We start from the raw sequence: 286,057 nt of genomic DNA on the forward strand, positions 1-286,057 counted from the left end.
CTCTAGCCCCCTAAGCCTCTCCTTCACTGCAGCAAGCCACTTTCCTCTCACCCCATTGACTTTTCTTCCTTTGGAGCTGCTGGTGGTGTGCTGGGGTCCCCGAGCTTGGTAGCAGGACTGAGCAGACAGTGGCCTGCATCACACTCGGGAGATGTGGGTGGTATGGGGGATTGAATCAGGGCATCAGTGCATGCAGGGCACATGTGTCCTATCATTGAGTCACAACACTGGGCCCCTCAAAAGGCTACCTTTGTAGGGGGCACACCCAGAAGTGCTTGGGGACTACTCCTGGTTCAGTGCTTGGGGGCTGTCCCCGTGGTGGTTATGCAATGTCAGGGATCACAGCAGGGCTTCCCATGTGTAAAGCATGTACTCCAGCCTGTTTTGTTATGCAAAAGGACCAGGGAGGTGGCTCAAATGGCTGAGCATAGGCTTTGCATACACCAACACCAGGTTCGATTCCTGGGACTGCATGGTTCCTCGAGCATCACAGTGGTCTCCAAGCACTGTCTCCAGAGTTGTCCTGAACACCGCTGGATGTGGCCCCCTTCCCGCAATCCCCCCACCTCCCAAAAAACCAAAGAAAGCATACAGTACTCCAAGACAGTGTGAGAGAATTGGGGAGATAGCTCCAAGGGATGTAAGGCCTGTATGAGGCCTCGAGTTTGATCCCTAACACTGCCTGGTTCCCCTTCATCTGCTTGCTGTGTGCTTCCCTATCCCCCCACCAGCCCGGTCAAGTGGAGCCCTGTAGATTCTCTACAGCACTGGGGAGGTCTCTGCCCCCAAAGACATGGAGGGGACGTTACACAAAGGCAGAACTGTGTCCCTTGGTTCCATATAAGGGTGCTCTCTCCTTCAGAACTTACATGTGAAGTGGTGGTGCTGGGAAGGTCTTCCTGGAAATTAAGGCTGGTGGCTGAGAGCTCATTTCATAGCATAAGGATTTGACCCAATTTAAAAATACTGGCAATATTTTGGGGACTGGGAAATCGTACAGGAGGAAGGTGCTGGCCTTGCTTGTGCCTGACCTGGGTTTAATCTCCAGTGTTCCATGTGGTCCCCCAGACACCACTGGAGTGATCCCTGAGCACAAGTGTAAACCCTGAGAACAGCTAGGTGTGGCCCCAAAACAAAACAACAAAAATATTGACAATATTTTAGAAAGATCAAACAGATTTCTCTGAACATTTTTTTTCTGGTGAAATATTAAGATGCATTTTGGCATGAAAGTGAGGATGAGAAAGGGATGGATAGAATGAAATCATTTCAAAGGTTCTCTCTTGCTTTAGCATTCGACTGTTTACTTTCTTTCTTTTTTTTTTTATTTTATTGAGTCACCGTGAGATAGTTACAAGCTTTCATGTTTGGGTTACAATCTCACAATGATCAAACACCCATCCTTCCACCAGTGCACATTCCCCACCACTTATATCCTGGGTATACCCCCCCTTTCCCACCCTCCCCCCTGCCTCCATGGCCGACAATATTCCCCATACTCTCTCTCTACTTTTGGGCATTATGGCTTGCAACACAGACACTGAGAGGTCATCTTGTTTGGTCCATTATCTACTTTCAGCACACATCTCCCATCCCAACTGGTTCCTCCAGGTATCGTTTTCTTAGTGCTCCCTTCTCTATTCCATCTGCCTTCTCCCCTCCACTCATGAAGCAGGCTTCCAGCTATGGGGCAATCCTCCTGGCCCTTGTATCTATCTATTGTCCTTGGGTTCGACTGTTTACTTTCTTCTTGTCATTTTACTTCTGAACTAGAGACCAAGGATCTTTAGTAAATGCAAAAGAGTATGAAATATTACAATAATAATTTCTCATGTTAACAGGACTTGACTTTACGTTTCAACAATGAATGTCTTAAATTTAAAATAATTAAATTTAGGGGAATTATAATGGTTGGGAAATAAATCACATAATTTATCATACAGTGAAACTTAGTGTCAGCAGAGCGATGACTTTATAGACAAGTTTAATGTGGGTTGATGTTCATAAAATTCTTTTATTTGACATTATCTTAATTTTCTTTGTTCTAGTCGCCAAGAAAGCTATATGCTTCTACATCTTGACAATTTCTAACAAAAACAAGCAAACTCATTACATAGCAGCTGTATACGGTCACAAGAAAGACATCCATATATGGACTTTAAGGTTAAGTCCAGACATGGTAGAAGGTGTCCAATTACAATGGGGTCAGGGCCTTGGGAACAGATGTGGGGGAGAGGGTGGCAAGGAGGAAGAAAACAAACTTGAGTACTTTTCTATGCAACACAATCTGTAATGTGTTTACCATGGTACCCAGTGAACAGCCAGCGGGACCACAGTGTGTTGAATCTGGTGCACAGGGAGACCTCGCTGCAGTAATTATTTTCTTTGTAATTAGACGTAATTATTGTGAAATGTAGCTAGGGGCTTGTCCAGAGTGAAATCAAACAAGAATTTCCAGAACTATCCCTGGGTCCTGTAGCAGCAAATGTCAAGTGGCTGGGGGAAAACATAACCAATAATTATAAACAGAGCTGGAGAGGGAAGCGTGGGTAGTTAGACATACTTCAAAGGGCTGCATGAGATGTTTGGGACGTGTCCTTGGGAAATCCTTCAAAAATGAGTCACATCGGGATTGGGGCAAAGCAAAGAAGGCGGCAAGAAAGGAACCACAGCTTCGAGCCAGATCAGAGAAACGTTCCCGAGGCCAGCTTGGAGATCAGGGTCCGGATTAGACTCCACCCGCTCACGGTCCCAGTCCCGCCCCGCCAGCCCTTTCACTCCTGGGGCTCCGGCCAGCCTGAACCTCGGCTCCCGCTCCGCCCACCGACCCCAGAACCTGGCTCCGCCCACCCAGCCTGCGCGATCCTCGCTCCGCCCGCTGTGGCTCTGCTGCGACCGGCCCCGCCCATCCCGTTCGGAGCCCGCCCCCTACCACAAGACCCCGCCCCCCCGGGAGCCAGTCCCGCCCTCCCGGCGCTAACCACGCCCTCTACAACAGTAGACCACCGCCCACTCCCGGAGCCAGCCTCGCCCCCGGCGCTAACCACGCCCCTCCCAGGGCCGGTCACGCCCCTCCGGGTCTGGCCACGCCCCCTCCGCGCGCGGAGCCGGGGGCGGGGCGGGTCGGGAGTTGCCGCTCGCAGCGGGCGGGGATCCTCGGCGGAGTTACGGGAAAGTTGGTCCGAGTTCCTGGAGTTTCGGGCTCGGCCGGCCGGTGTCCCGGCTCCTGTGGTCGCCCAGGCCCTCGCCGCCCGCCTGGGCCCTCCTCCCGCCCCGCCGCCATGGAGCAGCCGCCCGCGCCCAAGAGGTACGGGATCCGGGGTCGGCGCGGGCCGGCTAGGCCGGGCGGGAGCTGCGGGCCTGCGGCGCGCCGGGGGCGGGAGGCGGCCGCGGGTGTCCACGCGGCGGCCGGGGGGGCCTGCGGGGGGGGGCCGGGCCTGGCGCGCGGGCCGGGCAGCCGGGGCGACGGGCTGCGGGTCCTTCCAGCTCGCGGGGGGCTCTTGCCGCCCGCCGATCCCGAGTGGGCAGCGGGCCGGCGCTTGCTTGCCCGTGGAAGGCTCCAGCAGCTTGCAGAAGTTGCTCTGGACGCTCCCCACTGACAGGTGCTCCTCCCCCCCCCCTCAGCCCCCAAGTTCTAAAGAAATTTGCTTGGGGGGACGTCAAATGAGAACCCCACCCCACCTCCACCGCCGCCCCCCATGCACGGTTGTTCTGCTTTCTCTGTTCATCTAGGAAAAAAAAATAACCATATTTTGGCATTTCACTCCTGGCGTGTGTTGGCTTTGGAGGCCAGGCGCTTCGGCACCGCGCCCTGGGACCACCCTCGCAAGCTCAGAGCAGACCCCGCGTGATGGGACTTCCTGCACGTGCATTTCGGGCCCCCTCGGGGAATGGGCATCCCACCGGCTCGCTCCCAGGTCGCGGGCCGCGTGCCAGTCGGCTTGTTCACCGGCTCTGGCCCCCACCTCCCCTGTCCTGAGATGAGGCACCGGAGAGCTGGCGTGTGCTGGAGGCAGGTGGGGACCGGGGGAGCGGCTGTGAATTGTGACCTGGAGGCCTGGACACCATCTGTTCAGGTGGAATGAAAGAGGGGTGTCAAGGGGTTCCCCAAGGAGGCCTGATATCACACAGAGCCACCAAGACACCTTTCTGCTGCTGTTGACAGGCCTCCAGGTTTCAGTACTTTAGAGGAAGATGGGAAGCACGACCCCCCTTTTCTGTTGGGGGGGGCAACAGGCTGTCAGACTGGCTGGGTCAGCTCTGAAGCCTTGAAGCAATTTCCATTGGTTGACTCTGGAGCCCCATCTTTCTCCCTCATGCCCCCACCCTCCCACCCCGTTGTTGTGGTAAGGGAACCCCATGTGTCAGGGGAACCCTCTTTTCTCTGTCAAAGGTCCGTGAGCACTTAAATTTTTTGGTGTGGTGCTGGCACCTTTCACAGACTTGTTTTTTTTTTGCTTTTTGGGTCACACCCAGCGATGCTCAGGGGTTACTCCTGGCTTGGTTACTCCTGGCTTTGCACTCAGGAATTACTCCTGGCGGTGCTTGGGGGACCATATGGGATGCCAGGGATCGAACCTGGGTCGGCCGCGTGCAAGGCAAACGCCCTACCCGCTGTGCTATCGCTCCGGCCCCTCACAGACTTGTTTTTGCCAGAGGCACTTATATTGATTCAAGGTCAGCATTTGTGTGTGTGTGTGTGTGTGTGTGTGTGTGTGTGTGTGTGTGTGGCGGTGCTAGGACTTATTCCTGACTCTGCACTCAGGGATCACTTCTGGCAGTGCTCAGGGGACCATGTGGGGAGTCAGATATTGAATCTGGATCAGCCAAGTGCCCTACCTACTATACTATCTCTCTGGCCCCCAGGGGCAGCATTTTTGAAGAGCAGAAGATGTGTGCTATTAATTTCTCATGCTTAAATCTCTTAAAATTGTTTTCTTTCTGGTTATTATTTCTCTCTTGGGCCATTCCCTGTGGTGCTCAGGGGCTACTCCTGGCCCGGGATGTAGGGGATGCTCCTGGGGGTTGCCATGTGGTGTTGGCCACTGAGCCTGGGTGTTCCACATGTGAAGCCCCGCCTGCTGTGTGCTCTCTCACGCTCGCATTTTCCTTTTTCAGAATATTGTTGACTCCTCTGAGCATCTCTGCTGAGTGGGCCGGAGCCGAGGCCCAGCTGGCCCCAGGGAAGGCTGGGACAGGGGTGCCTGTCCTGGGGGTTTTGTGTTACTTACTGATCATCGCCGTGTGATGCTTAAGTCCATTCACCAGTCATCCTGCTTCCCGGAACTTAGCACTTTACATCAGTCCGTTTCATTGCCCTGAGACCTAGGGGTCCGGCTTTGCAGCTTCCTCTGCTGGGACTAAATTCAGTTTCTTCATCTGTAAGATGGCAGGGTTGGGGTTGGCCGTGCTCCCTGATATACTCAGGGTTGTCTGGGCTTCTGGAACGGAGCTTGGCGAGGCTCACTCCCTTGGTCAAGAGGATGGGCTGCCCGTGACTTGCGTGGGGTTCCGTTGCTCTGCTATGGTCCTCGCCAAAGCCATCCTGCTGTTCCCGGCCGGGGTCCCAGCCCCGGGATCATCTGCCGGAGAGGCGGTGCTCTGGGACTCACATGGCCCCATGTCAGTTGCTGATGCACAGTCTGTGACTTGGGGCTGCTGCTCCGCTGATGCTCCCCACTTTGCTCTGTTGTTGCTGTTGTGGTGGTGTGACCGCCGTGTCCCCTTGACTTGGTCACTTTGCTGGGAGCCACACTTTGGCTGATGAATTGCCTGGCCCAGGGTGTCACACCTGGTTGTGGTGCATTTGTGTCATGCTACTTGGGTGATGGCTTGGGGATCAGAGAGCCCGCGTGGCACTCCCTGAGGGGGGTGGGGGGCGATCGCATGGGTGGAACCCGAAGTTCTTGTGTACCTTGCTGGCTTTGCCGAGGAGCCACCTGCCCTGGCCCGCGGTGGCGGTGACTTTCTTAGCAGACTCATTCCTGCATTCTTGCACTCCTGTTTGTTTCCTGTCTGTGCTGGGCCAGATCACATGTTCCGTCAGGATCCCTGCCTGTGTTTCCCCCGTTCCGCTTGGTTTACAGCACTGCTCCAATCCGGTGGCTTCAGTGGTTCTGACTCTGGGGGCAGGAGATGGTACAGTGATTAGGGCACATGCCAGACATCTGGTGCCACATGGTCCCGGGGCATCTTTGGGGGCAGCCCTGGAGACTCCGGAGCACTGTCAGGGTGGTACTTCAGTAGTCTCATGTCCTCAGGCCCTGGCATTCTGGCCTGGTTTGCTGAGAATCACCGGGAGGCCCCAGAACTCCTGAGCACTGCTTGGGAGACCCTTCGCCAATCTCCCCAGATGCTTTTGGGCCCTAGACACTCTTCACAGCAGAAAGGCATGTGGGGTACAGGGTGCCAGGGTCAGGGCCCAGGAGTGGGGTCCCGGCTCCTCCGCTGATCCTGCCTGCTGCCTCCAGAACTCTCGTGGGAAGTGGAGTTCTGCCTGGGAAGCCCTGATTGGTGTTGCTAAGCCATCTCTCCCTTCCGTCAGGCGGCATTACAAGAATGTTTATGCATTTATTCATTTTTTTAATGGGGATATTTGTCTACTTAGAACTGGAGTCCCCCTCACTTGTCTCAGCCTTTAGTTCCAGATTCTGTTACTGTCCCAGAAAAAAGTGTCCGCACGAAGGTGCCCTGTTCTTTTGTTGTTGTTGTTGGGATGGGGTAGGGGACACACCTGGTGGAGCTCAGGGATCACTTCTGGCGGGCTCAAGGGACCACAGGGGGTGCCAGGGATCCCACCCTGGCCAGGTGTGTGCAAGGCAAGCACCTAACCTGCTGTACTTTTCTGCCCTCTTCCCTGTTCTTTGTATGGGTCTAGGCTGTGGGTATTGCTGGCCGAGGTTTGCCGGGGATCCGACCTGGGGAATCACGCTTGCAAAGCCTGCCCTTCACCATTGAGCACTCCCTCGGCTCTGGGAGCAGCTCCGTTTTCCCATAAGGACTGTGTGCTATTTCTTTTTTTTTTTTTCAATCTGGACTTTATTGATCTAATAAAATTACATTAAGAATTGAAATGAATTATACATTTTTGTGCTCATGTTTCCCCCATACAAAGTTCGAGAACCCATCCCTTCACCAGTGCCCATCCTCTACCACCAGTAAACCCAGCATCCCTCCCACCCTCCCCAGTCCCGTCTCCCCCTCCACCCCACACTGCCACTATGGCAGGGTATTCCCTTTTGTTCTCTCTCTCTGATTAGGTGTTGTAGTTTGCAATAAAGGTGTTGAGTGTGGCCATTGTGTTCAGACTGTGTGCTATTTCATTTGCAGGAATATATACTTTGTTCTCCTCTGCTTCAAAAACATCTTTTCGAGTTCTTAATCTAAGAGATGTCTCTATACTCCTAATTGGTGCCATTAGAGTACATGCCATTGTTACATCATTTTTTTTTTCAGTACAAAATTTTGCCTTCATTTAGATTTTTGGACTATACCTGGTGGTGCTCAGGGCTGATTCCTGGCTCTGTGCTCAGATCACTTCTGCTGGGGCTCAGGGGAACATATATGGTATCAGGGATTGAACCCAGGTTAACCATAGCACAAAACAAGCACCTGATAATGACTAATTCAGTAAATCTTTTTTTTTTTCCCTTTTTTTGGATCATACTCAGAGATGCTCAGGAGTTACTCCTGGCTGTGCACTCAGGAGTTACTTCTGGAAGTGCTCGGGGAACCATATGGGATCCTGGAAATCAAACCCTGGTTGGCCACATGCAAGGCAAATGCTCCACCTGCTCTACTATTGCTCCGGCCCCTAGTTCAGTAAATCTTTATGTGCCACCACTCAGCCTCCGGCATCAAATAGTGCCAGTTCAGGTGAAGTGCCTCAGCTTCCCTCTCCCGGTTCCCACACACGCATCACTGCCTCACCTCCACGGACTGGGGTGAGGCGGCTGTGACTGACGCTGAGCGCCGCTTCTTGGGGTGCTGCTTCTCTCCTGGGGTGGGAGAGTCCACCGTGCCCCCAGTCTAGGGATCACCCGGAAGGGCTGCCTCCCCTCTCCGCATCGACTCAGTGGCCCTGCGAGGCAGTTATCAAACAGGGTCACTGGGCATGGCCCCCCACACCACTACTGTGGGGTCCCAGGGGACCTGTTAGACCACCCCCCTCATTTCCTATAAGCACTTATCAGGGCTCTTGAAAGTCCTATCAAAAGGAAGCCCACCGTGAAGGGAGCCCCCCCAGAATGGCTATTCATCGCTCACTTTTTGGGAGGTTAAGTGGATCAGGTTTCTTTGTAGGAAAACTGGTAGGGGGGATGGAAAATGACCACAGAGTAGGTCAGTTTTGAGGGATAGACAAGGAACTGGCCTGGACAAGGCCTGGCCTGGCTCTCTTCCTTGGTCTTACTTCTATTTCTGTCCTGATGTCTTTTGTTGAAACTGCTGACCGTGAACCCCCACGTGGGTTATGACCCACACTGTGGAAAAGCACCGTGGCCTGTAGCATATCAGCAGTCACAAATGGATCTCACATCCCACTTGCCCCAGTGGCACTACCAGACACCTGGAGTAGGGCATTGTAGAGCTTGGACAGACGTGCAGAGAGCCTCGAGGATGCTAAAAAGCAAAACAAACAAGAAGGTGCTCGAAAGAGAAGCAGTGAGGGGGAGAGGAAGCTATTAGTTAAAAGCTGCAGTAATGTGAACGTTTTCCTTTTGCTGGTTTGTTTTTGGGCCACATCCAACTTTGCTCAGGGCTTCTTTCTGGCTCTCCGTGCTCAGGGATCACTCCTGCTGGTGCCGGGTCACCCTCTGGTTTGCTGGGCACTGAGCCTGGGTCAGCTGTGTGCAAGATAGTACCCCTGCCTGCTGTCCTATCTGGCCCAGAACACTTTCTGTATGTCCTGGTGGGAGTCATGGAGCTCCGGTGCTCTGGGTGACAGAGCTCTTGAAGGGGAATGTTCCCCTGGAAGGGGGCAGCCAGGCAGAGGCTCCTTGGCTGTCTGTGTCGAATGTGCTCCGGAAGGGCCCGGCTCCATTAGCCGAGCACGCTTTCGTCGTGCACCATTGGATGGGAATGTTGTCTTCTCGTGTGCACGATTTTGCTTGAATTTCTCTTGTTAGGATGCTTCTAATTTCTAGACACTCTTATAACTGAGATTTTACACTTGAATTGTCTTATCACAACTATTTCTTTTTCTAGTCTTAAATTCAGTGAAGGAAAGTAATGTGTGTGTGTGTGTGTGTGTGTGTGTGTGTGTGTGTATGTATGTACACATGTTTGAGTGTAAAGTAAGCCCTGTGATGCCATGATCATTAGGTACAAACCACTTTTAACTTGTTAAGAGGGATACTTGAAAGGTTTTTTCTTGAAACATGACTGGAGAAAGTGAGAATTATGAAAAGTTGTTAACAGATAGCACAGCGGTTGGGCTTCCGCCTTTTACTCGGCCAACCCGAGTTCGATTCCTCTGCCTTTCTCGGATAGCCCGGCAAGCTACCGAGAGTATCTCGCCCACACGGTAGAGCCTGGCAAGCTACCCGTGCGTATTGGATATGCCAAAAACAGTAACAATAAGTCTCTCAATGAGAGACGTTACTGGTGCCCGCTCGAACAAATCAATGAGCAACAGGATGACAAAAAATGATTAGATGCACGCATATTGGCATGTGGGTTTGGGAGTAGGCTATAGAGTTTATACAATTCCGTACGTGAACGAAGATAGGCGATTGAGTCTAGTTTTTATTTTCCATTTGAACTTGGGTCACGTCTGGTGGCACTCAGGGGCTACTCCTGGGCTGCTTGGGGACTTGAACCCAGACCTCCTGTGTGCACAGTGTGTGCTCAGCCCACTAGGGAGCTCTGACCCCACAGGGGAACGTTTTGTATGGGAGGAAGGAGGAAGCCAGGAGGAGTGGTCAGTGCCCTCTGTTCTTTGTAGTCACGTGGTTCCTCCCATCTCCATTGGGCTGCCCCCTTCTCCTGTTTCTGAAACGGTTTTTTCTTTTCTTCCCTCCCTGCGGAGTGCCCATGGCAGAAACAGGCTGCTGGGCTCGACTCATTTCACATTTACTCTTGTGTTCAGTCGTTGGGAAGGGACCATGGCCCCCGCGCCAGACCCCGGTGATCAGTAGCCAGGCCCCAACTTGGTGCTGAGCTGTGCGGGAGCGCTGTGGCCTGTGTCGTGGAGACCGGTGGAACCCTGTCCCTTTCGAGGACAGTCCTGGAGGCTTCCTGAGCAGGTGCTGCGTGGGCAGTGGCATAAGGGTGATGAGTGTTCCGGGTGGAAGGGGAGCTGTGTGTGTGGCGGCTGAGCTCAGACTCTGACCACTGCTTCAGAGCATGGGGGCTGTCAGTGAAGGGGCTTGAACGGGCCATTCAGGGCCTGGAGCTGAACTTGGGGGCAGTTTTTGTAGCCCCTGGGCTGGAATCCGTGGCAGGTAGGTCTGGGGCTTATTTTGGAGTGAGACTTGAACTCGCCCATAGACTCGAGGTGGGGAAGTGGAGGAAAGGGTCAGTCCTGGCCCTGCGGGTTTGGGTAGGGGGTGGCTCTCTGGGGGTGGAGCAGAGACGGCTGTAGAGAGGAACAGATGTGGGTGTCTGGGGTCTCAGTTCCAGCTCCCCTTAGCTCAGAGGGCTGGAGCATGAGCTTTGCCTGTGCGAGCCCCAGGGAAAGAATTATAATCTCGACTGGAGAGACAGTACAGCGGGGTGGGCACTTGCCTTGCACAAGGCCATCCGGGTTCGCCGGCATCCCATAGGATCCCCCGAGCATGGCCAGGAGTAATCCCTGAGCAATGCTGGGTGTGACTCCCCAAAACAAAGCAAGACAAAAACAAAAAACCAATAGCAAAAAGAATTCCAGTCTTCCCAGAAAGCGAATTGGATCCGCTGGAAATGTGGTGTGAGTTGGCTCCCTTGGACGAGGGAGGAAATAGTGAGCCTTGACGAGGCCACAGTGCAGATGGGAACATGCCGAGGTTTGGCTGTGGGCACGGCCAAGGTCCTGGGAACTTGGAGAAGAAATCTTAATTTTGGTTTGGCTTGGTTTTGGTGTCATACCCAGGGGCTGTTCCTGGGGGTGTCAGGGGACCATGATGTGTGGGGATGGACCTGGGCCTCCCACATGCCCCCACTGCACTGTCTCTCTGGCCCCAGATAAATCTTTATAGCAAGACAAAACATCGGTGAAAGTGCTTGGCCAGGTGAGTCGGTGTAAAGCAGGCAATTTGCAGCACACAGCAGGTTAAGAAACAGAACTTTGCCTCTTTTTCCTGGTCCCTTCTCTGAGCTCTCCCCCCAGCTCCATTGCCCCCTCGTAGCAGTGACTGTGCACGGCCGGGCGCCGTCGGGGAGCCTTGCCCTTTGAACATGGTTTTGATGCTCATCACCTGTAATCAACAGGTTCGCTGCCATTTCCCTTTTCCGGCTGAAGAGCTGGACTCTGGGAAATGTAGTTTCCCCATGGCCTGCAGTGGCTTCCCACTGGTGAACGTGCCTGTTTGTTTTCCGGATCTCCTGCAGGTGGGCTGGGTCGGGTTGGCAGTCCGGGCGTGTGGCTCCCTGTCTCTGACCCGAGGTGTCAGCAGCGCTTCACGGCTGGGGCTTCGTTCTGCTTATCCGCTTGGAGGTTTCCAACGCTGACGTTCAACCTCATTTTGTTTTCATTTTCATGTGTGTTTTTTCTTCCTGTGGTGCCAGGGGTTGAACTCAGCCCTCGCTCTTCCCAGCGAGGCCCGTGTGTTCGCTGTGGAGCCCATGCTGACACCCGAGGTGGCTCAGGGCATCTGGCCCGTTACCTGCTGGCATAGGTCACAGCTTCTTGCCCTTTGCCCCACCCTGGCCCCTTCTGACCTTGCTTCCTTCCCGTTGCCACCTTATCCCACCAGTTGGTCCCCTAATGTCACTCCCCAAATGAGATTCTTTTCTGTGGCTCCATTGAGCTCTCTTGAGGGCCCGCAGGGGTCCGTATAGGCCCTGGTGAGAAACTGGTGTAGTTTATACAAGAAAGACTTCCCATTTGTTTATTTAATGTTTTGGGGCCACACCTGGCTGCGTTCAGGGCTTACTCCTGACTCTGTGCTCAGGGTTCACTCCTAGTGGGCTCAGGGGACCATAAGGGGTACTTGGATTAAACCCAGTTTGGCTGTTTGCAGAGCAAGTGTCCTGCCCACTGTACCATCTCTCTGGCCCCCAGACTTTCCTTTTATTGATTTCTGGGGGAAGGTGCTGGATATGGAGCCTGGGGTCTCACATGTACCAACCCTACCCGGTGTGTTACTCCAGACCCACAGCCTGGCTGTTTGCCAGTTGTCTTTTCCTGAGGTGTCTCTGAGCAGCAGTGCCCAGGTGCTGTGGGGACCCCTCCCAGTGCCACTCAGCCCAGAGTGTGGTGTCCCGGCATGCTGGGTGTCAGCGTTCCCTGACCCCTAGGGTCTAATTTAGATGATGACTTCGTTTCCTGTTTTTTTTTTTCCCCAAAGGAAATCTGTTCCTTGTGTTTAAATGCTCCCATTAGCCAATGGATTTAAATTTAATATAAATGGACCTTAGTCCTTGGCAGGGCCTGTCACTGAAGCCCAGAGTGTTCCATCTCTGGTCAGTGGGGATCCCTCCAGGAGACCGTGACCCTGGTGGTCTTGGACGGCTTCTGTGCTTCTTTGTGTTGTGTGACAGTCAAGCCTCACTGGATCCACTCTCTGGCCCAGATCTGGAACCATCCGATTTCCCACGAAGCCCTGGGTTCTGTTTCATTTCTTTACTGTTTGTGGGGGACTCTCAGGCGGTACTGGGGGTGGAGTGGGTGGGGCCACTCTTGAGGGTTCTCTCACAGCTGGCTGATGTTTCAGTGGAGGGGGGTGCGCAGACTGCAGAGCTTTGGGCCCTGCGCTTCTGGCATTACCCGTGCCACGCCAGGGGTGCTCCGGGCCTCCAGGCTGCTTGAGGACTGCGTGGGCCGGGACTGAGCCGGAGTGGACTGCGTGCGGGGCAAGTGCTGGCTCTGTGCCTGCTCTCTGCCCCCAGCCCTGCCTTCCTCCAGACAGTCTATCTCACGGGTGGGAGGGTGGTCTCCGTCCAGGGCCGGCAGAGTCTCTTAAGGACGGGCTGGGCGGTGCCTCCGTCTCTGCGGTGTGTCTGGGCTGTGGCCCAAGGGGGGCGTTTCGGCAGGTTGCTCAGTGACAGCTGTCCTTGGGGCTTCACGCTCGAGTCTTCCCGAATACAGCTGGCTGGTGTGTGGTTCCCCATACACCACCAGGAGGGACCCCTGAGCACAGAGCCAGGAGTAAGCTCAGAGCACAACTGGGTATGACCCCCAAATCAAAACCAAAGTCAGCACCTGCCGGTTGACTGCACTGGTTACTGCCAGGCCACGGGAGACCTTAGTGAGCACCCATGTGCCACTAGGGTATGAAACTGTTCTTCAGGCTGGAGAGTATCGGGATTACCGTAATTGCTTGGCATGTGGTTAACCTGGGTTTTATCCTAGCAGCACATATGGTCCCCAGCTCCAACCAGGAATGATCACTGAGCACAGAGCCAGGAGCATCAGCCTTGAGCACTGTCTGATGTGCACCCCCCTCAGCCCCAGTTGCCCACTTGGACTGAATTCCAGTGTTAGAAATAATCAAGGGGCCAGGGATAGAGCTCAGTGGAGAGCTGTTTGCTTATGAGGCCCTGGCTTGAACTCCAATTGGGTGTGTGTGTGTGGGGGGGGAGGTGGATCGTCATTTTGGAGCATTACCGCAGACTCACAGTGTCACCCAAGTGAGTAGGAGTTCAGAGGGCGTCTGACCCCATGCAGGCATGTTAGACTCATCTCCAAGGGCGGGGCATTTGGGCTCCTTGTCTTTCTTGCAGTGACCTTCCCCATGCCCTCCCCCGATTAGACACAGTTCTATTTTCAGATTCTATTTTCTTCTCTTAAAAAAAAGAATTCAAGGAGGTAGAAATAATTCCAATTTCTCAAAGCAGAAATTCTTTTCTTTTTCTTTTTTTCTTTTTTGTTTTTTGGGTCATACCCAGCGATTTTTCAGGGGTTACTCCTGGCTCTGCGTTCAGGAATTACTCCTGGTGGGCTCGGGGGACCATATGGAATGTTAGGGATTGAACCCGGGTCGGCTGCGTGTAAGGTAAACGCCCTCCCCACTGTACTATCATTCCGGCCCCACAGAAATTATTTTCGAGGGACACCAACAGGACACTATCTCTCAGTCTTCCCCCTTACTCTAGGTTGCAGGAGCCCCAGAGAGAGAAATCCTCAGAAGCAGCGTCCAGAGTGCTGTTCCTGCATGGTGAACCTGGCCGAGCGGTCAGGCCCAGGGGGCCCTCCAGTGCCGGCAAGACCGAGGCGTCCCCCCGACGTGGTCCCCTCTGCTCGGGAAAGCTGGTGCGCATGAGCCGGAGGCAGAGCGTGGAGTGTCCGCATAGGCGGATCTTGGGCTTTCCTTCCAGCTGCCCTCTCATCCTTGCAGCCGGTGCGGTTCCCGCCAATATGTTCCTGCTTAAGATGATTGCGGCCACACCAGCAATAATACACCAGTTCTGCTCAGGACTCGAGGCAGGAGGCGGCCTTGCTTACAGACTCGTAATTTTTCTTCAAAGCTTGAAGTGGCAAAGGAAACTAGATGAACTGATGAGTTTTCAAGGGCGGCTAGTAGTACCTCTGGTCCGTATCACTGTGGGTTTTTCTACATGCCAGGGAACATGTTCATGAAGAAGTAACTGCTTTCATTTTTAATCAGTTAAAGAGTCTGTTCCCTTTTTGATATAAAATATTTATAAAATATTCCATAGCTATAGCTATTGGGTATTTTAAAATATGATGAATTTCATTGAAAATGATGAGACAGCTCCTTGGATTTCTTTAAAAAATTTTAAAATCTGTTTTTTCACTGGCCCATGAAAATGTTGGGACATTTCAAACATGCTGTTTATGTTGTCTGCATTTTCCAGATTTTTGTCTTTTGAAAAATTAGTGATAATGGAAGTGAATGCAGTAACATGTCTCTAGGGTTGAGGAAAAGAATGCAGTGTTTGTTGACTCGATACCATCTTGATATAAGAAATTAAGAGGAATCATCACTTTCCAGTTGAGGGTTAGTGAGAATTTTTTTTTTTTTTGCATGGTTTGGGGGAGTGTGTCATACCTAGCTGTGCTCAGGGCTTACTCCTGACTCTGTGCTCATCTGTTACTCCTGGTAGGGCTTTGGGAACCATATGTGGCGCCAAAGGACTTGAACCTGGATTGACAAGTGTCCTACCTGCTATACTATTTCTGCGGTGAAATAGTGGAAACATTATTCAAAAATAAAAATGAAGTATTCTAAGGGTGCAGGATGAAGAAATTCTGCTTCTTTTCCTCTATAGCTCTTTATGCCAGGAAGTGATAAGTTTAGCAGGCTTTCGGGCAGAGAGCCCGCCCTGAGAGGAAACGGTATGATAAAGCTGAAAAACAAGACTCCCATGGAATTCTCAAGTCGTCCACCTGTTGCACAATGTCTCCTTCCTTAGGTGGATTTCAGCTCATTTAATTTTAAATTATTTTTTTCAGTCAACAGTGAACTAATCTCCCCTAAAATTTAATGGTTTTTTTTCTGAAAGTAAATATATTATGGGGTCATCAGTCTTCACCTATTTTACTCTTAAAATGTTGATACTTGTGAAAGAGTTAAGAGCTCAAAGTTTAGAGTTAGAGAAACTTTGCAAATTCAGCCCCACCCTTTGCATGCACTCAGCTCTATGAGTGCTCTGTCTCTCTGTCTCTCTTTCTCTCACTGTCTCTGTGTCTGTATCTGTCTGTCTGTCTGTCTGTCTCTCTCTCTAACCAGGTTACTAACTAATTTCCACATGCACGCTCACTTCCCGGGCCTCGGTAAAAATAACTATCTTTCCTTGGGGTTGAGGCACTTCTCTTGCTGGTGGATGACCCTGCTGTGGTCCTGGCACCTTGTGTGGTGGGTTCCCTGAACACTGCCAGGAGGGACCCTGCCCAGGGGAAGCAGGGGTAAGCCCCGAGGGAGGCTGGGTACAGACTCAGAACCAAAAAGAAACAATGTATCGTCTTCCCTTTGGGCTCTGCAAGATGAAGTGCTTTGGTGATTGGCAAACCTTTGTCCTTAAAATAGTTTCTGAAGTGTTTCAAAATGTGTCTTTTTCGGACTAAACTTCTTACTTTCTAGGGTGATAAAAGGACAGCTTTCACTAAGATCCTTAGCTAGTACTTATGGTTATAAAAACTGAAGGTGTGGACAGCAATGGTAGAACAGGGGGTCACTGGGGCTCATCCCCTGGACTGGGGGTCCATATCCCACACCACATGTTGACCCTTCAGTCCTTCCAGGAGTGATCCCCGAGAACAGAGCCAGATCAGCCCCAAGCACCTCTGGGTGTGACTCCAAAACAGAAGCAAACAAACATTGAACTAGTTTCAGTTTATTTTATTTTATTTTTTTCGCGCGGTTTTGGATTTCTGTATTTTAGTATTTTAGTAACTAAGTCTAGGGAAATTTCTGCCAGAAATTGTATCATTGCAAGCTCGTACCCCGTCCCGAGATCTCGCGCACATCCCGTTTCTGCAAGCTCATACTTCTCTTTAGTGGTCCTTATAAGATGGTGGTCGCCACTCCTTCCCCCGCCCCCCAGAAAGGAAAAACGGAGAGAGAAAAACCTTTCCCCTCCTGGGGCGGTATGGGGCTGTGGCTTAGTTCACAGTCTAGAGACATTTCTGCAAGAAGCTACTGGTACCAAAAGTAGTTTAGCTGGCCTCTGGGTTCATGGTCATCCAGCAACGGAGAGGCCGCACTTGTGCAGCCACTCGGGTCACATCTTGGCGGAGAGTGGCGCTGGTCCTGACCCCTGAACTAGTTTCATTTTAGAGCTAAACACTTATCAAATTAAAATTTTTTTTTAAAAAAGCTTGCCCTTTTAAAAGCAAAGGGGAGCAGAACAAATAATCCTCAAATTTTATTAATCTGAGGTAAAATGTACTTCTTGGGTGGAAGTAGAAAAGATGATTAGCCATTGTAGATTCAAGATCAGTTTCATTACTTTGTATTTTAGAAAATGTTCATTACTTAGGACTGACTTTGAGACTTTTGGACACTGTTTAATGGTGGCATTTTGCAGGACAAACCTTTCAAGTGTTTTTAAACACTAGTGTCTTTCTAATAATATTTCAGATGAAACTGGCAGGACCTAAGACTAGAACTTACTTCCAAGTGAGACATTGTATGTAAGATGAAGCCAAGAGCTCAGCACAGCAGCAATAACAGCTAAGACTCAGCGGTTGCTATTAGTAACCAAGCAACAAACAGTGCTTTAGTGATCGGGAGATCTGCTGGAAGAGAAAAGGACGCCAGCACTGAAGTCAGGTGCTTTGGGAGAAAGAACCTTTATTTTTCCTGCAGAGTTGGAAACTTTTCCTCTTCTGCCAAATCTGTACTCTGGATGTGTCCCATGAGTTCGGATTTCCCCAGAAACCGAGAGAAACCTACCCCCTGCCTCCTATTCTACTTACTACTCACTACACCGCACATGCTAATGTAGGAAGCCTGCCTTGGTCTCTCTTAAAAGTCTTTAGCCAAAACACACCCAAATGAAAAATGGCTGGAAGAGTAATACCAAAATCGCACAAAAAGGTAGATGTTCTGCAGAACGAGTCGTCAGGGCAGTACAAACCAAAATAGCAGCGAGGTGCCACTTGACTCCGTAGGAGAGCGTGGCTACACGTGAGTGCATGCGTGCAGACCCCTGGACAGTACTGAGTGCTGGTGAGGGTAACAGCTGGAACCCGTGTGCATGGCCGGGGGAGTGTGAAACGGGGCTATCAGTTGTGGGGACCAGAGTGTCCCGCAGAGGCCAGTTCCACTTGTAGGCAGATACCCAGGTACACTAGGGACTGAGTTAGTCATCCTCTCCTCTGCCCAAGCTCAGAGGGGGAAGCTGCCCTACTCCCTGAGAGATGATGGGATGTGTCAGAGCGGCCCGTTACTCAGCCTCGAGGGGGAGTGGAATCGAGATTTCTGCCGAACCTCGGGTGAATCTTGAAATTATGGTGAGGGAAAGAAGTCGGACACCAAAGGACACGTGGATTAATACCACTGACACAAACTGCGTAGCTTGGGCCATTTCATGGAGAAGGAAGTGGACAGGTGTTGCCATGGCTGGCGTCAGGGTGCGGTGGATGCTGCTTCCTGAGTGAGGGTTTGGGTTTGGGAGGAGGGAGTTCTGGGAGGGCTAGTGATCATGCTCACACAAGATTGTCACCGTGTTCAACGCCCCTTCCTTGTATCCTCGAGAGTAGTCAAGTTCACCTCCTGCTGCTGTTTGCTCGCTGCTCAGTGTATCTCAGTCTCTTTGAGCAGAAGAAAAGTTGCAATCTACCTGCAAGCTTGCAAACTACCAGAGCTGGGAATCAGGAGAGTGTAGGACTCGGCTTTATACCTGGGCTGCTGCATAAGTGGGTAGATGCATTTGCATCTTTTTGGTTTTCATGGCGGCAAGTGGGGTAGGAGGGATTTATTCCTGACTCAGTACTTAGGAATCACTCCTGGTGGGGCTTGGGGGACCATGTGGGGTACTGGGCTTTGAACCCTAGTCAGTAGCATGCAAGGCAAGTGCTTTTCCCCCTGCGCTATTTCTCTGGATGTTATTTGCATTCTGGTGTGAGACTTTTGAGAAAGCCGGAGTTCCTGACTTCAGCGTAGGGTTCCTTCCTAAATTTTCCTTGCCCTCTTTGGTCTTTTTTTTTTTTTTTTGCTTTATTCAAACACTGGGGTGTACAAAGTTGTTCATAATACAGTTGTTATAGGCATTCAGTGTTGGAGCATTGAATGCCTGTAACAATACCACAACCCGTGTGACCTTCCCTCTACTGTTATCCCCAGTTTCCTCATCTACCCCCCAAAGCTGCCCACCTTGCAGCCACAAAATAATTTATTTTGTATTGGATGTTACAATGAAATGGCTAATGGAATTATCGAAAAACATTTCAGTAAAAGAAAATTTGTGAGAATCCTTAAATCTCACCAGGGGGTCATTTAAGTCACTATCTTAGGGTTTCCTAAGCTATTTGTTACTAGTTGAGCCTTCCGTGTTATTATTGTTGTTGTTTGAGCTTAGTTGGCGTCTAGGCTATTTTCCCATCTAATTTGCTGTGCCCTGCTACCTCTCAGTATTGTGGAATTGGGGGTGCCACATGGCTGCACATGTGGCTGTGTGCCGCAGGAAGTCTAGTATCTGTACAACTGGGCTGACGAGCTTCAGTGGCTGTGCTTGTATCTCTTCTGAGATTAGTGGTGAAGCCTCCGAGCGGGGCCCTTGCTTCCATGGCAGTGGCTCTGGGATGTGTCCTCTCTGGTTTATGTTAGCCATCTTTTTTTTTTCCATTTTCCTTATTGTGTGGGGAGTTGAACCCAGGGCCTCACTCATGCACGGCAAGTAAGTGCTGTACTGCTGAGCTGCATCCCAGCGTCTGTGCAGCTGTGTTTACAGGTGATTTTAGAGATGATCATATCTGCTTTCAGAGCAGGTTGAAATTCTTGGAAGAACTGTTTGCACATATTCATTGTAATCTCATTTGATTATTACTTATATATACATGTATATATATGTATATATATTTTTTCTTCTAGCTCAGAAGGGAAATTTTTTCTCTCCCCTGTTAATTTCTGTCTGACTTTTGAGTGTGGCCCTTTTCATGCTTTTTCTGACTCCTGTAAATCCATTTTTCCCCATCTTCGACTCCAGTTTCTTTCTCAGCCTTTGTTCTGTCTCAGGCTTCTCTGTTTCATGAGATGCTCTCACAGGGCAGGTTTTTTTTATCCTCACAGGGCAGAGAAAATGTGTCTGTTCTCTTAGTTGCAATTCTCTGATTTGTGAAGATTCCTCTCTGTGGCTTCCTGACTTTCCTCTGACTAGTTTACTTGTTCTTCTCCCACTCATAATTGACAGCCACTTTATATTTTCTGTTTTCTGTATTCTTCCACTTAAAATTTTTCTTTTTAACAGAGTTATTTTCTTTGTGAGTTTATCTTATGGGTTCACCTTTGGTCACATGACACACCTCTGCAGTCAGGAATCTCCTGTCTCTGGTATTTCCAATCTCCCAAGAGACATTTGGCTTCTTTGCTCTCTTCTCAAAGCTGTGTCCTGGATGCAGTCCTTCCCTTCCAGCTAACTGCTCACTGGTGCTGTCGTCTATTCTGGTTTGCCCTGGAGGCGAGTCTACCCTATGCTTCCTGTCTAAATTATCGTTCTTCTGTCATGTGTTATGTGAAAACTCAGAGCTTGTGAGGAGAGTGTGGGCCCTGGGGATGAGGTGACTGGGGGGCTGTTTAGCCCCTTGGAAGGACTTTTACGCAGTACATGGTGACACAGGAGTCTTCATGTGGAGTAGCTCTCAAAGATTTCCCCTGTCATTCCCGTTTTTTTCACTGTGCATCTGAATCCGGCTTGCCAGCCCTCTGGGTTGTAAGGAGAACCCCATCCGCTCCCCACCCCTCCTCCGTTCTGCAGTTTTTCTGATCTTTCCATCGTGGAATTTGCTTAAGCAAGGTATGCCTTGCCCGCTGTACTGAGTCTCTGGCCCCATGGTAGACTGTGAAGCATAACTTATTCTCGAAGCAATAAACGAGCAGGCTGATTCCAATGGAAAACAGAAGACTTTATATTGAGGTCCTGGGAAGAAAATACTAGACATTCTTACATTGAACAGGAAATGCAGAAGTGAGATAAACAACCTTATGGATTGGGGAAAAGTCGAAGAAGGCACCAACGTGTGAAAGTGTTGGAAAGTATCACATTGGTGAGGAAGAAGGCCTAGTACTGTTTAAAAACAATGTGTGGGAGAAGACTGACTCACATGCGTGCACACACACACATGCACTTGCACAAACACATACTTATGCACACTCACCCTTAAACACACTCTTCAAACACACTCACACTTATCCATTTGCACACACTCACACCTACACTTGTATACACTCATGCACACTCATACTTGTACACACACTAGCACACACACTCATACATTTACTTTGACACACACACTTGCACACACACTCATACATTTACTTTGACACACACACACGCACATACACACTCACACTTCACAGCCTTGGCTTAGCAGTCGTAGGCTAATTGTGTCCTTACCTCCTGAAGGCAGGAAAATTAGATTTATTAGTCACTTATTTGCTCTTACAAGGACAGTTGTAGGGTGTGTCTGCGGGGCTCGGAACAAGTCTCTGGGCTCAGCATGTGCTGATGGTCTGCTGTCTGAAGGGTTTGGAATTCAGGACTGTCGTGCCACGATGAAATGCATCTGAGGTGTTTAAGCCAAACACAGATGAAATTATGATTATTACTCCCCATCTGCCAGGGTGACCAAATGGGAAAATGTGTTGTGCATTTTAGCTTGGGGTTTTAATTGTCGAATTTTTTTATTTCTCCTTTAAACTGTAAGGGCTTTAAGAGCAGACAGTATAAAAGTTATTTAAGATTAAACCATAACGGAAATGATCAGATTTCATTTACAGCAGCAGAAAGGAAGGAGGAAATAAAGACAGAATGACAGAAAATGTGAACATTTACCAAGATGAATCATGTGTTTTCACTTGACGGACACCCTGGAGACCCTCTTTTTGCCTGCGTTAGATTAATCGCACTGCAGTTGTCCCACATGTGGAGCGAAGGTGCGGTGTGGACTCAGAGCGGATTGCTATGAAGTTTTCTGGCTGCCTTGGGCTTGCTTGCTTAAAGGAGCCCGACTCTGGACGTCGCCCAGGACGTAGGAGGAGTTAACGCTGCCCTTTGGGGCCCACTGGCCGCTCCTTCCCTCTTGCTCCTCTCCTTGTCCTCAGCCATGCTTATGCCAGTCCCTTTAAATGTCTGCCATCGCTGTTCTGTGGCTGAGACAACTGTCCCGTAGTCTCCGGCCTGGCCAAATAGCCACTTCCACTACCCAGCTGACCCGCTACGAGGCGTGATGGTGCTGGAGAAAACGTTGTCCACAGCACCACAGCGCTGGGTACTGAGCCATCAGACAGCCCAGAGGCAGCTCCTGCCCCCTCCTCCTCCCCCACTCTGCGATTGCCGTTGGCCTTTGAACGATGAGGAGGTTGTGGGGGGCATGGAGGAGCTGACCCCCTGGCAGAATGCAAAACCTGAGTATAACTTTGGGCTCCCCTAAAACTTAACTCTGAATAAGGACGTCTACCGGAAAGTTTGGTTACTTTTCTCTCAAGTGACCTTGTGTGGTCTGTGTTTGTGTGCAGTTTGGATCATTTTTAAGTAATAGACTTAAAAACTATGTTTTATGACATGTTTTTAGACTATGTTTTATGACAGTGAATTATGAAAGATTCATCTACATATATATGTATACATTAATAATAATTATTTTTGGTTTTGGGGCCACACCTGGACAATGCTGGGGGTCTCCTCCCAGTCTTGTGCTTGGGGGTTGCCCCTGGCAGTGCTCTGGGGACCAGGGGGTTCAGGGCCTCAGACCGAGGCCCCTGGCATGTAAGTATTTGGCCCCTGGAGTAACTCCTTCCGTCCTTATCTACGTGTAGTTTGCATATTCCCGACATCCCTTTTGGTATTACTATTTTGGCATTTTAAGCTATGCGGTTTGTGAGTTTTTTATTGTGGGTCGCTCTCACTTTTCCGATCCATTTATTCCTAATAAAGTACATTGAAGCGGAACACGCTGGTTCTCACCCACATGTTCCGGGGTCTGCTGTGGTCATTCTGGCAGGCCTCGGTTTGTACTGATGCCTTCACAGCACAGGCCCCGCCTCATAAAGTGCACAGGAGTCAAGATAGAAGAGCTCCCGCGAGTTCTGAGATGGATCTTGCTTCCCTCCTAGCCCTCCCACCATAGCCCCCTGTGCTTGGTGAGACCCACCCCTGGCCTCGAATTTCCAGCGTACTTTCCTCCTGGCCGTTTCCGGGACATGCTTTCGTGGATGTCTCTTCTGGGGACCCTTGTTGGAAGCCTCTTGACCTTGCAGGCAGGGCTTCATTGCCGACTCCTGTGTTGCCTGGGCGATGTCTCTGTTCTCTGTTGTGCCAGGGCCGGCCCAATGCAAGGAGCCTGCTGCTCCTGGGTGCGGAATCTGATGTGGATCTTTGCTTTCTCTCAGCTTGTTGAAGATCCCACTGTGCCTTCATTTGCTTAGTAGCACACAAGGGGAAGCCTAAATTCATTCTTGGTTTTTGGCTTTGTTTTGGGGCCACACCCAGTAGTACTCAGGAGTTACTCTTGGTTCTGTGCTCAGAAATTACTCTTGGCATGCTACAACCACGGACCAGTCCTCCTGGCCCTTGTTTCTACTCTCCTTGGGTTGTAGTCTCATACTTTGTATTTTGTTTTTATTTTTTTTATATCCCACAGATGAGTGCAGTCATTCTATGTCTGTTGCTCCTCCTCTGAGTGAAATCACTCAGCATGGTACACTCCATTTGTAAGCAAATTTCATGATTTTTCCTAACAGCTGCCTATTATTCCGTTGTATAGATGTACCACAGTTTCTTTCTCCAGTCGTCTGTTCTCGGGCACTCAGGTTGTTTCCAGATTCTGGGTACTGTGAACAGTGCTGCAATGAGCATAGAAGTTACAGATGGCATTTCTGCTGTGTGCTGGTAATGTTCTTTTCACCAAATATTCTTGGCCAGGGGTATATATATACATATATATACATGTATACATATATATACATATATACGTGTATACATATATATACAATATATATGTGTGTATTATTCCCCCCCCAGGAGATTGTTTTTTCTCAGTTTGTAGAATGTTTTTTATAAGCATGCGCAGATGACCTTCACCTCATAGGTAGACTTTCTCTGCAGAGCTCTCTTCTCTAGCTGGGGATTCTGGCCCTGAATGTGACATTCAGGTAGTCCCTGATGCCCAGTCAGTCTGTTTCTGCAGCTCTGTGACGCTGTTGAGTTGTTAGCGTTTCTCTTTTCCTGTGCTGTAGCCTGGACCCCTGACAAGCCAGAGAGGGAACGCCCAGCTCAGGGTAGGAGGAAAGGACACAGCAATGTCATCCTACATTGATGTAGGATGACATTGCTGTGTCCTTTAAGGAGGGTCCGTCTTCTTCCTTTCCTTTTCCTGAGTGCCAGTAGCTAAGTGTGACAATGGTTGTGCCTACATGTGCTTCATCTCTCTGGTTCTTTGAGGACAGGTCATTCTGGATCCTGTCAGAAGTTTTGGGCAGAAATAACAGTGTTTTTTTGACTCTCAAAAACCTTAAGGTGTGCTGTATTCTGTGCTTGCCTAGTTTGAGTCAGCTTCTTGCTGATTTCCATTGCCTCGTTTGCATGGTGGAAATCCCTTCTCTGCACTGCATGACGGTCATCCTCTGGAGAGTCCCTCGACACGTGTACAGTATGCAGTATTCTTAACCAGCCTGGGCTATTTTTCCGTCATGGTTCTTTTTACTTTAATGACACTAAATTGTTTCTGGATCTTCATGTGAAGTTTCGTTTGCTTCTTCGTATAAAAATTTCACTCGGGGCTGGAGTGATAGCACAGCGGGTAGGGTGTTTGCTTTGCATGCGGCCAACCTGGGTTTGATTCCCAGCATCCCTTATGGTCCCCCAGGCACCGCCAGGAGTAATTAATTCCTGAATGCAGAGCCAGGAGTAACCCCTGTGCATTGCTGGGTGTGACCCAAAAGAAAAAAAAAGTTCACACTAAATTATTTTTGCTTCACCAAATACAGCAAATCTCTTTAATTTATTGCTTCCAGATACCTGATCTACAGGTGGCTACTTGTTTTTCTTTAATCTTTATAGAGGTGCAGTGATTCATAATACTGTTAATGGCAGTTTTATGCATACATAAACATACAACACCCCCCCCCCCCCCGCCTCAGGGTACCCCTCCCTCTACCAGGGTCGCAGATACTCATCCCACTACATACCCGCCCTTCCACCTCAGAAGCTAATTCTCAGGTTCTGCTGCCTTTAGCGATTGGTTGCTCTCTTATTGTGTGGCTTTGGGCCCCACATCTGAGCGAGATCATTCTGGGTCTGTCGCTCTCCTGACCAACTTAATGCAATGGGGATATCCTCTGTGTCATGGGAAACTGCATGATTTGCCCTTTCTCACAGCTGTGTAGTATTCTGGGTGTATATATACCATGACTTCCTGATCCATTCATTCTGAGTTGGGTACTTTAGTTGTCTTGCCTACGTACTAAGTATGGTGATGAACATAGGTGTGCATACATCCTTTTGGATTAGTGTTTTTATGATTTTGAAATAGACACTAATAAGTGGTATTACTGGGTCATATGAGTTCTATTCCTACTTTTCTTTCTTTTTTTTTTTCTTTTTGAGTCACACTTGGGGATGCATAGGGGTTACTCCTGGCTCTGCACTCAGGAATTACCCCTGGCAGTGCTCAGGGGACAATATGGGATGCTGGGAATTGAACCTGGGTCGGCCGCGTGCAAGGCAAACACCCTCCCCGCTGTGCTATCGCTTCAGCCCCCTATTCCTACTTTTCAAGAAATCCTCACACTGCTTTCCATTGAAGTTGAACCAGATAACACGCCATGTCATTTTTTTTTTTTTTTTACAAAAGGAAGCACCAACGCAACTGGCCTCAAACATTTGTGTATGGCAAATAATTAAATAGATCATAAAACCGAAAACATATCAGTGAAGTCAAAATGCAAGTGAAAATATTTGCAACCTTGAAAAAGGCTGATTTCTTATGCATACTGATAAAACAGTAGAAAAATAGGCAGAAAACAGAAATGCTTCCTATAGTTTCACTGTCACACTAAAATAAGTGATAATTTCATTTGTTAATATCATCTTTTAAATATATCTTAATATCTCAGCCTTACATGATGCAAATGCACAGTAAATCTACACTGAATTGAAGTCTTCACCTAGATTGCCCAGAGCTGGTGTTTGGTGACTGGACATGCTCTATCATTTGTGGGAGAGTCACTTCCTGGAATTGTGCAGGGTGGTTCTATGTAATGTACGTATAAAAATAAAGGAGGATGTTTTATATTGTACTGATGCTATAAAGATCTCCAGATTGTCACTTAAACACAATTAAGTGAAAACAGCAAATTATAGAATTTAAAAAATGTATATAACTTGCTATTCAGGTATTTAAAATGGGGGAGAAATAAAAATATACATATTTGTTTGAAGGTTTTTTTTGGGGGGGCGGTGGAGACACCTGGCTATGCGCAAGGCTCACTCCTGGCTCTGTGCTCCTGAATTACTCTTGGCATGTTAGGGGAACCTCATGAGGTACCAGGGACCAAATCCAGGCTTGGTGCGTACCAGGCAAGTGCTACCTGTTGTACTGTTATCTCTCTAAGCTCTGATTCGTAGAAACCAATCAAGGTGGTTCTTATTGCTTCTTTGTGGGGAGAGCACACCTGGCAGTGCTCAGGGGACCATGTGGTGATGGGGATTGGACCTGCCGGCTTCTGCATGCAAAGTGGAAACACTGATCCCTTTCGTCAGTCCCGGTTATTCTTTGAAGTGTTTCTGGGATATTTAAGAACATAGACAGGGCACTGGACATGAAAGGCTATTTGATCTTTACTCTCTGTTGTTTATTTACTTGTATTTGGACTGCACTTGGCTGTGCGCAAGGCTCACTCCTGGCTCTGTACTCAGGGGTTCCTGTGGGGTGTCAGGTATTGGACTGGGGTCATCTCCAGGCAAGGCAAAGGGCCTGACCTACTCTTCTGCTGCTCCAGCCCTCTTTTTCATGTTTCAAAACTGTCTGAATAGATTTTATATTAAGAATAAATGTTGTGAAAGGTTTTAAGGAAAATGTTTCTTTTTTTGTTTTTTTTAAACAGTAAGCTTAAAAAGCTGAGTGAAGACAGTCTGACGAAGCAGCCCGAGGAAGTGTTTGATGTGTTAGAGAAGCTTGGGGAAGGGTAAGTACAAACATCTGAAAGGTATATTAAACACGGGGACGGTCATTTAAAAGACATTGTAGCATTGGTTTTAACCAGAGGATATTTTCTTGAATAATAACAGTAATTAGAATTAGTATACTCTGCAGCAGTCAATGTGAGCTCATAAAGAATTTATTTTTGCTAGATTTAGTATGGACTGGAGCAATAGCACAGTGGGTAGGGCATTTGCCTTGCACATGGCCGACCCGGGTTCGATTCCTCTGTCCCTCTCGGAGAGCCCAGCAAGCTACTGAGAGTATCCCGCCCACGTGGCAGACCCTGGCAAGCTACCCGTGGCATATTTGATATGCCAAAAATAGTAACAAGTCTTACAATGAAGACGTTACTGGTGCCTGCTCGAGCAAATCGATTAACTACAATGCTACAGATTTAGTATTGTTGTCTTTTAGAGAACTGGGACTTACATGTAAGAGAAAGCAAGACTTGTGCTTGTAAATTTATTTCCAAGAAGTTTGTTAGTCATAGAGCACTTCTACTAATAAGCTTGGGAGATTTGATTTCCTTAACAAGTGAGCATAACATCTTCCAGGACACTGTGGTCCACCTTCCATGCAGAAGAGTGAGCAGTATCTGTCAGTAGTGCCTTGGTGAAGAAAACAGCAATAGCTGATGTGACTTCCCAGTGACAGCAGTCAGACAGGTTTCATTTTGAATGCATAGGAGCATTGAATGAAATGGCAAAGTACAGGAAATGTAAGAAATAATAGAAAATATAAAACAGAATCCATAATGGTTTATGCAGCAAAAACATTGAGAGAGAGGGGGGGTAGCGGGAGAGAGAGACAGACAGACAGAGAGACAGAGAGAGACTGTCATTGTCACCCCATTGCTCGATTTGCTCGAGCGGGCACCAGTAACGTCTCCATTGTGAGACTTGTTACAGTTTTTGGCATATCGAATAAGCATGGGTAGCTTGCCAGGCTCTGCCATGTTGGTGAGATACTCTCGGTAGCTTATTGGGCTCTTGGAGAGGGACTGAGGAATCGAACCCTGGTTGGCTACGTGCAAGGCAAATGCCCTACCTGCTGTGCTATTACTCCAGTCCAGAGAGAGACTAAAAATGTAAAATAATATGTATCTTAAAATGGAACAAATAATATCAAGTAATATTTTCACTGAATCTCAGTAATCTCAAAATAATTAGGATGAATTAAAATACAAACTTAGCCACATGCTATTTACAAGATGCCAATTTTATTCAGAGGGTAGAAATGCTGCTTACTAGAGATATGTTTCTTACTAGAGATGTCCTTGCTCTTAGATTAGAAGACCTAAGAATGTTAAAAGGTCCACATTACCCAAACAGTCTACAGATTCAGTACAACATTTATCAAAACACCAATAGCATTTTTCACCGAAGTAGAATAAAGAGTCCTGAAATTTGTATGGAACCACCGAAGATGCTGAGTAACCAAACCAATCTTGAGAAGGAACAAGCCAGAGGCGTTATGTCTCCTGATTTCAAACTGCTATCATGTCTAACTCTCAAATCTGCACAACTTGATCTTAATCAAAACAGTGTGATATGTTTATGGAAACAGATATGTGCATCTATGGAGCAGGACAGAGGGCCCAGAAGCAAACACCTTCATATATGCAACACACACACACACACTGTCAGTGGATTTATGACAAAGGAGTGACACAGACACAGTGGAGAAGAGGCTGTGTCTTCAATAAATCAATAACTAGGGCTGGGGAAACTGAACTGCCACATGCAAAAGGATGAAACTGGACTAACCTCTTCCCCAATATATAAACAAACATTCGTTCTCTGTTAAAGACTTAAACATACAAATTGAGGGGCTGGAGCCATAGCACAGCGGGTAGGGCATTTGCCTTGCACACAGCTGACCTGGGTTTGATTCCCAGCATCTCATATGGTCCCCTGAGCACCGCCAGAAGTAGTTCCTGAGCACAGAGCCAGGAGTAACCCCTGAGCATTGCCGGGTGTGACCCAAAAGCAAACAACAACAACAACAACAACAAAACATATTTTGTTGTTGAAACCATAAAATCTCAGGAAGAAAATGTAGGCAAAATAGGCTTTCATCTCCTTGATAGTGATCTTGTGGTGATTTTTTAAAGTCTACAAAAAAGTTAAGTTTCCATCAAACCAGAAAGCATCAGCCCCCTGGGACTGTCAACACCACGTGAGAGTCACCTACCAAATGACTGGGGGGCCTGCATGTTCATCCTACCTTCCAAAGGGGGTTCATAGCCAATGGAACTTATACAACTTAAAACAACTTAAACAACTTATACACAGAAAACGAGTAATCTCGTTTTTAAAAAATGGGTAGAGGACCTGAATAGACATTTTTGTAACGACATATAAATCACCAATAGGTACATGAAAATATTGTTAGTCTAATTAAACCAGGGAAATGTCAATACAACCAGAGTGAGAGACCATATCGTGCCATTTAGGATAGCTGTTAGCAAAAGACAAACAGCGAGTGTTGGGGATGACTCGGAAGACAGGAGCTGCATGTGCACCACCAGGAAGGCCTCAGCGCGCTCCCCGGAGTGTGGTGGGGCCTGCCCGAACCACACGTTACAGCAGGTCACTCCTTGTATTATCTGAGGGCAACGGAAACACTAACTAGAAACACCTGCCCCCACTGTGTTTGTGACATGCCCACAGAGCGTGCTGCATGAGTCTTCATGAATATACTGACAGCTGCACTCATGTTTGGAACATACTAACAGACACCTGTACCCATGCTCATGAACATGCTAACAGACACCTGCACCTGTGTTCACAAACATACTAACAAAGACTCCTGCACTCATTTTCTTGAACATACTAACAGACACCTGTACCCATGTTCAGGACCATACTAACAGACACCTGTACCCATATTCATGAACATGCTAACAGACACCTGTACCCATGTTCAGAAAGACACTAACTAAGACACCAGTACTGTGTTCAGAAATTTACTAACAAAATCTCCTGCACCTGTGTGCATGAACATATTAACAACAACATCTGTACCCACATTCATAAACATGCTAACAAAGACACATGTACTTGTGTTCATAAACATACAAAGACTCCTGCATGCATGTTTATGAACATACTAACAAAGATATCTGCATTTCTGTCAATGAACATACAAAGACAGCTGTACCCTATGTTCATGAACTTACAAAGACATCTGTACCCATGCTCAAGAACATACATGCATCACCATATGTAGTCACATATTTTTTCTTAGGTGAGAACATCTTAGCAGCTTTCATGGCAACACTACACTAATGACCTGTAGTCAGCCTGCAGTTCCTTACGTTGTGATGGACATTACCTGGACTTACTGTGGTGATCTTGTCTCAGGATTTACAAATGTCAGTCACTGTGTTGTGTCCCTGACACCAATGCTGTGTTGTTTATGCTAGTGATGTCTCAGGAGGAAACAAGCTGACAGAAAAGACTCCAAGACTCGGCCGTGATGGGCCCGTGTGGTGCGGGCAGGGCCGCTCGGACAGAGGTCCCCGCAGCCCCCGAGTTTGCAGTGGCACCAAGACCATTTGCTGGGGGAAAGTCACTTCTCACAATGTTACTTAACAGTCGGATACGTAAGCCAGTGAGCTCTTGCCTTGCGTCTTAATCAACATGGACTCAAAATGGGCTGTAGATCTAACTGTAAATTTTAGAACATCTTTTAAAGGGAAGCATAGACAGAAACAGTTGTGGGCAAGTGGAGCAGTAGAGTTCCTTAGTTTTAGTACTGAAAGCAGAACAGCCGATTCAGGAAGGGGGCATGTGTGGTGCAGAGGCTAAACACACCTGCCTTACAAGCGTGGGGCTGTGGATCAGACCCCCAATACCGGCATGCACTGAACACCGTCCCAACTGCTCTGTCGCTTGGAACCCCGAGAGACCACCTTCTGCATCTAGCCGGGCGGGGGTGAGGGGCGTGCCACACCTACATGAGCGTGTGCCCAGGAAGCCACATGTCAGCCACAGCCAGATTTTGTGGCCTCTGACTAGTCCTGCAGCAGAGTGTGGACCCGCCAACCTGTACTGTGACCCCCCATCCTGAGTCCTGCTCCCCAGTTCCAGCAACAATAGCATTTGAAGGGAAGGGGAGCAAAGCACACCCCAGGTCCTGTGCTGGGTGTGAGCCTCTGACCCAGGATGGGAGTCTTAGGACCCCAGTACTATCGGACAGGGCCAGAACTCTTCCAAGAGGGAAGGTAGGAGGTTGCGGGTAGAGGGGTCATGCGCGCACCGCTCCCATTCCCACAGGTAGTAGTGAGCATTAAAATATTTCTTTACAAAATACTTAAAATGTGGATAAGTTGAAATGAAGAACGTTGAGTTTTTGCTCAGCCAAAGAATTTTTTTTCTTTTCTTTTTGGCCTGGTGGTGCTTGTGGGACCATATGGGATGCCGGGGATTGAACTTGTGTCAGCTGTGTGCAAGGCAAACACCCTCCCTGCTGTGCTATCACTCCAGTCCCTCAGCTAAAGACTCTTCAGAAAATGATGAGACAAACTGTAAACAAGGATAAAATACTTGTAAATCAGCCTACATTTCCAACTAAGAACTTAGCTTTGCAATATAGATTTTTTGCAATATAAATTTGAAAAAAAAAACTTCAAAACTTGACATCAAAACATCAGATGGATGATTTAAAAATGGACAGAAAGGTCTGGACTTTAGCCAGAGAGACATGTATTTGCCCCCCAAAATGTGCAACCTCATTAGTTACATTGGGTAGGTAAGGTGAGGTTATTTAAATAATATCTGAAAGAAAGCAAAGTGGCAACATTTATTCTTGTAAAGTGTGTGTGAGTTGGGGGGAGGAAAAAAAAAGTGTGTGTGTGTGTGTGTGTGTGTGTTTGTGTGCTCACGTGTCTAGACTAAAGTCTGAGGATTTCCAACAGGACTGTGAGTGTGTGCAGGGGCTGGACTCACATGTTTTGGAGTGTTGGGGGTAACTGGCTACACGCAAAGTCTGGTTCAGGGCAAGTGGGCAAGACAGAATTCCATTGCTGGTACCTGCGGGAGGTAGCTGGGACGGGGGTTTTGTCTCCTGAGACTGCTGCTTCCAAAGGCTGCTCCTCATTCAGGTAAATTTTTAAGAGTTAAACACTATTGAATAAAGAGGAGCCTTACTAATGGTGTACAAGAAAGCATGGAACCAAACACGGATGTGCCAGATGACATGAGAGTTTGGTTTGTGAAGGAACGTTGGGAGTCTAACAGACGGCATCTTTTTAAGAGTTGAAAAATGCTAGGGAGAAATGAGAACATAGTTTGTAATACTTTGTAGTCCAGAGTGGGCAATACTTTCCCCCTGGGGAGGGGGTTGGAACAATGAGGGGGCATAGCAGCCTTAGGTAAGTTGGGGACACTTTCTCTTTGTTCTCTTTGTTCATTTTTAAAAGGTTAGTTTCCAGAAGGGTGCTGAGTGATTCTTTTTATTTTTTCAAAAGACAGTTGTCAACCAAATAAGTTTAGGAACTTCTTTTCTCAATAAATTTGATTAAATATAAAAGTATATTATAAAACATGTCTATACTTTCTGTTTCCTTATAGTCTTCCTCTTTTCTTTAAAGGGTAATTTTATGGCCCATTGGTTTTTAAAAGAAAGGAACAATCATTTGAAGAGGCAGAAGTCTGTACTCATAAACTCTATCCCCTGCCATAAATCAGTGGTAGCACAATAAAATAAAATCACAATGTTCAGCATAAAGAAAAAGAAAAAAAATATTCAAATACAAGGAAAAAGCCAAAAACAACGAACATAGACTAAAAATATTTTTCAGGTCTTGTTTCTGATCATGCTCTATGAAATTCAGTAATAAATAATTGCAGTATCAAAACACGGTTGTTAGAACTTGGGGAACAGACTCAGTGGGCAGCAGTGTTGGCCAGCACTGACCCCTCAGAGCCCATGTGACCCAGAGCCAGCTGCAGGAGTCTCTGCTTAGCCCGCAAGCTGGACCTCTCCTCCCCTCCAGCTGGCCCTCTCCCCTGCATCCGGGGCCTCTCTTCCCCATCCGGGCCCTCTCTCCTGCATCCGGGCCTTCTCTTCCTCTAGCTGGGTCCTCTCACGTGTATTCTTTTGAGTGCCGACTCTTTGTTGCCCCGGCATGAACCCAGGGGCTCATACATGCCAAGTGTGACCCAGTCCCTGAGCTACATCCTACAGTGTCTCACAAGCTGGGATGGAGTCAAGGAAGGGAATTGTGGGAAATGTGGTAGAATCTTCTGCCCTTGTGCCAGGCTGTCTTCACAACAGCCCCCTTGGAGTCGGGAGCGGGTTGAGTTTCCCTTCCCGCCCCAAGCAGAGCCCCACAGCTGAAAACCTTCAGAACCCAGCTGCAGCCATGCTCAAGGCCACACTCCACATGCTTGGATGAGCATGAGGGAGTTTAACAGAGGAACCCAGGTGTGCGGGACCCATGGCTGAGATGTCCAGTCAGGACTGGACTTCCTCTACCAAGCTCCCCAGTTTTCCAGTAGCTTGGCAGTCACACCCACAAACTGTAATCCCATCAATGGACAAGATCCAGAGACTTATAAAACAAAGCTCCCAGAAGAGAGTGATACAGTTTTTCCTCTCGGAGAGCCCAGCAGGCTACTGAGAGTATCCCGCCTGCATGGCAGAGCCTGGCAAGCAACCCATGAAGTATTCTATATGCCAAAAACAGTAACAGTAACGGGCCTCATTCCCCTGACCCTGAAAGAGCCCCCAATGCGGCAGCTTTGGGAAGGACATTAAGCAGAGGCTGTTAAAATCTCTTCATGTTCCTGGAGCGAGCAGACGCCATTGGGCTACACTAGCACGCCACAAGGACGTTACTGGTGCCCGCTCAAGCAAATCGATGGACAACAGAATGACAGTGACAGTGACAGTGGTCCCCAGCTTCTTTTGTTGCATTGAGGAGGCCCGAGGAGATGTGAACAATGGTGTTGTTTAACGGACAGTAGATTAGTTGACACGCAGTACAGTGTTAGGGAGTGTGTGGGCATGAGGGTAATTGGGTAACAAAATAAATTAAATTCATAAAACCCAAAGAAAGAGGGAATAAGACAGAGTTCATTTGATTAAGGAGGCTACTTTCTCACCTTTCTCTTATTTGGAAGGACTGTAAACTTGAAAGCAATTCCACATACCATTATTTTGGAGTGGGGACACTCCAGACAGAACTCAGTAGACCATACAGTGCCAGGGGTTGAACACTGGCTCCCACGTGCCAAGTAACACTCCCGTCCTTTGCGCTATATCTTCCTGACCCCTCATGCCACATATTAGTTCATCTTTACCATCAGAGAAGATTCCATGTCTTCCAGTCACATGCTTTCTGTCTCTTCTGAACAAAGAGTGTCGTGGGGAGAGCATGTTCTTTAGAGTCAGGATGTATTTAAATTCTGGCCTTGTTGCTCATCAATAGCAGAATCTCTGCTTCCTCTTTTTTTAAAAAAAAACTTTATTTAAACATTGTTATTTACTAGGTTGTTCGTAGCACAGTTGTTTTAGGCATTCTGTGATGGAGCACCGGTCCCACCCCCAGTGTGACCTTCCCTCCACCATCACCCTCAGTTTCCTACCCATTCCCCAAAGCCCACTGTCTTAGCAGACACACTGTAGCACTGTAGCACTGTCATCCCGTTGCTCATCAATTTACTCTAGCGGGCACCAGTAACGTCTCCATTGTGAGACTTGTTGTTACTGTTTTTGGCATATTGAATACGCCATGCAGAGCTTGCCAGGCTCGGCCGTGCAGGTGGGATACTCTCTGTAGCTTGCCGGGCTCTCCCAGAGGGACAGAGGAATTGAACCCGGGTCAGCCGCATGCAAGGCAAACTCCATACCTGCTGTGCTATCACTCCAGCCCTTAGCAGACACAAGGTAGTTATTTTGCCTGTTGCAACAGAATGGAAAGTGGAATTATTAATAAAAAAATGGTGCTGGGGCTGGAGCAATAGCACAGCGAGTAGGACTTTTGCTGTGCATGCGGCTGACCTGGGTTCAATTCCCAGCATCCCATATGGTACCCTGAGCACTGCCAGGGGTAATTCCTGAGTCCAGAGCCAGGAGTAACCCCTGTGTATCGCCAGGTGTGACCCAAAAAGAAAAAAAAATAGAGCTTTGGCAGGGTGGGGACTTAGCCTGCCCCCCACCCTTCCGAGGGTGCCCCAGAGTTTTCAGCCTGAAACCTGTGAGTTTCATTAGCTTGGCTTGCTTCTCTTCCAAGATTAGTCATGAGGCTGCAAGGCTGGGCCATTTCCAGGGCAGCAGCTGTGTAATGGGGGTCAATGCTCATCTGCCATAGAGGAGGGGGAGGGTTGGGGTGGGGGGGATTTTGGTGGTGGGATCTGTGCACTGGTGGAGGGATGGGTGTTTGCTCAGTGTATGACTGAAACATGAATGCTTTGTAACTGAATCTCACAGTGATTCAATAAAAAATAAAAGTGATGAATCATATTATTGCCTCCTAGTAGGGCTGCCTTTGATGGTGCATGTGAAAAGTCAAGGCCTCATTCCTGACTGAGGCTTTATAAGACCAAGTTGTATCGAAGTTTCTGCCTAGGCTTCTTCATCCCATAGCATCAGCGATTTCCACTGCCTTTGTTTTTGTTTTTAAAAGACATGCATATTTAAGTTTCCTTCAGTTTACCTCTTAGCGTGTATATTCACAGCGAATTCTTCACAGGAAATTGAAGTAGTAATTTACACTCTGGCAGAGTCTCGTGGCCGCGCGACCTCTTATTGTCTAGTTCTCCCTCTCAGAGAACCTGGCAAGCTACCGAGAGTATCTTGCCCGCACGGCAGAGCCTGGCAAGCTCCCCATGACATATTCGATATGCCAAAAACTCTAACAATGATGGGTCTCATTCCCCCAACCCTGGAAGAGCCTCCAATGTGGCACCACTGGGAAGAATGAGTGAAAAAGAGGCTGCTAAAATCTCAGGGCTAGGACGAATGGAGATGTTACTGGTGCCCACTTTAGCAAATCGATGAACAACAGGATGACAGTGCTACAGTGATGCATGTTTAGGTGGCAGACTTTCAAGAGTTGTGACAAAGACTGGGCAAGTGGTTGTTAGCTCCTTTACTTGCCAGTGTGGCCCCTTGCCCTTGAGACACAGTGGAAGCAGTCTGAGGAGCCTGGGTGCTGGTGAGCCTGGGTTCCGGTGCTTGCGCTTGCCGGATATGGGCACCTGGAAGGACCAGCTGTGGGGCCAGCTTGAGAGTTTCAGTTGCTCTTCCGTAGCCAGAACAGGCTCTGGAGCTTTATATTGTGGGGATTATTTTGTCAAAGGCAAGGTAAACCTTTTCTCCTAACTTGAGACTTTATAAACTGTTTTCAATCTGCATTTCATTCTTCTAATTTCCATTTATATCTTCTTAAAGCAGCATGCATTTGAGTTGGCAAAACTGTAAGTCCATTTCTTTCTTTCATAAGAAAAATACCACTTTAAAAATAGTTACTTTGATTTTGATAGATTTTGTAAGTCTGTAATCAGAGCAATAGTGCAAAGATGTAATTCACATTTTTATTATTTGTTTACATTGATTTGTCACCATTAGTGTTTTAGACTAGAAAAATCAACACTAAAAAAATGCAAACTGTTTTTTTCTAATAATTATGATTTTAGAAGGCAAAGAATAAAGGTATCGGTTTCTTGTAGGTCTTATGGAAGTGTATTTAAAGCAATTCATAAGGAATCTGGACAAGTTGTGGCAATTAAACAAGTACCTGTTGAATCGGATCTTCAGGAAATAATCAAAGAAATTTCTATAATGCAGCAGTGTGACAGGTATGGAGAAATTTTACCTTCCTTTTCATTAGGTTTCTTGATAATATATAATAAAATGTATTTATTGATTACCTGTTTAGATTTCTTTTCTGACTTTTCATGGCAATTGAGATGAATTCAAGGAAGATGAGAAAAACTTTGTGGGTGCCTTTATAAAGGACCAATGGTGCTGACCCAGAGATGGGTATGAAGTGTCATGTGGTAGGGCTAGAGAGAACCCATGGGCTGGAGCGGGTGCTTCGCATGTGGGAGGCCTGGGCTTGATCCCCAGCACCGCGTGGTCCCCTGAGCACCCCTGGGAGTGAGTCTCAAGCCCAGTGCTGGGAGTAGCCATTCGCACTGCCAGCTGTGACTCCAAATCCTCAAATAAAATAAAGTGTCATGTGGTGATAGAAAACGCCCAACTAATTTTTTCATTTTCTGTTTAAAAAAAATCCCTTGCTATGTGATATAATCACTGATTTCTATTGTAAGGCACTTTTTACTAGTTAAAAGAGTCTTGTTTGATTCATTCAACAAACATATTTAACAGAAATTATACGTGGGTGTATTTTCCAAGCATGACACTTTGGTTTCACCGACCTAAGGACTTCTCCAGGTTCAAATCATTGGACCATCTTGTATGAGACAGAACTGTTGGACCTGCTGCCTTGAGTTGATTTGTGTCTTGTATTAGAGTGGGCCATAATTTGTTTTTTGATAAGAATTTCACCATTCCCTTTCTTTTTTCTTTTTTTTTGCTTTTTGGGTCACACCCGGCAGTGCACAGGGGTTACTCCTGGCTTTGCACTCAGGAATTACTCCTGGCGGTGCTCAAGGGACCATATGGGATGCTGGGAATTGAACCCGGGTCGGCTGCGTTCAAGGCAAACACTCTACCCGCTGTGCTATCACCAGCCCCTCACCATTCCCTTTCTTTCTTTTGCCTCACCCCTAAACAGGAGGTAGTACCACCTTTTTGGGAAGCTGCATGGGCTAGAGACCCCTCTTTCCTAAGTGCTGTCCATCCAACCCTTACAGTTGCTGACTATATAATATATGGTACAGAAGAAAAATATCCATTCATTTCTGTGTGCTTTTTAGAGAACAAATATTTAAAAACATTTTTTAAATGAACATAATCCTGACCTATTGCTACTTAACACTTTCAAATTTGGTTTTTTTTTTCTTTTTTTTTTCTTATTGGGGGGTGAGCACACCCAGTGTTGCTCAGGGCTTACTGCTGGCTCTGTGTTCAGAGCTCACTCCTGGCAGGACCCTGGGGACCATGGCGGGTGCTTCTTATGGGCCTTTTCACTGCTGATTGTCATTTTGCTAGTGGGAGTCCTGTGATCTCTTGATCTTACAGTCTGCCTCCTTCCCCTGTGCCCACATTGTCTCTGAAATGTGCCATTCTTGGTTGTTTTTTCCCCTTTCTGTTTTTGTGTCTTTTTTTCCAGAAAGGTCTTATCTTGCTTCTCCACCCACATTTGGAAGTTTTTGCCTTTTTTCCATAACTCAAATTCCACCCTTTCTACAAGGGTTCTCTTTGATGCCCCCTCCCCCCACACCGGCCCTCCCTCCCTGGAGCACTTGTAGCATTTTACTTTGTGTCTGTATTTGCTGTCTCTCTGTGAGTCTGTGACTGAACACTCTGCTTCTTTGAGGTGGGCAAGAGGTTTCGCATATTAGTGTACGTTGCGTACTCCTTAAGAATGTTAAGAGGTGATAATCATTACTCTCTCCCTTTCCTTTTTTTTTTTTTTGTGGGAGGTGGGAGGGGCGGCTTCCCAAGCAGTGCACAGGAAGTCCAGGGCAGTGGGACTGGCAGTGCAGTGCTGAGGACACCAAAGGATGCTTGGGCACCACTGTGACCACACCTGGTTGTTCGCAGGGCCATGTGGTGCTGGGGTTGGAACTTGGGTCCTCCTGGGGCATGCCAGGCATATACCCTGTCCACTAAGCCCCCTTTCAAGTCTTCCAAAGTGAACATAGTAAACAAAGTGACTGTAAATATAGTTCAGTTCAGAAAGATACAACACCTTAGTTCAGAAGACTTTAAATTGTTAATACTTTTAACTGCATCTAAAGTGGAAACATTATTAGATATATTTTTAGAATTTTCAAAAGCCAAAATGAAAGAGAATTAAAAACATTTCTGGCCTCATTGATACAAAGAATATTTTAAAGCCAGTGTTAATATTTGACTGAATGCAAGATCCTTGAGAAGACTTATATTTAAAATATTTTAGTTAAAGGAAAGTATTTTCATTTGTTCCTTATGTTAAATGGTAAGTGGTTTGCCAGAACAGAGCCTTGTTTTCTTGGGAATCACTCAAAACATTTGGGCCTCCTCTGGTTTGTAATCCTGTTAAATTTCATCCATGAATTGAAGGCTAATTACACCCAGTTGGTGAACCTTACATATAGACAATTTACTGCACAATAGCAGCTTGCTCATTAAGTTTTCTTATTGGAACATTGTGAACTGTTGAAAACAGTCCGTGTCGGGATTATAGGAACAGTTTTCTTTGGGAATGCACGGTCTAATTGTTTCTGTGTCTGTCCTTAGCCCGTATGTTGTGAAGTATTATGGCAGTTACTTCAAGAACACAGACCTCTGGATTGTTATGGAGTACTGTGGTGCAGGCTCCGTCTCGGACATAATTCGATTACGAAACAAGACTGTAAGTATTTTCAAATCGTCTAATGAGTTGTATTTCTAAAGATTCATCTTCTAGAACCCGGCTAGGTGGTATTTTATTACTAAGAAAAACAATGAGTGTAGAAAAAAAGAAAAAGGTTTGACACTATAAAGGGATCTAGGGTGAGGTGTGCGAATAGCCAAATATCTTTTTATGGCACACATTGGAGTCTTATGGTTGTTTGATATACTCATTAGGATAATTTTGGGTAAATCACTGAGAAACTGTCTTGGTACTCTTTTTCTTTATTGTAATCAACATATGTATTCCCTTTAAATTTGGTTTTAATAAGTTATGACTAGAGTTTTATTGAATTTTTATAATAGTCACAGTATGTCTCAATCTTAATTTTTCTGTATTACAATCTTTGGTAAACAGTTGAAACTTAATGCTTCTGTTTCTGAATTTTTTAAAATAACTGGGAAAACAAATTCTGTCTTTATTTTCTCAAATATTGCTTAGGTGTTTGAAAATAATAGAGCAGAAAAAAAATGGAGCAAGATCTTTAGTTATTTTGGTGCGTGATTTTAGTTCAGTGAAAGACATTACTTAAAACAGCTTTTCATGTTTGCTTTTTAATTCTGAGTAAAGGAGCTCTTTTCCAGAATTGCATGCGTTAGGCTAGCTGTGCATCCAGTTTACTTGGATAATTTATAAGAACAAAAGTTACCTTTTTGGTCTGTGAATTCACTAAGGATAAAAATTGGTGAAAATAATTTGTGATTGTTTGGAACAGTAACCCAATTACTATATGACATTATTATATGTTGTCAGGCATGTTTTAGTAAAATACATTCAGAAAAATATTTAACTACTTGGGCCAATTTGTGGCTAACCAGAATCATTTTAAAGTTTGATTGGGGAAGTTCGTCGTAAGTTTATCCTACAATTTTTTTTTTCTGTTAGGAAAAGTAAAGTAAATAAGATTTTTTAAAGGAAGTTAAAAAAAGTTAAAATAATCTCTGTTTTGACATAATGGATTAAATGAACTCTGACTTTCTAGTTATGTACTTAACAATTTTTATGGTGTTTAACTAGCATTTATGTAAATCAGATGATTTTTGAGTAGCAGAACAATGCTTTAATTGCAATAATTGCATTCCACTTAGAGAAGCGTTTTAAGACCATTTTAGGACTAAACTGTGCATTTGGCATTCAAAAATCACAAGTAGAAATGTGAAATAAAGGTGTATGAAATGGAAGGTTTGTTTTTCTTGATTTTAAGCATGACACACTCATTCTGATTAGATAGGAAGTACAGTTCCAGAGGCTGAAGGTAGGGATTCTTTCTGTGGTTTTGCAAGATGGGTAGAAAAGTTTTCCGAAGGGTATCTCTCACTAGTGTCAGAGAAAGTTCCCTCTTCCCCCATCCCCGTGGAACATGTTGGCAAGTCAGAATCGGGAGTCTCCTCATGGTTCCCCCAGGACAGTTACTGCTGGGTGGGGGTTCAGGGAGAGCCTGACCAGAGAGGAGAGAGAGCCCGAGTCAGGAGTGCCAGGTGGGGTCCCTTGGTCCTGGCTCCCTGAAATCTGAAGGGTGTCTGTATCCTATTTTTTCTTCGTTATGCACCAGCCACAAAGAGTTCTACCAGCTGGGCAGGTCAGCTGCGGACAGAAAGCCAGCAGCCAGCTTGTTTTTCCTAAAGCCCAGACGTTGCACACACATCCCTCCCCTGATATGTAAGATTGTTATATTTATTTGATTTTATCCACTGTAACACTGTAGCACTGTCATCCTGTTGTTCATCGATTTGCTCGAGCAGGCACCAGTAACGTCTCCGTTGTGAGACTTGTTGTTTCTGTTTTTGGCATATAGAATACGCCACGGGGAGCTTGCCAGGCTCTGCCATGGGAGCGGGATACTCTCGGTAGCTTGCCAGGCTCTCCAAGAGGGACGGAGGAATCGAACCTGGTTCTGCCGCGTGCAAGGAAAACACTCTACCCACTGTGCTTCACTTCTTACAATTCCTGGGCCAAGCCCCAGGCTGCTTAGAGGTTTCTGGACTCGATGTTTGCGAGTATGTGGTGGTCCCGGGGGCGGAGGACAGCCTCTGACACTCAGATCCTGCACTTGGCCTTGGAGCTCACTCTCTCGGCCTGTAAATATTCCATCATTTTCTAGGAAGGCTCACTGGAGCGATCCTTTTGGTTGTGTGAATTCCAGAGGCCTGCTATTACCGACGGTCTGACTTTCAAAACTGTGACCACTGACTGAAACACCGTGTCTGTACTACTAAGCCTCACTCTCCTAATCACCAGTCTCAGGGTCCCAGGAAAATCAGTCTGTCCCCGAGTGTGTGGGAACTTTTTTAGTGTGTGTGTGTGTGTGTGTGTGTGTGTGTATGTGTGTGTGTGTGTATGTGTGTATTTATTTATTGAATCACCGTGAGATACAGTTACAAAGCTTTCATGTTTGAGCTTTAGCCATATAATGATTGAACACCCATCCCTCCGTTAGTGCACATTTACCACCACCAATGTCCCCCACTCCCATAATAGCCCTTCCCCTGCCTTTACAGCAGACAATTTCCCCCATATTCCCATATTCTCTCTCTACTTTTGGCTATTATAGTTTGCTCTAATTTTCCTACTACCATTCATTCACCCCTGCCTGCCAGGGGCAGATGCTAGATAACTTATTTTCTATTGCTCACTTTTGCGGCCTTGTGCTTCTGGAATTATAAAATTGTAAATGCCTGGGGTCGAGAGACATCTCTGTAGGGCACTAATCCATTTTGGGATTCATATGGGAGTCTCTGGACCCAGGCCGTAGGTGCGCTGAGATGGCGCCTAGAGACACATTGTGGGCATGGCAGCCAGGACCCCAAGCAGGCAGGGAGACGGGAGGGACGGCCCGATTCCTCTGCCACTGCAGTAAGACCTGGAGTCTCAGTCCTGTATATATTCTTCTTTTTCACGTTTCTTAACTCTGAAGGCCAGTGCCTTTTTGTATTTCTTCCTATGCGGACACAGTGCTTATAGTCTCAGTTTTTTGTTTTCCCTTTTGGCTTTTGGGCGTCACCTGGAGTTGCTCAGAGGCTCCTTCTGGCTCAGTGCTCAGGGTTCATTCCTCGTGGTGTGCAGGGGACTGTGTGATGCAGGCAGGCAATCGCCATACCTGTCGAGCATGCAGGAGGCATGCACTCCACCTTTGGAGTTGTCTCCCCGCTCCCCACCTCAATTCTTTTGGTGTGAAAAGATGTCATTTTGCTTCACTTGAACCTAGTATTTGCTGCGTAGAGAGTTCTATATTGGCACCTTCCTTCAGATTTTTGATTTGGCTTTAGAGGAATGACTTGGAAAACCAATTACATAATATGCTCTGTGTGGAATTATGCTCGTCTGTGAAAGAAATCTCATTAGAGATAAAATGTTCTTGATTCTTAATTATTGATTGCCATCTGTTTCCAATCAAATGTTTTCTTGAAAATTAAAGGCACAGGATAAAACAACTTTTATTTAAAAAAAATCTAATTCTTATGCCCAAGGATTAAGTTTCATGCCCTTTAAAATCTGTTTAAGTTCTTTGTAGCCTGACGTATGACATGTCATCTCCCTCCTGTCTCTGCAGTTTTCTGACATCACTTTATTATGTACCTCGACACCAGTTCACACACAAAAAGAACTGACTTCTAGTATATAGATAGATATGCTAGGATATAGACAGTATATAGTATATACTGTAGTATATAGATAGACTCAAAATTTGATGATTTTATACATGTTATTGCTTTGTCCTCTATCTGGTTATTGTCTGTTTAATCTGTGAAGGACCAGCTTTGTTGAAACTTTCCCAATTTGTGAGGCAGTTTTTGGAATCTGTCATTATTGCTTAGGGAATCAGGCAAGCCTAGCCACTTTCCTCTTACAAGGAGAAAAAAAATGAAAGGAGTGAGCACTTTCCATCATCATTTGCACTATTATTTTATATATTTTGACCTGCAGGTAGACAGAACCCCTTTGCCTTTTCCTGCTGTGGTGTGATTGTGAATATAAAACAAATCTGCCTGTGCACTTAAAATTCTGTTTTTCTAGCTGTCATTTGTATAGTGACTACTCTTATTATTAATAATGTTGGTTCTTGAACAAGCAGAGTCTTATATCAAAAAAAGGTCATTAATGAGCAAACAGAATGCACAAAAGAATCAGATCTTGTACTAGTTCCCTGATCTTTGTAAAACTTATGTCTGCTGATTTGTATTTTTTGTTCAGTTTTATACATGTGTATCTCAATAAACTCTAGGCTTCCCTTTTTAAAAAAATAAAATTGTTTTTAAAAAAAGTCATCTTCTGTGATTTACCATTGGTACACAATATTATAAAATTTGGGCAGTGCAGTTTCACAGTGTGTATTCATACTTATATTTTTTGTGCTTGGTCAGTTTGCCCTAGTAATTTATATTCTATGAAGGAGTAAGACTTTGTGGTAATCACGTTTTGCGTCATAACTTTATTTCGCTCAGTGTTATATCACCTCGGGATCTATCCATTCTTTCACAAAAGGCACCATTCATCTTTGTCAAGGGTGGAGCAGTCCCCAGGTGCTGCAGTGAATAGAGGGGTGCAGATTCTCTTCTGAATTTTGAAGGAGTAAAATTGCTGTAGCCTATGGGGCTCCCATCTTCAGATTTTTCACCATTTTTCATAAATGCTCCCTCAGTTTGCCATCCCGCAGATAGCATTCCAGTGTTCTTTTGGTGTGTGTGTGGGGGTAGCTCATTGTGGTTTTGATTTGCATTTTCCTAAGAAGAAGTGGAGTATTTTTTTTTGTGTGCCCGTGGACCATCTATAAGTGCTCTTTGGAGATGTGTCTGTTTAGGCCTTTTGCCCATTTTTTTTGCCTTTATATTGGGCAATTTCTTTCTTGCTTGCTTGCTTGCTTCCTTCCTTCCCCTTTCTCTCTCTCTCTCTCTCTCTCTCTTTTCCTTCCTTCCTTCCTTCCTTCTTTCCTTCCTTCCTTCCTTCCTTTATTTTTCTTTCTCTCTCTTTCTCTCTTTCTTTCTTTCTTTCTTTCTTTCTTTCTTTCTTTCTTTCTTTCTTTCTTTCTTTCTTTCTTTTTCTTTCTTCTGTGTGAGCTCTTTATATATTTCACATATCAATTCTTTCTCAGTCATATGATGTACATTAAATATCTTCTCTCAGTCATGAGATTGCTGTTTTTGTTAATGCTACTTTCTTTTCTGTGTTACTGCTTTTGGTCTTGATGTTTTCCCAGTTTTGTACTTTTGCTTGTGAACGTCTTCGAGGTCTAAGTCCAGGGGAGTGTGTGGTCTCTTTTCCTCTGTGTATTATAGAGCATTATGGTCTTTTTATTTGTTTTGGCGGTGCTCAGGGCTTACTCCTGACTGTGCTCAGGGGTCACTCCTGGCTGTGCTTGGGGGACCACATGTGGTGTTCGAGATTAAACCCGATTTGGCTGTGTGCGAGGCAAGTTCCTACCAGCTTTACTAGCTCCCCAGCCCTCCCCAAGACTTAAAGGTTTTTTATCCATGATCTCAATCCACTTCAAGTGAACTATTGTGTATTGTGTTAATGATTTAGATTTTAGATTCTTTTTTTGTTTTTCACATGTGACTGTCCAGTTTTCCCAGCACCATTTATTAAGATTTTCCTTCCTCTGTTGTATGGCCTTAGCCCCTTTTGTCATAAACTAGTTGCCTCTATGTCAGTTGGTTTATTTCTGGGTTCTCAGGTCTCTTCTCTGTCTTGTGTCTGTTTGGGTTCCAGTACAGAGGTGGCTTCCTTTGGGTGATACAAACTGCCTTTTTGTTGTTTGTGGAAGTTTGCATAAGTCTTATTTTTGGAATGATTTTGAGTTTAAACTTACTTTGGAGTGTTTTTAAGTTTAAACTTAAAAGAAAAAGTCGAGCATTTATGAAAATAAAATATTAATAGGACTGTTTTGAAGCTTTGTGAGGATCTGTTTCCAAAAAAAAAAGAATGTTTTTTTATTAAACTTCTTTCACATCTCCAATCATTTATGCATTTCAGGTATTCTACACTATAAAGTAGAAATAGACAATTCTGTGAAATTTAAGCTTTTAAAAGATAGATTATATTTTTTGATTAGAGACATTCAAAATGATCTTTACGTAATTGCTGACATAAAAGCTATGTCCTGACATATGGAAGAAATAGAGTCTATGTCTTAGACATTTATTGTACACTGCGAATGTTCTGAGAAAATGCCTGAGGCTACTCTCTCCCATTGTGGCCATATTCTGATTTGACCACTTACTTTAATTCAGCCTCGCACTATAGGATTTTAATTTTGGCTCTTCCACAGACTGCTTTTACGATCCGAGCCAATGCCTGGACTGACGGCCAGGCTGGGCCTCCCTCCTCTGTGAGAGCGGAAGCAGCGTTTGCCCGCTGTGCCCCCCTGCACCCCCACAGCGCCGTTCCTTACCTGCCCCCTTACCTCCCCCCATTTGTTGTTGTGGGCCCAGGCGGTGCTGTGGGGACTGTTTACACATGCCTTGAGGTGGGTGGAAGGCCCAGGGCAGGGCTCAGCACCCCTGTAGTTCAGAATTCTCACACAGCAGGCCGGAAGCACGCGGGCCACTGTGGAAGGTCAGACGCCTCACAGGACACTCGGAGGCAGGGTCCACTCCTGGCATCCATCCGGGGCCCACAGAGCCAGCTGGTCTCCCTGAGTCTCTGTTCTATCTCCGTCCGCACCTACCACAGCGTGCTTGCACGCTCAGCAGAAGTTTCGGAAGGAAAGAATGAGGCAGAGAAGACAGGGCCAGGGCCATTGGGGAGAGGGGGACGGACCATGACATCCCAAGTGACACTTGGGTGCCCAAAAGTCAGTGTCACCTGAGGGAGAGCTGGGGGTCTTGGCCTCAGAGTCACTGGGATTCACATGTCTCATGTGTGTTTGGTAGCCCAGGCTTACTGCCAGATTTTAGCCAGGTGGATCCGTGTTGGGATCACGATGGTGTCTGATTTTTGTTTGTTTCTTTTCCTGGAGCTTTTTCTTGTTCATTCACATCCAGAGAAAGAGCATATCCGGTCTTTAACATTTGGCTAAATGTCTCCTCGCCTCTGACTCATTTTATCTGTCTCTGCGATGTGTGTCATTCCCTTGCGAAGGACATTCCTGGGTGTTTCCTGGTTCCTGTTTCTAATGGGGGCTCGGAGCTTTCCAGGTCTGCAGTACTACTGCGTCCTTGGAGTTTCTTGTCACTGGAATCCTGGGTCAGTGCCACCGTTTTCTTGTCTGTCTCCATCCTTTCCCCCACTTTTGTATTCTTTCCCGACCATCTTCCTCACCTAAGGACTCACGTGTTTGCATCCTTGTCTGTGTGAAAGTGCCTTTACTTGGCTCTCCTGCTCGGTTGATGGTCAGCAGAGACTGTTTGTGACCAGTGTCCCTATGGTTTCTGCGCACTTATCTCTGTGACTTTGTGTGTCGCCATCACAGCCTAGGCCTACTGGACTCTTATTGGTAGGGTTTTTCCCCACTCTCTGCCCCTCTTTAGACCTCCTTTGCTATGACATTGCACGCACAGAGCAGGATATCCCACAAGGCGGCGCCTAATGTGGTGTGAGACGTCTTCATTCACTGCCCACACCTCGTGTTTCGAGGAAACAGTCTTCCATTTCAGAGACTGTTATTTTCTTCATTGTATGGTGGCTCTTCCGAATTGTATTGCATTGTATTTTATTGCCACATTTTCTGTTTTATGGTCTGCAGTGGAGGAGGGGAGGAAGTTACCTTCAGAGTCTTCTGAACTAACATTCTTTTTCTTTTTCTTGGGGGTGGGTGAGGTGTTGGCGGCAGTGCCCAGGGGTTACTCCTGGCTCTGCGCTCAGGGGTCACTCCTGGCAGGCTCGGGGGACCCTATGGGATACCAGGATTGAACCCTGGTTGCCCTTCCCTCTGTATCACTCTTGTCTTCAACGTTTTAATTTTTTCAGAAGTTGCATTTTAGTTTTTCACTTGTGAGTATTGTTTTTCCCCTAATATCTTGAGGCTGAGAGGTGAATGCAAAAGCTTTTCTGGTTGCCCGAGGAATAATACATGTTTTAAAGGGTTGTTTCTGTTTCCTCAGTTGCCTCCTGTTTCCTCTGGATTACAGTTTCGCTTCGGATCAGCTTTGCCCATGGCAAGGCTGCTCCTCTCGAAGTGGGGGGACACGTGTGTGTGAGAGCGAGAGGGCCAGGGGCTGGGTTTTAGCGGGGAGAGCCCACACAGGTAGTTTATTTGTCTGTGGGATTGGTGTTGGAATACTAGATACCTGCAACAAATTGAACAGCCTTGTAAACCCAGGGTTTTGTATAAAGTGTAGGGGAAAAATTTACATATTAATTTGGTTTTGGTGCCAGTGGCTGCTCATAGGTAACTACTCGCTCAGCACTTTGGGGGTCAATTCCAGGGATGCACGGGGACCCTGGTGGCACCCGGCCCACCAAAAACCATGTGTGATTTTCAAAATTCTTATTAAAAACACCACAACTTACAAAGCTGTTCGTTATGCAGGTGTTTCAAGCATTGAGTTGTTCCAACACCTCCACTGTGACCGTCCCTCCACCAATACCCCGTTTCCCTCCCAATCCCAACCTGCCCCCTACGACACATAACAAATTAACTTTCTATTGCTTATTCCAAAAACCTTTAAGAAATGGTAAGTAGCATGATCAGAATATAAATCAGTAAGAGCCAACTTGTGATTGTTGTATGATTTTGACCTATATATAAGAGAAAATCATTTTTATGTGCCTAAGGTGGCACATGGTTTTGAGAGGGAAATCCAGGATATTGGTGGAGGGAAGGTCGCACTGGCAGTGTTGGAACACTAGATGTTTGAAGCAACTCTGTAATTAACAACTTCGTAAATCACGGTGTTTTTAATAAAATCCACTTAAAAAGGAAAATTAAAACCATTTAATACAGTATAATAAAATGCCTACTCATTTACATATATAAGATTTCAACTCTGAATCTAAGGTAATTATATTAAATTTTATTTATAGTTGGATCTTATTATGGTAGTAATTGTGTCTACCTGTCATTAATAAAACTTTTAAAGCAATTCTGTGTTAATATATTGTGGAGTTTATATGAAATAGGTAAAGTCTACCTATGTAAATTTTTCCCCTACACTTTATATAAAACCCTGGGTTTACAAGGTTGTTCAATTTGTTGCAGGTATCTAATATTCCAACACCAATCCCACCACCATTGTCTCCAGTTTACCCAGCCACCCTTTAATCCTGCCCCCATAGCAGGCCCTCAATAATTTATTTCATATTGCTTGTTATTAATAATTTACTAACAGAATGATTGAAAAAATGTTTCCTCAGAGGAAAATAAAAGTAAAATGCAGTGTTTTACGATGGAAACATTAAATCCTTGTATTAGGAATTACAAAAATGTTGTTACAGGTTAAACCTTCTGTGTGTTTTGTTAACTGAGAATGGTTGCCTTCTACGTTACCTCCCATTCCAATCTGGTGTTCTGTTGCTGGTTTAATCGGTGTTGTGGAGTTTGAGAGGTTGTATGACCACAAATGCAGCAGTGTGTTCCAGCAAATTCGGAATTTTTAAGGAAGTGGTCCAGCTGGAGTTCATGTTGACTGGGTGGTGACTTTGGTGTGTGGATGTGCCTGCTAGGGCTTCCAGAAGTACAGGTAGATAGGGGGAGATAGCCCAACCCGACTCCAAGAAAGCTTGAAGTTTCAGTCACAAAACCCACATGCCTGAATTTTTGGCTGAATTTTCACTTAATTTTCAGTGAGGCTCATCCTGAGATGATGGTGTCTGGTGTTGGATACTAACCTAAGTACTTTAGGCTTTATCAGTCAATTGCCCCTTTTCCTCCCCCAAGAGAAATTTACAGTGCTCCTGTGAGCACCTCTAATCCCCTGAGTTTATCTTTAACCTTTCCTTTGTGTTTTACCTCTTGTCACAATTCCCCAGGTCAGTCTTGGTTACTTTTAAGTCTGGTAACTCTGGACTTTGTAGTGAATTACTTTTCTATTTCCCCTATAGTCTTTTCATATTTACTGTAGAGCAGTATTCTTTGCTTAAACACAGAAAAATCGTTAATGCTGTGCTCCTAATATTTGGGAGTCGATTAATTCTGAAATATGTCTACTCTTGGGCATCTTTCATAATTACTTGACTCAGGGTTCGGTTGCCATAGTTCTTAACACTCTCAAAAGGGGGGGTCCTTACGGTGGGATTTGGATGAACCTGGGGTGAGTGGCAAAGTTATCTCAGCATTGAAATGGGACAGTCTAGAAAGCATAAATGCATAGTCTTGGTGCAAGCTCTTCTGACTTAAGAGACAGGACGCCCATGGGGTAGGAAAAACTAAATCGTCTGGGATTTACAGTAAAAGCCTTGCTTGCCCTCAGAGCCCAGAGAACTGTTTTGGAATCTCTATCTCTTACTCCAAGTATTGAGAAGTAAATTTAATTGTTTAATATATACAACTAAAAGGAATGAGAAAAACAATGTAGATGTCCTTGGGAGACAGAGTGCCTCCTTAGTTAATCCCAAGAGAATTGTCTCCACTGAAATGCTTCACCTCTGTAAATAATCAATTACACTTACGTGAAGTCCTATACCTTGAACCCCCTCAGATGCTTACAGCTCTGCAATAAATGGGTGATTTTTGCATCTATCTGTGGGTTCCCTGTCTCTTTGTCCTCTGCTGGGGAGGCCTGGGGAAGCAGTTCTCGGCCACCAAACGCACGCGTCAAACACCCAGTCCTGAGCTCACAGCCCAGCTGGGGGTATGGTGGCAGTTTTGGAGTATGGGAGTGAGCGAGCGACTGCTCGGGTTCTATTTGGGTAGGCGCTGGGCTGGCCCGCCCCATCCTGGGGTGTCCTGGATGTCTCAGCCATGCACAGGTGTCCGAAAATATTTTCTGTGGCTTGTTGATCTCTTTTGATATTTATTTATGAGTCTGTGGAGCAAGGCCAAGCCCTGTGTGTATTTACAGTGGCTCTTGGCAGCCGGGTCCTGTCACCTCACTTACTCCTGTGAAGGTGTTTGCCAGTGAGTATCCCCTAGCAGGAGTGTCTGGAGGAGATTTACGGAGCACTCGGGAACCATGGGCAGAAACCCCGCATTTACCACTGGTACTTTTGGGGTGGGGGTGGGGGAAACACACCTGGCAGTACTCAGGGATTACTCCAGGTTCAGTGCTTGGGGTTGTCCTTGGGGGAGGGGTCTGTGGGGTGGATTCTTGTACAAAACTGGTGGTGGTGATTTGGAGACACCCCCTGCCCCCCACCATCAGTTTTCTGAATCTTCGGGTTGATGTAGGTGAAGCTCCCCTGAGACAGTGCTCCCAGCTGTAGGGATGCACAGAGAGGAGGCTCTTCCCGACGCACTGGGCTCTTTCATCTTCGTGCCCCGAGAGTTCATGCCATGCACATGATAGCTTTTTAGTAAGTGTTTTGAAATGTGTCATACTTTTAAAAAAAAAGTGTTTTGCCTTGATGTTAATGATGTACTGCCTCAAGCACTTATTATTGGTTTAAGGTTTATTTGGAGCTTCAAAGTTCGATAATATTTCATTGTTAATTGTGGACATCTGGTGATCTGGGTGGATTTCTGAACCCCCCACCCCCAAACGCTTCTGTGCCCAGGGAGTCTGCCAGCCGCCGCTAGTGCGAGCCGACGGATTCGTGTTCAGCTTTCTTCACCCTCGCCTGGGTGCTTGCCCCCCTTTGTGTAATGGATACTGGTTCCGACAGGATTTACAGCTTCGTATATATAGTGAGCGCTTTGCTGTTGTCTTCTGATCTCTTTTTCAGGAATCTTTTCATGTGGGCAGGGACATTAAAGTGTCTGCCCACTGACCATTTTCACAGTAGAGTATCAGTTCTCTCCCCGTTCAGATCAAGGGATTATAAGCAGCACATATATATGTATATTTACATATGGTGTAAGTAGTGAAAGCTTTCATTTCAAATCATGGGCTGTGGGCCTTTGTGATAGATTATTAATCTTTTTTTATTTATTTTCTGCCAGACATCTGCAATCCAGATTTTGTGAAAGCCAACCTCTCTCTGCCCTTTTGTGTATAATAATGGCTAAAATATTCTAGTTATGTTTCCTAATGTATGTACTTTGTGTTGAGCAGATTTGCGTTTTTCTGGAAGAATGCCGGCAGATTTTTTTTTTTTTTACAATTGAAACCCTTAGTGATTTTATACTCCAGAGCCTCTTTTTTGGGTGGGATATTGCAGAGTGGGGCGGGCTGGGAAGGTTACTAGGCTGCTCTGCCTCCTGCTCGCCCTAAGAGCCCCACGGAGCACAGAGGGAAGGAGTAAGGGCTGGGTGGGGGGAGAAGTTTGGGCCATAAAAACGTTGGAATCTGAGCCATGTTGGATGTTCAGGCTGAGTCCTCTGTGTAAACCTAAGTAGTGCTTGGGAGATGTAGTATCTCTGAGGCTGCTGCTTAACTCAAGTTTGCCTCAGTCTTTTTCTTTTTCTTTTTTTAATCACGGTTGTGTGGTTTCACCATACAGGCTATAGAGAGGTGAATGGAAACCGGCATTTGCCTTGTCTTCTAGAGATCTCTAATTGTAGATTAATCACGACCGTGCATCAGGCAGCGCCGGTGAAGGTGCGGCTGCTGTGAGCCTCTCTGGTGCCTCTGGAGCACCGGTCCGGCTCCAGCGTGCAGGGGCCACACGCCTTTTGTTCAGGCTCAGCACTTTGAGCAGCCTCAGAGGCCTCCTGCAGTTCAGTCTGGGCCGTGTGCTAATTGCAGACCGTCCACCATCCTCCCAGGAAGGTCCCCCCTGCCCCCTGGGGTCTGCTAGCAGCTCCCAGTAGGCCGCGCCTGTTTCAGTTCTTGGTTCACCAAACCCAAAATCACATCAAAGCAAAACGTATGGGTGTTGGGGGAAGACTCATGGGCCTTCCCTCAGGGGGTCTCCCGCTCCCACTGTGAACACTCGGTGGGAGTCAGTAGGGTGTAGCAGCAGCGCCCAAGACCCCGGGTCCCTGAGCAACCAGCGTGGCCAGATGCTCGTGGCAGCAGTGGTGCCCCGGTCTGCTCGGCCCGAGGGAGGTCCTTCAGGAGCCTGAGGAGAACACGCCTCCCTCAGCTCAGGAGGACGCCTTCTCACCTTCTCACATCCCCGGTCAGTTTGTCCCTTGCCTCTCAGCATTCTGAGCCACCACTGGAACCTGCGTGTGCAACGCAGGACTGAGCCCTGGAAGGCTAATCCGGGATTAGCCACAGCTCGCTCCTCACGCTCCATTACCTCTCCCCTGACTTCGGGTTCCATCAGCAACACTTTCCTCTATGCGTTTCCCACCTGACAAGATGGTGCCTCCGAGGCCTCCCTGGCCGGGGAGCCGCCCTGTCTTCACTTTCGCTGTTGTTCTTGGCGGTTCTCCCCATCTTGTTTCATTTTTGTCAACTGGGCCCACCTTCACCTCACCATACATTTCTCTTCTGGACGTCCCTCCCTGTCATGGGCCTGGCCCAGAGCACCTCGGGTGTGTGTGTGTGTGTGTGTGTGTGTGTGTGTGTGTGTGTGTGTGTGTGTGTGTGTGTGTGTGTGTGTGTTGGGGGAGGGGGTGGGCCGTGAGGTGCAGTTGGAGGGTTGAGGCTGACTCCCACGGTGATGCCAGGCTACATGCTAAACCCCGTTGCCTAATCCTAAAACAGACCCATATCGGACTTCTACTCCTGCCTACCTCAGTGTTTCCTTGTGAGGAGGCTCGCGTTTGTCACCTGTGAAGTCCTGTTCAGACCCTCATGGCTCTTTCATGACTGAAGTCACACAGCCCTGAGTTTGTAACAGTTCTTAAGGGGATTGTCTGGACTCTTAATGCTTTGAAGGAGAGCTTTAAATTTCTGCTTGCCAACAGTTCCTCTTATTCTTGTAACCCGAACGGGTTGGTTCCTCCTCCTTTTACTGACAGAAACGTGATTCTGAGGAGAACAGGCACTTTGTAAAACCCCACTGTGCAGCCCCGCCTCAGTCTTCCTTCCTGGAGTGGCATCAGGAAATGTTTCCTGTGGGATTTTTTTCAGTGGAGATGTGGGTTTTGTCTCACTTGCCGTGTTCGCACCTGCCCCCACTTGGTGTGTCGGAGGCACCCTGTGCTGTGCTCTGGGTCTGAGGAGTTCTGGCTGGCACAGAACTCGTGGTCTGGGTTTGGGCTGGCACTGGGTAGTGCCTGGGTAGGCCCAAGCCTGTGCATGCCAGGCCTGCGCCCCACCCCTCAGAGCTCTTCCCGGCCTGCTCTGCCTGTCTTAGAAACTCCCCTCCATCCAAGATGCGGTGCCCTGCCAGGGTCTCGGCCTGTGTCCCTGCACGGGGGAGATTTCAGTACTTGGCATACAGTAATTTCAACTTCTTGGTTTTGGTTCTTGTTGTTGTGATCAAAGCTGCAGGAAGCTTTCATACATCTGTGTTAGCATAGTTTGTATGGTCATTGGATTTATTTTGAGCAATGAAATAGGCAAGTTTTTGTTGCCGTTGTTGAGTCATACCCACTGGTGGTCTGGTCTGGGTGTCCTTCTCTTTGTCGTCCTACTCCTCCTCCTCTCCCTTCTTTCCCTCTTCCTTCTCTTCCTCCTCCTCCTTCTCTTCCTCTTCTTCCTTCTCTTCCTCATCTTTCTCCTCTTTCTCCTCCTCCCCTTCTTCTCCTCCTCCTCCTCCTCTTCTTCTTCCTGCTCCCCTTCCTCCTCTTCCTCCTCCTCCTTCTCTTCCTCTTCTTCCTTCTCTTCCTCATCTTTCTCCTCTTTCTCCTCCTCCCCTTCTTCTCCTCCTCCTCCTCCTCTTCTTCTTCCTGCTCCCCTTCCTCCTCTTCCTCCTCCTCCTTCTCCTCTTCCTCCTCCTTCTCCTTTTCTTCCTCCTCCTCCTCTTCCTCCTCCTCCTTCTCCTCCTCTTCCTCCTCCTCCTTTACCACCCACCCTCCCAAGGAATCTCTTCTGGCAGGGCTCAGGTGACCGTGCAGGGTGCCGGGGCTCCACGCAAGGCAAGTGCCCTGCCCACTGTGATCCCTCCGGCCCCGTGGGGCTGCTTCGTGTGATGCTTGGGGTACGGTGCGGTGCTGGGGAGCCAAGCCAGGGCTTTTGCATGCAGAGTTCATGCTCCCGCCCTTTGAGCCATCTCCTCAGCCCACCACGTGTTTTTAGTAGCCATGTTTGGGGGCTTGGGAGGGCCCCCTAAGCCATAGACGGTGTTGCTGGTGCTGAGCCTGTTCACTTGAATCCCAAGTGTGGGCTTTGCCGTCCACACCCCCTCGCATCCGTGCCTGTGCTCCAGTGGCCTGGTCTGTGCCGGGCCCAGTTTTGTCTAATCAGCTGTAAATGCTCATTCTGAATCCCATGGGGGTTTTCCAGCAGGGTCCATACCAGCCAGCTGCCCGAGTGCTTCCTGCCCCCACCGTCGGGGCTGCTCGGAGTCTGCTGCGACCTTTTTCTTCCTGGAAGCACCATCTTCCCACGTGCTGCTCCAGTCCATGGGACCAAGTTCAGGCTCCTCCCCCCTCCCCGGCATCGCCACATACAGGCCTGGTGGTCCCAGCCCACCTGTCTTGTCACGGCTCCCCGAGGCACCTCACCACCTGGCCAGCACTGCCTAGTGGAAAGCCCCTCCCCGACTAAACCCACGCTGAAATGTAGTGAGTATCTGCAGCAGTGTCAGGCCCGCCACTGCCTCTGCAGCCTTACCATTCCCGCACAGAACTTCTGGCACCAGGAGCCCCTCACTGGCCCCCGTGCATTTGCCTGGACTGGTCTTTCCTTCCCTGTTGGTCTCCTGAACCCTCCCTTGTTCATGCTGTAAGAGTTGGCTCCAGAGTCACCCCTTCCATGAAGTCTTCCTGGACTGGTAGTGAGGTGGTGAGGTTGTCGAGGCCAGCGGGAATCAGCGCATATTTCTGGCCCCCAAGGTTCAGTCCCAGGGTTTGAATTTTACTTATGAGGGCTGATCCTGAGGCTTCATCCACACGGGCAGCTGTTCCTGCAGCCACACCTGTCATGGAGCCATCACCTAATGTGGCCTGTTCCACTCAGTTTGACCAGGCCCATGGCAGGGGGGCTGGGCTCCGTGGTGGTCTCGGTGGCACCGGCCTTCCGTGGCTCTGTGTGAATGAAGCGCGGGGTAGTGGTGAGGGTGGCCGGCTCAGGAAAAGCTCCCCACGCTGCTGGGGTTGCCGCCGTCCCTGGGCGGGTCAACCCAGACTCAGAATGGATGCGTTTGGACGAGGTGGGATCTGATCCGAGCCACACGACAGTGGCGCTGCCCCAGCGAGTCTGTCTGCTGCATGCTGAGACTTTGTGACGCATAAAAATTTTGTAATGAAACCTGTGAAGGTGTTTGAAAGGGGGTGGAGGGTTGTGTCTCACTTTTGCTATCCTTAACATCTAATTCAGAATTAAATATAGAATCAATGCATTTTATATGCATAAGTTTTTCAAGAAGCTAAGTTTAGGTAAGATGATCAAAGATAATTTTTTTTACAGACAACTTGGATTTTTAAAGTTTAGAGGCACTTGTAGAACCTCCGCTGAGTTTGTTTTTACTGACAAAAAGCCATTTAAGGCAGTTTGCACATTTTCCTACAGGCTGCTGTATGCCCTAGGGACAAGCTGTGGGTGCACTTTTATGAAAACCATCTAGACAGTGACATATTAAATGTATCATATTATGATGAGTCACATGACTCTCAAAACAAAAGTAACCAGAGGACTAAAGCCTATCAAAGCCATCTTTTTTGTTTTTATACAATGAGAGTCTTTTAAAATTTGCCAGTGAATTCATACAAGTATGGGAAGCAGATGTAGCCTTGTGTCTTTTACTGTGTTAGCTCAGCTGTCAAAGTCTTACTTCCAGCTCTGACTGCTGACTGTCTCGTTGATCATTTATTAATCTCCTTTTGACCCTTGGTTCAACAACAATGGACTATGGACCAGAGAGATAGTCCTGGGGTTAAGGTGCTGGTGTTGCATGCTCAGGATCCTGGTTCAGTCCCCGCCACCACATACGGTCCCTGGAGCATTGCCAGGAGTGATCCCTGAGCTTAGAACCAGGAGTCAGCCCTGAGCACTGCCGGGTAAGGCTTCAAACCAAAAGGCAAAACAAACCCCGCTAGAAGAAAGAGCATGGCATTGGAAAATCCCCTCTAAATAACATTTTTTAAAAAGAGTCTAAAATTCAAGTGAATTTAAGCAATTCAGGTGACTTAAAGGGGCCTTGCTCCATCGGCCCGACAAAAATGAAACGTATAATGTGTTGAGGAGCTCATTAAATCCTCACACAAAGTCCTCTCTCGATGAGTGTTCATCTCACTTTAAATTTCTTGTCGTGTTTCGAGTTTCTGTGTGTTGCCACATGCGCATCGCCCCATGTTTGATGACTGGCTATGCTGATGTGCAAGTGGGATTTGTGAAAATGTTGAAAGATCGAAAACAAAACTAGAAAGATAATTGTGAACGCCCTCTGTTCTTCCCTGCAGTTTCCTTTCCTTCTTACCAAAAGGCCCGTTTGCCTCCCCAGGGCAGGGAACAACCATCTGCCAGGTGTCTCCCAGTCATCACCGCTCCCCCTGCCTTGCCTCAACCTCCGGTGACTCAGACTGGATTCCCTAGAGAGAGCTCGGGCTCTTTCTAATGCTCCCTCCTCGAGGCCCTTGACATTTAAGGGGCCAGTGGGACTTTTATTCCAAATGTGCTGGATTGACCTGATTTCAGTGCCGATAAGGCTGAAATTCAGTCCACATCACTCTTCACAGCTTTTTCTCATCTGAATGGAAGGCAGGAAAATGAGCTTTGCTTGATTTCTGAGTTCATGGCGATTCTATTTCGGTTACTCGGGGTCATCTCTCCTTTCTCCTGATGGTAAACTGCTTTTCTTTCTCAGAGCCTAATTGTAATACCACTTCCTCTTTTCTTTCCTAATTAATTGCTTTCACTGTAATTTCCTTCCACCTTGAATGTGCTTTTGATCATAGTTTATGAATTTATAGTCTGTCTTTCATGCGGAGATTGGAACCCCATGCCGTTACATGCGAGGTTGTAATGCGATGCCGTGCCCAGAGAGTGTTTCCCGTGAGCAGTGCTGTCTGGGGCACTCGAGGCAGCCCCGTGCATTCTTCGGTCATTTTTACACATGCTTTTCACTTTCTGTCTCTGCCTTCCTCGGCTGCTACCCTCAAGAATCTCGTTATGCTGGGAGCCATATGTGATAACATTATAATCGATACCTCATTGCTTCGATTTGCTTTTCTTTAGTGGGGACGAATATTTTCCATGCTGAAGGCCAGCTTTCCCTTTAGTTCTGTGAGCTGTTTCTCCCTTTCCCGTCGAGTTGGTCGGGACACTCCTTTCTCTGTAGGACTCATAGGTTGGCTTGGGGGCAGCTTTCAGCCCTTTTGCAGCTGCAGGTACAGTGTGCCACAACACAGTGTGTGGTCCCTGGGGTGCCATGGCCAGTGCGCAGGCGTGGAGCTGGGCACTTGCCTTCACCCTAGTATGTCCACAGCCAGCATGGGTGACCTCCCCGCCCACCACCACCAAAATAGTAGCAACAGAGGGATGAGAAAGGGGACATTTCTTTTCTTTTCTCTTCCTTTTTTTTTTTTTTAGGATGGTACAGCAATATCTTTAAAAAAATTATTAAAGAGCCATGATTTATAGTTACTGACAGTTGAGTTTTAGGCATATAATTCAATGCCAGTCCCTCCACCAGTGTCAGCTCTCCTCCACCAGTGTTCCCAGATTCCCTCCCACCCCACCCCGCCCCCACCTGTGACCTTGACAGACATGTTACCAAGTTCCATGGTTACTGCTGAGATCTCGAGTTTTCAGCTCTGTGGAGTCTGTCTGAGTCTATGGCTGCACCCCTCACTCACATCACAGCTATAACCGAAGCCCTGAAGCCTGTGCAGCCCTTTCTTCTTGTTCTCTTCCCCCACCCCCAGCCCCACCCTTGATTTCTTTCCTTCCCTATCTGGCTCCTCTCTAAACACTGGGGTCAAGGGTGATTGAGGCACCCCCCTTTGACTAGAGTACATTTCCTCATCCAGTGTTCTATATTCCACAGGTAAGCGAGACCATCCTGTGTTTGTCTTTCTTCTGGCTTACTTTGTTCAACATGGTATCTTGCAGTGTCAGCTCTGTTGGAGCAAATCTCATGATTTCACTGTTCCTCGCAGCTGAGTGGTATTCCATTGTTGTGTATATAACACATCTTCAAAATCCTTTTATCTTTCATTGAGTGCCTAGTACCTAGCAATATCTTAGCTATTTTACTGAATATGGCGATGAATACTGATGTACGTATGTCCTTTTGCGTGAGTGTTTTTATGTCTTGTGGGTAGGTGCCTAAAAGTGGAATTGCTGGGTCATACGGCAGTTCCATTCCAAGTTGACTGGGAACTCTCCCTACTGTTTTCCACAGGGGCTGCAGCAGACAGCATTCCCACCGGCAGTGGATGAGAGTCCCTTTTTCACCACATCCCTGCCCACACAGATCATCCCTGCTGTTTTTGCTGCGTGCCATTCTCATCGGTGTTAGATGTATCTCCCTGTCACCTTGGTTTGGAACTCTCTGATGACAAGTGATGCTGAGCATTTTGTTGTGTGCCTGCTGGCAATCCGCCTGTGAAAAGGGACATTTTTTAAAAAAATTATTTTATTTTTTATTTATATATATTTTTTATTGATTCACTGTGAGATACAATAACAAAGCTTTCATGTTTGAGCTTTGGTTATACAGTCATCAAACACCGATCCCTTCACCAGTGCATGTTTTCCACCACCAAAATCCCCAGTAACCCCTCCCCCATTCCAACCTCCTCCTGCCTGTGTAGCAGACAATTTGCACAGTACTCTATATCTCTCCTTTGGTTACCTTCGATATTTCAAGACCAGTCCCACCACCACTCATACCTGCCTAAAAGGCAATACTAGACAATGTGTTTTGTATTGCTTGTTATGGATACAATATAATGTTGTGCGGCCACAAGAGCGGCTACAGGCTCTAGGAATTCTAAAATTTTAGTAATTAGGGTCTGAAGAGAGATTGCTGCAGCAAGTTGCTCGGGTCCGAGGTTCGTTTGTGTGTGTCTGGATCATGGCCATGTGGGAGCTTAATTAGACGGTGGCCGGATGTGGCATCACCTCGTGGTCCCATCGGGGTGGGGGGAAGGAGAAGGCCCCACTCCTCCCCTGTGGAAAGGAACATTTCTAAAGGTCCACTTTGCATCCTTCACCTTACAGCAAGGACCTGGCTCGCTGGCCCTCCCCCGCTCCCCCTGCCCCTCCTGCTCTTGGTCTGTCTCCTGTCGAAAGTCAAGCCGGGCCTCACATCTGCACGTCCACCAGTCGACCCACTAGTTTGTTCTTAGTGTCTGTTCTTAGTATGTTTTTATTTGCTTTACTTCGGTCTCATTTCTTTATTTCTCACGTGGAAGTGGAGTCCCCCACGGCCTCACTTTACCCAGGACACGCTCGTGCCGTGGATCTTGAAAGAGCCGAGCAGTTTCTATTGTGCCAGCCTGTCGTGTGCTCTTGGTCACAGAGCCGGTCAGTGGACACCGGTCAGAGGTTCTAAGCCTGGGCTCTTGGTCATGGCCTCGTGACGGACACAGGGGTGCATGTTCCTCTTCCCAGTCATGTGTTTGCATTGTTAGTGTCATCACCCAGAAATAGGGAATTTCTGGCTTTGATTTTTCAAGCACTCTCCGTGCCGCTTTTTCCAGCGAAAATTTACATTTTTAGCACCAGTGTACAAGGATTCCCTGCTCACCACACCACTTGTTATTTTATCTTCTTTTCTGAAAAAAACTTGTGTTTTTTTGAAAAAACTTGTGTTTTTATTTCTTACAAATAGCTAACTTTAATACAAGATATAGCTTTAGTCATTGTGCACGTCTGAGGGAGTTTCCTGCACCATAGCTCGGGAGTGACATGGGACACAGAGAGAAAAGGGACAGGAGAATCGTTCTTTCAGCAGGGAGGCGAGCAAAGGAGCTTTGTGGCAGGGACGTGGGTCTCCTGGTTTCCTGACACGGAGCCTCGTTCCCGCCAGACACGGCTCCTCAGAACTGGCCATGGCCGAGTTTCAAGTTTGTTCTTAAAATGTTTCTCTCCAGTTAACAGAAGATGAAATTGCAACGATCCTGAAATCCACTTTGAAAGGACTAGAATATTTACACTTTATGAGAAAAATCCACAGAGATATAAAGGCGGGAAACATTCTCCTTAATACAGAAGGACACGCAAAATTGGCGGATTTTGGAGTGGCCGGTCAGCTTACGGTAAGTAGAATAATTTTGCAGACACTTGGGGTTTCTGTGTCTAGGTTTGCGTGTTGATTAGATTTTGATCCCTTTGGGGGAGAGGAAGGAAAGAAGTGCATAACTTCATTGTTCTTGTGGAGAAAGGGCCATGATTTTAGTATTAAGAAAAATATTGGAGTCTTTGAATATGAAACGGTTTCAAATGCTCAAAGCCTACATTGCTTCACTTTTGTAGCCTTTTTTTGATGAGTGAACTGCCTTTAATAACTGTATTCAATAACTTTATTGGACAGAATTATTTGTGAACTCCATAGTTGCCAGTTCAAAATTCCTAAATATATTTTAATTTAGTTGCCACTTTTTAGAAAACCAGTCAAGTTCAGTTATAATCTGTAGTGCCTGAGGGTTTCAGCAGGAGGCTGACTATATGGGCAGGCATATCTCCTTGGAGTTTTTGTAGCAGTGCTGATGTTTACTAATGAACTTTGCAGGACACAATGGCCAAGCGCAACACCGTCATCGGAACTCCGTTCTGGATGGCACCGGAGGTCATCCAGGAAATAGGTTACAACTGTGTGGCAGATATCTGGTCTCTGGGCATCACGTCCATAGAAATGGCTGAAGGAAAACCTCCATATGCCGATATACATCCCATGAGGGTAAGGGAACGGGGCGTCAAGCCGTGGATGGTCTCTCCCCCAGAGCTGAGGGGACCACTGGAGTGGGGAGAGGGCTTGGTGGCAGGGTGGGCGATGTGGGAATTCAGGGCTGGGGTGGTAAACTGGAAGAGGTATAATGCTAGACCCCTAAAATAGTCAAGGCCTGGTTAGCACCATAGTTGCTTCCATTTGAAGTACAGTTTGCCAAGGATGTCATTGTTTTCGTAGTCGGTGTATGGGAAACTTCAGTTGCCTTCATTTTACTGTTAGGTTCTGTGTAGCACTGTAGCACTATTGTCTCATTGTTCATCAATTTGCTGGAGCAGGCACCAGTAACGTCTCCATTGTGAGACTTGTTAATGTTTTTGGCATATCGAATATGCCACAGACACTTGCCAGGCTCTGCTGTGTGGGCGGATACTCTCGGTAGCTTGCCAGGCTTTCCGAGAGGGGTGGAGGAATCAAACCCGGATCGGCCGTGTGCAAGGCAAACGCCCTACCCGCTGTGCTATCGCTGCAGTCTAGGTTCTGTGTAAGAATCATAAAATTACCTATCAAAGAGTAAGCTTCTGTTAGCTTTTCTCCACTCACCCCTGGAATGTAAAATCAAACAAAACGGTGTGAAGCAGGGCTGTTTCTCTCCACAGCCCCGTTTCCTGTCCTTAGGAACAGCCTGGAAGCGGATCCTGGGCCTCTGGGTAGAAGAGAGGCTGCACTTCGTCTCCGTCCCTTGGCTTAGTGTTTCCTGGGTGTGACTTGGGAGAAGCAGGAGGAGACCTCGGCTGCCTCAGACTCTCCCCTCAGTGCTGGGCCTGAGACTAGTACAAGGGAGGGAAAAATCTTGTCGAGTACCTGTAAGCGGAGGGTCCCGGCTTGTGGTGCTGGGAGAGAACAAGGATTGTCCTGAGCCTCCGCTGTGCTTCCAGCATCCGCTTTCCGCAGTGCCCTGGCGCTGAGGGGTGGTGACCCCCTCTTCTGGGTGATTCTAGGAGACTCGCCTGCTCGGAGATCAGAACGTCTATCTCTGTAAATGTATTGCCCTCTAGTGGCTGTCGGCCAGGAAGCTCGGGGAAAGAGGAAGAGAGTCCTGTGGAGATTGTGTGTAGGGGAGAGGGGGGCAGGCCCTGAGGAGGCGGTGGCCGGCAGGCGGAGGGGAGGAGCTGAGGGGGACCTGGAGCACCACACCCCAGCGCTGGTGCTCACATTGCTCTCCTCACCCTGGATGATACTTGCAAAGTATTTCTCTGGAAAACTCTTTCTCCCCGCCCCCTCCCCAGTCTCCCCCTCCCTGTCTCCCTCTGCCAGCACCCTCCTCTGCCTCCTCTCTTCCCCTTCCCTCTCTCTACTCCTCCTTCCAGCTAGCAGATTTTTTTTTTTAAAGCCTATCTAAATGAGACACTTTCATAATTTAAACAAATACTAATTGACACTTTCTGCCCCCCTTCCCCCGCCACCTAACCTACTAACCTAAGTCCTTGCCCTTCTCCAAGGCCCAGCTCAGCCTGTTCCTCTCTGGCGCTTTCACTCTCTCCGTCCTGGCCTTTGGGCCTTTGTGATCATTACTGGGGCGTTTGTGCACGATGAGCTTCAAGTCTTGGGACACGCCTCGATCCCGGTGGCAGAACAAGTCTCCCCCAGTTTGGACCGTCACTGGAAGACTCAAATTTTTCACTTGTGTGGGAAACTGGGAGTGTCCGTGAGAGGCCCCGTCTGCTAGGTGCCGGCCCGTGTGGAAGTGGTGTGGCCCGAAGAGCTTCTGGGCGCTGTTCTGGGGGCACAGGGCTAAGAGTGAGCAGCCCCCAACGCACCCCAGACTAAGAGGTGCCGGGCGAGGTGGGAGAGCGGGAAAGGCCACTCCGAGCTGAGGGCTTGCGGGAGCTGCACCGGGCACCCGGCCTCAGCGGGCTGTGGCCATCCTGGTCCCCAGCCAGGTCTGGGATGTGCTGAAGGGCGCAGTGGAGGCAGGGGGCACAGGGACTTGAGGAAGTGCTGGAGAGCCGTTTCGGGCGGGGGTGGGGTCCCACGGGGTCCACCCCGGGACAAGGGCTGAGGACGGGGACTCTTTTCCCCACTCATGGCGGTGCGGCCCGGCAGCTCTGGAACATTCCTATGCCTCAGTCCACACCTTGGTCTTTTCAGTGAGGTTGGAGAATAGGGTAGTGATCATGAAGTGAGAAAGCTGAGGGGATGATACTGTGATCAGTGAGTGACAGGAATGACTAGGATTAAATAGCAACCTTTGAAATTTTCTAGGGTGGCAGGAAATGCAGACATTAAAAAAATAAGTTTTCTCTCATCTTTTTCTTTCTTTCTTTCTTTCTTTCTTTCTTTCTTTCTTTCTTTCTTTCTTTCTTTCTTTTTTTTTTAGAGGGAAGGGGTTTTAAATTTTTGGCCACACAAGGCAGTGCTCTGGGTTTATTCTTGGGTCAGGGGTCACTTCTGGGTGCTGCTTGGGAAATTATATGTGGTGCCACCATCGAACTGGGGTTGGCTTGCAACTAAGATAAGCAACTTATCTCTCCAGCCATGCTCCCCACCATTTTTGGTAGCAATAAAAGGAAATAAATAAATGCTAATTAGATCATCAGTCTACATAGCTGTCCCATGAATGATGATGTGGTGGAAAGCTCAGACATCAGGTGGGGGTAAAGAGAGTGGTTCTGATACCCAGGATGGGTGCGTCTGTTCTATGCAGTAGGTGCTTCTGATTGCTGTGATGGGCACGACTGTTCCACTAAACAGGTAACTGTGGCGAACAATGTGCCTAGTGGACATGTGTACAGATGTGCCTAGTGTACAGGTGCTTCTGAGACCCGGGATGGAGGCATCCGTTACACATAATGGGTAAGACCCAGGAAGGGCGTCTGTTCTGGGTTGCAGGTGCTTCTGTTCTAGGTAACAGTGATCCTGGTACCTGTGAATGGTGCATCTGTGCCCTGTGACAGGTGCTTCTGTCTGATAACTGTATGGGCGCATCTGTTCCATGGAAAGGTGTGCTTCTGACTCCTGTGGTGGGCGCATCTATTCTGTGTCTAGGGGCTTCTGCTCCCCATGGTATCCGCACAGAGGCACTCGTCTGGACCTGGAAACTGAGCAGGAGGTGGTGGCCAGCTTGCCCCCAACTGCCCCGGCCTGAGGGGAAGTAAGGACTTGGTTCAGTCTTTCTGAAAAGTCCTTTAGCCGTTCCCACAAGGTTCCAGACCTTCCTTGCCGTGGGCTCTCTAGGTGTGTACAGAGACAGGCTGGCGCCTAGGCTGGGGAATATGGACTCACTGCAGTCATTTCCTCAGACAATTGTCCAGGCCCCAGACCTGCTGGACGCCCACCCTTGCTAAGAGCGAGAGAAGTAGCTAGAGCTGAGGTGACAGAGAATTGACTTGCTCCTGAGCCGTTATAAGTTCACATCGTGTATTTGTGTGACTGCAGCTCTTTGTAGCACGTGTATTTTTAGTGCCATGGCTCAGGGGCCATGAAGACCTTCACAGTGGCGCTGGCTTTGAAATGTGGAAATGAGCCAGTAGGAACTTGGCAGCTCACTGGGAATGGGTCCTTGGGAGGTGCCGAGGCCTGGACCACTTGTTTTATGTGCTGCAGATTGATGCTGCCTTTAACTTTTGTTTGTTTGTTTCTTTGGTTGAATCTGGGTCTTCTATATACAAGACAGGTGCCCTCTCCTCTATACTATTGAGCCTCCCCTCTTTAATTGCCCTTTTTGAGAGAGAGTAAGAAGTATTTGGAATATAGATATTCAAGGAGGAATTATCTAGTAAAGAGACGGTTTTGATGGTTTTGTTTGATGGCAAGGGATATGTAAAATTCATTAGTTTTTATATTTCTGTTGTTTTAAAGAGACACTATGAAAACCAATTTTTCATCATAGTAAATAGCATTAAATATCTAATAAAGCATAACAACGAATATACATTAAAACAGGAGAGAAGTGTAAATGTGCTTATGAACTTACATCCAGGTATTAGGTTAAAAGTAATGTGTAATGATAAATGGAGGTAAATCTCTTAAGTATTAAGTGAAACAAATTTTATGAAAACTCAGGTTTTGTAAAATGTTAAATATGTAACCACTGAATTTTTTTTGGTCAGTTAAATAAATAAAGGATTAATTTTGAATTCCGTTAGCCACCTCCTTCTGTGGAGATGGGTCTTCTTTCTCTTTCTCAGCCTCCTGACTCAGAAACTATGTATTTAAAGAACTAGGCAATGACTGACTGGTACCATTTTCTTAAATCCCCATCACTGTAGCAAACTCGATTTTTTTTCACATCACTGAGGCCATATTGATCCTGGTTCCCTTAGCTTGTTTCTGTGTGTGGAGATGTGTCGCTGCCCAGAGCCCGGCAGGACAGAGGCTTGGAGCAGCCCAGGGACAGTAAGCGAGGCCCGAGGTCCGGCCTAGCTGCAGGGAAGGACGCAGCAGCGAGAGCTGGACCTTGGCGCAGCACTGCATCGCAAGCATGAGGTGGATGAACGAAGGGTTATCTGCGTTGAAAGCTGTCCTTGGAAGAATGATGTCATCTCCTTTCCTTTCTCCTGAGGAGCCTTTCTGTGGGCAGCAAGTGAGCAGGGCCACCACGTGGGGTGGGGGTGACTGGAGCCCTGTGGGGCTGTTGGCTTACAGCCAGGGCTTGGTGCCGGGCACGTCCTGGCATCCTTGGCACGGCCCAAACAGCGGAGATGGCCCCTCACTGAGGTCGGGTGGCTCTGTTGCCCCCGGGGGCTGCGCTGCCACAGATTTTGTGACCCTGGGCCAGGAACTGGCCTGTGTAGCTTGGGGTGGGCCTCAGCATGTGACCCCAACAGGTGGGCCCCAGCACGAGGGCCCCAGCATGTAGACCTCAGTATGTGAACAATCAGCAAGTGGGCCCTAAGTCGAGGGCCCCAGCACGTGGGCCTTAACAGCATGTGGGTAGACATGTGGTGGACATGTTGACATGCAGGTGGGCTTGCAGACATGCAAGTGGACAGGCATGTAAATACGCAGGCAGGCATGCAGACATGCAGACACATAGACCTGCAGGCAGGCAGGCAGGCAGGCAGGCAGGCAGGCCTGTAGGCAGCCCATGGTGGTCTGGTCAGGACTGTGACTTGGTGGGCACACCCAGGTCTCCCCCTTCCCTCTTTGCCCTCCGTGTTTGAATCTGGGGCTTGGATGACTTGTTCTCGGCCTGGGACGGTTGCTTCCGTTTTAGTTTTTCCTTTTTACACCCTTGTACATGGTTGCTAGAACGGCTGTAACCAGTGACCACAAATGACCACAAATGGAGTTTTCACACAGTGTGGTTGGGCCTGTCCCGGGCCATGGTGTTGACAGGACCGTGCTCTCCCCAGAGGCTCTTGGACAGACACACTGGCTCCCCGGCATTCCTTGGCACCCCTCCACCTTCACACCCCCGTCAGTCCCTATGCGTGTCTTTTGCTCCTCTCCAGGTCACAGCTTGCCCGTAAAGGGACCTGCCTTGGTTTAGCTCCCTCCCCGATGGCCCAGGTCCTTTCCATAAGGACCCATTTCCCCCCGGAGCTCACATTCCGGGATTCCAGGGATCCGGGCATCACCAGAACTCCCCACAAGCTCTGCTCTCAGATGACCTGGAGCTCAGGGTGAAAGCCTCCTTGTCTCTCGTCCTTGTTTCGGTTTGGTTTGGGGGGCTCCACCCGGCAATGTTGAGGGCTCCTCCCAGCCTCGTCACTGGAGCAAAGCCCCTGGAAAGGACAGGCTGTTTGCTTTGTGACCACCTGACTGCACTTGAGATTGGGACCTTGCCTGGGCCCCAAGGGTGTCCGTGCCGGCCAGCGAGGCTGTGGAAAGCTGGCCCTGTGTGGGAGCTGCATGGTGGCTGGCTATGTACAGCAGTACATAGGGGTGGCTCTACTCCGGCCTCAGGCCAGACCGTGTAATCTAAAGCTTCTGGTGATGGACGGTGTGACTCTCGGGGGGTCCGGACTAGGCAGAAACTCCCGTCAGTGGACCCCTGGTGTTGCCTTCCAGGCTGGTGCTCCTGGGCAGGTGCTCAGTTGTGGGAGTTGCGCATAGCAGGAGACAGTATCCCCCCAGAGAAGGGCGGCCCCCAGGCAGGGCCCTCATAGGTTCTTGTCACCCACCGGGCACAGAGGGTTTGTTTTTGTTGCTGTTGTGTGTTTCTGTGTGGCGCTGAACATGCAGGTGCATGAGACTGAGCATCTACCAGTTCTTCTCCTGGCCCCTCTGACAGATTGGCTTCACGGGTGCCTGGATATGACTGAACTTACTCATGACCCTGGTTGCCAGCATATTTCCCGGGGCCGCGAGTGTGGCGTCAGTGGCTGAGCGTAGGTGTCACACATGCAAGGCCCTGGGTTCGGGTCCCTGCCCTGCATCTCACCATACCCCTTGGGTGTTGCCCCCCTACCCCGCAAAGAACACAACAATGGTTTCTTTTTCCAGATGGTCTTGCCGCTGCTACTACGACTTTGATCGTGGCACTGCCTAACTCACCATGTCTTCTAGCAGCGGTTGTGTCATACTGTGGGAGAGAAACATCGAGCCCCGTGGCCACTCACTCCCCCTGAGCACCTGCTGGGGCCCTGTGTCCGTGCCGACCCGCCCCCATCCTCGGGGTGGGGGGCAGGGGGGACGTGCTGCTGAGACCGTAGCCCAGCCTGCCTGCGCGCTTCTCCTGATGTGGTAAACAGACTCACGGCTTCTAGTTGAGTTCACGAAAGAAGCCGGATGAGGGGAGTCAGGAGCCGAGACCCAAACCCGCTGTAAGGCCCATCTCCGCTTACAGCTCGACTTGCAAACTGTCACTCAGGACAAGTTTGTCTAAAACTCACAGTTTCAAATGGGCCTATTCAGATTGATCAGGGTCCTCTAGCTCCCCTGGCCCCGAGAAGGCCGTCAGCACACTCGGCCTCGTTGTCTGAGCCGGATCATCCTTGGCCGGTGGAAGTCCCGGGGCTCAAAGCTGCTGCCCAAACCTGCTTGCTTCGGCCCTAGTGAGTTTTGTTCGAAAGCCGTCAAGGAAGCTGTTTTGGCAGGAGTCCAGCCTACACTCATGTGTTTGAGAAGACTCAGCTTCCTGGGGGTGGATGTGTAGGGGGTTATCTGAGGGCAGGCGTTGACTATAATTTCAAGGGCATAACACAGAAAATAAGTTCATAATATTTTTGTAGGGAATGCTCAGCTTTTGAAATGATGGTTGGGCGACATATTTTAAAATATGCAGGTGGATAAGACATACCTGACTTAAAAAACGTCTCCTTAAGTTCCTGTAGGAGAGGATAAAATTCTTCAGCTGTCCTAAAGGACTGTATTAATTGAGGTTAATTATTTGATTATGTTAGCTTAGTGTTCAATAGAACTTTCATATAAATAGAATCATCTTCATTACATCTGGGACCGTTTATATCCATAATTATACGTACTTGTGCTATATAATGAAAGGTGGAGGATAAGTGATCAGCGGTGACTTTATATGCATCACAGTAAGTGACTTATAAACTGAGGGTCACCGTTTTAATTGGAAGGTTTGTGAATCTCTTAAATTCTGTAATCAAATGAAAGATATCAAAGGGAGAAGTAATTTAACATAACAATTGCGGCTTACACTGAACATATGTTCCTGTTAATAAGTTGCATTATGGTCTTTAAGGACTTGTACGTAGTTAGTACATTTTGGTTCATTTGATACCCACAGTTTTTCTTAATTTTTATTAGTGCGTTGTTACAGTGGTTAACAAGAAATACACAGATTTAAGTTGCAATAGTTTTCCCAGGGTTATATGATCTAACTTCACAAGCTTCTTGGACATATGTAGATGCTTTTCTATTTTGCTTTAGTTATGACATACAATTGATATAGGCAAGCATGAAAGCTCGGGCAAATTTTCATTGCTTTTTCTGGATCTTGCTCCGGTTCTGTGGTATTTATGTAAAGCACAATTTTGTTACTCGGGAATGCATGTTGAAATTATCATACGCACTATTTTGCTGTAGGCCCATTGGCACCACCACAAAGGTAATGCACTGCCAGTAGGCCGTTTCCTTGTCGGCTGCATTTACAATTTAATAGAAATATTACATGACTTTTTAAACAAGTGTTTTGGCAGGGAGGAAATGGCAGATTCCATACAAACAAGCATAGCTTCCTCTCCTTAACCACACTCCAGCTACCCAAGAAATTGTACTTGGTTTCGAATGTGGGGGTTTCATGGTAGAAGGGGGCTCAGCTGAAACGGGAGTGACATTGCTGTTTGCTGTAAAACAGTCGTGCGCCTTCGGCTGCTGGGTTCTATTACTCAGAGGATCAGCGAGTGACACCCACTCCGTTTCTGCGCAGCGTGGAGGTGTTTTTCCTGCACTTCACCTGGCTGTGACTATCAGGTTCTGATGGGCTATATGAGTCAGGACCTCCAGAGAAACCCTGCTCTGTCAGTCCTGCTGTTTAGAGATTGAAAAGCAGCAATGATAACAACTTTATTTATATTTTTTGCTTTTTTTGGATCACACCCAGTGATGCTCAGGGGTTACTCCTGGCTCTGCACTCAGGAATTACTCCTGGCGGTGCCTGAGGAACCATATGGGATGCCAGGGATCAAACCCGGGTCTGCTGCGTGCAAGGCAAACGCCCTACCCGCTGTGCTATCGCTCCAGCCCCAACAACTTAATTTTTTTATTTTAAAACTTTTTTTGGTTTGAGCCCCATGCCTAGTGGGACTTGGGTGCTGCCGCCAGCTTGGGGCTCAGGAGACGCACCCCACATGCAGCGCATGTGCTCTGGCCCTTGGAGCCGTCTCTGGCCCCTGTAGGATTTTTTTTTTTTAAATGAAGTTTTGAGTTTTGTATGTCAGTTGATTCTCCAGAACAGTTTCCTGTTCTGGAAAAGGCACTTCCTCTAGATCCACTCAGATTGTAGCTTGAAGATGAGTCAGTTTGGGGGCTAGAAAATATGGAGGGAAGTTAACCCTATATTGGAGCCTGGAATGCCCGGGGCAGCTCTATCACGAGCAACTTTGTAAACCACAGGGTTAAAGTTCAAAAGAAAAGAAAAGACAATATGGGAAGAAACTTTGGGAGTCCTGTTACCACTGATAAAAAATATGTTAGACCTCAGAACATCTGTGGTTACTCAGCTTTTGTTCTATATCATGTTTTTTAAACTCGAAGGGTTTCATTTATAATTTAAAAAAAAAAATCTAAAGCTATTCTGTTGTATTTCACTCTTACTTTCTTTGATTCTCTGGATCTGAATATACATGCAGTTTTACATAAGATGGTAACCTGGTGGCGGGGTGTGGCGAGGGAGAGAGAGAGGGAGAGAGAGAGAGGGAGCGAGAAAAGGAGAGAGAAAAGGAGGGAGCGAGAGAGGGAGAGAGTGTGTGTGCGTGGGTTAAGGTGTTGTCTTGCACACAGCAAGTCCCAGTTTGATTCCCTAGCACCCCATTAAGGCCCCTTGAACCCGGCCAGGAGTGAGCCCTGAGCACAGAGCCAGGAGCCAAATCCTGAGCACTCCCAGGTATGTCCCCGAAGTCAAAATCAACAAATACCCAGAAACTGACAAAAGCCTTCTACAGCCCCATGTACGTTGGGGGAGTGGGCTGCGCTGTGCTCCCCAGCCTTCACTTGGCCACATTCCACGGTGCAGCCTGGGCCCCGCGTGCCCTGACGGTCCAGGCCGGCCCCACCCGCTGCTCTCTCTCCCGCCGGCCTCCAAGGCTGTCGCCGCTCACCTGGCAGCGGGAGCAGGTGCTGCTCTTGGTGTGGCGGGGCCTGGCACTGGGCTGTGCTTCCGGCCCTCCCGGCCTTGGCTTTTGTTCGGTTCCGTGTTGCAGCATGTCGGGAATTGGACATATGGACATCACATGTGCTGTCGCGTCCTGTACGGAGCCAATTTGAACTGTTTCCATTTGCCTCAAGTCCAATCATGGTATTTATTTTTCCATGGCACTTACCCAGATTATCCATCCCTCCTGCTTCGCGATGTCACCGCCACCAGCCCGGGGGGCCCTGATTGCCGCCGCGCGCTCTCGGCTCCGCTCGCCCACCGTTGATTGATGTTTACAGAGGGGCCGGGATCCTTCCGATGGCAGAGGCTCAGGTGCCTGGTGGCACCACCTCCAGCCTGCGCTTGTTTACACAGGAGGAAAGCTTTATCTCTGGCCCCCAGACGGGAACGGAGTCCCGGTGGGAAGCTTAGGTGGGTACCGGTCTGGGTGTTGGAGACGGAGTGAGTTACTGGTCAGGAGCCACAGTGAGTCAGCTGAGTCTTTTCCCGCCCCTCGGAAGGGAAGGGTGGCTCCGGGGGGCCGCCTCGTGGGCTGGAGTGGTCAGTGACCCCCGACTCGCGCCTGACTCCCCGAGACGCCCCACGGCATTGCTCTGCTGATTTTACTCCCCTCCACCACCCTCTTTTGTTTTCATTTTTTCTTTTTGGTTCTGGGGCCACAACCTGGGGTGCTCAGAGCCTGCTCCTGGCTCTGCACCCAGCAGTCACTCCTGGCGGTGCTCGGATAACCCTCTGGGATGCTGGGGAGTGAACCTGGCTAACTTGCGTGCAAGGCAAGCACCCTCCCCGCCAGTGAGCGGGCTCTGGCAGTGCCAGGGAAGCTGTGACCAGCACAGCAAGGACAGTGCCAGGGCACGACAGGGTCTCCTGACCGAGATGGTGCCTTCACCCCAGAGACCCACAATAAAGAGGCACTGGGAGGTCAGCAAGGAGGGAGTCCGAGAGGCTAAGCAGAGAGGGCCGGGGCAGCTGCTGCACCCACTCACCAAGAAAGGTCTCTCGGGGGCAGAAGCCAGGACCTGCGCCCCTGGGAACAGAGTAGATGGGGGAGGCCACTCACTTGGTGCCCCGAGTCATTCAGAGTCGAGACAGTGATAGTTTCCCACGTGCACCTGACTACGGTCAGCCCGTGGCGTGCCCTTGAGGGGCCAGGCGTCCCCAAGGATATGCCGCACATGGCAGCCTGGAGTCTGCGGGTGCGTGGGGTGGCAGGAATGGCTGTGGTGCTTTGACTGTATCTGTGGGCAGTGTGATGTCGGACTGTGAACATGGACATTCATGTAAACCAGTTGCCTCAACTCAAAAATAACATGTAAAAGGGGTGGGGTGTGTTTTAAGAGCACGGACATGTTTGATGTCCAGGTTTGATCTCCAGCACCATTAACCCCCACCACTGTCACCCATACACACACACATGTGCACACACATACACACACGCACACATACAATAAACATACACATACACACCCATACACATACACACCCATACACACATACTCAAATACACACATGTATAAACACATATACACACCCATACACACATACTCAAATACACACATGTATAAACACATATACACACCCATACACACATGCTCAAATACACACATATATACACACATACATACATATACACCAATACACACATACACACATATATACCCATACACATACACACACACGCATGCTTGGTACCACTCCCAGAGCAATATCAGAAGGGCAAGAAAGGCAAGCATTCCAAGAGGGAACCACCTGAGCTGGTCTCGGAGAGTTGGACAGAGCAGCAGGAGCTGGCTGTGGCACGCAGGAGGAAGGAGGAGGTGGGGACTGTGCAGAAGCGGGTTTGTGGTACTTTGGAAGGACATGTGGCAGGAGCTGCTGGTGGCTCGGGTGTGTGAGCGCAGGGACAGTGCCCACATGCCGCTCCCTGCAGTTTGGGAGGTGACCTTTTCCCAGTCTGTTCAGACAAGAACCCGTGCGCCTCGTTCTTCCGGGAAACCACGCTGCCCACGGGCGCACACTTGCTCAGGAAGGGCAGGTGTGAGGAGGCGCTCTCTGAAGAAGGAAATAGAAGTCACTGGCAGCAGTACTGCCTAGAGATTCCCTACAGTCTCTCTCGGCTTTGTTTGTATTTATTTTTAAAATGTCATTCGAATCATTCATTGGTATATTTTGATAACTTCTCCACATCCTTCCATATATTTGAACCTTAAAATATTTTTAAAATAGCTTAACTAAAATAATTTTATTTAAGTTGTGCTCTTATGATAAAGCTTTGAAATGAGTAGTCTCTTTATTTGATGTGAAAGGGAACAACTTAAGCACGCCACTGACTCAATGATCGCAAAGGGTGTACGGTGTCCTTGGTTTTAATTTTTCATACCAATAAATCATTTTCTGTTGTTTCTCATAAGTTGCACATTTTAAGAATATAAATATTCTGATGACTTTTAAATTAAGGTATATAGTATATCAATTCTCTGTGGATTTTGTTTTTCTAGTTCCTTTATACAAATATTATTTCTATGTGGAATTTAAAAAACTCTCTATTAAGGGAAATTATTTTTGAGCCATCAGACACTGATATTTACATTGCAATTCATACATCCTATCTTTAACTCTGTATCGGTAAGCAGTCTTAACCAGCTGAATGATTACATCAAGGCTAAATAATTAACCATATCAGAAAACATGCAATTAATAACGAACAGATTGTTAGATACTTCCTTCTAGCAGTACAATCATTTCAAAAACAAAACATTCTAAATGTTTTTTTCATTTAAAACGTATTTCACCTGCCAAAAAATACAAATGTGGTTTTCTTAACCTTGAACGCTGCTGTATGGACGTGGGGTCGGGAGGCATTCCTCTTGCTGCCAGCTAATTAGTTATTGGGGTGTGGGGGACCATTCTCCTGCTGCCTGACTCCTGCTCCATCTCTGCCGACGGCCTTCGGCACGAATGTTTTGCAGTTTCAAGAAGAAAAATTCTAAAAGGTTTCCCAGAGAGTCGGCGTTACAAAGGATGGAATAAATGCCCTTATTGGGGAGCTCTGGGGAAGGAGGTAGAAGCAAAGTGGTGACGAAGAAAAGACTCAGGGGAAGATAAAGACAAGAATCAGCGGGTGTTTGAGACCGGGGGAGGGAGTCACCGTTTGGGAGGTGATGGATGGCCCTTTGCAAGTGTTTGCTCTGTCTCTCGGTTGATCGGGATGAAGGGGCTGTCAGATTGGAGGTCAGGGTTGGCTGTGAGGCGTCCCCCCTCCGCCAGCAGCCCCCAAAGTTCCCGGGGGGGACCAGAGTTGCCTCATTAGCAGGCCAGGGGATGCTGCTCCACCACTTTGTGGGGTGCTTGGCCACCCAGGTGAGGAGAGAGGTGGGTGGACTTGAAGCACATGAGAGGGGAGGAGGCCTTAGAGGGTCACCTGACTCGAGGGGGAGATGAAAGCCCACGGAGAGGCTTTGGACCTCGCCATCAGGCCACGAGCGACAGTGCCACGGGCACCAGGTGGGGTGGGCGGCAGGGACGGAGACCCAGGGAATCGTTAGCTGGGGCTGGCAGGCCTGCACGTCTGTGGGGCTGTGCTCAGCGTCTGTGTCTCGGAGCCCGGGGCTTCGTGCTGTACATACAGTTGTCAGGCAGCTGCCAGGCCTGAGCCCAGGCGCGGCACGCAGGTTCCTGGAGGCTGACTTGGTGCGAAGTAATGTTTGATGGAGCCTGTCTGACCCTTGGCAGCTGCCCTACATGGGCGGTGGCGTTTCTCCTGTCTTAAAGACATCCCTAAGTGGGGCCAGAGAGATTGTACAGCAGGTAAAGCACTTGCCTCACATGTGGCTGACTCAGATTCAATCCCCAGCACCCCACACGGTCCCCCTGAGCACCACCATGTGAGGCCCCAAAACAGAACATAAAACACCAAAAACCCAAACACCAAGCTCCCAAGTACCCCCAAACAAACGCAGTGAAATCACTTGTGCTGCGAAATAGTGTCTCCTTGCTCATTCCATCCCGCCTGTGATTGGGCCCATCTGGCCCTGTGCAGGGTCACTGCTGCCTGGACCGGGGGTGAGGCGGGCTAGGCCTCGGCAGGACAGGACGCCCCCGGCAGGACTCTTCTGCACCCTGCTCACTCAGCCGGGACAGCTCATCTCTGCTGTGCGCATCTTGGGGTATGAGCGCCCGCCCAAGCTCCCCGGGACCCCTGGGCACCCACTGCTATTCCTGAGCCTGGTGGATGTTCAGCGGCCCTGGGCAGGGTCTCCCTTCATTTTTAGTGTTTGAAGGAAAGCCCCAGGTCAGGGGCCCAGCTGGTCTGGGCACAGGCACGCTTGGCTGCTGCTGGGTGACGCGGTGGCTAACAAAGCAGTCACAAGTCTCGGAGCCACCAGCAGAGGCCAGAGTGAAACCAGTCGCACTGCAAGACATCGCCTGACTTCAGAAAGGAAAAGCTAGTTGGAAAATTGACCCACTTTGAAAATGGACATCTTGCAGGGGCAAGAGGGGGGACATAGACATCGTCACCAGCCACGAGACTCAGTTTCCCCCCATTTTGAATGTTGTGGTACCACGAAATCTACCCTTGTCCTCTCCAGGGCACGAGGCATACCCAGGGTGCGGGCAGCCCCCGCTGCTGCCCTCCCCAGGACTTCACCCCCACAGGTGCCTGCACCCATGAGCCAGAGCTGCCCGTGCCCTCCGGGGGCTCCAGCTCACCCCCACTTTTCTTTCTTTCTAGGAACTGGTTTTGTTCTGTTCTAAGCACCTCGTGTCCACGGAAGCCGACTGTGTGCCTGATTTTTCTGTTTAATGCCCATGTGAAATTGATTCCCGATGAAGGCCAGTCATGTGTCTGCTGTCCTCTGTCCACCTATGCACTGAGGGGTATTTAGGTAGTTTCCCCCTTTCCTCTCTTCAGTGTAATGTTGTCGTACACCTGGGAGTATAAGTACTGGCTTCAAGTCCTGCCTTCAGTTCTTCTGTTTAGTCGGGGGCCTCCCCCATGCTGCCTACGGGATTCGGGGCTGGTCCCAGTGACCCCTGACCAGTTGCCTCTGTGGCTCAGCATGAGGGCCCCAGGATGTGGTGCTGATAGGGTCCTGCCATGTCAGGGATTCTTTGCCTCTTCTCCTCCCGACCCCCAACTCCTGGTAGTGCTCAGGGGACCTTTGCAATGCAGGGGATTGAACCAGGATTGACCACGTGCAAGACCCTTTCTGAGGCCCCAGTCCTGCCTCTCCTGCATTTGGTTCTTTCAGGTTTGCATTTAGAACTAAGTGCAGTGCATCACATGGTGATTCATTCTGTGCTTCAGCATTTCAGGAGCCACCATACGGTTTTCCATGGCTCACTCAACTCCTTTGGTACAAGACGCGTGGGTCAGGTTCAGGTGGTTTCAAGAATGCACAATACTTTCATTCACATATTTATCTCACGGGATGCAAAAAATTGTTGTCTCTGTTTAGGGTGAGTCATATTTAAATAACTCCAGGAAGTGAGCTGAGTTATTTTCTTAAAGATCTTTGGAGAGGAAGGTAACACTGAAAATGTAAATCTTCTTCATAGCACATGGAAGCTAACACTCTTACCAGTGCTGGCATGCGATGTGAAATGCCTTGTAGCCGACAGCATGCAAACAGCATTCACTGGAGCTATTTTAATCCCTAAAATACTCGGTGTGCATTATTCTTCCCTTTTTCAGCAGCTACTTGTTCTGAAAGGCCTTTGGGACCAACAAAGGCTACATGTGTCATGCCCTGCTTCTGTGGCTGATGTCTGCATATAATTTTTGAAAGTTTAGTCCCCAAATTAAATTTTATTATTAAAATTTTTAATAATAAAATTTTGTTTTTGTTTATAAATGTATATTTGAAATATATATGCATATATATGCATGCACACACATACACACATCACACACACACATATATGTATGTAATTCCCAGGAGGACCGTTTGTAGCACATATAAGGCAATTTATAAGCTAAATATTAGGCATGACAAAGAAAACAAAAAGACGCCCTCTCAGTAAAACAAACATATGAGCAAAGAAATGGTAAATAAGAACTTGTCCCTTGTCTATGGACTGTTAATGACTTTTCTTTTGAGGTATTAGTGAAAAGTGCCTCCATTTTTCTTTTCCAGTATCTTTTTGTTGGGGGTACTTTTTAGATAGAATCTCTTTCTTGACTGTCATAGATAATTTGAAAGCTGATGTGATCTTTTGTTACTCACCCTTGATGATAGAATAAATGATTTTAAGTTTGAGATATGTAATACATTTTTCTGTTTCATGTGTTGTTTCTTAAAAACTTTTTTTGGATGGACTCACCATGAGATATAGTTACAAAGTTGTTCTTGATTGCGTCTCAGTCATACAATATCCCAACACTTGTCTCCTCACCAGTGCACATTTCCCACCACAGTTTCCCTCCCACCCAGCCACCCTTCCCCCTCCGCCCCCACTTTTAAAAGGAAAGTGTCAGGAGAGAGCTCAGCTGAGTGGGCGATGCTTTGTATACTGTGTTTGGGCACAACTGGGTGTAGTCCCCAAACAAAATAGCACTGTAGCACTGTCCTCCCGTTGTTCATCGATTTGCTCTAGCAGGCACCAGTAACGTCTCCATTGTGAGACTTGTTACTGTTTCTGGCGTATCGAATACTCCACGGGTAGCTTTCCAGGTTCTGCCTTACGGGCAGGATCCTCTTGGTAGCTTGCTGGGCTCTCTGAGAGGGATGGAGGAATCGAACCGGGGTCGGCCGAGTGCAAGGCAAAACAAGATAAAATAGGAAAATGGAGTAGCCATAAATCTACTGATAGTTTAATTTCAGGGTTTTCTCTTTTTTAAATTTGTTTTCTGTGCTCTGAACCAAAAAAAGTCCATTTTGTCCTTCATTAAGAAGAATTTTTCTGATTCTCTTCAGACCTTCCACTGAGTCTGTAATGAACCTTTTAGTAGTGTTTCATGTGTTACATTATTTATATATGCATATAGTAGTACCATGTCTTTAGTTTAAGTTCTCAAAAGAGTTTTTTGTTGTTTTATGTGTATTTTCTTTATAATATAGTTCACTTTTATCCTGAGGGTTCTAACACTTAAGTACTTTATCTCAAAATTATATTTATAGCTTCAGTATTTGGCAAAGTGGTATTTTAGTTTCTGTTTTTCCAAAGTGATTCTGTGAATTTCTTTTTCTTTTTCCTTTATGGAGAAAACAAGGTTTTGGTAGATGAGAAAAGTTTTCAACTAGCAATCATAGAATGTTTTGATACTTTGAGGTTCAGTATCACCTAAAATCAACATTTTGTTCTGTTTCAGAGCTCTGCACATCAGTGCTCAGCACTGCTCCTGGCAGTGCTCAGGAGACCATTCGTGTTGTTGAGAATTCAACCAGGATGGGCTGCAGACAGGGCAAGTGCCGGACCCCTTGTACTCTCTCTCTAGCCCCCGCAATCAATTTTTATAAAGAAATAGAACAGGGGGCGACCGGGTTCAAACCCCAACACCCCATAGAGTCACCTGAGCCCCCAGGTGTGATCCCTGAGCACAGAGCCAAGAGTAAACCCTGAGCATCGCCAGGTGCGGCCGAAAAGAAAGAAGAAAAACAGCCAAGGCCCGTGCTTCTGCTCAGAGCTCTGAAGCGTCTCACGGTGATTTCTCTTTATATAGAAGCCAAGCCTGCCTGGAAAGTTCCCGGGGACTGTTCCCCCCCCCCCCCCCGCCCCCGCATTAGTAGTTGCCTGATCAGAAAGTGCCAGAAGTTGGCAGTTTCCCAGAATTCTGATCACTACCTTATTACCACCTAACTTTTTACTTCTTTTTTGAGAAAAGTTAAGTCATCTTAAATAACCCTTTACTCTTAAATTATACGCTTTGGCTAATCGGGAAAGCATTCTTTTTTATTTACTGAAGCAATTGCCTTGAAACCTCTGGGAAAATAAGGGTTCCTTTACAGGCTTTTATTCTGAGCCGAGGGCTCAGTACAGGAAACAAAACACAACAAACACACAGGACCTTCAGGTTGTCTTCTGAGTTTACAGTAACCATTGGAAAAGATGTTGATGTTCATGGAATGAGCTTGAAGATATACAGATGAGAGAATTGATATAAAGCAAAACTTTGAGCAAATTTTATTATGTCAGTTATACGATGCTTTAGAAAATGACTCCCCAAAATGGTGGTCAAGAGTCTCTCCCTCTGTGTGCCGAAAGTAGATAACGGACCAAACATAATGACCTCTTAGTGTCTGTGTTGCAAGCCATAATGCCCAAAGGTAGAGAGAGAGTATGGGGAATATTGTCTGCCATGGAGACAGGGGGAGGGTGGGAAAATGGGAGTATACCGGGGATATTGGTGGTGGGGAATGTGCACTGGTGGAGGGATGGGTGTTTGATCATTGTGCGATTGTAACCCAAACATGAAAGCTTGTAACTATCTCACAGTGATTCAATAAAATTTTAAAAAAAGAGAGAGAATAGAGATTATCAGTGGGTCCTTGAGCATGTTGTTTTACACCACGAGAAAGATTTTATTTGCTGTTATCTTCATATGTACACAGGTAATCACTTGCTGAGTTCCTTTTCATCCCAGCTCTGCTGCGTTCTCTTGGTAGCTGTCCTCTGCTCCTCCAGTGGGAGGGGGATTTTCCCCCTGTCCTAGGAGGGTCTAGACAACAGCTACAGTGAGGGTTGGAGTGAGCCCTGCTCATCTTGCAAGTCTCATTCCACAGGGAGTGTTTCTCAGTGTTAGAACCCACGGCCTTCATCCAGAGATTTCTTACACCTTCTCGAGCTTCATCTCCCTTGTCAGTCGCATATTCCTGGTGTTGAATCCGCGGCTTCTTTCACGGTGTTCATTACGTTGGCTTTGGTTAGCTTCAAATTGTGGCCAGGGGGGCTGAGGCAAGGGCTCCCCTAGCGAACCCTATGTGTGGGGGCGTAGTCCAGAATCTGATCCCCTGCACTGCACTGTCTGGTATGGGCCTTACAAAATATAATCTGGGCTAAGGAGTTGGCATTGAGTCATCACTTATGAAAGAGGGAGAGAGAGAGAGGAGAAAGAGAGGAGAGAGGAGAGAAAGAGGGAGAAAGGAGGGAGGTGGAGAGAGGAGACAGTAAGAGAGGGAGAGAGAGGGAGAGAGAGAAAAAAGGGAGAGGAGAAGAAAGGAGAGAGAGGGAGAGAGGAGAGAGATGAGAGAGAATAAGAGGGAGAGAGGAAGAGAAAGGAGAGAGAGGGGAAGAGAGGAGAGAGAGGAAGAGAGGAGAGAGATGAAAGAGAATAAGAGAGGGAGAGAGAGGAAGAGAGAGGAGAGAGAGGGGAAGAGAGAAGAGAGGAGAGAGAAGAGAGAGAGGGAGAGGAGAGATAGAGAGGAGAGAGGAAGAGGGAGAAGAAGAGAGATGGAGAGAGAAATGAGAGAGTAAGAGGGAGAGAGAAGAGAGAGGGAGAGAGAGGGAGAGAGAGGGAGAGGAGAGATGGAGAGAAAGGAGAGAGAGGAGAGAGTAAAAGGGAAAGAAGAGAGAGAGGAAGTGAGGAAAAGGTTGGAGAGAGAAGAGAGAGGAGAGAGGGAGAAAGAGGAGAGAGGAGAGAGGTGCAGGGTTGGAAAGGAGGGAGATGAAGGAGAGAGAGAGGGAGAAAGGAGAGAGGCGAGAGGAGGGGGAGAAGGAGAGAGAGCGTGCACAGGCATCCAGGGCGATGCCTTGTATCTGGACCTGATCCCCAGCAAACATGATACCCGAACATGGCAGGGTGCAGCCCTAAAGCCCCCGTCCCCCAGCACCAGTGGGGAACCTAGGTAACCCCTGGCACTGCAGGCCCAAAGCAACACTCTTTGGGCCCCAGTGTACAACCCGTGGTCGGGTTGTTAGAGAATCAGTGGAGTCTCCCCCACAACTCGCCACAATCTAATGAACTATATCTCTGTGTAGATGATTTGCATTTATCATGAGGGCTTTTTGTTTTTAATACATTGAAGTACTTTTCACATATTTGCCAACTCAAAACTCTTGAAGTGGCTTGGGAAGTGGACTCAGTTCAGTTAGTTCAGTTACCTACTGGTCACAGAGATGGTTCATGGTTGAGGGATGCTGGGAGCTGGCGTCCCGGCCTGTCTCCCTTCATCAGTTATTTCTTCTCTGGTGAAAACACAACCTGGGTCTTTGCTGCGGCCCGGGGGTCCTGTAGGAGAGAGGAGGAAGTGAGTAAGTGAAGGCGGGGAGATTTGTCGTGCTTGGCGTCGTCAGAACCCCGTGTGTGGCCTTCACGCATTCACCCTGTTGCCTTACTCTTTCGCTGATTGGGAAGCTAGTCCCTTACTGGTCTTTGTAACTTATCCTAGGAAAATACGATAGAAAATATCTTTTCCCCTGAGATTCCTGCTTTCTGTGTTCGGAAAACTGCTGCTTTTATTCATTAAACCAGTATTTCAGACTAACGTATTTCTGCTGTCTTCGTGTTTGAAAGGATGTACAGAGGACACGTCTTCCTGCGTGGAACTAGATACGCGCACACCATGGGCTAAATGTGTGTTGCGGGCTAGACATGATGGTCAGTTCCTGTGAGCAGAGTCTTTCCTGGGCCACAGAACTTCAGGGAGTTTCCTGACTGGGCTGCTGTGAACCTGGTGTTAACAGAAAGGGTGACCTCTGACTCTTTTGGGCAATACAGAACTAGGAATTTAGGCTAATAGATTGTTATGCTTTTATGAGTGAGTGCAGAATGTAAGACAAAATTTAAGATTTCTAAAATTTGGAGGAAAAGATGTAAGTATTAACTCTTAGGGTAATGAATAGGACATAAATGATGGATTAGAGGTTTATCTGTTTATGGTAATTATTTTTTATTTTTGTGCTCTTTGTTTACAGTATCATATGATGTAAAAGACAGCATGACTACTAGAACAGACACTCAAATCCTGATCTTAAGTTCATTTATATGAATTATTTTTAAAAAAGAAGATTTATTTGGCACGTGTAATCAAGTAGCAGAAGCAGTTTGAAAGCTGGATGCAATTGAAATATAATTGGAATTAAATAGAAAACATTTACTTCATATTTCTCAATGAGGTTTTAATTAAAGTAAAATGGGCTCATCTTTTTTTTGACATTTCTCTGAGAAGGAAATTTGAAACACACGTCAGTTGATGGTTGGCTTTCCCGGACTTTGATTAATCACTTTCAAAGTCAGCAGTAGACCAGCACAGTAATTTTATAATTATACTCAAGTGAGATGATTTGAAATTTTAACATAACTGTAAAGGAAGTTTTACATTGGTCAACTTTACTTAATACTGTGTGTTTTTCTTTTATGATTCACTTAAATGTGCTAATCTGAAAAAAAATAGTCTACTTCCATTATTTTTATTCATGTAAATTATTGGGGAAAAGTTTTTAAACTTAGTTTCAAAGACGTTTGCCTATTAATACCGAAAACTTGAGCCTTTTTGAGAAGCTAGCTGATGGGACCCTCAGTGTGGTTAGATGCTGGAAGGAATCCAGCCAGTGGGTTGACTTTGCTCTGATGAACCAACTGTGCTCCCCAGAGCGCTGCTAAAAATAAGACCTTGGACTGTCTGAAAGACTTGACGTGACAACAGAATCTGATTATTTCTGATTGGCATGAAAGAACTCTCATCTGTGCAAGGAGAAATGCCCCTGCAAGTGACAACATTGTTCAAGTGTCAAAACTGATCAGCTGATTAACTTTAGATGTAGAATCTTCACTAGGGTCAGGGCACTTCACTTTTCCCGGCGTCCTCTTACCCAGGGCCTGCACATCCATATAGTCTATCTGCAGACTGTCCTGTCAGCTGATTTCTTTGAATAAAGCTTTTCACCCAGTGGAGTTAGGTCTTATCCCTGAGTCCATAGGAAGTAAGAAAAGATCTGGTGCTGTCTGTGTTTTTTAAAAAACATTAATCGTCACTGAATACGAAACAATTCTCTCCAACTTTTGCGTTGATAGGAAATTGCTAGGCCAGATAGATAGTACAGGGGGAAGGCACTTGCCTTGCATGTAGCCAGTCCTAGTTCCATCCCAGGCACATGGGTCCCTGGGCGCCATAAGGAGAGATCTCTGAGCACAGCCAGGTGTGGCCTCAGGACCAGAACCAAACAAAAGGTGTTGTTCAGTTAATGAAGCCGCCATGTACTTGTATCAAACATAAAACAAAAGTAACTGAATTTCCTGTAGAGAAAGCTTCATTCAATTCTAACACTGAAGATTCTGCCACATATTGATGAGGAAAAGTGAAGCTTTTCGTCATGTCATTAATTCTTGATCTTCTCTTACTTGTGATAGATTTCAAAATTTGTTTCTGAGTTTTAGTTTTTTAACTGCAGATTCAAACGAAAGTAAAACTGTTTTTTAGAGTCAAAGTTTATGTTTTTTGTTTCCTTATTTTGACTTGCCTTTTATTATATGTTCATTTAAAAAATGATGCTGCATATTTAATGTAAGAAGGTTTTTTAAAAGGAAGTGTTGCCAATCAACCTAAATTTGTTACAGTTAAAATTTGATGGTCTACAGAAATTTATAATCCCTTTCTTGTTATAAAATATTGTCAAATTTATAGTAGTATCAGTTAGAAAGTTTATGGAAACATTGTTTAAGGTGGTTTAAAATAGAACTAAATCTTTAATTTGAATTTGATGGCACCTGTTTTCATTTTGTTCCCCCGGCAACACCGCTGGGACCAAAATTGCCTGTAGACCACCCTGGTTTTTGAGAAGAATGAAATCATTCTGGGTTTTAAAAAATTTCATCCTTTTACTGACTAAATATTTAAACAGAGTCATAAAACATCTGTCAGAGTTTGTGAACTCACTTTGGAGTCAAACAGCTTAGGACACACAATTGGAAGTTTTGCATAAAAATCCCTGAGTAATTTTAGTTTGTCTTTCTTAGTTATGTTAAATTTTTCTTTAGAACTGAAATTAGAAATTAGAAAAGCTAACTGACAGCAATTAGGAAAAAAAGTATCTGGATTTGGAAAGTTGTCTTGGAAAGCTAAGCTTCCTTTCATCCATTTACTGACAACTGAGGTTTTTGAAGAGGTAGCATCATCTTTTTTTCTTTTCCCGGAAGGCTCTTGGGAGTCGGGGTTTGTGAATTTGAAGACTCCTGTGGCGCCGTTACCTTTTCTAATAGAATCTGTGTCTCTCCCCCGCTCCCTGCTCATTGATTCATGTGTTTGGGACTTCATGAGATGTCATTATTCTATCTGTTGTAGTTTGGGGTAATTGAGACATACATGCAGTAAAACAAATGGCTGAAAAGAATTAATCTTCCATGTCCAGCGAGTGGAATTGAGTGCCTTTGAAGAGGAAAACTCAGCCATTTAGAACATCTCTGTTTGCTTGGCAGTTTCCTCCACTGAGTGGGATTTATTCCTGTATTTTCCATAGGAAAACTCACATGGGGCCATTTTGAGTTACTTCAAGGGAATTGTGTGTATGGACTAGTGAATCTTTGTGTAAAGTTTCCTTGTGACTTTCAGAAAATACATAGCATCAGTCCTGCTGCAGAGATGTTTGCTGGAGACGTGAGTCCCCAAGCCCGACTTGATTGGGCAGGGCTTTATGCGGGACAAACAAAGAAATCAAATACTTGCCCTGTGCTCAAGTGGCAGTCTGCCGAGCTTTTCTTTTCTTTTTTTTTTTGGCTTTCTGAGACACACTCAGGATGCACAGGGGTTAGTCCTGGCTTTGCACTCAGGAATTACTCCTGGTGGTGCTTGAGGCCCCTTAGGGGGTGCTGGGAATTGAACCTCGGTCAGCCGCATGTAAGGCAAATGATCTACCCGCTGTGCTATTGCTCCAGCCCCCTGACGAGCTTTTCATCGCTCAGATAGAGAAACATGGGAACGGCAGGTGTGGGACTCCATGTACTTTGATCCAGGTTAATGGAGAAGGTGACCTTTCGAGATTTAGTTTCTTGGTATCATTTTTTTTTTCTTTTTGGTTTGGGGGTTACACTCGGAGATGCTCAGAGGTTACTTCTAGCTCTGCATTCAAGAATTATTTCTGGCAGTTCTTGGTGAACTATATGGGATGCTGGGGATCGAATCCTTGTTGGCCAGAGCCCTATCCACTGTATTCTTGTTCCAACCCCCATTGGTATCATTTTTGGACATTTGCCAAAAGCACTGTGTCAAGGTAAAGAGTTAATTCATTTGCTTCATGTTTTAACCGGTTATCAGGATTAAAAACTTTCTTAAAAAACAAAACAAAACATCAGAGCTGGAGCAATAGTACAGGGCCTGGGGCACTTGCCTTGCCCGTCATGCACCCAGGTTCTGTCTCTGGCATCCCATATGGTCCCCCGAGCTCACCTCAAGTAGTTCCTGCATGCTGAACCAGGAGTAAACTCCTGGACTTCACTAAAACCAAAACCCAGGCAAACAAACAAAAGAGAAAACCCACCACTGGATTCACTCATTTAGAGGATGTGGTCTGCGTTCCCTGGGACTCTTGCTGACTTTTATCGCCAGTGGCTGCAGTGGCTGCTCAGAGCCTGTGTTGACCTCTGGGCTTGGGCAGAGGTGCCAGAGGCCAGGCCTCCAGGGTCAGCCTTCCTTCTCCCTCCAGGGCGAGCATAGGCCAGTAGTGGGCACTGCAAGCTCAGCCACGCGATCAGGGCAAGAGCGAGGAGAGCAGCCCCTCTGGGTGCGGGGAGCAATTGCAGAGCAACTGAGAAAGTGCTCTCACCCGCCCTCCTCACTCACCTCACCACCAGTGTGTCCCTGGTAAGAAATCTGAGTTTGTGATGGGACTTAGGGTGGGTCCGGGGAGCCATCGTTCCTTCCCCTCACCTTTGAGTACAACTAGTCACTCTGACGGAAGGCTTCTGAGAGAACCCCCCAGTCCAGAGATGACTCTCCCACCTCTTCATGCTTTTGCTGAGGTTGTTAGTTCTTTCCCGTTATAGAAACAAGTTGGGGACAGAGAGGTTTGGGGCTCTACCCGGCGGTGCTCAGGGGTAACTTACTCCTGATTCTGTGCTCAGGGTTGATTATTGAACTACTTAAAGAAAAATACTATTCAAAATATACTGTTCAACACTGGCAGGCCTCAGGGGACCCCGTGTGTTGCTGGGGATTAAACTGGAGCCAGCCCTATACAAAAATAAGCCCCTTACGGGGACCCCTCTTGGGTGCCCATTTTGTTTTCTGGAGGTTAGTAGGGATTCTGGATCGAACTTGAAAGTCCCTCTGGTTTTCATTGCCTGGCTTTTGGAGAGAGTCAGTTTTCTGAGTCCTGCTTTCTTGTAATTGAAGACAATGTTTTGAAGAATCCAGCTACTAAAATTAAGGACAATTACATTATTGACTTATTTTTACTGATTCTATAACTAGTAAAGATTGTGGAACTTCAGTTTGATTAAATAATTCAGATTTTTCTGTGGAATGCTTTCTTGGTCAATCTGATAGTACATCACCTACTTTGTCTAGGATGCATTTTTTCCAAACATTTCTTAACCAACTACTTCATCTCAGACAAAATCTGTTTATGTACCAGCTAAAAAAAAAAAAAGAAATGCAAGAGCAATCTTTATGCATAATTATTTTATAGTCTAAGGGAGAATGGGAGCACTGCGCCTTGAAGCACATTTTGAATAGTATATTTCTTTAAGTAGTTCAATAATCAAGATAAAATCAAAGCATTCTCAGTGACACAGGAAGGAGCAGCCCAGGGCACCCTTGGGGAGCTACTCCCAAGGGAGTGGGTGTGCAGCACGTCAGCCACAAATTTCAATTTAATCAAAGACTTGGGCAGGTAGCGAGCGAAAGTGGTATATTCGATATGCCTAAAACAGTAACGATAGGTCTCATTCCCCTGACCCTGAAAGAGCCTCCAATCATTGGGAAAGACGAGTAAGGAGAGGCTGCTAAAATCTCAGGGCTGAGTGTAATAGAGATATTACTGGTGCCCGCTCGAGTAAATCGACGTACAAGGGACGAAGTGATACAGTGATGTAGTTCAATAATAAGGTGGAGATGTCAGAATTCAACCTTCATGGGGAGGGGGCTGGGGCGTGGGTGTGACTATAAGCTTTGATTCCTGAACCAAAGGGGGTTTTGTCTGGGGTAGAAATGGGGTGGTGTGTGGAGTGAAGGTCTGCAGCACTGTGGGAAAGTGAGGGTGCAGTGGGACTCAAAAGGCGGAAATGCTCAGAATTGCCAGGAGAATCGCGGGGAATTCCGAGTGCCGCGCATAGCTCACGGTGACAATGGAGAGAAGAGGAGTGATTCCAGAGACGGATGCGGGGAATTGGATGAGTAGCGGGGCTTAGTGTTACAGACAGCCCCGGCCTGCCTGGGTCCGGTCCCTCTGCCCGTACTGGCTTTGGGGCACCCCTTTGAGAGATGCCTTATGATCCCGGCTTTGCCTCTCTCTTCCCCCTCTTCATTCCAGGGCGGAAGTTGAAATCACAGTGGTGGACACAGGTTTGCTCGCTACCTGCCCACGTCTTTGATGAAATTGGAATTTGTGGCTGAAGTGCTGCATGCCCAGTCCCTTGGGAGTCGCTCCCCTCGGGCGCCCTGGCTGCTCCTTCCTATGTCACTGAGGATGCCTTGATTTTATCTTGATTGGGGGGGGGGGTGGTGGCAGGGGGAACAGAGTGCCAGGAGCTGCGTCAGTGACCATGGGTGGGAAGGCCCGGGTGTCTGGACTGGCCTGTCTGAGGGGACCTGCGTGTGTGCCCAGGGGGGAGCGAGAGGGGAGGAGAATGGCCAAGTTCTCGTCAGTGAACAGGGCAGGCAGGCCGAGGAGACAGCTGATCTGTTCCCTGCACTAAACCATGATGGTGACCGTTGACTTTCCTGAGGTGACGACAAACCACCTCCAGCAGCAAGCTTTGTGAGATTGCTTGGCTGAGACACAGATTCTGCGAAAGCCCTTTTATTGTTCACTCTGTAATACTGTGTAAAACATAAATCACAGAACTTGCCGTTGTAGCTACTTGGATGTGTGGGGTTGGGGGAGGGGTGGGGGGCTACACACCATCTGCTGGTATCGTGATGCCTCCGGAACTTTCTATCTCACAGAGCACCAGCTTGCTCCCCATCGACAGCTCCCCAGCTTCCTCTCTCCCCAGCCCCGGAAACCAGCATTCTCCTCCCTGTGTCTATGGATTTAACTGTGGGTGCTTCATCTAGGTGGAATCTTCCAGAATCTGGGGCTTTGGGGGTCTGGTTTCTCTCACTTTCCTCAGGCCTCAGCAGCCAACAGAACAGGCCTTTCCTCTTTGTTAAGACCGAACACTGTTCTACTCATGTACCTACTGCCCTAGTCTCTTCCTTTTATTCTCTTCTTGGGGGAAAAATAAGAATCAGATGTCCTCCCCCGCCACTGTGGGTGTCTCCTGAGGCCTTAGCGTATTTAGGGCAGGAACCATTTGTCTGACTGGTTCTTTGGAAGTGTCGCAAAAGGTGATAGCCACCCGCCTTCTCTGCTGCCACGTTGTAATTGAGCCACTGCGATATCGGTGATGTGCATTAAAAAGAACTTTTAGTTATTTGATTAGTTTCCTTAGACATACAATTGATTGCAAGTTCTCAGAGAGAGCCTGGGCTGCAGCCAGTGAAGTAACCGCCGCTCAGGAGGCCGACAGAGCCTCCTCCCGCCCGCTGCTGCCCTCGCCACCCGCCCGTTTGGATTCTTGCGCCTCGCACTGCCTCCAGGCTCGTGTATGACATTAGAACTTTTCAACTCAGCAGTGCTTAATTTGTTATGAAAGTGAAGGGAAAGTTAACTAATTCCATCAAAATTGTGCTGCTGACATCTGTTTCTGATACCAGGTCAGTAATCTGATAAGAATTAGGAGCACTGTGGTGATTCCTGGTTTCTGATTCCTGTGATGGTAAACTGTCGATGACTTGTCTTTGCTTTGTGACTCACTGATCATGCATGCGGGGTGTTATTCTGGCCAAATGGGAAAGACATGTGGACCAGCAGCACCAGAGCCAGCGCCGGACCTCGTGCCGCTGCCCGCCTGCCTGTGTGGCCGATTTGAGTTTGCTCCTTGAGTTTTGCCAAACAGTTGAATATTAGCGGATGTTTGACATGTTATTTACTGAGAGCATCATATTTTTCTAGAGCCACATCTCTGAACGCACACTGGCCAGTGTAGTCGCTCCCCAGCACCTGCAGAGTAGCCGTGGAGACCTCCCTTCAGTCTTCACTGTGGGAAGAAGGAACTCGGGCAGGGAATGAAGGAACATAGATGTAAGTGCTCTCGGGAGGAGACTGAGGGTGAAGAGGAGAAAGGCGGCAGCGGGTGCTTGGAAAGGAGCCATGAAGGAGCAAGAGTGGCAGAGAGGAAGCGCCTCCATGAAGCAGGAGGGGGTTGGGGAGGATGCGTGAGGGTGGTGCTGGGTGCTGGTGGAGTGAGGGTGCGTGAGGGTGGTGCTGGGTGAGGTAGGGAAGAGGGAGCCTCAGGGGCAGGCGTGTTAGCTTCCCAGGGAGCTGCTCTGGGCTACCCTGGCTGCCTGGCTCCGGGGCTCAGCTGTTTGGGTAGGATTGTGGGACCTGCCGGGCGGAGGGTCCCTCGTTGCTGGGCAACCCCGTGAGCAGTGCTGCATCTGGGCCATCAGAGAAGTAGCCTGAGACCGTCTCTGCAGTGCTCGCTCTTTGGTGACCTGCTGACCTCAGCTTCCCCGCTTGAATCCAGTGGTTGGTCCAGTGCCCCATTTCTTTCCACTGCGCATTCCAGCCTGTAGCTCTGCTGAACCCACGTATTTGTCACCCGTCATGAATGAGTGCTCTTGGTCACTACGGTCCGTGATGGCACTGCCTCTACAGAAGCGTCGTTTCCCGTTTCCTTCGAGCGACGGGAGGGTGGGGGCCGGTTCTCTTCAGCTTCACCTTCCGAAGACAGCCAATGTATGGACTAGAATTGCGGGATTGGGCTCCCTGGAAGATGACGAGAGTATGTCACGGACCCAGTTACAAAGATCTCACCAGCGCCGGGATTCACAGGAGTTCTTAGTTCCCTTCTGACGAGGAAGTGTCTGTGTCTTTATTTTCTAGAATCCTAGAAAGAAGCTGCTTAAATCACAGAAACAGACTCTGTGCCATTTTTTTTTCTAGCGTGTTGGTTCTGAGTGATCCCCCATACAGTTAGTGAAAGGATGGACAGAGAAACCCCTTTGCCTCTTTGAAGGGGAGTCACACCCAGCACTTCAGACGGGCTGCAGCCGCTGTGAGCCACTTCTTTGGAGCCTCGGTTGCAGCAGATTCCCCCAGTCTGAGGGAGCCTGACACTGGGAAGTGACGGTCCTGGTGCCGCAGTGTCACAAGTATCCATGACCGAGCTGATCTTCGGCAACTTAGAATCTGCAAGTAGATTTTGTATATACTAAAGACAAATTTTTAAAAGTGTCATTCTAAATCTGGAACAACAGTCCAGCAGGTGAGGAGCTTGCCCTGCACACAGCCAACCTGGATTTGATCTGGCACCCCGTATGGTCCCCCACCTCTGCACAATCCCCGCCAGGAGTGATCCCTGAGTGCCAGGCCAGGAGTAAGCCCTGAGCACCGCCAGGTGTGGCTCCCAAAGGAAAAACAAATTTTAGACAAAAATTAACGTTTTAATCTAAATATGTCTGGTTTAGAAGTTGGAGAAAAATTTCTAGCCAACGCAGGAAAAATCAGACGGTATGAAAGAAAGTCCAGTCACATAGTTACTGAAAAGTTTTCTATGAGACTCCATAAATAAGCTCAACAGACCATGGGCCTGCAGCCATTAAGAAGAAGGGAATCCTGTCTACACCAGCAGATGTGGCTGGAGTCCACTGCCTGTGATGAAATGAAAATATGAGGTGCAGAGAGATGGGGAGTGAGAGGTCAGAGCATTCCCTGAGGACAAGTCCTCGGACCCCAGGAATCTTGGTGGGTTCTGTATGAGGTGGGGCAGGGCATGGTCAGTGTGCTGGACTGTGTCTGAGGGGATGGAAGGTGGGCCAGGGGGACACAGGACAGGCTCATCTTTGGCCGTGGCTTAACCGAAACACTCAGAGTTGGAGTCTGAGAATTGCTGACAGACCCTGGGGTGAGGGGCACAGGGAAAGGTCCAGAACTGTGACATTTCTTCTGGGGCATGTTCACCTTCATTTGTGGAGGGCTTTGGGCCATCCACAGAGGAGGAGGCATTGGGAAGGGACATCAGAGTGTCCGTGCTTCATTTTGAAGACCCTGTGTGAGCCACCTGTATCCTGGGCCAGACGGTCCTGGCAGCCCAACAGGAAATCCTCCTGTGTCTGTGAGGGGCTGGAGGCAGAGGGATGAGGAGAGGGGAGCTGCAGGCGGGATGGGAGTAGGGCGTGACGGAGGAGGTGGCACAGGCGAGAGCAGGAGCAGGCCCTCTGGACACTCCCAGGCCGCTGGCAGATATTAAACAACTGAGTAGCCACATGTGGCCTGTGCTTTCAAAGGATGGTGCAGGCCTGGTTGGGAGCAGCCCACGGGGAGGGCTGGGCCCAGTCAAAGCCAAGAGAGCAGCTAGGAAAGCCACTTGGAACCACGTGGGCGAGGAGAGTCCAGCCAGGGAGCGGCTAGGGGGACCACTGCAGCCAGGTGGGTGAGCGTCTACCAACAGCATCCTGGCATCTTTGACAGCAGTGTGATAGCAACATAAGAGCTTGGTTGGGGAGTTCTCCCACAATAGAAGAGAAGGGCGGAAGGGATGGAGGGAGAGGACACGCAGCGGGTGGGTGGGGCTGTGCCTCTCGGGACAGCTGCGTGTGACGTGTAGCCGTCATGTGACACGCACAGAGATGTGCGTGTCTGAGGGTGTCTGGCACCAGTTCAGTCCCCTCCCAAACCCACCGGCTTCCCTCTCTCGTAAGGTGTCCCCACTGGACACCAATTGCACTGGGTCATTAGAGCATGTGATAAATCCTCACTTTAGAGAAGGGAGAGGGTTGTTTTTGGCAGTTTGTCAAATGGGAAGCTGTCTAGAAAGCAAAGACAGGGAAGACGTGAGATAACAGCAGGAATTCTTTTTGCATCTAGGATGGAGAAGTGGAGACGAATTGACACTAAAAGTGAACAAGGACACGGAGACTTTTCCACTTGCCAAGGGACTTTGAAATAAAAATCTAAATCTCGGGGCACAAGAACATCCCCCCCCATCCTTTCTCTTTATTGGACACTGATAAAGGGCTTGTACCAGGGGGGTATACCTGGTTCAAATGTTGAAATTCTAAGGAATTCCTAACAAATTCCAGGTGCTTCCTGGCAGCCTATGAGAACTTTAAGGGAAGAAAGAAATGTTTCCAGCATCCCTTCTGGGAAGGCGTCCAAGAGTCCATACTTGGGAACGACCTGTCAATGAATCGTCATCGCTGACACCCAGCATTTGGGGGGCAGTTGTGGACTTGGTTGAAAGCTGGTTCCTCAGCTCCATGCTGAGGGGCCCTTTTTGCTGGAAACCGTGACTGGCGAGGACACTACAGGCCCAGAGAATAAATTAGAGCTGGACAAGAAAATCTGCATTTCTTACTTTATATCTGTTTGGACTGCATGCACTAAAGGTTGTTCTTGCAGCTGGAGAGATAGTACAGTGGACAGGGCAGTTGCCACGCACACAGCCAACCCAGTTTGATCTGTAGCATTCCATATGGTCCTTGGAGCATTGCCCGAAGTAAACCCTGAGCACCACCAGGTGTAGGAAAGGAAGGAAGGAAGGGAGGGAGGGAGGGAGGGAGAACAAAAGGAGGGAAGGATTGAGGGGTTAATTGTACTCTGAGCCACTTTTTTTTATAATTTATTTATTTTTAATTAGAGAATCACCGTGAGGGTACAGTTACAGATTTATACACTTTTGTGCTTATACTTCCCTCATACAAAGTTCGGAAACCCATCCCTTCACCAGTGCCCATTCTCCACCACCCGTAAACCCGGCGTCCCTCCCACCCTCCCCAATCCCATCTCCCCCCCACCCCACCCTGCCACTGTGGCAGGGCATTCCCTTCTGTTCTCTCTCTCTAATTAGCTCTTGTGGTTTGCAATAAAGGTGTTGAGTGGCCGCTGTGCTCAGTCTCTAGCCCTCATTCAGCCCGCAACTCCCTTCCCCCACATGGCCTTCAACTACAATGTAGTTGGTGACCGCTTCTCTGAGTTGCCCTTTCCCCGGAACGTGAGGCCAGCCGCGAAGCCATGGGGTCAACCTCCTGGTACTTATTTCTACAGTTCTTGGGTATTAGTTCTGAGCCACTTTTTATTACTTTTGTTTTGTTTTTGGACCACACCTGGCTGTATTCGGGGCTTTCTCCTGGCTTGGTGCTTAGGTATCACTCCTGGTGGGTCTGTCTGGTGCCAGCATTGACCGTGGGTCAGCCATGTGCAAGACAAGCACCTTCCCTGCTGTAATGTCACTCCAGCCCGCCCCATTTCCTGAAGGTAATGGTATAGATGCGTATCCTGGCAATGCCCATTTTGACATCTCAGATTGAGAGTAGGAGAAGGCCCTGGAAGGACTGAGGGTCGGCATGAGGGGATGGGCAGGAAGGAGGAGAGGAGCAGGGCAGTTCTCAGTGACCTTCGCAGATTGCCCTTGCTGAATCTTTGCAGGGGTGAGACTCATGCAGCGGGGAGCGGAGGGTGGCTGTGGGTGTTGGAAAGATCCGGCGTTGGGCTGTGGGGCCCGCCTCGGCCCTTGCCCCTCTCACGGTTGCCCCATTCCATGCCAGGGACCACGGGGACCTCCCGCTCTTGTTGGCACGTGGTTCCTCCAGCTGGCGTCTTCGCTCTGTGCCCTGCGGGAATTGGAGACGGGCCCTGGGATTGGAGCCTCCACCCGGCCTGGCCTGCAGCGGGAGCCAGGCTTTCCGGGAGGAGGGCTGGCCACTTCCTCCTGTTTTCACAGCCAACGTGGGCAAAGCCCTCCTTAGCGTGGGGCCACCCGTCCAGGCCATGGCACCCAGCCTGGAGGCTCTCTCCAGAGCGCCTCGCTCCCCAGTGGTCACCTACTGTCCCTGGAAGGACAGAGGCAGAGCCCAGAGCGCAGAGCCACAGGGACTGCCCTGGGGACAGTGACCGTGTACCGAGCACTCTGCAAGGAGCCAGGTTTCTCCCTGGACGGGCCCGTGCACATACACTCTAGCAAAGGGGCAGTTTTCCTGCCCTTCCAGTTGACATCAGAAAGCAGCGCGACTGATTTCTCTCAGAAATGGCACAGCAGAGATCACCTTTGTTTTCTGCCTCATCATGTGCCCGATCGTCTCTGCTGAACGCCCGCCCTTCATACAGGCCCTGGTTATTCGGAGATCACCACCTGTGGCCATGCCAGGGTGTTTGCGCCTGCTCACTTGAGTGTTTCCAGTAGGGTCAGTCACTCTTGTTGAGTTTGAATGAGGAAATGTGCTGCTTTGATGGGTTTTGATGGGGGGGCCATACCCAGCTGTTTTCAGGGCTTACTCTGGGCCTCGGTGCTTGAGGATCATGCCGGAGAGTACTCTCAGGACCCTGTATGGTGCCAGGGATCAAACTCGGGTCAGTCCCCTCAAGGCGAGCCCCCACCCACTGTACTATCTCTCTCCAGCCCCCAAACAGCACCTCAGATGCACAGTGAAGATACCACATAGCCACGAGCAGCCTTATGCATGCCAGCAGCCTCCTTGGCCCAGTGAAACACGCCTTTCTTCCTTTGAACCTGTGTTGCTTCCAGCTAAAAGTTTAGTTTCAGAAAGCTTAGCAAAAAGTAGTTTTGGGAGACTAGGTATCGTCTGTCTATTGGCCTGTTGCCCCCCCCCCACACACTTGGTTTATTCTTGACATGTTTTGAACCTCTCGCCCTGCCACCCTGCTCCTCTCTCCGAAGGAGTCAACGGCAGGAGCGCGACCACCCTGCTCAGACATCAGTGGCGCTTTTTGATCAGAAGTTGCCGTTTAACTCTCCGCATCGGGTTCTGTTGTTTGAAGGAGATGGTCTGGCTCAACTGAGCAAAACAAAAATGGAAACGTTTGAAATAGTCTCAGTACCTGTAATTGCCCATAAACAATCAATTCCAGTTTTTAACGAACTCCCCGATCCCGGGTACACCCTGGGCTGTTCTAATAACTGTTGTAATTGGCCCTCGTGGCCGTGTGTTTAAATGTTGAAAATGGGACTTTAATGTGAACATGCCGTCAGTCTTAACCACAGAGGCGCTCCTTGGTTCCAGGCGGGGACCGGGCAGGAAAGAGACGCGTGTAAACAGATCGAGCCCCACTGGGGTCCCCGGAGCCTTGCTTCCAGAGAATTGCGCTCCGTGTTTACACAGAGGGAGCTGGCAATGAAAAACTGCTGTGCCTACGGTTTTACTGTGTATTTTGATCTCTAGGTTATTTACTTTCTCTAAATGTGTAGGGATGGTCATAAAAAAAAATGTGGGTCTCTGTTAATTATTTAATTGGAATAATAAAAGTTATATAATGGGGCTGGGAGGGGGTGGGGTTCCAGGTAGAGGGTGCCGTGCCTCCGGGTGCCCTGGGAGAGGAAGGATTGTGGCGGGAAAGGACTTTTAAGTCCTCGGTGGTTCAGGTGGTGGGAGATTGTGTGCAAAGGGCTCAGCTTTTGCTGCCCCGGGGAAGCTTTATTCTGGAAACATCTCAACGCTGAGCTTTTGTTAGAGAACTTCTGTACAGCACGAGGTGTTCCGTTTCCCTAGAGGCTTTTCTGATTATTTAAAGTCATTTTTGTGGTGCTGGGGATTGAACCCGGGGTCTTAGCCAAATGCTGTTCCACAGAGCTGCACCCTGGTCCAGATGACTGATGCCTTCCCCCACAGGAGGTCAGAGTCGCCTCAGACAAGATTTAGTTGTACCCGGACATGTTTAGCTTTGTGAGAACGTGAACTTTCAAAGTCTGGTTTCTCTCTCTGCTGGCTGATCTTCTAAAATAGCAATGAAAAGAAATGCACAAGAGGGGCTGGAGTGATAGTACAACAGGTAGACGTTTGTCTGGCACATGGCCGACCCGGGTTCGATTCCCAGTATCCCAGAGGGTGCCCTGAGCACCGCTGGGAGTCATTCCTGAGCACAGAGCCAGGTGCAGCCCCTGAGCACTGCCAGGTATGGCCCTGAAGCAAAAACAAACAAACAAAAAGAAACACAGTAAAACCCTAGGCACAAAGTAGACATGTAACTCTATGTCTTACATAGAGTTCAATGTGTGGGTTCAATGTGTGCCAAGTCAAATAGAACAATATTTTGAAGACACCTTGATTGAAATCTCTGGTTTTGCCTCTGCACCAGTGTGTGTGAGTGTGTGTGAATGTGTGTGAGTGTGGGGGGGGGTGGGAGGGGGGTCTCTGGACTACTCCTGGTGACACGGGGCTTCACTGTGCATGCTGGGCGGTGCCTGGAGGCACCTGCAGGTCACAGGGTGCTGACACTCAGACTTGGGTCTTGCACATGCCGGACATGTGCTCCAGCCCTTGGAGCTGTCTCCTGGCACCTGGGGCTGAAAGCCGTTGCAGTGATAACAATCAGATGAACCCAGGCCTTAGGTTCTAAATCTGTAGGTTTGTTATTAAAAAGTTAGCCATTCATTTATCTTCTCCATAAGTTATTGTGAGCCAGGCATGGTTCTATAGGATGGAATTCAGGCCCAAATCCCGCAGAAATTGGCTGCCACTGAAGGTCAACCTTGCAGCTGGCTTTGCCAGATGGTGAACGGACCAGCAGGCGTGGCCTCCACAGTCAGACGGGGTGGACGCTCGTGGGAACGAGAGGGACCGCTGGCCCTTATAGGATCAGGAAGACCCTGGGAAGTTGACGGTTCTGGGAAGGCATGGCGGCCACAAGGGAGCAAAGCCACGTGACTGCTGGACAGAGGGACGGGACACTCAGAGGCCAGTGTGACTGGAGGGAGCATGGAGGTAGTGCTGGGCCCCTGGGGCGTCAAGGTACTCAGTGACCCCAGAGCTCTCAGGATGGGCTTGTTTCTTCAGTCACTGCTTTTTGCCATCACAGCAGTCTGGTAGCTTCGAGACATACCACGGAGCTCCATGAGCGTGCTGGGGGGCGGGGGGGTAGAGGTGTCAAGCCGCGGTGGCACATCTACTGAGATTTTGGTCTCCCTTCCCTCTCGTGCTCCTGTCTGCCCTCTTTTACTGGTTGCCTTAGCCAATCTCATGTGGACTGTTTTCAGCCAGGGCACCAGCTGTTTTGGATCCGTTCCCATATGTGTCTCTCCCTGGCATCAGGAAAAGTAGCGTGGCCAGGCAGGGAGCATCCCTCGGTAATAGACTCTATGGGACTCAGAGGCAGAGACCCGAGGGAAAGATTCCCGATTGCTTCTTCCAGTTCCTGGTCGGGCTCGGGTCCTTTTTATAGTCCCACCTAGTTCTCTAGCACCTTGGGGGTGTTACATAATCTTTTTGGTCCTCAGTTTCCTTATCTGCAAAATCACTATCACTGTCATCCCATTGATTGTGGATTTGCTCAAGCAGGCCCAGTAACGTCTCCATTCGTCCTAGCCCTGAGATTTTAGCAGTCTCTCTTTACTCATCCTTCCCAACGGTGCCGCGTTAGAGGCTCTTCAGGATCAGGGGAATGAGACCCATCATTATTACTGTATTTGGCATATGAATATGCCATGGGGAGCTTGCCAGGCTCTCCCATGCAGGCAGGAAACTCTCGGTAGCTTGCCAGGTTCTTCGAGAGGGAGAACTAGGCTATAAGATGTCCGGGAGCTTGGTTTTATAGTCTCTGGATCTTGGCTGTTGATGGGATTACACAGCAACGGGGGCAGTTTCTGGGTGTGACCACAGCCCCTGAGCACTGATGCCCTCCCCACAGGAGGTCGCAGTCACCTCAGACAAGATTTAGTTCACATGAGAATGTGAACTTTCAAAGTCTGGTTTCTCTCTCTGCTGGAAAATGGGGGATCTGGGTGAAAGAGGCCCAGTCCTGATCCGAGCAGGCTTGGAGATCTCTGCCCTGGGTCCCGCACACCTGGGTTCCTCTGCCAGTTCCTTCATGCGTGAGGCTCATTCAAGCGTATGGAGAGTGGCCTTGAGCATGGCTGTGGCTGGTTTCCAGAGGTCTTCAGCTGCCAGGACTCTGCTCAGGGTGGGGAGGGAGTCTCAACCCACCCCCTTTGAGGGGTCCCAGTGAAGACAGCCAGGCATGGGGGCAAGAGACTCTGCCCTCTGCAAAATAGCAAATAAAAAAAATATCTTCCATGGTGCCAGAAAGATCGTGTATACAGCGGGTAGGATGTTTGCCTTGCATGTGGCTAACCTGGGTTTGATTCCTGGCACCCCATATAGTCCCCCAAACTTTCCAGGAGTGATCCCTGAGCACTGAGCTTGGAGTAAGTCCGGAGAACCACTCTGGTATGGCTCAAAAAAAGTCAAAACCAGCATCCAGACTTTTCCCCTCTGGAGAAGCCTGTGTTTTCTCTTCAACTTGCATTTCGCTCTTTCTTTTCCCTCACACTTCCCTAAATTTCTTTCAGTAGAAGTGGTTTTGCAGCATATGTGTGTATGTTTACGCACATATATGTACACATACACTTATGTATATATACAGACATATACATATATGTATATGTCTTTTCTTCCTTGGCTGGAGATCTAGAACAAGGCTCAGGGTGCTCACCTTGCACAAAGTTACTAGGTATGATCCCCGAGCGCAGAGCCAGGAGTGAGCCTTGAGCACTAGCTGCCGGCCCCAGCTCACATGGCCCATCAGCTCCGGGCGGTGGAGTGAAGCGTTTCTCTGGGTTCTTGATCAAGCTGATTATCCTTGCAGAAAGATATAGGTGTCTTTGCCTCTGTATGACCAGGCCTGGAAGCCACGGGAGGGCAGGAACTTTCTTCCCTTTGTCAGTGCTAGAGCAGCATTAGCACACAGGTGCGTGTAAAGGCTGTGTGCCGAGGCCTGGCCTCCATCATTACCACTGGGCTTCTGTCCAAGGCGGGGACGCATCTGGCCCTTCAGCCTTCGGCTGGCCTCTGGGCGCCGGCGTAGCTCCTGGTTCAGAGGGTTGGGCCCCAGACCAGGTGATCTCCAGCTCATTGGTGGGTGGAATGGTCAATACTGTGGAATCTCTTTAGGTATACTGTAGAGAAAAGGAAACATGAATATCTAAGAAAAATAGACTGAGTTAAGTCCTGTCGCAATATGCCCTTCCAGAGGCCTTTTGTGGGGGGGGGGGTTCATGTGACGATAAGCTTGGCGGGAGACATCAGAGGGCTGCGGCTTGCCTGGTGTGCTCACGGCCGGGGGTTTTGTTCCTGGTACCTTCCTGTGTAGCCCTGGTGGCTCTGCCACCCAGAAAACAATAAATGCAATAAAACCAAGAAATTGATCATTAAGAAGTTGTTTATTGGCAATGACAAAAAGGTTAAGGGTTTACAGCCTCATAAAGAAATGGCGCTATGAAATAGGATGATAATAAATAAAAGTTCGTAGAAGTGGTTGGTGTATCATTTTTTTTAATAGGTGGTGTGGGGGTCATGGCAGTGCACAGGGCTTACTCCTGGGGAAACTCAGGGGAACATCTGTGTGCCAGGGGCAGAACTGGGTCAGCTGCATACCAGGAATGCACCTCACCTGCTGTTCTACCTCTGTGGCCACTGCAGTCTTCTTTTATGCTGCTTTTAGATCTGAAATAGCCCCACAGTTTTGAATAAAAGCAATATAGGGCTGGAGCAATAGCACAGCGGGTAGGGCGTTTGCCTTGCACACGGCTGACCCGGGTTCGAATCCCAGCATCCCATATGGTCCTCTGAGCACTGCCAGGGGTAATTCCTGAGTGCAAAACCAGGAGTAACCCCTGTGCATTGCCAGGTGTGACCCAAAAAGCAAAAAAAAAAAAAAAAAGCAATATAGACTTCCCAGGCTGGCTGTGCTAGTGCCCAGGGGTTCTGTGCTGCTGGGGACCCCAGGGCCACAGCCGGTGGCTTTGGGGCTGCAGGTGGTGCTGGGAGCCGAAAGGGGCCCTGTGCACATAGAACATGCACCCCCGGACTCGTGTGCCCTGCCCCCTCCTCCTTTGCTCTGAGCTCCCCCTCTGCTTTCAGGGGCAATTTTTGTTCATTTTTGTTGGGGGGGGGCACACCCAGCTGTGCCAGGCTTACTCCTGGCTCTGTGCACAGAGACCAAGGCTCCTGTGGTACCCAAATGGAATCCGGTTGGCCACATGCAGGGCACGTGCCCTACCTGCTGTACTACCCACTCCGTCCCAGGTTTTATGTTTAAATGTAGTCTTGGGCTATGGGTCCTACCAAAATCGCACTCACTGCACTGATTCATAGACATTCGGGCTTCAAACCTAAGTGTGCTATTGAAATGTGAAATAGGTTTGCGACCCAGCTGTGAAATACACTTAGCCTGAGTTCTGACTGGTTTTGCCGTCTTATCTGTTCTGTCCCCCAGCTCTGGCCAGTGGGGCTGTGCCGCGGACGCTGGTAAGAGTCTGTTTCCCCCAGATAGTCTACGCCCTGTGTAAGTGACAGATCCTCTGAGACTCACGGATGGAAAGAAGGGAGGGGATGGCTTGGTGAAATGGCAGATTGAGAACATAGGAATATTGTGTGGAGTGGAGCAGCGGCCTGGATTCCGAAACTAAGACTTGAATGTATGTTAGGTGTGAGCGTGCTCCCAGGGCCCCTCTCAGGGATGGGGAAGCCACACTTCAGAATTCGGGTAGAGTCAGTGGTCGAGCACCACTCCCAGATCGGGGGGGGGGGGGCGGGGGGGGCGTTTGACTGCGGCAAACATCATTTGACCTATGGGCGGAAAGTGAGTGGACACACAGCGAGTGCCTGTTTTGTGTGAGCACTTCTGCTCCCAGGTATGTAACACTGCGTCTCTTCAGCCCAGGAAGATGGTGTGCAGGAGACCTCTGGGTGCATAATCAGTTCCTCAGAGGGGCGCAAAAGATCAGCACAGAAGAACCAATTTCCCAGAAAGAGAATTCCTTCCTTTCTGGTCAGGCCAACATGGGCCAGGGCAGGGGGCCCTCCTCATGCTTTCCTCAGAGGGGCAGGTGGGCTTCCAGAGCCCTGGCTGGCCACCACACCACTCAGACCCCGGGAGCCCCTGCAGCCCCTCCCAGGCCCTTCCCTTGCCCCTATTTCAGAGCTGGTCGCTAGCAGTCATTAGCAGCCTGCCTCTGCAGGGGTCAGCTCCTCCTCAGAAGCTGTGCTTATGGGCCATCTGTCAGTGGCGAAAGGCCTTCTACACAGCCGCCATTTAATTTTTATTTTTTACAATTTTTATTTTATTTTCATAAAAGTAGTTCACAGTAGTTCATTACAGATAATATTCAAACACCAGTCCCGCCACCGAACACCTTCCCACTACAATAAGAGGGATGGACGTGTGTGAAGGTTGTTGTATTTCATTCTGGAGCCATTTCCGCTCATATATAAAAGAATATAAGCAAGGATGTTAAAACCAAACAAATGTGTGCTACTTTTGATAAGTAAGTGGGCTAGAGTATAAGAGGTTGCACGCTTCAGGAAAATCTGTATCGCTCTCTTCCAGGAACTTTAGTTTATAGTGTCTGGATCTCGGCTGTTGATGAGATTACATGGTGCCGGGGGCAGTTTGTGGGTGTGACTGCCAGGCTACTGGAAAACTGGGGAGCTGGGGAGAGGAGGCACGGCTGCCGTTTAAGTGTGTTATTTCGCATGTGGAGTGCAGTGAACATAGTGTCCAAGGCTGGGCCCACCTCAGGGGCAAAGGAGAACATATACAGGGCTCTCCGGAGGCAGTTGGCTGCTTCGGGGGACGCAGTCACTGAGCCTGCCTTTCTCTTTCCGCCCGAGGAAGTCCCCTTAAGTGCCCGAGCGCCTTCTGGCTCACTCTGCGTCCGCTGGACTTGATCGACTGTGTCACCTGCGCAGGAGTTGAGTGTGGAGCCGAGCTCCGTTTCAGGACCTCCCTGATCTCATGCAGACGGCTTGGCCGTATGTAAGTGATTTAGCAGTCATGCGGCCAGGATTTGCAGAGTAAATAATTTCCATCTCCATTACTCTATCTTTGCATTCATGAACACTTGCAGGAACATAATATTCTCCCACCAGATTGATGCAAGTTAAAAGAATCAGACCAAAAGTAAATAACACACAATTTGAAATCAGTCTAATTTAAACATTTGAAGACCTGTTGGGTTTTTTTTTTGTAATAGCTGCCAATGATTAGTTTTTAATTCATAATGCCAGCAGCTGATAAGGTATAGATGTAGTGAGGAATTAAATTGTGTAGGTTTTTTTTTGGGGGGGGTAGGGGGCAGTCTGATTTGAAATGGCATCATATGCACTGTGTAACTTACAATTATCTTATACATCTAGAGTCTTTCTTTAAGCCAGCATATTTATTTGTTAAGGGGAAATCTAATCAGAATTTTGATACCTAGTGGACTCTTAAGAGAGTGTTGAGAACTCGCTCCTGATGAAATATTAAAAATGGTCACTTTTTAGTGGTATGTGTGTCTCTCCTGCCACCCGCCTTGTCCAGGGCCTGATTCCATGGGGGTCTGGGTTGACTTAAAATCAAAAATGTTGATGCTGAAAGTTCATAACCATAGAGCATTAATTTTGTTCCTTGCATGTCAACTCGCTGACCAGTTTCACGACTCCCTTATTGATGTGATAAGGAGGAAGCCGTTGCTCTCAGGACAACCATGAGACATTTTTAGACAGGAAACAGCTTCCTTTTCAGTAGCTCCAGGAGGTGACATTTGAGTCTAAGGGGTGAGCCCACTCTTGAGAATGCAGGAGGGCCATGGGGGTGGGGGTGGGAGGGAGAGAGAATAGAGAGAGAGAGAGAGAGAGAGAGAGAGAGAGAGAGAGAGAGGTGGGAGAGAGGGAGGGAGAGGGAGAGAGAGAGAGGAGAGAGGAGAAAGGGAAGAGAGAGAGAGAGAGAGGTGGGGGAGAGAGAGAGAGAGAGAGAGAGAGGGAGGGAGGGAGAGGGAGAGAGAGAGAGGAGAGAGGAGAAAGGGAAGAGAGAGAGGGAAGAGAGAGAGAGAGAGAGAGAGAGAGGAGGAGCGTTTGCACCTGTGAGAGGTGTGAGGCTTGGCCAAGGCTTGGCCCTGGTTTGTTTTATGGGAATGAAAGCGGGCCAGGTGCGGCCGTTGCTCAGGGCCACTGTGTGAGGGCCCAAGGCGATGGGCCTGCACGGCCTTTTTTTTCCTCTTCTCTTCTTTTCCCCCCTTTTTCTTTTTTTAAAAACTAATTGGCCCATGTTTAGTTTACTGAATGTCATCTGGACTCAGTAAAAAGCAAGTGACCTGCATTGAATTAGTGTAATTGTAATACAAACAGAATATCGCATAGTTTTGGTCTTCTACAGGAAAGGAGAAAGTTGGAGAGATCTTTCTGTTTGATAGATAGAAACTGAGGCTACAGGGCCCAGGCCGGTTCATGCCTGCTTCTGCCGCACGTGTCTTTTTGTAACGTCAGTACTTGGACTTTTAGGGAACTTTTTCCTAGAAAAAAGAAAAATACTGGTTTTGTCCCTCTGAAACTTACTATTAAAGTGGTTTTCATTTTTTAAAAAATCTTACAAGTGAAGTATATTAAGTCATGAATCTGATTTCTTTTTAGTCTTCAGAAAGTTAACGTTGCCTAACTGGAAGTTCTTTTCTCTCCTACCAGGATTGTTGGGTCTCTGGCATATCATTTAACCTCTGTCACGGCTAATGTTGCAAGGTCCCTTCAAGTGCCATTTTATTAGTTTGAGATATTTATTATATTTTTTTCAGAGAATCAATAGCTATATTTACCGAGGGTGCAAAGAACTAAAGAATTTAAATATTTATAATGATTTCTTTAAAATTTAAAGGCTCTGACTTAGATTTAACCATTTGATTTGAATTTGAAGATGTCACTTAAAAATGTGGTCTGCCATTCTGGAAGTGTTGTGTGACTACACTTTATGCCCTTTATACATTATGCCCTTATATTTAGATGCCCTTATATTCTTTCCTTTAAAAGATAAAGGAAAATGAGGTACGGACAGGTTAAAGCCTCTTTTAATAATGCCAGAACCTTCCTTCTGCTTTCCTTTTTTTTTTTTAAATGTTCATCCACTGAAATGTCTGATTTCTTTCTGCTCATTCTTGAAGGCAGAGACCTCCCTGTCTTCCTTTCTCATCTCGTGTCCCTCAGCACACACTGGTGCAATAACGTAAAAGGGAATGAGGATGTCCCTTAGAGTCGTACTCATAAACGCCTGCTGCCTGGCAGGGGAGCTGGGAGAGTTTAGGCGGTGTGTCTTGCATGCGGCCATGGCCTTGTGCCTGGGTTGAAGCCCAGCATCACATCTGGTCCCCCCAGCACCGCCAGGCCTGGCCCCTGAGCACCACCGCTGGGTGCCCTTCGTCCATCCCCCAAGATCTGCTCTGTAAGCAACATTCCAGTGACAGTCTTGGCGTTACGGTGGCTGCCCCGGTGGGGTCCTCACCCCTCCATTCCCTGTCTCTTCCCCACATACAACAGTGGTGGTCTTCATCCCGAGTGGTTGTGGGGATTCAACTAAGTCACTGGCATTAAGCCCCCAGGGAACACCCTGCAAATACCGGTGGAGAGAGCGCTGTTCTCTCTGGAGTGTTTGAGGTAGAGGGAAGGCCGCGTGGCCTGTCTCGGCGTGATGGCGGGGAAGCCCTCAGAGAGCAGGCCTGCTGCAGGCACAACGCGCAGGAGGGCGGGTCTGTCTCAGGAGCAGGGGAGCTGCCTGCAGCCCAGGCCCGGGAGTTTGTCTCTTCTGTTTTGATGGGGTGAAGGGTTTGGGTCCCACCCATCGGCACTCAGGGCTGACTCCTGGCCCTGCGCTCAGGGATCACTCCTGGCAGGGCTGGGGGGACCCCTCGGGATGCCGGGATGGCTCATGGCAAAGGCCCCACCCACTGCTCCAGGCCGGAAGGGGTGGGTTGGCACTAGAGGTGGCCCCTGAGACTCCCAGGAGGCCGTTCTGCAGACCAGATGGAGGACAGACCCCCGAGACAGAGGGGCGTGGTGGCCGGTCACTGTGGCTTTAGAGGGATGTGTCTGGCTAGTCCAGAGTGCAAAGCAGACATGCTGGCTGGGCCAGGATGTAGGAGACGGTGGAGGCCATGGTCACACCTCTCCTCTGTAGCGGTTGCAGGCCCGCTCCTGGACCCCCTCAGCCCCCCAGGGGCGCTGTAATGAGTTCCTCCAGTACCGGGCCCGAAGCTTCTGAGCGCGCTTAGGAAACCGACCTCCCGGGCCCAGCGGGATCTCGGGGTGAGGCTCAGGCTCCCTCGGGAGCACTGCCTCTGGGCAGGATTCCAACCCCCGGCCTAGGGCCAGGGGCGCTGGTATGGGGCCCCCGAGTCTCACCCTTAGCACCACATTCCTCCACCCCTACCCCTGCCGTGTTATTTTTTTTAATTAAAAATTTAAAAATAAAATGGTTTTAATGAAAATTTTAAATGTGTAATAAAGTAATGACTGGTAAAGGGTGAGCGGTTTTAAGTATCCCGTCGATCCTCGCCATTCCCTTACTGGATTCGCGAAGCCTAGTCCAGCAAGCTTCTGGTGGGTAACTTCTTTTCTCCTCCTTTTCTTCTGCAGCTTTCTGGCTTTGGGGGAGGGGCCTGGCCCCTCCCGTCCCCATCTTTGACCTTCACCCCTTCTTTGGGTTAGGAAGCACCTCGGCTTGGTTCTTCTCATTTTGAGAACAGCCCACTGTGCTCTGGAGGGGCACTCTTCCTGCCCCTCTCCCTTGGAGCCAGGAGAAGCCAGGGAGCCCTTGGTTCTGGCCCCCGAGCCCCGGCAGGAGTGATTCCTGAACGGAGAGGCGGGAATAAGCCCCGAGCATCGTGGGGTGTGGCCCCAAAACAAAAAAGAAAGATTTTAATCATCTTCCTAAATGCCCTTTTCACACTCTTGAGATGCTGGGATTAATCTCCAGGGCTGCTTCCGTGGATTTCTCCTCAGCAGGTTTGCCCCTGTGCTTTCTGTCCTGGTTACTACTGGGAGTGCCACCTGGCTGTCGCCAAGCTGGAGGTCTGGAGCGAGCCCACTCTCAGTGTGGCTCGCTCCCACCAGTCGCCAGCCCCTGGCTTTAGCGCTGCGTCCCTGTAGTTCCTTCCTGGCCAGTTCCTCTGCCTCTTGGCTGTTAGTTATTCCCGGTTCCCAGGCATCTTGCCTCCTTACTCCTGCTCAGGTACTTCCCTTCTTTCCAGCTCCGTCTCCCTGTTCTCTGTCTGGCCTCAGAGCTTTCTTCTGGGGTTTTCCATCGTCTCCTAATGGTTCCGATTGTGTTCAGTCTCTCCCCCTTGTCCCGAGTACCCCTCGTGGTGCCGCCAGATCAAGCACTCTCTGGTGACACAAATTCCCGTTTCTCTCCTAAGACCCTTCCTTTAAACGGTGATCACGTTCCCTGGTCTCCAGGTTAAGTGCCAGATGCTTTGGGGTGCCCAACAATACTCTGGGCTCTGCCTGCTTCTTTATCCAAGTGAGAACCCCGTTTCTTTTAGCCTCACCCTCATTGGTAGGTGTTTGGTTCTTCTGCTGTCCCTTCCCTAACCGAGGGCTCCTGCATCTGCTTCCATTGCTCATCTGCCGAGTCTAACTAGGACCCTTGCCCCCTGGGTGCTGTCAGAGCACCCGCACACCCCAGGATCCCAGGATTCACCGCTCTCTGCTGTAGTCTGCCTGACTTTTTCACCGAGTTCCAGGCTTATTGAGAACACGTGTAACTTCCTTCCTGCATCTTCAGTTTCTGACCTCTACTTGGTGATACTGTAGGAATAAAAGAAATGGTTACTGTCCCCCCCCACTCTCCCTCTAATATCCTCACAGAAATATCTGCATTTGAAGCATATATTATTTGCATTAAAAACAATTAGTGGGGAGGGTGAGACCGTCGTATGGATCAGCCCAGAAAGAGAAGAACATCTTCTCCCTTACCCATTAGCCACTTGAGTGCTTCCATGCGTTCAGCCCTGGGTGATGCCTTGCATGAATGAAATCAAAAGAGTAAGAGGGAAGGACTGGTCTTATAATTAGCATTTTTCTTTGACAAAGCAGTTCTTTCAGTAATTCATTTTTACACTCATAATTCATCATATTTTATTTTTAGTCCACTCTAGTTCTAGGGAAACAAACTAGAAACCTTTAGGTTAGCATCTAAAATGCTAATTTTGAACTTTTCCGAATGTAGTATGGCACACATCCAACGCAATCTGTTAAAAATTTTCCTCTGGGTCAGATCGAAGTCGAGGAGAATGAGGTCACTCTCCTGTGAACCCAGCTTGTACTTCAGTCTTTGTCTCCAGCGAGTTGCCCAATTCACAATTCCGTTTGTATCTGGAATTGGGGAAGCTGAGTTTAATATGGACTTTTGCCAATGATAGCAAATCTTGGCAAGATAGTCATGTTCTCTGTGCTCAATTATATAGTTTTATTATAAAGTTTTTTCACATGTTTATTTGGAGGCACCACTCATAGATGCTTTATTCTTTGGGTAGTTAATCATCCACTGTCAAATTTCCCTTCCATTCTCAGAAGCCAGAGACGCCATGCATTGCTGTGTCTCTGCTAGCGTCACGGGTTCCGGTGCCGGACAGGTATCTCAGCCGGCATTGCTTCTGAAGCCCTCTCTGGGGGAATCGGAGACCCAAGGGCAGCAGAGAGGGGCGGACTGGGTCCCACTCGAGACCCCTACTGTTCATCTGCTCTCGGTGGGTGTTGGGGGACCCCCCGGCCCCAGGAGCTCCAACCTCAGCAGGAGAGACCATGTATCGCACTCCCAAACCGCTGGCCGGACACTGAGGAAGGGAGAGTGGGATGCTGGGGACACGGTGCAGGGGCCAGCGAGGGCACCTAGCAGATGGCTGCAGGCTGGATGGAGCACAGGGCCCGGGCCAGGCTCATGCTCTACTCACAGACACTGAGGCCAGTCCCGAAGAACGTCAGGGAATGCTGGTGAGCCCTTCCTCATTCTATCTGAGTCAGGCCGGAAGTAGGGAGGGTCTGAGCACCGGGCTGAGGAGTTCTGGCCGAGGATTTAGGCTGCTCCTTGTGGAAGGTTACTGTGGCACACGAGGCTGAAGCCAGGGGCCCAGAGGAGGCAGGGAGGTGCTAGGGAGGGGTCCTGGGAACAGTGGGGGTGTGGAGATGGGGGTTTTATGTGGTACGGGGATTCTGTGAACTTCTGGCTTCTCCACTTCTTAGTTGGACACAGCATTTCTGCCTGTTTTCCCAAAATTGAAGGGTGGCATTGGATTAAAACCCTTTCGGTACAAAGAAACATACTTGAAAGGCACACAGCCTCGCTTCTTTCCATCTCTTTCGGAGCCAGGGCAGTGCAGCGCCAACCAGGACCCTCTGCTGCCTGCAGGGCCTGTGTGCCCCCATGCCACTCTTCGGACCCACTCCTCCCTAAAGACATGGCTGTGGGTGCTTGAATCCCCACAGCAAGCTTTCCCGGCGTGGCTCAGCTGCACCCAAGGTGCCTGTCACACCCCGGTGGCGTGGAATCAGTGAAGCTGGTGTGATCGCCCACGCTCCTCGGGAAGTGCGTGTCAGGACGTGGCTGCAGGAGGCTGGCGGAGAAGGAGGGGACGGCAGTGCGGGGAGCTATGAGCAGCCCCATCCCGAGTGGTGGCTGGAGTGACGGGCAGAAGCAGGGAGGATATGGACAGCAGGCCTTCCTTAGCTGCAGGGGAAAGCCCCAGCGCCCCCAGGGTGCCTGATGGGGGTGGACCCTGCAGGGGCTCATTTACATGCAGTTGGCTCACATGTCATGTACAAAGCATGAAGTTCATAGGTGAAGTTCAGTAAAAGAGTAATAATCACTACTGATAAACTAAAGCTAACATGGTGACACACTGAAATAAAAATTATGTGAATGTGGTTTCAGTCTTGTTCTCGCCTTCAGAGTAGCTTATTGTCCATCATCTTCCCCGACCTCAGTTGATGGCAGGTATGAAACTGTGGAGAGGGACATCAAGCTAAGGCGACTCCTGTGGGTACTCCAGAGAGCACTGAAAAAGCTTCACAAAGAGATGCCTCCATAAACACCATAGAGGCATCAAAACAGAACTCTCCAGAACATTCACGCACTTACAGGAAGGCAAGAAAAATAGGAATAAACGAACAGAAAGCAAAATATAAAATGAAAACTTAAGTCTTCACATATTAATAATCATGTATTGTCACATTAAAAAATGCATAAATGGCCTAATATACCTATTAAAAGGCAGAGATTGGAAGAGTAGCAAAAACAATAGAATCAATGGATATGGCAAATGTCCCCCACTCCCGCGTCCCTCAAAAAGATATCTCTGTGTGTATTATATAATCAAAGTGCATGCAGTCTGCAAGAAACGTCCTTCAAATATGACACAATAGGCATGCTGTAAGTAAAGTGGTGGGGAAAATGTATTACGCAAATTTGAATCCAAGGAAAGCATCACTGTATCACTGTCACGGTCACTGTCATTTGTCAATTTCCTCGAGCAGGCACCAGTAATGTCTCTATTCCTCCCAGCCCTGAGATTTGAGCAGCTTCTCCTTACTCGTCTTTCCCAGTGATTGGAGGCTCTTTCAGGGTCAGAGGAATGAGACCTATTGTTACTGTTTTTGGCATATCGAATATGCCACAGGTCGCTTGCCAGGCTCTGCCCGTGCGGGCGGGATACCCTCGGTAGCTTGGCGGGCTCTCCAAGGAAAGCATAGATGACTTATTGATGGCAGGTGAAATAGACTTCAAAGCAATGCCTCTTACCAGAGACAGAGACATTCTGTGATGATAAGTCAATCCGCTTATTGACTTAGCAGGGAGAAGACGTAGCAATCCTCAGTGTGCATGCATCAAATATGGGTGGTCAAATATGCAAAGCAGAATGTAGAAACTGAAAGGCTTGCTAGCCACATCCAGTTATTAAACTTCCACGGCCTCTCAGAGTCATGAATACAGCTGGATCGGTGAAGGTGATAAAAGCCGAGTGGCTGCCAACGGTGGCCACTAGGACCACCATGATTTAGAGGGCGCTCCCCAGAACCCCAGCAGAGCACCCTTGTCTCAGGTGCTGTTGGAACATATACCAAGAGTGACCGTAGCCTGGACTATATGACACACTGAGCAAATTCAAAAGAAGTTGGGCCAGGGAGACTACTCTGAGGGCTCATGCACGAGTTGCGTGCAGAGAGCCCAGAGCGCATCCTGGGTGTACCACATGGTCCCCCACCCCTCTAGGAGTGACCCCTCCTCCTGTACTGCTAGATGTGGCTCCCCAAAACAAAAAATACAAAATCTGCCAAACAAACAAAAAAAATTAAAGAAGTGAAATCATGGAGTGCATTCTCCAAATACAGTGAAATCAAATGAGAATGAGGTAGGAGAATGAAATTCTCCAAATGCTTAAACACTAAACAACATACTTCTAAATAATTAATGAGTCAAAGAGGAAGTGTCAAGGAATTCTTAAGAAAATAACTATGTGAACAAAAGTGCAAAGCATCAGAATCTGTAGGATAGTTAAAACAGGGTTGAAAGAAAAATTAATAGCACTAAATACTCCAGTAGGAAAGAAAAGAAGTCAGCAATCTAATCTCCTTCAGAAGCTACAAAAAAAGAAGAACAAAGTGAATTAAAAGAATAAGAAAGGGAATAATAAAGAGCAGAAAAAATAAAATTTAAGACCAGAAAATAAATAAATAAAAAAACAAGAAAGGCTGATGAACAGGATGGTGGTAGTTTGTTTTTAATAAAATGTGATAGACTTTAACATGTCTAGGAAAAGAGAATAGAAACGGAGGTTAGGGTTCTCTGCCTAATTTTTAGCAACTGCAAATGAGATAGTGCATTTTCAATGCTGGCATCATTGCTCATTGCTAGTATGTTGAAATGCCTTTTCTTTTTTTGCATAAAGGCAGAGCCAGGGGTGAACCTTGCACAGAACCAGTCAGCCCTACTGAGTGTGGCCCCCAAACTGAACCAACAAATCGAACTTCTCCAGGGGATTCCAATATATAGCCATTGTTGAGAGCCACTGGCCAAGTGTTTGGATTTGGAGGTAGTTAAGGCTTTCTCCAGCAATATGGAAGCAGAAACTAAATTTTTTATGTTTTCACTTTCGGTCACTCTGATTTATTTGTGTTGACTCATTGATTCATGTCTTTCATGTTTGAGCAAAGCACGACCCCGTTGAAAGACTTTTTTTCAGAAACATATTTAATTCTTAGCTTGTCAAACTGCATATCCCTGACACCCAGGATTCCTTCAGATGGTAGAACGTGCCACGTTTTCAGTGCTCTTCCTTTTTCATTCTTCTCATCTGTTTTGTTGTCTGTTTTCATTCTCTTTGATGCTGGTTTTGTGGATGGCCCAGTGAGCTCTGTCTGCTGGGTGCGGTTCCAGGCCCTGAGTCTGGCTCCCCGAGTGATGTTCTAGCTCCCGTGGAGAGTTCAACCACGGGAAGCCTCAACAGCTTTAACCTCATTCGCAGCCCATGTGGGCCCAGCGGCCTCTGCCTGAGCTTGGCCATCCTGTTGGAAAGAGCACAGAGGCGGACTTGCTTCCAACTGGCCTTTCCCCACGTAACTGTGTGGTGAGATGTACTGAGGTGCCCTGGGTCCATCAGATCCTCGTCAGGCCTCTGCTCTTGGAATGCTGGGAACTAAGGGCAGCTGAGGCTTAAGTAAATATGGATGCCCAGGAGTTAATATTCTCTTGTAGTCTATTAATTCCCATGTGGGTTGGAGCGATAGCACAGCAGGTAAGGGCATTTGCCTTGCACTCGGCCAACCTGAGTTTGATTCTTCCATCCCTTTCGGAGAGTCCCACAAGCTACCAAGAGTATCCTGCCCGCACGGCAGAGCCTGGCAAGCTACCCATGGCGTATTTGATATGCCAAAAACAGTAACAACAAGTCACACAATGGAGATGTTACTGGTGCCCGCTCGAGCAAATCGATGAGCAATGGGATGACAGTGAAACAGTGATAACTCCCATGTCACATAGCATAGCATCAGTTGTCTTCCTGTGTCTATACAAAAAGGACATTGCTAAATAAACCATACAAATGACATAAAGGAAAGAGAAAAACAATATAGGCTTATTAGTTGTGCCTCAGTTTCACTGTTGTGGAAGTGGCTCAGTAAACCTCAAGCTCCCTGCAGGAGCAACAAAGACAACCCGGTGTTTTCCAACACTGAGGTAACCGGCGAGCTCTGGCAGTGGGCCTTGCTCGAGCCCGACCGCCTCTATGCCGTGTGGTCCCCTCTCGGGGTCCCGCATTGCCGGGTCCCTGGCACCTTTGGCGTGAGCCCGTTCCTAGGAAACCCACAGCTTGGGCCGTCTCCGACCACACTCCATCCCCCTCCAGAGCCCTGGCATCTCCACCGACACCAGCGTCCTGAATCCCCGCCCCCGTGGCTTCAGATGTTGCGGGGTTGTCGTTGGGAAAGCCTGCACCGAGCCAGGGCTGGGCAGCTGGCAGGCCCTGGCCTGTGCCCCGGGGGCTCTGGCTGTCGGCCCCTCAGATGTCTGTGCTGGGGTGATCCACAGGTCAGGATGGGGGGCATGAAAGACAGGCCACCTGGAACCCAGTGCCTCTGAGTTCTTGCTCTCTCTGCGCAGCGCTGAGCTGGTCAGTACGGGTGCTGTCGACCGGCCGTGGGCGAACTTCAGTTACTGATGCATGCTGGTGAACTCTCAGCAGGCACCATGCCGCCCGGCTTCGTGTTGCTCACAGTGCTTCGTTGTACGTGGCCTTTCGGAGATTTGGGCTCGGAGCCACGGTAGGGAGGGCAGAGAGCTTGCCTCGCACACAGCCAGCCCTGCTCACCCACACTGCATACGGTCCCCTGAGCCCGGTGACTCTTGGCCCTTCCCCGAGGCCATTGCAGCAGTGCGGGGGGACCTCCAGGGCTGTACCCACCATGCTCAGGGACCCCAGAATGCCCGAAATCGAAGCCACAGATGTCTGCCCTTGCTCATGAATAACTTCCTGGCCCTGACGTTTTGCTGTTTGGGGATTCTGCCCTTAGCCATGTCCCTAGCCATGCAGTTGGGTCGTCCGGCTGCTGTTGCTTGGGGTTCTCCACTGTTGGCACCCCTGGACTCTGGTCTTCGTGCACAACTTCCTGTCCCTCCCGTGCACTCCAGGGAAGTGCTCGAGGCTCTCCCCTCTCCATCAGGACAGAAATGGGGGAGCAGCACGGGAGACCCGCGGGCCCGGACCTGGGAGCTCCCCGAGGCGCGTGTTCCTGTTTGTCTGCATGGCAGGACTGGCGGTGGCTGCCGTGGGTTAGCCTGCTGCGGCAGCGCAGCTGTGGCCAGAGGACCCTCATGGGCTGGGAAGACAGGCACAGAGGGTGCCCAGGATTTGGGAGCAGACTGCCAACTGTGTGAGTGAGTGTGTGTGTATGTGTGTGTGTGTGTGTGTGTGTGAGTGACTGAGTGTTTGTGTGAGTATGTGTGTGTGTGTGAGTGTGTGTGTGTGAGTGAGTGTGTGTGAGTATGTGTGAGTGTGTGTGTATGTATGAGTGTGTGTGTGAGTGAGTGTGTGTGTGTGAGTATGTGTGAGTGTGTGTATGTGTGTGTGTGTGTGAGTGTGTGGTGTTTGGCTGGGGTAGGGGTGGGGGCTGGAGCATCCACTGTTGCTCAGGGCTTTCTCCTAGCTCTGCACTCCTGGTGGTCCTGGAGATCAAATCCCGGAGGGCCACATGCAAAGCAAGTGCCCTACCCGTTGTACTGACTCTCCAGCCCTGAAATCCTGTGTGAGATTTTTGGTTTTTATTGCATTCATTTTTTTTTGTTTCTTGGCCATACCTGGCCATGCTGGGGGAGTGGGCAGATGCTCATCACTCCTGTCCTGCCCTTCCTTTCTGTCTATGGCCAGAGCTGCTTAGACCTGGTGAGGAAGCTGAGACACGTTGAGTCTGGCCGCCTGGCTTCAGGGAGACTCAGGCCACACGGAGCTAGCCCGGAGGAGCTAGCCTGTGTCCCGGGCCCTTGCCTTCCTAAGGCTCTCGTGACCGTGTGTCTGTTCCAGAATTTGACTCAGCAGCCTGAACCCTCAGAGTTCAGTTCGCTGTTAGGATACAGCCAGGCATAGTCAGTTCTGTGCAGTCCTATGAAACGCTTTCTCATCCTTTATCTCCCGAGTTTGTTACAGATAGCCTTTGGCCCACATAGCTGGGATTCCTGCAGAGGCACTTATTTCTCTGTAATCCAGCCTCTCCTCGGCTTCTGTACGCCCGCCAGTCCAGCTACCTTAGTTGCGCTGAGAATGTCGGCTCCCTCCCCTGCTATGGCCCAGCTCAACTCCTGGTTGCTTTTGGCGCTTTCTTGTCTTCCCTCCGTGGCAGGCAGGGTATCCTTTTGAGACCCAACCGCTTGGCTCCCTAAGACCGCCCCTCATCGGGGAAGTTCCTTTTAGAACTTAATCAAAGGTTCAATATGTAGTTAAGCAACACTTTGTGTAGGACAAACACAGGGACAATCCTAGCCTTTATTGTACTGACAGTTCTTCAATCAAAACCGTGTCAGAGATAAGATAAGGTAGATGGCCTCAGTGTGTGGCCCTGAGGTCGGGCTGGTGGCAGGGAGGGTGAGTGAGACCTCGAATGGCCAGCCAGAACTTTCCACAGTGGGGCCAACTGCCTAATCACCTGCCTCGAACCCAAGAGATTCTTGAGGATCCTTTGTGACTAGCTTAGATTAGCCAAACAAAATAAAGAGTGAGAACATCCACCAAACCCAGTGGACGTGACGGCAGAGGGGCCTTCCTGGAGACTGTGTAGTCTGCTTTTGGGGGGGTACTGTGCAGGATTTATTTGTTCTGTTTGTTTGAACCGTGTGCGCTGTAGTTCAGTGCTTGTTTGAGAATAAGATGTGAACATTTTAGGTTCACTTTATTGTAGGACTCGGTAAATAGGAGTTAGCGTTAAGCTTTTTATCCCCGGGTTTCTAATAGCTACTGCTGAGGTGAGCCTTATATGTTCCGATTATCTGAAGATAAGGCTGCAACTCATTGGCTCAAAGTTCAAAGGGAAGCTTTAGCTTCAAGGACATAAATCGCAGAGTTGTAAGACATCCATTTGTAACCTAAGTGCAGAAGAGCAACATTAATCTAGACAATTCATCACACTAAAGAAAGAAATTAAAATTGCAGCTCTCCCTCCACCCAAAATTTTGTTTTTTCTTTATTACTGTGTCTGAACCTTCGGTGTGTTTTCCACATAGGAAGAGAAGTTCAAAATAAAGCAATGACCAGTCTCTTTCAATGATTACAAAAAAGCTTAGTCTCTAAGTATGGTTATGGATGGTCTTTGTTTTTTTTGTTGTTGTTGTTCTTTTCTTTTCTTTTTTTAAATTTTTTAATTTTTTTGTTCTTCTTTGGATAGTCTTTGTTTTGATGCATAAATATGCATCAGTTCATGTATATTCAACTTGTTTGCGCATGGCAGGAGGGAGAAGGTCACCCAGGCCCAGGATGGAGCAGGACCGAGGCTCCCTGGGAAGGCTGGGGGTTTCTGCAGCCCAGGAATGGGCCTGCGTGCCTGGGGCCTCTCTCAGCTCTGTGTATTGCCTTTGTGTGCAGAGTGCACATAAATGAAGATGACCCAGAAGTCATGGTTCCCTCAACGCACTGGTGTTGGTTTGTACGGTTATATAAACAAACTGTTGAGTAGAGTTAGCTACGGGGTTGGATTCTTTTTACTTCATTTGTTTTACCTTTTAAAACTTTCACAACATCCCACGACATGAAAATGATGACTTCTTTTGTCGAGTGCCAGATAAATAGCTTTCCTGTTTATCATTCAGAGAAAATGATGTTTCAGTCGTGGCATTTCATTTGGAACTGTTCGAGATGCTCAGAACAGAGAGAAATTCGTTATAGAAATTATTAATTTCTAAGAACATTAGGGGTTGATTTAATCTTCACAGGGGTGACAGGCTCTCTCAAGATGACCAAATTTTGAGCTATCTGAATACATTGTCATTAGCCCAGTAGCAAGTTATTAATACTAAGTCACATCATCAATAATAAATGAAACTGATGTATTACCTCAAGCACTAAAATTTAGACTCTTGAGTCATCTCTTTCAAATAAAACAAATCTTAGTTCTACCTAATACTGTTTCATGTCACAGCACTAATTACGTTTGTACGGAAACATTCTGGACTGTAGAAGCAAATGAAGTTGCCTTTAGCCATGCTGAGATTATGAAACCTGGTGTGAAGTAAGCTTGCTATTCAATGGCACAGCTTAGGGACCTTGGTTTGGGGGGAAAAAAAAGGTTAGAACTGCAGTTCTCTTTGAAAACATTAAAAATAATAGATAAACTAAGGAATGATGTGCTCAATGAGCTACAGTCCAAATAGAGGAAATTTAATGGGAAACTATTCCATTAGTAGCAGCTGGGCTGGCTTCCTGAACTGCAGTTGTACTGGAAACCCTAGAACCGCTTACATTTGTTTCCCAGATTTAGGGCCCGATAAAAAGATAGATAAAGAGATTTGTTTATTTGGTGTGCTGTTGTGATTCTTACTGTGTCATTTGGATAATTCTTTCTTTCTTTTTTTTTTAAAAAAAAACTAGGCAATTTTTATGATTCCCACAAATCCACCACCGACATTCAGGAAGCCAGAGCTATGGTCTGACGATTTTACCGATTTTGTCAAAAAGTGCCTGGTGAAGAATCCTGAGCAGAGGGCTACCGCGACACAGCTGTTGCAGGTCAGTGCTGCCCCTCTACGGGAGGGCAAACGGAAACCTCTCCGCTTTCCGCCTGAGCCGCAGTGGCCACGGGTTGCTGCTGACTGATTTCTAAAGAGGTGAGCCTCTCCGGGAGAGACGTCGCTGGACACCCCCATCACGCGCATGTGTGTGCGCATACACACACACACACACACACACACATACACACAATCACTCATACAAACACACACACTCACACAGACGCATACTCACACACACACTCACACACACAGACACACAGATACACACACTCACACACAGCCACATACACACTTACACAGATGCACACTCACACAGAGACACACACTCACACATACAAACACACACAGACACACACTCGCACTCACAAATACACACACAAACACACACTCACACAGACTCACACACACAAACACACACAGACATACTCACACTCACACATACTCACACAGATGCACACTCACAGTCACACACTCACACATACTCATACACTCACACAAATACAGACATTCACATACACGCTCCCACACATACTCATAGACACACACTCACACACTCTTACACTCACACAGATGCACACCTACACACACACACACACTCAGACACACACACTCATATAGACTCACACACTCATACACACACATACACATACACACACACCCTCATACACACACATACACACACACACACACACACACCCTTTTATATGATCCGTGTCTAATGAACTCTGAGAAAGAGAGAAAGCAGGCTCTTAATATCCAGCCACCATGTAAGGCATTTGGCATTATAATTGTCTGGAATACAATTCCATTTGTTCTGTGTTCCAGCAGTGACATGTCTAAAAATGTGCTCCACAGACGAATGTAACCACATGTGATCTAACACATGTATAAAATTCTTCCTAGAGCATTGTACTGGCAAAAGATCGGAAACAACATAAATATCTGTCAGAAAATTGGAGGCTGTCTAAGTCTGTCAAGAGTGTGGTTGGCAAAGTGCATTTATGGGCACCCACGTCTGTGTGTTGATGCCCGGGCAGTGCTTACAGGGTTGTTGCTCGGGGAATAAGCTAGAAGAGGCCTCTGGAGACTAATCTATAGCTGAGAAGCAGGACTCTGAGAGCGGCTTCTTTTTCTTTGTTGGGTTTGGGGGCAGTGCCAGGGATCTAACCCAGAATTAATTTTTTCCCCTGGGTGCTCCTTTTGACCCTTTTGTGGTTTGTGCTCCATACAACTCTTAGCCTTTCCCAAAGTTATTTAGTGGGAACATTTATTTTAAAATATTGTCAGCGTTTCCAGGGAATTTTTGGTACACAAGTCAAGATCCTTTTGGTGTTACTATTGTTTGGCGAATTTTAAGAGCTCAACTCCAAAGAAGTGAACCATAAAAAAAATGGAGTGAGTAGCCCAGTATATGATCCTGATTGTAATTCCAAGTACATTTGATAACTCTTGGATAAATTAGAGTTCTTTTTAATCTTCTGTAATCTTTTCTAATCTAAGATTGTGCTTAAGAAAAGAAATTGTGCTATTTTTAACTTAGCATTTTTCATGACTGTAAGCCATAATCAAGTCAAGTAACCTCAGTGTAATGTGTAGCTCTTACTGTTCCTTCTTGTAGCCTTAGTAAATAGAATATTTTTCACATGAAAAAAATAATAAGCTAAGCATTTTTAGGATAGAAAATCATTTAGAAAATGTTCTATAATTTCCTAATTTTATGAATAAGTCTTCGTAAACTCTGGAGCTCATTCACCAAAGTGGTTTGGTGTGAACTTTAGGCAATCACAAGCTAACATCGGAGCTCTCAAAGTTGTGCATAGAATTGATAAAGGAAGACCTCAAAGACAGAAGAGCAGCAGGGTTGGCTGATGTGACAGAAGCCGGGAAAAGTTTTTCCAACGCCCTCCTGTCCTTCACCAACTATAAGACCAAGATGACTGCCCTCCGACATCCTGATGGATCTCTTTGACAGCCACGTCCATCTGCCCACATACCAATTCCACAGGATGGATATGTCGTTCCCAGCGTTCTCCCTTCTAAAATCTGACACGCCATTTCATCGGTAAAGAAGCGTACAGCACCCAGTCCAGACAAGGTCAGACCCGAACACCTGAAGAATCTGCCACCAGTACTCATCAATACACTGGCTCAGCTCTTTACACGCTACCTGTCTGAATGCAGGGTTCCATCCCAGTGGAAAACCAGCAGGACTGTTCTGTTGTACAAGAAGGGAGACATCCAGACATCAGATCGCTTGATCTGCCTGTTTTCCATCATCTACAAGTTATTCACTTGAGTCATCCTGAATAGGATTGGCAGAATAGACAAAGGACAACCATGTGAGCAAGCCAGGTTCCAAAAAGGATTCAGCACGATCAACCATATCCACACAGTGACCAAGTTCATTGAGATTTTGCCAGAGTTCAAGATGCTGCTCTGTCTAACGTTCATTGATTTAAAGAAGGCCTTTGATTCTGTTGAGACTGAAGTGGTCATCAAAGCCCTAGCCAAACAGGGCGTTCAAACTCAGTACATCAGGATCCTCCATTAGCTGTATTATGGATTCACCACCAGGGTCTCACCATTCTACAAGGAAGTGATCATCAACATAAAGAGAGGGGTTCATCAGGGTGACACCATTTCACCGAAACTCTTCAGTGCTACCCTCAAGAACGTCATGTGACGCCTGGAATGGGAAGGAATGGGAGTGAAGATAGACGATCGGCAACTACACAACCTCCGTTTCGCTGATGACATCGTTCTCATAACACCAAACATTAGCCAAGTGGCACAAATGCTGGCCCACTTCGACCATGAGTGTGGAAAGGTCGGACTGCAGCTGAATCTCACCAAGACAATGTTCATGAGAAACAGACTAGTTCCTGACATTCCATTTGCTGTCATTTGAACGAACATCTCTGAATGCAGATGGTGAATAACTCAACATGACAAACAACCTGGCACCTGGGCTGCGCAGGAGGAAGAGAGCAGTGTGGAACACCTTCAGGAGCGTCAAAGAAGTTGTTAAGAGGACGAAGAACCTCCAGCTCCGGGCACATCTTTTCGACTCCACCATTCTTCCTGCACTGACATACGCCTCAGAGACCTGGGCCCTACAAAAACAGGATAAGAACGCTATTCAGGTCTCCCAAAGAAGAATCAAAAGAGCTGTGCTTGGAATATCACATTTCACTCAAGTGAGAGAAGGAATCCGGAGTTCTACCTCTGTCGACCATCAAGAATCAGGGACGCTGTCTCGTTTGCCAAGGCTTCGAAAATCAGATGGGCTGGACACATAATACAATTTGGAGATGACTGCTGGACTAGAGCTGTTACTGACTGGGTTCCACGGGATGTCAAAAGAAAGCCTGGCCGCCCATCTATGAGATGGTCAGACTTCTTCGTCAAGACTCTGAATGAACGGTTTGAGGCCCTTCATATTCCTGGAGGAGCGGATGCCATTGGGCTATACTGGCACGTGACTGGGACGAATGGAGACATTACTGGTGCCTGCTTGAGCAAATCTATGAGCAACAGGATGACAAGTGATACAAGTGCTGAATAAGGCTCCAAAGCCCATAGAACTTATTTGCCTCACGGAGGTGCCCAGTGGTTGAGTGACATGTCTTTCACATTGCCCTCCCAGCCCTACGCTTTCCTGGGCTTTCTGCTGTGGCTTGGCCTATGTCAATGTCAGGGCTAGTGGACTCTTTCCTCTCTCGCATCTACCGAGGCATGGCACAGCCCCGTGTGGTCCGTCGCTCTATTCAGGAAAAAAGGCCCCAGTCTGTATGGCACCAGTCTGTAAAGTGTGCAGTCACCGTTTGCTTGAGGCTTGAGTGTTATTTGTCCTATGGTATGGTTTTCAGCACTCTCCTTGCAGGCCCGTTCAATGATCCCTTGCCACCTCCTTTTTTTCTTTTTTTTTTTTTTTTAAATAATTTTATTGAATCACCATGTGGAGGGTTACATAGTTCTCAGGATTATGTCGGTTATACAATTCTCAAACACCCTTCCCTTCACCAGTGCCCATCTCCCATCACCAACCCCCCCAGTATACCTGCCACCCCCTCCCACCTCCCCAGTCCCCACCCTTGTACATGATAAGTTCCACTTCGTTTATGCCTTATCTCGATTACATTCCATGTTTCAACACACAACTCACTACCATTGTTGGGGTTTCCCCCAAAAAAGGAAAGCAGTCCTATTGCCAAGGAGGCATTTGATAGTTCTCCACTGCTAAGAATATAGAGATATTAAGTCCCGCTGTTTGTTACATAACTTTTCTTTTTCCCCCTTGCCCCGCGCCACCGAGTTCACGCCTGTTTGGTAATCGCCACGCTGCCTGACAAGGGAAAAAAAACCGAAAAGGATGGTTATTTCCCGTCATCGGCAGGCGTGGGGCTCTGGCTTAGTTGATAGACTAGTAGAGTTTCTGCAAGCAGTTTCTGGAACCGAAGGGCTTGCGCTGGTATCGGCTCCGGCTCGAGATTCCACCAGCGTCCCACTGTTCCATGTACATAATTTTTCCCCTTATATCCCATTCCCACGCCACCAGGTCTGTTTGCTTAATGGACATCACACTATGTTTGACACCACGCCGCGTTTCTTCCCGAGAAAGAAGGATATTTCTTCTCAGCCGGCGTGGGGATATAGCTTAGTTCAGTCTAGAGAGATGGCTACCACTTTGATTGCCTTCAATATTTCAGCAACAGACTTACTATTCTTGTTAGGATCTCCCACAAAAGTCCGACCCATTAAAAAGGGACATATTACATATTGCTGATGCTAAGATGACATTAGGTCGCGCGGCCGCGATAGCGGCCGCGCGGTTTTGGGTTTCTGTATAAAGTCCAGGAAAAGTACAACCAGAAATATCACTACAAACTTTTACCCTTTTATGGTGCTCATAAGATGGAGAAGCCTAGAGAGAGGCTCGGCGTCTCCATTTTGCGCTCAGGAAAACCTCGGATCCTGCGCTGTGCTCAGGGGGGAGGTGTGGAGAGAGAGAGAGGTTAAAAGAATTGGGGGATGCCCGGCTCCCACTGTTTCAGCGCACCGTGGGGTCTCTGGTCCCATGCCGGAATTAGTTCAGTGGGCTGTTTGGAGTCCAAGAGCGCTTCCTTGGGCTCTTCCATCATGCTCGCTCCGCAGCAGGGTCCAAAGCCCTCCTTTTTTTCTTTTCCAAATATTAAAATAATAAATAGGCTTGTGGCTTCCCCAGGAGACGGCGCTCTTGCAGTCTCCTCTGGCCGTTTGTTTCATGATGTTTTCCCTACCTACCCCCTAAGTTGAGAGATCCCTCCCCCTGCTCTGACAATTAGATCATTGCTTCTAGGTCAAGGAAGTTTGACTTAGTTCTACCTCAAGACTTCTCCTGGAAACCTTCCCTTCTTCTTGATGCTAGGCAGCCTTTCTCTGGATTCTCATAAGACTGTGTGCATCGGGGGCTGTTGGCCTAACTCAGAAGTAGAGTGGGTATAACTTGGCCACACTGGCAGTGTTTAGGGTTACTCTTGGCTTCATGCTCCGGCAGGTGGTATTTTGGTGATGCTCAGGGGACCCTGTGTTCCAGGGATCAGACCTAGGGCTCCCAAAAGCAAAGCAAGTGCCCCTACCCACTGGGTTATCTTCCATTCGATGATAATTTGGGTTTTTTCTTTTCTTTTCTTTTCTTCTATTTTCTTTTCTTTTTAAGATACCTACAAGTAAACATTTATTTATTTATTTATTTTTGCTTTTTGGGTCACACCCAGTGATGCTCAGGGGTTACTCCTGGCTCTGCACTCAATAATTACTCCTGGCGGTGCTCGGGGGACCATATGGGATACTGGGGATCAAACCCAGGTTGGCCACATGCAAGGCAAATACTCTACCCGTTGTGCTATCACTCTGGTCCTTATAATTTTTTTTTTTCAAAACCAAAATTTGTGCTGGTTTTCTTCTCTTTCTCCTTCTCTACCCCAGTTCAGTGCCTGTCCCCACACAGCCCCCTGAGCAGTATGGGTGAGCATGGGCCGACCTTCAACACTGCTGGGCACTTCAGATACTCTCTGGCAACCCAGGGCCCATTCTCAGCTCTGGCCAGCTGAGAACTCCCAGGAGACCCTCCCCCATAAGCAAGAGCCAGAAAACCTCAGGTTCTTTTAAGTGTTCCTCTGACACAGCACTGGGTCCGATGTATCCTAAACATGCCTCAGATACAAGGCGTGTGGTTAGGTTTGTCTTTACCAACCCAGTGTCTTTTAGTACTGGACTAAGATGGAGTGTCAACCCATCTGTTTGCGTTGGCACATGCCTGTATGATGGTAACGTTTTAATCTCATTGGTCATGTTTTATTTTTGTCCACTTGTTTGTTTTTCGTGTTCTGCTCTCTTCTTACATGCGTTGCATTTTTAATTGCACCATATGCTACCCTAGCAAAGCTTTTTGGAATCCTTTTCCCAGATCGGTTCGAGGGTCCTATAAGCTTGTTCTTCTGCCTGTCAGAAAAGGGAATGTGTTCAGGCTTTGTTCTCTGCATACAAAGTGAGCCGGGTCCTTCCTGGGGCTGACAGCCCCAGGGACAGTGGTTTTGTGGAGCACAAGTGTCTGGGCCTCCCAGATAGGGGTCCCCAAATGGGGGACCCGTGTCACTAGGGCAGGGAGGTGCGGGAGAGACGCCAGCAACATGGCTTAAAGGCCTGTCAGGAGAGCTGTGCTCGGGCCACCGGCCCCTGGTTTGCCTGCGAAGATGCAGTGTGACACGGGCTGAGATTTCTCTGTCCGTTCTCCCAGACGCAGTTTCTCTGGGCTTGTTTTGTGACATGCCCTTCTCCCCACCTGTGACTCTCTCAGGCCCCCCTGCATGGTCACTGCTTTATTTCCTGCATGGGGGTCAATCTAGGTTTGATTTTTGGTTTTGGTTTGGAGGGACGTGCTCCCAGGTGGTACTCAGGGGACCTGGGGCTACTCCTGGCGTGCTCAGCCCATGGGCCCCCCATCAGTGCTAGGGCTGAGCCCCAGTGCCGCTGCTCAGCCCTGCCGTGCCGGCATCTCCAGGGCTGGACTCCGCAATGTGCCACAGGCCACGTGGGGCCGAGATCACCCCAGCTCGGGCACGTTCTGTGCGTCGCCTGTGTTATTGCCCCGGCCCTACGCCGCTTCTTAGCAACGCCCCGTTGCTCCCACTCAACCTCAGTGCTCAGCTGTGCCGGCAGGAAGAGGCGGTGGGAGACATTCTCTCCTGACGCTGCCCTACCAGGGGGTGCTTCAGACCGAGTCCAGGCAGCTTCCCTGCCCACATCTAGCTCTGGACCCCATTCCCCAGTGACATTTCTACTCTGCTAAGCAGCTCTTCCCATGGCGTTAGATTGTACTCCCGTGCATGTGTGTGTATGTGTGTGTGTGTGTGTGAGAGAGAGAGAGAGAGAGAGGAGAGAGAGCATGCAAGCATGTGCATATGCATATACATGTATATGCATTTGTGTATGTGTATACTTGTATGAGTGAGAGCTTGTGTTATGTATGTATGTATGTTGCCGCCTGTGCGTGTGTGTGTGTGTGTATGTATGTGCATGTATGTGACTAGACTTTTGCTCCTTCCTGTTACGGTCATTTTGTTCCATCCGAGACCCCCGAAATTCCCTCACTCCTCTCCCCATCCCCGCCAGACACTGTGCTCTGTGCCAGGCGCTCTTTTCTGCGTGTTTGTTTTCTTATTCCTTATTCTACAGAACTTCAGGCTATATTTACAGCCTCTCCTCCTGCTTCCTTGTCATGTTCTCTTGCTTCAAGCAAAGAGCAAAAGTGCTGCTCCGTCCGGGCGGCCGCCTGGCTGTGCTGAGGAATCCCAGCTAACGCTGTGATTTTATCTAGATCAGGGTTGTTGGATTTTTCTTTTTTTTTTTTTAAGTAAAACTTTGTTTTATGTAAAGTATAGAAATAAGCTAATGTTTATATTCAGACAAGTATTTTTCTTTTATTGTCATTTTAGTTTATCTATTGAAAAAGATTAAATTCTTTGAGATAGATTAAAATAGAAGATAAGTAAAAGAAGTAACAAAATAGTTTCCTTCCTTTTGACCACTGATTCTAGCTGTCAGCTTGTTAAGATCGATTAAATTCTGTAACAAATAGCAGAACAATTTTATTTTTATGTGCAGTATAATCACCAGTATTTAATAAATTTTCATCTGTTCCATTATCCAATCTACACTTACTTTGGATAATTATATTGTTAAATGTAACATGGTTTTGGTTACAGGGCTGTTTTTACTGTACTTTAGTGATGTTTTACAATAAAAAAAAAACCCTAAAAGCAAAATATGTATTTCTAAAGCAGTTAAAATACCCTTTTCTTAACCTTGACATCGAATTCTAGATGAAAGAACAATCACCGTACACTGCGTACACTGTGAGCCTAGTTTAACGTTTTAAAATGGCGATAGAGGAATATTTTGCATTTATGCCGTTCACTTTCACCCTCCTAGCACCCTTTCATCAAGAACGCAAAACCGGTATCCATCTTACGAGACCTGATAACAGAAGCCATGGAGATCAAAGCCAAGAGACACGAGGAGCAGCAGCGAGAGCTGGAGGAGGAGGAAGAAAATTCGGTTCGTATTTGCCCTCAAAATGTTTATTTTCTTTCTTTATTTTTCTCCCCCCACCTTTTTATTGATTCACCGTGAGGTACAGTAACAGAGCTTTCATATTTGAGCTTCGATCATACAGTCATCAAACACCCATCCCTTCACCGGTGCACGTTTTCCACCACCAAAGTCCCCAGTATTCACCCCCCTGCCCCCCCCCCCCCATTCCACACTCCCCTGCCTGTGTGGCAGACAGTTTGTGCAGTACTCTATTTCTCTCCTTTGTTACCTTCGATATTTGGGCCCAGTCCCACCAACTGCCGAAAAGGCAGTGCCAGACCATGTGTCTTGTATTGCTTGTTACGGAGACAATATAATGTGGCACAGCCAGGAGAGCTGCTGCGTGCTCTTGGAATTATAACATTTTAGTAATTAGGGTCTGGAGAGATCGCTGCAGCAAGTTGCTCGGGTCCGAGATCCGTTTGTGTGTCTCTAGATCATGGCCATGTGGGAGCTTAAGTAGATGGTGGCCGTGAGCTGAAGTCATCTCAGAGTCCCCTCGGGGCAGGGGGAAAGAGAAGGGCCGACTCCTCCCCTGTCCTGTGAGGCCTGGTGTTTCCCGCCACCACCACCGTACCTGGAGCTTTTTGCTGAGTTTTAGAAGATGGCGGCCGCCGGGATTCCTAGAAAGCAGGCGGAGGGACAGCACCTGCCCCCAGCTGGAGTGGCCCAAAGAAAATGGCCCATTGCAAAGTCCAGAGCTGGCTCTACAGCAAGTTGCTCGGGTCCAAGATTCATTTGTGTTTGTCTTTCTTCATTTTTCTATAGTTTTTTTTTTTTTATTTGCTTGAAGCATAAGGAGAGCACGCACTCTCTTGTTACACCAGGGAGGCAAGTGTGTTGATGTGGTGAAAGCATATCGAACGTCTTCTGACTTTTAGGAATGTCTTCAGAATGGGCGATTAGTGTCACGGCAGGGGGCTGTGGGTGGGCTGGCGTGGGCTTTAGTCATACTCACTCTGTGTCTTTTGAGTAAATGTTGTCTTGAAGTCCGTCAGTTCTGTGCCCTCTTCTCTGGAAATTTCTTTTAATTGCTGATCAGTGTGCTGCAGAGACAGCCCCCTGAGATGGTGTGTTAAAAGAGAGCGGGGACCCCAGATCTCCATAATGATCCAGCTTCATTCATTTTCTTAATGTTGACAAGTCTCTGCACTTTAATAACCAGATATCTTTAAATCACATTTTTAATTTAATTTTTGGTGCTTACATACCTTTGCTAGTGAGTTTCCTTCTTGTTTCAAAGAATAACTTACTTTTCTGGTTAAATGGAGCAGAATAGCTCTCTGCAGAGAGCTCCCGTCTCACCCGGGGCTTGCCCCCTGGCCCCGTACCCCATGAGCACTGAGAGTCCAGCCTGCCTGCCTGCTGCTCTGAGCGGGTGACAGGCTGGACACACCCACCTCACAGCTCCTGGCCTCTCTTGAGTTTAGGACCCTCTGTCCCTTCCCACCCCCGGCCCCCGGCTCCAAGCCCTTTCATTTCTCCATCTTCCCTCTGCGGGAACCCTCTCCCCCACAATTGTGGGGTGACCAGGTGGCCCTTCTCATCTCCGGGCTGCTGACCCACTTCCCTGCCCCATGTGTGCAACTGACCCCCGAAGCCTGTAGCTCAGTGGGACAGTGCCAGCCCCCTCGGTGCGGGGCCTGGCAGCGATGGCCTTCCAAAGGCCTGGGCAGGTGTGGGCCAGCTCGGTCCCTTGCCGTGGGGGACTGTCCAGAGGCCCCTTCAGAGCCGGGGCCACCGGCCTCTCTGAGAGCAAAGGGTGCTGGAGTGGGAATGGGACGGAGGGGTCACGGGCACTGGGGCAGAGTCCAGGGCACGGCACCTGGGCACTGTCACCTCCCACATGTGCCACTCTGGTCCAGGACAAGGTGGGATCAGAAGCTCCAGGGACTGGTGTGTATCCTTAGAGGCAGCCATCAGGGTCGCAAACACTGCCTGGACGCTGAGCATTGCTAACCTGCGGCCATCAGGGTCCCAAACACTGGCCTCACTGACCTGCAGCCGCCAGGCGGGCAGTTCATGGGAAACGAGGCCCTCGGCTATTCTAGGAAAGTTCCATGGCATATTGATTGTCTGCCGCCCCTGTCCATTTTTTTTTTGATGGGTGGGGCGTGTTTGGGTCACACCTGGTGGTGCAGGTGCCACTCCTAGTGAGGTGCTAGGGCCACTCCAGGTGGTGCTAGGGGATCAGTCCCAGCCTCCTGCATGCAAAGCACAAGCTCCGGCCCCCGCACAATCTCCCAGCCCTCTACCCCCTGCTCTCCCCCTCAGTAGGCTACTTGCAGGCGCTGCCACAAGAGGGGGGACACAGTGAGAGTGGGCCCACGCCTCTCGCCAGCCACAGCAGTCCCTGTCAAGGTCTGACAGAGTGGCTCAGTTGTTAGCGCTCAGAGGAGGAGGGTGGGGGTGGGGGGTTTTAGGATGTGGGCGTCGGCAGTGGAGTCCCCACGGTGCCAAGAGGAGAGGGAGCCCTGTAAGACGCTTCCCGGCCACGCTCCCCTAGGAACAGGCTCTCCACCCCTCTCTCCAGTGGCCCCAGCCCAGAGTGGACTGTCCCCTTGTCTAAATCATAGAGCCACCTCCCCTGGGCCTCAGCGGGGGTGCAGGCGTACCTGGTCACCGCACCTTCCTCTGTTGGGAGCTCGGGGACGACCAGAGGCCCCAGAGCCAACTGCCCTGGAGGCACCAGCTTCGGGATCTTCCCGAAAAAGTTAGGAGACCCACTGGGGGTCTGAGTCCTCCTCCTGTCCCGTTCTCTGCGCTGCCCTCTGAGTCACCCTTCCCTGTCCACGGAACCGGCGGGGCTTGGGGTGAGATGCCAGCAGAGTCCAGGGGCCCTTCAGCTCGTGCCACCGTGTCCTCTGCAGGCTGTGCTGATATTTGTGCCAACCCCCCTGAAGGGGGCTGGAACGATAGCACAGTGGGTAGGGTATTTGCCTTGCTTGCAGCCCACCTGGGGTCGATTCCCAGCATCCCATTTGTTCCCCCGAGCACCACCAGGAGTGATTCCTGAGTGCATCGCTGGGTGTGACCCAAAAAGAAAAAAAAAAGAACCTGCTGTGGACCACTTGTGGGAACACACCATGCCTGTAAACAGTGTGCCGTTTAGGACCCTCTGTCTTCTTCCTGCCTTGGCTCCCCCCAAACTGCCCCCCGAGGCAGCTTTCACCCGCTGCCACTGCCATTTGCCTCGACTCTTTCTGAGGCCTTAAAGACTTCTGCTTCTCGGCAGCCTGATCTGTACAGTGCTTTCCTAAATGTTCCTTGGGCTTGATGTTTAATTCAGAGTTAATTCAGTGCTTGCTCTGAATTGCTTTTCATGATGGTGTTCCACATCTAGAGCTTTACAAACTCATCTTCTCTGTCCGCCCTTCTTAATTTTTTTCTATCTCCTTTGGTATTTTTCCCCTCTAAGCAACAGAAGAAACATTCTACCTAGAATCTCTTCAGCCAGGTTCCCCCAGGTCACTGGGTTGGGGCGCTGGTGATGGTTGTTTTTTTCCTTCTTGCTTTCCTGGTTACCTTCCTGATTGCTACCATCATGTTTGTACTTTCTCTGCCCCTGAGTAAGAATACCTTCTCTTCTGGTTAGCATGACGTTTTCCGTACCTTCCTGCACCCTCCTAAACCGCCTTCAGACCTGTCCCAGGACCCCGAGGTCTCTCTGGTTGCTAGTTCTCTTTTCAGAACGCTCTGAGTTCCTGCCCACGGCCCATTGCCTCTGGTTCTTATAGAATGGTGTTTCTTGGTCTCTGCCGCATCTAGTGGCGGGGCAGTGCAGCCTCGCCCGGGATGGCCGGGTCACCGTGATTTCTCTCTTCCCACCACCCTCCCAGATAAGCCTTCGAGTTCTGGAACTGCACCAGTCCTGTGGGAATCAAACTATCTCTTTTAAACATGTTTTTAAATTGAAGTGATAAGAAAAATGGTCTTGCACAATATTCATCTGCTTGGCTTGATGCTCTCAGACAGATGGTCTTGAGGTCACCGTGCCGTTTCCGAATATGAAATAAACACACACACATGCATTTGTAGCGACAGGTCTGCAGCCCGGCTCTCCGGGGCTCCTACTGTAAAGCCACTTCTCCGCTGCTGTGCCTTCCTGGAAACCCAGCGTCGTGCTCTCTCAGGAGTGCGCTCTCGCATGGAAGGCTCACATACGCAGAGATGGGCCTTTCCACGGTCCAGGCCTGCAGGGAGCTCGAGCATCTTGGTTTAGAATTTGGTTTCATACACAGCTTGAAAATAAAACAGCTAAATTCCTACAGGACTACGCCTCTCTTTAAAGTCAGGCCAAATTATGTCATTAAGGTGGTAGTTTTATTAAAGTCATTCCATGTTGATGTTTAATGGAAACATGACATTTCATTAAATGTTTTACAAAATGTGTATTCATTTCTAAGTTGCAGCATAAAGTTTGATGTAGGGTATTTGTATATGAATTGAGGGGATTTTGGACTTTCTAATCTCAGATTGTGCTTTATCTGTCGCATTTTAACTGTTAAGCATGTATTTTGTTATTGATTATACAATAGACAGTAAAACATTCTACTTAGTGATTTTTAAAAGACAAGTTTTGTTTTGTTTTTTGTTGGGGGGGGAATTTTAGCTCTCCCTGGCAGTGCTCGGAGCTACTCCCAGCTCTGTGCTCAGGGTTCGCCCTCAGCATAGAGCTGGGGACCCTATAATGCCAGGGAGCGAACTGGGGTTGGCCGCTTGCCAGGAAAATGCCTTAACCCCTGTATTAGCTCTCCAGCTTTAGGTTAGCTCGAATGGCGTCTGAAAATATTTACAGGTTGGGGCTAGAGTGATAGCACAGTGGGTAGGGCATTTGCCTTGCACACGGCCAACCCGGGTTCGCTTCCCAGCATTCCATATGGTCCCCCAAGCACCACTAGGAGTGATTCCTGAGTGCAGAGCCAGGAGTAACCCCTGAGCGTCGTCGGGTGTGATCCAAAAAGCAAAAAAAAAAAAAAAAATTTACAGGCACATGAATGAGTGCGAGCATGTAAATGCCTACGCTGTAGAGAGAGTTAATTTCTAGCTGCATATATTCCCTCTCCTTGCCCTTCCTCGGTGGGCAATGCAGTGATGAGTGGCCCCTGACACACTTGCACTGCTCATACACGCGCCCGTGGTGCTTTCTGGGAAGCGTGCCCCTTTGGCGTGACGCTCAGGAGGGCAGGGGATACTCCTAGCCATAGCAGGGGGACGTCTTTCCAGATGTGATGCAGCCAGAATCCATTAGGTCTCTGGGGATCGTAGCTGTCCCAGTCAGATTCCTAATGCAGTGTGTCCAGGATCGAGTGTGGCCCGTGGCCCATGGACCCTGCCCCCACACACACCCAGAGCCCCCCAGCTCATGCTGCTTTTAAACCCGATGGCATGGGATGTGGTGGGTGTTTCTGGAGAGCAGAAAGGATGGGGTAACAGCGAATGCTTAAGTTAAGGCACAGGATGCCATTCTGAGTTAAGGCACAGGATGCCATTTCTTTGTGGTGCTGGGGACTGAACACAAAGCCTGGCACGTGCAGAGCACACACGCCGCCCCTGAGCCATGTCCCCAGTCCCAAGACCGCCGTTGTGATAGAAGATCCTATCGTTTGCCATTTCTTGTGTACCCTGAAAGTATCATTTAAAATATTGAGCTTCAGCTTTATTTAATAGAATCTCTTTGTAGATCAATCTGTAAAGCACGTCATCTGTGCTAATGGTTACAAACTCCTTGGGTCCTCCTAAATTAGCACAAGTCAAATGAAAATTGTAGCCTGTTCGGTCTTAGTTTATTCTAGACAATTTTCGATCAAAATATCCCAAGAAGGAAGGGGGAAACTTTAAAAGATAACATAAGAAATCAGGACCAGTTACAGCAAGTCATATCAAATTAGACCTTGTTAAGAACAGAAGTAAATAGAATTTCTCTTTCCCTTAACCACTGTGTCTTTTGTGAAATGATTTTCTCTAAGTGGCAGAACAAAGGCCCATAGCATTGGCCCCTTTCCGCAGAGAAGAACAGTTGTAGAAAAGGAGCTTTTATCTGGCTGGCACTGCGCTTGCATTAACATCGACGTCTAAAGGTCATTGCTTTGCAAAGGTGGTTGCTTTGCAACTTCTTACTTTCATTCATCAACTGCTTTTGATTACTTTTGCTCCATGGAATTTGCTGATTCCTTTGGAGTTGGCTCCCACTGGGGACCAGCCTTTGACCGGGGCCAAGGCACTGTCTTCGCCCGTAGGCTGTTGTCCCAGGCTCCAGGTAGTTTTCGAGACCTGCGCAAGATGTGGGGTGCTAGTTGGGTTATCCTGCTTGTCTTCATTAAGGTTTTCTCTTATCCCCCCTTCCCTCTTTTGATTATTTCAAAAGTGATCTCTTGATCACTTTTGGAAAATACAGAAACACAAACAAAAACACAAGTGATCTCTTGAGCATGGCCATGATGCCAGTCTTCCTTTCTGCATTTATTTATTTGCCCAAGGATCTGTATTTTCTGGCATGCCTCCTTGGACTTGACCCAAGGCTGGTCCTTCTCTGCCTGGATGACAGAGCCCACCTGGCACTGACCATAGAAAAGGTCCCATAAAGCTAGATTTTGAAATGTATGGACCAAATTCCTCCCTGGTTTCTGGAGCCACAGAATTCACCATTATTGGGTTGCACACGATAGGAAGGTATTTATATTCAATATTCAGCATTGTACTCAAGCCCATCGTAGATCTGAAATTTTTCCACTCCGAGTACACTTTTTCAGAGTATGTAGTTCTGAAAACATAAGCTATACCAATATCAACTTAAATATTTTCCAAATTTAATTTAGTTTCATAAAGTTCATTTTACTACACTTGGAGAAACATTTCTGGCCTCAGATTAAATTGATGTTTCCATCAATTCTGAATTTGACTTTTGAAAAGGAAACAACATAGATAACCACTATAAGATAGGTCTTTTAAAAGTTTCAGGGCTCCACACACCTGTGCCCTGGGTAACTATTATAAACAAACCTCCTTAAATATTTTATTCAAGAAAGGTATGGGACATAAATTGGAAGTATTGCCTCACAAGCTTGATTTTTATAACCATTAGAGAAAAAGCTTGTCTGATGAGAATGCATCTTGACAAATTGACATGTTTTGATAGGTGCTGAGGTAATTGTACAGATTTTAAAAATTAAACAAATTGCAAACAGAGATTTCTGCAGCAGGTTAATCCCAATATCAAGGTTTTTGTGTTAGCTTTAGCATTGCTCAATACGACAAAGTTGTCCTTTGGTGGAACATTTCTGAACATGTGATATAAATTTGGTGCTGAGATGGGTCAACTGTATTATATAGTAAGAAGGAATTTGGTTTTTCGGATTTTAGTGCATGATCTTTCCTAAGCTGGGGACAGAGCAATAGTGCAGTGGATAAGTCATTTGCCTTTCATGCAGCCGACCTGAGTTCAAGCCCCGCCAGGGGTGATTCCTGAGCATAAAATCAGGAATAAGTCTTAAGCACAACCGGGTGTGACCCAAACCCCCTCCCCCCCACAAAAAGGACATCTTCAATCTTTTTTTTTTTTTAATTTTATTTTATTAAATCACCGTGTGGAAGATTACAATGCTTTCGGGCTTAGGTCTCAGTTATACAATGCTGAAACAACCATCCCTTCACCAGTGCCCATATACCACCACCAAAAAAAAAAAACCCACACAGTACACCTCCCATCCCCGCCCCCCCACCCCCTACCTTGTAACTGATAAGTTTCATTTTACATTCTGTTTACTTTGGTTACATTCAATATTTCAACACAAACCTCACTATTGTTGTTAGGAGTACCCCACTAGATTCAGACCTACTGTGAAGACAAATAAGGTCGCGCGGCCGCTAATGAATTTCTGTACTTTAACACAAAGTCCAGGTAGATTTCTTCCAGATATTGGATCATTGCAGGCTTGAAAACCCAATCTGTGGTCGTCTTAATATGGCGGCCACCGTGCCCTTCATCCCCGGAGAGAAAGAGGCCAGAGAGAGAAATACCTTTCCCCTCCTGGGCGGGCACGGGGCCAAGGCTTAGTTCTCAGGCTGGAGACATTCTGCGAGGAGTTGCTCACACCGAAAGAGGTTTTGCTGGGTCTGGATTCACGCTTGTACAGCTGCGGAGAGGCCGCACATGCGTGCGGCCCCCGGGATCACATCTCAGCGGTGGGAGGGGCCAATAGGACATCTTCAATCTTAAGTATGAATAAGTACCTTTCATGTTCACAGAAATAAATCAATAGGTAACTAGTTCATCTGCACTGTAAATGGCTTGCCTGTGCACAGTCGGCTTTTTAAAGAGGAACAGAATTGCTCTTTCTGCTCTGCGTGGCTTAAAAGCATTTTTGTTGTTACCAAGGAGCCTTCGTAGAAGTGTTACTAATGATACACATCAAATCAAATCTGTCTGTACCTGTTTGCAAAAATTTAAGTACCTCACACAATAAAGGAAGCCGACTTATGGTTTACCCTTCCCCCCCACCCCGCCCTGAGGTACCAGGCGTGAATCCCAGCACTTCCCCAGCCCGATGAGCTCCCTCTGATCAAGGATGTCAGTCTACAAACCCGATAGATTTCAGGGCATTTTTCCTTCTAAATACTTCACAAGGAGACGTCAGCCCATTTTCCGGCTGCCAGGAGGGACACGTGGTGGTCTCCTCATCTGCGCCCTGGAATCCCGTCAGTCCATACCCTTCACTTCCCTCTAACGGGCCGTCAGACCCTGAGCTTTATCACTGATAACCCGACACGAAGAACAGCCCCCAGGCAGCTGCACCTCCTGGTCCCTCTCCTTGTGTGCTTGAAATCGCTTAATGCTTTTTGAGGTGGGCACGGCTCAGCGCCCACCCCGAGAAGCCTTTTATTTGCTTGGTGTGTGCTGGGGCGTCCATGTCGCAGGTTTCCCCCATCCTGCCCCTGATGTCCACGCAGGGGGGCAGCCTCACATGTTCCTCTGTGGTGCCAGCACGGCTGCTGGTGGTGGACGGCAGCCCCTGGCGCGTTGTCGTGGTGTCCAGTAGCAGAGCCTGAGTTGCCCCCAGCCCGCGGGCCACATGCTGGCAGCCGTGGGCGCAGCCGTGCCTGTGTCCTTTCAGTTCCGAGGTTTTGTGTTCCTTAGGGTGCGGACCCCACGAGCAGGGCACACACGTTTGCCGTGTTTTCCTGCTGAGGATCCTCCGTTTTTAAGGTTCCAGGAACCGCCTTTTGGAAGGCTGGTCTGCTGACTCTCGGAGGACGGGGACGCACCAACTGCCAGGACCTCCGGGCACCAGCGCTGCCTTGGGGGAGGCCCGTTGCGTGCCCACCAGTGGGTGGGGGTTGTATCTCCTTGGCCCCGGTCCCCCCCCCAGGATCCTCTGTCCCACACCGGGCTCCTTTGGAGAGGCTCAGGGAGGTGACGGGGGCTCCTGAGTGTCCGAGGACGACCTCCCACCTCGTCCCCATCAGCAGTACATGTGGGGGCAGTGATGACCCAGCGCCCATGTCTTGGCACAGCCCATCGTCACCCGGGCACTGCCCGCCGGCCTCTGCCCTCCCGGCTGATGGGGTGGCTTGTCGAGCTCCGCACAGAACGTGGCTGTGTCTCTCCTCTGGCAGAGTCACGGCGCGTGTCCCAGCGCTCTCCCGCCTCTGAATATGACGCATGGTTCCTTCCACTGACCGGTGACACTGCCTTATCAGCTTCGCTGCTCAGTCCTGCTTGGCTTCCCCCAGTCCCGTTGTCCCTCAGACACGCCCCGCCATTGCTCCTGGCTCTCAGGCACCTGCGGATACAGCAACCGCGTCTCGGTGCCTCCGCAGCTCCCGCGGCCCGTCAGCTGCCGGGTACTATTTGCCTCGCCGTGCGCCTGTGTGGTGGCTCCAGAATTCTCGCACGGCTCCGGGGGACCCACATGCTCCTGTTGGTCGGTTGGTTTCGTTTGTTTGTTTGTTTTGAGGGGTTAGGGCACATCCAGCAGTGCTCAGGCTGACTCCTGGCTCTGTGCTCAGGAGTCACTCCTGGAAGGGCGCGGAGGGCCTTGTGCGCTCCCAGGAATCGAGCCTGGACACACCTCTTGCAAGCCAGATACCCCGCCCGCTCATCTCTCTCTGACCCCATCGGTTTGGTTTTCGTCAGCCGTGCACCCCCAGAGGCCCCCGCTCCTCCCGCGCCACCCCTGAAGGGCTCCTGCACTCGGAACACTGGGGTCCTGCCCTGATGTCCTAAACATTTCTCCCTTCACGCAGCCTCCATCTCGGTCTCTCGGGGGTAAGGTCCTGAGGTATTGACCATGGCGTGGAGTCCCGTAGCCACCATGGCAGGGACGCACAGAATGGTCTCGTCACCCTAGACACCCCAGGGCCCCACCTCTCCCCACCCTCCTGCTTTTCACTAGCTCCCTGCAGCCACTCTTCTCCTTCACTCACCCCCTCCCCAGGCTTCTCCAGAATGCCCCGTCGTGGAAACCCCATGGCACATCAGCAGCGCCCTTGCCTACACCCCCTCCCTGCCCGTAGCTTGGCGCTTGCTGTGTCCCAGAGCAGTCCCGCTGCATGGCCCTTTGTGGCCCTTTCCGTGTTCCGCCCACTGAAGTCGTCCCGGTGGCTCTGGGCACGTGTGAATAAGCTGCTCCTGGCGTTGCTGTGCTGGCTTTTGTGTGGGTGTAAGTCACGTGGGTCAGTACCCTGTGCCTTTACCGCTGGACCTCATGGAACCTTTACCTTTGCAGGGAACTGCCAGACTCTTCCAGTGCTCTGCCACGGGATTCCTAACAGTGACTGTTTATTGCTGACGCATCTTCACCAGCAGTTCGTATTGTCAGTTTTTAACCTTTCAGTGGTTGCTCATTGTTGGTTTAATTTGCAGTTACTAAGAGCTAAAATGTTGGGCCTGTTTTAATTCGTTAATTTGCCATTTCTCTATCTTTTTAGCCAAGGTTCAGGACTTTCTCCGATTTCTAAATTACTTTGTGTTGCTTTGTTTACTGTGGGTTTTTAAAGAATCTTTTGGATTCTGGATATAAATTCAAAATAAGAGGAATGCTTTATGAAGACTTTGGCCAGGTCTGTATCTTTTCGTTCTCTTAAAACAGTTTCCACAGAGCAGAGGTGGTTGTTGTTGTTGTTGTTGTTTGGTGTCACACCCAGCGATGCCCAGGGGTTACTCCTGGCTCTGCACTCAGGAATTACTCCTGGAGGTGCTCGGGGGACCCTATGGGATGCTGGGAATCGAACCCGGGTTGGCCTGGTGTAAAGGCAAATGCCCTCCCCGCTGTGCTACCGCTCCAGCCCCGCAGCGTTCTTTAGTTTCGTGTCACCTTTCCACATTCCCTCCCCACCCCACCCTGCCCATAGACTTTGATTTTGGTTTTTCTCTAAACTCAACACCAAACTAAGGTTTCCTACGATTTATTCCAGAAAATCTTGCTTTTGCATGGTGCACGAAGATTTGTGCTCTATTTTTGAGTAAATTTTTATGGAAAAAAATGAGGTCACCAAGTGTGTGCGCCTTTATTTGTACTACATATACAATATACATATATGTGTGTATATTTACACACATATAGACAGGCACACTTGTATTTTAGGCTCTCCTTGTTTCCATAGACCCAGAAATAATAAATATGCTACCCAGTTTTCCCAGCACACTTTGTTTAAGAAGATCCTTTCCCCATGTCTTTTTAAAAGCCAGGCATATCGAGTAAGTTTGTTTCTGGACACTCTCCCTGTCCCATTGATGGTTTCCTGATTTTTATGTCTATTCTTTTTTCGAAACACGACACCGTCTTGGTGCGCTTGGTTTCATTGGAGCCCCAGAACTGGCCGCTGTGAGTCTTGTCACTATTTCCCTCCATCGATATTCTAGGCCCTCCTATACCTTGACAAGGAGCCTTGAGGATCATTAGGGGAATACTTCATAGTTTGGAAGGGTGCAGCTTCGCGCAGCGCCCACTCTGCCCCTGCCTTTCTGTACCCAGTGCTGAGCTGGGTGCTCTGGGTTTTGCTTGTTTGTTTTGGAGTTTCTTCAGCATTTCTGCACCATCAGTCATGTCGGCTGCAAATGAAGGCAGCTCTATTTCTTACCTCTCCCGCTCTCGTGGTTTTCTTCTCATACTACTCTAACGAGGCCTTTTTCCTCTCTTTGCCGCAGTGTGCCTACTTGCCTGTTCGGGGCTTGCTTTCATCTCGTCAGTACCGCTATGAGAGAGAGGTGTTTGCTGAGGGTCCAGATGAGCTCCTGATCCTGGCAGGGTGGGGCAAGGTCTGAGAGTGGGGTGCGGGTTTTGTACCCCACCCTTCCAACCTTCCCCTCGGATCCAAGACCCCGCTCTGCCTTGCAGTCCATCCAGTTCCGTCTCGACCATTGAAAGCAAAGGGAAAGTGTCAGGAACGATTCTTCCCGCCTCGCCTGGGATGCAGTCGGGAGCCCCGCTCCTGCCTCCACTGCCTCCTCGGCTTTCCCGAAGCCTTTGTGTGAGGGGCCCAGGGCAGGCCGGGTGGTGTCTGTGGGCTGTGGCGGGGCCCTGCAGAGTGACAGGGTTCCTCCCGCTCTCTGCAGGGGCTCCGGGCAGCCTTCACCCTCACTGGCCTAAGCAGATATTTTCCTTCTGGAGGGTCTCGATTCCCGGGCACATGGGGACCAGGCGGCTGTTTCCTGCCCTTCCCCCTGCAGCTTGGTTAGAGCTGATGCCCCTCCAGGGGTCTGTCTGCTCCCTCCTCCACAGCCTGCACCCCCTAGGGAAAGACAGCGGCATCTCCTGAGAAAGACATCGGGCATCCCTCAGGAGAGACACAGTCATCTCTCAGGAGAGACATCAGGCATCCCCCAGGGAGACAGCGGCATCTCCTGAGAAAGACATTGGGCATCCCTCAGGAGAGACACAGTCATCTCTCAGGAGAGACATCAGGCATCCCTCAGGAGAGACAGCAGCATCTTTAGAGAAAGACATCGGGCATCTCTCAAGAGAGACGTTGGTATCTCTCAGGAGAGATAAATTACCTCTCGGGAGAGACTTCAGGCATCTCTCAGGAGAGACAAGGGCATCTCTCAGGGAGAGACACTCCACCTTAGCTCACAGCCCACAGCCAGGGCACATGTTGTTTGAATTGTCTCACATCCACATGTATGAACATTCAGCTGGACAAGCGCTCCGGGCCTGACCCCAGGCTGGGCACAGCGTCCCATCCCAGGAGGTCACCCATGAAGGCCCTGCCAGGGCCAGTGGGGAGGGCCTCAGGGCTGAGCCACAGCAAAGAGCATCAAAGTTTGTGGGGGGCTTTCTGCTGCCCCGGTACTGCCCCAGAGAGTATGTGGATGAAGAGTTAAGCCCGAGGCTGCACACCAGAAGGAACTATTTTTTTCTTCTAGTGGGCTTCAAGCAAAATTCCAAAATTTTTATTTTAAAAAAATTAAATTATTTTTGTTAAGTTAAAAATCATTTCATAAAATTATCTTTTTTTTTTTTGCCCCTGTTTTACACCATACCCAGCGATGCTCAGGGGTTACTCCGGGCTCTGTACTCAGGAATCACTCCTAACAGTGCTTGGGGGACCATATGTGATGCCGGGGATTGAACCGAAATGAGCCACATATAAGGCAAACTCCCTCCCAACTGGGCTCTCCCTCAGGCCTCACATTATTCTTTCTAAGGTTACTCAACGTATTAAGGTTTTTATTTGCTATTAAGCCGTGTCCTAATGCAGCAGAAAAGGACTAAGAGGATGAAAAACTGAGGGAAAGAAATTGTTTTTTTATAACATGTTAGCCCTTAGTTGTATTTGTTCTAGGAATACAGGAATCTAGAAGTGTTTGTTGAGCTTTTGCTATTCTATTCAAATCACAGGGAGATTATTTTATAGAAACAATGTGTCTGATAAGAAACATAAATATTGCTTATTTTGAAATGTACCTTACACGTAATTGTGGCTGTCATATTTTAAAATATATCCTTTGCAGGGGGTGGTTGGTTGCTGGCAAGATATTACAGGGGATAGCATGCTTGCCTTGTGTGGGGTCAATTCGGGTTCCATATCCAGCACCCCGTCTGGTTCCCTGAGCACGGCCAAGAGTGCTCCCTGAGCACAGAGCCAAGAATGAGCCCTGTGCACAGCTGGGTATGGCCCAGAACCAAAAGAAAAATAATTCTGGGGGCCGAAGAGATAGTACAGAGGGTCGGGTGTTTGCCATCAACACGGGTTTGATCCCCAGCAACCTATATGGTTCCCCAATCACTGCCAGGAGTGCTTCCTGTGTGACCACAAACCACGAACAAACCCAAAAAAAGAAAAGAAAAGAATCCTTTAAAAAACTAAGTGACCAGTAGACCGTCTGAGAGCTTTTTTGTGAAGCAATAACTGAGTCTATGACCGTCTTAGCTGCAGACGGCTCATAGAATTTGTTCTCGTTTCTGTCTCTGGCGCCCTCTTGTGGATCTTTTCAAATCTGTTGTCGCAGCTCCCGTTTCTTCAAGCTGTTCTTTTCTTTCAGATGTTTGATTTTCCAATCATCTCTCTATTTTGCTAATCCTCTGGCAGGCTTTTGGCCACTAGAAAAGATGTAAAAAGCCGTGGCCCGGGTTGCCTCGCTTTCTGAGTCACTCGCTTCTCTTTCCGCGTGGCTCACAGGGGCTGCTAAGATAATCTGCTTGGAAACGTTTCTTCCGGAGCTCGTGCTGTCTTGCACCCTGGCGCCTCTGGAGCCCTGCCCACACCACCTTCACGGCACTTGGGCTCCCTGCACTGAGGAGCGGCCCCTGGGGGGGCCTGAAGGCTCTGGAGTATCCTGCACGCCTGCGGAGCCGGTGCCCGGGGGCCGGGGGTAGATGCTTCTATTGGTTCACGACAGGCAGGGCAGAGGCTGCAGCTGTGTGAGCTGGACCCCCGCCTGCTGCCCTGGGCGGACGGTCCATTCCTGGTGAGGTTTTCTCACTGCACCTCACAAAACGTCAAGCTGCGGCCACCGCATGCCTGTACTCGGCCGTCAAAAATGAGCGGAGTTTCAGAGCACTAGTGGAAGGAGTATTTTCTTTTTCCCACCACATTTTTTTTAAATGAAAGCACTGTGATTTACAAAGTTATTTATGATTGAATTTCAGACATACTATATTGATCCAACCACCGAGTCAGTCCCCCGCCATGTCCCAGGTGCCCTCCCATATCCAGTGCCCCTGCCCTCTGGACAGGCACCTTCGAAGTTGGGTTGTTCATGTTTGGGTCTCTTTATTTCAGTGCTGTTGACTCAGTGGTGTGGATCTTTGGTCCATCCTTCCTTAGTACCACCTGTGGGCCTGGCTCCCTGACCCGGCCCCGGTGCCTCTCATCTGTCTCTTCTCCCCGCCCCTCCACTCGTCCTTTCCTTCCCCTCCCTGCATTCTGGGGCCGAGGTTGATCAGGCCATCCCCGGATGGGGCATCTTTGTGACGTTTTTGTTCCAGGTTCTGGACTCAGTTGGGTGAAACTTAGTACGAAGAAGATCAGAGTTCACCCGTCAGTGCTGGGGGATGCCAGTGGGGGTCCCGTTTTAAGGGAGCACAGAAGCAGGAGGCGTCTTGGGTGCCAGGAGCCTGCTGAGGTCTCGCCCCACCATGCAGGCGAGGTGGGCAGGGCCTGGGTGCCCTCGGGCAGGGTGACCCGCTGTCCCGAGGCGCCCGGGGACACCCTCTAACATTCATCTTTTCCAGCTCAGAACATGAAGATTTACTGGCTGGGGTTAGTTAGCAGGTCACTGTAACCCCCACCCCCGATGCGGGTATGCAGAGGGAGAGAGAGAGGAGAGACCCCCGCCACCCCCGCCCCTCATTTTCTCCTCGGTGCTCCGAGCGTGCCAGGAGCATTTCCGGCTCCAGCCTCTCACCCCACGCCCTTGTTCATAGCAGACCGGCACCTTCATCGTGCGCCCCACTGGGCAGTTCTGTGAAGTCATTTCGGGAGGTTGTTTATGAACGACATCATCTGTTTTGTTTCCTGTCTTCGTCTGTCCGAATTAGAACGTCCTGCCACTTTGGCACCAGTTTAGCCTTCGCCCTCGGTTTGGAATCCTTGGCGTCACCTCGGAAGGATTGTGTTTGCCCGTCCAGAAAGTCTCTACAAGATGTTGATTCTTATTCTGGGATTTCCTTCAGAATTGGTTTATCTTTTTTTTGGGGGTGGGGGTAGGGAGTGGGGGGTAGAGGGTGGCCACACCCGGCAGTGTTTAGGGCTTACTCCTGGCTCTGTGCTCGGGATCGCCCCTGGGGACCTCGTGTGTGGTGCCGGGGATCCGACCCGATCAGCCATTCCCGCTGTAGTATTGCTGGCCCCAGAAGGGCCTTTTAAACCCACGGCGCATCCCTCCAGTCTGGATTTCACTGGAAGTCTCCCGCTGCAGTGCTGACTGCCCTCGGGGCTGGCTCATCCTCTCTCTCCTCCGCCCAGCTCCAGCCTATGGGTTGCTCTGCTGGCTTGTGCACTCTGGGCTCCCCCTGGCTTTTTTTTTTTTTTTTGGCTTTTTGGATCGCACCTGGCAATGCACAGTACTCCTGGCTCTGCGCTCAGGAATCACTCCTGGCGGTGCTCGGGGGACCATATGGGATGTCAGGGATCGGACCCGGGTCGACCACGTGCCAGGCAATTGCCCTACCCGCTATACTATAGCTCCAGCCCCTCCACCTAACTTTTGTGCACCCCCTCCCCCTCTTCTTTGAATCCCCCCTCAATTTCTGATTGAGAATGCTAGTTCTCTAGGATAAAATCAGGAGATTTTATCCTAGATGTTGTTGGAAAGCTCTGGTTTCCTGAGGGGTCACTTGATTCTAAGGAGTCTCCTGTTTACCGTCCCGAGCACTGGGCTGTGAGGCGTAGCGGGGGTATCAGACATCTGAGGCAGGCCAGGGTGGGTTCTGGGTTGAATACCTGGGATACTTCCCCACTGTATCGGAGCTGGGATCATTTGACATCCACACGCCATCCCATCCACCACCAAGTGCACCCTTGGGCCACCCCAGTGCCCAGTGAGCCTCTTGCTCGCTCTGATCACAGCATCTTTGGGGACCAGGGGTGCAAATACTCTGCATTGGGCATTTTCTTACCGTCTTCAGCACTCCAGTGGGCTGGAGAGTGCAGGGGTTAGGGCATTTGCCTTACATGTTTGATGTCAGCTGGTTTAATCCAGTCCCATGCCATTAAACCAGTGCAGGGTCCCAGAAAGCACTGTTGATAGCAGCCCTTAAACACTGCTAGGTATGGCACCCCAAACACACACACACACACACACACACACACACACACACGGACCCACGCACACCACACATACACAAACACTCACATGCATAAAGGTGTGCACATACCCACACATCACACACACACATACACACAGGTATACACACACCCACACATCACACACACACATACACAAGTGTACACACACCCACACATCACACACACACACATACACACACCCCACACACCCCCACACACACAATACACACCAAGTCCAATTGTGATTTATCGTAGGTAAGCTTCTGAGATGTTTTAGTACTGTCCAGCCTGCTGTGATCTTGCAGCTTTGTGTTTGATTAGTACCCTTGGATGTCTTACATCCCTTCTATTCCTGAAAAATAAGATTTGTTTTTTCAGGCCATAACACAATGATCATCTCTCCAGTTGACCTCAAGCCATTGTGACCATAAGCTGCTCGTGTACTGCTGAGCCGTTCTCAGCAATGAAGACTTTAATATCATTTCAAGAAGAGACATTTTAGAATGAGGGTATTTCTAAGAGGAAAAGGCATCCGTTAAATGAAGGAGTGGTCTCTTGTATGTTGCCAGTGACACATGCTTTGAGAAATGTGTAAATGTCCTTATCATCAGTCAAGTAATAGCTGAGTATCTAAACAATCCTCCCAGGTAACAGATACTGTGAATGTCAAGATCCCCAGCGCAGTCTCTGGGTATTTCTCAGACTGTTATAACATAAATCTCTTAGCAATGGAGTAGGATTTCCTAATAATGTTTTCAAATATTTGTAGTCCATGTGGACTTTATGATTCATAACCTGGATTATCCTCCACGCTCTGTTTTGCATTCCTGGCTCATGATGAGCCCCGACTGAGACGCTGGGGCGGGCTGGGCGCTGTGGAGGACCATCTGCCCCACAGACCCCCCTCGCACGTATCGACATGCCCCCTCCTGCTGCACGTTTGCGGGCAGAGCCGTAGATAGGAATGAAGTGTGACTTTGGGAGGCCACTAGAGTCACTCTCGGTAGAAAACCGCCGAGTAGCCAGGACCGTCTTCACAGTGGTCCGACATACCACGCGCGGCCCAAGGGAAGGAGTTTCAAAGGAAAATGCCGCGAAACTCTTCAGCGCCACCACGAAACCGTTCACTCTTGGTTTGGTGGTGGCACTGAAGTCTTGGCCCCGAGTCTTGGTGGGGCCCCTGGCATCGGTGCTTCCTCGTCACCCTCCCCGTGGAACTGAAAGCCCGCTCGCTTACACTTCTTTCCTTTGCTATTTATTCTGGAGACGAGTTGATGGCACTGCAGTATGGCAACTGTAGCAGAAAGCATCCACAGTAAGAAGGAACCCCTTCCAAACTTGGTCCTCAGCGATGTCCTCAGCCGGCAGCCTGAATCCAGAGGCCCATCTTGGTGACCCATCATGGAATCTGCTCTGAGGGGGAACCGAGAGCCCATGAGGACCAGTTCACGCCAGCCAGGCACTCGTTCCTTGTTAGTTTAATGGTCACTGCCCGCTATGGGTTTTTTTTTTCCCCTTCTTGAATCAAGTATAGCTTATGTGTGTGCCAGTCTCTCCCCTTTAGCAAAATGAAACATGCTCTAACAAATCTTTGGTAAGAGTTGAATTCGACTTGAGAAATGCTGTAGATAATTTCTAAAGCCTTGTGCAAACAGGAACTGGATCTCAGGCTTTCGACTCTGAATGACCCGCTTAGAATCCCTGCCCCTCTTTTTTGTTGTTGTTGTTGTATGACCTGGGACAGTTTCTCAGCCTCTTTGAACTTCAGGTCCTCCTTTGCACAATAGGGATTAGGATTAGGTGGGGGATAAACGGATTAAAGGGGCACGGCCTACCCCAAGTCCTTCCCACTGCAGGTCTGGAACCCACACCAGCCCGAGGGCAGAGGAGGCCTTTGAGACACAGGACCCACGGGAGAGACCAGGGAGAGAAGGAGGGAGGCAGAGGGCGGGAGAGTGGCCCCGGGGAGACGTGGATTCTGGTTCTCAGGGGGCGGGTGGTGGTGATGGATGGAACTGGGGGTGGGGGGGCTGGAGGGAGTGGAAGATAGCCGTCAGATTCTGGCTTTGGGCACGGCATGTTTTAGAGCCCAGGAAGCATTTAAGCAGCGAGCAGAGGCAGGGAAACGCCTGGATCGGGGATCGTACTTGGTCAAGGGAGGGTATGAAGAATCCTCCAGAAGAGGCTGAGGAAGGCGCTGCAGTGTCTGGGAGAGAGGCCGGGAGGCGGCGGGCCCTGGGCTTCAGCTCTCTCACCGCAGGCTTCCCTCGCTGGCTTGGACCTACGGGGGAGCAGAGCAGACGCGCTTCTTGCGCGATTCCCGATTCCCGGGTTCTCTGAAGCGGACTTGTCAGCTCACCCTGCTGGCAGACCTCCGCTGTGTGAGGTCCAAAGAACATTTCTCTGGTTCATTCTAATATTACTGATTTGATTATTCTGTGGCAGAAGCTTTTCCAACACTGAAAATCAGGGGCTGGAGAGATAATCAAGGGCTAAGGTGCTTGCCTCCACGTGGCTGGACCCAAATCGAACCCCAGCACCACTTATGTCCCTCCCCACACCACCCTGCCCATACACACGCGCGCCCGCACACACACACACACACACACACACACACACACGCATGCACTCACACACAGGCACTCCCAGAGTGATCGCTGAGCACAGAGCTAAGCCCCTGAGCACCTCTGCGTGTGGCTGAGCCCCCACCTGTCCCCCATAAAAAAATCATATTTCCCTGTGGATAGAGTCTCACTCTGAGGTGTCTAAGTGTGCAAAAGATTTGAGAGGGGATGAGGCAGACCCTCAGCAATGGCGTTCATGAGGATGTTATAATAAACAGCCACTCCAGTGCCTATCGGTACACAAACAGGAAATAAAACAGCAAATACGTGTGTGTCTTTTTCTGTGTGTCTGTGTGCGTGCGTGCGTGCGTGCGTGTGTGTGTGTGTGTGTGCGCGCGCACGCATGCACACGTTCATGCCTTGGAATACTATAGTCAGCTTTATAAAGTAATGGAATTCTACTCCAAGCTACATCGTAGTGGGTTTTTAAGGCAGCCAGGCTGCAGGCGGCGGCAGAGGGCCAGGTGCCGTGAGGGCCGGCTGGTGGGCGCCTGCAGGAGGCAAGTCCATGGCAAGGGAAGGAGCATGAGGAGTGAGCGTTCACAGGCCACTGGGGCTCTCTAGGGCTGACAGCACGCTCTGGAAGCGGAGGGTGCCGATGATCGCCTAGCCCTGTGACTGCTCCCGGGGCCGTAGGACTGCAGCCGGCCAGGTGCAGATGGCAGACTCCGTGCCAGGGTCTGTCCTAATTCTAGAAAAGCTCCTGCATCCCGCCATGGCACCAGCGTCTCGCCGATGCTGTCACCTTCCTAACTGTTGTCTCTCTCTGTGACGTGTTTGCCCATGAGTCGCCTCTCCCAGCCCCTTGCTGATCTGGGACTGACTGGGTCTCCCCACGTCCTCGCGACACCCTTCCCTGGGCCACCCTTCGTCAGTCGGGCCGGGGGGGGGGGCCTCCCTGCCCAGGGCCCATGAGGGAACCCCGTGTCACAGGTGCCCTGCCTTCATCCTCCCCGTCTGTGTGCAGGACGAAGACGAGCTGGACTCGCACACCATGGTGAAGAGCACTGCGGAGGGCGCGGGCACCGTGCGGGCCCCCAGCACCCTGAGCGAGGGTGCCCAGACCATGATCGAGCACAGCAGCAGCGTGCTGGAGGCCGACCTGGGCACCATGGTCATCAACAGCGAGGACGAGGACGAGGAGGACGGCACCATGAAAAGTAGGTGACTCTTGGCTCTCCCCAGCCACACGGGCGGAGACCTGCGTGATCCTGCGTGCCTTTCTGTGGCCCACCGGGACCCTTCGTGCTCCTTGGCTTTATATCAGGGTTGGTTTTAAGAACAAGGAATACGGCATGAAGAGACTGAAAAGCCCCCCTTTTGTCCCTCCCGCGCCCCCCTTAGCTATCGCAGAAGGCAGTTCGTCTTCCATTTCAGGGCATGGGGCCTTTCAATGTGAAGGATGCTAGCCCACAACTTAATTTGATTTGCGAAGTATTTTTTTTTAGAGATTAAAAAGATAGTGTTCCTAACATTTGCTTTTTCAATTAAAAAAAAGCAAACCTGAAATTTGGTTCCAATATATACAACATAGTATTATCTCGCATTGTCTGAATTCTCAGTCAGGCTGCGGCCAGGGAGGGCTGCAGGCTAAGGACAGGCCAAGGACAGAGGCTAGAAGGAACGCTGGAAGGAAAACTGCAGGGCGGGAGGGGGCGTCCTGCCCCACGTGTGAGGCTCGGGCCAGGGTGCTCGGGGCCGCAAGGACCACCGAGGGGGAGCGAGGCCCCTGCCTCTCTGAGTGTCTCTTCAGTAGTGGCTTCAGCTCCTGGTGTGGCTGCAGGAAGGGCACGAGCTGCCCGAGTCCCGTGGGCCCCTGGAAGTCACGCGTGTTTCGTGCCCACATCTGAGCCCGAGGTCGCTGTCCACCACCCCATAGTGCCCCCAGGTGGCACCAAGGCGCCGAGTATGGAGGAGCCTAGAAAGTCCCGTCCCCCTGATGGGCCGGCGCTGTATCATGATGCATGTCACAGCTTCTGTTCTGTTGTTCGCTCCTTTGCCATGTGGGATCCGGTGGGTGGCAGGAACGTTCTCTGACGCTCTCTCAGACATCTGCATCCTCGGGCGGGGAGCACGGACCGTCAGCTCTGGTCACTGGGGTGATAGTCCAGGGTGGGGGTTCCCCTCGGGGTCCCGGCACTGTTGTGGCTGACCCAGAGAGCGGACAGAACCAGCCCAGTTTCGAGGGGAGCAGAGAGGATTCTGTGGCTGGGTGGTCCTGCGGGTCTCGGCGAGTTTCCAGTCCCACAGGCCGGCGCTTCCGTTTATTGTCATCCCCCCAACTTTCAGACGTTGTACTGTAGGACCTTCATGGTCTCCCTCAAATCTCACCACATGACATGGAATTCACCAGAGTAAAGAATAACCTGTTTCCCAAAAAAAAAACCAAAATGCAATATGTTTATTTTCACTTTTGTTTTTCCTCCATCGCCTTAGAACTGCCCCAGGCCATGCCTCAGATTCTGGGGCGTCTGTCAGTGCCTCCTTTACATACGTGTCCGTGTCCATAACATTTATGTTCCCCGAAAAGATGATAACAAGAGTCTTCCTACCTTCCATTGTTCTAAGCTCTCTGGAATGTTATATTGTCTACTAAAATTTTGACTTTTTCAGTAGAGTTCTAAGTAAGTAGCCTGGCTCAATATTCGTCGAGGTTCAAATTAGATGTAACATTTAAATTGGCTTTAAATTATAAAAGGTATGCGCTTTTATACCTGTATCTGGGAAGCTGAGAATTACAGACCCACTTTCCTCACCCAGAGAAAGCAGTTTTCAAAAAGATAACTTGAAGGGGAGTGAAGAAAAGCTGCCAAATTTTTTATTTGGGTCTTGGGAGATGTGGTGCAGGGGTGAAGTCACCTTCACGTACGGATCCTGATTAAGCCTCTGGCCCTGTCTACGGTCCCCCAAGCACCTGCAGGAGTGATCCCTGAGCACAGAGCCTGGAGTAAGTCCCCCTCGACGTCGGGGGGGCCCAACACCCCCACCCCCACCCCAGTGAAGGAAACAAATGGAATTGTGGATGTGCTTTGACAAATGGCTGTAGGCCCTGGGGCCTGCCGAAAATAGGACCCTGTGCCCTCTTCAGCTCTGGTAGCCGCACCCCGTTCTTACCCGTCTCCTCGGCGCCAGCCCGGCCTCGCTGAGGGCCCAGGTCCTTCAGCCTGGGCTGGGCCGGATGTGTCCAGGTGCTCCCTCCTTGCACCTTCGGCCGTGGCCAATTGGGCCAGAGAGTGGTGGGCATTGGGTGACAGTGGCCAGTGCTGGCTCGGGGCTCGGGTAGCGTGGGGTGGCATTTCTCTCCCCGCGGGACCAGCTCAGGGACCAGCTGCCACCAAGGCCCCGAGGCAAGTGGCTCTGCCTCTGGCCCCGAGGCGGACAGAGCCTTGTGGCCTTGCGGACAGGAAGGGGCTCCGGTGGCCCCGGGGAAATGCTCTCTGTGGTATTGGAGGATGCCTCCCCCAACTCAGGCAGGTGCAAGGCCCCCAGACTCCACTTTCCCGCCTTTTTTCCTTCCTTTCCCGCCCCACCTGTTAGGTCAGGATGTGGGGTCACCTCTGTGTCCATGGCTCATACCTGGACCTCCCGCTCCTACCCAACCCGCCAGCAGCCCCCTCCCCGCCAGGGGAACATCCCTGCCAGCCTGGATGTCACTGCTGAGCCCCTCTCAGGCTCCAGAGCCTCGGAGCTCAGGTTGCCCCCAGAACCGTGAGGGCTAAGGCAGGACCTCGCATTCAGATCATCAGACACCTCCGCCCTGGGACTGCTAAGACACCCCTGGAGTTGGACCTGGGGACACCCGGCCCCTTGGGGAAAGGGGCCTCGAACCTCGAAGCTGAGCGCAGGGCGTCGGGCATGAGCCAGTTGGCCTGGGAAGCAGTGGGCAGTACTTGCTCGGGCCATTTTCTGCTTTGGCTTTCCAGGGAGCAGAGTTTGGGCCTGGCAGCCCGGTGCTTCGGGACCCGCTGACTTTATTATTTTTGGTTGGGGCCACTCCCGGCGGTGCTCAGGGCTTACTGCTGGCTCTGCGCTAGGGGTCACGCCAGGCAGGGTGCAGGGATCAAACCCAAGTCGGCCATGTGTAAGGCCAGTGCCCTGCCACTGTACTACCTCTGCGGCCTGTTTGGGAGCTGCTGTGACACGGCCTGTGTGCTGTGACGGAGCGAATGGGTCCGGGCTCAGAGGGGAGGGCTACACGCCGGTGCGTTGTGTCGTGGGCAGCAGAAACTGCTCTCACGTGTATTTCAGACAGATGCCAGTCCGTGCTGTGGGTGTTACCAGAGGGGATGGAGTGGGCAGAGAGGGGGTCCCCGATGACCAGGCCCTTGCTCATGACTTCTCACCGCAGCTGGAGCTGCAGCTGTCAGTGCTGGCAGGGGTCCTGATCAGACCGAGATCATCCCTGCTGCTTCCAGGACCCCCCCCCCCTCCGCCGCCAGCCATGCCTGGCCCAGCTCCTGTGAGGCCAGTGAAGGGCCCAGAGCTGTGCTCTGGAGCATCCTGCGGGGACAGCTAGGGACAGGGGACGGCTGGGGACAGAGCGCTCTTGGCACTGGTTTGCCATACCACTCAGCTGCAGCCTGTCGGAGGGGGTTTCGGAACTTGGGATTCTTCCTTCCCTCGCACAGAGCACGGACCAGGACGGACACGCTGGGCCCCACCATCCCCCGTTCCGTGCCCGGGAAACCATCGCTTTCATGGAGCTGATATCCCCGGGTTTCCGTCTGTTTCCTCTTATTCTGGCCGCGTGGGAGATGGAAAGCAGCTGGTCACAGTTTCCTGCACAGGAACCCTTCAGACGTCCTTGGACACATCTCAACTCGCATCCTCCCTCTTGTCCTGAGTTCCCAAACAATTTCAGTCCCTGTAACCTTTGTGCAGGTATTATTTTATGGGCTTTTAATCTTCCTCATCCATAACCCCTGGAGCTTCTCCACGTTGTCCGCCTCTTCCTTTGTATTTAAAGCAGAGTCTGGTGCAGTTCAGAAAAAGCTGATGTCAGGAGCTCCTGTATTAACATCCTGGTTTTTTATGTCGATCCACTACACTCTTGGCAACAATTTAAAAGGACGAATTTCCAAGATCATTAATCAGGTGGAACACCCACATCTTAAAATATTTATAGAACAAATTAGGTAATACTCATAAATTCCTTGGATGTCAAAATATATTATGCTAACATTATGATTAATTGTTATTTCACTCTTTATGCTTCAAATAGCTTTGTCACAATCATGCTAAGAAATGGAAATTTAAACAAATTACGTTTTGTTGAAGCACTCAGATGTTTTTTTATTTGTAAATTTCCAGGAAGACTTCTCACTGTTTAGAGGAGGTTTTGTGAATAATTACGGGTAAGCTGTGGTGTTTCAGGAACATCACTGTTGGGTTCATTGTGTGTGCATACTTATGTCTGTGTTTTAGGAAATGCACGAACGAGAAGGAGAGCATTTTCCCTCTAATATTGTAGTTGCACGGGGGCCAGAGAGATAGTACAGTGGGGAGGGCACTTGTCTTTCACGAGTCCCACTTGGGTGTGGTCCCCGACATCGTTTATGGTCCCCCGAGCACCGCCAGGAGTGATTCCTAAGTACAGAGCCAGCAGTAATCCCTGAATATCACCAGGTCTGGCCCAAAATCAAACAAACAAAAAAACAAATTGTAGTTGCACAGAGCAATTGAAGGCTGATTTTTTTTTTTTTAATCATTGACTATGGGCCTTGAGTTCTAGAGCAGAGTTAGAGTACTTGGGACCAAAATTGAGGAACAAGATCATTTTGAACATTAAATTTGTTATTCTTTTAAAAAAATTATTTGTTTTGGGCTACAACCAGCAGTGCTCAAGGCTTACTTCTAGCTCTGCACTCAGGGATCACTCCTGGCAGGCCCAGAGCACCATCAAACCCGGGCCAGCCACATGCAAGGCAAGTGCCTTACTCTACTATATTTCTGACCCACCCCCATTACTCAATGCTTTTGTTTTATATCATTAGCTAAAATCAGAATTTAGTTGTCACTGGAGAACTTGCTGTTAGCTGAACGTGACAGTTCTCTCTATATACTTAAAGGAAAGTCTTTGCCGTGGCCACCACACCACACATGGCCGTGTCACCTTCTGAAGATTTCCTGAGGCTGTGCTATGTCTTGCTTAAATGGAAATGTCAAGGACCCAAGTGATCAGTAGTACCCCAGGCAGGGAACTTGCCTCACTCGGGCCTGACCCTTGTTTAATCCCACATATGGTGCTCCAGGCTTACCAGGAGTGATCCCAGAGCACAGAGCCAGGAGTCAGCCCTGAGCACTGCCAGATATGGCCCAAAAACCAGACCGTCAAACAGGGCTGTGCACAGAAGAGCACTGGTTTCTCATGGAACAGAAGCAAAGTTGCCTGCCAGTGACTTCGTGACGTTTGGGGGCCTCTCTTGGTGGCACCATTTGTAGGTCATGCTCCTGGCCTCCTGCCTACAGAAGGGCTGCCAGATGGCAGCTCATGTGGGCATCCACGGCAGGAGATGAGAGGGAAGTCGGGGCTGGCCAGAAGGCAAGGTAACACGATGGCGCTTATCACCCCCGTGGTCCAGAATGGTAACATCTGTCAGCGTTCTGCGTGGAGCCCATTTTAAGAATAACCGGTTAACAGGAAAGTGAACAGCTGGCGCAGGTGGTTGGAGTGCTTGCTTCGCATGTGTGATGCTAATGTTCAGACCCTGGTACCACACAGTCCCCAGAGCACCATCAGAAGCAACCCTTGAACACGATCTGGTCTGGATAAAATTAAATAAGAATGTACAACCCAATACACGTGCAATTTTCTTGCAAAATTATGTTTTTCATGATAAAAAGAAAAGAATACCAAACAAAGCATTCATGCCATGGAGTTCCTCTCCCCTCCCCCTGAGGACTTCATTTAGTCCGTTATTTTACAGACTTATGTAGGTTGATCCATCCTTGTAACATTTTGTCATTTTGTTCTCCTAAAAGGGGTAGAGGTAGAGAATCGTTGAGATTAAATTCTTGGACTCTATTTTGGAATAAATGTTGCCATAGGAACCAGATTTCCTCTGCAGATGCAGTTGTCTTCTCGTGAGGAGGCGAGGCAAGTGCCGGGTACTCACATCTGTGGGAAATGGTGATGTGTCCCGTCCAGATGTCAGCGAGGGACTCCTGTCAGATTGACCAGCTTCTTGCTTTCTGTTTAAACAAAGCTTCAAGATAATAAGGGAAGATAAAGTACCACAAGCAAGATCTTTTTCTAACATTTATTGATTATCAAAATATGGACCATCTCTGCATGCCTCCTTCTTCCCGTTGTTGACACACCAGTCACATCTGTGCTGGTGGACTCTCTAGAGGCCGCCTTGGCTGTTACCCCAATAGCCATCCCCACGAGTTCCTTCCTCGTGAGTGTTGAGTTTCGTATTGGAGTATTTGAGTCCCACTGTGTTTGGGATCTACCCCAGCCCCTCGTGTATGCAAGGCATGTGCTCTGCCTCCCAGCCGAACCCCTGCCCTGGCCTTGTGAGTTCTGTATGGAGGCTGTGAGAGTATTATCAGGAACACAAAACTTATCTGCAAGCCTTCTAAAGTCTGAGCATGTGATGGGAGCGATGGCACGGATTCAGGCACTTGCCTTGCATGCAGCTGACTCTAGTTTGATCCCAGGTACTGCAGATGATCCCCGGAGCACCACCAGCAGGATCCCTGAGCACTGCCAGGGATGACCCCAAAAACTAAACTGAAACAAAGAGCCTGAGCAGTTCTGACAGGAGGGTGAGTCTTCACGCAAGCATTTGTGTGGAAAGTCTCTTGGTTATATTTCCAAGCAATACATGCGTGTTCTATCATGCATGTTCTATGCTGAAAGAACATTCTAGAAGTTGTAGTGTTACCTTTGGAGCACTTGTTTCTCAAATGTGTGAGAGTCAGAGACAGCATTGCTAATACTGAAGTGCGGACAAGCTCTCCCAGTTCAGAGGGAATGCAGCTAAAAACCCACATGCCCACTCCCAGCCACACCAGGATTGACCCCTGGGACTGTGTCCAGTGGCGAGGTCAATTTTCTTATGTGTGAAATTACTTAGGTAAAGGTTTTGCATCTCTGCATGAGGGCACTTGCTGTTTGATTGAAAGGGAAAAGAAAACACGAGATGATTCATGGGCCCCTGGTCCTGAGAGATAGTGCAGCGGGTCAGGCGGCTGCCTTGCATGTCCGGCCCACGTCTGATCCCCAGTATCCGATATGGTCCACTGACCCCACCCTTCGTGCCCCCTGAGCACAGAGCCAGGACAAAACCCTAGGCACTACTGGGTGTGGCCCAAAAGCCAAAAAGAACCAAAAGAAAAAAAAAGGACTTCATAGGCTAGAAATTTAAAAGATTCCTTTTCCTAATCACCGCACTATTTGTTGTGGCTCATATTGTAGTAATTTACATAATTAGAGATTAGGCCTAACCATCAAAATACCCATAGAAAATGAAAAAGACCTCTGTTGTTATTTTTAAAAAAAAGTTTACATGCAAGTCAGAATCTGCACGTGATTAGGGCAGTAAAGGGTGGACTTAATGGGGAGTTAGCCGTCTCAGATGTTTGTACACCCAGGTTTGTTCATGATCACCAGCAGCTGGAAGGACCCCAAGTGCTTGGGCCATGGAACAACTAGTGGATAAATAAAATATGATCTATGCCGAAGAGGAAGTAAAAATTGGCTTTACAAGCCAAGGAATTCTAACATGTTACAACATGGACCAGCCTTAAAAACAGTTAAAAAAAAAAAAAAAGTTAAGCTGAATAAGCAAGCCCAGGTCTTAAAACGTGGTCATGAATCTGACTGGCCACTCGAAGGACTGTAGAAGAGTTGGTTTTTCCTCGGCACAGAACGGATAGCGCTGGCTGCAGGGGCTGTGGGCTGGGGAGCAGAGAGAAGCGGCTCTAAAGGGGCTGCAAGTCTCACCCTGCAAGATGGGAAGCGTCGTGGGCTTGGTGGCCCGTGCCATTTGATGGTCTGTTGCTCGGTGGCTAAGACGGTCCAGGGCTGGAGAGACAGTCCAGTGCCGCTGACCCAAGGTCGATCCCCGGCATCCTGTGTGGTCTCCCAAGCCCCGCCGGGGTGATCCCTGAGCACAGATCCAGGAGTTACCCCAGATACTGTCCAGAGTATCACCAGGTTGGGCCCCAAAACAATCAAACAAAAAAAGAAGATGGTCATTGTTAGGCCTGAGAGGGCTTCTGACTGGCCACTGCACTTCCCTCGCCCCACCCTTTTATTTTTAAGTCGAATCGTTCCCGGGCCCAGGGCTAAAGCCCGTGTCATCGAGCACATGCTTTCCACGTGTGAGGCCCTGAGCTCCATCCCTGGCACCACATGCGTGTCCCTGGGCGTCGCCCACAGCAAAGACACACGTGTCCCTTTAAAGACTCCCAGACTCGCTGACTCACCGCCTAGACTCACCGTGGAAGCGTGAGTACCCAGCTCGAGGCCAGGGGCCCGAGACCCTGAGCTAAAGGTTCCGGCTTCCTGTTCCTGGGGCCAGAGTGACTTCACAGCTCACCCGCGCAGCTCGCGGCACTGCTTGTCCTCCTGGCAGCCACGTCCAGGACTGTTCACATCACTCCCCCTCGGTGTTAGATCTGCTTCTGGAGGACCGTGGAGAGACTGGAATGTCCACTGGCAAGTGGACAAGATGACGAGTTGGAAAAACCAGCCATAGGAAAGGCCCTGGGACCATTCACCTGACAGATGGCCCAGCGGGGTCAGTCTTGGCCTGCAGGAATTTCTTTTGGCGGGGGAGGGGGGCTGTATTTGGGGGGGTGCTATATAGGGCAGAGGCATTGCCTGCAGTGGAGGCATAAACCACGGGGAACTTCTTTTGGGGGTCCGTGTCCTTCCTGTTAGGGACCCTTGAAGAAGAAGCTGGGTCCCTTCCTGTCTGCAGAGCTATGGAGGGAATGTTCAGTGGGAGAGAGGGGTCCCCTGGGACTTTTCTCAAGGGAACTTTGGGGCTTTAAGGAATCCGGTTTGCAGACCACTGATCTGGCCCCATTGGCCAGGCTTGAGACTCCCAGTGATTCCTCGTGACTCACGTGGCACGAAGGCTCCCGGGCAGCAGGCTGACGTGGTCTGATTTGCATGCAGATGGTCACTGTGCGCTGGGGTGACACAGGGAGACCCACTCAGAGGCTGTTCTGGTGGCCCTGGGCCAGAAACGTTTGGATGCTGGACTCAGACCGGAGCAGGGGTGGATAGAGCAGAGGAAGGCAGCCGCCCTGACTGGCTCTACAGCCTGCAGCCCTGCAGCCTTGGGGGTGGGCGAGGGCACGTGCCACTGGCAGAGGGGTCGGGCACGGGGACAAAGGGACCTGGGCTCGAAGCTGGGTCCACCCCAGAGGCAGCAGCGAGAATGTGGGGTGGGGAACCCCGGAGCTGGGCCCGGCTGGAGGAAGGGAGTTGAGGGCCGGGAAAATGAATGTGCAGAGCAGCATGGGGGGCCGGGAGAAGGGACAGTGAAGGGACAGCGGCTGGTGGCTAGTGACAAGTACCGCACTGGGCTTGCATGCAGGAACAGGGAGATTTAGTGATCTGATTTGGAGGCCACTCTGGAGGCACGTGCTGGATACTCCCAGCACAGTGCTCAGGGGGGCTGTGTGGCTCCAGGGAAAGAAGCCCAGGGTCCCCCATGCTCAGCGTGTGCCCAAGACCTCTGATTCTCTTCCTGGCCTGAAACACTGAGGCCTTTGCCTTCACCCTCAGACAGATTTCTCCCTTTTTGGAAAACTGGTTTTGTGGCTTACAGTAATTCCGCGGCATTGTTTGGCTCTTCTATGCTCTCAGAAGTCATTGAGCACTGTTTCCTGTGGTCGGCGTAACAGTGCCATTCCTGAAAGATGTTTCTGCCCCGGAGCCAGAGGAGAGCTCCGGTGGGGAAGGTGTTTCCTGGCACGTGGCTCCTCCGGGTTGGGTTTCTGGCCCTGCACTCGCACCCCGCCAGGTGAGCCCCAAGTGCAGCCAGGAGGAAGCCCCAAGCACAGCTGATTGGGGCCCAAAAATCCAAACCAAAAACACAATGGGGTTTTTTTCCATTTTTTTTTTTTTAGTCCATTGAGGGCACTTGGGTCTAGAGAACTGTCCACACTGATGGGTTTGGGGTGCGGCTGTGCCTCCCCACGCTTACCCCAATGCCAGCTTCCCCCATCGCTTTTCCCTTCCACGTCTCTCTCCCCCGACCCCCACACCTCAGTTCTGTCGTCAGTTTGAAGGTGTGTTTCCAGGGGACGTGGTCTCTTCCCTGGCTATTAGGAGAGAGGCAGTGGTGGGTGAGCGTCCTCAGAGGTGGTCCAGAACGGACCAGATGTTCTAGTACATTTCGGAGGCGACAGCTGATGGTGGAGATTCTGCCCAGGTTCTGAAATGTCCCCGCAACCTCAGGTCTTCCTGCTTCTGCCCAGCGGATCGCCAGATCAGCTCCTGGGGCCCGATGCCGTGGGCTGTGTGTGTGTGGGGGGGGGGGGGGCGAGGCCAGGCTGCGCTGTGCCAGAGGACTCACACCCGCTCCTGCTGTTTCCCCGAGGAAATGCCACGTCCCCGCAAGCGCAGCGGCCGGCTTTCATGGACTACTTCGACAAGCAGGACTTCAAGAACAAGAGCGACAGCAGCTGCCGCCAGAGCGTGCTCGACCCCTTCCCCGTGTCCAAGAACGTGTTTCCCGAGAACTGGAAAGTTCCGCAGGATGGAGACTTCGACTTCGTAAGTGCATTCTCCCCCACCCCTCGGGGCTTCGCTCCTCCCCCAGTGTGGCGCGTGGCTGTCAGTGCGGTTTGCGTGTCCAGGGGCCCTTGCAGAGAGGGCTCAGCCAAGGGGACACTGGGCAGGACAATGACTGCTGTTGCCAGAGATGTTCTTAGTGGGGGCTGGGGGATGCCAGGGAGGGCATGTGCCTGCCACGCAGCTGTCCTGGACTCTGTCACTCGCTTCCCTGTGGTCTCCCACGGACCCTCAGGATTGATTCCTGAGTGCAGAGCCAGGAGTAACCCTGAGCATCAACAGCTGTGGCCCAAAAATGGGTGGGGGGGAGATGTTTTTAGTAATGCAAATATGAGCTACTTCTGACCATAAGTTTCCCAAAGAGTGTAGACATAGACAGTGATGACATAGACATTGAGAGATTTGCCTCAACTGTTTTGTTTTGTTTTGGGGCATTGTTTGCGGTGGGGGAGGGGGCTGAGGGGACCACACTTGGCAATGGTCAGGGGTTCCTCCTGCTTCTGCACCCAGGAATTACTCCTGATTGTTCACAGGGGACTATATGGGATGCCAGGGATGGAACCCGGGCTGGCTGTGTGCAAGGCAAGTGCCCTCCCCGCTGTACTGTCCTCTGGCCCCCAAATTTGTCTCAATTTTGAAAGTTGACTGACTTAGTCTCTGCTTAAGTGTTCATTCCCCCAGCTGTGTCAGGAGGAAGCCTTGATTCTGAACCCCTAAAGCGTGTGGACTTCAGTGAACACTGCTCTATCGCCTCTCTGCCCTGCTTTCTCTTCATTCCTTCCGTTCTACCCCTTGTTATTTCTTTCTTTCCATAACATTCTTTTAAATCTGTTTTTGAGTGTGTGCCATACTCGACTGTTCTCAGGAGTCCCTCCTGGCTCTGCTCAGAATGACTCCTGGCGGCCCGTATGGGCTGCGGAGATCGAACCTGGCCCTGCCTCTTGCCAGGCAAGAGCCTGACCCAATGTGCTGTCACCCCAGCCCACTTATTTTCAGGACTATCTACAATCAGATAAGCATTCTCAAGCAGCTAACTTTATAACTTAAGAGAGTAGCTTCTCAAAATGAGATCTTTTGTGGAGTGACTATTTGCTTTACCATGTGTTAAGTAATATTTACATATTTTCCACGTAAAATAACTAGTCATCTATAGCTATTTATATTATACCTATTTATAAGTAAATAGAATTTAGGCTTACATATATATACATCTTTAACAATTTTTAAATAATGTAAGCCATTTTGCTTAGTTACAACACTTATTTATATGCTTTGGGAATACAAATATTTTTACTGTTAAGTACTTCCCCCCAAATATAATTATCTGGCATTTTTAATAATCAGATAACAATTTTATTTTAATATCCTGAATAGGGGCTGGAGCAATAGCACAGCGGTAGGGCGTTTGCCTTTCACGCAGCCAACCCGGGTTAGATTCCTCTGCCCCTCTCAGAGAGCCTGGCAAGCTACCGAGAGTATCGCGTCCACATGGCAAGCTACCCATGGCATGTTGGATATGCCAAAAACAGTAACAAGTCCCACAGTGAGAGACGTTACTGGTGCCCACTCGAACAAATCAATGAGCAATGGGATGACAGTGACAGTGATCCTGAATAGATTCATTGCTGATTTGCTACCAAATATTAGCAATGGTAAGGATTAGTCTGGAAACATTCACAACATGTTCTTATGTATTTTGATTTTGAAGTTTGGAGTCATGGATTAGAAAAATGGCATCTTTGTCCCTTTGGTTCTAGTAGGATTTCATTTTAAGCTATCAGCTTTTTGGAAATCATGAATTATTTAGAACACTGACATTTAAGCTTTTAATCATTCATGAACATGATGAATAATGAAGACTATTTTGCATTGAAGAACTCTGCCTTGTCTCAGTTGGAATAAATCTCCGTCGCCTCTGGGGGTCAGGTTGAAATGAGTTACAAAGTAATGAATAAATGATCATAGTTAAGAAGCAGCGAATGAAATAATGCAGTTCTATTTCAGTTAGCCTCCACTGCTCCGGTTCAGACGGAATAGCTTCAAGTCACAGCTCTTGGCTTTGCTTTCGCAACTTCGTACTTAGCACTTTGACGAGTAGTGTCAATTAGGAGGCTCTTCCCGGGACCTCACCTGGGGCCTCTTCAGGGATGCTGATCATCAGGCAGCTGGGCAGGAACTGGACCACGTCTCTAATACGACCTCACTCAGGTCTCAGCTCGCCCTTAGATAGCCTTCATGCTGACGTGGGCTTGCCAGCGTTCCGTTGCTTGGCCTCTGAAAACTTGTGCCTAGAATCCACCCAGGGCCCGTGGACAGTGGCATTGAAAAATAGCCAACAGTGGGGAGTTATCTTAACCCAGGCGAGGAAAAGCTTTGACACTGAAAACCACAAAACTCCTCGGCCCAGGGAGATAGCTCCTACCGGTGGGCAGGGCAGGGCGACTTTGCATTGCTCAGGTGTCAGCTCTGGCCTCCGCACTCCACACATTCAGTGTTCCGTGCTGTCTCTGGTTGAGTCCCAGTGACCTTCCTTGCGGCCATCACTGGTTCACCTGGACCTTCCAGAGGCCATGATGGTTCAGGTGCCTCTGGACTTCCAGAGTGCACATAATGAAAATGACCCTGAAACAGGGCGTCAATGTGGGCGGTCTCAGACTTCAGGAAGGCCGCAGTCTTCCCGAGAGAAAACATTGGCAAACTATGTATCCGAAGTGGAGTGAGAGCATTAAGGCTATGTGGAGAAACTCAGCAACGACAAAACACCAGCACCGTTGAAAAATGGGCAATGCTTGGGCACGGGAAAAACGATTGGCGCCTCTGATTACCAGGGACATTGGTGGTGATTACCAGGGAAAACCAAAACGATGGTGCTGAGGCCTCTCCTCACACCAGCGAAAATGGTCTCTAAAGTAGACCAGGAAGGACCACCATTGGCGGGACTGTCTTCCAGTTCAGTCTCTGTGAAAACAGGACAGAGACGGTCCAGAAAGGGAGAGGGGCCCCGAGTGGCCACCCATGAACGGCTCCTCTGGCCCCTAACAGCCTGATTCCAGAGGCACACAAACCAGTCTCAGAACCCAGTGGCTTTGGGTTGCATCTGGACTGTGCATTAAACTATGGCGCCATGCCACCCTGGGTGGGGAAAGGTGTTTGTCCCTTCCGCCTTTCCCCCACCCTCCGCCCACGGTGGTGCAGTGGCCACCATCTTTCAGAGCCTACTGGACAGACAGGTACAAGACTGCAGTGACGAGACAAGCGGGGCCTCATGGGGTGGAGGGTGGAACCGGCCCTTCTCCCCATCCCAACAAGGTCCCGAGTTGTCGCCCACAAATGGCTCCAGACTTATTACTAAAATATCAGAAATCCAAAATCATATGCTCCTCATAATCAGCAATAGAAAACAAATTATCTAATGATGCCTTTTTGGCAGGTCTGAATGTTGGGGAAAATTCCAAATAATAATGCTGGGTCTTTTGTCGAAATATTGAATGTGATCAAAGTAGAGAGAGAGAGTAAAGTGGAAATCATCTGCCACACAGGCAGGGGGAGGGGTGAGTGGGGTTCTTGGTGGTGGAAAATGTGCACTGGTGAAGGGACGGGTGTTTGATCATTGTATGACTGAGACTTAAACTGGAAAGCTTTGTAACTGTTCTCCCGGTGATTCAATAAATAAAAAATTTAAAAAATAATAAATTAAGGGAGAGGAGAGCTTCCCTATGACCCAGCCATCGCCCTTCGCAGCGTCTCCCCCAAGAAGAAAGGCATGAATTCAGACAGGCGCTTGCATACATGTGCTCTGTGGCAATGCTACTGACAGTGGCCATGATCTGGGAACTGGCATCCAGGGACAGGCAAGGGGGTCAGGAAGTTGTAGTCCAGACCCTCGCCGGAAAACCCCTTGGCTGCCAGACAGGAGGGGACCTTGCATTTGGCTACAGCTCAGACGGAACTGGCATGGGCTGGGGGTCAGTCCCCAGACGCTCATACTCCACACGTGGCGTGGAAGGGCCGGAGCAAAGGAATGGATGGGGTCTGATGACAGCAGCCGCTGGACTTGGCCTTGGGGACTCAGGTCACAAAGTGGTGGAGGAAATGGTGGGGGGCGAGGGGGGCAAGAAGTGACCTTGGGACAGTGGCAGAAGGCTTGTCCCACCCAGGAGGCAGGGAAGGGGAGCAGTTTCCCACAAGCACGTGTTTCCCAAAGCACGAATGTTGACGCTGTTGTAATGATGTTGCCACAACTACAATTTTAAAAATAATCAAATTAAAAATAAGCTTGGAAAACAATTTAAATGGGCAAATGGTTCAAATAGGTATTTCTCCAACAAATGACATACAAAGGGCTGCCCTACAAATAGAAAGATGCTTAGTGTCCCGGTCAAGAGGGAGACACAAATTTCAGTTCCAGTGAGATCTCACCGCACGCCCACAACAGTGCTGTGTATGAATGGTGGCAGGAGGGCGGGAGGAAGCCGGAGCCCAGGAGCATACAGCGCAGTGCTCAGGGGACCAGATATGGTGAAAATGATGGGTTTCAGCTTACGTGGATATTGCCATAATACAATGCAGGGGGCCCTTGCTGTGGAAAGCTGTGTGTGTTCCTCGGAGAAACCAAACATGGGATTCCCATGGGATCCACTTCTCGGTATGTCCCCAGAGAAGCAAATGCAGGAGCTCAGAGAGCTGTATGACCAGCGTGACTCACGGTCACCAACCGTGGAAGCAGCCAAGCTCCCAGCATGGATCAGCAGGTACACCAAGGTGGTGAGTGTGACCCACAGACACATGATCTACGAAGGAGGGAGGTTCTGACGGGCACGTGCCATGATGTGATGACGCTGAAGGACAAGACGCCGAGTGAACTCGTCACAGAAGAACACACAAGAAAAATGTGACCCCGCTAATGTGAGGCACCAGTCATCCAGAGACGGGAGGAGAGCGTGGTTTCCTCTGGGGGCCAGGGGTGAGGGAGCGGCGCGGACCAGTTGTTTAGCGGGTAAAGAGTTTCAGTTTTGCTTGGTGAAAATGTTCTGGGGGGCCAGAGGGATGGTACCAGGGTTAACGAGCTCACAGTGGGGGCCAGAGAAGTAGGGGTTAAGGAGTGCACTTTACCGGACCAACCCCATATTAAGTCTCAGTACAACATATGGTCCCTGAGCACTGCCAGATAATGCTCCAAAACAAAACAAAGTGTTCTGGGATGGGGCAGTGTAATGAAGGGAATCTACTCTCATGCCAGTAAGCCGTATACTTTAAGAGGTAAAATCATCTTCATTTTTTAATCATAATTTTATAATTATATTATTTTATAATAATAGTTTTACAATGTTGTTTGACTTTGGGGCCTAACCGGGCAGTGTTTGGGGCTGACTCCTGGCTCTGTGCTTAGGGCTTATTCTTAGTTCTGTGGTGGGATCACTCCCAACAGTGCTCAAGGGACCACACATGGTGAAAGTGATGTTGCTTCATCATACGTCTATGTTATCATAGCATTGTAGTACTGTCATCCCGTTGTTCATCAATTTGCTCGAGCAGGCACCAGTAACATCTCCATTGTGGGACTTGTTACTGTTTTAGGTATATCGAATACACCATGGGGAGCTTGCCAGGCTCTGCCTTTCAGGCGGGATACTCTTGGTAGCTTGCCGGGCTCTCCGAGAGGGATGAAAGAATCGAACCTGGGTCAGCCGTGTGCAAAGCAAAACGCCCTACCCGCTCTACTATCGCTCTCATAGTAAAAATAAATAATGAAGATGCAGGGTAAGAATTCTCATAATGTCACATTTGCTACCTGTCAACACATGTCACAGGTCAGTCCAGAATCTAGGGATAATGGGGATTGGGGCCAGAGACACAGTACAGCAGGGTGGGTGCTTTTCACAAGCCCCGGTTTCATCTCAGCTGCCACGTGTCCCCCAAGCCCTGCCAGGAGTGATCCCTGAGTAAGAATAGAAGCAGGAGTAAGTCCTGAGCATAGCCAGGTGTCACCTCCGCCCCCCTCCAAAAAAAAAAATTAGGGAATATGGGAATAGATTTCACTTTACTGAGAGGAGAACAATCAGGTTGTTTGGCAAAGGCAATTTTGCAATCTAGCAAACAATCTACTAGAAATTGCCATAATGAAATTTAATAGAAATTAGATTATTGAATTAAGGATATCTAGAAGTCATTAAAAATGTTTTAAGTCAATTTTTTCAAAAATTTCACTTTTTAAATATTTCACACAGATGTGTACACACACACACACACACACACACACACACACACACACACACACCTTTGACATGAAGCATTCTAGTTCTGTGAATCACAATGACATTTTCCAGTGACAAGGTACTATAAGTAAATCTCTTAGCCTAGCCTAGATTTGGGACTCTTTTAGTTTGGAAACTCCAAAGTTTATTATCAACCATTAAACTAATTTGATAGATAGATAGTCTGTATTCTCTTTAGATTGTGCTATAGACTCTGTGTGTGTGTGTGTGTGTGTGTGTGTGTTGGGGAGAGCATTCCTGGGAATATGGGGAGAGGACGGAGGCTCCTGAGAGGGGCAGGGAGCCTGCTCGAGGCTGTGGGGGTCACCAGGACTCAGGGTGCAGGAGGAAAGCAGGACAAGGAAGCGTGGGACGGCATGTGAAGGGCTTGGCTGAGTTCTCTGCTTCCCTAGCAAAGCCGGCTCTGAAAAGCCGAGACGGATTTGCGCTTAAACCGGCAGCTGGGAATGATAAGGAAAATCTGGTCTCCTGCATTCCATCATCCGTTAGATACCGACTATTTAAAAAAAAAAGTGACTCACCCAAGTATAAAACACGCTGAGATCCTTGTGTTTATCTTCCCTCTTTATGATGTATCTCAAGGCCACCTTCCAAAAGAGAGGACCGAGTTTTATGGGACACTTATGTCTATTAAATAAGGAAAAGTGGCTGGCTCTCACCAGCCTTCAAGTTGTGCTGACGACCATATTTCCAAGGACGTCGAACTTTGGCCCTCCTGCTTTGCAGAGAAAAGGTTTGAAGAGAAGAAGCAAAAGGAGAAGCTTCTATTGTCTTCAGGATTTTCCGGAGAGATTCGAGGACTGGCGGACACCTGCCAGGCAGATGTGGTGGTGGGAGGGGGATGTCGGCCGAGCTGGGCCCGGGAGACACGCCACTTTCCTCAATTTCCAGGATTTCCATGTATGTTTCAGAGTGTAATGAGGTGATTGGAGAATTAATTTATGATGTTCACCAGTTCTGGGGTGGTATAAAGATGGGCTATATTTGAGCTCACTGAAGCCATTATTTTAACTTGTACTTGAAAACATTGTTTAGGGCGTGCCTGTGAAGATTCCTAAAGCAAACGTAAGAGGCCAATCTGTTTATTATAGCACTAGGCTAATGTTTCAGGGCTTTTACGAATTATTTTCAAACAGCCGTCGCATCCAGATTGTTTAGTGTTAAATAGAGAGCGTGTAGATCATGTTTTTGTCGAAATTACAGTATCATCTTTAAATAGCTGTATTTTGGGTAACGTAAAGATTTTGGAACAAGAACAGAAACTTTAAGAGCCATCTGTTAGCTCACGCTATTGGTTCCAAATTTTAAACAAAGGAAGAAATTGGATTGATAATCATTACTAGTATGAGAGAGTGTAGGTAAAGCAGCCATTTGGGGGCTGGTTGGTGACTCACATGCAGCCGTAAAGGGACATTCCGTGACAGGGAGATCCTTAAATATTTGCTCATGCAAGACAGTGCTTTGAGCTCAGGGACCCAGGTGCCCTCCAGGGCAGCCAGGGAGAAGCTCTCCCTGCAGACTGGGCGTCAGGAATAGGAGTCTGCTCTTCCAAGTGTGAACTCACTGCCAGCTTTCTCAGTACGGATGACGGTCCTACTGCTGATTTCTGGATTGATAAGTCACTGTGACCAGGAAGCAAAAAGAAGGAAGGGAGAGAGGGAGGGAGGGAGGGAGGGAGGGAGGGAGGGAGGGAGGGAGGGAGGGAGAAAAGAAGAAGGGAAGGAGGTAGGGGAGAAGTGGAGAGGGGAGAAGGGGGAGGGGAGAGAGATGAGGGAAGGAAGGAAGGAAGGAAGGAAGGAAGGAAGGAAGGAAGGAAGGAAGGAAGGAAGGAAGGAAGGAAGGAAGGGAGGGAGGGAGGGAGGGACGGAGGGAGGGAGGGAGGGAGGGAGGGAGGGAGGGAGGGAGGGAGGGAGGGAGGGAGGGAGGGCAGAAGGCCTTCTCTGATGTGAAACAGAGATCCATGAGCCCTGAGACCACGCCATCCCAGCTATAGGGAATAGGCCCTTCCGTTGGCATTTTCGATGCCAGGCTTAGCTGGGGCAAAGAGTTTCTTCCTCAGGTCCATCTGCCATCTCCCAGGGCAGCCAGCAGGTGTGAGGAGTAAGCCCGAGGCAGAAGTTGCCCCAGAGCCAGCCCCCTGGACACCCTGGCTCCCCTGCAAAGAGGCCGGAACTAGACACCGGGGCCAGCCCCTCTGCCCCTTCTCACTGCCGTGGAGGATGCAGTAGTCTGCACTGCCGAAATGCACGTCCCAGCTGGGCTCCTGGTCCTCGGGCTCATGTGTGCCTCAAAGAACCTCTTGTTCTCTGCAGCTCGGGCTCCGTGGAGAGAGGAAACCACGGCAGCCCTGTGGAGTATTGAAGCGTACTGCCATCGATTAGCTTTGCATTAATTAGATGATCATGGGCAAGTGTTTCCAGATGTTGGCCAGAGTATCCACAGAGTCGGCAAACATAGGCACCCTCGGGTGGGCTTCTCTCGGGGAACAGGAAGAAGTAAACCCAGACAGACAGTCGGCGGGTGGTGTTGGTGGCAGGCCCCGAGTGGAGTCCGTGCTCCCGGTGCTGGGGCGGCATGCGCCCCGACTGTGTGTGGCACCTGGTCCTCCCGCTCCCGTCTCCCCCGTCACACAGCCAGCAGGAAATTAAAACGAATGAGGAGCCCATGCGCCGTGCACTCAGAACACTTGCCACGCTGCGTCCGCGGCCAGCTCACGAGGTCTGGGCTGGCACCGGCCCCAGCAGATGGGGTGGCCTGGGCGGCCGGATCCTGAGACTGTCTAGGTCCGCGGGGAGTGGGGGTTAGATTTAGGCCATCTGTCTGCCGAGGCACCAGGAAGCCTTTTGTTCTGAGAGTGGCCATCTTCAAAGTTAAGTGTCTGGACATAAAGCCAGCAGGGCGTGTTAGTGCCTTCCCGGGACCCTCCCCTGCCCTTGAACCAATGCTGGGGGGAAGGCAAGGAAAACGGGGCTGTCTCTGGGCCTCTGTAGTGGTTCCCCTCCCGCGCACCCCACCCACAGTGGTCCCTGAGGCAGAAAGAGCGTTTCTCTCTCTGCCCGAGATGCGTGCCACGGAGGCTCCCGTGAGGTCAGAAGTGTTCGTCGGCCAGTCGGCTGCAGTGAGCTCGCTCCGTCGTCTTCATTCCCTGCGCCCTGGACACGAGTCCTTTTAGCCGAGGCCAGAGGGCACTAGGGCTCCGGGTACTTTGTCCTGTCACCGGCGCGGAATTTATCAGCACATGGAAAAGTCACACGGCAAAAAGAATAACGGCCTCCAAAAAGAGTTTTTCTGAGTGGAAACGTCCCTCCGAGCCACCGGTGCTTTGAAAAGTGTCACTTATTTAGGAGGCCGCCGTGCCACGCTGGCCGCTGGACACCAGGAACTCCGGGTCCCGTGACCTAAGCGTTGGCGCAGCCACTGGTGCCACCGGTGCCGAGCTGGGGACTCCGCGGGCTTTCTGCTCAGGTCCTCGCTTTGGAGCGTCTGGTCATTTATCAGTGGCGACTGCGGGGATCACACCAGAGGGCTGCAGCGGGGGCAGAGAGTGGACAGTATCACCTGTCACCTGGTCAATGAAGACCCGGGGTGTCTGCGCGTGGAATCGGGAAGCCATTAGGGTTCCGGTTCAGTGCCCACCTCGGGGGGTCGGGGATGGGAGGCTGGGTTTGCTCTGGGCGAGTGTCTCTGACACTTGCTCCGGGAGCCCCTTTCACACTCACTCAGTTTTCAGAACATGCGTCGTTTTCAGGCCGGTGCTAACGGGCGTGGAGTTCCTGGGCGTGGAGCGGAGAGAGGAACTTGGGGAATCAGCGCTTACGTTTTGTTTGTTTCTTTGTTTTTGCTGGGGCCTTTGGAGCCACAGTGAGCAGTGCTCAGTGCTTACTCCTGGCGGGGCTCGAGGCTCCCTATGGGTGTTGGGGACAGAACCCAGTTTCTGCTCATTGGCTTCAGACGACCAGTTCTGTAGGGGAGGCGCCTCAGGTTTCGAGAATTAGACAGCGGCACTGGTGTTTGAGGAGGAGGAGGAGGGACGGGCTTCGGGGGGCAGGGGAGGACGAGCTCGTGCATTCTGCCCCAACGCCTGAGGTCTGTGACAGCCGGTGGGTATTCAGTTCCGTGGGTCATTGACTGCATGGAATGAAGCAAATGGTCGGCGTGGAGTACTTGGTCAGGTTAGAGCGAGGTGACTACCAAACATGGCTTTGCTGAGTGGGGGATACTGACTCTCTCTGGCTCCGGGTACAAGTTGAACCAAGCTTGAGTAGGCAAGTGACAGCTGTCACCTGAAACCTGATAACTTCTTCCTTTAAAGAAAAATAAAAAGTTTTAATTTTTGGTTTCTGCACCACACCTGGCAGTGCTCAGGGCTTACTCCTGGCTTCAGGGGACCATATGCAGTGCCAGGGATCGAGCCCTGGCTGGCTGCGTGCAAGGCAGACATTCTACCCACTGTATTATCTCTGCAGTCCCAACATTCTCCTTTATTAAGAAATTGGGGAGAAGATCAGTCTGCAGAATGTTTCAGCCTTTAGCGTCTCAGCTCTGTGTGGACTCGTCCACTAGCAGGACTCGTCCTGGTACTGTTACGATGTAAGCACTTAACGCGATTCAGAATGCACCGTAGCCCCAAGGGGCCTTCTGTCCAGTCACCGGCAGCCACCCATTCGCCGCTCTCATCTCCCTGTCCCTTCACTTGGAACTGTGGGTGAGCCGGACAGATGCTAGTACTTTCTGTGTCACTCTCAGTTAGTGAAAGTGCGTCTCATTTTACATCTTCGTCTCTCCTTTGCTTTAAGTCCACACGTCTTGGTGGGGGACCCCTGAAAGTCTCACGCTTGGTGACATGGGGGAGGGACAAGGCGTTCGGCACATGTGTCCAAGTGTGCTTGTGGGAAGGGGACTGTGCCCGTCATGCGGTGCTGGCTGATCCCTTCGCCTCTTGGGGGCCAGTCCAGGCCCATAGGGAGGCACCCAGCAGCCCAGCCTGAGCTCTGGTCACCCTCACGGAAGCCGGGAGGCCAGCCACTGTCTCAGGCACAGGGACAAGGCAGGATAAGATGGCGGGCGCTTCTCCCCCGCAGATACTGTTTGTGTGGCCCCACCGGGTCAGCTGACTGGCCCGTCCAGCGTCCCCACCTCAGAGGCCCCTTCCCCTCTCCCTCTGTGGCTCTCCAGGCGAATGCTGGCCCCTGATGCGCACTCGCAGTGCTGTGCCCGCGGCCTCTGCTCCCCGTGGCAGTGAGGGCCCCGCTCCCCCTCTTGCAGGCCCACAGCGCCTGCATGGAACTGAGGGATGTGCCCCAGCTTGGCCTGATGAGGGGATTCTTCGACAGCCCCCCCTCACCCACCACTTGCATCTGCTTCCTGGTGACCAGGTGGAGACTGAGGTCATCATATGTGGCCTCTGAGCCAGCAGTCCAGGGCCGCATGTGATGCCCGAGAGGGGTCACAGCTGCAGGCTGGCCACACCCAGGTGCTTGAGTACCCTCATATCCTCTCTGGTGCCCACACACCCTCACTGGCGCCCGCACACCCTCACCCTTGCCCACACAACCTCACTGGTGCCCACACACTCTGGCTGGTACCCGCACACCCCACTAGTGCCCACATCCCCTGGCGGGTCCTCGTACACCCTCACTGGCCCCTCCTGGATCTGCGTCTGTTCCCCAGCAGAGGCATCCACGCTCAGCTTCTTCCAGAACGCGCATGGCCGAAGTGGCACTTAGTGTCTCCTGCTCTCCGCAAAACTTCCTCCGTCCCTTCCCACATCATTCAGCCCCCCAGACATTCTGTGTGTCCTTGCCACGCTCTGAGCACTTTGCCTCCTTGGTTTGAATAAGGTGCCACCCTGATGGGGAGATGCACAGCCTCTCTGTCATTTCACCCACAGGCGCACTGACCAAGTGGCACAGCCTGTAATGCCTCAGAAGTGGGCTGGGGCTTCAGAACAGCGGAGAGGGTGATTGCCTTGCATGTGGCTGGCCTAGGTTCGATCCCCGGCATCCCATTTGGTCCCCAAGCCTGCCAGCAGTGATCCGCACAGAGCCAGGAATCCCTGAGCATCGCCAGGTGTGGCCCCAAACAAGAACAAAAGGGGGGGCCCAAAAACAATAGCCAAAAGGTGAAAAGTGAGAAATTTGAGGTTATTTTTTAATCTGAGTAGTTAACGTTATTGTATCAATATTAATTTCAAGATTACAAAGATATTTATGATTGAGTTTCGGTGTATATTGTTCCAACACCAGCCCCTTCACCAGTGCCCACCACCGCCCACCAACGTCCCGTATCATCCAGCCCAATGCTGTCTCTGTGGCAAACACTGTTCCCTCCCCCATCCCCCTATGTTTCCTCCTGACTTATCCCCCCACCCCTGCCTGCCCCAGTGCCAAGCTTCCTACTGAAGCCCAGCTCTCCTGCTCTTCCTTTCTGTTGCCACTGGGCATTTTTTACTCCCCCAGGGGGTTTCTTTATATCCCGCATATGAGAGAGAGCATTCTGAGTCTGTTCCTCTCTCTCTGACTGATTCCATTCAACACAATACTCTCCACTTCTATCCATGTTGCAGCAAACTGCATGGCTGTATCTTTCTTAAGGCTACATAGTATTCCATTGTGCACTTGTGCCATAGTTTCTTTAGCCAGTCCTCTGGTCATGAGCATCTGGGTTGTTTCCATGGTCTGGCTGTTGCATAGAGTGCTCCAATGAACACAGGAGTGCAGGTGTCTTTTCTGATCTAAGTTTCATCATTTCTTTCCTCCTGACTGCTCTGGGGCCCTTTTGTCGGTGACTTCCCAGTTTCTCGGGCTGTGCTGTTAAGTTATTCGTGTGGGCCCTTTCTTCCCTCCTGATGCATGCTTACATCGCTAGGAACTTGCCTCTGATCTTGTGTCCCATAAGTTCTGGTAGCTCATGTCCTAATTCTCATTTGTTTCAGCAGTGAGCTGCTTAGTTTCTGGATGTTTGAGTTATTTCTCTGTTTCTTTTTGTGGTTAACTTCTATTTTCAGAGCATCATGGTCTCAGAAGATAGTTGTCATGAATTCTATTCTCTTGACTTTATGGAGGTATTTTTGTGTGGCATGTGGTCTCTCATGGAAAATGTCCTGTGTGTATGGGAGAAGAATGTGTATTCTGCTTGGGGGAATTAAAATCCCTACAAATATATCTACTAACCCCCTCTCTTCTGCTTCTTTTTTCAAGTCCAGTATTTCCTTACTGAGTTTTAGTCTGGTTTGTCTATCAAGTGGTGGTGGAGAGGTTGATCATTGAAATCTCCAACTCTTATTGTGTTGTTATTGATGTCTTCCTTCAAGTCTGTTAGCAGTTCTTTTATGTATTTGCTGGTCTCTCACGAGGTGGTTAAGAGTGTGAATTCTTCCTGATGTACATATCCCTTCATCACTAAGAAATGGCCCTCTCTGTCAGAACTTTTAAACCTGAAGTTGATGTTGTCTGATACCAGTATTGGCCACACCAGCATTTTTCTGGGGGTCGTTTCCCTGAAATACTGTCTTCCAAAATTGGACTGTGAGTCTGTGTTTGCTCTGATTGTTCAAGTGTGTTTCTTGTAAGCAGCAAAAGATTGGATTTAATTTTCTAATCTTCCCTGCCACTCTGTATCTCTTAATTGGTGCATTTAAGCATGACATTGAGATTATTGTCGTGGAGTTTTGTGCCATCTTTCTGTATAAGTTTGGTGTGTTTGTAAGATCTGTCTTGTCTTATTTGCCCTTTCAGTTCTTGTAGAGATGATTTTGCATCTGTAAAATTCCTGAGCTACTATTTATTCCTGAAATTAGGTATTGTTCTTTCAAATTTTGGTGAGAGTCCGGCTGGGTCAAGTATACTTGATGAAGTGTTCATTTCATTGAGTTTTTTTAAACTGTATTCCACCGTTGTCTTCAATACCAGAGGGTCTCATCATAAATCTGCTGTAAGCCTTATCAGTGTTCCTTTGTGTACAATTTCTTGCTTTAATCTTGCTGCTTTACATTTTTTATCCATGCCATTTATCATTCTGATTAGACTGTGTCTTAGAGTATTTTTATTTGTCTCTCTTTTTGCTATAGGACTGGAGCGATAGGACAGCGGTTTGCCTTGCATGCAGCCGACCAGGTTCAATTCCTTTGTCCCTCTCGGAGAGCCCGGCAAGCTACCGAGAGTATCCGCTCACACGGCACAGCCTGGCAAGCTATCCGTGGCATATTCAATATGCCAAAAACAGTAACAATAAGTCTCACAGTGGAGACATAGGATGGTGCCTGCTCAAGCAAATCAATAAACAACAGGAGGATAGTGCTACAATACTACAGTGCTCTTTTCGCTGGTACCCTTCAGGCACTCTTCAGTTCTGGGAACTTAGCAAATAGTGTCTTTGACTGTTGCTTCTTCAGCAACTGTTGCCCCCTGTCCCTTCAGGACCTCGATGACTCTTAGGTTGCTCCTCTTGAATTGATCCCAGAGTTTTCTTGTCTGCTGTTCTTTAGTCATTTTAGTCCTTTTTCCATCTTCCGCTGTTCTCTGGAGGTTTTCTGCATTTCATCATGGAATTTGCTTATTTTGTCCTCAGCTACTGTTACTCTGCTGCTGAGGCCTGCTGGTAAGGTGTTCATATCACCTACCAAATTATTTTTAGTTCTGTCATTTCTGCTTGTAAGTTTTTCATTTCTGCCCTCATGCCCTCTGGTATTTTATTGCCAGTTCATTCTGTCATTTTTTTGAGCTCCTTACCCATCCTCAAATCTTCCTCTCTAAAGTCCTTATCAGATAGGTCATGTAACTGGTTATAACTGGTTAAGTCTTCAGGGCTACCATCTTTGGTTACTAAACATGAAAGGGTTCTGCGATGCTTTCCCGTGTGCCTTTTGCACCTGGAGATGACTTTTGTATGTTGTTGTGTGGATGGGCATCTAGTTAGAATATCGGTATGTCCTCCTGTGAGATACGATGAAGTGAAGAAAGCCGGCAGGCTTCGGGAACTCCTGACTGACCTGGGGGCGAATTGGCACAGTTCTGAGTGCAGCTTCCTGGCCCTGAGTTTGTAGGGCTATGGGACAGACCTTGGAGCCCCAGTGGGGCCTTCCAGGGGTCTAACCAGGCTGGCTGATGTGCTTCAGAAGCTCCTGAATGACCTGGGGGTGAAAAATCTGAGGGTTTTTTTTTGACTGGACTTCAAAACCCACCCTTCAGTGTGGAAGGGCAGCAATGCTCGGGGAGCCTTTACTCCTCAAACAGCTTCGCTTCTTGCAGAGGTGAGAGACGCAGAACAAGAGAATGCAGCATTAGCAACCTTGGTCAACCTTCATGCTGATAAAATATCAAGGGGGTCCTGCCAAGTGTGCATGCCATCTGTTTATGTTCTTACTTGGTTCTGCCATCTCAAATTCTAAAGCAATGCTTCATAATTACACACATCTTGTGTCACCAAAGCAATAGTTTATCATTGATCAAATTAAGTCTGAAGATTTAATGTGAAAATAAACATTCATGCAAAGGAACTTAGTAAAGTTCAGGCCAAACACCATCATCTCCATTTATGGTTATTATTCTGAAAGATTATTTTTTTAAAAACTCACATCCACTTTAAAAGCTAAAGGTTATTTCTAAGTACAGAATTTTTTATTCAAATGTCTGTTGAAGGAAAATTTTAAATACAGTATCATGTATCTCACCTTAGCCGTTGGTGGCAATTTAATGCTTATCCTCCACATTAACTGAATGATCCCCTAAAGTCATCCTTATTTTATAATTTAAGGAAAACCTATTTTATATTAATTTCTAAAATAAAATATTTCAAAAATAAAATCAGATTCTACAACAGGGAAAATGCTTGGTAAACAGTTGGATTTGACTCTTCCATTCTAGATTTTTTACATTCAGCTTAATAATATTTCAGCTTAATATTTATAGAGAAATGTAACTGTAAATCACGTTCTTAACAAAACATTGTTCAAATTCAGAATAAATTCAAAATAAACAAAAGAAACTGATATTGTAATTAGAGGGCTTGAAAAATGTACGTTTATACTTGATTCAGTTTCAAATAGATGTACATAAGGGTGCATCCAGATTCTTATCCTTAGGTTTCACTTTTAAGGGAAATTTTCTGAACTCTCTAAGCGTGACTATTAATGTTTCCTTTATGTTTTAGACTAGAGTGAAATTTCCTTTTTGCATCTCTGAAAGAGTAATCACTTATCTGACAACAGAGACTTCAAATTTTTGAAGGTTATAAGGAACAGAGGTGGGCATTATATAATCACCAGGGAATCTATACATCAAAGAGACTTTGTACTCATTAGCATATGCATTCCAAATGAAGCAGCACCAAGATATAAAAAGCAACTACTTACAGACTTGAGGGAAGCGATCTGACAGCAACACAATGCAATATTAGTACGAAGTTTTAACACTGACCTTTCACCACTAGATACATCAAACTAGGCAAAAATCCACTAAGGAAGCATCAGCCTTGCAGGAAAGAATGGAAGAGGCTAGTAGTTGTGTCCAGGCTCCCTACACGCCCCTCAGAGTGTGCACTCTTCTCTAGGGCACATGGGACATTCTGTTCTTCGAGATAGAGTGTGTGCTGGGACACAAAACATGTCTCCATGGGATCACAGTAGAGACCACAGTGCCTTGAAAGTGGAATGATAGAATGCTTGGGAAAACTCAAACACTCGGAAATGAAGCAACTGAGGACTGAGCCCCAGTGAGTCCAGGAGGAAGTCAGAGGGGAAAAAATACTCCAAAAGATTCCTGGAACCAGAGGAGAAAAGTACACAAGTCCCGGAACTGATGGGACAACAGTGAAAGCTGTTCTAACAGGGAGCTTGAAAGCAACGCAAGGGAAAAAGAAAAGACCCAAATAAATAACCTAACGCTACTGTCTTAAACTGCTAGAAAAAGAGCAGCAAAGGGAGCCCAAAATAAGCAAAAGCCAATAAGCTAATAAAACTTAGAGGAGATCTTGGTGACAAAGAAAAGACAACAAAACCCCAAATAGCAATGAAAACAAGAACTGGTTTTCTGCAAGATTAAACAAGACCAATAAACTGTTAGACTCACAGAGAAAGCTCTAATAGATCAGATCAAAAATGAAAGGGGAGAATTTGTGATGTGTACCAGAGCAATTCAGAAGATCATGCAAGGTCACGCTGAACATCTTCATGCCGTGGCATTAGAGAACCTAGCAGGAAGCAGATATGGTGTTGGAATCCTGAACCCCCACCCACTAGACTGAGTCAGGAGAAATCAGACCACCTGAGTGAGCAGACCCCCTCAAGTTCAAGGGCACCTGCTTTTCTGGGTTGTCCAGGGGAGACTTTGGGCTTACCCCTCGAATGGGGGCTCAAACCATTGGCACTAACAGCATCACCCCACCCCTGCCAGGACCTGTTACAGCTTCACAGAGTCACAGACAGGGAGAGGATTGTGTGTGTGCTGTGGGTACTTGCAGCCCCAGCCCGCCGGATATTTTCCTGTTAGGTCACATGTGAACTCTGGCAGCTCAGATTTTGTTTAGTTATCTCATGGAAAGCCCGACGACACTGGTTCATAACCCACCTCTGAGGGACAGAACCTCTGCACGCGGCATGACTAGTCGGGGTTCATTCACAGTCGTGCTTTTAAAATCCTCTAATGTTACAGGAACCAAAAGAAAACTGGGACTAGGGCACCTGCATCCATTTGGCCTGGCAAAAGCTTGGTAATTACTTGCAAAAGTGGTTAAGAGTTGAAAGAAGGAAAAAAGAGCACACGGAACAGCCTTCTCTGGAGTCAAAACTAAGATTTGCAGAGTTGTGATGGGTCTCTGGCCGAGATGTTTAATGAAGTAACTTAAGCTCCATAACCAGTAACGAATGCTCCGGAGCTCGCCTGTCGGACAGCCAGAGGCTCAGTTCTTGCTTCCATTTTGCCAGATTGTTCTGGGCCACACCCAGCTGTACTTAGGGCTTACTCCTGGTCTGCACTCAGGAGTCACTCCTGGTGGGCTCAGAGGACAATTTGGAGTGCCCAGAATTAAACCCACCTCTTCCTGTGCATGATAAGAGCCTTCCCTGCTGTACTATCTGTCTGACTCTGTGTGTGTGTGTGTGTGTGTGTGTGTGTGTGTGTGTGTGTGTGTGTGTGTGTGTGTGTGTGTAAAACCTGGATACTAGCATGACTGGGTTTATTTTGAAGGCTAGAGTTTTTCCTTTCTAAACATTTCTTTCCCTTTTATCTTCTGTTACCAATTTAGTACCTGATGTGGAGCCCTCTAAAGTAACAAAGTAGAGATTTTTTTTTTTTAACTAAGAAATGATTGAATCCTGTGAAGCAATAGGTGGCCTTCGAGTCTAACCTGGACAGGGCTAGGAACGAGCAAAGGGCTGAAGCACAGGCCCAGGTGGGACCCCCAGCACCACGTGGTGCCTGACCACCTATGCCAGGTGTCTCCCCAAAGAAAAACAAAACAGAAATGAAGAAATAAGCCTTGAAAAACAATAGCTGATTCATTTCCAAACGGAGCTTAGTAATGTCTCTGAATGTAAAAGTTTAAGAGACAGTGTGGTGCTCACTAACCTGAGTACGTATTATTCTCAACCACGGTTAGTCCCGCCTTTTAGAGGAGCCTGTCAGTCATGGTGCTTCTCATTTTCCATATTCGTTTTAATTCCCAGTGCGTGTTTTGATCTGTGGTCACTTTGAGGTTTCAGAGTTCTCATCTGTGACAAACTCTAGGCTTACCTTGATGAGGTCGTTTGTTTTACGCTCTTGTTGCTAAGAACAGTTTGATTACTGGGTAAGTCTTTCAGTTAAAATGTAAAGTATGTTGGGTCAGAGTGACAGTCCAGTGGGTAGAGCACTTGCCTTGCAAGTGGCTGACTCAGGTTCAACCCCCAACACCCTTCTAGGATCCCCCAGGCCCACCAGGATCCCTGAGTACAGAGACAGGAGTAAGCCCTGAGCACTGGGTGTGGCCAAAACCAAAATAAATAAATAATAAAATAAAAGGTAAAGCATGCCAAAGTAACTCCTTGCAATAAAAGTATTTTATTGGTATGTTTTTATTTAATTTGTTGGCCTACCTATAGTCGTCGAAACTAACGGTTCCAAATTGGGGCCACCTATACCACGGCAAGTCCTAGGGGGCCACAGACGACAATATTGTAAACAGGGCCCCCCTATAGAGAGCACTGGGTGGGTGGGGGCCACAGGGAAGAAAGGAGGTTGAAAGGGACCGTGTCAAGACAAGACTGAGAAGTGCTGAACCAAGCAAAACCCTATTTCTGTTCCCCCAGTCACATGTAAACTAGTCTTGGTATTTGTTTGGGGGCCGCGCCCAGCTGTGCTCAGGGCTTCCTCCTGGCTCTGCATTCAGGGATGACTCCTGAGCACACTCAGGGAAACTTCTGTGATGTCGGGGACCGAACCCCGGTCGGCCACGTGCAAGACAAGTGCCCTGCCCGCTGCTCTCTCTCCCACCCAGCGGCCTTCGCGTTGCCCTGTGAGTCTGGGTGTTTGAGCAGACGCACATCCTCCCTGCACACCGACACACATGTTTGCAGCTGTGCCCAACTCCAACAGTGCACATGGTTCATAAAGGGTTCGAAGTCCAATAAGCGGTCTATTGCCGTGCCCACAAACGGGTCTAGGGGACCTTAGAAAACCACCCGAGGAGCTGCCCTTGGCTTCTGTGCAAGCCCGGGCGGGAAGGGTCTGTGTTCCTGCCCGAGGCTGCTCTCTGCACGCGGGCTCACCCGGGCTCCTTCTGTTCATAGGAACCCCGTGGGAAGCCACGCGAGCCGGTGGGTTAGTGAGGGGCTTGGCAGAACCTTGTGTTTCTTAGCTCAGTTGCCCAGCGCTTCTCTTGATTCCCTTTGCAAGCCACGTGGGACTCACCTTCCAGTCCTCACTCGCTCCTTCCCGTCAAGACTGTGTGGTTAAAAGGTGTATTAGGAAGACTTTGACGATACTCACAGCAATAACCTTGTTCATTTTATTCCTGTTCAAAGATGATAGTTCTTCTTAGTCCCAAGTGGTTAAGATATTTATTTTCAACTCGTTTCCTTTTATTTCCCCCAATTGATTATCTTTTTTTTTTTCTGATTGATTGATTTTGGTTGTAAGCCACACCCGGCAGTATTCAGGGCTTACTCCTGGGTTTGTGCTCAGGGATGACTCCTGACAGGGCACAGGAGACCTTTTGGGGTGCCAGGGATCGAGCCTGGCTTGGCCATGTGGAAGGCCTACCCACTATCCACTCCAGCCCCAATTTCTTCCCAAGTTACTGAAAGTATGATTAGGCACAACTCTTTTTGAAGATCTTATGATGATTTTACTGAGAGAGATCACCTAGGAAGTGTGTAAATTCAGTGGGTCTGAAAAATACATGATGCCATTGCCGCCAGGAGGAGAACCCCTAGATTTTAGGATCTTTTCTCCCGAGGGAAAGAAACCCCGCCCCCATTATCAGGGACTCCTCACTCCCCCATGGTGCCCCCTCACCCTCATCCCGGCCAAGACCCTAATCAGCTTTCCGTGGATTCTCTTCTCTTTTTCCTTGGGCGTGGAGGGTGTGGGGGCTGTTCGGGGCCACACATTGTGGTTGTCGGGGATCCTCTAGGCTCTGTGCTCTGTCAGGGGCTGCTCCTCTGAGCGGGGAACCATGTGGTACAGTGGGGGGATCGAACCCGGGCCGGCCCACAGTGCAAAGCAAGCACCTTCACCCCTGTGCTCCTGGACCAGGGCTTGCCCCTCTTGCCCTCTCACGTCAGTGGAATCATGCCCACCCAGACAGCTGCTTCTCCCACCTTGCCCCGGGTTCAGAGGATTATAATAGCAGAGTGACGCAGGTGCTCGGAAGCCATAGTCGCAGAGGGCACCCGGCAGCACGGGTGCAACTGGAAGTCTGAACTGAACCCGATCTCAGCAGACTTTCCCTTCAATAGCGGGCGGCTGAGATCTATTTCTGTCTGTGGAGAGTCAGGTGAGGCCCGCGTGCACGTCTGCGCCAGGAGCCTCCCTCCGCGGGGACCCGCCTTCCCCACTGGCACGTCTCCTTGCCGAGGTGCCTCGCTGTAGCTTTGGTTCATATTTTGGTTCATATTTCTGTCATCACTGATCGCTTCGTGCGTTTCTCGTGGGTTTGGGCTGTTCTAATTTCCTATTCTCTGAAGCGCCTGTTTAAGTCTTCTAGTTTTATTAGGATGATTTGTCTCTTCCTGATGATTATGAGCTATTTATACGTCCCAGATACGGAGTTACGGAGTTCCTCCCTGTTATATATTATGTGCTATAAATACCTGCTCCCATCTTGTGGCTTATCTTTTTGTTCTTTGCAGCATCTTTAATGACAGCTGTTTTTAATTTTAATGTAGTTAAGTTTATTATTTTTTTTCCTTCTGTTAAGATGCATACTCTCGACCCTATCTAAGAAGGCAAGTACACTTTATTTCTAGAACTCTAAAATTATAAAGCTTCCTTCCTACACTGGTTTTTTTTTTTTTTTCATTTCTAGGCCTTTTTTTTTTTAGAGAGTTTTTGGTGGACTAGATAAGTAAGAAATTTACATGCCCAGGCCGGAGCAGTAGTACATCAGTTAGGGTGGTTGCCTGGCATGCAGCCGACCCAGATTTGATCCCGGTAATACAGACGGTTCCCTGAAGCCCTCCAGGAGTGATCCTGAGCACAGAGTCAGGAGTCAGCCCAGAGCACTGCCAGATATGGCCCCAACACAAACAGAAATAAAAGAGCAGTGGTCAGCCTGGCACCTCCAGCCAACAGGAGAGGTGGAGAAACTGAGTCTCAGCCGGAATGAGAAGCGTGTTGGGTGAATCAGGTCAAGGAACACGTGACTCTCACGTCCCCCCTCACTTCGTGCCTCTCGGCAGCTCCCAGAGCAAAGCACGGGTGGGCGCCCTCCAGCAGCCCTGCCCGCCCTGGTTTCTGCAGAGTGCCGGAAAGCCTGGAAAGCCTTTCTGGCTGTGTGCTGTGTCATCCTGGCTCGGGATGGGAAGGCGCTCCTCAGCGCCCGGTTCTGCTCCATCCTTCAAGCCTGCTTGCCTGGCTCCACCGGTCTGTGTCTTCCCTAGAAGTCCGCTAGGTCAGAGCCCCGAAGCTTCTCCTCAGGCTCAGGGTCTAAGCCTTTCCCCACTCCCACAGAAACTCTAGGGCCAGCGGCCATGGCCGAGTGAGCACTGCCAGCAACAGCCACTGAGCCCTGCCCCCACGCATGGGGCCCCAGTGAGGACCCCAGGCTTGTGTGTACCCCCCCAAGTGGCACAAGCAGTGTGGGAACCCACTGAGCACTGTAGCCAAGACCCCCATCTCCCCCCCACACACACACACACCCCCAGGGAGCGAGTCGAAGTCCAGGGTAGCTGCAGGGAACCATTCGAGAGGCTTCCTCGTGGCACATGGCAGCAGCCAGGTGCCCAGCTCCCGATGGAACCAGCGCTCTGTCCCTTCTGAGCGCAGCAGCGGTGGCTTGGACCCCCCCTCCACCCCCCAGGAACTCGATACTCGCTCTGGGCCACCGTAATGGATCACAGACTCACCTTCTCCCACTCCTGACTCTGATGTGCCACCCCCTGCCGGAAAAAAAAAACTGCAATCCCAGGTACAAAGAAATCCAAAACACATAGTGTGCAAGTGTAATGTGCACTGATAACAGATCCTGAAGAGATGTATTTTAAAATGATGGTTTAGGGGCTGGAGCGATAGCACAGCGGGTAGGGCGTTTGCCTTGCACACGGCCGACCCGGGTTCGATTCCCAGCATCCCATATGGTCCCTCGAGCACCTCAAGGAGCAATTCCTGAGTATATGAGCCAGGAGTAACCCCTGAGCATTGCCAGGTGTGACCCAAAAAGCAAAAAAAAATAAAAAGATGGTTTAAAGTTACCCCACTCCTACCCCATAGCCAGGGTGAGGCCCATAAGAAACTCTTTTTTAGGGGCAAGTGGTATCTCAGTGTGGTTTTGAGTTGGGATTTCCTCAGTGCTTATGACATTACAGACTTTTCATGTCCCTGTTCCCCACGTCATGTTTTCTCCGAGGAAATGTCTATTCAGATCATTTGCTCATTTGGGGGCCTCCCAAGTGGTGTTCTGCGGACCCAGGGGCCATTCCTGGCAGTTCTCAGCCAGCCAGTCAGGCAGCTCCCCACGCTGAGGACCACCAGGGCTGCACCTGTCCGCGCCCAGGATGCCACGTGTTGCCGGGGCTCAAACCCAGGTCGGGCATCACTGTGCTGTCCCGCCCCGCCCCCATTTGCTCTTGGTCCTCAGTCCTGGCCGAGCTCTCGCGGCCTTTCCCTCCGCTTCCTCGGGCTGCTCGTCAGATACAGGCTGTTCTGCTGTTTTTCCCCCACGTGTGGGTCGTCTTTCCACTGCCCTGGAAGCGGTGCTTGGGGGAGAGTGTTCCGTTTGAATGAAGGCCTGTTGGCGGCGCCCTATCTGCCTGCCGCTCTCATGTGCTTCGGCTTGTGCTCCGGGAGTGCTGTCTGAGGAAGCACGCCGACGCCAAGGTCACGGAGACTTGCACTGAACTTCCTCTGGAGACTGGGCGTGTGCACACTTACAGTCAAGCCTCTGATCCACATGGAGTCAACTCTTTTTTATTTTAGATGATGTGAAATCAGAGTCCAACTTCATTCTGTTCACTGCTTGTCCATTGACAGCTGCCCCAGCACTATCTGTTGAAAGAATATTCCTTAGAAACACACACACACACACACACACACACACAGAGTACATAAGGATTTCCTTGTGGACTCTCAGTTCTGGTCTACTGAAATCCATGCTCCTGTGTGTGTGTGTGTGTGTGTGTGTGTGTGTGTGTGTGTGTGTGTGTGTGTGTCTCCCTTTACTCTAAGTGGAGTCATATTGTGTCTGTCCCTTTGAAGCTAACATGACCCATGGAGCACTGTGCCTTTCGTGTCTAGCATCCTGCAAGATTTCCTGATTTCCTTCCATCGTGCATCTGGGTGACAGTTCACGTGCTGTGTGTCTGTCTGGGCTCTTGTGGGCTCCTGGAAATCCTACATGAACTTCAGCCCTGTCGTTTGCCGTGGAGGGTGCAGCCGCAACCCCATGGCGATTGCGCACCCTCACCTCGTGTTGGAGGTGAGGCCGGGGAAGTGTGTGAATGAGGTGGGGACACAGGACTTAGATGGTGGCACCGTGTGGCGGCTTCCGGAGGAGTGGGGAAAGGACTCCCAGAACCTGGGCGAGAAAACAGAAGGAAGCCGGCAGGCAGAGCCGGCAGCTGAGCCCAGCCACAGAGCGCCCTTCCGCGCCACCGAGTCTTCCCTCCTTTCCTTCCGGCGGGCTTTGCTCATTTCCGTGGTGTAAGTTTAGTGCCGCTTTTGTTCAGTGTTTGCTTCTTCCTGCAGTCACAGGTGGACATGTTTTTCTTCCTCTTTGGCATTCTGGGCATGGAAGCCAGAGCCGCAAACGGGCAAGGCAAGTGCCCTGGCACTGCCCCCCGGGCTCCCTAGATCCCTTCTTTCCTTGGTTTGCTCGTCACTGCTATATGAAGGCAGCCCTGATGTCACCTGTTGATGTCACCCCCTGCAGCTTGGCAGAACTTGGTCACTGGCTCAAGCAGTTTGGGTGTTTTATTTATTTTTTATTTATTTATTTTTAATTGAATCACCATGAGATACAAAGCATTTCCTGATGAGGGTTCAGTCATATTCAGTCATATAATGTTCCAACACCCATTCCTCCACCCATGTACATTTCCCACCACCAATATCCACCCCCCCACATCCCTCTTGCCACCTCCCTACCCAGCCTGCTTCTATGACAGACCTCTTTCTCTCTCTTTCTCTCTCTCTCTCCTATCTCCTATCTCTCTCTCCTCTCTCTCCTCTCTCCTATCTCTCTCTCTCTCTCTCCCCCTCTCCCTCCCTCCCTCCCCCCCCCCACCATTTCCCGAACAATGTGAGCTCTCGATCTGGTTCCAGAGATGAAGCTTCAACGCACCGAGACTTCAGTTCTCAGAATTTTTTGTTTTCGGCCCTCCAGAGCCGACACCGCGCCTGCTCGGAGCACGGGCAGATGTTTGAGGAGCGAGTGCATCTGCCGCCGTCGAGGTGTAGGGCCCCACTTGGAAAATTGCTGTTGCATGTCTTGGCAGTTTGTTCAGAACTGAAAACTTTTCAAACTCACTGGTGTTTTGATAGATTAAGTTCAAGGCCACCTTTTGTTTAAATGATGTTTTGTTTTCTGTAATTAGACCATGCTAGGTGAATTAAGTATGTAATTAAAAACAGAAGGTTTGGCTAATTCCGAGTCAATGAGTACAAAATACAAGGTCATTACCCACCTCCAGTGAGACTGCAGATGGACAGCCCACATGGAACTGGTTAGGGGCGATTTTGCACGGTTGCTGTCCATGGCGGCTGGGTGCGAGCCACGCGGAGCAGTGTACCTGTAACGCACAGGACCCCCCTCGCTGGGCTGGGCTGAGGGAGGGGGGGGAAGCGAGAAAGATCAGAATCGATCCTCTGTCCCGAATGAAAAGATAGAACGCGCTCCTCCTGGTCCGGACGCAGGCCTTGTCTGGCTGCAAGGCCCAGTGCATGCACCCACGCCCACGTGGAGCTTCGGCGCCCTGCACCCGCCCCGCCTCCCTCCCGGACTCCTGCAGCCGTGCTGGGTGCGGCCCTGTGTCCTCAGAGCCCTTCCTGGAGTCGCTTCCCGACTCCTCTCTCCTGCAGACTGCTGGGGCGCCCACGGAGAACAGGCGAGGCCCCACCCTCTCCTGGAAGTGCCCAGATGTCCTCCAGCCTCCGGGCCCCCGCACCCCCCCACCTCATCTGCCTGACTGGCCGCTCTCTCCCGGGCTCACAGCTGTGCCTTGCTTTCCTCCAGGAATCATCTTACCGCCAAAGTCACTTTAGAGATGAGCTTCTCACCCCAGAGACACTCGCGGCGATGCCCCGCCAGCAGAGCCTGGGGCGCAGTGGCAGGCTGGGGGATGCCTTCAGTGCCAGGGCTCCACACCAGGCTTCAGGGCTGGGGGTTCAGTGTTGGGGCTCGGTACTAGGGTTCAATGCTGGGGTTCTGTATTAGGGTTCAGTGTTGGGGTTTGGTACTAGGGTTCAGTGTTAGGGTTTTATGTTGGAGTTCAGTAATAGGGTTCAGTGTTGGAGTTTGTACTAGGGTTCAATGCTGGGGATTGGTAGTAGGGCTCAATGTTGGGGTTTAGTTTTAGGGTTCAGTGTTAGGATTTTGTTTTAGGGTTCAATGTTGGGGGTTGTTTGTAGGGTTCAGCGTTGGGGGTTGGTGCCTGGGTTCAGCGATGGGGTTGGTTTTAGGGCTCAGTGCCACACTGGTACCAGGATTTGGTGTAGTGTTCAGGGCTAGCCCCCCCACGCCCACCCCGTTGAGGCTGCGGGGCCAGTGTAGCTATTGCGTCAGAGGCCGTGGTGCCAGGGAGTGACCCTGGGCCGGGGACTTCACGGGGACAGGTCACGTGTGCCCTGACTGCGGTGCCGTCTCCCAGCCCGAGAAGCTACTGTCCTGCTCCGCTTCTCCTTTGCCCTTTCCCTTCTGGCCTGGGGGAGGATCTCGACCGTGGGCTTCTGTACCCCAGCATCAGTTTGATTTCTGGTCAGCCATGGGTCTCGCATTTGCTCAGTAAAACGTGTGTTGAGTGTGTGCCACAGATCTTTCCTGTAAATTTATGGAACATCAAAAAGTAACCTACAGTGTGCTACACTGTGTCAGGTGGCAGGTAAACAAAATCCTCAGCCCTCTTTGTCCTCCAGCTCATGTTAGGTTTCATCTCAAAGGGCACAAAATTCTCTAAAGACTTTCTTTCTGGGCATTATGTTTTTAAAGTCAGGGGAATAGTTTGATAACTACTGACCTCGAATAAATGTTTTATTTTACTTTCCTGACTCAGGATAAGTATTTAAGAAGCAGACAGTGGCCCATTAAGGTGTCCTTCAGTGGGAGAATCTTCAAACCTGCAGCGCCCGTGTGCAGGGAACCTCGGTCAGTCTGCCTGGCAGGAGACGGGGCCCCTAAAGGTCACACATAACAAGACAGACACCCAGAAATGCAGCAGGCTAGCGGGGAGGGGTGCTGCATGCCCAGAGGAGGGGACCCCGGGAAGTGCAAGGAGTGGGTCTGCCCAATTGGGCTGACAAGAGGTCAGAGAGGACAGTCGGAGCGGCAGAGGCCACAGAGTGACCTGGTCCATTGGAAGGAGGAGGACGATGGGCAGAGGGAGGACAGGGATCCCGTCTGAGAACACAGCGGGGAGAGGGGGTCCTCAGGTGGTTCCCAAGACTTTACTTGATCAGCTGGGGCGGGGGTGGGGCGACGACCCATTGGCTGGTCAATAACGGGAAGGAAGCACCATGAGTCACGGCTGGGCACGTCAGCCAGGACACACGGTCAGGGGGACTCAGCATGGACATGTGAGCTGGGTCAGGGAGATTCAGTGTGGACATGTGAGCTGGGCCAGGGGGACTCAGCCTGGACATGTGAGCTGGGTCAGGGAGATTCAGTGTGGACATGTCAGCTGGGGAAGATGATCAGGAGGACTCAGCCTGGACATGTGAGCCGGGGCAGACGGTCAGAGGGAGTGAGTGACCACTCGAATATTTCCCTAGGAGCCCCCTGGGGTCCCTGCCCTGCCCGAGGCTTCAGGGCCAAGGCTGGGGAAAGCCTGGCCGGTGAGTGACACTACACAGAAGTCCGCAGGGCAGGAGGGAGCCTGGTGCACCCCCGTCTCAGAGCTGAGCACTGGAGTATTCTGTCCAGGCACAGGGAGGCACGTGGCAGCTGGAGATGCACTTGTTATGACTCCCCTGCCCTTTCCCGGTGCTCCCATCAAAGAGCCATCCATCAACTCCCAGCCTGAGCTGCCAGCACAGGCGCCGGCCGCCCCGCCCACACTCCTGCAGCCTCTCGAGAAGGCATCAGAGCACTGTTTTAGGGGCCACCCTTGCAGCTGTTACTCTCAACTGTGCACGTTTGGCTCCTGGACCCTCCTGGACCTTGTGCCAGCCCCAGCCCCTGCGCCCTCACACCCATGCTGAAGATCTAGGCAACATCACAGAATCACGCCTACTTGAAGATAGACCCACAGGGTGTTTTCACCCCCGCCCTCCTCGCCTCCCCTTGGGTTTTGGTTGCAATGACCGAGCATGGCACCCATGCTCGGCGCCCTGCCTGGCACCCCGCCTGGCACCCATGCCTAGCTACAGGTTGCGGTATTTGCATACTGGGTCCTGCTGCGTGCAGAGATTTGCACCCCTTCTGATGCTCACACAGTGCTCACACACCTGCAGTGTATGCAGCGCTGGCGATCAGGGCTGCCTTGGGTAGAAGTGGGACACGGGGATCTGAGCTTCTCACCATCTGCTTGCAAGGCTGGCACTCTTTGCCCTGGTGCCAGCCCTCTGGGCCTCGATCATATATGCTCTGAGGAGTGGAAGGTGCATATCTGCAGGAGTTCAGGGCTGCTCCCATTACGCGTGTCCTTTGAACAAACTCCTCACAGCCAGGAAGACATCATTTCCCTAGAACACTCTTTGGATCCTGCTTGTACAGGAAGACCCTTGCAGAGCGAGCAGGAACGGCAGCCCCCTCCGTTTGGGTAAAGGAAGTTGTCTCGCTTCACCCGCTGCTCTTGCTCTCATCCCCTCCGTCTTTGCCCACTCCACCCTGTCTTCTAATTGTACTGAAAAATTTAGAGATACTTCCCTCTCCTCTTTAGCAATCAGGAGTGGTTTGTTTGAGGCGGATGGAGAAGGAGCTTTATGGGAGGTTAGAAATAGCAAGTGAACAGGGTAGCAGTTTTGTCACAGTCACAGCTCTGTTTTTTAGAATACAATCTTTTAGGTGTAGACCATAATTTACATTCTTTCCTTTGCTGTCCAATCTATTTTGGAAAGTTTTATTTCAGGCATACGTTAGGAGCGCTCCCCTTTCTGTTCTTTGGAGGTCAGTTGAATTTTAATTTTGCTTATGGATTAAAATTAGCCTTTAGTTAAAGATGAGTCATTGCTTTAATAGGTAACATCTATAATAGGATTTCTTTTGGTGTTTCTAATTTCTCTAATATTTTGTAGAAAGGAAAGCTTTATGTGACATGTTCCTATATTAACACTATCCTCGTGGTTTTTAAGATGCTGTTTTGATTATTTGAGCCCATCCTTTGATAGAAATACCTTCTTGTTTTGAGGATTTGGGTTGAGTCTCCCAAAATTACCCTGACACTTGGTGAAGGATTAAGGAATAAAAATAAAGAGAATGAATGTCTTTCCTAATAAGTTAGGGAAGGGAACACTGGAACAGTGGGGGTGGGATAAAGTGCCTGTCACAGAGGCAGGCGGGAGGGAAACTGGGGACACGGGTGAAGGGTGGTGGGCACTGGTGAAGGGATTGGTGTTGGAACCACATACTCCTGAAACCCAATCATAAATATCTTTGTAACTCTGTAATTCACAGTGATGCCATTGGTGGGGGGAGGGGGAGAAGGAGGGAGGGAGGGAGAGAGAGAGAGGGAGAGGGGGGAGAGAGGTGGGGAAAGAGGGAGAGGGAGAGAGAAGGCAGAGAGATGGGAGGAGAGAGGCAGAGAGAGGGAGAATGCCTTTGTATTCTGTCAGCTTTAGGCCTGCAGGAGACACGAGGCCAGGTATCTGGTTTCTGTCCTACCCCTGAGTATGCTGTGTGGCCTCGGCGCGTCCTCATCGCTCTCCTGCAGTAGCCGTATATATCACAACATAATGGCAAAATAATGGCGTCACCAGCAACTGGCTCGGGGAAGCACAGACATCTTGCGGCTCACCCATTCTGTTGGTTTGTGTGGGTGGAGAAGGGGCCACTGACAGGTAGGGACTCACCACCAGGGCTGTCCCCGGCCACTACAAGGCACTCGATCCACCCGCCATTCCCTTGGCTTTTGTCTCCAAAAAATGCAATCCAGTAGTTCTACTTCGAGGCGTCTACCCCGCGGGCCCAAGAAGTCTCCGGAAAAGCCATTGACACCCGTGGGTGTACTACAGCGCTAGTCACAATAGCCAGAACCTGGGAGCACCCCAGAGCCGAGCACAGAAGGAAGCTGTGGTATCTCGGAGCCAGAGGGATAGTACAGCGGGGAAGGTGTTTGCCTTGCACGTGGCCAACCTGGGTTCAATCCCCAGCTCCCCATATGGACCCCCGAGTACCGCCAGGAGTAATTCCCGAGTGCAGAGCCAGGAGGAAGCCTAAGCAGTCACGTGCAGTTGGCTGCTGCAGGGATGCATCTGCACACGGTCATGCTGTGTGCAGTTAGCGGGAGCCGGACATGTAGAATAAGTCTCTAACATAAAGCAACCAACAGGCAACAGACCCTGAAGACTGGTCTTCTGTAGGAAACTTCTCACTGCAGAGGTACCAGTGGGGTGGGGGAGAGGGGATAGGATAGGAGGAAGCTTCTCACTGCAGGGGTGCGGGGGGTGGAAGGGGGAATAGGGCAGGAGGGGCGGGGTGGGAGGGGGCTGCCTCTGGTGGAGGGTGTAGTGTTGGGATATTTTGTGCATGAAATCTGGTCCCTCATCAGTATTGAAAATCACAGTGCCTAAAAAAATCTTTTGTTGTTGTTTTAAAGCAGAAAAACATAAAACCAGTGAAACCACATTCTGACCCCTTCTTCCCCTCCGTCGTTTCCAAACCTGCCTCTGGGTAAAAGGTCACGGCAGGCTCAGCCACAGAAGTCCCAGGAGTGGTCAACGTCCCCTCCGCCTCACGTCTGTGCCAGCTCATCCCGGCCGCCTCCGAGGCCCTTCCACGCTTCCAGTGCTCTCCCACTGGCAGAGGAGGCAGGTTGGCGGCTAGTCTGGGGGACTTGTAGCCGTTGCCTTTCAATGTTCTGTGGGGTCCCACTGACCCACCAGCCGGGAGAGTCACTGGCTTAGGGTTTCTGTTTCTCTGCACAAGGCACTGTGAAGCCAACGCAGCTGTTGCCTTCGGGAAACATGCAGGGCTGTGGGTGGCTGGGGCAGTGCCGAGTGGGGATCGACCGAGTCACAGAGCAAACTGGGATGTGTCTTAAACCCGGCAGGCGAGGGGGAAGGGGCCAGAGTCAGCCGTGATCTCTCCCAACTGTTGTTTAGTAATTTGAAAGACCCGTTTAAGACAGAAAAATGAATAAAATGCAAATACTGCAGAGCAAGTGAGAAATACTCTCATTTTCTGTGTAATGTAGAAAACATTACTAACTAGAGACTAGAGTGGTAGTACGCCGAGAAGGGCACTTGCCTTGCACACGGCTGGCCTAGGTTGGGTCCCCGGCACCCCATGTGGTCCCCAAGCCCCATCAGGGGTGATCCCTGAGTGCCGACCGGGAGTAAGCCCTGAGCACCACTAGGTGAGGCCCCCGAACAAAGCAAAAGAAGAAAATATTACTGACTAGGAAATCCAAATTAAACTAGAATTTATGAATATTATTTGAAGCATGCCAACGAGATAGCTATATATACTCTAAAGATGTTTCTACTTAGGATATTTAAAGATTCTATTTATTTATAGCACAGACGTATAAATCATCTACAACATACACAAGAAATTTGCCTAATTAAGCAAATGACGACTTGTATGAAGTGAACCATGGAGCCAGACAAGAGGCAGTGGAAGAGTCTAATAAAGGAAGCTTGGCAGTGTTTGGGGGTCCGAAGAGCAAGTGTTTTACAGTAAACATTCCCCCCCTTTCCAAGCTACTCCCCATCATTTATCAATTCCGGTTCAAGTGTCAGTGCATTTTTGGTTTTGTGTTTTATTGAATTTTGTTTGTTTTCATTTGCCAAACCTGACAACATATTTCTAATGAGTTTGATTAGAGGAATAAAGCAGAGATTTTTTTCCTATGTTTTGGGGGAGGATATCATGTGAATTACTTGAGTGTGAACTAAGTTTTCTAAAGTCACAATACTCAAAGCATCCCTGTAGATTTTTTAAATATATATATGTATAATAAAAGCAGAATTTCTAACATTTAGGAAAAGATATAATCAATAACTACCATTCAGTGTATTGAATGCGATGTCGGTACAATCAGCTAAAGAAAACTTGTGAGGAAAGTGTCTTCCACATCAATTAAAGGCTAAATGGAAAGTTAAGGGTAACAGGAAAAGTGTAGATGAATCGATACGTAATCCTGATGTAGGCAGAAAGACTCTTAACAAATGAGAGTAAAGTCAAGAATTACTTTTCTTTAACAATTTGATTTTGAGTTTGATCTTGACTTGAATTTGATTTGATCACATACGATTCCAAGCTTCTGTACGACAGCAATAAATCAACTCAATTCGAAAGGGCACATAAATCTGGAAGATGTGTTTCTAATAGGCCCACACTGCCCTGTGAAACGCTCTCATGCATCCACGACTTGGAGAAGAGAAACATAACTCTGTCGGACAGGGCCGGCGGCCTGGTGGGAGCCGCATCAGAGGCTCTGCAAATGCCTGATACTCTTCTACCTTTACCGAGACGTGGCCTCAAAACCCGTGTTTGTGCAGCGGAGTTTTAAGTCTCCTTTTGGAAGTGGGGTCTGTTCCTGGGCCGAAGCGCTGCCCCCGGAACTCAGCCTCTCTCCCTTGCTCAGCAGGGGCGGGGCAGACCCTTGTTTGGGAGCCGGGAGGCGGTGGGACGGCCACGGAAGTGAGATGCGGAAGGGCCAGAGACCGAGTCAGGACCAAGTACTGGCTCCTGGCCTCGGCCACACTCACTGCCTGGCAGTTTGAGCACCTCCTGAGCACCATCACAGGAGTCCCCCAAACAGAAAGGCTTATTTGTGTCTTATATTGGGAACATTTGCTTAGTGTTTAACTCAGGCTGCTGTGCTTTCATCAGCCGGTCCAGCTGCGTAAGCTCCCTGGGGAAGCCGCCACGGCCAATGGCTCTTCCTGGGTGGGGCGGGGGCACCTCTCAGGCGGTGCTCGGTGACCCTGAGCTGCTCCAGGCCAGCCCTTTAGGGAGGGGTGGGAGTGAGTGGACAGAGGAAGGAACTTAGCCGGGGGTATGTGTACTTGCATGTGTGTGAGTCTACTATGTGTGTGTGCACGTGTGTCAGTCTACTGTGTGTGCCTGTGTGTGAGTCTACTGTGTGTGCATGTGTGTCAGTGTATTCTGTGTGTGCATCTGTGTGAGTCTACTATGTGTGTGTGCGTGTGCGTAAACCTGTTCTGTGCGTGAGTCTACTGTGTGTGCATGTATGTGGGTGTGCATATGTGTAAGTCTACTATGTGTGTGCATGAGTGTGGGTGTATGCATGCAGAGTACATGTGTGTGCATGTTCATGTACATGTGTGTGTGTTGTGATGGCAGCCCTTTGATAAGGGGTGGGAATGAGTGGTCCCAGGGAGGAATTTGGGGAGGGGAGGACACATCGCATGTGTGCCTGTGTGCCTGTGTGTGTATGCATGAAAGTGTGTGTGTGAGTGTGCGCGCATACATACATGCGCCTCCAGGAAAGCAGAGTAGCATATGTACAGATGCAGAAGGGGGCCATGATTCGCTTAAGTGAAATGAAAACAAGTTGTCGGGTAGAAAAACAATCTGTTTTTAGCAACAGTATCCCTGCATGCGTGAGTGCTCACCCACGGTGGGGAGAGGTCTGGGACTCATGTGACACGCTGCCTCCCCGGGACACTGGGTGGCCAGGCGTGGAGTGTCAGGAGTGAGTTTTCGCTGTTATCTTGGGCACAACTTTTGTCATTTCTAAGTAAGCAATTAAAACGTCAGTGGTTCCGCTGCCCGCGTCACTGACGCCCGAGCCTCAAGCTGGAACTGTGGGAAGGGCAGCTCGGCCCTCCCCGCCGTTCTTCGAAATTGTTTTCTTTGTTCCAACCCCTGCAGGTCCTTTTGAAAACTAGGACTCCAACGGCCTCTGTGGCCTCTCTGCCGAAAGCCGGCCTTTCCCTCGCTCCCAGACGCCCCAGGAAAGGTAGTGAGAAGCCGGCTGGCTCCCGGGGAGAGGAGGGAACAGACTGAGTTTTCGTGGGTCAGCCTTTCCCGCTGACTTCAAACACCCTCGTTCCCTCCCTCATGCCCGGCCGCCCAGCCAGCCGCTGGCAGACAGCATCCTTTGAGCACAGGCCCAAGCACAGGTGCCACCGCGAAGAGCAGCCGAGCTAGTCCTTCACCCCTCGATCCCCGGGCCCCCCCTGCCCGCTCCGTCCACATCCTTTCACCAACCCAGGAAATGGACTTTGACTCCAAGTAGGTTTTCTGAGGCCTTGGAGTCTCGGTTATTTTCGGGCCGTTCCTCAAATTCCTTGGCGTGGCCCAGCTGCCAGATCGTGTGTCGACTTCCTGCCACGTTTGGCAGGCCCTCTGCTCACGCCTTTCAGACAGGAGAAGAAGAAGACGACTTGAATGTATTGATTCTGAAATTTGTGATTGCTTTCTAAAGTTTCGCGCCCCCCCCCCGCCCGGCTTCTTTTGAGCGGGGGATAAAAATACCATCCAGGGCAGAGCGCTCTGGCCCAGCCAGTGCCAGGGCATCCAGGGAAACGTTTTATATGATTAATATTGTGTGGCTAATCCAGTGGAGAAAATCAATTTTCCCCATTTTAACCGAGGAGCGCACGGCCCTCCCATGTGAACGATCCAAGGGGCCTGCATCCTGGGCTCTGACCGCCTTTCTCGGTGCCACGTCCCGGCCGAGGGGGCCCTGAGCTTCATGCACACCCAGTGCCCTTCCCTCCCCCGGCAGTGGCCCACTCCCGGCGAGCCAGCGTTAGTGAACCATCCTCTGCCCGGGTTCGGTTGGAAAGGTGCTTCCTTCTCACCTCCCCGGCAGTCGCCCCAGTCTGCCAGAGGGTGCTGGGGCGCTGGCCGGGCTTTCCCCCACCCCCTGTTCTGAGCCAGCGTCAGGGCACGTAAGACTCGGAGACAGGGGTCTTGAAGGTGCACCCCTCACTCACATGAGTCTCCGTCAGGTGACTGTCAGCCCTGAGTTGGGGCCACCTGCCCCAACCTTTCCCTCCCAGGAGTTCCCGCTGGGGCCCCGCCAGCTGTCCCGACACAGGGACCACCGGATCTGTGGCATGCAGCTCAGAAGCACAGCACGGAAATGCCCGGGGGTAGGGGGGCACTAGCTGGCGTGGGGCCTGGGGCAGGAAGGAGGGCAATTGTCTCGTACCCTACACTGCTCCCCATCTCCGTGCAGAGGGGCTCACCCCCTACACCTGCTCTCCGGCCTTTGACCGGGGCTGTCTGCAGACCTGAGCACGGGCCTTGCTGGCTCATGGACCCTCCAGCCTCTGCCCAGCTGGCCCTGGGAAGCCAGTTCCCGCCCAGACAGGGGGTCAGCTGCCAGGGCAGGAGGGGGTGGCAGGACAGAGGTGTCGCTGACCAGCTCCGCTGGCTGCCGTCCTTCTCCCAGGAGGATGATTGAGTTGTTTCTCTGCGTGGTCCTAAATCCACTCCAGTGGAGATAAGACCCTAACCCCATGATGCGACTCCCCGGGTGCTCTCTCAAGTGGCAGCTGACTCTGGCGTTATTAATGGCTTCTCAGTGACTCACGGGCTGGGTGATGATGAGTCAGCCCTTGTCAATACCTGCTGTTAGCAGTATTGGGAAATCAGCAAGCACCACGAGTTGGTTGTCAGCCACTTGGCTCTTTAATCAAGAAGGGCCAGGGCCGTAGTTGGTGGGTAGGGCTTTGCGCAGGGTTGACCTGGGTTTGATCCCTGGCGCCCCGTCAGGTTCCCGGAGCACAGAACCAGGAATGGACAGAGCCCCACGGCATGTGGCCTCTAAGAAAAGGGATCGGGAATCACGCACTTGATCTTTCAAACTCTAAAGTTTCCCAGCATCTGGCCCCAGATGAAGTTCCATCATAGAATTAAAGAGAATCCTAGTGAAAAACAGATGCCTTCCTCCCCCAGACAGCACGTTTAGAGATTTCTGGGACAGGGGGCCCCGTCTTTGTGCCCTGAGCATACGTGTCCATCTTAGTGCTCCGCTCTGGACAGCCACAAGGAAGAGTGACCGGTGCACGTGGAGCACGACGTTAGGAAGTGCAACCCCCTGCGTGCTGAAAGCAGATGAAGGGCCAGATGTGACAGCCTCTCAGCATCTGTATTGCAAACCACAATGCCCAAAAGGAGAGAGAGAGTATGGCGGAATTGCCTGCCGCAGAGGCAGGGGGAGGGGCAGGGTGGGAAGGAAGGATACTGGGGACATTGGTGGTGGGGAATGTGCACTGGTGGAGGGATGGATGTTCGGTCATTGTATGACTGAAACTCAGACATGACAGCTTTGCAACTCTCTCACGGGGAGTCAATGCAACAAATAAATAAATAATTTGCAGCCCAAAAAAAGAAGGTGCATCAGCCATTGACTTTAGTGGGGGTCCCCCTCCCCAGCACCCTCTCGAGGGCAGAGAAAGGAGTGGCCCAGAGCACACAAGTGTGGGGCCCGTCTTCCAGAGCAGAGCTTCTGTGCTTCCCGCTGGGGAGAGTTTGCTCCCCGCTTCTGGGACAGCGGACATGGGCACCGGGAGGGGGACAACTGGACTGGCCGCTCTCCGGACCCCAGGGCCTGGGCCTGGCACCTGGAATTCCAGGCCACCAACTTCCTGCCTTGATCATTTGGGTTCTGTTTGCTTTGGGGGCCCCACCCTGCAGTGCTCAGGGCTTTCTCCGGGCTCTGCATTCGGGGGGGATCTCTCCTGGCAGGGGGTCCCTCAGTGGTGCCGGGAACCAGATCTAGGTCAGCTGAGTGCAAGGCACACGCCCTCCCCACAGACCCGTCTCTCTGCCCCAGGCGGGCTCCCTGCTCAGCTCAGCTGCTCCTGACTCAAGTGCTCCCGACCAGCCATCTTCGGGACTCGCCTGTGGAGGGCGGGCAGCACTCGCCAGCATCTCTTAGCACGTCTAAAGGAAGCAGCGGACGTGGGGGTCACGCTCCCGAACTCCCAGAGTCTGGCATGCTCGCCAGCCCCGTGTGCGGTTGGCCCCTAGGCACTTTGGCCCCTGGGGGCCTGCACCCACGTAACTGGGGGGCCCAGCCTGGTCCTCTTTTCCCTGTGGCTTCTTCCTGTCTGGTTTGTATTTCCTCCCCCGGCGAACGTTTTCTAGTTAAGCCCCGTAATTACTGTTGGATTATGCGGGATTCTGCTAAAGCAGAAATAAAGTACAGCCAAATTTTCTGGTAAAATAAGTAAGATTTTTTTCCTTTGGGTTACTGTGACACCCCCCTGCCCCCCGAAGGACAGAGCACTAAGATAAATAGACTAAGGAGAATTAGCTTACATTCAGTCAGTTGTGACGACCGAGGACTTGAGGAAATCGTGTTACGGAAGGAAGTTATTCATCAAACTTAGCATTAATCTTATCTGTAAAGCAGCTAGAATAATGCCTATTTGCAAATGTATCTTTCCCCTTTCACAGGATTCTGATGGGGCCCTCCGAGACCATGTGTGCAAGTTTGCTTTATAAATTACTAAGATTTCAGATAGGGCTGGAGCGATAGCACAGCGGGGACCACCTTGCACGTGGCCGACCCAGGTTCAATTCCCAGCACCCCCTGTGGTCCCCCAGCCCCCACCAGGAGTGATCCCGGGGCACAGAGCCAGAAGTAAGCCCCGAGCACCCCTGGGTATGGCCCCTAAACCAAACATTTATTTTAAATAAATTACACTTTGGAAAATACTAGACCTCAGTCTCCCATTAGGGGTTGTAAACTCTCCTTCAGCTGAACCGTGCTTGCGTACAGGTGATCCCTGGGCCCGGGCCCCTCCGTTCTTGGCTGGCACGTGTCTAGCCTGTGAGGCTCATGTGGGTTCTCGCCAGTGTGCTTATGAGGCAGGGGCCATCCCCTGCGACGCTTGACCCTCAGCAGAGAGCTGAGGCCGGCCGGGCTGTGGGCTGTGCCAGGGATGGGATGAGGGCCTCGTCCTTGAGAGGCACCTGCCCCTGCCCTGTGGCTGCCTCTAAATCCTCTTTAGGATCCCAGAGGAACCCTGCTTCATGGGGGCGTGGGGGGTGCAAACGATCCTTGTGGCTGGTAACCCAGTGTCTGCCACTGTGCCACGTGTAGAAGCACCGGCCCGGGCCAGAGAGAGAAGGTGCAGGGACAACCCTGGACTGTCCCCGCACTGCATCCCCCCACCCACCCGGGCAGCACTGAGTACCGCCCTGTCGACCCCCGGCTGAGGGCAGCCCCGGAGGCTGACCCCCGCCCCCCCGGAACCTCGGGGTCCCAACAGCACTTTACACTCAGGCCCTCGTGTGGAAACGCTGGACCAGTGAGGCCAGAGCTGCCGGGAGTGGCGGCCCCCTCCCCCGACACGGCTGGGGCCTCCCCTCCCAGAAGCAAGGAAGGAGCAAAGGCACAGCTCCGACCTGCCTTTCGGGAGCGAAGTGTCTGAGCACGCGAAGTTGGAGCCCTCAGCACAGGGCCACGCCTGGCGCTGTGTCGGGCACGCGGCCTGGGTCCCCTCTGCGGTGAGGAGGTTCAGAGGGTGCAGAGAAGCCGACCACCGCCTCCCTGAAGTGGCATCTTCCAGGGCACCTTTTGTGGGTTGGTTTGGGGTTTGGCTGTGCTCACGAATCACTCCCAGCAGTGCTCAGCGGGGGCGGGGGGAGGCCCATATGAGATGCCGGAGACCGAAACTCAGGCCAGCGTGTGAAAGGCTAACACCTCCCCGATGTCCCTCTCCAGCCCCTCTTGGAATCATCCTGATAGCTCGTGAGGGTCCCCGGTTACCTTGACTAATTTCCTGCCTGCCTGTTCTCAGCAAGCAGCGGTATTGGCAGTAAAGAGAAGGATTTTACGTGTGCTACGCTTTAAAAAAAAGAGAGAGGAGAGAAAGGAAAAAATGAAACAGAAAAGAAGCAAATCAAAAATTGGGTTGGGGGTGAAGAAAAATTGCCAAGTGGGTCTCGCTTGCTCTTGGTGTCAGATCTGGCCACCAGAGGGCGCGAGGCGGCCGGCCTCTGCCCTCCCTCTATCACTGGCCTGCTAGTGGCCCGGGTCTGCCTTGCTTCCCGGGGACCAGCCTCGAGGCTGACCCTGCCCCGCCCCTGCGCCGTACTCCCTGCAAGGCCTGGATCTCTGCAGCCACAGCCTTCCTGGCAGAAGCACTTGGCTGGGGATTCTGCAGGTGGGGCGATGCCCTCTCTGTGCCCCCTGTCCTTGCCGCTGCCAGCGGCGTCCCCGGGAGTCCTTTTCTTAATGAGACTCAAGAGGCTTCACGGGACAGTGGCCTCCTGTAGGACCGGGCAGCCTGCAAAATACTGATTCTCACCACTGCTCTGGGCTTGGGGAGGCCGTGGCTACTGTTGCATCGGAGTGCCACCCGGGGTGGTGCTCCCTATTCCTTGTGCGTGGGGTGCTCAGGGACCTCCCGCGTGCAGGGCTTGTGCCAGCCCTGCCAGCTGCCTCCGAGACGCCCTCTGGCCCCGGGAAGGCCGTCACTGGCTCAGGGCAGGGAGGAACGTGAGAAGCTCCGGCTGCTCCTGATTCAAGCCGGTGTCGGGCCAGCCGTGGAACCGGGATTTCCGGCCACGGGAGCATTAGGAGATGGCGTGCACGAAAGCTGCCGGGGTCGTGGGAGGCCTTCTGCTTCCCCCTTGTCAGCCCGGTCCCCACTCGCGCCGGGGCGGGCAGGGGAGACACCGGGGCAGGGTGCAGTTACAGGAGCATGAAGCATGGCTGCAGGCCGGGAAGATGCTCGAGGGATAAACGTTCCTGTCTGGGGGTCAGGACTGGCCGAGCATCGGGATGTTGCTGGGGTGGCAGAGGATGCGGGGTGGGCTGTGGCCCCCCCTTTCCAACCCACACGGTGCTGCTTTATTCCTGTCACGCATCGTGCCTCTGGGGGCGGGAAGGCGTGGCCCCCGCACTGCCCTCGTGGGCCCCCAGGTCTCATCCCGGGTCCCTCAGGATGCCAGATGTTAGCACAGCCGCTCTGAGCAGCTCTGCTCCCCCCGGGGCCGAGACACAAACAGCACGGCTGAGAGTTGTCAGCGTGTGTCCCGTGGACCAGAAAGATGGCACTGCCAGGCTGGCTCGCCTCGGCCTCATCCTGCCCGGGTGCAGTTCCCGGCCCTGTGTACGGTTTTCTGAGCCTGGAGCACAGGAGTCCGCCCTGAGCACTGCCACATGAGGCCCAGACACAAACTGGGAAATAAAACCTCCCAGAAGGCCCGAATGGCTCCTCAGGGCTTCTGCTTGGGGTGGGGCGGGGGGCTCTCCGGGCAGCCTGGGGTGGCGCAGGAGGCCCAGCCTGGGCCGTGGAGAGCAGGTGGGAGGTCGGAGTCGCTGTGTCAGCCCTGCCCCCGTGGCGCACGCGCAGGCTGGGGCAGATGGGGAAGGCATGAGTCAGGAGAGTGCTGGCAACCCAGATTTTTTGGATCACAGGCCACTAACAAGGTCTGTCGCATCTGTGCGGTTTATCTCCACGGTTGCTAGGAAGAGCCTGGCTTCCCGGCAAACACGGCAAAGTTGCACAAGCCCTTCCCGGACAGACGGACGGACGGACGGAGCATCTGGGGAGCCCGTTGCAGTCCCATGTGCTCAGTAGTGGCTCTTGACACCCTCATGCTGTCACCGTGCCTGCGGAGTTCAAAAATTCGTTTTTCTTTGGGCAGTATTCACACCTGCCCCTTTTCCCTCTACTCCTCCTTCCCCCCGCCCCCTCCTCCCTGTCAGCATGCCCACCCCCTCAAGGCTAAGGGTAAATTCTCTGACCTAAAATGAGGCATGGGGGGGTGGCAGGGCGGAGCGATAGCACAGTGGGTAGGGCATTTGCCTTGCACGCAGCCAGCCTGGGTTCAATCCCCGGCATCCCATATGCCCCCCCAAGCACCACCCGGAGTAATTCCTGAGTGCAGAGCCAGGAGTAACCCCTGAGCATCACTGGGTATGACCTAAAAAAGCAAAAATATAAAATAAAATGAGGCCTCAGGCCAGAGAGATGTTACCACAGTTAAGGCCTTGCACTCAGCCGACCCTGTTCAGCCCTGGGCACCACCTAGGATCTTTCAGGGTGTAGCCCCCCCACTGCTGCTTGGACCCCAAATGTCCTAGAAGAAGCCAGTGTGGGGCCAGAGCGATAGCACAGCAGGGAGGGCATTTGTCTGGCACGCGGCCAACCTGGGTTTGATCCCCGGTATCCCATATGGTGCCCTGAGCACTGCCAGGGCTAATTCCTAAGTGCAGAGCCAGGAGTGACCCCTGAGTATCGCCAGGTGTGACCCCAAAAAGTAAATTACTAATAATAAAATCTTTAAAAAAAGAAGAAGAAGGAGCCAGTGAGGGGGAGGGGGCATGGCTGCAGTGGAGGGGGTAGGGGCTGGGCTGTCTCTGGGGAAGCCCCGAGGGTCTGTGTCAGCCTCCGCCCTGCTCCCTGCCTGTCGGGGCCACCCTGGAGGACTGCGGACTCCCCCCAGCTGCCCCTCTGTCACCCCCGGGATGTCACCCCCGGGAGGCAGATGCAGGCCGACTCTGGGGTCAGAGTGAGTGTGGGGTCTCCTCCGGGGCTGTGACTGGGGGTGCGTTCTGTCCATGCCCCACCTTCAACAACAGCCGCCCCCAGCCCCCCAGCCAGCCTCGCGCTCCTCCAGAAAGCCCACGTTGGTGAGTGACTCACTCCCTCCCTCTCCTCCACCCAGACTCACTCGGGGCCCCCAGGTAGGACGCAGAAGCGGGCATAGAGCCAGAACGTGCTGTTCTGGGTGCACACTGGCCTGTGCCCATGGAAAGGGAGGGCAGCTACCCCGGGACACGCCTCTGCCCGCAGGCACACACGCGCTGTGCCTCCTCGGTCCTCTCCTGTCCAGAAGGGCCGGGCGCCCCCCCGCTGCCCAGACCCTGCTCTGCCAACAGCCCCTCCTGCCAGGCATCCCTGCCTTGAGCCGTGCCCAGGGACACCTTTCACGGGCCTCCCCTCGCCTCTCGGAGCCTTTAAACTGAGGCCCCGGGCCAGAGGGGCAGCACTGTGGGTACGGCCCACACCACTGGCCCTCCCCCATGCCAGGGGCCACACAGGGTCGGCCCTCTGAGCCCAGCAGGTGTGACCCCTGAGCACAGAGCCACGAGCAACCCCTGAGCACCGCTGGTGTGGCCCCAAAACACAACAAGAACGGGACCTCTAGTGCTTAAGACAGCATTTCACAACTGAGGACAAGCGGCCCCCACCCAGCCAAAATTTAAATTTGGTTTAAAATTTGGTTTAAAAGATGATTTGGTGGATCCTTTGGTTTGGTTTGGGGGACCATGTCCAACCCAGGGTAGCCCAGGGCCACCGGCGGGAGTCATATAAACCTGGGGGGCACACGAGTAGGGGCTCAACCAGGTGAATGAGGAACCGCAGGAAGGAAGGCTGAGAAGCATTGGCTTAAGCATATATCACACACTATACATATACACACACACCATACACATACACACACACCACACTACACACACATCATATACATACACTATACACCACAGACTATATACACCACACACTGTATATGCCACAGACACACACCACACACACCATATACATACATACACACCACACATACACACATACCACATACATACACTATACACCACACACTATATAAACCAAAGACACACACCACACACACCATATAGATACATACACACCACACACACCACACATACACACATACCACATATATACACTATACACCACACACATACACACCACATACTATATACACCACAGACACATACCACACATACCATATACATACATACACACCACATACACCACACATACACACACACCACACATACACCACACACACAACACACACTATACACACACCACACGCTACACACGACACATGTACACACCACACTATACACCACAGACACACACCACACACACACCATATACATACATACACACCACACACTACACACACACCACACATACACACACATTCTCTCTCACACACACTCACACGTATCACACACATATCCCCACATACATGTTCTCTTTCTCACACCTCCCTCACCCCAGGACTACAGGGGGTCATGTCTAGGTCCATAAGTGTCCCCCCTGCCCTCATCTCACCCTTCACACCCGCTGTGTGAGACCATGGGCTTCTGAGAGCCAGAGAGAGCCCAGTACCACACGGTACCCGCCAGGTGCGAGCATGCTTTCAGATTCTGTACCTCTTTACTTTTTTTTTTTTTTTGCTTTTTGCTTTTTGCGTCACACCCAGTGATGCACAGGGGTTACTCCTGGCTCTGCACTCAGGATTCACCCCTGTCGGTGCTCAGGGGACCATATGGGATGCTGGGAATCGAACCCAGGTCGGCCGCATGCAAGGCAAACGCCCTGCCCGCTGTGCTATCGCTTTAGCCCCTTTACCTCTTTACATTTAACCAAAATTTAAATTTTGGTTTAAAAGATGATTTTGTGGATCCTTTGGCTTGGTTTGGGGGGGCACACCCAGCTGTGCTCAGGGATCACTCCTGGCGGTCCTTGGGGGACCACATCCAACCCGGGGCAACCGAGTCTAAGTGTGCGCCCTCCCCGCTGTCCTGCCACCCCGGCCCGGGCAGATATCTGAGCCCCACCGCCAGCTTTGCTTTGCGGGCTCCTTTCCGAAGGGGAGAGTTTTGGGTTTCCTCCGGCCCCGAGGCGCCCTGAGCTTTTTCAGGAAACCACTGCAAAATACACAGACACCCACGGGGTGCTCCAGTGGCCACCAGCCGCTCAGACAGCTCGAGGGCCGAAAGGACCAGCATCAGGGCAGCGGGACTCCGAGCTCGGCCCCACTGGGCCCTCACGGGTCCTCCCGGCAAGCATGGCGCGGGGCACAGGCACCAGAGGGACAGACCAGGGGACAGGACAGCTGGGTCTCCTGTCTCCGGCCTTGTGTGTGTGTGTATATGTATGTGTGTGTGATTTTTAAAATTTTCATTAAAGAATCATGATTTACAAAGTTGTTGATAGTTGAGTTTTTAGTAGATAGCCTTGTTTGCTTGTTGGGGGGGGGGGGTCACACCCGGTGATGCTCAGGGGTCAGTCCTTGCTATGTGCTCAGGAATTACTCCTGGCAGTGCTCGGGGGACCAGATGGGGTGCCGGGGATCGAGCCCAGGTTGGCCGCCTGCAAGGCAAACACTGTGCTATGGCTCTGGCCCCGGGTGTGTGTTTTGACACCTGACCCACCCCCAGGCCAACTTCCCTCCACCCTCCCCCAGCCCTGCCCGCCTACCTGCCCCACCCGTCAGGGAGTTCTGGGGGTCAGCAGAGAGCTCTGCTTTCAGGTCACCGAGTCTATGCTTTGGATCTCTGGCGAGCCCCCTCTCCCACGTGGCCCAAACAACTGTCACCCCAACCCCCCTTGCCCCGCTACTTCCCTTCCTCATCTTTCTTCTTCTGATTTCTCTCCTTCCCTGTCCTCCTCCGCCCTGAGTCCTGGGGTCGGGGGGTTCCGGGCCTCCCCCGCTTTACTGCATCACACACCTGGGCAAGGAATGTGGCGGACCCCTTGGTTCTCAGCAGCTGGTCTGCCCCCGTTGCCCCTGCCCCCTGGAAGCCGCATTGGACACTGTCACCCTGGCGCTGGGCGTCCAGTGGTCCGGTGCCGGGAGGAGTCCCCTGCACACTCCCTTCGCCCGTGGGCCCTCCGCTCCCCCGGCTCCTGGCCTGCACTCACGGCTCCTTTCCCTTTCCTCCACCAGCTGAAAAACCTCAGTCTGGAAGAGCTGCAGATGCGGCTGAAGGCGCTGGACCCCATGATGGAGCGCGAGATCGAGGAGCTGCGGCAGAGATACACGGCCAAGCGGCAGCCCATCCTCGACGCCATGGACGCCAAGAAGAGGCGGCAGCAGAACTTCTGAGCGGCAGCGCCCCCCCACCCCCCCAAGGGAAACAGCGTGGCCGGGCCCGGAGCAGCCAGAGGGGCGCGGGTTGGACCCTGCTGGCTGTGCTCCAGACTAGTGATGGTACCGACAGTCACACCTTGCCCATGCCGCCCACCCACACTAAAATGGTCAGATTTCGACTGTGTGCAAAGCCCCCGGCTTCCCTGTACAGCCCCGAGGGGCTTTACGGGACAATATTCTGTGTTGTTATCTAGTATCCTATTTATTATATCCCCTTAGGTCAACTTATTTATTTGTGCTAATTCACTTCCTTCTGCTTGGTTAAGGACAAGATCAGGATGGTTTTGGTGATGGTAGAGAAGTAGATAATCATGTACAATCAAACAGATGCCTTAAGCGTGGCGGGCGGTTGGGACACATGCCTTGATTTCTAGGGTCATTTTTTTAAATAGAATTAAAGCAATAATAGCCATCGTACCCAACTGGGTCCCCCCCTTTTTTTTTGTACTGAAGTGATAATTTCATTTTTATCTTCTGAAATTTTAATTTTTTTAAAAAAAATTGTTTATGTTTGGTACAAATAGAGCTCTATATTTAGACAAAGCTATAATGTCTAAAACCAAAGAAATCACTGAAATCCTTGCACCAAAAAGAAATGTGTGGAAATTACTTTAAACGAAATAAAACCTGACTACAAATATAATTGCATATTCTCATTCCGTGTCTGCTCTCTGGCCTGCCAGCTCACCATGGGAGATCAGCGACCCCGGACACTCTCGCCACCCTCCTGGTACCTTTGGGTCGCTTTCACTTGTTTTCTAGGAATTGGTTAAGTGGCAGAGACATCTGCCGCCAGCTCTGCAGGCCTTTGATTTCTGGTGGACTAGAAATAACAAAGATGAGAGCCAGTGGGGAGGAAGCTGTGCTCCGCTGAACGAACACCTCTGGGATGGAACTGGGACCCAGTCTTCCGCAGCTGACGGGCACCGTGCTGGGTCCGTGTGGAGCCGTCTGTGTAAGGTCGAAGGCCGGATGAATCTCAGGGTGCCACCCAGGATGGCTCTCTCTCTCTCTCTCTCCTCTCTCTCTTCTCTCTATCTCTGTCTCCTCTCTCTGTCTCTCTCTCCTCTGTCTCTCTCTCTGTCTCCTCTGTCTGTCTCTCTCTCCTGTCTCTCTCCCTCTCCTGTCTCTGTCTCTCTCTGTCTCTCTCTGTCTCTCTCTCTCTCTCTCTCTCTCTCTCTCACCCTTCCTTCCTCCCTCCCCCCACTCTCCTCACCCCTACTCCCTCCTGTCTTTTCCAGGTGAGGAAGGAAAAGGCCACATCATATCCACCCTGACAACAATCTCTCCCTCATGTGACTTCACCAGTCTCCCCCACTGTCCCATAGCTAGCAGTGACAGGGTAGGTCAGCCAGCAGCACCTCTCAGAGCCTGCGTGACCTGAGGTACAGGGAAGGCCCTGTGAGTTCTCTCAGAGCTAGGCCCTGACACGCGTTTCAGAGAATAAGGGACAGAGGAAGCACCAGAACATTTCAGGATTATCTGCTTTGTAAGTTCTGCCTTATCTTCCCCCCACCACCACCAATTACATAAATAAACAAAGGGAACTTAGGACCAATTTTGAAGAACCAATTAGATGTGGAGGAAACCTTCCCGTCTAGTTCATTATGATTAAGAGTTTTCTAGTTATTCTAGTGAGTTTAAGAGGAGGGAAAAATCTCTTAGCTCAACCTTGGTTGCTGAGAACATTCCAGAAATAGGAAGTGTACTTTCTACCCACCCCCGTCCTTCAATAAATACAGTTACTGTACACGTAAGTGAAGCTAACAAGTGAAAACTTCATCACATGCACCAGTGTGTGTGTCTGTGTGTGTGTGTGTGTGTGCACGTGTGTGTGCATGCAGGCATATGATCCTATATGATCCTATAAAAGGGAGGAGGAGGGATTTCCATGACTTAACGAATTTCCATGACTGAATTTTCTTACAATACACTTAGCTTCTTTAGCCAGGATAGTTTTATATTTGATATAAGCTAATTTGACCAATAAAAACTAGAAAATAAAGTGCATTTGTTTAAATGGATTCAAGAATGATAGCACCTATCCTTTGAGACTGTCTGACACCAGGCTAAGCCACCTCACGTCTGTTCCTTACGTGCTCTGACATTATTACACCCCTGAGGTCCCAGACCACTCTCTCCTCACAGAAGGAATCTATAGCTTCTCTAGCGGAAATTATATAATGCATGAATAAGATGTTATAAACTTAGTCACAGGAAATCTTTTCAAATTACTGACACGTTAGCATTCAATAGCAATGCTATTTTCGTTTCCTATCCTGTGTGTTCAAGATTAATGACTAAAATGAGTCCTGAAAAATACTAATGATATATTCCAAATAGAGCATCATTTAAAAAAGTAATCACTGGAGTTATGTCACATTACTAAACTGTTATTAAGTGCAGGCACTTAATTAGATATTTCATCAAAAATGCTATTTTGGAATAGACATTCCTTTTTTGGCTCCAAAGCCTAGGAAATGGGGAATCTACTGAGATCCCTGCTTTTCTCTTCTGTGGGAGCAGTCTGAGGAGACGGGCCCCCCATTGAGGTGGGCTGGTGCCACTGAATGGTGCCATTTTGGAAGAACAGCCCCAAATCCATACCCCTGTTCCATGGACCCCGTCACTCACCAGAGTCTGAGGTCCTCTTACTGGGCCCGCAGGTCCCCGAGAGCAGACACTGCATCCCTTCTTCATTCCTCACAGCGTTTCTCAGGCTGGTGGATGTCACTGGTAGGAAACAGTCTCACAGAATGCATTAAACAAGCAAAAATGTGTCGGCTTAGGGGCTGGAGGGAGTACCAGGCAGCTGACCTAGTTTCAATCCCCAGCACTGGATGTTCCCCGGAGCCTGTCAGGAGAGATCCCTGAGCACAGCAGAGTGCGACCGGAGAAGCAAACAAGTAAAGATCCGGCTTAATCCCTTCAGCTCTTCCTCTCTCCTTACTTGGTTATCACAGGACCTGGGCGAATGTTTCTGGTCAGCACCTACTATGAAGCTATGTGTTTTGATTCATTGTCTGCCTCCTCTCTCCGGACAGCACTGCTAGACAGAGCCCTGGCTTGAGAACGTGGCATAAGTCGACAGTGCCAACCTCCTGATGTCCCTTGGCAGAGAGAGAGGGAGAGAGAGAGAGAGAGAGAGAGAGAGAGAGAGAGAGAGAGAGAGAGAGAGAGAGAGAGAGAGAGAGAGAGAGAGGAAGAGCGACAAGCAGACGTGCATGTTTTGCAGGCGGAAGGTTCAGGCTGTATCCTCGACACAGGTCCCCCAAGTACTGCCAGTATGGACACCACTGGCTATTGCTCCCCCACTCCAAAAAAAAGAGTTTCCAGGGACCAGAAAGGTAGTACAGTGGGTAGGTTGCTCGCCTTGCAGGAAGCCAATCCAGATTTTGATCCCCAGCCCTGCCAAGAGTGACCCTTAAGCTCGGAGCCAAGAGTGCTCTGAGCACTGCCAGGTATGCCCTCCTCCCAAGAGAAGATTTTTCCAGTAAAACATAGGAGAAGACCATTGTTGGCTCATTCATAGCTTTCCTCTAATCCATTGGAACCTTTGTTTTCTGAAATAGCATCTTTTTCTACAAGTAGGAAAAAAAACAGGCTTTATTTATTTCAGTTCTCACGATGAGTTGTACAAGAGGCATACAATTTGGAGTTCTTGTGTCTTTAAAGGTATGTTCCTGGGCGGGCTAACAAAATCTAGGTCTAATAACAAGCTCTTTAAAGGAAAGTTAGCCAGATGGTAGAGATACCTGGTATCACACGCTAAAGGTTCTACATTTTAAGAGATGCCAAACCACGAAAGTGTCAGGTTTAACTGGTCTTTAAGCTGACACCTCTGTGACTTACTTAGGAAGGAGCCAGCCAAATCCTCGGGCTTCCAAAGGGCTTCCAAAGTGCTCCAGCCACGCGTGATATGCTCCACCTTATAAACTGACCAGCTTCACATCTCCGTGACTAACCTCGAAGAGAAGAACATCCAGCGACAGAACCATCCCAGTTCCACAGCTCCTGGAGCACACAACTGCATATGTGGCCATGTGACACCTTTAAATTTCACAGCATGGACAGCCCAATGGGAGCGCAGCAAATTGAGTAGGAGATAAGAAAATTGAGGAAAAGCCACTGAGCTCAAAAGAGCAAAAATAGTAACACAGAAGACTCAGCTAGCAACAACCAGCTCGGGAAATCCTCAGATGGAGCAGTTGTCACAAATTCTCTTTCACTGGACTATTTTTTGATAATTCCACTTGCCCGTTTTGTTGTGATCAGGAATATAAAGTAAATTATTTCATGCCCGCTAAGGGAGCAGGCTTGGGCAGGTAGGTGGAAAACCGGGGACACTGATGGAGAGAAGGTCATACCGGTGGTGAGACTTGGTGTTTGGAACACAGAATGCCTGAAACGACCGTATTTTCAACAACTTTGTAAAATACAGTGTTCAAAGAGCATTCAAAGCCTAAAAAGAAGTTAAAGGTCCTGGGTTCAAATTCCAGCTCTCCATTCTACCCGTTGCTCAGGGTGGAAATAACTGCCCGTCTATTTTTCAGGTTCATAATCTGTGCTGTACAATGACGGTGAGCATCGACCATTCTAGAATGTGTGAAATATGTTACAGAGCTCCAGCATAAGGCATGTCAATAGTAGCTTAAAAACAAAAGCCAAGATGAATTCCAGTTTAGCATAGTGCATTGTTTTAGCAAGAAATGAAGAAACGGGATCTGCAAATTGGGTTTGATAAGCAAGTTTATTTAATTCTTTTATGCATGAACGTCTGCTCTCCAGCCTGCCCTCCGTGTGGTCTTGGCAGGACCTAAGGTTAGTTCCTGGGTGGATTTCCTTTCTGCAGGAAGCCCAGCATGCTTTTCCCATTAGCTCAGGGACTGTCCTTTCTACTCTCAGGGAATCCTTAGGAACATCTGTGGCCCCAGGCGTGAAGCGCCACAGGGAAGTTCCAATTTTAGGCCTCTCATGTTTTGCTTCACCAATGTTTGAGCATTCTTGACACTTAAAATATAAATCATACAGAGGGCTATGGCCCAGTGCAGGGTTCAAGGCTCACAGGCCGGGGTCTGTGTGTAGACATATTCTAACGGATATAGACTCATATCAACATATTGACATCAGTCATGTAGGAGACTGGGCTTCCCAGTTGGTTTGAGTCCCAGGAAGCTCAAAATTAACTCTATACTAAATAACTTTATAGGACCTTATGAGCTACAAACAAACAAAAAAAAATCCTGGTCCTGTTTCATTAAAAAAATCAAAAAAGACTTTTTGAAAGAGCAATGGCTGGAGGTAGAGGCCTTTTTTTTCTGATAACCTGATTCCCTCTCAGAGGGTTCTATGCCTGCTAGATTCAGGGCGGGAGATTGGCTGTTTGGCTCTGGGACCTGGGTCCGCCCTGTATCTCCTGCTGGCAGCATTACCTCAGCGGGGAGTGGAGAAGGGCTCCCGGCCGAGCTTCTTAAACTGTGGGTGCTACATCCCTTCACACAACACATCACGGAACATGAGGTCATGAACATTTCGGCAAACGAAAGGTTTCTGAGCATGCTCCTACCACCCAAAATCAATTCAAAATCAATGGCATAATAAATCAGGAGTTTCTAGCAGCATTCACGCGTGCCTGGGCTGGGGTGGGTGGGGGGTGGACTCTGAGCTGCCAAGGATCCAGCCTTGCTAGAATAGATGCACTCCTACAGGCCAATGCCATCCCTCCCCCACGGGAGGTGGTTCTCACCTGTGCCCCCCTGAAATAGCTGTTTGGGCCCCCAGTTGAGAAATGTCTAGGCTTTGAGGTTCCCTGAGACAGATAATCCTCATCTTCCCGCTCGGGGCAGGAGCTAAGACAGAGAGCCCAGAGTGCCTTGACCTTTGCCCCATCTGCTCTCAGCATCCTGCTCCCCATCATCGTTCCACCATGGGATTGATCAGGAAGCCCGGAACCTTCTGTGCAGACAGACCAGGATCCCGAGAGAAACTTAGCTGCCTTTCCGTGGATTCCACTTTCACTCTTCTACCTAAAACCCCCTCCCATCCCCAGTGAGACGAAAAGGGGTAGAAAGGGAGAAAGAGATGAAAAGGACAAAAGGAAAGTGGGTATTTTTCAGCACAAAAGACTTGTAACGGCACTGGAGCGATAGCACAGCAAGTGGGGCATTTGCCTTGCACGCAGCCGACCTGGGTTCGATTCCCAGCATCCCATATGATCCCACGAGCACCGCCAGGAGTAATTCCTGAGGTCATGAGCCAGGAGTAACTCCTGTGCATTGCCAGGTGTTACCCAAAAAGAAAAAAGAAGAGTTGTAACTCCAAACTATGACCTAGCATCACCCCACGTTTCCTCCGCAGAAGCCCAGTGATGACACAGCACTAGGCACTGGCTAGTTCCAACACGTGGTAGGGCCAATGCCTGCCTGTGCTTAAACCAAGCAACTAGTGTTCTTCTCAGTGTTTACAGAATTTTCCAAGGTGAACTGTAATTAGTTGCGTGGAAGCTAAATAAAGCCCCGGCATGCAGGCGCTCAGCCTTTGCATATTCTCTTTCCAACGCTCCGGCCTGAGCAGAGCTGGTGGGCTGCTTTGCAGCTGTGTTTTCATGACAGCTCTCTTCCCATTTCTTAGCAAAAGTATTCAAATGAGAAGACATAATACATAAAATACCACTGGAAATCAAAAACTTGGATGGTTAAAAAAAAAGAAAGAAAGAAAACACAAGATGTGCAGGGAAAATGAAATGTAGAGCTGCTTCATTATTAACGAAACCACGAATTCATTCTCCGCTGACCTTTTGGAAAGGAAGCAGAATGGTATTTCGAAGCACCCCCCGATGCAGACCATAAGTCAGGGTGCATACTTAGAATGTGATCTTTAAAAATTACCCGTGATATCACCGAATGGATGGGCTTTACAGAGCAGTTCACCCAGGCTTCACTGTTCTGAGAGTCAATCGATAACTTTAACAAGTAAATGGTGATTTGGGGGAATGACTCAGAATTTGAATGTGACATCAGTCATGGGAGTCCAAACACTGTTTTTTAAGTACTTAATGCAAAATTATTCCCATTGCACACAGACCCGACAGGCTGCCAGTTTTCTGTTCCTGTTCAGTGAATCTGGGTGTCTTGCCCGTTCTCTTGCCATTTACCTCAAGCAATAATAGTCACATATGCAATATATATATATATATATATATACACACACACATAAAATATTAGTCTGTGCAGCCTTTTCTACTTTGACAGCTGCTTCTGTTGGAAAAGGCTTATCGTTGCCCTATCCCTTTTGAATCAACTTCATTTGTCTGAGGCTGTTCCAAAAGAACAAGTTATCTCTCGTAGAGCTTAGAGCTCCCCAAGGCAGGAGTCTTCCTAGCACTGCCACTAGCTTGCCTCCTGAGTTTGGGGGAGTTACTAAACCTCCCCCCAATTCTCACCTTCTTTGTCAAGGAAAGGAGGCAGCTTAGAGACCGATGCGGAGTGACACCCCCCATTCCCCCACTCCACGCCCCCACCACGAGCACCAGCTGCTCCCCAGTGTCCCAGATTGGGCGAGTCCAGCCAGAAGCAAAGCCGCAAACATTTATTTAGGGTTTTACTAGGATTGCAGCCTCCCAGACACAAATTCAAAAAGCCCCAGTGTCGGTTCCAAGTTGCCTTGATGCGGGGGTGGGCCTGTCCGCCCACGGGAAGGGCCCTGAGTCCCCTCTCACTCTGGCCCACCTCTCAAAGCAGATGAGAACCTCAGGGTGTTCCAACGGTGGCTGCTCATCCAACATAGCCAAGTCAGTGCACCAAGTTCCCATTGGGCCAACTGCACACAAATCAAGGAGTCAAGCCGTGATTGGCGGAGCTTCCTTCCTGGGCGGGATGCAGTGGGCGGGTCTGTTCCTGCTACTTGCAGGAGGTGGTACCCAGTGCAGCATGTGCTTCCAGGTGCCTCCATGGGCCCAGTGATACCCAGTACCCCATTGGCCAAGATGTGGCTGGACGTGCTGAGCCAGACCTATGGACTCAAGAGGTGTTGGCTACGCGCTGAAGATGAGTGCCAGGAGGAGGGGAGCCTGTGAGAGCAGGAATTTGGGACCTTGGGGAAGGTGGTGTGGGACCCGAACTGGGTCTTGTGGCCCTGTAGCCCGTGTGTGTGTGTGTGTGTGTGTGTGTGTGTGTGTGTGTGTGTGTGTGTGTGTGTGTGTGTGTTGGTTGGTTGGTTGGAGATCTGCCTTGCTGCCTTCCATCCTCCTCACACCACAAATGCTGTGGCGAACATGGTTTGGGGAAGGTGTCTGGTGGGCCAAGAGCTCAAGGCTGGCGATTGGCATTTGCTTTCCTTGCCAGGAAATTGAATTCCAAGTAGTAGGATCTGTCCTCCTTCCCTGCCTTCTGGGCCCCGGAGGCCTGCCCCACTCTACTCAGAGCTATTGCTTGCTGTAGAGAGCTGTCTCTCTAGGGAATGATGGTTGGAGGAATCGGTCGGGATGGGAGATGTGTGCCGAAAGTAGATAAAGGACCAAACATGATGATCTCTCAGCATCTGCATTGCAAACCATAATGCCAAAAAGTAGAAAGAGTATGGAGAATATTGTCTGCCATGGAGGCAGGGGGGAGGGTGGGAAAGGGGGCATATACTGGGGATATTGGTGGAAGGGAATGTGCACTGGTGGAGGGATGGATGTTTGATCATTGTATGACTGAAACTCAAACATGAATTTTTTTGTAACTGTATCTCACAGTGATTCAATAATTTTTTTTAAAAAAGAAAGATAAATAAATAAATAAATGAGAAAAAGTCTTTTGCGCCAAAGTGGACTTACTCCAGACCACCTGGAGTAGTATGTGAAAAAAATCACATGCTTCCGTGATACTCTCCAAGTTCAAGGGCCTCCTGCAGCTTCAGAAGACGGGTCTGTATTCCTGCAGTGCCCAGGCCTCCCCTGCTACCTGTGCATAGCATCATGTGTCCTGTCCCCCAGTGTTGGGTCCAGAAGATGACGTCCAGGTCCTGTCCCTGAGCTATTCTCTGGACAGTGTGTGTGTCCTGGTCTGGACCCTGCCGCTGGAGCCAGTCACCTGTGTCCTTGTGCTGAGGCTGCCGCTTTGTAAGCTGTCCCTGGGCCTCCCTAGAACTGTCCCCTGCCCCTCAGCTTGCCGTGGTCTCCAGCCATGGCCACTTGTGCATGAGTACAGATCTCTGCTGTCCCCCTGTCTGCCTGGGTGTGGGTGAGTCGGGAGCCACTGGGCCACTAAGTCACTGGCCACAGGGGTGGGGTTCTGACTTTGACACTCGGCCAACGGCTCAGGGGCATCAGACGCAATCTGTATAGGCTGGTCTACAAGGGGGTGTTTTGCTTCCGGCTGGATCCCAGTGCTCTTGAGAATTTGCACTTGTTAGGGGGCGCAGAGGCAGGCAGGGAAGGAAGGATAAATGGGGAAATGAGCAAAGGTAGGGGCAAGTGAAGGAATAGAGGCCAGCTGCCTTCTAAAGCAAGGGCTGGCACTCACAAGAATCCATCTGTGTCCCCCACCTCCAGGTGTGAGGTTGGTGACTCGGCATCTGTCCTTTGGCACCCAGGGAAGCTTGTGTTTTGCCTTGGGACAAGTTAATTAGCCAGTTGAATGTGCAAGTCCAAGTGACAGGCACGGCCCACCCCTTGTCCCTGGCATCTGGGGCCTGAGTGAGGGGGAAAGCCGTGAAGGAGCAGCCAGTCACATTAGCTACGCTGGTCTCATCTCCGAGCTCTGGATTCTTGCATTCATGCAAAGCAGACCCAGCCTCCTTTTTGCTTCATAAAACTATGGAAAAGGGAAGACGATCTCTCTTTCCCTTTGCTTTGGCTGTGAGACTTCAGTGGGGTGGGCCCAAGTTCTATTACCAGTGGCCCAGAAATCTCCATGAAAAGTAGCAGGTGTGACTTTAGGCTTTATCTCTGCATCACAGCAGTTAGCCTTGGTACCAAAAGGGGCTTCATCAAATAAACACTCTGCAGGTGTACTGAGAAAACTTAAAAATAGAAAAAAAACTCACAGTAAATAAAGTTAGAGAATTCTGTTGTGTTGCTCCCACTTATAGTTTGTTTTCTTACTTTGCTGTGAGTATCAAACACCTCGGCCAGCACCACACACTGATAACCCATGTGATGCTTCTAAAGGTTAAACTGATGAAAGAGTTTAGCGGTAAGAAGTCCTCTTAGCTGGGGCCCAGGTCATAGTAAGGCAGGTAGGGTACTTGCCTTTCATGCAGCAGCCCAGGTTCAATCTCCTGCATCCCATATGGTCCCCAAATCTGCCAGGAGTGATCCCTGAGTGCTGAGTCAGGAGTAAGCCCTGAGCATTGCCAGGTGTGGCCCCCAAACAAGTTCTCTTACCCTAAAGACACATTCAGGCCAGAACACCTGAAATCCTGTGTTTTGTTTTTCTCCAGATCTTTCTCTTTCTCTTTCTTTTTATCCCAGACCTATTGTGTGAAAATGGGTGGGGAGCAAGGCACAGTCAGGGGTTTGATCTAGATCTGGAAACATCCATACAGCTCAGTCATCCATCCCCCTGTTCCAATGGAACATGGTTCATGCCTCAGCTCAATGGCCCCACCCATCTGTTCCAGGCTCTAGGGAGAGGGCAGAGAGAAGCCGGTCGGGGCCCCGTAACCCCAAGAACTGGGGTGTGGAGTGGTACTAGCTTGGGGTATGGGGCCGAGCACTGAGACTGTGCCCTGGGGAGCAGAGACAGAGGAAGGGATACCCAAGGACCATTGGGGACTGTGGGGCTGGAGAAAGAAGGAGCCAAGTCAGCACTTGAGTACCCCTGGGGGTCACCACAGAAGGCCCTGGGCAGGGATCAGAGCTCGGGTTTGGATGTAGTGAATCTCAGGAGGGAATTTGCAAGCAGACCTGTGTGCGGGTCCTTTCACTCACACTCACCCCCCAGGGCCCTGCCCCCGGGACAGAGTCATCTGCTACCTGGGTGGTCCTGGGCAAGTCTCTCTGCTCCCCACAACTCCTCTCTGTCACCCCCTCACAACCAGTGACCAGAGGTAGGGGCCTCAGCAGCTCCTGCACCCCAGGGGAATGTTCCAAGGGGGCGCATGTGCGGCAAGGAGGGAGGGGCTGGGGTGAGTCTCGTGTCCTCCTGAGTGGCCACGCCCCCCTCGTCTGGTCAGGGGGTCTGCTGACTCCCACACATAGTGCCTTCCCTGTGGTTCACCATCAGCAGCAGCATGACCGCTGGGGCCCACACTGGACACTGGACACCGGTCCCCAAGGTGTAGAACCCCAGGGAGTGGGGTGAGAGCAAAGGCAGTCAGCTAAGGGGGAGTCTGGGTGCACGAGGAAGAGACACAGCGGTGGGCAATAAACGTAATGGAAATGGGGGGCATAGAGGGGGCCTGGGAGGAGTGTGTTGGGGGTGGGGCCCTGAGAGCAGCTGGTCCCCATTCCTCCCACAGGGTAAGGCTGTGCCTGTTCATTCCTGCATTCATGACACAGTTGCTCAAGCCTACCCCAATTCATATGGACAGCCCCCCCACACACAAACACACACACATACCCACACAAACACACATACACACTCACATACAACCATACAACCATACATACACAGTCATACACATACACACAATCATACACACACAATCATACACACAAACACAAATGCACAGTCACCCATACACAATCATACACTCATGCACATACAATCATAAACACATACTTACATACACATATACAACCATACACTCACACACATACACCCATACACACAACCTTAGACACACACATACAAACAACCATACACCAGACACACATACACACAGTCATGCACATAATCATACATTCACACACACAATTACACACATATGCACACATACGCATAGTCATATACATACACACACATGCAATAGACACACACTCACACACCATAGCAGTCTCAGCAGCAGGAAAACAGGCGTGCCAGCAGCAGGGTCCCCGAACTGGTGAATCCTGGCTACTCACAGTGCCCACCCGCTGCCCTTTAGCCATCCCAGGCCTGCAGCCCCCGGGAAGAACATTGTCGGCCCCTCATGGGGGTCAGGGTGCTGGGCGCCCTGGAGCTGCTGCTTCCAACTCTCCCAATGCCCAGGCTCTCCGAGAGAGTGGGGGGCGTCATCCGGGAAATGCCACCCACTGGCCAGGGACACAGTGGCTCCCAGAATCTCCGCTGCTTCCACAGGGCTCATCCGAGCAGCAGCACTGGGGCTTCCCGGGGGGGAGCAGAGCTGGGGCCTTTAGCAGCTGCTCTCTGAGCGAGGGAGGCTAGGCACGGTATTGTGCACACTCCCACACACGCACACTCGGGCACGATGCACACGTGCACACAGATACCATCATGTGCACATATTCATACAGTCACACTCATGCACATAGGCACACGCACACAGATACAGTTGTGTACACACACAGGCACTCATGCACATACATTCACTTACACATGCGCACACATGTACACACATTCATGCACACATGCATTCTAGTGCACATAGTCATAAATGCATGCATGTGCATTTATACTCATGTGTGCAAACACACTCGTGCACATAGTCATAAGTGTGTATAGATGCATTTTCACTCATGCACACACACTCACGCATGCACACACACATTCACTCATGCAGTTATACACACACATGCATACAGTCACATGTGCACATGTGCACAATACACTTCTGCCATGTACTCTCATTGCACATGCATGCACATACACACATTCAAACACGCTCATACTTGCTTGCTCAAACACACTTGCACACACACATGCATACACACATGTACGTGCATGCACACACGCTCTGGAGAAAAGCAGGCTCAGCCCAGGATGGTGTCCTTTGGCACAAGTGACCCGCACAGTGACCGGCACACAATGGCTGGGACTCTCGCCAGGGGAGTCCCGGTGCACGTAGCCCTGCCGAGCTCGCCAGAAGCCTCTGAAGCCGATGGCTCAGGAGTGAGTCACGCCAGCCCCGCGCTTAGGAAACGGCTGAGAGGGCTGGCGGCTGCTAACACCTCAGTGCTTTTCATAGTAGGTCTGAAAATAGCTCAGGAGGCTTGAAATGTCTGGAGATGTCGGCAACCAGAAAGAGTTTCCAGTGGAAAAAAACTCTGAAAACCCCAGTTCCCTTCTCCCTGATCCCCTGGTCTCGCCCCAGAGCCTGGCTGTGCCTCTCGGCTGTCTGGAGACTGTTGGAGTGGGCCGAGTCAGCTGCTCCCTCCTGGACGTCACGCCCTGGAGCCCGTGCCTCGTGGCCACCCCCGCCCCGTATGGGGGTGGCAGGAATCCACGGGGCCTGAGCCTGCCCTTCGGGGAAGTCCACAGCTCAGATGAGCCAGGAGAGGGAGGGCTCCGGGCCCTGGGGTGCACGGGGCCTGCTGGGTGGGTTCAACCGTGAGCATGACTTGGGGTGCCCGGTTCTCCCCCGGTTAGGTGTGCAGTGAGGAACAGGGAGGAAGCGGGGTCCCTGTGACCCAGAGCACGGTGTGATGCTCCCCTGAATGCCCGTGAGGAGGCGGCGGCGCGCCAGGCCTCGGGGGCCACCTGCACTCTGGTGGGGCCTCCAGCCAGCTGGCAGATGTGAAGAACACAACGCAGGGGACAGGCGTGATGCAGATGGTGGGCTGGAGAGCAGAGCCCCCCAGACGCTGCCTGGAGAACAGGGACTCTGGTCAGCCCCGCCCCCACAGACGAAACAAGGACACGTGCCTCGGGAGGAGAGCGGGGCCGGGGGAAGCAAGGCCTGGGACCCGTTCCTCCCGGGGCAGCCCCCAGTTCACTCGCCCCCTATCCAGTCTCCTCACTCCCTCTGAACCTTCCTGTCCCCCCTCCCCGAGGAGGACTCAGTGGCCAGGCTTCCCTCAGCTGGGTGTCTCTCGGCGACATGCCATCTGCCCAGTCCCTGGTTGGCCCTCCCTGCAGGCCTCTCTGCAGCCCTCTTGGCCTGCTCTTGGCCGTGACCTCAGGCCACGTCTCATGGGGGTCAGTGTCAGACACGTGTTGATTCAGGCTGGGGCGGGGGGCGCCACTCTGGCCCAGGCCTGCCCTGGTGTGTCCAGAGGTGGCCGAAGCACAAGGTGTGCAGCTGCAAGCTGGACTATGGGCGGCACCTCCACTCTGCTTCCGGGGAGTAGGAGAGATCCCGCTTCAGGGTGGGCCCTGCTACGGTGAGCGGGGTGGGTGTGGCGGGACCCTCAGGATCAAGAGGTGTGCCGGGATTGAGAGGTGCGGCAGGCTTGAGGGGTGCGCCCAGCTCTGCATGAGCTCATCTTGCCTGCCCGCAGCAGCTCCTTGGGCTGTATGGCTGAGCCCCGAAGCAACGGCAGAACTGGGAGTGAGCCCCGTCCACCCAGCAGCCGCCCAGTCCACCCAGCAGGTGCCAAGCACCCTAGTCAGGGTCTGAGAGAGTGGCCAACTCCCCCGCAGGAACGCCCACGGCCACAATCAGCACGCTCGGCCCCCACCACAGCCCAGGTCACCGCTAGGGAGAGGGAAAGTGGCCCAGTGGGCGCCTGGGGTGGGCCCTGGCATCAGATGCCTTTTCCCTCTACAGAGCTGTCCCTGCCAGCCCTGCTCCTGTAGCCGCTCACAGACCAGCCCTCCCCCACCCCCCACGCTGGCCACTCGCTGCCTCTCCAAAGCAGGGTTTTCTCTGTGGCCCCCTCGCCTCGCCCTGAAGCCCCTCTTGAGGAGGACGAGGGTCGAGCCGGCAGGCACGGGGGTGTGGGCTGCTCCCCCATCCACGGAGGAGTATTAATGAGCATTAGAGCCGACACCACAAACACAGCGCTCTCAGTTTTCAAAATTACAGCTCTGTAACAAGCCATGCTGCTCCAACATACACGGAACACCCGTGAAGCCCACAGGCAGATAACACGCAGCCCGCGCAGATCACCGCGCTCCCGACGTGCAGAACAAATCACTTTTCCTGGCAACGAGGAGGAATTAGCAGGTAGTGCAATTATTCGAGCACTAAGATAAGGAGAGGTAACAAAGCCAAATGTTAAATATCAATTACTGCCCCTTCTGCGGAGCAGAACCAAGACGAAGGTGGGGGCTGGCAGGACACACGACACCATGCAGGAAAGCCGGGCACCAGGTCAGTGAGAGGAGCCGGCCCCTGACGCGTTGACCCAGGACGTGGAGAGTGACCTCCTTCATCACCCAGTGGCGGTGAGGCTGGTTTCCAGCCAACAGCTGCACGTAATGATCGGGATCGTCAGCGGTCAGTCTGAGAGTCTGGTGCAAAGGGTCACCTTGCACCTAGATTCTGGACTCCAGAGAGAGCAGGAAGTTACCAGTCACAGCCCGGTTGGTCTCTGGGATGAGCCACACGGCCACCTCATGGGATGTGACCAGTGCAGCGAGGGTCCCAATGAGCACAGGGGAAGTTGGTGCTGCCGCTGCCGAGGTCCTTGGCAGAAGGCGGGAGGGGGCCCTTGCTCCCCAGCGCCTTCAGTCTCCATCCTTCCTTGAGAACCACTTCCAGTGGGCGCCACCTAGTACCAGAAACAGTGCCTGGAGAATCAGATGCTGTGGTGACATGTTCCTGCCGGAAGTGACCACAGTGGGGCAGGCTCCTGCCCAGAAGTGACCACCCAAGTGGGGACACATGATACAAGTGAGTGCGAGGACAGGAGAGTAAAAGACAGTCTCAGAAGCACTTTGGGATTCGCCTGCCACCCGGGAAAGGCACCAGGTAAACGCGAGTCTTCCCCAGTCAGCGGCAGGCCTCCAGCCCCAGGGCTGCCTACGCACTCCTGCTCCTTGCAGAAAAGTGCCGGCGAGAGCGGCTGATGCCTGCAGCCCTGCTCCCCTCAGGGGGCATTGGGGCAGCATCGTCCTTCAGCACCACCATCTGCATGCCCGCCCTCTTCCGCACAGACCCACAGCTGTGGAAACCCCCTGCCTTCCAGCGCTGGGCACAGCGGCCAGAGCCAGGACTTGCTCCCCATGAAAATCCTGGAAAACTTCCCCAAGCCCCTGACCTAGGCTCTCCCGCCTTCCCTGAGGCTGCGGGGAGCTGGGTGGGCAGCAAAGCACTGGCCACCGGGGAAAGGCAGCTGCCTCCCTGCATGCACGGATGGATCTCAGCTGCCATCCCCAGGCCGACGGTGGCAGCATGGCTGCCATCTTGCCTGGAGCCCTCCGGCCAGACCCCTCAGTGAGCCCCATTTACTCGGACACAGCAGCATGGACCTGCCCAGACTGACTCGGAGGCTGGGCCCATCCCCGCGTGGAACCCCTGTGTCCCCAAAACCTTAGCAGACCCTCTCAGTGGTCGTGGGAGCTGCAGGGGTGACATTGCACACAGGGACCCGGGTGCCTGGCGCCACCTAGGCGCCAGTGAGCAGAGCAAGAGGAGGGAGTACGTCTGGGAGAAGAGCACTCAGCCTTCAGCCCAAGGTTAGATGTCTAAAGAGTTTTTAACCCGTGCTGAGCTCCTCAGGAAGTGGGCAGCTGGAGATGGAGGCAAAGCGGCAACCGGAGGCTCGGTCACACTCACACCTTCCTCCGCGCCCCTTCCCCACACCCTCACCCCCAGGACAAGGCAGGGGCCAGGGAAACCAGCCTCTCCCACTCGCCCCTGCAGGCGTGTCTGTGTTGGCGTACCCACTTCCACACCCCCAGCTCACCAGGGCACCCCCGCTGCAAGCAGGCAGAGTACCACACCCTCACGGCAGAATGACCCAGCGGGCTGTGCTGGGAAGCTCGGGCCTCCCCTAGCAGGGCCCTGCCCTCACAGGGACCCAGTCTCACCCGCCTCAGGAAGACAGTTCGACAGCAAACCCCTTTCCACAGAGAGACAACACGACCTCGTTTCCAAACATCTCAGAAAAAGAAATATTTTGAGAACATGCAAATATCAAAGACAGTCACGTTCGTGACCGGGGCCCAGACCAGGAACCTCAGCCAGAAATAAATGTCCTGCGGAACATTTCAGCGACACAGATACACCCTTCGGGCGACCTTTGACTTCCAGCCCTGCTATCACTGCATCTGTCGTCAGGAGGAAAAGAATAATAAAAGATGCAGTGTTCGCCACCTGTTGAAGCGAGTAACCATCCCTACAGAGTGACATTTACAGGAGGAACATCAGCCCCGAGCCCCAGCTTACTCGTCCGGATGCTCCCAGATGGAGCCGCCCTGCTCACTGCACCGCCCGATCTCCGCTGTGGTATCAGAGAGAAAGAAAGCAGCAGAGAAGGGAGATGGAGAGTCCACGGGGCAACGGCGAGTGGACACCTCAGATTCTCGCAGACTCTGCGGGGTGTTCCAGCCCCCGGCAGACTAGTAGGGGAGACTATTTTGTACAGAACTCACAAGACAACCTGGACACCGGGAACACGAACATCTCACAGACAGGACTGGACCACGAGCACGAGAGCCGAGGGCACAGCGGACGGCGGGGGTCAGCATTCTGGGCGCTCCCCGTCCCGCGGCCGAAGGGGGCAGTGGACACGCGCGAGGGCGTCGTCGCACCGCAGGCTCAGGCACACCCACTCCACCCACTCCCTCCAAGGGATCCGCAGTGCTGAAAAGCACCCTGGGGTGCCGGTCCCACACGGCAGCTCCCCACTTTGGGGCCGGGCCTAACTCTGGAGGCCACCGGCCCGCCAGGTGCCGAGGCAGACCCACGACTCGATGACAAGTCGGCGCGCCCTGGCGCCTAGTGGAGGGAATCGTCCAGACTCAGCTCACTCGGCGAGCTCCTGCTCATGTTCGTCAGGCTCGCCATGAGCGACTTCACCTTATGGGCATAGTAATCCCTCAGGTTGACGGACGGGACCTCCTTCATACCATCCCCGAAGTCGCAGCTGCGCATGGCGCTCTCCAGCTGCTTCTGGCGCCGGTAAAAGTGGGAGAACTTGTTGAAGATGAGGGTGATGGGCAGCACCACCACCAGGATGCCTGCCAGGATGCAGGCCGAGGCGGTCAGCTTCCCCGCCGTGCTCCCGGGGACCACGTCCCCATAGCCCACGGTGGTCATGCTGACAGTGGCCCACCACCAGCAAGCTGGGATGGTGGCCAGGCCCTCGTTCTCCTCCTTTTCAATGGTGTAGGCCACCACGGAGAAGATGGAGATGCCCACGGACAGGTAGAGCAGGAGCAGCCCCACCTCCTTGTAGCTGTACTTGAGTGTGGCGCCCAGCGAGCGGAGGCCCGTGGAGTGCCGGGCCAGCTTCAGGATGCGGAAGATGCGCATGAGCCGCAGCACCTGCGCCACGCGGCCCAGATTGGCCAAGGCCGGCGTGCTCTCCACCACCAAGTTCACCACCAGCGTGATGTAGAAGGGCACTATGGACATGAGGTCGATGAGGTTCAGGGCATTCCGGAAGAACTTGAGGAAGTCGGGAGCCACAGCGAACCGGGCCACCAGCTCGAAGGTGAACCAGGCAATGCCGAAGTGCTCCACAATCTCGAACCGGGGGTCCTCGCCCGGGTGGCCCTGGCTGTCGGGGATCTGGAAGTCAGGCAGGCTGTTGAGACACATGGTGATGATGGAGCCCAGGACCACCAGGATGGACAGGACGCTGAAGACGCGGCTCAGCACTGAGTAGCCGGGGTTGTCCAGCGCCAGCCACAGCTGCCGTCGGAAGTTGCCCAGCGGCTGCCCGTCAAACTTGGAGGCGTCATTGTAGAAGGCGAGGATCTCGTCCAGCGAGGACGTGGTGCTCTCCTGGTCGCTCTGTTCGTCCCACTTCTCCTGCTCGGGCTCCACCTTGCGCCCGTGGTAGCTGTAGCTGCAGCAGGAGTCGATGAAGAACTCATTGATGCCCCAGTACTCGATCTCCTGGCTGAAGGAGAACACGCACAGCTCGGCCATGACGTGCAGTTTGCCGGTGTGGTAGAAGTGCAGCACGTAGGGGAAGAGCTCGGGGTTGCGGTCGAAGTAGAACTCGCGCTGGACCTCGTCGTAGTCGTCGCACAACTCCAGGACGGCCTCGCGCGAGCGGCACAGCAGCAGGCGGCCCAGGCGCGTCTCGGGGAAGCGCAGCAGCGCGCGCGACGGCAGCCGCCGCTTGAAGCCGCCCACGTTCACGCGGATCTCTCCGTCCTCGACGACGCTGGCCCCGGACACGTCCCACAGGCTCTGGCCGGTCATGCTGGGGCCGCCCGCGCCCCGCCGGGGGCGCTACACCTGGAGGCAGGAGTGAACGGCGTTGGAGGAGGAGCGCGGGGTGCACAGGACCCCCACCCGTCCCCCCAGGAACGCCCCTCCTCCTCCTCCTCCTCCCCGCCCCGTCCCCAGGCAGTCCAGACCTCCGGGGGCTGATCTCTGGGTGCTGCAGGACACTGGACTGGGGGTGCGGTGGGTGGGGGCGGGGGTGCTCTCTCCCAGGGAAAGGCTGGGGTGGCGCGGACGGTGCTTTCCAAGAGCGCAGCTGCACCCACACGGCCCCCACCCCCGCCCCGGGTCCTGCCGTCGCCTGCTGCTTGCGGAGCTGGCTATGGGGGTGGCGGGTGGGGAGGTGTCCCTGGCTCAGAGCCGGGGTGGGGGGGAACGCGGGCTGACCCTGCGGGTGGGCGGGCCGAGAAGACGCCCCCGCCCGCTCGCCGCAGACAGGCGGACCCGGCTGGGCTGCGGACGCGGATGGGCAGGGCTGGGCCAGCCGGGCGCGGGGCGCGGGGCGCGGAGCTGGGGAGGGGGCGGGGAAATTCCTCCTGGGGAGCCTAGAGTCCGACCCGAGAGGAGGGGGGGGGCCCGGGTCGGCCCCCTCCCGGCTCCCGGCTCCGCGTCGGCCCGCAGCCCCTCGCCCGCGCGCGCGCCCCGCTCCTCCCCGCCCGCCTGGCGCGGTGCCCCGGAGCCGCGTGCGTGGCTCCCTGCCTGGCCGGCGGCGCTGCCCGGCCCGGGCGGCTGCGTCCTGGGAGCGCTTACCTGGTGGCACGGGGGCCCGCGGCCGAGGCCGGCGGCAAACTTCCCCAACCTGCTGGCTTGCATCGCCGCTGCGGGTGCGGGTGCCAGTGTGCGCGCCCGTGTGTGTGTGCGTGTGTATGTGTGTGTGTGTGTGTGTGTGTGCGCGCGTGCCGCCGGGCGGGCGGACCCCCAGGCGGCTCCGCGGCAGTTGCGGGAGGCTCACAGGTGGCCGCGGGGCCCCCAAGCTCTCTGACTCTCCCTCGCCATCCCGCCGGGGCGCCCCGGGGCGGGCCCCGCGCCCGGTGCGCCGGTGCTGAACGGACAGATCCCCGCGGCCGCCGCCCTAGAGCCCATCCCGAGGCTCCTGGGCGCTCCCCGGCGTCACGGTGACCCCTCGGCGGCGGCGGCTCGTCTCCAGCCCCCGCCCTAGCCCGATGACAGCAGCCGTGGCCACCCCCTCGGCTCGGAGCGGGCAGGGGACAGCCTGCCGCGACCTTGCGCCTCCGCGGGAGCCGGGCCGGGGAAGGGGGGCAGCTGGAGCAACCCCCGGGTTCCCCCGCGCAGGGACCTGGTAAAAAACTTTCCTGAAGCCCGGGGGTAGGGGGTGGAAGGGGCGGGCAGGGGTGGGGCGGAGGGGGCGCGGCAGGAGGGAGGTCGAGCCGGCCTTAGCTTGCCCGCCCCGAAGACCTGGGTGGGCGGCGGGATCTGGGCGGGGGTGCTCTGTGTGGGCGTGGCCGGTCACGGCGGGGCTTGGGGTAGGGGTGGGGGTGGGGGTCTCTCTGAGGATAGTGGGATTGGCCGTGTCCTTGCGGAATGTGGATGAAAGCGGGACCCCCGGAAGGGGGTGCGGGATCCTGGAGGGTTCTGAGCTGGAGCTGGGGGCAGGTGTTTGGGGGCGCCAGTGGGGCTGTGGGCGGGCCGTGTGTGGGCGCTCAGCCTGTGTGCCTGTCCCCTAGGGTCTCCCGGGTGGCTTTCCCTCTGACTCTGCCTGCATCCCAGTGCTGGAGTGCCCCTTGGTCTCAGCCCCCCACCCCCCTACCCCCCACGTGTCCCTTTTTGCAGACCCTCAGAAGGCCTGGTTCGCCCTTGGGGCTGCCTGAGGCTGGGGCAGCCACTCCAGGGTTGCAGCCCCCAGGACGGGGCTGTGGAGAGGAAGGACACCCCATGTTCTGGCTTCCTGTGGGAGCGCCCAGATCTGGACCTGGTCTGGCTGAGAGGGGCATCCCCAGCCCGCAACCTGCCCTGTGTGGGGGGGACACTGACCAGACATGGGTAAGTGCTGGGGTTCCCGGGGGAGGCACCACCCCATCCCCACCCCAAACTTCTTCTGGCAAGAGGAGGTACACCTGGAGAGGCTGACCTGCCCCATCTATCTCTGCCATGGGGTCTGCACCCCCGGGTCTGTGCTTTGTTGCCTCCCTCACCCCCTCCTTATGGCACCCCCTCTCCATCCGGCCTTTCCTCTGAGCCCGGAGTCTGCCCACACAGGCAGGCTGTGGGCTGGTGCCTCCTGTGTATCCTGGCCTGTGGGGGTGCAGCTAAGGGGACCTGGGGGCGTGTGTGGTGTTGGGGTGGGACACAGGTGTCGGGCTGTGTTATAGTGTGCTTATACGATGTGGTGTATGTATCTGGGGTGTGAGGAGGCGTGGTGTATGGGTATGTGCGGGGTGTAGTGTATGTGGGGGGTGGTTGTATTGTAACGTGTGTGGTACAAGTGGCAGTGTGGGTACAAAAGGGGTGTGTCTGGTGAGTTTGAGGCATCTGTGGAGGTGTGTGTGGTGTTTTGTACATGTGTGAAGGGGAGGATGGGTGGTTTATGAGTGTGTGTGTTGTATATGTGGGGCGGGTGGTATGTGTGGTGTGGAAGAGTGGGGGGCAGATGCGGTGTGATGGGGTGTGTATGGTATGTGGGGGGTGTGGGATGTGAGGTGAGGGTTGCATAGTGTGTGGAGGGTGAGGATATGTGTATGGTGTGGGGTGAGGGTGTGTGTGTGGTGTATGGGATGTGAGAGAGCCGTGTGGTGTGGAGTGTATGGGGTGTGTGTTGGGTATGAGGGTGGGTGTGGAGCATATGGGGTGTGGGGGCGTATGTGAGGGGTGTAGAGGTGGGTTTGAGGGAGGAGTGGAGTGTAAGGTGTGAGGGCGTGTGAGGGGGTGGGGGTGTGAGGAGGGGTGTGGACTGTGTAGGGTGTGTGTCGGGTGTGAGGGTGTGTAGGTGGATGTGAAGTGTGGGGGTGGGGGTGTGGAGTGTGGGGGCTGTGAAGGGGTGTGGAGTGTGTGGGGTGTGATGGGGTGTGGGGTAGGGGTCGTGGGGTGAGGAGGGGTGTGGAGTGTGTAGAGTGTGAAGGAGTGTAGACTGTGTGGGGTGTGTGAGGGGGTGTGGAGTATGTGGGGTGTGAGGGGTACATGGTGTGTGTACGGGATGTGGGGTGTGGTAGGTGTATTGTGTTGGGTGGGGGGTGTTCGTGTGTTGCCGGTGGAATCCTGCCACTGCCTCTTTCTCCAGCCTGTCCCACTTTCGGGGTGCCCAGTGGGTCTCAGGGTGCCTCTCTCTAGCCCTCCCGCTTCTTTCAGGGGATTGCTGGCCGCTCCAGTCCCCAGCCCGCCTCCTCACTCTGCCTCTCCTCTGTGTGGACCACCTTTCCCTACCACTTTGAGGGGCCCCTGCCCCAAATGCTGGGTCTGAGGGTGGTGGGTTCCTTCTGGCCCTGCCTGGCCCCTGCCTGGCCTCTGCCCCGTGCCTGCCCTTCCTCCCTCCTGGGTGTCCTGGAGAGCCTGTCGCCCTGGGCTCCTCCTGCTCCTCCTCCTCCTGCTCCTCCTCCTCCTGCTCCTCTTCCTCCTGATCCTCCTCCTCCTCCTCCTCCTCCTCCTCCTCCTCCTCCTCCTCCTCCTCCTCCTCCTCCCCTGTCTCTCCCGCGGCCACACCCCACTGCAGACACCCCATCTTGGCCCAGCTGGGGACACAGGCCCTGGTTCACGGCTTGTGGCATGGCCTATCCCTGGGCCAGCCTGGCCTGTGTGGGAGGCGGGAGACGGGATGGCCCATGATGGCGTCTCTGCCGCCCACAGCTCCCGTCTCCCGGTGGAGCCCGCACATCTCTGCCGGCAGGGAGGCTGACCCACATCCCGCCCTGCGGCGTCCCTCCCACCCCCCAGCAGCACCCAACCCCCATCCATCATTGCCCAACAGTGCCTGGATATGCTAGCTGGAGGGCTGGCATATCCAGGCCTTTCCTGAGAAAAGGCCAGCACTGCAGGAGAATGGAGCCTTGTCACCGCTTCCGGCCCCTCAGGCTCCTTCCCTGCCCCCTCAGGTGCTCCAGCCCCCTCAGGCTCCTTCCTCTCCTCCTCAGGTGCTCCAGCCCCCTCAGGCTCCTCTCTCCCCCCTCAGGTGCTCCAGCCCCCCCCTCAGGCTCCTTCCTCTCCCCTCAGGTGCTCCAGCCCCCTCAGGCTCCTCCCTCTCCCCCTCAGGTGCTCTAGCCCCCTCAGGCTCCTCCCTCTTCCCCTCAGGTGCTCCAGCCCCTTCAGGCTCCTCTCTCCCTCCTCAAGTGCTCCAGCCCCTTCAGACTCCTCCTCTCAGGTGCTCCAGGCCCCTCAGGCTCGTCCCTTCCCCCTGAGGTGCTCCAGTTCCATCCCCTGCACTCCATGCCCCTGACCCTTTGCACCTGCTCTTCTTCCTGCCTTCATACAGCTTCCTAGCCAGGCTCCTGGCACTCAGGTCTGAATTCAGATGTCACCTCCTCAGAGGGGAAAAAGGCTAACCTACACTGGGTCCCTGAGTCCCTGGGTGCCTGCTGTCCCTGCAGCTCTATGGTGTCAGACACACCGGGGCGCACGCAAGGATGAGCGTTTCCCATGCTATCCTCCGTTATTCTGTGCCATCAGGCCTTGCCTGGCCCCTTCCTGCTCGGGGCCTCAGGGAGGCAGTGTAGGGAGGTGGGGGTCACGGCCATGAGTGCCTGAGTCCCCTGGACCCAGGGCCATCTCCAGCGCTGTGGACTGGCCATGCAGCCATCATGCCTGGTACATGCCCTGGGCATCTATGCAGGCAGCCGGCGCCCTCCGAGGCCTGGGCCTTACCCGACGGGGTCTCTGCCGGCCTGGAGTGCAGGAGGCCCCTGGGGCTGGCACTGTGGTGCGAGAGTTCCTGCCGCCTTGTGGTCAGCACCAAGGACAGGGGCTGCCCCCAGCTGCTAAACTCACAGCTGGTGACCTGACCGCTGGAGGTGACCTTCCGTGGGTCGACTCCCCAGAAAGGCTCAAAACCTTTGTCCCCCGCTCCTGTGGGGCCCCCCCAAGGTTGCCCCTCTAAAATATTTGCCCGGGAGACAGTGAGTGCTGGCACAGCCTCCTCTGCCCTGCCTTGGAGGGGCGTCAGCGCCAGAGACTCAAGCTTCTGGGCCTGGGGGAGGGGGGAGACAAGGAAATGAGCAGACTGTCCGGGTGGGGGGACAGCCTGAGACCAGGAAGGACCCCTGAGAAGCTGCTAGGTGCGAGGCAGACCTGGAGGAGGAGAAGGGGAGCGGGAGGAGGGGTCTGAGCTGGGGGAGCAGCGAGAAGGCAGGTGAAGGGCTGGCGCTCGGCCTGTGCCCACTTGGGCAGCCGCCTCTCTCCCGCTGTCTCTGCGTAGTTCCCAGCGTGCCATCCCCAGGTACCCCGGGGCCCCAGTTTGATAAGATAGGGGTCCGATACCCCACGGCTGGTGGACACCTCCTCCCGGCACTTTCTCCTGGGGAAGGATCCCAACGCCTTCGGATACAGGCTGGAATAAAGATAGACTCCATTAGGTCCAGGCTGTGGGTCACCACAGAGCAATAGTGAGGGGACAGTGGTGGCTCATGTCATCCTGGGCTCCTCCCTGCCAGGAAGGCGGCGCACAGTCTGTCCAGGTAGGGTGGTCCACTAGGCTGTCCCGAAGGTCCTGTGTGCCCAGCCCCACTCAGAGGCACTCACCCTATATGCTGGCCCCCCCACAGCCTGCTTCAGGCCCTTACCGCAGTGAAGGTGACACACTCCCACCCAGAGACCCGTCTCTCGCCCTCCATCGATCCATCCCGCCACCCACTTCCCCATCCCACAGCCCGGATGCCTCCGTGGGCTCCTGTTTCCATGGCGACGCAGGGCCTGAGCTGGTGCTGGGTTTGCTGAGAGCCTCTCCGCTCTCGGCTGTTCCCACGGCAGCCTCACTGCCAGGCTGCAACCCGGGCCTGCTCCTGGGGTGCCGGCAGATTCGGCTCTCCCCCTCCTCAGCTGCGTCCCATGCTGCCGTGCCCCCTGTGCTCCGGGGCCCGCCCCCCCCTGTGGAAGCTGATGACACCCCAACTCCAGGTGACGGCAGGATTCCTCGACCGCAAGCCTGGATGAGTCCGCATAGTGCAGGGGCAAGCTGCAGGGGCACGGACGGGAGAAGCAGCCGCAGAGAGGCTGCTGGAATACTCAAGGTCAGACAGAACCAGCCCGCCCAGGCTGCAGTGGGTGGTCTCAAAAGCCTCCCCCCAAATCTGTGTGGTGCTGAGGAACTTGAGGGCAGCCCCCCTCCCTCCCCGGGCTCAGCTGGTCTAGAAGCCTGGGTGGGGGCAGGGGGCAGGGGGCGGGCATCATGGTCACAGGAGCAGCACCTGGCCCAAGCCTACCACCCCCACCCCAGCAGGTGGACACACAGACTCCGGGCATTTCCTCAAAGTGCAGGCGCTTGTCAGGGACCCCTGGGGGTGGGGTGGAGGGTGTCCCCCATGTGCAGCTTGACGCCCCACGTGCAGGAGACCCGCTCACTTCCATCCCGCCAAACACCAAGCGCGGCTCCCATTTCTCGGCTTACGTGCAACCCAACTAAACATAGGCCTCTAGGAATGCAAACAATGACTTGGTTTTCTTAATTTAGGGCACTTTTAATTAAATCTTGCTAAAGTGACGGCGGCTCCGGATATTTTTGTCCTGCTGGGGAAAGCTGTGCGATGGGGCAGGAGGAGAGTGAGGGAGAGGATTCTAGAAATGCCTCCGTCCCCGCCCCCATCTCCTACACCCCTTGACATGTGCCCCATCCCCCCAGTGAGGTTCAGAGAGAAGAGGTGGACCTCTGGGTTCACGCTCGCTTCCTGGGGGTCTCATCGGAAAGGGAGGCACCCTCCATCCATCCTTTGATTGCAGCTCCTTCTAGCTTCCTGGGGCTGGGAATAACTTAGTGGGGAAAGTTTGACCCTCGGTTTCTTTCTGAGGCAAACGTGCACTCGCAGAAGCTTATGGTGTGACTAAGACAGCGAAACCAGTGGGGTCAAAGGGAGACCCCCTACGCCACAATATTTCCCCGAGACACTGATATTTCCCTCTCGGCCATGGGAGGGATCACACCTCCCATGGGGGTCCTGAGTGCACCCCAAAGGCTGGCTGGGATCATAAGAAGCATGTGGCCCTGTCCTTGGGGGAGCCCCGGGGCTCCATCAGGAGTGAGTGGCACCAACTGAGGCAGGTTTGCAGGCCTCGGACCACATGCACGGGGGAGAGTGGTGCTGCTCTGACCCTCTGCAAGAAGGCAGGACGATGGGCCTCAGACCCGGGCCTCAGACCTGGGGGTGACAGGGCCCCTCCATCTGAGGAGAAAGGAAGGGGTGGGAAAGAGGTGTCTCTGGTCCCATTCAGGAGAAGACAATCTAGATGGAAGCCTGGAATTTAGTTTTGATTTGGGTCACACCTGGCGATGCTCAGGGTTTACTCCTGGCTCTACACTCAGGAATTACTCCTGGTGGTGCTCGGGGGACCATATGGGATGCTGGGAATCGAACCTGGGTCAGCCGCGGGCAAGATAAATGCCCTATCTGCTGTGTCATTGCTCCAGCCCCCAGCCTGGAATTTAGGAGGGAGACAGCACCCCCAAGTCAGCTCCCAGAGAGGGTATGTGCTGGCCACATGGAAGGCAATTGGGGGGACCATACCTGGTGGTGCTCGGGGGTGACCCCTGGCTCTGCACTCAGGAATCACTCCTGGCGGTGCATATGAGGGATCGTATGGGATGCCGGAGATCAAACCTGGGTCAGCCGTGTGCAAGGCAAGTGCCCTCCCCTCTATACTATCACTCCTGGCCCTGGAAGATGTTTCTCATCGACTGAGGCAATGCCCAGAATCTTAGAGTGGATGATAGGTGGTCTGTGGGTCTCGAGAATCCTCACTAGAGCTTGTCACTTGAGGCAGTGTGGCTATATGGGTGGGGAGCAGCCTGGTGAGAAGCCCTGCAGATGGCAGGGCTTGGGGCTGGTGGCACAGTGAGGACAGGGTGGGCCCACTGGACTAACAGGTTCCCGCTTGGCTGTCAGAGAAGAGTAAGTGGAAATTGGGTCGAATGTGGGGAGGGGACTGGAGGGTCCTAAGTCACATATTTTGACGGGTTTCCAGAAGGAACTGTGCACTGGGTGCTCAGCTCTGGAATGCAGCAGGATGGCAGGAAGGATTCTGTGGCATTGCAGTCAGAGTATGTGTGCACGCGCACGCGCATGTGCCTGTGCCTGTGTCTATGTCTCTGTGTGTGTTTCTGTGTCTATGTCTGTGTGTGTATGTGTCTTCTTGTAAGAGCAGAGAGAGTAACACACAATCCTGGTCCCCTGTGTGCGGTAAATCCAGCCCCGGGTCTCCATCTCCCCCAGGCTGAAGGGTTGAAGATTTATCTGTGTGGTCTGTGAGAGCGAGAGGTGCTCCATGGACTCCCGGATTGACCTGGGTCACACTTGGGGGCACCTAGCGAGGGAAGCGGGAGTGAGGCCCCATGGGGCTGAGGGTAGACTTTGCACACTGGAGGCTCCCCATATGCGGGCCCCCAAAACAAGGCAGTGCGTTGGAAACAACTGGTCTGAACTCTTATATTTAAAAAAAAAAAAAAGAACTGTGATTTCCAAAACTGCTGATAATTCAGTTTCAGGCGTATAATATTTCAATCCCAATCCCTCCTCCAGTGTCCGCTGCCCTCCACCAGTGTCCCCATACTCCCTCCCCCCAACCCGCCCGCCAACTTGACAGGCGCGGAGATCCAGTGGTTGCGGCGTAGGTCTCGTGCTTTCAGTTCTGCTAGGCTGCTGTGGATCTGTGGCTGTACCACTCACGTCTCCCACCAGTGTAACTGAAGCCCGGTGCCTGTCCGCCCATTGCTCCCGTTGTCTTCTCCTCCCCCACCCCGCCACCTCCTCTTGATTTATTTTCTTCTCTGTCCTAAGTACCCGGGCCAAGGTGGCCCCGGCACCCCCCCTGTACAATACATTTCCCATCCAGCAGTCTGGATTCCACAGGCAAATCCCATCCTCATGTGCTGCTTTGGGCTTGCTTCCCTCGGCCTCTTCTAGTTCTCTTCCCGTTCCCTCAGGCGGCGGCAGGCTGTGTGGTTGCCACCTCTTGGACCCATGCTGCTGCAGCGCTGGGAGCGTACGCGCTGGGACCTACTCCCGCCTTCTTTCTCCCTCCTCTGCCCGCCCGCTCATTTGTGAGCAGTTTCGTTTGGGTAGACACATGTGTGTTTGTGTGTGTGTATGAGTGACTGAATAGACAGACATGCACGAGTGTGTGTATAGACAGACACAGACCTGCACGAGTGTATGTGTATAGACAGACATGAAGGTATGTGTGTGTGTGTATAGACAGACATGGAGGTATGTGTTGTGTATAGACAGACATGGAAGTATGCATGTGTGTGTATATACAGACAAGGAGGGTATGTGTGTGTGTGTGTGTGTATAGACAGACATGGAGGTATGTGTTGTGTATAGACAGACATGGAAATATGCATGTGTGTGTATAGACAGGTATGTAATAGTGTGCATGTGTGTGTGAACAGGCATGCAAGAGTATATGTTTGTTTAGACATGCATGAGTGTGTGCGTGTATGTGTAGACATGCAGGAGTGTGTGTAGGTAGACATGTGGCATGTGTTTTTGTGTGAGACGTGGGGCACGTATGTGCGGGTGATGGGTAGACACACAGTGTGCATGCCTGTGTATATAAGGGCATGGATTAGCAGTGCGCTGAGGTGTAGCCAGTGGCGATGGCACAGATGGGGGGAGGGGCAGTGTGCTGGTGTCTGCACCCCATCCCACCCATCTCACGCTGCTCCCCCCTCTCCCGAAGGAAGCCCCGGACAGAGGCAGGAAGTGACTGAAATCCTGAAACCACAGCTTTACAGAAGACAAGGGAAGGGAGGCGGCCATGCGGGCCCCTGGGAGCCGAGTCCAGAGGGCAGTGCCCCACTCTGAGCCAGGCCAGCCAGGCACTTTCCTTCTGGAAGGAGAAGGCAGAGGGACTGTGCGCGCACATCCGCCCGCCACACTGGGGCTGGGGGCTCAGACCCTCGGCTGAGTCATTCCCTGGCTTCGGCCACGCCCGTGCTCACCGGAGCCCTGTATCCAAGCTGGACTCTGAAGGTCTTCTCCTTCTGTTTGGGGGCCACACCCGGGGGTGCTCAGAACTCACTCCTGGCTCTGCGTTCAGGGGCCACTCCTGGCAGGGCTCGTAGGACCCTGTGCAGAGCCAGGCCACATGCCAGGCAGGTGCCCTGCCCACGGCACTCTCTGCCCAGCTCCCGGAATTGCTGCTCACCACCGCAACCGCCACCATATTCCAGCCTCTCTGACCGGCTTCCCCCATCCCCCTAATCCAGCGTCCGGGTTGGAAATCACGTGGGCGGACGTAGGAGGACAGTGGCTGGGAGAGCAAGCAGGACCCACCGGCCTTGGTGTTGCTCCCCTGGTCCGGGTGACGGTCCCCCAGTCGGGGACGCCCAGGGGTGTGGGAGACACAGCCACCCTCCACAGGGCCGACTCGGGCCCGGGCTCGCAGACAGCTGCAAGGAGTCGGCGGAGCCCCTTCGAGTGCCAGCCTCAGGGTCATGCTGGCCACATTGTCTGAGCCTTGGAAAATGGAAACTCGGGACCTGGCTCCCGGGACCCCATCCAGTGGCAAATCCAGAATTAGAAACTGCACAGCGGGGTGGGGGGAGAGCACAGGGAGAGGAGCCAGCACCCCAGAAGGAGCCCTGAGCACCACCAGGAGGGATCCCTGAGCACAGAGCCAGGAGTCAGCCCTGAGCATTGCTAGGCGTGGCCCCAGAACAGGAGGAATGAGTGAAGGGGGAGGAGAAGGCGAAGATTTGCGCATTGCAAAGCTCTGAATACGGATTTAGAGCTTCACCGTTGGTCGAGCAGAGGGTTCGTCTGCAGAACTCCTGGGAACCTGCTGACAAAGGGGTCTGCACCTTCCGAGTGTGGTGGGCCCCACGTTCAGGGTCTTCATGCACACGGGGCTCAGAAAGAAAGAGAGAGGCTGTGATGGGGGGGCTTTCCTGGGGAAACCATGGACCCCAGATGGGGGCCTCTCTTGCCCAGGTCACCGGCCTTCCCGCGGCCCCCAGGGCCATAGCTCCCCGAGACTCTCGGCTGAGGGCCTGCAGCCCAGGGTTCAAGCCGTCGATGGAGGCACAGCCCCAAGTTGGGCCACAGGCAGGTGCTGGCGACTCACCCAGAGGTAGTCACGGGCCAGGCTGAGGAAGGGGGCGTGAGCATGGTGCTATCCTGGGCCGCACAGTCTGAGGCCGGGACTGGTCCAGAGATGAACTCGGCGGGGCTGTGCCCTGGCTGGACCCTGACTCTCTGGCCGTGGGTGTGGCGGTCCGAGGCCTGGTGGGACGGTGGGCGCACCTGCCAGCCCGGAGCTCGCACGCGGGTGAGCTGACCTTCACTAAAAGGCAGCTCTGTCGGCGAGAGCGATTGAGAATACAAATGATGGCCGCACTCTCTCTGCGGCCTGGAGAATATATTTTTAATCACTGGCTCTTCCCCCGAAGCCCAGCAGAGTTATTCACGAGTAAATTGCGGGGCCTCTGGGTCCACAGGAATCGCGCGGCCTCGCTGAGCTAATGGGCCTCTCCCTCTGCGGTTAGTCCTGGGGCTGCTCCCCCCGGGGCTCCCCCGCCCAGCACGCTGCAGAGGGGCACAACCCAGCCCCTCCCCACACAGACCTGTTTCCTGTCTTCACCTTGACACATCAGTTAGTTGCATTCGGGTGCCAGAAGCAAATTTAGCCTCTTAGGATGGTTGTGGGACTTGACGGTGGTTCTTTGGGGGAGAGGCACCCCAGCAATGCTCAGGGTTGACTCCTGCCTCTGTGCTCAGATTGTTTTTAATACACAAGTGTTGCTTTATCCCATCTCCCTGGGTGCATGGAGGCTGAGACAGGGGGACAAAGAGCAAGTGTGCCCCCAGCTCTGGCGGCCCCCGACTCGATGGCACGTGGAAGGTCTTACGGCCCAGAGCTGTGCTCCCTGGGGCAGGGCTGGCGGGGAGGGCTGGCTGCCACTTCCCACAGCCTTGCGTGCATTACCTGTGTGCCCCAGGACTCTGCCTACGGCATCCCAAAAGCAACCTGAGCGCAGGTGGCAGACCTAGCCCAGGAGCTGGCGGGGGTGGTGGTGCCGTAGTGGGGGGCTCGATGGTCCCCCCCACCCTCCTTTTGCATGCGACTTTGGGGGCCATTTGGGAACCAGCTGGGGTCAGAGCATGAGAGCACCAACCTTTTACCCCTCCAGGGAGCCCCCAGGGAACAAATCGCTCCCCGTGCGGGTCTATGGGGTCTCCGTGTCCGGCACGTGACGTGGAATGTAATCTTCCCCCATCTGCTCCTCCTGCTGGATCAGCTTCCAGGTACCCCCCCCCCCCACACACACACACACAATGTAATCTTCCCTCATCTGCTCCTGCTGGATCAGCTTCCAGGTACCCGACACACACACACACACACACACACACACACACACACACACACACCCTGCTCACAGCAGCCCTGTCTGAACCTCAGGGCCACCGCCCAGCCATCACTGCTGCCACCTGCCCCAGGCCCTCTGCGGAGCGGAGCGTGTCCTCGCTCCCCTCCTCCCAGGAAGTTTGACCAAACTAGTCGCAGCCAGGGGCAGACTCCGTCGGGGAGCTCGTACCTCTGCGGCCTACTCTCCCATGCAGAACACCAGGGTTGCTCAGAACCAAACTTGACCAACACCCGAGTTCCAGGCTTTATCCTGGACGTGGGCTGCCTGAGGGACGTGCTCCCCTTTGCCTGTGGTGGGCTCCCGGGGGCAGAGTTCGACACCCCCAGCCCTGCCCCCCAGCTGCGGGGAGGAATGTGGGGGGTCTCCTGGACCGGGACTCTGGCTGCAGGCAAGTGTCTTGGCTCCCCAGCCAGCCCTGTGTGTGGTGGGGGGAGGCCCCTGGACACGGCCAGGCTGTGAGGGTCAATCAGGGTGGCAGATGGCACATGTACCTCGCACGAGGCCGCCCCCAGCTGCCCCAGGCAGCAGCAGGTCGAGGGTCGGAGGTGCTCACAGCTGCCTCTGCCCCGCCTCCTGCCCTGAGTCTCCACTCCCAAGGGCATGAGCTGGGCGTGGGGGGTTCTGGGCCTGGCTGAGCCCGGGAGAGGCCAGACCTGGACCTCCAGCCGCATCTGGGCTCTCAGGAGCTTCCCAAGGTGCAGAGTCCTGCTGAGGGCGGCCGGCCCCCCACATCACCCGGCTCCCTCCCTGACGCCCACTCTCAGACCGGGCTACTCGGGCTACTCGGGGCTGTTTACCCAAGGCTCAGGTGGGGTGCATGCATGGGGAACAGGCACGCTTGCTGTCTGCCCGGCACCTTGGGGTTCCAGGAAGGGCAGGTGTTCCCTGCACTGCAGCTGCGGGGAGGGCTGGGGGGGCGGGGGCACATGTGGGGGCCCGGCCAGGCTGAGTCCTCACTAAGCACCAGGGCCTGTGGGGTCACTTCTTCCTTCCTTCCTTCCTTCCTTCCTTCCTTCCTTCCTTCCTTCCTTCCTTCCTTCCTTCCTTCCTTCCTTCCTTCCTTCCTTCCTTCCTCCCTCCCTCCTCCCTCCCTCCCTCCCTCCCTCTCTCTTTCCTTCCTTTCTTTCTTTCTTTCTTTCTTTCTTTCTTTCTTTCTTTCTTTCTTTCTTTCTTTCTTTCTTTCTTTCTTTCTTTCTTTCTTTCTTTCTTTCTTTCTTTCCATTGAATCACAGTAATGTATACATTTGCAAAATTGTTCATGACTGGGTTTCAGTCATAGAATGTTCACCAGTGTCCATTTCCCACCACCAATGTCCCCAGTTTCCCTCCCATCACCACCCCCCCCCCCGCTTGCCACTATGGCAGGCACTTTTCCTCTCTCTCTCTCTCTATCTCCCTCTCTCCCTCTCTCTCACTCTTCCTCTGTTCTCTCTCTCTTTCCTCCCTCTCTCTCCCTCTCCCTCCATCTCTGTCTCCCTCTCTCTCCCCCTTTTTCTCCCTCTCCCTCCCTCTCTCTCCCTCCCTTTCTCTCTCTTTCTCTCCCCCCATTTGGGGCCTTATGGTTTACAATGCAGATACAGAGAGGTTATCAGGAATATCCCTTTACTCCCTTTACCTACTTTACCTCCTTTTCATCCCTATTTTTCTCCCAGACCTGACCTTCTTGGAGGGAGGGTCTTCTTCATGCAGGTCTCATTTCCACTTCCCTGCTTGGTTTCTGGGGGACTCTGTGCTCAGAGACCCCCCACCCCCACCCCACCAGGCCCTGGAACCCCAACTCCCAGGTCATGCAAGTCACCACCTGTCCCTGTCTCTATCTCCCTCCCGCCTCTCTCGCCCTCCCCACCCCCTCTTAGTCTGATGGGTGGTCCCGGAGGGGCCAGGGAAAATGCAGCCCAAGATTGCAAGGGGACCCGAGGCCCAGGAAGAGGGCCCACATCAGCTCCAGGGGGTACAAGTTTGTCCCGCAGCTCCTTGTTTAGACTTGACACAGCCAAGACGACCCCGAGTATCTGGATCCCCACCCCCTCTCACACACCCCCAGCCCTCTGGGCCCTGGACTCCACGGAAAAAACAGGTTTCTGGTTCCTCTGTGAGGGGGCAGTCACCTGATTGTCCGTAGACCCGGCTGATGGGAGCCTCGCCGGGCCCTCTCATTCCCAGCAAAGAAACTGAGGCCCAGAGAGGGGAAGCGGCTGTGCCTACCGAGGGCGTCTCAGGTGGCGCCGGAAGGGGCCTGCTCGGGGGCACTCTGTCATCTTTCTGGAGAGAGGCAAGGGGTCTGAGGGCACCCTCCCCCCAAGACCACAGCAATGCAGCCTGCGGGGAGCACACGGCACTCAGGAACATATGCAGGGGCAGTCACCGCCCTGGGCTTCTGGGATTCTGTCCCCACCCAGAGCTTCTGGGCTGGGCTGGGGGTGGTGGGGGGCTTCAGGAGGAGTCGGTAAGCTGTGCTTCGTCCTCCCTCCTCTGCATCCCGCGTGGGACCAAGGGGCCCCACGGCAGGCCGACGGGCTGGAGAGTTTCATCCCAATGCCCAGACTTGGTTTGCTCCTGGGGCCGGGGAGGGCTAGACGGTGTTCGGGAGTGTGTGGGCAGGTGTGGGCTCTGAAAGGGGCCAGTGAGCAGCTTCTCAGTGACTGCCCAGTCCTGCGCCTCACCTGTCACCTGTGCCTTGGCCCACTGCACCTCATTCGGTGGCGTCTGGTCCCCGCGAAGGGCGCTTGGCCGTGCTGTGAGGCTGGCATGGAGAGGCCCCCTTCCCTGGGGGGGCTGCCACGGGTCCCCCGCACCCCGACTTCCACTATCACCAAGTAGCTTTGTCTCCCAGCGGCCAACATGCTGCATCTTGGGGAGTGGGACTGGAGGGTGAGGGGGCTGTGTCCCCAAAGTGTTTATCCCAGCACTCCCTGGGGACCCACCTTCCCTCCCCCCATGCAGAGAGCAGTGAGGAGGGGACCCTACTCGCCTCGCATTGGGGCCTCCTGTCGGGCTCCAGGTTCCAGCCAAGAGGGTTTCTAACTTGGCATCTTTGTTTGGGGAGGGGTCACCCCCAGGGGTGCTCAGAGCGCCATTCGGTGCTGGAGAATCGCACCCAAGGCTCCTACATGCAAAGTTGGTGCTCCAGCTCCCAACCCCCCGTGCTTCTACTTTGACCAGGTGGCGTCCAGAAGATGCTAAAAGAGGGGCATCTTAGCATCTTTCACAATCTTACAATCTAAGCAGACCCGAGCAGGTGGGGCCCCTAACATGACTGAGCCTTCACCTAGACGGGTGAGGCCTGAAGAGGCAGCTGAAAGTGGCCAGAGACACAGTACAGCCGGTAAAGCACTGGCCTGGCATGAGGCCGACCATCTGGTGCCCTGCCAGGAGTGATCTCTGAGTGCAGGGCCAGGAGTAACCCCTGAGCACCGCCCAGTGTGGGCCCCACTGCTCAAAAAGCACAGAAGGAGGGGACCGCTTACCCAGAGCTCCAGGCCAGGCCTCGAGGCTGCCCCCGAGATGCGACTGAGCAGAGAGGCAGCACGTGGTGTGGGGGAGCCGCTCGCTGCAGCTTCTGAGGCCTCCTTGGGCCTCGGGCTCCCCATGGGGCCCCACTGCTGAGACCCAGGCATCGGGACCGAGTCCTCTGTTTGGCCGGGCCTAGTCGCCCATGGCCAGTAACTCTGTGTGCCAGCAAGCAGACAAGCTCGTGTGGGCATCAGACCTGCCCCTGCACCTCATCCAGGAAGGATCCGTGCCTGGCCGGGCCCCTGGACAACAGCTCTTCCCCTGTGCCAGCTCTGCCACGTGGGCACAACCTTCAAGGCAGGCACGGGGAAGTGCCTTTGTCCTGGTCCCATGCACCAAGTCAGTGCAGTGAAGGTCAGTGGCGGCTCCCGGTGTCCCGGTGGCAAAGCCCTTCCTAGGGCCCTTCCCGTCACGTCCTGCCTCAACACTCGGACCTCACCCACTCTCCCACCCCAGCTCAGGACGCCCAGCCTCTTGGGGCCCTTCGGCAGGTGACGTGTGACTATCAGCTCCTGACTTCCCTGGCACGGCGTGATTCATGCGACTTAAAACGTCTTGCCAGTGTCACCCCGTGCAGGCATATTTAATTGAGGGTGTCTTTGAGAACTTACCTTCGGCTCAGATTTCCTCATCTCACAACACTGTTAAGACGCCAGCTCCTTGAGAAAGGAATTTCTCCGAGTTTCGGATGGAAGCTCCGAGCGCCGGCGTGGCACGCTGCAGCTCAGCTCTCCCCACCGCATACTCAACAGCCTTTGAATTGTATGTTGGGTCAATGTGCTTTTAATCCACTCACTGCGTCTCCCAGAGCTGCACGGAGGGTGGGTAGGTCCTGGATGGTATTGAAAAATTCAGTAGTCAGGAGATATTTTGGCTGCACATTCACTCCCAAGATTAAAATATCTACAGTCAAGGAACGGAGAATGTCCTCGAATTATCTGAGCGTCATCTGCTTCAATCTGTCGAGTTTTCCACGCAGATTTGCAGTATTGTGATAGCCGTGGCCCCTCGAAGTATTGGATGCTTGACGTCTTCCGCACCTGTCCTGCTGAGGTGGCGGCTAACCCTTGTCTGCACTGTATGTCTCCTAGAATCGCCTCTTCCCCGCTCCTGGCCAGCCACTGGCAGAAACATTTTCGGGGACTCGGCAAGTCTTGCAAAAATGGTTTCTTCAAGACTGATCAGCATTTGTGGCACAGAAATAAGAACCAGATTTGTCGCCAGGGACTGGCTTCCATGGCGCCCCCGCCCTTACCTTCTCAGACTCATTTCATTCATTGAACCAACTACCATTTCAGTGATTTCATGTTGGATTCCCGCCCTTTGATTGGTGCAAGATTATTTGGTGTCAGTGTTTATATTAGGCATAGACTTCTTGCCATCGTATTATCAAATTTGACTCCAGCTTCTGCCAAATGGATAAAGTTCCCATTGTCATGTTTATGCTCATAAACTTTCCTGGACGCTTCTGAACAGCAGAACATGTGTGCCAGAAATTAAACCGTGGATAATCTGCATTTGATAAACAGCACCGTTTTTTTTTCCCTCATTTTTGTGTGGGCTTTTTTTTTTAATGTTTTTTTAATTTCAATTGTATTTTTAAGAATTCAGTCTTCCAATGTGGCATTAGTCAGCCTGGGCCAGGGAAGGCTTCAGGAATGAGCTGAGCGGGGAGTTAACAAGCCCGAGTGTGTTTCTCAGCCATGTGTGGTCTCTGCTTCAGCTGCCTGCCTTGGGGTGATGGAGACCCAGGGGACAGAGAAGCCACCCCCTGCAGCTTTGCTGGGGATACTGGGTCTCCTCCAGCCGCAGGAGAGAGAGCTGGAGACCGGGGAGGTCCCGGGGCAGGGGGAGGGGCACGGTCCACATGCTGTCCCAGGAACAGGAACCCACATACACCGGAGCCTCAGACTTCTGGGGCACCAAAATTGAGCTTTGCTGCCAGATACTTCACGCTCTTTGCGTTTCCAAAGGAAAGGCTGCAGACGCTTGCCAGGCTTCCCCCGTTCCTCGTGTTTCATCCTGAACCACACCCCCACCCCCCAGGCAGGCTCTGTAGACAGACACCCAGAAGACCTTGCAGAAGAGTGAGGTGAAGTGGCCCTCTCCTGGAGTTTCTTCTCCGCTCTTTGGGAGAAGTCTCGCGTGAACCGGTGAGGAAGGCTTCCTAGCCCCTGTGCCTGGGTGCCACGTTTCTTACGCTCAACATCTTCACGAGTAACAGCCAAGTGCCACGATTGGGCTTCAGTCATACAATGTTCCAACACCCGTCCCTTCACTGTGTACATTTCCCACCACCAAAGTCCCCAGTTCCCTCCCGCCACCAATGTCCTCAGTTTCCCTCCCACCACCACCCCACTCCCCACCTGCCTCTTTGGCAGACACTTCTCTATGTCCCTGTCTCTGTCTCTCTCTTCCCCCCTCTCTCTATCCCTCTCTCTTCTCCTTCCTCTCTCCCTCTTGCTGCTTTGGGGCATATAGTTTGCAGTACAGGTACTGTGAGGTTATCATGTATATCCCTTTACCTACTTTCAGCACTCAGTTCTTATCCAGAGTGATCATTTCCAACTCTCATTGTCATAGTGGTCCCTTCTCTGTCCCAACTGCCCCCCTCCTACCTGGGGCAGGCCTCCAACCATGGCCCATCCTCCTAGGCCTTGTTCCCACTGTCCTCTCCACGCCCCCAACTTTGCCTGCTCTGTGACAACAGGCATGTTACTGAGCTTGTCGATAAAGGAGAAGGTTCTCCTGACATGATTGGAAAGATGAAAGTCTCAGCAAAGATATGAAGGCAAAGCATTTGGAAATTTGGGGGGACACACCTGCGGTGCTCAGAGGCCACGCCCGGGTCAGTGCTCAGGGTTCACACCTGGCAGTGCCCAGGGGCCCACGTGGCCGTGGCTGCAGGCAGGACGAGCGCTTTCGCTCCTGTGTCTCTTTAGACCTGGATGAGGTGGGCGAGGGAAGGACTGCAGTGAACGCTCTCTGGCTGGGCTCCTTACAAAGAACCTGGATGGGAGCAGACCCCTCCCCCTGCGGAAACACACTGCTAGGATCCTCGGGGTACGGGAAGCCCCGAGCACTGAGACGACGGCCCCTACAGTCTAACTGGGACTCGACCACAGGACCGCGAGTGTGCACAAAGGTGCTTGGCCACTACGTGCCCCAGGCTGGCAGGAAGCCCATGGGGCAGTAGCCACATCCTGGCCCCAGTGCAGGGGATCGAAGGATGGAAGGAAGCAGACAAGGAAGTAGAGGGGAGGAGAGATGCCACAGGGAAAGGCTGAATCCCGGGGTGCTTGAATGGGCCTTGGAAGACCCCCGGAGGCGGCAGATGGCCCAGAGAGCACCCTCACGTCCTTCCCCTCCGCTGGACGCAGAGACCCAGCGCGGGGCTGGGACCTGCTTCCCAGAGGCTCCAGCCATAGGGCAGCTTCTTGCAGGGGCCGGGCCAGTGAGAGGCAGATCTGGGTTTGGGGAGCAGGTGTTTTTTTAATCCTCATAACCAAGGGTAGCTGCTGAGCCCGACTCCCATGATCTCATGGCAGAGGGAACATTTTCTACCTGTCATTTTTTTAAAATTCCCTGCCTCTCTTCCCCTCATTGTGGCCATTCTCACTGTGGGCGTCCCTGACGGGGGTCTCAGGGCTGTGGGCACGTGTGGACCCCGGGAGGTAACTTGTCTCCCACGCGGGCCAGGAGGGGCTCTGTGAGCAGGCCACCTCCTAAGGCCCCCTTGTCTTGGAATGAAAGTTTGGTGTGCTTGATGAAGACTCAAACAGGGCTCACCGATTAAACGTACTCATGGGTTCCTACAGGGTCTGCGGGAGGTGCAGGGGAGGGGGCAAGCGATGCTCACAGGTCCAGCGGCCACAATTGTTGAATTGGCCAACCGATATCACCAGACAGGAGACAGCTCGGGGCCTGCAGAGCCAGAGCCACGGGGCCACCCTGGGAGTACCCAGGAATGGAACTTAGAGCCCCAAGATATGCAAGGCAGGTCGTCCTGGGAGGCCAGGCGGAGCTGCAACTGGTGCGTTTCTGTGCTTTCTCCCCAGGGCCTTTATAGGGCTCTTCACCTTATGGGGTCCCTTTCCTCTTCATCTTACAGCGTGGTGACATCCTCACTGTGGAAGGTGATTTTTGTATCCCTTTAAAAAATAAAATAATTGGACCACACCCAGCAGGGCTCATGAGAAGTATGCTCTCAGATAACTGCTGGGATGGGGAGAGGAAGCAGAGTGAGGGGACCATCCCCATAAAAAAAAAAAACAATAAATAAAACATGCACTCTAGCCCTGTAAGTGCTCTCCTAAAAAACTCTCATTTGGGGGGGGAGGGGAATGGCGTTCCTGGAAACTGAAGTTAAATCTTGAGGCTTGATTAAATTTTTGTTTTCTGGGTGAGGATATACCCAGTGGTGCTCAGGGGTATATCCTCTGATGCCTGGCTCCTCATTCAGGCATCCCTCCTGGTGGGGCTCTGGGGACCATATGTGGTGCCATGGATTGAACCCAGTTCAGCCTTATGTGAAACAAGTGCCCTACCAGCTGTCCTCTCTCTTTCTTCAGGAGTGGCACTTGGAGACCCAGGACATGCAAGGCACATGTTCTACTGCTGAGTTTTGTCCCAGCCCTATCACTAGACCTTGGTCTCTGGTACTGTGGCAGAAATTTCCCCCAAAAGCCACCTAAAAACCAAGCACCCTGCCTTGGGATGTAGGGAAAACACTGTTAGTTTACTTCAGCAGACCCAGTTGAGCTCATGCTACAGAACTGGGCCCAGAGCAATGTCCAAGCCTCAGTTTATAGAACATCTGTTGGCGGAGAGCGGAGGGGAGGCATTGGCAGGCAGCTGGCAGGAGAGCACAGGAGCAGAAATTCCCAAGCGTGATATTTTGCAGAGCAGGGCCTGGGCCTCCTCAGGGGTGTGAGCACCTTTGGCATATGCTCCCAGGTGACCGGGTTCCAAAGCGAGACTCGAGACTCGGGCCATCTCAAGGACACCCCAAATGCACTCCATGGTTCTGTCATGTCGCCCAGACTCAGCTGGCCCTTGGCGGCTCCCACACTCTGCTGCTAGCCTGCTCGAAGCGAGCCTGTGTGAAATGTGGGCAGGGCTGTTTTTCGCATTAGTAACAGGTGCCTCTGAGCATCCCGGAGAGAGGGGACAGCGTAGGTAGCTCTGTGCCCTCATCTGAAGACCAAGCACTGGCTCAGGTTTGCCAGCCTCTGTGGAGCATGGCAACATGCACCAGAGCAGACGAGACCTGTCCCTGCATAGGGACCCAGTAGGGAGGGTCTGGGCGCATCTTACAAGCACCAGGTATCCAGTGTTGAGTCTCATCCCCCAAGACTTGTCACCTAACTGCATTCCTATCTAGCCCTAATTGGGACTGGGCTGGGGCAAAGCAGAGTTGGAAAGGGATAGGTCAGTAATGCTAAACTTCATGTGATCAGACCATCCTCTTACGCCAAGACCTTCTATAAAATATGTGTGTGGTTGGCAATAATGTGAGCGGCCATCAGCTGTCTCCTGGAGTGCTTTCTCTATGTGCCCGTCATCGTCATCCTTCACCCCACATCTGCCCGGGCCCAGTGTGCAACATGTCTGGGCACGTTGGGTTAAAGCTGTTCCCCAACAAGCCTGTTCGTGAACTCCCTCCACCTGCCTTGGTTCTGCCCCGATGGCCTCAGCAGCCATTGACAGTAGGGTGGCATAATAGGGGGATGGAGGCTGTTGACGTTGCCGAGTCCAGAAGCAGCATGTGGGGGCTCCAGCACGCCAGGCTCCTGACCCTGCTCTGCCTTCTTCTTTCACAGGCAGAATTCTCCAAAGACCTTTCCCCATATCAGCTCTTGGGCTCGCCCGACCTGAGAAGGTAGGGTGTGGGGTTCTTTTATTCTCGTACGTTTGCAGAGCAATGGATTTGTTTCTCGGCATACCCAGAAAGGGACCAACCAGCTCATTATCACTGCACTCGTCTGGATTTGAGGATTGCTGGTGTTTCACTTCATTGCACTTCCTGTTTATTTTTATGCCGAGATTGTCCCTTCTTTGGTCACTGGGACACTTCAGGTTGGCTCCTGCCATTCCTTCTTGATAGGATCTCAGCAGCCTTAGATACCTTCCTGGTTGTCCCAGGCACATTTCCTGCTTCAGACTGGAAGTCATCCGTTCTGCAAAGAGCTCAGATTTCTTCTCCTGGGTGGTGGTGAGTGGACACAACTCTGGGCCCTCAGCATGCTTGGTGCTGGGTGACTTGTTGTGTTGTTCTGGTCCTTTCTTTCTAGGCCTTTTCAGCTGCAAAAGGAGATAAAAAGTTTGCGCATTTAAGAGGAAAATACTTTCATACTTCCTAGACTCATGCTGAGATTTCCACTGCAAATTTAAAACTATATTAACTTCCTTAATTTTTATTTGGATCTGGTTTCTCTTCTTTTGAAAACCTTAAATCATAAATTACTTATTTGCTTTATCCTATCACATTATTTATCCTATCATCCTATTATTTTAGAATAGCAGTAGAATTATCTGCCATATAATTGTGGGAAAAACAATCTAATATTTCCATTCGCGCTTTTTTTTTAATCCTTAGGCTGTGTGTCAGAATTGTATAAGCAAATTATTATGTTTTAAAGTCATTTGAAATAATTCTTCCCAGTATGCTTAAGCCATTAAATTGAAACAGGCTTATTTGTTTCATAGACTTTCAATTTTTAAGGTTGGCATTTGCTGTTTGATTAACGATGTTTTATAATTGTGTGAAAAGTGAAAAGGCAGTTCTATCGTTTTAAATAAAAATCTATAAAACAAGGTCTATTCACAAAAACCTCACTTCTACCCCCATCTTCTCATTTCATTTGCCCTCATCTGGACATAGCTGTTACTAGCTTTGTTATCATGCATTTCAAAACTATATACACAATATGGGGGCCGAAGTGATAGTATAGTGGGTAGGGCATTTGCCTTGCACGTGCCAATCTGGGTTCAATCCCCAGCATCCCACATGGTCTCCCAAGAACCACCAGGAGTAATTCCTGAGTGCAGAGTCCAGAGAAGCCCCTGAGTATTGCTGGATGTGACCCAAAAAGCAAATATGTATATTTGGCTGATCAAATAACTCCCCTTTCTCAGATATAATTCATGTGCTAAACGCAGCATTCAGCATCCCTCCACACCCGCATTATAACCTATTCTGGGGGCTACTCTATAGCAGTCTACAGAAGTATTCTCATTCCTTTCAATAGCAGCCTGGTAGTCTGTTGTGGGTTTTAATAATAACAAGCTCCATAATGTATTTCCCGGGTGCCCTGGTGATAGGCGTCGGGTTTGCTTCCTGCTCTTCGCTATTGGAAGTGGTGCTGTTGTTGATAACCATGTGTACACCCCTTGTCATGCTCTCGCCCGTGTTTCTCTGCCCTGAATTCCCCCAGAGGGAAGGGTTGCTTACCTGGCGAGCACGTGTGTCCTGCTGGCTAAGAGAGAGCCCCTTCCACAGAGGCTGTGCCATGTGGCATTTCCAAGCATTTCCAAGCACTGCTGAGCACCGCCGTCTGCGTCTGCCCTACCCCTGTCAACGCCTGTTGTCAAACCCTGGATTTCTGCTTGGAAAATGGCCTGTCATTCTTTAACATCTTCCTCGCTACGCTCCATTTGTGGTTTGTAATCCCCAAGCACCGCTCCTGGCTCTGTGTGGAGCCATTCAATCATTACTCTCAGCCTCCATGAAAGTATGAAGGGGTATTTTAGGATGACGAATCTCGCTGGAAAATCTAGGATGGTCTGGAATACGGAGGGAAGAGAGCACTGAAGGACATAGGACACAATCCCCACCCGAAGACACAGCCCTGGGCAATGCCTGTCCCCACGGCCTTCCCCCAGAGCTGTGGCTTTGTCCTCCTCTCCCTCTGCCTGTCCCTGCGTGCCCTCCCCCCTGTTGCAATGACTGGGGGGTGCTCATGCCCATGGCTGGGGGGGGTCACATCTGGGGTTGCAGGGATGGAACACTTAAATGGTGGTGCTAGTGCTGTTGTGCCCGAGTTTCAGATCCCAAATTGCGGAGAGACCAAGTCCACACATGATAATGCAAAAGCAAAGACACTTTATTACTAGCCCGAGCCAGCGCTAGCCCGAGCTAGCATCCAAGTCTTATCCAACACAGTGGAGTCTTGACAAGGGCCCCGACTCCAGATCACAAGCAGTTTATATGGGGTTCAGAGTTAGGAGGCAATTTATATACTGGTTTATTTTTAGCATCGGCCCTCTTACAATGGTGGTCAGCGACTAGGCAATGGTTAGCAACAATTTCTAAGGAGGGTGCAGTGACCCTTCATGACCGGCCAGACCCAACTGCCCAATTCCTTATCTCGGCAAATTACTCAACCGGGAGTCTATCAGCAACTGCCAGTCCTGCTCCAGGGAAACAGAGACTGAGGCCTGGTTGAGACTCCGTGTTGGCTACAGCTTGTCATGGCATCAGTTTCGCCCTCACAGTGCATACTTGGCTGTGCCCTGGGCACTGTACCCTCCATCATGCTACCAGAGGTCCCATCCAACAGAGACTTAGGGGCTGTGCTCAGCGCCTGTGGGCTATGCCAGGGGTCTAGCTCCTGGCCTCCTGTTTGCCAGGCTGGCCCTGGGTTATCCTCGATCCCAGGGCCCCAGCACCCAGCATCTCTGTGGGCTCAGATCTTGTTCCATGTCCCCTAAGCCTGTCTGGGCTCCGGGTTTGGGGCTTTCTGCTTGTGTTGGTGGCCAGAGACCCTGGAAAAGTGGCACCACATATCCCCCCAGCATGACCCTGTGGGACCAAGCCCCTCTGGGGGAGGGCCTGGAGGGAGGAAGTAGGCCAGAGGGGTCCAGAGCGCCCTCTCTTCTTTTCTTTCCACGGGAGTCAGCTGTTCCCTCCACAGGAAACCGGGCTTCGGTCCTCATTTGCTGTCCTGCTAGGACCCCCTTTCCCTGGCCTCCCCTCAGTTCTGGAGCTGGGGGGCAGTTGTGTGGGACCCCCTGGGACTTCGCCCCAGAGCTTCCGTCAGTGGGTGCCTGGCTCTTTCAGGCTCTCTCCCAGGAAACGGAGGAAGATTGATTCTTCTTCCATCCCTCCCCTGAGACGTGGGAACAACGAGGCCTCCCCCACCTGATCCACTGATCTCCCTCCTGGCTCTGCCCCCCCTGCTCTGAAAGGACCCCCCTCATCTGTCTGAAGCTCTGCAGGGTGTAGGGGAGGACCCGGGCCCCCAGTCTCCCCTAGTTCCCGTGGAGGGGACAGCTGACTCCTGTGGAAGGAAAAAGGAAGACGGTGCTCTGGACCCCTCTGGCCTACTTCCCCCCTGCCCCGGGCCCACCCCCAGAGGGGCTTGGTCCCATGGGCCTGTGCTGGGGGGCTGCGTGGTGCCTCCCCACGCTGGCTCTCACCTTTGAAGTGGAACCTGACTTTCTGTGGAGTTCTGACCGGGGAGACAGTACGGTGGTGAGTGCGAGCGCTGGGCAGGTACCCGACTCTGGTTTGACTCCCAGAACCACATGGGCCCAGCCCCCACCAAGCCAGCATCACCGGTGGAGCTCTGGAGGCCTCTGGGCACTGCCATCGTGACCTGGGCGTCGCTGGCACAGCAGGGTCTGAGGGGCATCACAGCCTTGGCGCTGACACTGAGGCGCCAGCCTAGTGGGCAGAGGCTCACCAGTGGGGGCCCCCAACCTCCTGAGTCGTGCCGGGAAGGCCGCCCCATGCCCCCCACCCACAGTCCTAACCACCCTCTCCGGAAGCCAGGAACGGAGCCCCGCCGTCCATTCCAGATTTGGGATAAAAGGAATCGATGTGGGGGGCACGTGAGCCCCCAATGTCCGGCCAGGATCCTGGGTCCGTGAGGGAGGAGCTGAGCACTGTGGCCAGTGTGAGGGCGTGGCAGGTGCAGGAGAAAAGATGCGAGAAGAAAGCTGGGCTCTGGAGCTGGCCCGCAGGAGCCGGGCACCCTGAGGCCAGACAGAACTCGGGCGGGCGGGGGGCAGGTGGCTGCTGGGAGAAGCAGCCCAAAGCCGGCCGTAGACCCGGGTGAGGCGCAGTGGGCAGTCAGCGTCGTGGAGCACCGAGTCCTGCTTTCCAGAAGAAGCAGATGGCCAGGCCCACCCCGGATGTTTCCAGGGGAATGGAGGTGGCGAGCAGACCCAGAGCCGTGCATTTGTTCGGAGCCTGCTCCTTCCTCCAGGACACATCCGTTCCCAGCCTCTGGGTGACCGGTCTCTGCCATCTGCTACCCAGCGGTAGCCACAGAGCCGCGTGCCTCGACGTCACCCGCAGGAATGGCCGCTCTGGCCCCTTACCCCCTCTCCCCCATACAGTGGTCCTGCTGTGCGGCTATTTCCTTCCCATTTCATGTCACAAACAGCCCCTTCACGGCGCCTTCACGGAAGGCACAAGGCCGGGCACTGTCCAGCCAGACTTCCTCTTTCCCCACTGGCCCAGAGGGCAGGAGAGAGTCACTCCCTCACACGGGCGCCACGCCTCACCAGACAGAACTTAACTGGCCACTGTGGACCTGCAATTCCAAGGAGCTGAAGGGCTCCCCCGATAGATGGAAGGATGGATGGGGGGGAAGGGGGAGGGTTGGACAAACATACGTAGGACAGACGGGTGGGTAGTCAGATGGGAGATTGGATGAGCAGCCACATGGCTGAGATCCTGCAGGCCATCACATGCACCCCTGCTCAGCCTCTCCTTCCCGCCCCTCCCTCCGAGCCAGCTCAGCAGCCTGGTTTTAGGGATGGACACACTCGGGCTCAGCCACCTGGAGCACCACTCCCGGTGACCTGGGCCCAGTCCCTGTCCTGGGATGCCCAGTTCCGCCCTCTGCATCACGGGGCCTGAGCCCTGGGCCTGCAGGAGAGAAGCTGCATCCGCAGGAATTACCGGCAAGTGGCAGCCGGGGCTTTCCAAGGCAGAGGGGAGGGTCTGCCCGGGGGAGATGGGGCGGGCTGGGGGGCCCTGCTGGGTGCGGAAGACCCCCCGGAGCTTGGAGTTCTTTGCTCCTGTGGGGGAGGCCACGGCCCAGCTGGGCCCGCCTGGACTTTGAATCACTGCCACATGCGCCGGGAAGGCCCAGACGGCTGCGATTCCAGGAAAGGGCGTTATCAGTTGGGCCCTGTGACAGGACTGGTTTCGGCCCTTCCCTGGTCACACGGCGGCCAGACCCACGCAGGAGGGCGTGGGATTAGCTGTCAGCTGGACCAGACCCAGGAACGAGGGTCCGTGGGGAGGGTTGGTGGGGAGGGGCATTCGGACTCACGCCTCCCACCTCCCTTTCTCCCCGCCACCCCACGGCATCCCCAGGGAGAGGCCGGGAGGGGCATGTGTGTGCGGGGACAGCTTCTGGTCTCAGAGCTGGGCTCGTCCCCACCCCTGCAGCCACCAGCCACCGTGAGCTTCGGCCCGGGGCCGCTTAGCTGTGCAGCGTGTGCTCTGCATGCCTGAGGCCCAGGGTGCAAAGAATGACCCTCAAAGCTGAGTCAGAGCCCCGTGCCTCGGCCACATGGGAAGCCGGTTTCATTGGCACCTTCCAGCCCACGCCTCAGGCCTACGCAGCAGAAGGGACCGGAAGCCCAGAGAGGCCATTCGGGCTGCCCAGCACCACCGTGGGGGTGGCACCCACCGCATCTCCTGTGCCCTGCCACGCTCTGTCCACCAGCTTCACGGGGCTTCTCTATCCCCCCCTCCCTTAGGGACACAGTGGGCCCTCCCCTGGCCACACAACTTAAGGGATGGGGCAGAAAATCAGCTAATATTTAACATGTCTGCACTTGTAAGGGGGCTGCACCTGGTGAGCTGGGGGGTGGGGGGCTGCAGTGCCAGCGATGGGACTCTGGAATTCACACCCACCCTGGCACTGCTCTGCCACTTGAGCCTGACCCTTTAATGCCCTATATTTTAAGCATTGAAATGAATGCCCCAAATCCACAAGGTATGAAAGTCAGGGAAAGGTTGACATGCCTTTTTCTGGCTCTACTCGTCTGCCTTGCTGTCCACTACCCCCGTCCCCAGGGCCCAGGACGGCCACAGAAAGCAGGGGTGTGGGCACTGCACGGACAAGGTCTTTGTCATCGGCCACTAGCCAGCTGGAGACTTGAGGGTGTCTGACACTCTTTGAAGCTCCCGTGGTCTGGTCTGTTAAATGGGGCGATGCGTCAGGGTCTTCAGAGAGTGAGCTGAGGGACTGGATATGTGTGCAGGACAGAGAGGGGCGGAGAGAGGGGGCAGAGACAGGGGCTTGGTTCTCTTCAGGCCTCTGGCCCGCTAGGTCCCGCCCTCTCCCCAGCAGGGGCGCCCTGGAGGAAACACACCCCCGGCCTTTGTGCACACGATTCTGACATTTGCAGATGAGCCGCCTTCTAAGTGGCGCCTGTCCTGTGTCACGAGGCATCGCGCTTCCCCCACCCCAGGCTCCCAGAGGGACAATCTGCTCCTCTCAGTCTCCCGATTCAAAGGATCGTCTCATCCAGAAGCACCCTCACTGGGACTGCAGACACTGCCTTTTGCCACCTCATCTGGGCAAACCACCGCCCCCATCCCCTCCCCCACTAGCCGGCGCCATCACGTTGGCGTAGAATATCACCATCATGGATACCCAAGGCCAGAGTTGAGACAGATGCCAGGCACAGGCACCCAGCCCGTGGGTGGGGTTGGCTAGGCACTGGCTCGCCTCCCCTCCTGTCCCCGGGGGGGGGGGGGGGTTGGCTCATCCTTAGGCTTCCTTAGTCCCTCCAGAACTGAGGGGCTGGAGCAATAGCACAGCGGGTAGGGCATTTGCCTTGCACGCAGCCGACCCGGATTCAATTCCTAGCATCCCATAGGGTCCCCCAAGTACCGCCAGGAGTGATTCCTGAGTGCAGAGCCAGGAGTAACCCTTGTGCATCGCCGGGTGTGACTCAAAAAGCAAAAAAAAAGAAAAAAAGAAAAACCCTTGAGCATCGCCAGGGGTGACCCAGAAGGCCAGAACACACCTCGAGTGGCCAGCCCAGTGCCCGCACCGTCAGGAAAGCTGTGTGGGTGTGCTGACACCCGGGCGGGGAGGAGGGGCCGGTGCAGATGCACACACAGCCGGGCACACACGGGGCTGGAGGACGGAGGGAGCGGCCAGACAGACAGGCAGCTGTCCAGGGCCTGGGGCTGAAACGTGTGGTGAGAAGCCAAAGGAGAGTCTGTCTACGCAGCAGCTCGAGGCAGACCATTGCTCTCCTCGCTCTGGGTCATGTCCTAGAAAGCGACAGAGGAAGAAGGCTCAGTGGCGAGATCGACAACAGAGCCTGGCGCAGGAGCCCGGGGAGTGCCTTGCCTCGGGGCTAGCAGCGGAGAAGCGCGTCCCTCCCAGGGATCAAGCAGGGCCGGAGAAAAACACCTCCAGCACTAGGAAGGGTTTGAGGAAATGGGCCGCCTCGTTTACTACCGACAGGAAGGACACGGGGCTTTCCTGGAGGGCAGCGCCCATAAAAAGCGCTTCGAGCCCTCATCTGACTCCCCCCTGGCATCCCTGAAGTGACACTGGAGGTGGATGTGCAAACCTGAGATGGGGCTTCGTTACCCCGAACCACATGAGCACCCAGCAGCAGGGGGGCAGTTAATCGGGGTCAGTCCCAGGACAGATGGCAGACAGAGATGAAAGAGGCCACCAGGACCCTCTCTGAGCTCCTGTCAGCTTGAAGGCTTGTGGGCTGTATTTTCTGCTCCGCAGCCTCTTTCCAACTGGGACAAAGCCCATATTCTTTAACGAGTTCTGAGAAGCAAAGGACTTGAAGGTCTGGTGGACGGGGGAGCAGGGGAGTGTCCCGTGGGTGACCTGCAGCTGTGCCGGGCCCCATCCTCCAGGCCCCCGGCACTTGGAGCGGGAACAAGGAGAGGGAGCGCAGGGCAGCGCAGCTGCACCCTAACTCAGCGCCAAGCAGGGTGGCCGGGCAGCGTGGGAGGGAGGGACGAGGCCCTGGGCTGCCTTTGAAGCCCTAACCGTAAAGAACAAAGGCTTTTCCGTCCCGCGATGGCGTTCGCCAGCACCGCTGCACAGAGAAGAAGCGGGCCCAGCGCCATGTTCACTTCCCCACCCCAGACAGTGGGGTTGCACTTAGGGGTCGCCTTCAGAGAACCGATGACGACAGACGCAGAGCAAACCAGATGACTTTTGAATGAGTAACAGCAGGAAGGCAGTTAGTTATTCCTTGTCAGAGCTCTAGAGCAGCTGAGGAGTCTATACCCTGCGATGATGCTCAAGGCCCCCCAGGCATCAATTCTTAAGCTATTTGGCTTTCCCAGCCTAGATCCCCTCCCTCCACCTGCCCCACTTCTCCAGCATGGGGGGGGGCGCAGACCAGCTGAGATCCACCTCCCCCAGGGAGCCCACAGACCCGGCCCCTGATGTCTGCAGTCAGGATCCTTCTGGGACCTTGATTGGTGCAGCCCCAGTTCCCTCCTATTTTCGTCTCCCCCAAACACCACAAGGTCCCCGGTCCTGCCAGCTGGCTTTGTAAGGCTCACAGAGAAGCAACAGGACCTCGCTGGACAGCGAAGCTGCTGACCCCCCGAGTTACACCCGAGCACACTGGGGACTATGTGGTCCTGGGGCTTGAAGCGGGCTCAGCCACACCCAGGGCAAGCACCTTAGTGCTCACACTATCTCTCTAGCCCATAAATATATTCACAGTCTATGCTGCATCACCACCATTCCTCTTGGAACCTGGTCTGGCCTTTGGCTCCGCTGTCCCCTGAACGCTCCACTTTAGAATGCTTACACGGCAGATCTTTATGCGACATGTACTAGGCCACAGCCTTAAGTATTGAAAAATTTAAAAAAAACAGAAGGAATACATAGAAAACAAAGAAAAGGTACATCTAAATCTACACATTACATAAAATAACAGTTGTTTACATACTGAATAAAAGGCAAAGAAATGGCCAGGCTACTTGCTATCTTTTCACTGTAATGATATAGGTAGGTTTAAAATAATAGCATGGAAAAGTCTTAACCATATAAACAATGTTCAAAAAGAAAGTTGCATAAATGGGGGTGGAGCCACAGTACAGCGGGGAGGGCGTTTGCCTTGTATGCGGCCGACCCTGGTTCAATTCCCAGCATCCCATATGGTTCCCCGAGCCCCACCAGGAGTAATTCCTGAGTGCAAAGCCAGGAGTAACCCCCCAAAAAAATAAAAACCGAAAGTTGCGTAAATGTTTTATAATAAAAACTGCAGTGGCTTTATTTTATCTTGTGAAGTAGACTGAAGAAAAAATAAAATTGCCAGAGATAAGTAGGATCATTGCATAATGACAAGGGATATTAATAATCTTAAATGTGTTCACACCAAAAATTAAAACCACAAAATAAATGAGCAAGCACTGATAGAAACGATGGGGGGTGTAGGGGTGGGGGTGGGGGATCCACATTTGTACTTGAATATTTCAACACTCTCTCCTTAGCAATCAGTAGAACAAATAGATATTCATCAGGGACACAAAACTGAACAACAAGGGCAACCGAATTAATCTAGTGGGCTTTCATAGAACATTCCACTCAATAGTGGCGTAATACATGTTACTTTCAAGGGAACACAGAACATTCATCAAGATGGGCTATATCTTCAATCTCAGATCATAAAATAAACGTTAAAAATTTTAACTAGGAGCTGGTGGTCAGAGCAATAGTACAGCGGGTAAGGTCCTTGCCTTGCACACAGCCTGCCCAGATTAGATCCCCAGCATCCCATATGGTCCCCTGAGCACCACCAGGAGTGATTCCTGAGTGCAGAGCCAGGATCAAGTCCTGAGCACAGCCAGATGTAGCCCAATTACTCCCCCCCAAAAAAAAATGGTTGTTTTTTTTTAAGTAGGAGCTGGAGTGATAGGAAAGTGAGTAGGGTGCTTACTTTGCACTTGGCCAATCTGGGTCTGATCCTGGCACTCAGAAGACCCACCAAGGGTAATCTCTGAGCACAGTTCTGGGAGTAAGCCCTGTGCACCACTGGATATGGACCAAAAAATAAAACACAGGTTTTTAAGTAATTGAAACTCTTATAATCTTTATAAATAAGAGAACAGAATAAAGACATTACAAAATAACAAATGGAGGTTAAGGCTCTTGCTTTGCATATGACTGACCCAGGTTTGATCCCTGGCAGTACATGTGGTCCCTGAGCATAGAACCTACAGTATTCCTGAGCACCACTGGGTGTGACCCTAGCAAACAAAATTTATATCAAATGAAAACAATGAAGGGGTTAGAGAGATAATGCAGCAGGTAGGGCACTTGCCTTGCATGCAGCCAGCCTGGGCTCGATGCCAGGCATCCCATATGGTCCCCAGAGCACCATCAATAGTAATTCCTGAGTGCAGAGTCAGGAGTAAGCTCTTAGATCACCAGGTGGCCCCAAAATAAAAACAACAAAAAAATAATGATATCACCACAGACCAGATATAAAATGGAAAACTTGAAATAGTACATACAATATAGATAAAATGTAATGATTCTCTGTGAGCTTCAAATGTTAAAAATACAGAAGGGGAATTTGATTGTGTGAAGGTTTCTATGACAATTAAATAAATTAAATTTGTAAAAATTTCCAAAAACTAAATCTCCAGGCCAAATTATTTCAATGAGAAATTCTAACCAACATTAAAAAAAACACCAATGCTGTTCAATAACTTCCAGAAAGCAGAAGAGAAACAATACAGATTTATTTTATGAAACCAGCATCTCTCTGGTAAAAAGCCAAGCAAAAGTATACTACACAGATGCCTTTCATGAGCATAGATGTCAAATCCTACTGAAATATTATCACATCAAGTCCAATGATACAGCAAAGGGTAATACAACCAGGGGGCTTACAAGACTGTTTCTCTACCACACATTAATATTATAAAGAAGAAAAAACTACTTTCCTATTAATAGATAGAGAATAAGCATTTGGAAAAGTACAGGCTCCATTCACTCAAAATACACAACAAACTCGGAATAGAAAGTAATTTTCCCAGTCTGTTACAGGACTCTACAGAAAGCATCTTGCTAACATGATGCTTTAATGGAGCAAGACAAAATTCTGCCCTCTCACATTATACACAACACAAGGATGTCCACCCTCACCCCTCCTTTTTAACACAGTATAGGTTATTTTAGCCTCTGAAATAAGATAAGAATAAATATAGAGGGGCTGGAGCAATAGCACAGCGGATAGGGTGTTTGCCTTGCACGCGGCCGACCTGGGTTCAATTCCCAGCATCCCATAGGGTTCCCCAAGCACCGCCAGGGGTAATTTCTGAGTGCAGAGCTAGGAGTAACCCCTGTGCATTGCCGGGTGTGACCTAAAAAGAAAAAAAGAGAATAAATATAGAAATAAATACAAGATGTCCTCAGAAAGAAAGAATTAATCACTATTCCAGAAATGACCTACTTTCAACCTAGAAAATCCCAGGGACTCCACAAACACAAAATTCCCTAGGGTGATGAGGAAAAAAAGATTGCAGCACACAAAATTGGCATAAAAAATAACCCTCCCTTAAAACACCAGCAATAGCCAACTGGAAAACAATAGCATTTGAAATAAGTCCAGAAACAAAGCACGTAAAAGATCTGTATGCTAAAGACAAAAAAAAAAACTCTGATGATAGAATAAAAATCGAGATCGAAATAGAGCCCAGAGAGATAACTCAAAGGTCTGGAGTGTATGCTTTGCATGCCAGAAATCTTATTGGATCCCCAACACCACTTATACCCTCAGCATTGCTGTTAGTGACCCCAAGATACAGAATTGGGAGTAACCCTGAGCATTTTCAGGTAATCCCTACAAAAAAAATTAACAAAAAGATCTATATAAGTGGAGATAGAGATTAGGCTCAGTATAATACAGATATCAAACCTCTCCCAAGTGATCTGTAGATTTAATGCTATTCTAACAAAATACTACATCAGAATTTTTATAGATATATGAAAGCTGATTTAAAATTTATGTGGAAAGACAGAAAAATCTGGACTATGTAAATAATTTTGAAGAGAAATTATAAAATTGGAGACATTGCTCTACCTGAATTTAAGACTTAGCACATAGTAAGACAATATGGTATTGGCAAAGGGATAGATACATAAATCAGTGTAACAGATAAGACATCCAAAAAAATGGATTCACACAGATAAGGCCAAATGATTTATGATAAAACAATTCAATGGTGAATGATGGATAGTCTTTTTAAAAACTGGTGGAATAATTGAATATATATGTGAAAAAAAAAGGACAGAGAAAAAAACCTCCTCCTAAACCTTGAAAAGTAAACAAAAATTAATTCAGAATGGATCATAAATCTAAACATAATTCATAAAACCATAAAACTTTGGTTTTTGCTGGCGGCAGAAATAGAACCAGGGTTTTAGTGTTTGTTTTGCTTGGGCTGATTCCATTTTGATATCCCTAGCACCACATACAATCCCCAAAGCACAGCCAGGAATGATTGCGAGAAGAAAACTAGGAGTAAGCCCTGAACACCAGGTGGTGTGGCCCAGAAATTTAAAAAAAAAATATGACTTTGGATTTTGTGCATCTAGGGATCAAACCCGGAGCCTCACACATGCACAGAGAGATCCATTTCCGAGCCATATCCCCTATGCCAAATGATACAACTTTCTGAAGAAAGCAACATTTATGTGAATTTGGATTTAGCAAGGAATCCTTAGAGGTGACATTTAAAGAATAAAAACGCTTTTTTTTGAAAATGGGGGTGTAGAGAGATAATACAGCAGGGAGGGTGCTTGTCTTGCATGTGGCCAACCTGGGTTCTATCCCCATCACCACATATGGTCATCCAAGATTGCCAGAAGTGATCCCTGAGCACCACCAGACATGGCCCAATCACAAACAAAGGTAAATTGAACTTCATCAAAATTTAAAACTTTTGCTCTTAGACTAGTGAAGAATATGTGCAACATCACATAGATGGCAAAAGACTTTTATCCAGAATATATATATATATATATAAGGAATTCTCAAAACTCAACAGCAAGGGAAAAATATATATTTTTTAATATATTGTGTTAGGGAAGGTTTGGGGACACACCCAGAAGTGCTCAGGGCTGACACCGTGGCTCTGCACTCAGGAATTACTCCTAGTGATGCTAGAGGGACTTTATGGGATGCCAGAGATTGAACCCAGGTCAGCCGTATGCCAATCAAGCTCTACCTACCGTCCTATGGCTCCAGTCCTGAGAACCCTTTCCTCACATACCTTTATTGAGGTTCTATGATGTACAGTCCTGTAAAAGGATGGCAGAGTCCCTGATTCTTGACCATCGACGGAGGTCAGAACTCCGGATTCCTTCTCACTTCAGTGAGAATTGATACTCCTAGCATAGCTCTTTTGATTCCTCTTTGGGATACCCGAAAAGCATTCTCATCCTATTTGCATAGGGCCCAGGTCTCTGAGGTGTATGTTAGTGCAGGAAGAACTATGGAATCGAAAAGATGTGCCCGAGTCAGAGGTTCTTTGTCCTCTTAACCACTTCTTTGATGCTCTTGAAGGCATTCCATGCTGCTCTCTTCCTCCTGCGCAGTTCTGGCGCCAAGTCATTCCTCATGTTGATTTCTCAACCCAGGTACACATAGCTGCTGCATTTGAAGATGTTCGTTCCATTGAGAGCAAATGGAGCTTCAGGGACTAGTTCGTTTTTCATGAGCATTGGCTTGTTGAGATTCAGCTGCAATCTGACCTTTCCACACTTGCGGTCGAAGTCGGCCAGCATTTGTGCCGCTTGGCTAATGTTTGGCATTATGAGAACGATATCATCAGCAAAGCGGAGGTGGTGTAATTGCCGACCGTCTATCTTCACTCCCATTCCTTCCCTTCCAGTCATTGCATGATGTTCTCGAGGGTGGCACTGAAGAGTTTTGGTGAAATAGTATCACCCTACCGCACCCCTCTCTTTACATCAATGATCACTGCCTTATAGAATGGTGAGATCCTGGTGGTGAATACAGCTCGCAGAGGATTTTGATATACTGAGTTTGAACGCCCTGTTTCGCTAGGGCTTCAATGACCACTGCAGTCTCAACAGAATTGAAGGCCTTCTTTAAGTCGATTAACATTAGACAGAGCGGCATCTTGAACTCTCGAGAAATTTCAATGAGTTTAGTCACTGTGTGGATATGGTGGATCATGCTGAATCCTTTTCAGAACCCGGGTTGCTTGCATGGTTGTCCTTCATCTAGTGTTCTGCCTATTCTATTCAGGATGACACGAATGAGCAGCTTATAGATGACAGACAGCAGGCAGATTGGGTGATAGTTGCCGATGTCTCCCTTCTTGTACAACAGAATGGTCTTACTGGTTTTCCACTGAGATGGAACCTTGCATGCAGACAGGTAGTGTGTAAAGAGCCGAGCCAGTGTATTAAAAAGTACTGGCGGCAGATTCTTCAGGTGTTCAGGTCTGACCTTGTCTGGACCAGGTGCTGTACACATCTTTACCAACGAAATGGTGTGTCGGATTTCGGAAGGGAGGATGTTGGGAATGACATGCATCCTGCGGAATTTGGTATGTGGGCAGATGGACATGGCTGTCAAAGATATCCGAGTAGAAGTCGTGAATACTCCTCTCCATTGCCTTTCTGGAAGATGTGATAGATCCATCAGGACATCGGAGAGCAGTCATCTTGGTCTTGTAGTTGGCGAAGGACAGGCGAGCATTGAGAATACTTTTCCTGGCTTCTGCCGCATCGGCCAATACTGCTGCTCTTTTCTCTTTGAGGTCTTCCTTTATCACATCTCTGCACAGCTTTGTGAGCTCGGATGTTAGCTTGTGGTTGCCTGAGGCTCGCACCAAACCACATTGACGAATGAACTGAGAGTTTCCGAAGACAGGTGTCTGTTTGTGGCTTTCTTAGCCACCTATTTGAAGATAGGTGCCAGATCTTCGCACAGTCACGGAGGTGCTAAACCAGTCGATCATATTCCTTGTCAATGTTGTCAAGGACAGCATCTTCCCACGTTGCTGCAATAGTGCCAAAGAGCTCCCAGTTGGTGGTCATTCTGGGAGTTGTCTTCTTAGACTTAAATTTTGCAGACCTTTCTTCCCACTCTGTGAAGTAGAATTTTGCATGAAGGAGATGGTGGTCCAATCCTGTTTGGAATTTTGAGACAACAGGGACATCGGTCAGGCAAAACCTTCGATTGAATATGATGAGTTCAATTTCATTGTGGAACTGTCCACCGGGAGACTCCCATGTCCAGCGTTTAGATTTGGCCTCTGGAACTGTGAGTTACCATGGATGGTCTTGGTCGACATGATGAATTCAGACAGTCTCTCACCCTGATCGTTCCATTCTAGGCCATGGGTCCCAATGTGGAGTTCTTCGGGTGACCTTCTTGGACCTATCTTGGCATTAAAATCACCAACAATGATTTTATAGAAGGTGTGGTCTTCTTTATAGAACTTCTCCAGTTCCATGTAGAACAGAACCAGGTAAGCAGAACTTTTTGAACTTACACTCTAGGCTCAACGAGACCGGAAACAAGATCCTCTGTCTGCCTCCTCCAATCTCCGGCACCTTAGGGAGGGGGCCAAACCCAGCCGCCCCACCCTACTCAAGCCAGATAAATATCTCACTGGCTGACCCCCACTACCTCCACTACCCAGCCACCACCACACTCCAGGCCACTCTCCGGGCTGCGTGGCCACTTTGAGGCTGCGCGACACACCATAAGACATTTAATACCCATTGTTCCCACACCATATTTGATGGAGTTCAAATATAGTGTGAATCATGGTAACAACTCTAAGGGTGATTAGAGGCCGCCCTAAAAGCCTCCATCCCTTTTGGAGAGCCCAACAAGCTACCGAGAGTATCCTGCCCACACAGCAGAGCCTAGCAAGCTACCCGTGGTGTATTCGATATGCCAACAACAGTAACAACGATTGGCCTCATTCACCTGACACCGAAAGAGCCCCCAATATGGCAGCATTAAGAAAGATGAGCAAAGAGAGGCTGAAAAAATCTCAGGGACGAACTAGACTGCCAAAACAAAGAAAGACTAAAATGATTGTCTGTACTTTCAATGCACATACACTGGCATCAGAAGCATCCATTGAGGACCTGATGGTGCAAGCACAGAAGATCAAGTACAACATCATTGGTCTGACCGAAATGAGGAGACATCAATCACATCACGCCATTTTCGACACTGGAGAAGAATTGTTCCTCGGAACATGCGACAACAGAGGCATCGGTGGTGCCGGTGTCCTTGTCAATATGAGCTTGGCCATGAGCATTGATTCATTCGAATGCCTAACAACCTGAATCAGATGATTATACTTGAATAGATGTGGCTCACTGCCTGCAGTTTCTATCTTCGTCGTCTATGCACCAACATCCAACTATGATGAAGAAAAAATTGAGAGGTTTTACATGGAACTGGAGAAGTTCTATAAAGAAGATAATAAAGCATAAATAAATATATTTTAAAATAAGTTTTTAAGATTCTTCAGGACCCCCACATACAGACCCCTAGAAGTTATGACTCACAGTTTTAAGAAGTTGGGCCTCTTTGCTGGGTGAAAGACCCAATTAGTGTCCTGAACATTGGTGGTGTTAGATGAATATATCGTTGTATCACTGTCATCCTGTTGTTCATCGATTGGTGGGTGACACTTGAGTGGGTGCCAATAATGTCACCATTCTTCTCTGTCATGTGCTAGTATAGCCCAATGGTGTATTGGGGGCTCTTTCAGGATCATGGGAATGAGGACCATCATTGTTACTGTTTTTGGCATATCGGATATGCCATGGGTAGCTTGCCAGACTCTGCCAGATTGGGGACTATATGTCTTGTTTTTTAAATTTTATTTTTATAAAGTAGTTCACAATATTTGATTATATTTAATGTTTGAACATCAATCCCACCATGACACCTTCCCACCACCATATTTCAGATGTTTTCATCCTGAACCCCAACCCCTGCCCCCAAAGCAGAACCAAAATAATTTATTTTGTATTATTTGTTATGAATAATCCACTAAAAATGATCCAAAAAACGTTTCTTAGAGGAAAGTGTGTGAAGATGGTTGTAATTCACCTAGGGGCCATTAAGCTCTTCTATGAGACCACTAACATGTCATTAAAGATTGAGCCTTGTTTATATATATATATATATATATACATATATATATGTATATATGTATATATGTTTGGTATTTATTGTGGTTTCTACCTTGTTTCCCTTCTTTAATAAAAGATATAGAAAATAGTTAAATCTGAGTCTTTGCAGTGCTGAGGCTATAAGTCATTGGTGGAGCACTTACTTTCTATATGAAGGGTCATGGGTTCCATCCCTGCTCTGCAAAAACAAAGCAAAATCAACACTAGAAAAACACCTGTCCTTCCAATACAGTGCTCAATAGGCTTACTCTTGGCTCTGTGCTCAGATTGGTGCCAGGATTGAATCCTGGTTCATCGCACGTAAGACAAGCACCCTACCCATACTCTTGATCTGGTCCTGGAACATATACTATTTCATATTATTTTATTATAGTATAACTGAGCTTGTTTGGAGGGCCCAAGCGATAGCACAGTGGGTAGGGCATTCCCCTTGCACTTGGCCGACCCAGTTTTGATTCCTTCGCCCCTCTCAGAGAGCCCGGCAAGTTACCAAGAGTATCTTGCCCACGTGGCAGTCTGTCAAGCTACCTGTGGTGTATTCGACATGCCAAAAACAGTAACAACAACTCTCACAATGGAGACGTTACTGGTGCCCGCTCAAGCAAATCAATGAGCAATGGGATGACAGTGTGTGTGTGTGTGTGTGTGTGTGTATATATATATATATATATGTATATATATATATATATATATATCCCCCTAAGATTGGTTGTCTTCTACTTTAAACCCCATCAAATGCACGTACTACTCTTGGTGTATCAGTGGTCTAAACTATGAGATGTCCAGGAACAGAATGACTCATGGGTGAGGCTCGTCTGAGCATGTGGAGAATGGCCGTGAGCATGGCAAGCATGGCAGTGATTCAGTTCTGGAAGTTTTCAGCTGCCGGGGCTGGCTCCTTTGGGTGGTTAGGGGCCTCACCTGTGTATATATATATATATATATATATATATATATATATATATATATATATATATATGTATACACACACACACACACACACACACACACACACACACCGAATGAAACAACCTGACGTGGGGTCTGGAGGCATGGCTATGACATCTCGCTTTGTGTTCTTTTCCGAGAAATTGATTGAGTCTCCGGATCATGGCCGTTGGTGAGATAGCTTGTGGGGGTGACTGCCAAGTTGCCGAAAATAGAAGGAGTTAGGGGGAGGCCACCCATTCCTTGTTCCGTTGAACTGGAGTTTTTAGTCACAAGTCCCGCATACCTGGGTTTTCTATGGGTTCACTCGTGGGTGAGGCTTGGCCCGAGCGTGCGGAGAGCGGCCGGGAGCGTGGTGGTTGTTGAGTTCTTGGGACTCTGTCTTGCTGGGACTGTGAACCTGGGTTGGCAGCCTGGAAGGCATCTGCCCTACCCACTGTGCTCTCCAGCCCTGCAGAGTAATTTCTAAGTTAAAAGCCTGTCTGAAGTCTGCCCTCTTTGCCCCTGGTCTACCCACCCCCCCTTTCTGAACTATCACACTATTATTAGCCACACGTCCTCCTCCTAGCCTTCCTCTTCCTCTGCCTTTTTACAAAGTTCACATCAGCTTTTCCCTGAGGCACCTTTCCTGGCGCTCTCCGAGCACCAGCTGCAGAGTGCAGCCCTCAGCTCCACAGCTGTGGCGCAAAAGATTTAGTGGCAGACTTACATTTGGTGTAGCTGATGGTCTTCATGATGGCATGCGAAAAGCCGGGGGAGGGAAGGTGTGTTCTTGGACCAGCTCCAAGGGACAGAGCATGCGGGGCAGGGGGGTGAGGGGGTGGGCGTCTCTCTCCAGAGCGTTTTCACCAGGTGCACGGAACCCAGGGCATGACAGGCCACCTCCGTGTGCCCAAGCTAAGTTACTGCCAGCAATCACAGGGGCTCAGACACCCGTAGGTCTGGTAAATGTTTGTCGAATAAATGCTTCATTGGCGTGTGGGTTGGACGGGAACTCAGGCATCCCCATACAAATCCCGGGCCTGCTGCTCATTCTGTCAGACCACCAGAAGCCAGAAGCTGGGCCTGGGCCTCTGGTTTAGAGAAACCAACCTTTCCCGTAGCCAGAATGCTCTACAGTCTGAGCAGGCGAGGTCGGCAGCCTTCCGGGGTCTGAGCCTCAGGGGTCCTCAGGCTTCTGCTCCTGCTGAGATTTATCAAACGCTGGCTTCGTTGCATGCCCAGAAAATCACAGCGAGCTTGTGATTTACAAGAAGCAGTAGTTCGGGACTGCAGTGTGTCTCTCTTCTCTCCTTTGTTCCCGTCCTGGCTCCAGGCTCCCGGCTCCCAGCCTTGGGCTTTCCTGAGCAGAGCCAACACGAAAGGACTCTTGTGACAGAAATCAGGGTGACGGTCCAGAAATTGAGGCGAGGGTTGAGAGTGGGGCGCTTGCCTTGCACACAGCCAAGTGTTCATCGCTCCCTGGTGGCACCACATAGGGGCCCCCCAGCACTTCCAGGAGTGACCCCTGAGTAATGCCAGTGTGGCCCCAAACCAGAGGGAAACACAAAACCTAGAAAATCTGAGGCTGCTGGCTAGTTGCTAGGGAAACCAGTGATGGGTGGGGGCAGGGATCTGCCCACCTGGACTTCATTTCTCTAAGGTGGACACTGAGCCAGTCCCCAGGGCCATGAGGTCATCAGTCTTGTCATACTCCTCCCGTCCATCCATACACCTGGAAAGTCCCGGTGCTTCCGAGAGCTTCTGGGTTGGTGACTGCCTAGAGATTTGGGGGACCTGGCGTGCCGGAGTGGGTATGGAAGACTGTGCCTGCCTTACAATCTGTCCTTGTCATAAATGAGGTGTGCCTGGGCTGGGAAGCCTGTGACGAGAAACTGAGGCACAGTCTGCCCACCTCATGCCTGCAGGTGCCCCCAGGCCTCCCTGTGCCCTGATTTTTTCTGCCCGGCCTTTGCATCTGATCCCAGGAGTGGCATCTATCTCCTTCCAAAAGGATCTTCTCCCAGTGGACCAGCCCCGCACCCCCAATCTCATGCACTCACCTCGACTCGACTCCTTCACAGCTTCGTACCACAGAAGGGCCCGTTCATAGGTTCTGGGGTGCAGACTTAACCACGGCATCTGGGGTGGAAGGGTGGGGTGCACCCTTGGCCTGGAGTCCCATCATAACCTAGAACTGGGGGAGGGGCACACGGGGGAGGGAGCTGGATTCCACGAACGTGCAGCGCAGCTGAGACGGGTACCCTGGACAGGCTCAAAGCAGGATCTGCGGAGGTCAGCCCCGTCTCCCATAGGTGCGGGGCGCCCCTCACTTTGCGACTGAGGACTCGCTGGTCCTGGACACCTGGGAAGGGTTTTGTGGAGCAGGACTCAGCACTGGCAGATGCTCTCGGTGTGGTCAGCTGCCACCGCTTGCCCCCCACTCCCCGGCCCTGCGGTCTGGCGGGTTGGCTCTGTCACTGTCGTTCACCCGGGGGTGCCACAGCGTCTCCGGCAGCTGCTCTCCTCGTCCGGAAAGCGGGGTGATCAGTGGTTCCGGGCAGTGTGGGGAGGATGGATGAAGCACAGGCGCGTGTCCGTAAGCAACTGTGAGGTGCACGCTCCCTCATCCTCGTCCTTCCTGGTGGCACCCGGGACGCCCTCACCATTTAGTTCAGCAAGGCTTGTTGAGCACTTTCCATGCAGCTGTCTCCTGATCACGCCCAAGAGACACAACGCAGGACACGAGTCTTGCCTTGGAGGGATATGCAGCTGAGCGGACACGAGTGTCCGTGCCTGCTCTGCATGGGGCCCTTCTCACACGGCACTCCGAATCCTGACACCTTCCTGCTGGGGAGTTTGCTCAGCTCTTGCCGAACGGGTTGGTGTCAGGGCTCAGAGGGGAAGAGAACCACAGAGCCTGTCTGGGGCCAGAGACCCTGACCAAGGATGCACACTGCACGCGGTGCCTTTTGTTTGATTTTAGCGGGCACCGAGGCTCGAATCCAGCAGCTTTAATACGAGGGGCAGCACTCTACCGAGGAGCTCTAGTTCCTCTGCCCCGACCATGACCCTGAAGCAGAGCAAGAGGCATGTTCATCCCGCTCTATGGTCTTACCCGTTGGGGAGGTGGTTCCAAGGAGAAAGGATTTCTGGAAGTTTCTGGAAACACTCTGAAAGGCCAGTGGCTGCTGAGGCTGCCTTGACCTTTGCAGATATCGTCCTGTTCTCAGGCAGAAGACCAGGATCCGGGTCACAGTGCAACCCCTGACCTGGTTCTTAAGAGAATGAAGCTCTGGTTGGCAGAGTCTGAGACGGTCTTGGTGGCCCCTGTCAAGCTCAGCAGGCCCGGGAGGCCCAGGGTTCCTCCCCGGGGAGATCGGGAGAGTCCCGGTCACGGAAGCCAATGGGGTCTGCTGCTCCCTCCTGGACGTTAACCAAACCCAGCCCCCATGTGCGACTGGGACATCTTCCCATGCCTGTCATCCTGTCCACAGTGTCCTACAGGGCAAGGGTCTCCCCACAACACACACACACACTCACACACACTTAAACACACACACACACTCACACACATTCACACACACAAATACACACACTTACACATACATTCACATACACACACTCACAAACACATTCTCACACATTCACACACATATACAAGCACTCACACACACTCACACACTCATACACAAATTCACACAGATACACACATGCAGCCTACTTCTTACTCAAATTTTGTTCAGGTTTGTTGGGTTCCTTTTAGGTGATGCTGATGACACTAAGTGTTTTTCACCTTTATAATCTCATACATGACCCCTAGGACAATTCTGCCAGGATGAATTCTGTGATTAGCTGGGGATCCAATCAGATGGGGAGATCTTGAAGGCTAGGAAATTTAAATCAGGGATTATCCACACTTGAGACCAGTGAAACTGGATTTCAGACCCAGTTTTGTCTTTGAGTGATCACATGACAGACAAGTTATTAACTTCAAGCCTCGGTGCCCTGAGTAGTGAAATAGGTATGGTGGGAGGAGCGAATGAATAAGGCACGTATAGTTAGCACCTGCCAAACACATTTGAACTCTCATTAAATTTAGAGGTTGGGGCCAGAGAGATGCGGTAAGGGGCTTGCCTGCACAGAAACAACCTGGATTCATCCCCATCACCCCATATTGTCCCTCAAGCACCACCAGGAATGATCACTGAGTACAGAGCCAGGAGTAGGTTCTGAGTACCACTAGTTGTGATTTCCCCCAAAATGAATTAGGTGTTAATTTTTATTGAAAAGATAATTCTAGTGCCTGAGAACGTCAAGGGGAAAGGAGAAATCATGGAGTGCAAAGGCTAGAGGTTGTGGCTGACATTTTCACCAGAGCAAGGGCTAGGGTAGTGGGAAGCTGGAGTAGAGGTAAGCAGATACATCAGGAAGAAGACCGATGAGGTAGTGCAGGATTCGGCTGTTTGCCTTGTATGTAGCTGACCCTGGTTTGATCCCAGCATAGGATATGGTCCCCTGAGCACCACCAGGACTAATCCCTGAGCACAGCGCCAGAAATAAACTCTGAGCACAGCCAGGTGTTGCTCCAAAACTACATATATAAGGAAAAAATCCAGCATATTTTATGATACAGACAGAAAGCATTATAAATAAGTGAAGAAATTAGGAACCATTCAAAAAACATGTTAGGACAACAGACTTCCTATGTGGGGAAAGAAAAAGAACCTTAGATTCCCTACCTCACAACACAAAACAAAACAAACTCCAGATAGTTTAAAGATCTAAATGCTTGAAAGAATGATTTTATGATGGGGGGTGGGATGGGGGGGGGGGTTCCGGAAGCCTCCCATTGGCTGGACTTGCCGGAAGTTAGCGCTAGGGATTCTGGGAGATGTAGTCCAAAGAGAGGGAGGTCAAGGGGCTAATGAACAGGGGGATGAGGGTGGGGTAAATAGTGATGACTTAAAGAATCCCCGACGTGGAATGAAGTGACAGTCACAGTGTCTGGTTCTGGCTGCCTTGGGAGGGCGCTCACTGTCAGACGATTGCAAGACGATACAAGAATCTGACTTGAGGTCCAGGCCCTTGTCCAGAAGGAGGGGAAAGAAGACCTGGGGGTCTTCACGGGCTCCAGTGGGCGGGGAAGGAGGAGCGGGGCACAGGCTTTGGGTGGGGCTGGGCAGAGCTGGCAGCTCTAAAGGCCCCCTGTTTCCCGTGAGTGGGCAGTGGGGGGCCATGGCAACTGGGGCAGGAAACGATTGAGGAGCACTGAAGCCAGCATCTGCAAGCAGGACCCCCAAACCACCAGGGGCCCCATGGGAAACTCTGCTGCTGCTGCCCACTAGGCTGCATCAAGGCTGGGGTCCCTCGAGGAGCCATCAGCGAAGCACACACCCCGGGCTCAGGGGGAGGTGGCGGTCACCATGTCCCCACCCCTCATGCCAGCAGGGCAGCCTAGTGACCCCCGAATAAAAAAATAGAAATCTTAGCTGAGTCCTCCTGGCCTTCACCGAGGCCAGAGAGGTGAGCTGGGGGACAGCGACAACCCCGCCCTGTGGGAGTGTGCCCCCCCCACACACACATGTATGTCCCCGTGTATGCCAGGGGTACATGTGTGCACGGGGACAGTGGTGTGTGTCCATGGGTGGAGGAACATGTGTGTGCGCATGTGTGGGGGGTGGGGTGTGCATGCATGAAATGTGTGTGTGCATGTGTGTGAGACAGTGTGCATGCATGACGTGTGGGTGGGTGTGCACGGGGTGTGCATGGGGGGAGAGGCTGGGGAGGGTGGGGAGGGTCATGTGTGCATGGGGCAGTGGTGTGGGGTCGTGTGTGCAGATGTGCCTATGACCCCACCACCATACACCTTCTCCCCAGGCTCTCACGTGGGCCTGAACAGGGGAGTGAGGGGTGGGGTCTCTGGCCTGTCCCCCTGGCCCCTGGGACCTGCAGCAGCACCCCCAGGGCTGGGTCACCGTGTTCTGCAGGAAGCAGGAATTTATTCCTCATCGCACCCCGCCTACCCGCCCCCCAGCCCTGGCCCTTGGTGAGGCGCAGCCAGGGGGGTCTCAGGCTTCCCAGTGCCCCCCACTGGGGCCCTCCCCCTGACACCACACCAAGCCCGGCACCACGGAAGGCGGTTCGGGTTGTTTTGTTTTTCCTGGGAAAATGTGCGCTGCCAGGGGCCGTTTCAGCTGCATGAGTCAGCGGGTGCCCCGAGCTCCCTTTCCCCGGCGCGTGTGGGGTTTGGGGGTGCCGCGGCGGGTGGAGGGGAGGATGGAGTCTATATATACACACAGACGCGTGTATATAAGGAACACACGGGCCTTCCCCGGACGGCAAATAAAAATATGCGCGTGCGTGGGCGGAGAGAGCCGGCCCGGGAGCTTTCTAGAAACACCGCGCCAGACGCCCATCCTGTGCGCAGTGCTCTCCCCGCAGAGGGGCCTGCGGGCCCCCCTTTACACCCTGCGGTCAGGGTACCTGGTGCGGGAGCAGCCCAGAAAAGGCTGGCCTGGAGGGCATGGAGGAGACCTTGCCTGAGCAGCCCGGGGCATCTCCCCTGCTCTCCCTCCCATCGAAGTTTCTAGGACGTCCAAGTGCTGTCCAGTTTGAGGGGTGGAGAGCAGAGGTAGCCAGGTGCTGTGCTAGCGACAGCCGGGTCCTCCTCTCAGCACCCACTGGGGCAGGGCCAGTGCCCATGGATTGACTCCTGGGGAAGGACCCCAAAGTGACTCCCATCAGCCGCGCCCCCAAAGGACAGAGGCTTGTCTTCACCCCAGGGAGGGGGCCAGCAGGCAGCCCCGGGGCCTGCAGCTCAGGCTGGAAAGCCGGTGCCCAGTCAGATGAGGTGCTCCTGGCACCTCATCCCCCTAGACCACGCCCCACAGCCGTGCCCAAGCCCAATCCCGTCCCTGGCCTGTCTGCACCAAAACTGACCCCCCGAATATCGCCTCACTCCCACAGCCGAGCCTATCCCGGCACTCCCTGGACGGGGCCAGGAATAACGGCTCCAGCCTTCTTCCTGGCGCTTCCTGGCTCTGCTGCCTTCCCTCACCCCCAGAAAAGGAGCCGTGGGCACCCCGAGTCCAGGGGAACTTGAGCACCCTCTCTGTACATCCAGCTACAGAGACCGGGCACTGACTGGTCTCGGACTGAGTCAGGGTTCCCAGCGGAAGGCACTTGATCCGGGTGACCCACCCAGGAAGCGTGTCTGACCCCCAGGTGTGGGGGGGGCTGGCCAGGGGCATTTACACAGAGGTTCTCTATGGGGGGCTGGGGAGAGACACTGGCCGAGGGCGGTCCCAGGTCTGCCTGCGTCTGCCAGCGTCCCCTCTTAGCCCCTCGGAGCTCTCTCCGCACGGTGCCAGGCAGGGAAAGCCAGGCCCTTCGGAGATTCTACTGTAGTTTTGTTTGACTCTGTTCCCCTTCTGGAGGGAGAGGCCGCAGTCCTCACCAGGATCCCTGGAAAAGCCACTCTGGGTTTGTTTCAGCACGGCCTCTGGACCTGGATTCCCTGACTCTGTGTGTGTGTATGTGTGTGTGTGTGTGTGTCTGTGTGTCTGTGTGCAGTCTGGCCCTGCAGCTTATGTACAGTGCATGTGTATATGTGTATGCTGGCTGTGCAGCTGAGAGGACCCATGTGTGTGTGCATGTGTGCGCGTGCATGTATGTGTGTGTGTGTACAAGTAGTATAGCTCAGGGGACTCTGAGTGTGTGTGTACATGTGAGTGCATGTGAGCATGCATGCCTGTGCATGTTGTGTCTGTGCACGCGTGTACATCCTGTGTCTGTGCACGTGTGTGCACGTGTGCATGTGAGTGTGTATGCATGTGCATGCGTGTGCTGTGCTCCAGCCTGGCGGCCTCGCCCCGCTTTCCCGGAGGCAGCGTCCCCTGATGCTTATCTCCACAGCCCTGTCCTTCCCATGTCTTCCCACTAACTTCCAAACAGCGCCATCCGCAGTGCCAAGCTGCGTGCCTGGAGGTTTGGCGCGTCAGCGAAGCATGAAACTATAGCGTGCCAGCCTCCATCTCCTTCCCACCCCCTCAGCCGGGCTTGCCCCTCGCCCCAGCAAGGCAGAACTCAGCGAGTGCTCCCTGAGGGCAGAGCATGCCCTTGGTCTCTACAAAGCCCGTGTGCCAGGGTCACCGCTGTGGTGTTTCAGGAGGGCGCCAACACACCTGGGTCCCCCTTCCACAAAGCCCCCGAGAGCTGGTCTGTGGAGCCGAGCTTCCCGTGGTGGCTGTGGGGGTGCCAGGTGGGAAGGCTGAGGGGCACACGAGCAGGTGAGGTTGGAACATTGCACGCGTGGAGCCCTAGCATGAACAGTGTTGTAAATCATGGCATCCAACATTAAAAGGTGGTTTCCTAAAACATCTCTCTGGGGACAAGACATGCTAACTCAGGGACGTTGATTGTGTCAGGGAATCCTTCGTTGGCTCCCCGGACCCCCAGGAGGAAGCGGAAGCCCAGCGCGGATCTGTACCGTGGTGGCCAGTGGGGTTCAGTTCCGTGTCCTCCTTACTCTGTAACCCACCCAGGTACTTCATAACTTGGAAACTGGGTCGCATGCTTGGAGAGACCTGGACTACCAGCCTGGGGGAGGAGCTCCCCCTGCTGGTGGGCAGCTGCACTGCGCCCTGCCCCCTCCCCCCCCCTCCCCCGCCCTGTTCTGGACAGCTGCCCCCTCCGCTGCCCCTCCTGTGTGGGGTGCATTCCTCCTGGAGGCACAGATTCTGGGGACATGCACTCTTACAAGGAACTCGGTGGTCAGTCCTTTGGGGGAGGTGAGAAATCCTCATAGGGGTATGAGGGGGTTGGTCACCTCCCTTCCTCCACGCCCCTCAGTTAACATGGCAGATTCTGAGAAGGTGGAGGGGGGGGTGTTATTTGAAGGGGTTCTCTGCTCAGGACTCTGAGTACGGGCACACGCACAGGAGCGGACCCAGAGCCCCAAAGGCCTAACTACTGGCCGCTCCCATGGCTTGTTGAAGTCACTGGCACCCAAGGCTCATCTGTGCAGTGGTCAGTGGTCACTGCTCCAGGAAGCCTGATCTGGGGGTGCCGTTAGCAGCACCCGGGATCCTGAGCTGGTGGCAGCACTTGGGAACCGGTCAAGTCCTGCTGTGGGCCTTGTCCATGGAGCTACAAAGAGGGAGCAAGGAGGGAGAGAGGGTGGAGAGGAACGCCCCCTCCATGGGAAGGGTACCATGTCCTCCCCCAGGGATGGTGTCTGTCACAGACGGGTTGGGTCCCTCCCTCCAGATGTTGTGTGTTACAGAACACTTTGTTGGTGAGCACACACATGGCACAAGGCAGGGAGGGGCAAACCCGGTGCCAGCCTGCCCGGCTCCACACTGGGGGGGTGCAGCAGGGTGTGGAATGGAACAGGCCATGGACCTTGGGCTTCTGGGGGCACTGGCTCCTACATTTCCTCCTCTCTGCTCCTTAAACACGGGCTCAGCAGCTATAACAGGGTCCCCACTTCCTCCAGAAGAGCTGACCCATGGAAGGACGAATGGGATTCATTTCTTTTTATTTCTTCGTGTTTTTTTTTTAATTTAGGGACAACACCCAATGATAGTTGAGGATTACTCCCCTCGCTCTATGCTCAGGGATCACTCCTGGAGGGGCTCAGGGATCATAACACCATGCTGGGGATCAAACCCAGATCAGCCAGCGCCTTCCCGGCTAGCCTATCCCTCCAGCCCCGAATGGGATGGATATCAAGGCTTGATTCCCTGTGATAAGGCTTACAGAATCCAGGTTTAATGCCAGGGTTGAGCTCTCACCTGGAGACCCCAGAAGATGTGCCCCATGGGGCAGTGTGCAGGGAGATGAGACGGCGCCTCCCTTGGGAAATCACCACCAAGACCCCTGTGGGACCCCTGCTAAGCCAGCCAGGAAGGCCAGAAACCACTGGACTTGAAAATTACCTTCAAGGCACCTTGAATTGGGGTATAAAAACCAGAGAGCCTAGGCACAAAGATCTCTCCTCCCATCAAAAGGGCAGACAGGTCTCCTGGATTCGAATGCTGTTTTACACCCCAGACCCATCACTTAGGGAGCCCTTGTACGCAATTGGTCCGGTCCCAGAGATTTGCGTTCTCTGTTGCAGGGAACCCAGTACCAGCTGGCCACTGACCCACCGAACTTGGGGTTCAGGTCTAAGCAGTGCTGTTTGGGAAAGGCTCAATCGAAAACAGACAGCTCTGGATGTGTTTAGGTTTTGCTTTCTTTCCACTTTTAAATATTAAAAATTGACTCCAGCTGTGGGGCAGAAAGTAACGCCTAACCTATAAAAACATTGACAAATAAATCACAATGCAATTTGCTGCGCATTTTTGTGAGGTCTAAACACCAGTTCTTGAAAGGAATTTTCCATTATTGCATCTTGGGAAGATAACTTCTTCATGAAAAATTCATTTGACTTTTCTATTTCATAAAATCATCACATCGCATACCCACATTTGGGATCTGCCTGGGCGTGGGGCACCCCCTGGGTTTCAGACCAAATTGATGGGGCCCCCAAACCTCTCTCCCAGGACACTTGCCAACAGGGGGGGCAGAGTAAGAGGCTCACCCTGGCGCTTGAGGGGGCCTGGCCCCCCACAGGCTGAGTCCCTGTGGAGATGTGACCGCCGTGCCACGCCAGCAAGCTTCGTCCATGGAAGGAGAAAAAGGCCCCCCAAAGCAGTGCTCCCTGGCGGGCCACTGCCAGTGCCTGGCACTAACGGGATCGAGAGACAGTGGGGAACCTGGAACAGGGGTGAGAAGGGGACTTGTGTGTGGTCCGTGCAGCGCGTTCCCCCTCCGACCCCCGTTCCCAGGAAGGAGGCGAGCCCAGCCCAGTTCACCTGGACCCGCCTCTGCCTCACCCACAAAACAAACCTCAGAGCCGGTTTCTGCCCCTGGGCCCCGCCCGCCCGCCAGGGCACCTTGAGGTCACGCTTGCAGCAGGATTCTGCCAATGTGACGGTGACCATCAGAGGGCCAGCAGTGCTGGACACCCAGGGAGGAGCTGGCTCGGCAGGCCCTTCAGGCCCTTTAGGCAGTGCTCACTGCCCCCTGGCCCAGCTGGCTGCCAGCACCCTCACAGGAACAGGAAGTGAAATCACCCCCGGCCCAGAGAAAGGCCAGCCTGCTTCCTCCGTCTGCCTCGGGCTTTTCTGCTGGGTCTGCGCTGTCCAGGCCTCAGCGGGAGCGCAGCCAGGACTGGTCAAGCTGCTCGGGCGTGTCCACTTGCCTGCCTGGTCCTGGGTCCCCTCCCAAGGGCGGCACCCAAACACTCACCCAGAGGGTGCCCCATCACTCACGGGTATAGACATGTGAGTCCCACACCCACCGGCCTCCCCAGTGCTGGCTGGTTAGAGCAGCTGAGGCTAGGCCAGGAGCAATCTGCCTTTCCTGGACGTTCAGAGCTTCAGGGACATGCAGATGGGGTGGGGGCAAGCAGAGCCATGCCATGCCAGACACATGGAGGAACGGAGGGAAGGGGAGGAGAGGAGGGAGGTAAGGGAGGGAGGGGAATGGGAGAGGGTAGGAGGGAAGGGAGGGAGGGAGGGTAGGAGGGTGGGAAGGAGGGGAAGGGAGAAGGAAGGAAGGAAGGAAGGAAGGAAGGAAGGAAGGAAGGAAGGAAGGAAGGAAGGAAGGAAGGAAGGAAGGAAGGAAGGAAGGAAGAAAGGAAGGAAGGAAGGAAGGAAGGAAGGAAGGAAGGAAGGAAGGAAGGAAGGAAGGAAGGAAGGAAGGAAGAAAGGAAGGAAGGAAGGAAGGAAGGAAGGAAGGAAGGAAGGAAGGAAGGAAGGAAGGAAGGAAGGAAGGAAGGAAGGAAGGAAGGAAGGAGGTGCTGGAGGGATTATGTTTACTTGGGGGTGCTACCCAGGGTGCACTGAGAACTGACAGATTTATTGCTATAAAAATAGGCCAAGGCCAGAGCCTTAGTACAGAGGGGAGGGCGCTTACCTAGCCCAGAGCCCACTCAGCTTCCATCCCCGGCACTACTTATGGTCCCATAAGCCCCTCTAGGAGTGCAAGGTACAGGCCCGGAGTAAACCTTGAGCACAGCAGGGTGTGGCTCCAAAACAAAAAAATTAATAAATGGAATAGTCTTATATGGACTGGAGCGATAGCAGAGTGGGGTAGGGCATTTGCCTTGCATGCGGCCGACCCAGGTTCAATTCCTCCGCCCCTCTTGGAGAGCCCGGCAAGCTACCGAGAGTATCCCGCCCGCACGGCAGAGCCTGGCAAGCTACCTATGGTGTATTCAATATGCCAAAAACAATAACAAGTCTCACAGTGGAGACACTACTGGTGTCCACTCAAGCAAATCGATGAACAATGGGATGACAGTGCTACAGTGACAGTGCAATAATCTTATATATATTCCTTGTTGTCTTACTCTGTATACTAACTTAGTGTGGTGTTAGCTTTATTTGCTTTGAAAAGTATACTCTTTAGCTTGGGGTCATACCCGGTGATGCTCAGGAGTGACTCCTGGCTCTGCACTTAGGAATCACTCCTGGTGGTGCTTGGGGATGCCGGGGATCAAACCCGGGTTATCCGAATGCAAGCAAACGCACTCCCTCCCCAAGGACTGCTCTGGCCCCTCTCCTTGGCATTTTGAACACGGAGCATGTGGTTCTAGAAAGTGTTTCCTGCCTTCTCAATCTAGCAGTTCTGGGTTGGGTTCTGCTGGCTGGCTGGCGTCTTCCCCCGGCTGTGTTCCTTGCCTCTCCCTACCCGCTCAGCTCTGGCATCACTCCCAGACAGGGCAGCCTCCAGGGTGCTGTTCCCCACCACAGAGCCGTCCAGTGCCCGGCTGAGGACCTCGGGGGCCCTTGGTCAGTCTCCGGCCTCCCTCCACCCAGCCTCCTCTCACTCCCGTCTGCTCAGCCCTTCGGTCTCAATGGATGAGCCACTCTTGATGTTGGAAAGATAAATAGTGGAATTCTTTTTCTTTTTTCTTTTTTTTTGCTTTTTGGGTCACACCCAGTGATGCTCAGGGGTTACTCCTGACTCTGCACTCAGGAATTACTCCTGGCGGTGCTCAAGGGACCATATGGTATGCTGGGAATCGAACCCTGGTTGGCAAGGCAAATGCCCTACTGCTGTGCTATTGTTCCAGTCCCAATATGTGGAATTCTTTTATCCTCTCACACATAGCATTATCTAAGATCAACAAAACAGAAAGGACTAATAAAAATATATTTTTATTTTATGCATAAGCTTTCTATCAACATTGTTCACAAAATTAAGAATATTGATACGCTGTGCATGATTAGGTTTCCGTCTTCTCAGCAGCATCTTGTCACTTAGTCCTCCCCACAAACCACACCCCCTCATCTCGGGGAGTCCTCTGCAGTCCTCCTGGGCTCCAATGCCTGCCCCGCAGCCTGCAAACAATCCTGGGGCAACAATCGGGGCCCAGGGAGAGATTCCCCTCGTCATGTACCTGGCTCAGGGACTCTGTCCTTGAAGTCATTGGTCCCCATACTCTGTCTGTCTGGCTTGGGGATCTAAGAGGGAGGGGGTGTTGTTTTGTTTATTTTTCACTTGATATTCGAGACCCAATCGAGGCTCTATCAATCCATTGAAGTCATTGATTTATATATTCGGTCCATTTGGTTTTGGGATTTGGGTGGTTCGAGTTTGTTTTTAAATTTTGTACTCAGGGACCAGAGCAATACCACAGCGGGGAGGGCATTTGCCTTGCACCTATCTGACCCGGGTTCAAGCCTCAGCCACCCCTATGTCCTCCCAAGCACCACCAGGAGTAATTCCTGAGTGCAGAGCTAGGAGGAACCTCTGAGCATCACCGGGTGTGACCCCCCCAAAAAAGCTAAATAAATAAATAATAAAGCAAAATGCAAAAATAAATAAATATTTTATTCAAGAATAAATCTTGGGGCCTTGTGGAAATCCTCCCCCACTCACTCTCACTCCTATGATTTTTGTTGCCTGAGACTTCAATTACCCACAGTCAGTCTTGGTTGTAAAATGTCTACAGTAAGATACTTTGAAGACCAGACTCACTTAAATTGTATTACAGTGTATTGTTCTAATTGCTCTATTTTCTTAATCATTACCATTGCTAGTCTCTGTGCCTCACAGGTAAATAAAACTTTATCATAGGTTAAAAAAAATGAATAAATCTCGGGCCAGAGTGATCGTCCAATGGGTAATGCACTTATCTTGCCTTTGGCTGACCTGGGTTCCATCCCTGGCACCACATATGCCCCCCAGGGCCCCCCAGGGGTGATCTCTGAGTGCAGAGCCAGGAGTAAGACCTGAGCATAACCAGGTGTGCACCCCCAAATTAATTAAAAATAAAATAAATCTTGGGGCCAAAGTAATAGTAGAGCAGGTAAGGCACGTGTCTTCACACAGCCAGCCTGGGTTCAATCCCCAGCATCCCATAATGCCCCCAAGCCTGGCAGGAGTGATCCCTAAGTGGAGAGCCAGGAGTAAGGCCTGAGCATCACTGGATGTGACCCCAAAACCAAAAAAGTTAAAAAATATTTAAAAATAAATCTAGTCCCCGTGACCTGTCCTGGCCTGATGGATTTTCCAATAGGTGGTTTCAATTTTCTCTCCCAGGAGCATTTTCTTGAATCACATATGTCAGGATCTAATGTTTTCTCTTGCTTTAATTTCCATCTTCAGGAATTTCTGTTCTTTGTAACTTGGGTTTTCTTTGCCACGCTTCAATATTTATCTCTTTCCCCTCACATTCTTGTTCTCTTATTCTTTACTGTATTCTACTTTAGTGAACTGACTTTAAATTTTTTTTTATTTTATGATTTATTTTGATTTCTTTTGTGTGTGTGCAGTGCTACGGGTCAAACCCAGAGCGAGGGACTGGCTATGCACTGCCTGCCGTAGCCCTGGCCCAGGACTTTTCAACCTTTTATTCTTCCCGTTGTATTTTCGCGGCATTACCTATCATCTACTTTGCTTCCTCTTTTCCTTACAGTTTTATCCCCATTTTGAATTTTTTTTTTAATGCCTTCCCTGGAAGCTCATTTCAGAACTTTCTTGCTTCTGACTTGTTTTTCTTTTTTTTTTTTAATTTAAATTTTATTGAATCACCATATGGAGGGTTACAAAGTTCTCAGGATTATGTCAGTTATACAGTACTCAAACACCCTTCCCTTCACCCGTGCCCATATTCCATCACCAACCACCCCATTATACCTCCCGCCCCCTCCCACCCCCCCAGTCCCCGCCCTTGTAAGTGATAAGTTTCACTTCGTTTACGCTTTATCTTGGTTACAGTCCATGTTTCAACACATAACTCACTATTGTTGCTAGGGTTTCCCCCCATAAAAGAAAAGACAGTCCCACTGTCAAGGAAGCATTTGATGGCTCTCCATTGCTGAGAATGTAGAGATATTAAGTCCCGCTGTTTGTTACATAACGTTTCTATTTTTTTCCCCCCTCGTCCTGCGCCACCGAGATCACGCCTGTTTAGTAATCACCACGCTGCCTGACAAAGGGAAAACAAACCAAAAGAGATGGTTATTTCTCGTCATCAGCCGGCGTGGGGCTCTAGCTTAGTTGATAGTCTGGTATAATGTCTGCAAGCAGTTTCTGGAACCAAAAGTAATACGCTGGTATCGGCCCCGGCTCAAGGTTCCACCAGCGTCCCGCTGTTCCAAGTACATAATAATTTATTCCCTTGCATCCGATTCCCACGCCACCAGGTCCGTGTCAGCTTAATGGACATCATACTATGGTTAACGCCACGCCGCGTTTTTTCCCGAGAAAGAAGGATATTTCTTCTCAGCCGGCGTGGGGATATGGCTTAGTTCAGTCTATAGAGATGGCTACCACTTTGGTGGCCTTCAATATTTCAGCAAAAGACTTACTATTCTTGTTAGGATTTCCCACCAAAGTCCGACCCGTTAAATTCCAGGGAAAATTCTGCCTAAAATTCTATCGCTACAATCTTTTACCCTTTAACAAAAAACTTAGTACTGTTGTTTGGAGTTTCCCCCCACGTTAAGCCCTGCCAAAAAGGAACATTTACACGTTGCTGACAATCAAACAATCAAAAGATATTAGGTCGCGCGGCTGCGATAGTTTTGGATTTCTATATGAAGTCCAAGAAAGATTCTTTTGGTAATTGCATCACTCGCTGGCAACGCCTGGGCCAGAAGCTCCCAGCACACAGTTTGGAGGCATTTTGGGGGCGCCGCTCGTGTCCAAAGTGGTTCAGTTGCCTCCGGGGTCGATCTCGAGCGGGGCCGCAAAGGAGCGTCCCCACATGGCTCTGTGCTTAAATGTCGGCCGGCACAGGGCGGATCCGGGAGTCCCGCCCATCGGCTATCCCGGGCTTCCTGTAGAGTCTAAAAACCGGCTATAGCCTCGCTGCGTTCAAACAGAAAGAGTTGAGAGAGAAAAGAGCATACCCTGCCGGCAGCGCCTGGGCCAGAAGCTCCCAGCACACAGTTTGGAGGCATTTTGGGGGCGCCGCTCGTGTCCAAAGTGGTTCAGTTGCCTCCGGGGTCGATCTCGCGCGGGGCCGCTGACTTGTTTTTCTTACAAAACTTAAGCATTTCCTCCATGCCTTGTCCTTCACTTTGAAGTATTAAAGTTGCCGTCTGGACCTGTTTGGTGCACGGATCCCTCTAGTGTGTGCTGTTTGCAGGGATATTAGTCTCCTTGTCTCCTGTGTACAAACAGAAACTGTAGGAGCTGTGGCGATAGTAGTACTGCTGGGAGGGCATTTGCCTTGCAGTAGCCAACCGGCTTCCGTCCCCGGCCTCCCAGAGGGTTCCCCTACCTGCCAGGAGTGATCCATGAGCACAGAGCCAAGAGTTACCCCTGAGCATCACCCAGCACCAAAAGAAATAATAAAAAATTAAAAATTATATTGGACTTAGACCTGGTTTCCACAGACCCTCCCAGCCACCCCATTCTCTGTGGAAAGAGACTCTCCCTAATTGCTTGTTCTCAACTCCCAAAGGCGCCTCCATTTGTGGTGAAGAGCTGAGAAATCCACAGGCTCGTGGCTTTGTGGGCAGGCACGAATGGGCTCTGTGCTTCTCTCCACACCTGGCTGCGCTTTTCCATCCTGTTCCTCCCTCCACGTCTGCGGGATGCCAGCGCCATCTTCCCCCGCCTCTGTGTGGTCCTCCCTGGGAGGCCGGCTCTATCCTCCTCCTGGGCCCCATCTCCTGGGCCCTTCCAGGGTCCTGCCATTGCCCAGAACCCCCTCCCAAACGCAGCTCCCTCTCCCTGTGGCCCAGGCGGCCTGTCCCTGGTTCTCTGTCCTTCCGGCCTTCCTCCTTCCTCCTCTGCGGAGTGCGGCCCACACGGTGGCAGGTGTCTCGCAACATGGGAGCAGCAATGGCTCAGTGAGCTGCTGCCGTTGGACTGATGGCCCCAGCTTTGCAGCGTGGCATTGAACCTTGCTGTCTTTTTTTATGCTGCTCCCGTCCTGGTTTCTAAAACGCCTGTCTCGGGGCCCAGGACTCTGAGTTTCTTCCTTGTTGGTTTTCAGAGCGAAGCCAGGAGTGGGGGTGCCTCGGGCATCCCCGAGAGTGTCAGACGTGGAGCTGTGAGGGGGGAGCACAGCCCAAAAAGCGGAGTGCTCTCTCCATTCAGGGGTGCCGGGACCTACCACGTGACTTTGAACCCATCTCGCTAGACCCAGCATACACAGGCCCGGGCCACTTGGGGTGCAGCAAAGAGCAATGTTCCGCTCTGGTTGAAGCTTAAGCCTGCCACTGCCTGCTTCTCCGCCATCACTCCGGGCCCGGAGCCCTCCACCCCTACCCTTCTCTCCCCTGCTCTGCTTCTGGGAAATCGGAAGACCTGATGAATTTTTGACTGGGAGCCTGTCTCTCTGGCCTTGGAGATGCAGGGTGGGCCTCAGCAGCCCCCTGCAAGCACACCTGTGTTTCGGTAATGGGGTGATGGGTGAGCCGCCCCTGACTCAGGTTGCCCTCCCGACTAGGCTGGTCTGCTGCCCTCTTGCAAACAAACCCAGGCTCCAGGCATCGACGACACTTAGACTCCACTGAGGCCGTAGGCCCCGGTGCCCTCTGCTCCCAGCCTGGTTTGGGGGCTCCGCAGGGTTGCCGGGAGGAGGAAGTGGGTTGAGTCCAGGCCAGGAGCCACTGGTACATTGGGGTGGGCAGTGGGGTGGGGCAGAGCCCTTCTCCAGATACAGAGCACCTTGCTGAGACCCATCGGGTGGTTTACAAAGCTAGTGGCCTGGAGCACGGTCCACACGACTTTGTTTTGTGTTTTGTTTTTTCAATGTTTTCAGGGTCCCACCTGACCCGTCTCTTTTCAGGCTCACATGAGAAAGGAAAAAGCGCTTCAGAAGTGACGAGCATGAAGAGCATGTGTTTCTGCTGCATCGCTGGGCGAAGGACCCAGGCTGGACGGCTCTGGGCACGCTCGCTCGGCGGCAGCTCAGAGCGTCCACCCCTCTGCCCTCCCCTCAATCTTTCCCACCCTCAGACATGAGATGTCTGAGCTCTGCAGACATGATATGCACCCCCCCATCCTTCTGCTCTGCCCCCTCTCTCACCTGGCTTGTTCTGGGGTCACCACACCCTCTGAGCCCCAGGAGGAAGCTGGGAGAATCAGATTCCCACAGCCCCTGGCCTCCTTTCTGGGAACCCCTGGGAATTCGATTCTCTCCTTTTCCTGAACCTGATGGCCAGCAGAGCAAGCTGCCCCGCCTTCTGTGATTGCTCGGTCATGACAGGAGCCCTTCAGGTCAGCGGGGGTGGCCAGCAGACAAAGGTGCTGGGCCCAGACGGGCATTTGGTGCCGGCCCCGGGGACGGGCAGGGCTTCTGGAAGGCAGTCCGGGAAGGGCAGGGATGTGCTTGGTGCCAATGCGTTGGCGAGACCAGGCGCTGCCATGCTTGCTCCTGCAGTGAGGCTCCCCTCGAGGGCAGGGACGTGGGCACAGAGAAGGAGGGCCCTTGTCCACTGAAGATGCCGTGAGCTCCAGGCCCCTGTCTCCCTTGGAATCAGGGTCCCCAGGGGCTCCGACCCAGCCTTTGGTGAGTGGCACTGAAGGTCCCAGAGTGGAAACCCAGCCCTGTGGGGTCAGAGGTGGGGTGCAGCGGGTGGGGCAGGGCCTTCCCTACCATTCTCCTCGTCACCCCGCAGCTGTTTGCCCCCTGCCCCTGGACCCGCTGCTTCTGCGCCGAGCTCTCTGACTGGGGAATCGGGGCGGAAACGCACAGCCGCCGATTCGTAGTCCCACGGAGCCCAGTTGATGCTGCCTGACTCAGACAGAACTGGGCCGCCAGGAGCTGGTGCCAGGTGGAACTCTCTAGAAGGGTGAGGCAGTGGAGGAGAGCGGCAGCCCACTCTCGCTCCCGAGGGACGCCCCTGGCCCCTCATCGGCAGAGCGGAGCTCACAACTCAGGCAGGGTGTTTTTTCTTTTATTTTTGTAGACCGTGAAAACGAATACCTTTCCCCCAAAATGGAAACTTCTGGCAGCGCGTTCCTCGCTGTTCTGTGCCGGAATGGAGCTGCCTGCGGGGTGCCCCGGGGCCTGAGGGCTGCTTGCCCCGGCTGACGCGGTGTTCTATTTGGGGACGCTTGCGTCTCTTTCTTTGGCTGCCAACTGTCACTTCTCAGCGTGTCACCTTCCAGAATCTCCCATTCCTGTCTTTGAAGTTTGCAGGATCGGACAGAAGTCTCCCCCGGGGGAGGAGAGAGCGGCAAGCCGACTGCTGGCAGCCCCACATCCTTCACTGGCTCCCCGAGACAGAGGGTCAGTGCAGGGTGGGTCTCCTCCATATTCTCTCTTTGTCGTCACTGTCAGCCTCCCCCGAACTGCACCCCCCCAACACACACTCACACACTCACGCACACACACATTCTCACGCTCTCACACACATTCTCACACACACACTCACACTCACTCTTACAAGCTCCCACACTCGCACACATTCTCACACACACACACTCACATACTCCCACCCTCACGTGGGCTCTTACACACACACTCATAAACACCCACATGCTCTCGCACACACACACATTCACACTCCCAACATATTCTCTCTCACGCTTATACACACTCACAAACACACGCTGACACACTCTTACACATTCTCTCACACTCACAGTGACACACTGACTTTCACACACATACTTGCACACACGGACACTTTTACACACACTCATGCTTACACTCACACAATCTCACACACACACACATACACACTATGCACATATTCACACACTTTTACACACATTCTCACTTTCATGCGTATCCTCTCTCCCACCCTCACACACACACTGGAGCAAAGGCCTGTCTCTCAGAAGAGCTTGCACCTCCTGCAGCCACATCCTGTCCTCCGGGCAGGTGCGGGGCCAAGGGAAAAGTCCCACGGGGAGTCCATGGAGAGCCCACCCCCCCTTTCAGACCCCATCTGGGTCCCGAGGATGTTGGGACTCTGCCCACCTGGCCCATCTTTGGGGTCCCCTTCACGTTTCTGTCCTCGGGAGAGAGGACAGTGCTAGTGGGGCGGCACTTTGGGGGACAGCCAGGCACTTCTGGGGCTCTGTGGGTGGAGCCTGGCTGTGCCAGCAAGACACATGCACGTGAGAGCCAGCCCCTCCCATCCCATCCAGCCCTCTGCAAGGAGCAGGGCCGAGGCCATTCGTGTCTTGCCAGAACTGTGCCTGTCGTGGGAAGCCGCAGCCCCTTCTTTGTTCAGGGCTGCCCCGAGGTCCTGTGCAGTTACCGGCCATCAGCACATTACCTGACTTTCCAGTTCTTGGCCTCAAGCCCACCTGGACTCTCCACTTCTCTGCTCGACACCCAATCTACTTCACCAACCCGGGCCACGCACCTCCATGCTTCTTATCTTTCTTTGTTTTGAGTTAGTGCCACATCCAGCTGTGCTCAGGGCTTATTCCTGGCTCTGTGCTCAAGGATCACTCCTAGCAATGCTCAGGGGACCATCCAGGGTGCCAGGGATCAAACCTGGGTCACCCACATGCCAGGCGCTCTACCCACTGTACTATTTGTTGCTCCACTCCCCTGGTCGCTAAGTCTGAGAAACCTTGCCCTCCCTTTCTTTCTTTTTGTTTATTTTATTTGGGGGCCACAACTGGCAATGCTCAGGGGTCAGTCTTGGCTCTGCGCTCAGGAATTACTCCCAGGTGGTTCTAAGAGGACCCTTTTCGATGTCAGGGATCAAACCCAGGTAGACCAAGTGCAAGACAAGTGCCCTCCCCGCTCTGCTTTGGCTCCCTTTTCTTATCCTTACTCACTCCATTTGTTTGCATAAAAACTTCATTCCTTAAAACTGTATTCCAGGGCTGGAGCGATAGTACAGCGGGTAGGGCATTTGCCTTACCTGCGGCTGACCCGGGTTTGATTCCCAGCATTCCATATGGTCCCCTGAGCACCACCAGGAGTGATTCCTGAGTGCAGAGCCAGGAGTCACCCCCGAGCATCGCTGGGTGTGACCCAAAAAAAGCAAAAAAAAATAACAAAAACAAAAACAACTGTATTTCTTCACAAGCCTAAAGCCACAGAGCAAATAGCCAGGCAGCTTGCTTATCTTCTCTCCTTCAAAATACACGGAAACTTGGCCAAGAGGCGCTACTTAGCCCATCTCAGCAGAGGAGACGCAGAGTTCACAGACCCCAGCCCGCCCTGGCCGTGGGCTCTCCCTCGAGCTTTCCCACTTAAAGCTCAATCTTTTCTGGGACATCCTGTCCCTTCATTGTTTCGTCCCTTCCTCCTCCCATCACCCGGGCGAGGCTCTTTTCCCTGGAGTGTCCGGTTGGTCCATCCAGTCTGTTCTTCAAGCCCCGTCAGATGCAAATATGAGTGGCTTCCCGTCTGCTGAAACCTGAGCATGGGCCCCCACTCCTGGGGAGGAGTCCCAGGAACCCCAGGACTGATTCTCCATCTATAGCCTCCATGTGACGCCCGCCCACAGCTCACCAATATCACCCTCGTAGGTTGATGGTGCCATTTGTCTAGCCTGAGTGACCCTTGCGCTGAGCCCCTTCCAGTCCCCCACTTTCCTTCACCTCCTGGCTGCTCCTTGATGCTCCCCCCAGGCATCTCACTGGCCTCGCCTGATACTCTCTCCTAGCCAAGACTGGGTGATTGTCCTTCTCCTGGGCTCCCACAGTTTGGGGGAAAACTGTGTCTCAGACAAGCCAATACTGTTGGACTGAGAAGCCCTGGGCAGACTCCCCGTCTTGAAAATAGGGTCTCCATAACATGTTAAGTGAAATGAGTCAGAAAGAGAGGGACTAACATAGGATGACTGCACTCAACATAATATGAGACCAAAAGCCAAGGACAGTAGACACAAGGGCCAGGAATATTGCCCCATGGTTGGAAGCCTGAGAAGGCAGCTAGGATGGAGAAGGGATCGCTCGGGATGGGAGATGTGTGCTGAAAGTAGATAAAGGGCCAAATGTGATGGCCTCTCGGTATCTGTATTGCAAACCATAATGCCCAAAGTAGAGAGAGAGAGTATGGGGGAAATTGTCTGCCATGGAGGCAGGGGGAGGGGGAGGGTGGGGGAAGTGCGGATACCATTTTGGGGGTGGAAAATGTGCACTGGTAGAGGGATGGATGTTCGATCACTATATGACTGAAACTCAAACACGAAAGCTTTGTGACTGTAGCTCACAGTGATTCAATTTAAAAAAAAAAAAAGAAAGAAATTGGGTCTCCTTTCTTCATCCCCATGACCCAACCTCACTGCAGTCTTCAGTAGGTGCTACCTGAGTGTGTGGGCTCTGTGACTCAGGTGTATTTCCTTGCCACCTGCCTCGGCGTCTCTTCGCTGCTTTGCTTGGTTCCTTGTGACTTAGAATTCTGGGTACCAATAGTTCATTGTTCTAATTTTTACTGAGCAGCCAGCAACTCTACAAACATGCACAGGGCAATGAAACACGATTCCTGCCTCCGAGGAGAGGCTAACCTTGTTGATTTTCCTGGAAATTAAAGAGCACATCATTTACCGCAGAACAGCCTTGTTTTGTTATTTTTATAGAAAAGACATCAAAAACTTTTTTTTTATTGTTTGAATATCTGAAGGTGTTGGATGATGAGTGAACCAAAAGTTTCCTGGCCCTGGGTCCATCCAGGGTTTTATCTGGTAGTTGGGGTCCAGAAGGACACAGTGTGAGGCAGGTGGGGGGAGGGTGGTGGGATGGTGAGATGGTGATAGACGCTCAAGTAGGAAAAAGACTCCAGGAGTTAGAAATCTGCAGGTTCAGGGCCAGAGTGATAGCACAGCGGGTAGGGTGTTTGCCTTGCAGGCGGCCGACCTGAGTTCAATCCCCAGCATCCCATATGTTCCCCCAGCACCGCCAGGAGTAATTCCTGAGTGCAGAGCCAGGAGTAACCCCTGAGCACCGCCAGGTGTGACCCAAAAAGCAAAAACAAAAAAAAAAAAATAGAAGTCTGCAGATCTATGCAGAAAGGGGGAAGATCTTCCCATTCTCTTTTGCCATTTGGCCCAGAACACTGGAGCAACCCACTTCCACAGGCTTTGTGGGGCCACTTTGTCTCGCAGCGGTGGTTTTGTGGCCCAGGGTCTGGCTCTAAGGCACAAACATACAGACACACACGGGGCATGTGGCCATGTCTGGAGACATTCTTGGTCATCACGAGGTCGGGTGCTGGCATCCCTTGGCTGGATGAGGGCCTGGATGTGGCGCCCGCAGCAGGGGCCGGATGCTGACAGTGCTGCCCTGGACACTCTGCCTGGTGTTCAGGTGGGGCCACAGCGCTGCCTTCCAGAGACCCACAAAAACATCCCAGCGGTATCGTGGCTCCCCCGTCACCAGACTGCCCCTGTGGTGACGCTGACTCACCCTTGGGGACAAAACTATGCCTCTGACAGGCACCAGAGCAAGTTTGGGGAGGCTTTTCACGCTATAATAAAGCTTTGGGGTTTCTTTTGGGGGGAGAAAGGGCAGTGTTTGGGCCACACCCGGCAGTGCCCGCGGCTTACTCCTGGCAGGGCTCAGGGGACCATATTCATGGGCAGTGCCAAGTATCGAACCCTGGTTGGCCACTTGCAAGGCGAGCGCTTTCCCTGCCGTACTATGGCTCCATCCCTATAATGACAGCTTTAACCCTCTCCCCCTTCTCCTGTCCTGTGTCTTGCTGTCTTTACAAGGAGGAGGGGGAGACAAGGAAGAAATGGGAATTCTATTGGACATAACACTGAAAACAGCGGGACCCAAGGAGGAACTTACCATACAAAGGCCCAAGCGTTCATTGCAGGCCTGTGCAAGCCGCAGAGAGTGGGAGGATAGAGAGAGAACCAGAGCCCGGGGAGCTGAAGGCCTCTAAACGATCACTCACCTTCCAAGGACCATGCGGAGCTCAGGGGCGGAAACAGCTTAGGGAACTCATAGCCTTGATACCTGTTTCATAAGAAGCATTGAAGGAGCTTCTTTAAAAGGCAAGACGAACCTTTCAGCACTTGGCATTGAGTGTGGCACTCACTCTGGTGCTCACGGCACCCAGGACTAGGGAAGAAATGTGTTTCCTCCTATCCTGCTAAGGGATTTTGTTCGTTCTCAATAATTAATCAATGTTTCATTTATAGTGAATGTTATAGGGCTGA

The 286,057-nt window shown here is 51.2% G+C and overlaps 2 protein-coding genes and 1 long non-coding RNA gene across 3 annotated transcripts; 1 reads left to right on the forward strand and 2 right to left on the reverse strand.

Moving 5' to 3' along the window:
* Positions 1–3,135: 3,135 nt before the first annotated feature.
* Positions 3,136–202,790, forward strand: STK3 (serine/threonine kinase 3). The gene is made up of 11 exons (XM_055129423.1): positions 3,136–3,307; positions 26,865–26,945; positions 36,643–36,771; positions 39,323–39,437; positions 60,547–60,711; positions 61,185–61,352; positions 116,648–116,785; positions 125,260–125,385; positions 146,245–146,437; positions 156,842–157,017; positions 201,966–202,790. Exons 1-11 carry the CDS (start codon positions 3,282–3,284, stop codon positions 202,122–202,124), a joined length of 1,476 nt encoding a protein of 491 aa, XP_054985398.1. The 5' UTR covers positions 3,136–3,281; the 3' UTR covers positions 202,125–202,790.
* LOC129402520 (uncharacterized) lies at positions 182,253–205,085 on the reverse strand. Its single transcript, XR_008628681.1, has 3 exons — positions 204,804–205,085; positions 182,626–182,764; positions 182,253–182,525 (listed from the first exon to the last, which is right to left on the reverse strand). It is a non-coding gene; the product is annotated as an uncharacterized LOC129402520 (long non-coding RNA).
* An 11,897-nt stretch (positions 205,086–216,982) lies between these two features.
* KCNS2 (potassium voltage-gated channel modifier subfamily S member 2) lies at positions 216,983–222,634 on the reverse strand. The gene is made up of 2 exons (XM_055126334.1): positions 222,072–222,634; positions 216,983–221,333 (listed from the first exon to the last, which is right to left on the reverse strand). The coding sequence occupies exon 2, from the start codon at positions 221,295–221,297 to the stop codon at positions 219,861–219,863; it is 1,437 nt and encodes a 478-aa protein (XP_054982309.1). The 5' UTR covers positions 221,298–221,333; positions 222,072–222,634; the 3' UTR covers positions 216,983–219,860.
* Positions 222,635–286,057: the final 63,423 nt, after the last annotated feature.

This window comes from Sorex araneus, chromosome 2 (assembly GCF_027595985.1).
Source record: "Sorex araneus isolate mSorAra2 chromosome 2, mSorAra2.pri, whole genome shotgun sequence".
NCBI classification, from domain to species: domain Eukaryota; kingdom Metazoa; phylum Chordata; class Mammalia; order Eulipotyphla; family Soricidae; genus Sorex; species Sorex araneus.

What these genes read in the sequence shown, in the direction of transcription:
- KCNS2 (XM_055126334.1), bottom strand. Translation starts at nt 221,297, where the DNA reads ATGACCGGCCAGAGCCTGTGGGACGTGTCCGGGGCCAGCGTCGTCGAG.
- STK3 (XM_055129423.1), top strand. Translation starts at nt 3,282, where the DNA reads ATGGAGCAGCCGCCCGCGCCCAAGAG. An exon ending in ATAATGCAGCAGTGTGACAG is followed by an intron (nt 36,772 to 39,322) that starts GTATGGAGAAAT and finishes GTCTGTCCTTAG; the next exon opens with CCCGTATGTTGTGAAGTATT. An exon ending in TTCGATTACGAAACAAGACT is followed by an intron (nt 39,438 to 60,546) that starts GTAAGTATTTTC and finishes GTTTCTCTCCAG; the next exon opens with TTAACAGAAGATGAAATTGC.